Consider the following 288,358-nt stretch of genomic DNA (forward strand, 5'->3'; position numbering starts at 1 on the left):
GAGACATAAGTGTTGAGTTAAAGTAGATTGTATGTAGCTCTCAGAGTCCTTAGGAGTGGTTCTCTAAAGACTGGTACACAGCCTCCTGGTGAGTTTTGATTTTACTCTGAGTGGATTTGGTATGAGGAGGACTGCATGCTTATGTGTGAGTTCTTGTTCTCTTGGTACAGAAACAGATGTTATGAACAATCCAGTTTATAGGATGGAGCATCATTAGAAGGGAAAATAAAATTTCTAGTTCTTTAGTATCAATTGTCATGTTCATCCTCTGTATATGTGTGTGCACATGTATGTGCGTGTGTTGGTCTTTTGAATAAACTAGTAATTCAGTGTGTGTTTTAGGTTTCTCCTATATGCTCTTAGGTACATATCTTCTCCATTTGAATTTGGTTTTACATTTATTTTATAGTAATATGTGTACGTGTGTAAGTACTTAGTTCTTTCCAGCATTGCTCACTCCAAAAAACTCTGAATTCCATTTTGAGCCAGGTGTTGGGTGCTGACTATAAGAAATGATTGCTGAAGTTGTTAATTCAGTAGGTGTCAGATTTCAGCCTCTGAAATACCTGCCAGGCCAGGATTATAGAGCAGTCTTCTTCTTCTCCTTTTTTTACATAGCATCTACACCTTTTAAGTGATATTAAATTTCATAAATTCTTATTTTTGTCACTAAGGAAGATCAAACTGACCCAGCATAGAAGGAAAACAATGTTTCAAATTACTTTTGAAGTCAAGAAACATCTTGATCTCAATACCTGTCCCATCTAGCTGGACCTTAGAGAATATGCTTTATTCATTTTCCTTGTCAACAATTATTCTAATTTCACTGTCATCTTTTATGAGATATTTCAGAGCTCTAATCTAAATCTAAGCCAAGAGGTAGCATTTGTCCTTGGAATACATATATATAATGAGCAATATTTGTATGATTTGAATAACACTTTCAGAGAATTTATGATATAATGTCATGCCAGCACCCTGAGAGGATTTATTTCTGCCTTGGGAGATAATTATGAGGTGCTCATCAGTGGGAAATAACACAAATTATCCTTTCCCAGATTTTATACAGATATTTTTACAATTATCTGAATAAACATTATTAAAAACAACTTGAGGTCACAATGCCCAATTTCTCACTTGATCTGTATTTGTTATCATGTTAATAATTACAGTTCACAGGTACAGGGCATCTACTGTTAACAGTGCTTGAATTAAGAACCTCTTGTTCTTTGTTTAATCCCCTTAACCATTATTTCTACCATTTAATAGAAGATGCAATTGATTCTCAGGTCTGGTAATTGTTCAAGGTCACAAGGGTAATAAGCAATAAGCAATGGAGCTGGCCATCTGTGTCTGGGCCTTCTCCTTCAGAGCCAGAGTGATCGCCATTCTCTTAGTTTGCTGTGATAGTATGCTCCCATAGGGAAACCTGGAGGCATCCATCAGTTTGAAGTTGCCTTAAGAAGTCCAATGTTGTGGGATATTTGTACACCATGAGAAGATATATTGCTGTGATTGGTTTAATAAAGAGCTGAATGGCCAATAGCTAGGCAAGAAGTATAGAAGAGACTTCTGGGCAGGGAGATAAGAAGTAGGAGATAAATCAAGGTGCAAAAGAGACACAGAATGAATCAAACACACAGAATAGGAAAGAGAGATTAAAAGTCACTAGGCAAAATGTAGATGAATAAATATGGGATAATTTAAGTTATAAGAACTAGTGGGACAAGGCTAAAGTAAGTCTGAGCTTCCAAAATTAATAATAAGTCTCTGTGTTATTATTTGGGGGTTGGAGATCCAAAGATAGTCCTGTGAGAGAAAGCTTGTTACAGTCTAACCGTGGTTTCCTTTAGACTCATATGTGAGTTCTTTCATACACACACTTAGGAAACATTTGTAGCAACTCTTACCCATGCCAAGTCCTCTGCTAGCATTTTGAACTCAAAAGCAAACACCATGCAATCTCTGCCTCTAAGGACTTGCATGCTTGTATCCAATTAATTTTCTGTCTTTCACAGATTTCTCTTTTCGTTACCTTATCTTTGTAGCATCAAAGAGTGACAGTGGCCCATTTTAGGCACCAGGAAATCTTCCACATCTGATTCTAGTTGCATTTTCTAATGTCAAGATACCGTAGTGTAGAAAATGTAAGGCATTTATTCTGCCAAGAAATCTTGCTTGTTAATGTAAGACTAACAGTTTAGGCTTCAGAGGACACATCGTTGGCTAGAGAAAACAGGCATCCCAAGCATCTGCTAATTCCATGAAAGAGATGAAACTGGTTAGAATGACGTAATTCTCCCACCTGTAACAGCCTTGCATTACTCAAGGAATGTTGTGAGGAGAATGATTTGGGCAGTCGTCTTTAACTCCAGCCATGAGCTATTTCTGAGAGGCCTGAACTGTATGTACTTACAGTCCTCCCAGGCTCCTGCATTTTGTCAAAATCTTTCTTCCCCCTTTTGTTAAAAGGACTAAAAGAGCTGCACATTTGATCAGAGTGGAAAAATCAACAATAGCTACGGCAACATGAAAACCTATTGTTCACATTTAAGTTTCAAATTTTAGAACTTGTTTTATTAACAACTTGGTTTGAAAATCCAACTTTAAAATTTTTATTTTTATTATTTGAAATGAAAATATAATCATATAATTTCCCCCTCCCCTTTCTTTCCTTCAACCCATTCCATGTACACTTCCTTGCTCTCTTTCAAATTCTTAGCCTCTTTGTTGACACAAACACACACACACACACATACACACACACACACACACACAGTATATAAGTGCATTTTGATCAATGCTACTTGTATGTACATGATTTCAGACCTGACCACTTGGACCTGAGAGACTTTTCCCTTGGGAGAACTATGTTTTCAAGAAGGATTCCTTAGTTTCCTGTGGTTCTTTGTCTGGGATTGGGGCCCTTTTGAATTTTCCCATTCCAGGTTAACATATCTGTTGTTGTTGGGGCAACCATGTTGTTGAGACTTCACAGGTATAGCTTCTTGACATTTGGAGGAGACAGTCTCATGGCATCTTCTCATTCTTCTAGCTCTTGAAACCTTTCTGTTCCCTCTTCCTCAATGTCCCTGTGCCTTAGGTGCAAGAATCGTGCTGGAGATGTATCTGCTGGTGCTGAGTGCCACAGGATCCCTCGTCTTCTGCCTTTTGATCAATTGTAATTTTCTGTTAACAGATTTTGATTGCAGCAAAGAGAAGGTTTGTGTTACTTTGTTATGAGAGTTGAGAGCTTTGCTTGTTTATGAGTTCAAGGATAAATACTTAGAATGAAGCTAGGAATTTTACAGAAGTAGTAGGTTCTTCTACAAGATTCATGACCACACTATTCCTAGGTAGTTGGCTACATTTCCAATGTCAAGCATGATTTCCCTTTTGTTGAGTGTGCCTTACGTCCAATTGGAGAGCTCTTGGTTACCGTCAAGGTATGTATGCCACTATGGTATCCTTAAGGTTATTGTAACATGCTACTCATTGTTTTAGTTCACAGGCATCATGTCTGGGTACTGGTACCATGAATGCTAGTTCTCAGGGAGAAGAGTTTCAGGTTGATCCAGTTTGGATCCTGTGAGTCCTGTGTCTGATATGGATGGTATCTTCAGCAATATGGACTTACTTTGAACCTCTGGGTGGCAACCAAGGGTAACAGCAATAGCTAATAATATTTTGGGAGTCTTTTGGATTACCCACACCAGCAACTCTAAAGGGGGCTTCTCTTGCCTTGTATTTTTGCTTTTTATTTGAAAGTTTATGGCCCTTGAGGGAGGGGAGAGTTGTCAACCCATGTGAGGAAATTTCATTTAAACTATATATTTATAGACTTACATGTATTCTGTATACTTTGAGGTAAACAGAATAATATGAACCCATCCTGACTTGAGAAAAATCTAACTTTTAATGATATACATACGGTAAAGCCGAATAGAAGCTATTATCAGAGGGTAAAATCACGATGTCATGAGATCCTCCATAAGTAAACAGACACTTTGCTGTCTGAGAGGTGTTGCACATGGCGCCTCTCTGGAGCAGGGCTGTTGGATGAACTTGCTGGACTACACTCACTCATGCTTCTTTCTTTTTAAGAACATATTGTTCCGTTCTTGCCAAATGTATGATATTGGGAAATCCCCGCTCTTGGGGTGTGGTACCCACCCATAGCCCCTTGGGATTCTGACTCATTCAAAGTAGAAATGATACTAAGACAAAGGAAGGGAAAGAGAAAAAGAAGTAAAAACAGCACAGTTAGATATCCAATTTACACTACAGATGCAGTGAACAATAGTTTAGAAAAAGCTGTGGCCATATATTATCAACCCTCCCAGTGCTATGTATAAGTAATTGTTGTAGCTGAGCCTGAGTCCCCAGAAGCAAGATGGATAATGGTTGTTTCCTTATTATCTGCAACTCTTAGGCTTAAAATTTTAATATAAATGATTTCCTCCTCCTCCTTCTCTTCCTTCTCCTCATCTTATTCTTTTTTTGTGGAAAAGACTCTGTTTAGCTCTTCTAGATGTTAAAGTCAAAATAAATGGTATTGCATTTGGCAAACCTGTTGGCTGCCAGTAGCCACTTTGATACTAAAGGAATCCATGTATTTTCATATGAGTGTTCAGGAGGGAAGAGACTGAAAATAAGATGCTACTTTGTGGACCATGATGGGCTGGGTTAGAATGTTTCTGAGATGAGACAACAAAAGATCTCTTCCACAGGCTGTGGTTGCTCCTTGGAAATATCCCCATGGGACCATCTCTTGCTTTTAAACCAACTTTCCATTTTTCTCTACCTTTGTTAAAAAACAAAACAAAATAAGGAAACAGCAAACAAAATTTAATTTGATCTCCAGAATCTCATACTATTCATTACTTCTTTAAAAAATTGCCTGTCTACCCCACCACACTTAATAAATATTACTAAACTGATTCAGTACTGTCAAATGTCCTGCAAACTCACTGTTTACTTATAACAAAAGTCCAAGCCATCTTTTAGTGATTACAGTTGTACTACTTTTGATGGAATACAAGAAAAACCCCAAGTTCCAGAAGTCTATTTCCTTTGCACATTAAGAATCTAGTCAAGAAGTTATGATTTTATAGTTAGTATCAAGTGATGCCATGAGATTGCAAACAGATTTCCTGGGGAGGCTTCCACACCAGTGCTATTTAAAACTAGTTTTTGAAATTTGTTCAAATCATTCAAGGTTAAACCATTTCTTTCTCCAAGTGAATTTTGGGAATGCTTTGATCTCTTTTATTCCTAGTACTGTAAGATCAGCCCTGTGTACTCAGTGCAGTGTCTGTTGAGTCTTGTGATTTTTAATCTCTTCACCAGATTATTCTTTACCTAACTCCAGCTTCTCCCACAAGTATCCTGTTACAGGAACATCTAAGGATGAAGGAAGGATGCCATTTAGTGAGACTGTCTTTGCTGATATCCCCACACAGCACCTGGAACCTTTAGTCACCTCTGCCAAATGCCTTGGTTTTCCAATAGACACCAGAAAGCTAGAATTCTATCTACGTAAGTCCACCTGACACTGATGTGTTGATACATAACTAAAAATTACTATGTGGAGATAAGGCATGAATGTTGGGTTTAGTCACCTTCCTTCCTATTTGATATAGCTAGTGTAATGATGGGAAGGAAGAAGACTGGGATGGTACAGGGTGTGTTCCTATGCTGTTTGGGAAAGAGGTCTTCAGTCTTTGTGAAGTATTTAAACTTCTTTTATAAGCTGCATCAGGAGCAAAGCACAGTAAAACTATTTTTATATCAACAGCTCTTGTGCAAAGACAGTATGACATCAGCCTAGGTTGAGAGTACTTGTTATGCTCGTTTCCTTGGGGATCCTTGGAGGGCTTATTTTCAGCTCTGGGCAGCCACCCGTTGCTAACAGTTTCTTTAGAATATGGTGGGTAGGAGGTTGGGCAGAGCATGAGGACTCAGACCTTGTAGACAAGGCCAAGAGTAGAGCACATCAACAACACAGTCCTAGATTTCCTTGCAATAATGACTCAGGCAACTTAACAATTTAAGTGGAGGAAACTAAATGACATGCACCAAGAGAACAGGAGCCAGAGCAGTGTGGGATGTGACATTTGGAGCCAGAGTTCAGCTCAACACTGGCAGGTTTAAAGTGGTAATTTTAAACTGCATTGGAGGGCAGAGAACTTAGATGTGTCTTGAGAAGTCAGAGTTCTCACCCAAAATACCATTTTGTCTCTTCTGGGTTCATGATATCTGAAACTTGCTTCCAACAGCTCTCTGTGCTCTTTTGTGCTGATACTGGCTAATAAAGCCAGTGTAAGCAAAGGCTGACTAAGCCCAAGGAAGAGCCCCTTATTTGAGCCTAGAAGTTGGAAATGGCTGTCGAAGGTGAAGGTGATGTATGCATCCATTCAGGAGCTTTCCTTCTGTAGTTGGAGGCAGGCTCATTGACTCCACTACAGCTGAGGTTGGATGAACATGGGAAAATAGGCTACTGGGTGAAACGTGTCCGCCAGTTCCAAAACTTGTTGATTATTATTCACAGTTTCAGTAAGAGAGACTCACTGGTGAGGACAAACATAAGCGGCAGCTCTAATCAAACCTGAATCTTGGGGACCTTGGCACTCAAGACTGTGCTTCTATAAGAGCTGTGAACTCATGAGGGGTATCTACACATCTGGCTCAATCTGGTTACCTGGAGATCAGGGATGATTTAGGCTCTTTCCTCCTGTGCTTTGAAGATCTCTATTTCAGGGTAAGGATGAGGCACAACCACTCACTAACTGTTAAGTCGCTACCTAAACTGATTTTGGTCAGTGGCTCATATGTCCCATTTCTGTGGTTACAGAAAATTACATGTCCATGCTAACTCCCAGAGAGGCAGCAAAGTACAATCCCACCACAAGTTTATGGAGTACAGAAATAGCAGACGTGTGTATGGCCACTACAGCCATCAAGATTCTGGTGCTTATTTCCCCTGAATCATTCTAATATTCCTATATTTAGAAATCTTCAGTGTGTTTAATTCATCGGTAGAGCATCCTCCAAGTGGAGGCTTGGGGCCCTCTCTGGCTTTTGGTAAGGCATTAAATGGATAGAGTATGGATGGTTTGATAGCCATTCGATAAACCAATCACAAGCAACTTGATTACCTCTCACATACTCATGCTGCCCTTTCCCTTGCTAAATAGCTGCAGATGACCTTAAACTTTCTACCTTCCCATCTCCATCTCCTGAGTGCTGGGATTGCAGGTGTCATTGCCATATCTGGTTTATGTAACGCTGAAGATTGAACCCAGGCTTTCGTGCACTCCAGACAAGCACTGTACCAACCCAGCTCTAAAAAAGAAATCAAGTGCAAAGTAACTGTATTTTTATTTATATTAACAACAGCAAAATACTTTTATAATTTCACATACCATTGCTTTTAAAAGCACATATATTACAAATAAATGAACTCCACAAACTTTAAAGATTAGTATTTATCAACACCTTTTTTTTTACACATACACAAATATTTTAATATAACATCTGAAATGTTACTCATATTATTTTAGTACTTTCATAAGTATTAACTAAAAACATTCTTTGAAATTTGATAAAAACCATATATTTTACAATTTTCTATTTACATCTGAAATATGCTCAAATGTTACAAAAACATTCACTTTGACCTTTAAAATGTGTGTACTAGGACCTGGAATTGAACAAATTATACCCAAGAGCAAACTCAGTTTGCTTTGAAGCTGCACAGTCATTGGAATTTCAGGACAAATGTTCAGTGTGGTTTGATCAATACCACTCAGAGGAAACAAAGGAATCATAGGAAATGTGCAAATTCAGAGGCTGGCAAAATTCTCAAGCTAGCGAGGTAAACAAACATATTAACACTGTAAAAACTTCAAATAAATTAAATCTATCTTGTTCTTCCCCGAGATTAGCTGCAAAAGTTCAGAGTTCTCTGAGAGGTGCGTCTGATGTCCCCAAGGCTCCTCTCAAACTTCAGCACTGGCTGAGCTAGAGGCCATAGGCACAGCTGGGGTCACCTTGCTAGTTACACGTGTGTAGGGTCGCTCCACTCCGTGCTTTGCTGGGTCGTCCCTGCCCATAATCTTAAAGCAAGACAGACACAACACATGCACACACAGTGAGTAGAGATCAATTTTCATATCCTCCAACACAGAGTTAAAACCCCAAATAAGGACTCATTCCCAATGGGGGTGTTAGTAAGTTTGGAAAATAATCCCAGTCACAGTAGTTCTGAAGGGTATTTTCTTCAAAGCCTATATGCTGGTTGCCATGGGGATGTTGAAAGTAGCTTCACTATATTCTTTGACTGTCACATAAGCACCTATAAATTGTTTAAGTGGCTATAAATGTAATTGAGTAATTCCAGTGTCTCATTCTAGTCTAAAAATTTATAATTTATATAGCTAACATCTACCCTAAAGAAAAAAACGTTGAAAACTACCTTAAATGTTTGCACTAATGGGAATAAAAATCAATATGGATTATCTGAAAATAATATCAATAAGCCTAGGTGATATTTTGTCAGCTCTGTCAAAATGACCATAAGCAAATAGTAGCCATAGCTCTACTTAAACTACAGGTGTATCTCTGAAGTTTATCTTTGTACAAAAGAGATTTGATGAGTTCCTCATTAACTTCACACACTATCATGTTGTACTGATTTATATATGTGTGATATCAGCTTCACCTCTCATCCAAGAGCTTTTTTTTTTTTTTTTGCCACAGAATGCTCAGTATTTGAGGGGCACATGCTTGCAGCATACCATCCTTAGAGCCAGTGTTATGAGATCCAGCATAAATAATTTGGCTCTTTATGTGTTTAAAATCTGGGTGTCTAACAGCAAGATGCTCTCACATCTCACTTTCTTGGCCTCGGAACAGAATGGCTCTGGTCCCATCTCTGTGTTTCAAGTTGGATACTCATGACCACAGCTGACTTCATTCTGCCGCCGTTCTCAGTAGGTTGAAACACACTCCAAAAAGAGCATCTTATATTTATTCTACATTTGCATGCTTGTATGGATTCCACTGGCCCCAGCCAAAGAGAGCTCATTTTGGTTTTGGTTTTTGGCTGTTTATGAAACAGTGTGAAATTCTGGCTGCCTGTTAAAGAAATGGTTGCCTGTCACTACCAATTCAAATGACTTGCTTTCCACATCTCCATTTTATGCTTTAGCATCGCTCTATCTTGGTTCTGTTTCCTCTCTTTCCTTTTAAAAAAAAAATGCATGGGTGCATGTATGTGCATGGGCGCACACAGGCTACGGTGTGCAGGTGGAAGCCAGGTGGCAGCCTGTGGGAGTCAGCTCTCTTTCTTACTATGTGGGTCACTGTGGCTAAACTCAGTCATTGGGCTTGGGGGCAAGAGACTTCATCCGGTGAGTCATCTCACTGGCCTCTCCAGGTATTGTTTTTCTTTTTTGAGAAAGGATCTCATGTATCCCAGACTGGTCTGAAGCTCGTTATGTAGCTGATGATGATCCCAAACTACTTTCACGTGTTGAGATTATAGGCGTGTGCTACACGCATCACCCTATTTCCTCTTACAGTAAGCATTTCCCCCTAACCCTGTGTTTTAAAAAATATTCTTTAAATTAAGGCATTCTTGGCCCTATGGGGAGGTGCACATGGCATAATTAACTTCGTGTTTCTAATTCAATGTCCACTGATTCTAATTGTTTCTGATTTTCAAAGATCAGCTGGTAAGTTCCCTCACGGCTTAATTAGCTGCTTCTGGAATCTGCACATTCACATTCAGACAAAGGAAGGTACTCTCTCATCTGTCACCTATGTGACCAGGCCGAAACATCACCTGTCTTTGCAACAGATTTCTTTCTTTTACTGAATAATGAGATGGTGAAACCCATCGGGTTTTTCTCTTTGATCAGTTTCCAGGAAGCAGAGAGCCAAATTTTACTTCTTTTGTCAAAGGTTTCCCTTCACCACCTGATCTTTGTGTCTTTGTTTTATATCTCGAGTGTCACAGAAACCCTCCAGTTCTGTCTATTTAAAAATGAAAGAGTTCAAATATGTTTGGAAGGCAAAAGAGCATGTGTTTCCCTTTTCAAAGCTAAGCTGTTCATATGACACGTCTTACAGTGGCAATGAAGACTTGGAGAAGTTGGCCACAAAAGCTGACAGGGGCAAAGGATGACAGAGGAAGAGGTGGATGAACAGAAGGCTGTGCAGGGCAGGACAGGCGTACGGGGAGAACATACCACTTTTGCTCACAGTACTGAGCGAAATGCTAGACACAGAGGAGCAGAAGCTGTAGAGACACGGACCTCGACAGAGCTGCCAGGAAAGAAAGAGAGAAACGTTTCTGCCAGATGGTTCAAGGCCAGGTGTGATTCACAGTGAGAGGCAAGGATGGCTTCAACATGGCTCCCAGCGTTTACATGCATTCGCTTCATTTTCACCCCAGGTTTAATAATGTCTCTTGTATGTGCTCAAGACACCTCCAGAGTATTTAATTACTACTACCCCCTCAGAAATCTCAGACTAACATGGTCTTTGTTGGGAATCCTATCCATGGAGATTCATTCTTTCCATCGTAAGTCAGCCTTCCGTTTCCTCCTCCTTGGGCTACTGTGGAGAGCTAAGAGGGTGGGTGGAAGAAGTCAGCAAGGAATTGCTACATGCAATCAAGGTAACAGTTCCCCTCTTTGCCGTGCTCTGTGGTGTCGACACTAGATCATTAGAAAGAGGAGAGGGAACTGATATGAAACCAGCAGAAACATATGACTGGAAAGGCTACAGGTGGTGAGGTAGGTACCCAGCTGCAAAGCAGGCTGGAAAAGATGACTTGATTTTGAATTGAGTGCTCTTAGCTACTCCAAAATATTGACATTACTGAATGGTCACAATTCACACAAGCCATACAGAATATGGTGGATACACATCCAGGATCATGAATGACTTGATTATTTGATTATAGAGTAGAGTTTGATATATATATTGTTCTTATCTCCTAATTGTGGACTTCTGTAGGATGCCTAGCATCTGTGAAGGAAGTTTTGAGGTAAAAGGCCCATGAGAAATTCAGAGGTTCTCACTGAGCATGGTGCAGAAACCCCTACTGGCAAAATGTGAAATGCCAATGAATACCCTAGGTAATGTGAAGTCCTCAAGGGAATGATGAAGTGGCAGCAGGCCTCAATGGGAATTCCCATCTTGTCCTTCTCATCATTTAACCAGACCTGCATATTCTAGAGTCAACAGACTGTATGGCTTGGGTAGATGCCTCTAAAAGTTGTGGAAAGCATTTCAGCTCTCATGTTCTTTTTCTGTAGGTGTTTATGTGCTTTGAGCCAAGAGCTGTTGGACACGGGGAGAGAACGACTCACCATCATAGTGCTGATACAAAACAGTGCCTTTTGCAGTAAGGAAAGTCTTTAGTTCATCTAGCAATGGGCAGGGACTGCGTGTCACAACATGGGACGCTCACCTGCTCGTTCATGATGGCTGACAGTTCACTGAGCATGTCCTTATAATGGGACCTCAGCTCTTCCTGGTACTCCAGCTGATCCTCCTTGATGAGGCGCTCATTCACATCAAGTGCCTGACCACACGCATCTGCAAATTGCCTTTAATGACAGCATTTAGCAAATTAAAAGCCGGTCACAGGAAAATGTATTGAGTTTAGTGACTTCAGGTCCAAAGCTGGGCTATGGATAGACTGCTACCTTGAAGAGGGTTAATTGAGCTGCTTTTTTTGAGGGGGGGATTCATGCCTTTCTGTTTGAGGTAGTTAGAAGAATATTTCAATGAAGAGACTCTTACCTGAATATTTCTTTCAATAGTTTTACTTGGTTGTCGGGGTATTTCTTTGCATTAGTCTCTTCAAGAAAGGCTCGGGCATAAGCCATTGGCCCAGCATTAACCTATGGGGAGAAGAGACTGGGCTGAAGCTGGCTCCTCCCCTTTATGGAGCTTGCTTCATGGTAAGGGGAGGTCCAGTTCTCTGACCAGTCACATGTTACCCTGGCTCCCTCCTACCACATTGTGATCCACTGCTTTCCATCCTTGCCGTACCTGCTGTTTTTTAAGGGCCAGCAGCCACTAAGAGGTACTCCAGCCTCCAGCCTTCCCTGCTCCCCTTGCCAAATTCAGTCACGTGTCCCATAAGTGGCGATTCCCTCTGCTTTGAAACATCTCAACCCCCAAAGGAAGAGGGCAGCTAGCTCGCGAGAGACAGGAAATAAAGCCTTGTAAATCCCAGAAAAGATTCACAAGATGCTTCCCCCAGGTTATACATAAGCACAAGAAAGAAAGAGACCCTTCAACCTGCGCAGCTGCCTGCAGGTGGAGCAGAGAGCTCCAGGGACACTGCTTTTTGAGTTCTCGGCTGTGTTGGGGCATTCAGTGATGCTGCTGTGTCTGAGTCATCCATGCTTCTCTAAGTAATTCCTCACCCCCACTCCAGTAAGTTGTCCAAAGAAACGTACTGGCTCACTAAGTTAGCCTTTGCTAAAATCACCACTAGCTTTGTCATCCGTTCTCTGTCTGGGATGAGCTGATGTCTGTACATGCCTTACCAGGAAAAGGCACACCACATGGCCCCTTCTGCCTTTTGCCATCTTCACGTATGCTTTCTGCAACAACTTTGAAAATGAGATCCCTTTATAGTAAACACTTCCATTGAATCTAAAGTTGGTGTTTGTGCCCATTGGTTTTTTTTTCTTCTTTTTCTATTAGCACTAAAATAAACACATAATTGTTAGGAAAAGACATCCCTCAGAAGTAGTGGCATGTGCCCATCCTGGCATTCTATGCTCCACTGGAAAGCCTTGCTAAGATCTGGGCCAAGGAAGCATTCATCAGAGTTGCTGAATGAATGAATGTAAGACTGAGCTGTTTGTTGTTTAGTTTTTATTTTTTGAGGTGCTGGAGGCTGAGACTAGGACCATACATACATACATACATACACACATACATACAACACACACATAAACACACACACACACACACACACACACACACACAGATACCCCCCAGCCCTATAATACCAGCTTCTATTCCCACTCATGCACATGAGCTTATGCTAATGAAGGAGCTCCTTTGTCTTAGTACACACAACCTGTTAGTGTGGCTACGGTGTTTGGGGAGTGTGATGGTTAGCTTTAGTTTTTAGTTTGACACAGCCTAGAAACATCAGGAAAAGTGTCCGTGAGGGTTGCCTCCACTGGGTTGGCCTGTGGCCATGACTGTCAGGGGTTGTCTTCCATAAGTTAATTGGCATGGGAAGACTCAGCCTACAGTGGGCAGCTTGGCTCTCTAGGCAGGGGTTCCTGACATACATGAGGGTGGAGAAATCAAGCTGAACAAGTGTGCAAGTGTGAGTTCACTTCTGCTCTTGACTGGAGATGTGGTGTGACTAGCCATTTTACGCTTCCACCTTGAGTTTTCACCACAGTGGGCTATCACCGGCATTGTAAGCTGGGTATTTTTAGCATGGCAGCAGAAATGAAACTGTGCAGGATGCGAGCTAATGCTGCATCTGAATCAGACGGGCCTTGCAGTGCAGTGGGCACAGCCATTGGTGCTACAATTCCCCTTTGGTTCTCCAGGCCCATCCTCCACTCAGCTCTGTGCCCGGGGCCTGCTGACCTCTTTGACTTCATGCTTAATATGTCTGTATCTATTTTAGTCTTTTTGAGTCAGCCTGTGGGGATACAGACAATCGAGACAGACAAGATGTAAGCATTTTAGGATCAGCATCAGTGATATTTTTCCTTCTGTTACAGATCAAACAGAACAAAAAGCAGGGAAAGTCATTGCTACTCATCTGTTTAGGACTCTATATTTCTGTCTTCTTTCTCTTTAAATATTTTTTAAAAATTTGTTTTTGACATATTTATTGCATTTATTTATATATTGTGTGCATGCCTGTTTATGTGTGCGTGTGTGTCTAGTTAGCATAAGGGCCATGGTGCACTTATGGAGGTCACAGGACAACTTGTAGGAGCCAGTTATCTTCAACTCTGTATGTTACAGAGATTGAACTCAGGTCTTCAGACTTGGCAGCAAGTGCCTTTACCCACTGAGTCATTTTACAGCCCTCCCCCATGCATGTTTGAATGTGTGTCTCTGTGCACAGGCAGAGGCCAGAGGAGACCATCAGGTGTCCCACACTTTTACTCTCTGCCTTATTCCCTTGAGAAGGGTCCCTCACTAAACCTAGATCTAGGCTGATAACCAGTAAGCTCCAGAATGCACCTCTCCATCTCCATCTCCTAGCCCCTGGCTCTGGGGTTACAGGTATGTATGCAACCACACCAAGAATTCTTTTAAATCTCTTCTTTTCCTTCCTTCCTTCTCTTCTTCTTCTTTTTTTTTTTTTTGATTCTGGATATTTTATTGCAGTTCCTCAAGTTTGTTCAACAAATGCCCTTACTTACTGAGCCATCTTTCCAGCCCTGAGACATCAATACTTAGTTCATTATGGGCTTTTTCCCATTAATTTTGACTTTTAAAAATAGTATGCTAAGATACTATTTTATGTTAATTACTGATTAAACTCTGTGCCCATGATGAGAGTCTTACATTGTGGGACAGGTTGGAATGCATTTCCAGCATCCTCCTCAGAGTACTCCCGGAGAGGCCATGCCTGTCCATTATTAGTGGTCCCTCACTTGCTTTGTTCCCACCAACCCTCCTATCCTAACATCTTTACTTTGGGGGTATATGTTCAGCTGAGTGTGGCTAGCACCTACACAAGCCCTTTGTTTTCCTCAGTGGCTCCCACACTTCTGAAAACTTCATTTTATTCTTTCCCATCACCCACTGTTCATTCTGCATGCTTTCTGTCACAGCTCTCACTGCCCATAAGTGCTAACATACAGTTTTCAACTGCTAAACATTCCTTTTTTTAAAAAAATTCATTTTAGAATGAATAACTTTTTTCATAACAGTTATGCATGGGCTGTAGTATTTATAAATTGGTTAGCTCACAGACTCTAGACTAACATCTGGGGAGCCTACACGGGACCTAACCAGACCCTCTCCCTGTGGGTGACAGTTCTGTCTGTTTGTGGGACCCATGGGCATAGGACCAGAATCTATCCAAAAGCATGAGATAGCTTTTGGAAGCCCATTCCATATGATGGGATGCCTTGCTCATCCTTGATGCAGGGGTAGGGGAGTAGGGGGTGGGGAATGAGGAGTGACGGGAGGGGCTTGGTCCTACTTCAACCAAATGTGCCAGGCTTTGTTGACTCCCCATGGGAGGTCTTACCCTTTCTGAGGAGTAGATGGGGATATATTGGGGGGGAGATGGGTGGTGGGGGGATGGAAGGTTGGTATGTAAAATAAATTTTAAAAATTGATTATCATTTAAGGTATATGATATGAAAGGGTTAGGGAGAAGAAATTTTCTTTAAGCCAAACTTAGTTATTTCTATTGGTGGCTTAAAGTTTTGGATGGTTTCAAATATTTATAAAACAAATTTTCGTCATTTTGGCATGTCCCACCCCCATCTCATCTATCTTCCTCTCCCACTGGAGTTTTCGCCTTGAGGCTCCCCCTGCTTCTTTTATTATCCTTATTATTAATTAAATGTATTCATTATCTTACATCGATCACAATTTCCCTTCCTTTCTCTTCTCCCATTCTCTCCCCCAATCCACTTCTCTGTTTCTGTTCAGAAAGGAGCAGGTCCCCATGAGTGTCAACAAAGCATGGTCTAACTAACAAGTTGAGGTGGGCCTAAGCTCCTCCCTCAGTATTAAGGCTGGGCAAGGCAACCCAGTATGAGGAGAGATACTTAATAGTTCAACATCCTTAGCCGTCAGAGACATGTCAATCAAAACAACTCTGGGATTCCATTGTACACCTGTCAGAATGGCTAAGATCAGTATCACTAATGACAGTTTATGCTGGAGAGGATGTGGAGAAAGGGGAACACTCCTCCACTGCAGGTGGGAGTGCAAACTTGTACAGTCATTTTGGAAATCAGGATGGAGGCTTCTCAGAAAATTGGGAATCGATCTCTCTCAAGACCCAGTTATATCTATCACTCTTGGGCATATACCCAAAGGAGGCACATTCATATCACAAGGACACATGCTCAAAAATGTTCATAGCAGCATTATTTGTAATAGCCCAAACCTGGAAACAACCTAGATGCCCTTCAACCAAAAAATGGATAAAGAAAAAAATGTGGTACATTTACACAATGGACTATATTCCCACTTAATTTTTAAAATTTAAAATTTTATCCTTTGAAGATTTTTTACATAAATACACTGTACTATCATCACATCCACCAATCACTCCTGAATCTCCCCGGCCCCCTCTGAAATTAATATATGTTATTATTGTTTTATTATGCACTCTCACCTGCACACAAACAACCTCCTGAATTAGCGTTGCCCTTATGTACATGGGTTTGGGGCTGACCACTTAGGCTTGAAGATCTAACAAGGGCTCCTGATTGCCTTTAGCTCTTTAACTAGAAGTGGGGCCTTATGAACCTTTCCTCCAACTGTGTAGTCATTAATTCTAGTTTTAGTTAAAATTAGATTTTAATCTAGGTACAGAGGATAAAAGCCTTAAGTTGTTATTGTTGTCATAAGACAGCACCCAGAATTAACCAGGAGATAAATTTCTGGGCATGTCTGTGAAGGATTTTCAAGAATTGGGATGGGAAGACTCACCCTAGATGCGGGTAGCATTATTCCGCGGCTGGATAGAAATTATTTCAATACCAGCATTCTTTTTATTCCCCCTGACTGTGGGCAACCACTTCATATTCCTGCTGTTATATCCAGGTACTGGCCTGCCCTTGGGGTTCTGACAGGATACGCCCTCAGCTGCAGCCACTACAAGCACCACCTGTGCACATTCACTATGTTCCCTTTTAAAAGGGCCCTGCCCACCTTCTATCTCCCCCATTTCCCTCTCTCTCTGCCTCTCTCTTCTGTGTTCGTGTTCCCAGGGGCAAGTCTCCCCTTCCCCCATTTCCCATTCACTTTCCCCCAATAAAAATCCAAGCTCTGTTGAATGCCATCTTCTTTAAAATTGCAACACCTGCCACCACACCACCATCCCTTGACTGACTGTACTCACACTGTGACCCAGGACAGCCCTTCCACCCCTTACGTTGTTTAACCTTAGGTATTTGGAGGTGCTTGTTTACAGCAATGAGAAAAGTAACTAATACAGACAGTACCACAAAATAGCCAGAATGTCTCGTATATATTTTATAAGAAGATTCCTAGAGCATTCTACAGCGAGCTTCACTGGCTATGTGAAACTCTGCTCTGGGCCATGCTTACTGACCTTCACGCTGACACTGCCTTGCAGTTTCAGCTGTAGTCGGATCATGTCCACCTCGTCTGTCGTGCACAGCTGGTTAAGCTCAGAGACCTTCCTGGACATCTCATCAATTGCCACTTCAATGGGATTCAGTTCTGTACTCGATTGGCTGATGACCTGGATCCGCTTCTTCACGTAGGGGAACAAGTGGCTGGCTACACAAAAGCCATGCAAGGATTTCAAGGGCCAAAGAAACGTTCTGTGAAGGCCTTCGGGACTTCCCATTGTCTCCAGCTACCTCTCCCAGTGTCCCTTCCCACCCCCACAAGCTCACAGTAACCTTCTCAGGGCTGTGTTATGACAGCCAGAGCTGCCAAACCTGAAACTTCTCACTGTAATAAAATCCACACGCCCTCTGGTAATGACCTCTCAATACAGAAAACAGCACACAGGATCTTTGCTCTGGGTGTGTTTCCAGCACAGTCCTCTGGGCCAGCTTCCTAAAGGTGAGGGCATTTCATAGCTTAGAAGTCAGTGGTTCAGTTCAAAACTGGGGTCTCAAAAGAGAGTTGGCTGTCTTCCTCTGGAGGACCTTCATTCATTTCGCCCTGTGGACTTAGCATCCTAGACTGATCTATGCCCCTACATTTAAGAAATTAATTTATTTTTTAATGTTGTCTTCTCTGGAAATTCTTCTTTTGCTCTGGTCTTTGCTCTACCTCACTGTGAGCACCGTGAGAGCACCGTCCTACTTTATTTACTTAAATTGCCAGGGCTCTGGGGAGATCCCACATCTAGTAAGCACACAGTGTCTGTTAACAAAGGGAAGGTGATGAGCTCACAGGATAGATGCAGAGACCATAGATGAGGCATTGCAGAGCAAGGCCTTCCTTCATTCTAGAGAAGAGCTGGAATCCTATGGTGGGGAGAATTTTTCCCTAAAGCCTGTCGTGCTAACTCATCAATTGCCACTTCAATGGGATTCAGTTAGTGGATTCGGGGAGAGAAGGGGAGAGTTTAGTGTCCATGACACTTGTGAATATCCCAGCTCAAGGGAAAGGATGGCAAATCATTGGCATTGTCTTCCCAAGGCTCCTATTTTCATTTTGAGGTGGAATCTGGCTCTGTCTGCCCAGTGGTGCCTGCATGCCTGGCTTTTTTTGGTGGGCTCTAGGATGGAACTCACGTGTTCATGATTGTACAACAAGCATTTTGCTAAGTGAGCTGTCTCCCAGCTACACTTGCCTTGTGCTAATCCAGCCGAGGTGGGGAAGGTTTCACCCTGCACTTACTGGTCAAGACTGTCCTCCGCTTGCACTGCTCCGACACTCCACCGTGTTTCTTGCCTGACAGAGTGAAGGGTGTCTCAAAGACAAAGCGATTGATGTTGTGATGCATTTCAAAATCTGTCTTCCGGTCCTCTACTTCCTTTTCTTCAAAGAATGGTGTGACATAAGTCACCTGAATATAAGCATATTTGGGGTCCAGATCCTTGGGGTTTACCTGTGTCAACACATTAAAGGTATAGCAAGAATAGTGAGAGGCAGGTGATTTATGAGTTCCCTTGCTGCCTCCTGGTGGATGAAAGGCACTCATGTTCCTTAGATCACAGAACACTGGGTGGCTGGCAGTGGGTAAGAAGCCTGGCTCTGGTTAGCAACAGGGGCTAGAGCGAACTCACCATGCTGGAGCCAGATAACCTTGTGGATCTTTTCAACCCAGATTCCTGGCTATGGCATTATTTAAACTTTTACTCTGTGTCTCTTCTGTAACGCATCACTCTAGTGCAGACTGAACGTTTCTTGGAAGCAGAAGTCCCTCTCTTTGTCCCTCTGTGGTGTAGCCATGTCCCTAGATCGGTACTATTGACTTTGGAATGGTAATGCAAAGGAAGGTTCCTTGTCACCTTTAGCAGACTACTGATTGTCTGTTAAATGACTGCAAAGTTTTGTATTTTCATTGTTCACTCGTGGGTTGCATGTGTACATGTCTGTGTGTTTTTTTCCTTACAAGTATTGGTGCACGTGAATGGGTGTTCATGCAGTGGTGGAGGCCTGGGAATCATCCTCTCTAGCTCTTCCTCCTTACCCATTGAGGCAGGGTCTCTCTGTGAAGCCCAGAGCTCACCTGTGATAGGATTAGTCTTATGTTTCAGTTCACTCTAGGGAATCCTAGGCCTCTGCCCTTGGAGGCAGGAGTTGCAGGTGGGCCACCATGTCCCCTGGCATGCCATGGGTTTCTGAAGATGTGAATTCAGGTTCTCATGCTTGCGTTGTACTTGCTTTAATTCGATTTAACTGCTGTGCTACTTCCCCAGACCCAAGGTTTTGTATTTGCCATATCTCAAATCCTTATCACCAATAAGTCATTCTATCCAACTTCTTTGCAATCTGCTTTGAATCCAAGATTTACTAATAGGAAGGAAATGGGCTGGACAGGAAAGCTGAGAGACTTTTCTGGGCCCTTTGAGCTTGGGAAGGATGAGTCTTAGCCCGTTTCCTGAAGACATCTTGAATTTTAGAACTGCTTCTAATTTTCCCCATCTTTCTATCCATCCACTTTCTACCCAATTCTAGAAATTTTAGGAACCCTTTGAATATGTTTTATAATGTTATTAGGCATATAATGGCAAGGTATGCATAACTGTAATAATTTTACTTATAAAAACAGAGGTTTAGGATGGAACACTAATGATTACCAGTAGATACATGCTAGTACAGTGGAATGAAGACCCAGGCTATTCTAATATCACAGCTACCTTTTTTCTCATCCCCATGTTTGTTTGTTTGTTTGTTTATTTATTTATATGTGTATGGACCACCACTACAACAGTTTTGCCTGTTTTTATTAGAGAAGTCAACTGTATGCTTCAAGTTAAGAAAGATAGATATATTTTCAATAATTTCTGCCTAGGCCCATAAATTTTATGTCAAACTTCTCCAAATATTGGCTTTGTAAAAGAAAGCATGGGAAAAAATGACTTTGTTTTGTGGCTTAGTAGAACTCTATGCCATTGGTTGTAAACCAATTTTCCCTCTTGGTCATACTCTGACTCAACCTGTCTTTCAAAGACTTGCTATTCTAATCACTAACCATTCTAACTGGTCCTTCCTGTTGGCAGGGGTTGGGTTCCTCAGAATGCTCATAACTTTCAATAGCATATCTTACCCTGTAATTGGCTGCTCAAAGATCACCTGCTCTGGGTAGCACCGCCCAAGCAAACTGAGCTGTCTATAGCCCAGTGCCCTGGAGTTTGTCTGTCCTGCTCAGTGATCTTTCTCATGGTGCTCTAGTGCATTCTATTTAGTCACAAGTTTTTCACATGCATTGAACTGAGAGACCGAGAAGAAGCCATTCTCTGTCCCAGCTCCTAGCTCTGGGTGTGGCATGTAAGCAGATGCTTGCTAGAGATTAGCTAACAAATGGCAATGCATGAGAAAACTGGGACTAGTTTAATGAGGTGTGTGGCTTCCTGGAGCCAAGAAGAGGTTCTTTGTTTTCTTACTATCATGTGATACAAGTCTGAGTCTCTTAGACAGGACAGCTCTCCCAGAATGGAGAGATTTGCAAAGGCCTCCTGGACTGGGTAAACAAATATGTTCTACTTTCTTTTCCTCCAAGTCCACTTCTGAGCTCAGCCACATCAACATTTCAGCTGCTATCCAAGTGCAAATGGATTATGGGGAAAGTAGAAGACTTGCTAAATTAAAGCCACTCATTAAAAACTTATAACATTGCCAGAGAGATGGCCCAATGGTTAAGTTTGCTTACTGCTCTTGCAGAGGACCTGGATTTGGTCAGCTGCATCCACATGGTGGCTAATAGCCACATGTGACTCCAGTCCAAAGGATCCTCTCCTGACTTCGGTGAACACTTGCACAAACATAGTGCTCATAAATTTGTGTAGATACAGGCACTGAGAAAAACAATACCCCCCTCCACCAAAAAAAATCCTCACAGGTCAGTCAATATGCAAAATGTCTGACACTTTGGGTAGTTCTTTTTTTTTTGCATGATCAGGTAGCAAATTAAAATGGTAGCTGGAAAATAAAAAGGATCAAGTTGAGTCACACTGCATGAACACTGTTGTCCTACCTTATTGGAGTCCTGGATTATCTTCACGTTGTCTGCTCCGAATTTGTCTGCATAGAGCTTGAGAAGTCTTTGGGAGATCTCTGAGAGACCTGTCAGCTTAGGCTCTTTGTAGATATACTCTTTACCCTCCTCCTCTTCAAAGAATCCCTGGGGAGATACACAGCAAGCCACCTGCTTTATTAGAGAACTCCAGGAACAAAGACATCCAGACAAAAAGTCATTTACTAAAAAAATGGTTCAGGCGTTCAGTTGTGGGAGGCCATTGATTAGCAGTCTATGAAGTCCAAACCAGAAAAAGGAGAAAGTAAAGAAAATAGAATGCCATAACACAAACATTCCCCAGTGAGGCAAAGGAATGTCAGACCATAGCCTACACACATCTCTACTTGTAGAAAGCAGCAAGTATTTGCTTGCATATAAATTGGAGGAAGAATGCCCTCTTGTGGTAGTCTTAAGTAGAACACAAAATTTTGAATAATATTTGGCAAGTTTTAGCATACTCATTACCATTTTAAGTCGTTTTCTCTAAGTCTTTAAAAATAGCACAGGTGACACCACATGACACACAAGGGTACATAAATGTGTTGCCACACATTCCCACACCATCTTTGTATTGTTATAATGACAGAAATTGCACATGGTATGCTCCAATTACAGCTATTTAAAATTATCCACATTAATGCCTTCAAAGACTTTAAGGTACTATCTAGTCATATGTAACTTAATCACCCAGGTTTTAAATTCTTGAAAGGTTGGACTTTGCAGGACTAAAAATAATACCCATGCCATCATTCCCCCCCCCCCCCCCAATAAGGTCTCAGTGGGTTTTAGCCTTTATAAATGTTCTGGTTTGAAGCCAGGGGAAAAGGAAGATCCCATTATCTGTAGATAACTAAGTGAGAAATTTCTTATAATTCATTCTCTTTGAAGAGACAGGAGCATGTCCCCTCCTGACCCTGTGGAATAGATATGGGCTCAGAATCCTAGATGAGCGCAGAGTGAAGAATCTACATTATCTGTTTCTTCTGATTGCAGAGTTTACCCATAAAGAAATGGATTATTTTGTAGTTTATAAAACTACAGAGTCCAAAAAGAAACAATGCTATTAAAAAAAATTGTGTTTGAGGGGTTGGGGAGATGGCTCAGTGATTAAGCATTTGGAAGTAAGTGTGAAGACTGGAATTTCAATCCTTAGAACCCAGGGCTTCTTCCTGTAATTCTAGCCCCAGAAGATGGAGACAAAGATGTCTCCGAGGAAGATGGTTAAGGAGACTAGCCATATTAGTGATCTCTGAGATCACCTATTGAGAGACTCTGCCTCATTGAATCATGTAGAAGAGTGATCAAGGATGATTCTCTCTCCAGCCTCTACATGCATGAGCATTCATGTGCACATAGATTCCCCCAACACATGTGTGCCCATACACATGCAAACATACACCTATGCATGACAAATACATACGTGTGTGGCATAAACATTAATGGAAAAAAAGAAAAAAAATTAAATTAGATTAAAATATTCATTACTTGTGAAAAGTTGTGGATAAATGTCCCAATGCTGTGTATTTTTCATGGATAGCATGAGGTAACTAAGAATGATGATTTGGCTTACAACTGTCTAATATTGACTACTTGCACATTCCTTGTTCTCAGGTAAGTGTTATTTACCGTGCATTGAGAACTGACCACAGATTATACAACAAAGCTGACTCTAAGAGTTTTACTAATTGAGAGTTGGAAAGAGGGAAGGGATGTGTACAGGCCTATCTGGAAGAAACGTGGAGAGAGAGAGGCAGAGAAGTGGAATGGCCATGTCTACTTTTAAAGGTTGCTCCACGCATGCGTATGGAGGGTTATGTAGCTACACCACGCATGCGCATAAGTTACGTAAGTCCCTGGAATGACTAGGCATTTTACCTGAATGCTGATGGCACATGTGTCAACCGACCCCCCGAAATGCTAACACCTGGGGTGTTTGCTTGAATACTGATGGCACATGTGTAGCTGTGGGAACCTAGAGATGTTGGAAATGATAACAAATGTGACCATCACCAGCTCATCATGCATCATAGAGGGCTATACGTGTGTAGAAGACAATGCCCAGGATCCAGCTCTTTTCCTGTCATTCAGGCACTGCCTGTCTGCTTGTTCAGTTTTCTAATTGACATTGGGTTTTAATGGCATGACACAATGAATGCACACCCAGCTTTTGACACACTGTCTGGCCTTTAGGAAGGGGGCCACTGTATTTGCCCGAGGAAGAAATAGATGAATGAAAATTGTTTTAAGGCGACATGTCTCATGAAGGTATAAATAACTTGGCAAATGTCCCCTTCCTCTTCATTAAAAAGCTAATATTGAATAATTGTTTGATAAACATGCAAACCCAAGTAGCTGATTTCGAATACCTGTGCAGCCCTGAACTGCTAGAAGGTGGCCTATGATATGGACAACAGAGGAAGCTGAAGAGCTGTCCCTGACCTCCCATAGACTCCACAGGGGTGAGAGAGGTCTGATTCTGTTCCCAGGACATCTGCCTGCTCTGCTTCTTCCAAGGCTGACTGTGACTTTTGCCTGACTTAAGGTCAGGGATCAGCAGCGGAAACTGGCAGACTGACACATCAGAGGAGTTGAGACCAGGGAAACCAAACACCAGAATTCTCAAAGCATCTCAGCCAAAGCAACATTTACAACTTCAATTGCAGCAAGGAAAAGAAAAATGCCTCCAAGTTTCATGAAAAGACTCTACCCCTCCTTTTTCCCTCCCAGCTCCTATGGCATAGAAACTAGTATGGAGAGACTCTTTCCCTCTGAATTTTCCTCCTGACACATTTCTGAATCCAGGGTCAGGATGGAGTAGACAGCAGCAGACCTTTGTTGTGGCCATTGTGGCTTTGCGACCTTGGTTGTAACCTGTGATTTTTCTTTCATGCTTACTCCTTGGTCTGTAAGATTGAGGTCACACATTCAGCCATGTGTTAGGAGCCCCTAGGTGCAGTGTCTGGTCTGCAAAGAACCTTTCATGAGTCTGAGCTATGACAGTGATGATGACAACCAAGGAAGACTTCGTGGTCTCAGACAGCTTGAATTCTTACTTGTGTGCAAAACTTAGAGCAGTTTCATTGCTTTAGAATCCAATCCCCGGTGTCTCTTGCATCCGAGCTGTGAATGTTCCTTAATACAACATGTCTACTGATGATCATCACAATGTTAGGGCAGCTGATTGGTGAGAAATAAATAATCCTTAGAACTTTTTTCCTCTTGAAGTTTTCCTTTGGTATATGGTGCTATATGTGTGATGAGTGGTGTGTGTGTGTGTGTGTGTGTGTAGGTCTAATATGGGCCACATTAGGTGTCTTTCCTGGGTCACTTTTCACCTTTAGTTTTTGAGACAGGGGTTTTCATGGAAACTGAAGCTTATAGACTTGGCTAGGCCTGGCTGTCTGACCAGTGAGCTTCAAATATCCATCTGTCTCTGTTCTCAAGGCTAGGGTTACAGGGATCTGTTGTTATACCTAGTTTTTCATGTGGGTTCTGGGGATCTGAACTTGTGTCCTTGTGCTTGCATAACAAGCACTTTGACACCAGCCATCTTCCTACCGTCAGAATCCCCAGCCCTCTGTGCGTGCTCCTGCACGTGGTGTGATATGGTATGCCACTACTGTTAGTTTTGAGATAGAAATGAAAATGAGGAGTAGCAGAAGGAATGTGCTGTTGGGCAGGGTTTAAGAAAGGCACCTCTTGAGCCAGACCAATGGCAGCTGTGGAAATGTATGGAAGGGATGCTTACCTTTTGTCAAGGAAACCATTAAAGAGGGCAGGGGCCATTGAGCTGCAAGGCATGATGGGAGGGAGAGCTTCACTCTCAGACATGACTACAGACTCAAGGATTTAGAAGTTGGGTTTTGTGTCATGTAAACCAAGGGGTAGCTTCTTCCTTTCTTTTAGTGTCCAGGTTGTGAACTGGCTGCATTTCCAGGCAGTAGGAAATGTGGCCTGTGCATGGCTACAGCTTGTTTCATTTTTTTGTAAAGTTATTTCACAATGCAGTATATGCCTTAAATGGTTGTCATTCTGAAGCAGCACATCCTGGTTAATCCAGTAATTCAGGTCAGTAGAGTTACCATACGTAGACTGTGAAACCCCAAGGCACTACATATGGATAAAAATCTACTTCAATGAACTGACAAATAAAATTATTGATTCTTTTAAGTTTTTTTTTTCCCATAACTTCTTCAGAATATTGAAGTGCCCTTGGATCAGAACTGGGATGTCAAATGTAAGTGGCGTGCTATAATGTTAGAATGGTCCGAAGTTCATAAATAAAATAATGCAGTCCAAGAGGAATCAGTGCAGAAAATATTAATAGTAGGCTAGATGCTTTGAGAAGAGAAAACATAATAATGCAGAAAAGTCCTGGTGGATAGGAACTCATTGATTATATTTAGTGTGTGTGTGTGTGTGGGGGGAAGAGCTAAGATCAGTGACTTTCATATAGGCAAGGAGCTGGAAGAGAGTATATCACATCCCAAAATGGAGATGTTGTTTTATTTTCAAACTACACATGTACTTTTCTCCCTCCCTCCAAGTTCTTTTCCATTCAGATTCTGAAACGCATCTACTCTGAAGGAGGCATGATTGACAGCCATACAATCCATATCCATTAATGCACTGCTCATAAATCTATATCCACTCATGCACTGAGTAACCCCCCCCCCAGGTTTTTCAGCTAATTAATTCCAGGCTCTCTGTTATTTGAAGCTAGGCTACCAGCACTTGTTGGCTTGCTTTCTTACTAAAGGCTAGGGCCTAAGGGTTTCATTGATTGCCAGCAGTGTTTGATTGTTATTGCTGTTTCCTTCCTCAGGCAATGGATCCTTGAGGAAACTCGGAGAACAGCTTTCTGCAGGCTGGTATATCCATAGTCAATGATGCCAGCCGCTGTGTGAGAACCTCCATGTTATGCATGACTTGCATTTCTACAATAGTCCCTGCTGTGAAGAAAGGGTTTTCAGCATGTTTGCTAATGTCTGCCTTGTTGCAGACTTGGTTAATATTACATTCCCTAGCCGTACAATAAAATGAGAACACTAGTTCACACAGTGTACCAATGTGTACTCAAAGGACTTTGCAGAGGCAAAGAGCCTATTTCATGTTATGTTCACATTATCTTTTTAGCATGATTGCAAGATGCATCAGTGTGTATGTTAAAAGGTGTGTTTCAGAGGAATATAGAGCGCCATCTTGAATAAGAAGTTGCTATTTTGAGCACAGCGATTATGTTAATCATGCACGGGAGAGTTCATCTCTGTGCTCTGAAACCTTCATCCTGCACAGGTTCAGGAGGATGTACAAGCCTACATTGGTTAAGGTGAAGGGATGGGAGCTGTCTGCTCCATCGATTGCCACAATTCACACTTGCCATTTGGTGACCTGGCATGCGTATTTGAATATATTTGCATAATGATCATTAGAATTCTAATTTGTTACTTGTCAGGATGAACTAATTCCACAGGTGCTTCTTGTTCAAAGGTAGCTGCTGGTGGAATTTATGGAGGGTCATGCTTAGGTAATATTATCAGGCCTGCACACAATATTTTTTCTTCTAATCTCTAATGGGATTTATTTTCCTTAACCAAACGCAATTGATAGTCCTGTCCCTGTTACAAAAGAGTCAGGAATACTATAAGCATATTTTAAAGAAATCTGAAAAAAAGAACAAAGTTAGGTCATTTGAAAGCAACATTCCCCAATGGCCCCCTCAGACTATTTAGTATGTGGTTTCCCAAGTATTCTTCTAGTAGGTAAGTTGAGGACTCATGAGCCCAAGTTTGTAAATGAAGTATAAAATTCCCACATGACATGGGTGTAGGAAGGAATTTAAAGAATTACAAAAAAGTATGCATTGTTCATATGAGAAGAGCTGAATGGTGACAGAATGTGGAAAGAATTTTACTTTCTACCTTAATGGACAATAATGACATCAAATCACATAAATGTGTCATTTTTTGTAGTTTAAAATAATGGCTAAAAACAGGCAACTGCAGAAAATTTTTTTTTTTTTTTTTGCTTTGTGACAGTTCTTGATACTGCTAGGTAGTTTCTGCTCTGACCAAGTTCTAGATCTTTCTATACCTTTTTCTGCATCTCTGAAGACTTGGCCCATTGGGTGAAGATTTATTTGTCTTAGTTCTTTGGGTTTGGAATCACCTCTATAGGATCAGAGTCTACTAATATTGAGCCTTATTTCTCAAAGTGATCCCTGGTAGAGGACTCTGAGAAGGACTCTAGTTCTGTAAACAGCCACCATTCCAGCTCCTCACCACCTTCAGCTCCATAAGGCAAGGATTCTTAACTTGTGGGTCACAACCCATTTGGAGTTGCACATCACATATCCTTCATATCAGATATTTACATTATAATTCATAACAGTAGCAAAATTATAGTTATGAAGTAGCAGTGGAAATAATTTTATGGTTGGGGGTCACCACAACAGGAACTGTATTAAAGGATCTCAGTATTAGGAAGATTGAGGGCCACTGCCACAAGTTTGATTCGTGATAGCTCGAATAAGCAGGTGATTTCCAGTGTCAAATCTATTCTGAATCTATTTAAAAATGTGCGATATCCTTGTATGATATCCACATCTACCTTGTGTGTGCGCAATGCTTCTAGATTACATCCTCTGCTTTTTGTGGAGAAACATAATATGCATTAAAAAGATACTTTTTTTGTAATTCAGGTAACTGGAATAATCAGAATTTAGTTCAAAGAATGCAACATGGCTCCAAAAGAAATCAAAGCGGCTACCTCACTCTTCACACAAAAAAGTAAGCTTCAGTAGGATTGTAAGGAGGGAAGTGTGAGGATTGTTAGTGCATGCAAAGGGACACAGAGAGGATGAACTTACCACAGCCTGGAACAATCAAGACCAAAGGAAGAAAAGAGCAAACATCTGCGTTAAAAACTAGTTGGGAAGCAGCAAGGCCTGCTCCACCCGTTCACCGCTCCTATCTCACACATCAATATGCATGGCCCGGGCAGTAATGGAGTCTTGTTACTTTTTCATTGGCAAGCCCCTGCCCCCTGGAGATTTGCCATTATATCCTGGTTAGCAAAACATCCCTTACTTACATGCCGTCATTCTGCTGCTCAGTTAGCCTGTGGTTTTCCACCAGTCATCCAACCTCCATATCCCCTTCTTGGTGGGATTATCCATTATTTTTCCTGCTAATACTCTGCCAATGCCATCCATACACTGCATATTTCTTTTGACATACCATTCCCTCTCACCTGAAGGTCCTGTACATGTCTCTCTTCCTTGGAATATACACTGCAGCTAGCTCAGATTCTTTATATCCTCCCCCCATGTCTACAATTAGCTTTTCTCTATAGACTGCTCTCATATCATTGTGTCTCTCTGTCTCTACGGGGTTGCTGCTGGAAAATGAAAAGAATCCAGGTAGGATGAGGTTAATTGCAGAGGTAACCACTCATGGGTCCTCTTTAGGTAGACAGAATTAGAGGTAAGTTTAAAAGATACCTTTAATGAGCTGAAGGAAATCTGTTTTTCTAAAGGCTTTAATGGGAAATTATCTGTAAGAAAAACACTCATATAGAGATTTAGACACAGAGCAAAGGATCGCCAGCCTATAGTTCATACCACCAGAGACACTAGGATGCAATGAGGAATCTAAGAGATTTATACAAGGTCCCTCACAGAAGGGGAAAGGAACAAGATCGCCTGAGCATATTGGGAGAGGGAGGGGCAGTGAGTGAAGAGGGAGCTGGGAGAAAGAGAAGGGGAGGAGAGGAAAGCAGGTGGGATTAGAAAGATTGAGAAGATTGAGTCAGGGGAGGAATAGATGAAAGAGAGAGAGAGAGAGAGAGAGAGAGAGAGAGACCACAAAAGAGGGAGCCAGTATAGGTTAGAAGAGAAAACTGAATGTAGAGAAATGCCCAGAGACCTACAAGACTGACCCCAACTAACAATTTGAGCAACAGTGGAAAGGCTACCATAAATGCCCTTCCCTGATAATGGCATTGACAACTAACTTATCCACCATCATAGAGCCCTCATCTAGTAGCTGATGGAAACAGAAGCAGACACCCACCACCAGATGCAGAGAGGTAGGACAAGACCAGGCTACAGAAATCCACAGAGACAGCTGACCTGAACAAGGAGGAGCCAATGGGCCCCCAGACTGATGGCTGGGAAACCCAGCATTGAACCAACTCAGACCCCCTGAACACGGTCTCAGATAGAAGGCCTGGGCAGTCTAAGGGACCTCTGTCAGTGGAACCAGGATGGCTCCCTGGTGCACAAAAAGACTTTGGAAGTCATTTCCCCATGGAGGGATACTTTCTTAACCTAGAGACAGGAGGGAGGGCCTCATCCGTATTCCAAATGACTTGACAGATTTTGTTGACCCTTCCTGGAAGGCATCACCCTCCCTTTGGAGTGGGGGGAATAGGAGGGAGAGAGAGAGGGAGGGAGAGGGAACTTGGATTGATATGTAAAATAAGAAAAAATAAATTAATTAATTAAAAAAGAACAACACTGGACCAGACTATCTGTAGCCTTAACAGATTCTGAGGAGAACAAGAAGCTGGGAGCAGCTCTGCCTCACAAGAGGGAAGAAGAGCAAGTGAGAGGTCTGAGAGCAAGTATGAGTATAAAACAGGCTCGCACATCTGTTTACATAGTCAGAAAGCCTTCTGCTGAGCTAGAAGAATGCCACAGCCTTCCTGAAAAGGAACCATGGCATGCCTGGGTCTTAAAGCATCGCTGTGAAGAGATAGTCATAATTAGTGGGTAACACATCCCTTCAGGCCAATGCTATGGCTAGCTATTGTCTTTAACCTTGTTCATTGCTAACACAGTACATTGAGAACGATAACTTTAAAAGCACATTGGCCTGTGACATAGGAAACAGCATAGCCCTGTGATGGTCTGCATTGAAACAGTGGTGATTTGAAAACAAGAGATACAACTTACATGATTGAAAAGTCAGAGGTTGGAAATGGTGGGAAATTTAGGGAGCTATTTCTTAAAACATGACTGATTTAATTTCACTTTAATCTATCACATAAACCTGTTAGAGATGTTAGGGCAAAATTCAAAGCAGTGAATGATAAAAAAAGAAGTCTTCTCTACTTCCAAAAGCTAGGAATGACTTAAGAACAACTTAACTTGTGTAAGTTTCATAGATTTCTCTACCTATTTGTGCTTAATACATTCCTATGGGCAAACTGATAGTCACATTCATAGAAACACACATGCAAGTTCAGACACACCCCTCCCCTGGTCCACTGGTATATGTAGTCTCATAAAGAATGGAGGACAACAACCTGAATGGAATGTCAGGCCATGTTACTTCTAGGGTACTTACCTGCCCGTAAAATGCCACTCTGTAGTAGCGACCAAACAAACGCTTCTCTGAATTCACCACCTCTGCTACTTTCAGATAGGACCGGTGAATGTCATAGTAGAGATCTGATAATTTCTGAAACAATAAAGCAGAGGGGTTTTCAAGGACAATGCCGACATAAAAAAGAGAACTTTGTTAGGTTTGAGTGCTGGAAGTCATCTGTCAACTCAAAGTGAGAGAGTTCTATGGCTTTATAGGGGTATAGAACACATACTTTGAAGTCTCGTTGCTTTTCAAAGACAGCAATGATGGGCTTATTGACATCAGCGATGAGCTCATATCGTTCAGACTTCCAAAGAAACTCCACACACATGTAAAGCTGTTCCACCAGGATATTCTGCAATTTCCCCAGAGAAAAGGAGGTTTTTATGTGATTAAAGACGTAGCTCACTCCTGAAACTTGGTTTTGAAACTAGTTTAGCCTCTCATGATCTCTGGATTCCTGATCTTAATTATGGAGATTACAGCCCACCATGGGATTGCTATGCCATCTTGGACCCCCCCCCCCCCGTCTCCTCCTCATCACCTAACCCATGCAATGAGTTCAGACCTTCTTAGTTCTTTCCATTATTATTGTCACTCCTTTCCAATATGACACCTTGGTGTCTTATCTAACATCAATATTCATTATGCAAATACAGAGAGCTTTTTACTGATGTCCATTCACCTCCATTACAGCCATTTCCATGTAAAAACTGTCATCTTTTAATCACACAATATAGAATGTCTCAATTCACAGTTATGGGACATCTATTTTGAACTGGCTGCTTTTCACCTTGAAGGAATTCTGTTTTTATTTCCAAGATGCTAAAGTCTTCAAAAGCAGGGATTATGCCTGATTTATCTTTGTTTTCCTGCCCTTAATACAATATCTTTCAGGATGGTGTTATATTAATTCATATGTTCAATGGTGTGAAATTATATAATCTGTAAAGCAAATACATAGTATTTGAGCATTTCTGACAGTATCTTTCAATAAAAGGCTCTTACACATCATTTACAATCATTACTATAAATGCCAACTGTAGTTACTCTAGGCACATTCAATATACACCAAGCTAATGTAGAATAGTTTGCAAAGTTCATAAAAATATATCTCCCGAATTTGCAGTTTTCTTTATTCCACACCTATATTAATACTAAGACTTAAAAATATTAGCTTATATGGTTTTATTTTTTTGGTGAAGGAAACACTGTTTTATTCACCAGAACTGTTGTTCTGTAATTCCTACTAGAAAACTGCTTTTTCATGAGAACTAACCAGTTAAAATATCAGAAAGCTTTTTCACATACATCGTGAACCCTTTTGCTGAGCCAAATTTGTAAATAAACTTGTGTAAGAAACAGCTGTGACGAGCTCATGAAAAATTTAGCATTCCTGACTCCATTTTCCCAGAGAGTAGAGATAGTGCATCTTACAGAAGAGCTGATGGTATATATCTGAATAGGGGAAATCAACCAGGCTCAGCTTAAAATTTCAATGAAGATTATACTTTATCAATAGAATTTGTATCTACTAAGCTTGGTCTTATTTGAGCCTCAACATCAATATGTTTAACAAAGTCATAATGCCAAGCAACTTCATCTGACTCTTGAATGCACACAAAATCACAATTCAGTCCATTTTTAAACTCAGTCAACATTAGATCAACCAAGTCTAACCTCGTTGTATGGTGTATCTTGCATTCCGGAATCCTCTTTCATTGCTCCTTCTTCTTTAATGTTTGGGGTGATGCTCAGAAAAGCTGGCCATCCCATAGAGAACATGCCTTTGGGGAAACAAGCACAGTGAAATACCATTTTAGGCAATTCATGTTGGGTTAAGAGCATGCCTTGCTTCGTGAAGTTAGTATTGACTGTATCATAACATAGGCAATTCACAGGATGGTTAGCTACCTCATGGTTTCTGTAATTATATATGTTCACTGATATCAGATGCACATTGCAAAAAAAGAATCATTTAATTCTCCAACTCTGACACCTCACAACGTAAAAGCGTATTAAAGATTTCAAATATATCAGTAGGATTCAGGTATATACTGATAGATACCAATACATACTAATGAAGAATAATGGTCACCTTACCTTCAATGTTCACTTATAAGTATATCCCCCTTTTAATATGTATACTACATTATACCCAGTATTACCTTCAATATATCAGAGAGTGTTTAAAATACTTGTACATTGAAGAGACATAGAGCTTACTGGGACGTAAACCGACACTTGAATTTTTATCAGTTTTCTTCAGTTTGGTTTTAGATACAATGTGAAAGTCTTTATGATGCTCTACACAAGCTAAAGATGAGAAATAGCTGAGCAGGAAGGACATGCTGAATAGATTCTCCTGCTAGTTTACATGATTTATTAATTTCAAACTCGAATTCCAATGGTGGGCCAGCATGCAGATAGGTCTGGGCATAATTCATAATCCTGAAGACTGGATAATATTCCATTTTATGAAAACTGAGAAGCTAGCTAAAATTTTTAAGTTTGGGATGGAATTTCTGAGTGGCCAGTACTTGAGATTTTTATACAGTAAGCTCTGTTGACCTGAAATGGATTTTCCTTTTAAGAACACATTCACAGAGGTTTTACCGAAGCAAAATTTAAGCTGTAAAGTTGATTTCCTTAGCATCAAAGGCAAATGAGCACAGTTAGATCAACTCACTTCCTCCACCTGGAGTTGTTAGTAATGGGTTGCTATCACAGGGATGGGTGTCTTCTGGAAGCAAGGGTGGTGTGCAAATCTTTTCCATTTTCCAGTAACCTATGGTAGTGCAAGACGAGGTTAAGGCATGGCTGCATGTTCTGGTTAATACAAGCTTATGGAACCACAAACTGTTAATTAATAAAACACCATAACTATTTTGAAACAAGAAGTTGACCAACCCAGTTAGCCTCACAGTACATAACATGAATATGCCGGTGAAATTATAGGATTAAAATATTAAAGTAGAGCATAATGATCTATAAAAGTGAAAGCTATTCAATAAAACATAAATTTAATGAATTTATGTGACATTAGGCCTCAGGATGTTGGTTCCCAGGTTCTTAGTCCCTTTACAAGGCCCCTCTTACCCTTTCGTTTGAGGTATTCTGCGATGAGTGCAGCTATATGGATGTAACACATAGCAGCCTATAACAAAACAGAAAACAGAGATTCCAAGGATGGATTTAACTCTTCATGAAGCTAGTGGTTTCTCAAGGGTAGTCAGTGTGCCCTCTCAGAATATGTCATGTAAACTGGCTTTGGAGCCCACTGCCTATGGTGGTAAGCCTTACTCAGGCTTGATATGGGGAGGGGCTTGGTCCTGCCTCGACTTGGTATGCCAGACTTTGGTGACTCCTCAAGGAAGGCCTTACCCCCTCTGAGGAGTGGGAAGTGAGGGAGGTGAGGGTGGGAGGGGGGGACTAGGATTGGTATGTAAAATGAAAAATAAAAATTTTAAATAAAAGCTATGTCATGTAGACTAACCATTTTCATGAAAGTGAAAATATCAATCAGGTGGACTCTTTCAAAGTATATCACCAAGGATGAAAAATGAACAGTTGAGAATAGTTTTGTTCGTTTTTCTTGATATAGGTTTGACATTGGATGCATTTGCTATCCTAAGAAATTTTTCCTCAAAACAATCTCCCCTCCTTTATTAGTGTATAATCATAACACATTGCTATTTTTAAAGCTATATATATATCTTTTCTCAAACCCATAGCCTCTAATATCTGAGGAAAAACTGGAAATATAAAACACCAGCCTTCTAAATTTTCCTGCCTCCAATACAGGCTTCTTTTTAATTTCTGTTGCCTTTGAAATGATTGCATCATGGTTAGCACCTGGATATAGTATGTACACTAATATAATGGGCAGATTCTTCTTAAAGGATTATACAGGTGGGATTTTATTTTTCTTAACAGACATTTTGATCATTGCTGGATACATTAACCTCAGAAGAATTCTGAAGACCCCCAGAGCTTCAGAATTATTCTGAGGTTTCATGAATCGATATTGCCATTTTCAGATAAGTTAATGGCAACTGGAAATCATCACCAAATTGGCCAAGCTAGGTTTCTGGTTTCTGCTCTAGAGTCCCTAATTACTAAATGAGCTTCGGCTTTAGGTTTATCCTGAATCAACTTATTTATTACCCATTCTACAAGGGCGTAGTTCTGAGGAAAGGCAGAACTTTCTTAGTGGTACCCAGAAGCCTCTCGATGCTATGAATTGCTGTGCATAAATCCATTTAGCATTACAACTGGCATAGGAAAGTCAAGTATTGATTTACCTTCTTCATACCAGATTCTCTTCTCCATGGCTGGTTCAGATAAACTTTGATGAACTTACCATAGCAGCGACCTCACCTGCTCCAATCCAATTTCAGGGTACAAGTTTGAAAACAAAGAATATTAATTCTGATACCATTGGTAATTTTTGTTACTTTGAACAACATTCTCTTTAGCTTCAGGTTTTAGACACCTATCTATTCCTGCATTGCATTTCAAGCAATTCATATTGCCACCTGTATATGTGGCCATTATCTGATGCCCTCTAATTAGAATCAGGTGTTACCGAGACCTACATGAAAGTTACTGCACTTGAAATATAGGTGCATATTACATACATTGGTGGAAAATATGGCACTTTTTATACTCCATTTGGTACATACAAAGCCAATTATTTGGATAGGGAGGGCAATGTTGAGGAATAATGAATAAGCCTTTGCTCATTACCTCAGACAGGTCTCCATTTCTTGCATGGATCTTGGCCATGCTTTCCAGCCAGGTCCTCCGTAGCTCAGGGGTACTTGCATAGGAGTTTGCTAGGCTATATTGTAGGTCCACTAGCATCTCAGGGTCCTTCTCATGCTCTTTCATCTGGGCTGTGGCCATCAAAACAGTCCTTATACGTTTAGTTAGATCTTTCACCTCTGCTGGGAAATTGCTGTTCTTTGGAAAAGAGAGAGCCCAGGTCATGATCTGTTTAGCATTCAATTATTAACTTCAACCTATACACTTTAAAAATATTTTATTATTTTATGTGTATGGGTGGTTTGCTTGCTTGTATGTTTGTGTATCATATGTTTGCCTGGTGACCTCAGAGGCCAGAAGTAGGCGATAGATCCCTTGGATCTGGACTTATGGATAGTTGTGAGCTGCCACGTAGGCTCCGAGACTCAAACTCAGGTCCTTTAGAAGATCAGTCAATGCTCTTAACCAATGAACTGTCTCCAGCACTTAAACCTATACTCTTAATTATGACTTTGTACCACACACAGGTTCTTACATTTTATGTATTGTTCATAAATGTCTACATCCTATACATTGCAATTATGTATTGTTCATAAATGTCTACATCCTATACATTGCAATTGTGTTTATAATCAAACATTTGGCAATAAGAATTATGGTGAACTCTATTGTCAGATAGCTTGGCTTTCTAGCAATAGCTTCCTGACTGCCCTTGAGATTCTGTCCTCTCTGAGTCTAGTTAATGTCATTTGAACAAGTTTGACTTCATTCCTATTGATGGCATGTGGCACTAGACTGGCAAATCATATTCTTGATATATTATGTAGATCAAAGATATTCCTTTTCTTGGCTTGAATTGGTAGGGTTTGAAAAAGTACTTTCCCATTCCTAACACAAATGCTCTTATACTTTGAGAGATAAATCCACAGAGACAGCCACAAATTAGGCAAATGAAGAAAAGCTGGTGCAATAAATATACAAAACAAGCAACAGAGGGAGGGGCTTTCAAAGCAATCTCTTGATCTCTAGATTAAGCCATGTTTGAAGCTTTTTCTATCTCTTGCCTTCTGAAAGAGCTAAAAGAAAAAAGAGGGGACAATGAATCTTCTTATGATGATTATGAGTAAATAATGATGCTCTTGGCATACTTCCTTATATAAAAAGCACTGGTTTTAGAACCTAAAACATCATGTACTGAGAGTGTGAGGTCTAATGATTATCAATTGACATAAGCAAACATATGAGCCATCCAAGTCTTGATAAACTAGGTACAGAATTCATAGACATCCCATGATTTTGATGTCAAAAGAAATCTCCACCTCAGTTTATTTCTGATTCTTTACAAACATTGGGTCAGGAAACATCTCTTACTTTCATCTGCTTATCTCCATTGGCAAAATTGTTGGTGATTGCAAGGGAATGTTGAAATCTCGATCCTCCAATCCCGGCATCAGCTATTAACTGGCTCACTGCTTTGATGAGCTGGAAGATAAAAGAAAATAGGACCCTCCAGAGCAGTGGTTCTCAACCTTCCTAATGCTGCGACCCTTTAATACAGTTGATCAGGTTGTGGTGGCCCCCAACTATATTTTCATTGCAATTTCATAAATGCAATTTTGCTACTGTTATGAGCCATAACGTAAATAGCTGATATGCAGGATATCTGGTTGTTTGACCTCCAAAAAGGTTGCAACCCACAGGTTGGGGAAGAGTGTTCTAAAACAAAATTAAAATTTACATTTTGTGTTTTACGGTAAGATGAGGGCATACTTTCGTGGGTGCATATGTGTGTGTGTGGAGGCCAGCAGAGGTCAGCTTTGAATTCAGAGCTTCAGGTGTCCTCCATTGTGTTTTTGGAGGCAGGCTCTCTACACTAGCTGATTACTGGGGGTCTTCCTGTCTCTTTCTCTTCTGTGGTGAGATTACATGCATATGCCATTGCACCTGGCTTTTAAACATGTGTTTTAGGGATTGAACTCAGGTCCCCAGGCTTACTAGGCACACAATCCACAGTCAGAGCCATCTCCCTAGCCTAGGAACAACATTTTTAAGGAGATTGACTGGGTAGATAAATATGTCATTAGTTTCTCCTCGAAGGTTCAATGAATGATACCATTAAATATACATTCTTCTGAAGGCCACATGATCTAGGGAGCTCATTATAATTGTAAATCCCCAAGGAGAGATCCAAGAATTGTAGAATCTTAGGATGCCTTGAAGAAAGGCATAGTTGTCTTTGGAATTTGGTGAGATTTGGCCTCCTAGATTAACCATGACTCCCAGAGCTGTTATTTCCATGAGATTCTAGTGTGTGGGCAGAGGAAATAAAACTGCAAGTGGAGATGTAAACTGACATGTGTTAATGCCTCCCCAGACCTGCTGTCATGCAAACCAGGACCAAGGGTATCGGGAGCCTTCAGGGTGGACCCTGGGAACTCAGACAGCTGCCTGGTTGCCTGGGGCCAGGACGCTTCAATCACCACCCAAACCTGTCAGCCATTTTAACAGCCACATTAATGAAAATGGGCAGGACTTACTTGCAAGTGAGACCGGACAATGGACTTCTGCTTGTTAAATTCGAAGTTCTTCCTCATGAAAAAGTACAGAACTGCTGAGGCCTCCATCTGAGTGGACCTCGACCTGTGGTTACAGCATTTTAGGACTTCATAGCAGAATGATCCACAGAGGTCAGCAGGCCCTTGAAAAAATGCTGAAGGAAACTGAAGAGATGGAAGGAGGAGGGACTGATCAGTTTCAAACTAAAATACTATTTAAAAATAAGATTTCTGCATTTGTGGGAGATGACGGTATGTTTTTATTACTGAAGTCTTGAGTTTGGTAAGCTTTTCTCTTGTAGTAATTAGTCTCTTGCATTAATATTCCATGTCTAGTAATTGACAAGAACTACATTAGATCTTTGAGATGTTCCATAATTCACTTTACATTGCTATATCCGATGCTGTTTATAGTCAATAGTCATCTTCAAAGATGGCTGTTGTTGCTACCTTGGCATGGAAACTTTAACTTGATAATGATTTTTTTAAAACCAATTTTACATGTTAAAAACTAGAGCAACAATATGCCAGAAAGTACCAACCCTTTTGGCATACTACTCACTTGGAGACAGCAAATGACTAGTGTCTAGTAAAACCAAAATAGCACAAAACAAACCTTTTGCCCTGCACACTGAGAGATGCAAAGATTACTAAGTGCTCATGGTCATACTTAGCTGAGATTTCTCTGGAGCATCCTTACCTTGCATACAAACAGTCGCAAACAAGCAAATACATGTTTCAGAGCTGTGGCTGACTGGTTGACTTGGAAAAACAGCATATAAGTATCAAAGACCCTTTTCATGAGTGAGTTTTGACAGTCTGACTGTTGGAGCTGTCTCTGAAATTCAGAATAGATGTCATTAAGGCTAAGCCATGGAATAACTGCTTTCCTCCAGAAACATTTATTATGCACCTACCATGTGTTGAGCATAATCCCAAGTGCTAGAAGTAACTGATGAGTGAGAAGACATGATTCAATCATGCTGTCAGGGAAGTTTACAACAGCAGTGTCAAAACCTAACCAAACCAAACCAAACTAAGATAAGACAATAATTAGAGCAGGAAGATGTGATAGGAAGAGGTTAGGGGTGGATTATTTCACTTAAGAGGATCAGCAAAGATCCCTCCAATTGATGAACAGAGCTGAAGGAATATGCCTTGGAGAGATCTGAGTGGATTGTGGTAGAGTAAGAGTCTTGGGATGGAGGGAAGCTTGTGAGTTCAAGGCTAAAAAGAACAGAGTGGGCAGTGTATGGCTGGGATGCTGGATCACGGGAGAGAGGATGTGGTGGCAGATAGACATTGGGGAAGTCTCTCAGCTGTGTGATATTCAATATGCATGTCCATTGAGGTATACAGAAGTAAATTGGGGTTGTGTTTTTCCCCACCATGTTGGCATTTCATATGAGAGCAAGGATTTCTTGGTGGAATGCAGCTAGAGGGAGAGGGAGAGGTTTTATTTAACAGATCCAACCTTTCCTAGTGCAGTCCTTAAAGCAGGCTCATTTTGTTGAGCTATGAATTTTTTTCATTATTAAGATACAATTGGTGTGAGAAACTATGTATTCAAAAAGTACAATTGTATAAATTTGACTTTGGTATACACACAAGGTCAAATTAATACAAAGTCATCACCACAGTGAAGAAATCAAAATATTCATCACTTCCTACGGTTTAGCATATGATTTTGGAATCCTATATTCCTTTCTTATCTCCACATCTCCAATCAATCACTGGTGTGTTGTTTCTATTTATTGAAACCACAGCACAGTAGTCCTCTCTGGTTTTGCTTCTGAAGCTTCATATGTGGTATAGCCTGTGTAAGGGATTTCTTCTTACTGTTGGGTAGTTGTTAAACCATCTATCTGTTGATGCACACTTTGGTTTTTTTCTGCTGTTTTTAAAAAATTATTGAAAATAAAGCTGTTACACATATTTGTGTCTAAAACTTTATTTGGTTAGGTGCTACTACTCAAATGGTTGGTTACATGATAGATACATGATTAGCATTGAAAAATATTTTTGCTTTTATTTATGTATGTGTGTGCATGAGTAAATGCGCGTGTAAATGCATGCATGTATTTGTGCGTGTCTATGTGTGTGTATGCATGTGTGTGCTATGTGTCTGAAAGTGTATGTATGTATGTAGAAAAGTATATGTATGTATGTATATATGTATGTAGGCATGTGATGACCTGGAACTAGTATTATGTTCCATTGTAAGTTCCAGTGTGGGTGTTGGGAACTGAACTTGATTCTCAAAGACTAATCTCTTTAGTTCCCTAATTAGTGCTTAAAGAAACCACCGTGATGTTTTCCAAATTATCTTTTCCCACAAAGTGTGAGGATTAAGCAATCATTAATCAACTTGTGACCACATCTGAGGATCTCATTCTAACATGATTCCCACTAATAGGTAAGCTGATTAAGTCAGGTTAACTGATTTCATAAATCATCTTTAAAATATTCTTGACTTTGAATGTTTTTCCTCCCTCCCAAGTCATTATTTTTCAGAAAACACTGTGCTTATATTCACCTGGTGGACTTGAGTGAAGAGAGACAGGAGGTCTAGAATAGTGAGGCAAACCTCTGTGGCTATATTGGCCTCTGTGTCTACATGGTGGACAATGTCTATTTCATTGGAGTTGCCTACAAAATACAAAATGAAACAGTGCATGAACATGTAAGCCAATTCTCTGCCTAGTATAATACTTCCTTTATTACAGTGTTTACTGGTATTTTGATGAATAATTTATAAAAATCAAAGTGTCTTTGTTTGATCATTTTCATTTATTTCCTCAATTTAAAAAAAAGTAGAAAAAGTCTTAGATCTGAATGCTCTTTGCATACATCAGCTGTAGGTTTTCCATTATTTTAAAAATTCTTTTCCTTTAATCCAGCCATCAGTACAATCATATTTCTTCTGTAATCAGTCTGTTTAAAGTTCCTGCTTTTGGGCTGTTGGACTAACTGTGTGATCTCAGTGGATAGTCTATACAAGCAGCCTTCTCAGAAAGGCACGTAGTGCATTTAGAGATTAAGGCAATAAAGACTTTAAACAAGTAATCATGGGCCACAGGCTCATAATCTCCATGCTTTGCAAGACCAGGTTCTATTTTTATATTATTGTCAAGTTGGACTGGGTGTATCTCTGGAGTCATAATGTCATGGTTACTGCTTTTGAGACCCAGACATTTTTGTCCTCTTCCACTAGAGTCAACAGTAATTACTTGGTTGGGAAAGAACCCTGTAAACCTCATAACACCTAACCTACCTGGACAGGCTACCCTCACTCAGCCCATTGCACTGAGTTTCTCCTTTCTTCCTTGTGAGGGCATTGCTTTCTATTTGTTTGTTTGTTTCTTTGACTAGTAAGCTACTCCCTGGTGAGTCTTCTAAGAAATATTTCCGGGTCTATGGCAGGCTTCAGAAGAGCGGCTCCACTGGTATGACAACAGTCCTCTCCTCTCACACGCGAGGCACTTCCTGTCCTGCACACACGCTGAGAGAATGACTGGTAACGGGCTTGCTCCCATTGCCTCCGGTCTACTTACTGTTCATGCTGTTGTCCAACATCTGTAAAAGTTTGGGGTTGGAGAGGGCATTTTTGCCTCGGATTATAGGTAAAGTTTGAGATCTGTGCTGTTTATGTCCTTCGTGACCGGAAGTGGTATGCATCCTGGAACAGAGATGAGACATGACACTATCAACCACTGCTGTAATCAGTATTCATTCAAATAGTGTGCACTGAGACAAATATAGAAAACATCTGCAAAGAAAGCTTTTTACTGGTAATATCGGCCATAAGCAACACAATGAAAGAGACTTTTAAATACATTTGAAGAAATTCATTTAAGCACTAATAATAGAAAGATATATAATGTAACAATGCTGCAGTGGATGTCTTTTTTTTTTTTTTTTTTTTTTTTTTTTAGCTTAGTTTGATTTTCTTATTACCAAGAACCTTGTTATATTAAAATCAGTCATCTAAAATTCTTGTCTCACCTTGTCACTAACTTCATTGTCTGCTCAGACAACGATAAGATCATACAACTTTTAGGTAGACAGGACCTGAATCTGTTATCATCCTCATCCATTGCCTTTAAACAATAATAAAGTGATGTCCATTTTGTAGGTGAACAGGTAGCTACAGATGTTTTAACCTCACCAAAACAAACAAACAAACAGGCAAACAAACCTAAAAAACAAAAACTAAAAGACTCAAAATAAAACCATTTGTAACTCATTGTTACTTCATGGATTTACAAGAATTTGAAAATGCTGAATTAACTACTGGCTAGGCAGGAAGGGAAAGAAAAATACATGCCTCCCTCAACCCTTTTCTTTCTTTTTGTTTTAGAAGCAAAGTACAAAATCTGGGTTGAAATAACTCAAGTAACCCATTTCTCTTGCCTGGTTTTGCATATGGGAATTCCCATGCATTATGATTCATGTGGGTCATGCCCCTTGTGGTGCGGATGTAGGATCAGTGTCAGGGAAACAGCATTTGAGAGTCTTCTAGTTGCTCATCTGAGACGGCAGTGGCAACAGGAGAGGGGGAGGGCGGCTTTAATGTGTCTTTCAGTGCTCTGTAGCAAGTCCACCTGGACAAACTAGCTAGGGTGCTGTGGAGTTAGGAATGCTTCCTGATTGTCACACTGTGCAAGGAGTAGTAGCCAGGTGATGGGAGGTTGACTGTCATGTAAATTACCCATAAACAACACCTTTGTGACGAAGGCAGCCAGTGAGAGATGCCTTTAAATATCAAACCTCAGAAGGAACTCTGGTGGTTGTCCTTGTGTTCCAGAATTCAAGGCTGTTTGAACCTCCTGAGCCAAAGTATCAACCTGGGCTGACACCTGGGAGAGCCTACTTCCAGCTTGCTGTGACTGACCTAGGACATCTGGATCCTGAGTGCTGGGGTGTAAGGCTGGGACTTTAGGGTCTGAATTTTTCTCCCAGGTTTTGAGCCTATTGCAATCTGGAAGCTGAGGGGAGTGGGCAGTAGGAGATGAGGGGATGGATGAAGGGTGGGGGTGGGGTGGGGACAGGGACTGGGACCCTGGCTTACAGGAGATGAGGCCCAATGGGGCAGGGTTTGTCTAGCTGATGGGGAGAAGCCTGAAGACTAGTTCATAATATATGCTTGACTGTGGTGGGCTGCAATTGCTATGAAACACGTGAAGCATTCCTTCATTGTCTTCTCTTGTATTACAGTTTGCAAAGCAAACTCACGATCACATCTTTTAAGTTTGCCTTCCCACTGGAGGGCAATTTCCACAGGTCCCCATGGATGAGAGCAAATTTCAAATTGTTTATTGACTATTTACATTTCCCATTTCTTCCTAAAGCTCTTTTCTAAAATACCTACATCACATATTCCTGTGATACACCTGGGAAGAATAAAGCAAACTCAGGGAAGTTTGGGGAAACAGTTTTTATTGGTTAGACCCACAGGACCTTCTTGGAGATGGAATTTCAGGGCAAGGGATTCTGAGTGTCAAGTTAAGGAGGGAGTGAGAGGGCTTTGGAAGATTGAGGATCATGCAGTAACCAGGTAAGCTAATGGGACTTGTGAGGTCACCCATGCTTCCTCTTGGCCTCCCACCCTTTAAAAAGCAATGTGAGCTTCAAGAACACTAAGGAAATCCTATAATTACTCAACAGAATTGGGAGTCATGATCCTAGAGTTTCTTTTTTTCCCCCACACTGCTAAGAACTAAGGGAGCATTTTATTGGAGTCTTGTGCACCTTTTGGTTTTAGCTAAATTGCAATGCCTGTTATTGCTTTTCCAATCAAGGTGTGCTTTAACAGTGCATAAACAAAGCATAGCCCTTAGTCTTTGTTTTTAAGCCAGTGAGGCAGCTGGAGAAGAAGTACCTAAGAGGTTTCTTCAGATGAACATATAGTGCTGATCAAACTGTTTGTTTTGATGTATGGGCATGTATGAGTGTATCTGCCCTGATGCATACATATTCACATACAAACAAACATCACATATGAGATTTTAAGTACCAAGCAAAGGTGATATTACCATTGTGACAAGAGACCCGAGGTCTGGCAGGAAGGATTGGATCCTTTCAGAGTTCCATTGTTCTGGGTAGACTGCACAAACTTAAATGCCGCAGCGATTTTTCTGGAAGGAACACACATTTAAATCATAGCTCTCCGTGTTTATAATTTACATGTGAAAACAGGATGACAAGAGACTAGCAATTACCGGACAAGGCGACATTTCCCATTCTCTGAATTAATGAGAAGAAAGGAGATGGGAGATTTCTCAGCTGGCTCAGTGCTTGCTATGAAAGAAAGCATGGGGCTCTGCTTTCTGAATTTCAGCACCTGTGTAATGCTCGGGAAGCATGGAGGCCCATCTGTAATCAAAGTCTCAAGATGCAGAGACCGGGGATCCATAGGCCAGATAGCTAGTTACAGTAACCATATTGGTAAACACTGGCTTCAAGTGAAGGGACCTTGATTCAGTATTTTTTGGTGGAGAGTGATTGAAGAAGACAGTGATGTCAACCCCTGGTTGCATCCAAACACATGAAAACACATACAGCCCAACACCACATGCACAAGCAAAATAGAAATAAAATGAACATCTTAATTTCTTCTGGGAAGAGGAAATTAGAGGCTTTGAATGTTCCTGTCTTTGTGACAGATGATATTAGCATGAAGTAACTTTAGACTAATTTTGTTTTTAGCTTACTGGAAGCATGTTCTCAAATAGATGTGTTTCACATGTATAAATCTATATCATGTATGTATGTATATATGTATGTATGATGTATGTGTCTATTTATCTATGTATCTATCATATCCATCTGTGTATCTACCTATGTATCTATGTATCCATCCATCTATCTTTCCATCATATCCATTTATCTATGTCTCTATATATCTATCATCACATCTATCTATCTATCTATCTATCTTCTATCATCTATCTAATCTATATAATGAAATCTCTCTCTCTCTCTGTGTGTGTGTGTGTGTGTGTGTGTGTGTGAGAGAGAGAGAGAGAGAGAGAGAGAGAGAGAGAGAGAGTGTGTGCATGCGTGCACTTATGCCTGGTGTTCTTTTGGAGGTCAGAGGACAACTTCAGTTGTTAGTTCTCCCCTTCCATCTTGTTTGAGACAGAGTTTCTGGTTTACCTCAGTGTATGCTAGACCATCTGGCCTGTACCTTTCAGCAAGAAGAAAATTCTCATAGGAGCTCTGTGATTATAGACCCATGCTCTGTTTCTGCTTATGTGAGTTCTGGGGATCAAAGTTCAGGTCCTTATTCTTGCATGGCAAGTACTTCACTCATTGAGCCATATTTAAAGACTGTATTAGTCTATTGGAATTTAAAACAATTACCTTATTATATTGCGCTTTCCCAGGTATCTAAAATTTTGAAGACAAACACTAGAAAAGGGAAAAAAGTCACAGTCTAGTTATTTACATTCTTTAACTTATACACAGCAATTTATCTAAATATATGGAAAGAAAAATAGTACATTTTTGTTACATACTCCATATAGTATTGTTGATATTTATTTGTCATAGGGTTTCTTTGAATGAAGAGTGGTATAGGGAGCTATTTTGAAAGTTCCAGAAAATAAGTTATTGGATCAAGCATAAACTTACTCCAAGATGCTGAAGAAGTCTGACACCTCTGGACTGGGAGCTCTCTGCCAGTAGGCAATCAGAGTCTCTAGAAAGAAACAACATGGTGTGAGGCTCTTAGAAACGAGGCTTTCTTTCTTTTTCTCCTATAGATTGACTTGAAGTCATCCTGCTTACCAACTGAAATGGTCTTCATAATATGAAGAAAGCACATAAGAAGACTCCTGGTTTCTGCTTGATCCAATTTGTCAAATCGCAGAGTTGATCCAATCAAAGATAAGGGCCTTGGGATCTAGGAATCAAAAGACCAGTAAACATGAGTGAGGCTAAGAGCATCCTTGTTCCCAATGATGGTACCAGATAGGTGTGGTGGGGCAAGAAGCTGCACCTTTTCACAGTTGTCTGTCTTCTCACTGCTCTTTTCCGTGGTGCTTGGGTTGGAGTCGAGGCTCGCTAAGGATGCCCTGGAATCTGCATGGTTCACTGTAGAAATAGCTATTGATGAAAATGCTGTAAACACAAGCCACAGCACACATATGGTGATGAGATGTATGAGCACAAACAAGAACTAAAATGATGAAACAGAGTTGCTCATTGTTGAGGTGGATACAGCATTGTGAAATAGAATCTGGGATTGACGTGGAAGCCATACAACATTTAAAAACATTACAATAGTGGCCATGATGGATTTAGAAAAATTTAAACTGCTTTAACTGGATATAGAGTTTCTTTTGATATCTTAAAAAGTAGACAAAGAGAACTCTTACTTTAACAGAAGATGATTCAGGGGAAGGAGTATTTAACTTAAGAGTTTATGAGAAATAAAAATGACATTTCCAAAATAGTTCTTAATATACCCTTTGAAGCTGCAGAGCTATTATATTTTAAGAGGCTGTGCATAACAAAAAGCTAAAGACTGTTTGCAGAATGAAGTAATTTGTTAACATCTGAGCAGACAGCACTTTAAGCCAAATAGAAGTGGAAGTCACTGGATGACATTCAAAGAAATATGGGTCTCAGTGAGAAGGCCTGGGCAGCCTAAGGGACCTCTGACAGTGCAACCAGGGTGTATCCCTGGTGCACAAAAGGACTTTGGGAGCACATTCCCCATGGAGGGATACTCTCTTAGCCTAGAGGCAGGAGGGAGGGCCTAGTCCCTACTCCAAATGACTTGACAGATTTTGTTGATCCCTCCTGGAAGGCATCACCTTCCCTGTGGAGTGGGGGTGTGGAATGGGATGGGAGTGTGGTGGGGGCGCATGGGAGGGAGGGAGAGAAAGAGAGGGAGAGGGAGCTGGGATCGATATGTAAAATGAGGGAAAAAAAGAAATATGTCAAAGACTCTAGTTATATAGTGTGGTGTACTTTGCCAGGTATATTATGCATATGAATTATGGATAGAAAGCACCATGATATATAATGTAAACATCGATGAGTGTTGAACATGAGTTCTCAGCAGGCCTCGAGTACCTGCTATGGAATTTAAGACATCTTTGGAAAATGATGTGTCCACAGAAGTTGCGTGTTTCATGGACGTCTGGGTTTGGAACCCTCCATTAGTGCTTAGGTCATCTCTAGATCCCTGCATTCAAAGTGGAGAAGAAGAGACGAATGAGAATTAGGGTGTTTCAGAATGGTAGATCCACACTCCTTTCACATCCCTCTCAATTAGATACTCAGTTTGACATTGTATATTCTAGCAAAGATATTCCACTGAAGTTGGCAGTGAAAATGAATATTGTCAAAAGCATAGTCTTGCTCACAATTTGCTTTTCTTACACAGTTTTAAAGTGTTTATTCTTTTACAACTTCCTCCCTTGCGCTAAGTCCTTCTCACACTTTTATGTCTTTTGTTTTGCTTGTGTTTCTGCTTTGGGATTCACTGGGTTTGACAGGCTACTGGAGTAGACATGGGCTAGCCGCTAGAGCTCAACAATGACTACGTCATTGAAGACAGAGAACGCCTTTTCTCCAGCAGCCCTCCACTGTCATTAGCTCCCCATGGTGGGTGAGGTCCCATGCTCCCCCTCTCCATCTATGACTGAATATTTATGCAGTCTTACGAAGGCTCTGCACAGGCAACCACAGCTGTTGTGAGTTCCTGAGTGTAAAAGCCATGTCATATGACAGCATTTCACAGCCTTCCTCCCTAACATTTGGCTCTTACATTCTTCCCCCTCTTCTCAGAATTTTTAAAGTGATGTATCAGAGATAATTACTGAATAGTAACTGGAATAATTACTGGTATAGTCATGTATTAAGTTATAGATGTAATTATCAACATATGTATATTACTATCACTAGGAGCTAGATTTGAAAACTCTACGTTCCAAGTATTGTGGTAAATGTTTTCTGTTGCACAAATTGATGTTAAGGATGTTGTGTTTGGCACTTGATCCCCATTTTCATGTTTGTTACACAGTCATTTGAAAACAGAGGCCTAGAGAGCTTGGATAACTTTCTGAAGGGTGTAAACATGTTTCATGATGCTGATGAGATTTGATCAAAGTTTCTCAAACAAAAACATTTCTAAAGGCACAACCCCAACTTTTAGTAGGTCCTATCTTGGATTGTTATTTACTTGGGCCACCCTACTTTTGTGAGACAAGGTCTCTCATTGAACTTAAATGAGCTTAAATGCTTGGCTAGAGTGCCAGGCTAAGGAGTCCTAGGGAATTTCCCATCTCTACCTTCTCAGTGCTGAGATTATTGATCCATGCCACAGCGTTCAGCCTTTTACGCAGGGGATCAAAGTCAGGTACTCTTGCTTGCATGTAAGCATTTTACCAAATGAACCATCTCTGAGCCCTTTAAAGAGACTGCTATGCTCTGACCATGCTGGCTGAGTAGAGAATGTACAATGAGCTACATTGGGGCTTTGATTAGGTAAGACACTTAGCTAATGTGGGAAAGAGATGGTGGGAAGTAAGAGATGGATGATGTGCATTGAAGATCAGGCTATGAAGACATTATACAATGTCTGCAGAAACAATGAAGACTTGTGTAGTGATGCAGAGGATAAATAAAGGGAATGAAAACAGGTCTGAAGAGAGGAGTGGGGTAGATAGGCACTTCAAACAGCCATTAGGGATAAATGGTACTGGTGGGAATACTTGTTGGATTGTGTGGTTTAACCCCTAGCTTGCTTGCTTATAGGGCATAAATACAAATAAGAGGATTTCCTTAAAAGACAGAAATTTGGAGAGATGTGCAAACATACCTGATTGGATGTATTCACTGTGAAAGGGTACAGGTCCTTCAGGTAGATTCTTGGCATATTGTCCAGCAGCATGCCATACAAAGGCATGTATAGACTTGCTATCTGTGCCTGCTTCCTCTAGGTGAGGGCAGACAAGAAAAATGACTCACATGAAAATCAATAGACTCAGGGGTTTTATATTCATTTAATGCAGCAAGCCATTAAACGGTGTTTGGGGGAGAAAGAAAGGCCACTTACGGGTTCTCTGTATCGATCATCGAAAGAATGCTTAGCCATTAGATTTTTTAGGACAGCTAAAGCTAAGTGCCTGATATCTTGGTCCTCCTGCAGGGCAAAGCCGACTTCCCGGAGCAGAATCCCGATTAAGAAATGTTTGCGGCAAAATTCATTTGTGACCGAGTATTCAGGCATATCTTTGGGAGGGGGAGACAATGTTATTGAAAACAGAATAACCACTTTACAATTAGAAAAGGCAACTTGGACTGTTACTAAAAACCCTGCCCCCAAGCAGGAGGGAGTCCCCAGCACAGCCTTGCTACAGAGATGTGGCCTGTTGTGGCCTTGGGAGTATCTAGTCATACGGGAAAATGTTTGCTTACACGAACACAGGCTCAAATACTAACAGCATGTCAATAGCTACAGCCTATCAAATGGCCAGCTCACATCACTGCCGGGGCTAAAATAAAAACATGCTTTGTGTTGTAGGAACTGAGAGAGAGTCTAGGGAAGGAGGGCTACACTGAGCTAGACCTGTGGGAGTATATGCAGGTGGCTACACTGAGCTAGACCTGTGGGAGTATATGGAGGTGCTGAAGATAGGCGAGGGTGTTGGGAGAAGGGTAATCTTCACTTTCAATGGCACAGAGTTCTGAAATACAGACAGGTATGTGAGAACAGACACGTGTGAGGGGTTAGGAAATACAATGGTTTAAAGAGGAGGCATGGGGATTGAGGCTTGAGATATCGGAGGTAGACGGTAGAGAAACCCAAGTGTAAATTCTGTATCTAGCACTTAAGTCTGCCCGTAACCCAGTTCCAGGGGATCCAATGCTCTCTTTTAGGCTCTGCAGACACCAGACATCCAGGCGGCACACACACACACACACACACACACACACACACACACACACACACACACAGGCAAACATTCTTAGCACTTAAAAATATCTATCTTAAAAATGATAAAACATAAATAACCTATACAAGTTGATGGCAAAATAGGCAAAACAATATCCCAAATCTAAACAATCAGTCTCAAAAGGTGGTACAGAATTTGAGCAAGCAGTTTTCTAAGGAGGACATTAAGGTTCCCTGCAAGAGGGTGAAAAAAGCATTTAGTGCCATTGATAACCAGGAAAGCATAAATCACAGTCACCATGAGCTGCTAGCTCACTCCTGTCACAGTATCGCAGGATAATGACTGATAGGGACAGAGTGGAGAAGCGGGAACCCAATACACTGTCCAATTGGGCTTGGACATTGGTACAGCCAATATGGAAAACAGAAAGGGGATTCTTCAGCTAAGGGACCACTGGTTTATTTAGTAACACAGCTTGAGGACATATACCCAAAGGAACTGAAATCAGAACACTTTTTTTTTTTTTTAAGCTATACATAAAATTTCTTCAAGTGAATGAGGCAGCATGTAATGTTTATATATGTATACACACAGTGTTGCATAATGTTTAAATCAGCTAAACATATCTATCTCCTAAATATTTTTTATTCTTCTATCACGAGAACATTTAATTTCCTTTCTTCTTGCTGTTTTGAAATGCATAGAATATTATCGTTACTCACAGTTCCTCTACTGTGTGATAGCAACCAGAACTTCTAGCTTCTACTGAACTGGAACTTGCTCTGTTTTGATCAGCCTTTTTCCTTACCTGCCCTACGTACTTCTGGAGCCTCTCAGAACCACTACTGTTTTTAGAATCACAAATAAGTGCCATCAAATGTCACTGCTCCTTATTTCTGGCTTGCTTAGCTCAGCAGAATGAGATCAAGTTCTATCCATTATGCCACAAATGACAAGGTCTCATTTTCAGTGGGCAAACAGGAATCCACCTTACAAGACACATGTTGTTTATTAGCAGTTAGAGCCCTAGGCTCCTCCCATTTCCTGCCTCCCATGAATACTGCTTCAGTGACCATGGAAGTTCTGCCTTCTCAAGAACATGGCAATTATACCTTTGCTTATTTACCTAGCGGTGGGATTGCTGGATCATATAGTAGCTCTGTATTTATTTACCTGTCTTGTATTTACCTCAAAACTGTTTCCACTTATGGCTTTACTAATTTACAACCCCCACCAAAAGTGTACAAGGGTTCTATTTTCTCCACACATCTTTTTTAGCATCTGGCATTTTAGACTTTTTTGATAAAATCAGTATCTTAAAGAAAACATCTGCCACCCCGTATTTGCTGTGATTCTATCAGAGATATGAAAGCAGGGAGGGGAATGTTTTGCTTTTTGCAAATAGTGGAGGAGACTGTGGGATGTGAAAACGAAAATACAGATACTGAGGGATCTCATCTGTGGATGCTAAAAAGTCGAGTTCATGAGGGGATGGGGGGATGAGAGAAAGGAGGCATTTTCCTTCCAGGGTAGGAATTCTCAGTGACAGGATGATGCATTATTAGACCAAGTGTGAAGCACGGAAATGTAATTAGTCATAATACGTTGTCCAAGTCATACAGACCAAGTTGTAAGGCACACATATACATATCTGGGGACTTCGTTTATGGTACATATGAGGAAGATTCCAGATGACTTGGAAAATTAAAACTTTGTAATAATTGGAGAATAAAATATAAAAGAATTAAAGGCAAGGTATCAATTCTGTGTGACAAAAGAAAAGTTCTGGTGTTGGATGTGTTTGGATATGTTGGTTATAAGTTAATACATAGGAGTTTGTAGAGTCTTCGATTATCAACATGAAAATATGACTAGGAAATATGAAATATGATTATTTACCTGAGGCATGTAACTCTTGAATGGATTCTGAAGGGGTCAGAGGATCTAGATTTAATATGAACAGAGAATAACTTCAGACACATCCATACTCAGATACATGTAAAATCCATTAACTTGTTTAACTTACAGTGGACATTGAAAACATTGAAAATTTGTTGCTAATATATCACCATTTTTCAAGAAAAGTTAGGTTGTACGTCCCTTCCCCAAATAATTTTATGAACAAGATTATTTTAATTCATAGCCTTGTATTTGAGAGTCAGGTTTTTGTACCAAAAATATGTTCACTATGGAAAATACAACAGATTATCAGGACTTTCTCTGTTTTGTTGACTGAGAATGAATAATTGGAATTTAAATGACCAAACAAAGGTTTGCTCCCCTCCTGAGTATCTTAGCCAACTTGCCTTGACAAGAATAATTTGGCATTAACTTAAAAAAATTCATCTCCTCTTCTTCCTTTTCCTCCTCTTTCTCTCCCCCAACTCTTATTATTTATTTGTCTTTCTTGAGTGCTGGGGATCAAACCTCAGACTTTACACATTCTAGGCAAGGACTGGCTCTACTATTGAGCTAAATTTAAAGGAACATCCCAAACAGACAAAACAAACAAACAAAAAACAACAAAAACCCCAAAGCCCAAAAATGTTATTGTCTGACCTACAATTTCTACTTGTTTTTCTACTATGGAATGCACACAATATACTAGAAAAAGGATGGTATAATGTTTAAAGATTATATTTAAAATTAGAATAGCAACATATTTCTCAGCCTGTGGCTGTAACTTTTCTTCTGTAGTGTCAGTGAAAGCTGCCATTGGTATGAGGAGGCTCTTTGCCTTCTTATTTTATGATTTCTGGATCATTAACACTGCAGTACCAAAAGTAACAGCTCCTGACTCAACTTCAGTATTCCCTTTGTGTTTTGATGCTCAATTCATTTCTGATGTTTACATTCTCTTGTTATTTTTACCTCTATAGGAACATACACATGCACATATAAAGGTTTTAAATTTATAAAATAAATTAAGCATCTTAGGTGCAGAATTTAAATATAATAATGTATATCAAATTCAGTAAATGTTCTCCATTCTTATATCTTTGCCCAGTCTCTTTCTCTCTCTGGCCTAGGAGTGTCAAAAGCTGTTTCCCTCCCTCCCATCTCCCCTTCCTCTCACTTTCTCTCCCTACTCCTTTCTTCCTTCCTTTCCCCTCCCTCCCTTCTTCTTTTCTTTCTTTCCTCCTGTCCAACTTTTTTTCTTTGCACAACTCCTACTAACACAATTATGCATGTTAATTAGTAATATCCACTGAAATTATACTCACATCCTTTTTCTCCCTGTCTTTAGACATCAAAAATCACAGAAACCTGTCTTTTGGAGCTAGTTAACATGTAAGTCCCTCCTGCCTATAGACCAGGTAACTTCCTGGATTCTGGGAGTTGTAGTTCTTGAAAATGATAACAAAACCTCATGGGAAAATATGGTGGCTTATGGGTTTTGTACATATAAGCCCTGACAAGATGTTTCTCAGGGCCACTCAGCTGGAAAGTTTTCAGGAGTGGTCCTGACCAAATCCCATCTTGGTCAGTATATAATATTTCAATTAAAAAGAATTTGCTTTAATCTGATCGAAAGATGGAAGAACTGGTTTTTATCCAGTGGATTTTCATTTTAACAGTCACAATTCTTTGGTTTATAATAGCAAGGTTTAAAGTTCTATTGGCTTCCTCGTTTATGAAATGGGGGGGGAGAGAAACACAGAGTTGTAGTTAATGGACCACATGGGGCAACTTCTTTTGCATCTTCATCAGATTTAGAAGGCTTTCATACCCAAGTTATGGTTAAGGAAACTGGAGAACAGAGGCAGAGCAAATTACCAGCCATGTAAGGAGTTAGGAAGACACCGGGACTTGTTACCTGGAATGTTCGCTGATCTTATGGGTAGGCACAGAGGAATGAAGTGCTCATGTTGACAGACTTCTTGAAGAAAATCAAACTTATATTGGCATAAAGTCTAGAAGAAGACAAACAGAATGATTCTTGTTTGCATATCAAGAATGTTCATAAAAACAGGCAAAAGAGGCATGTGCTTCAGTCTGACCCTTACATAGTAGAAACAGCTAATTTTGTATGACTACCAAGTAGTTCTTAGGTTTAAAGGCGTCTGCTCCATCAGAAGTGCTTCTTGTAGTCACACTCCTGATCTTTGTACACTGGTCAAGGCCACCTAAGGAAAGGAGACTAACTATAATCCACATTCAGATTCTATGAGAGAAAACCCCGTCATGCTTTTAGCTTATTTCATAATGGGTTTATTGTGTATTTAGTCCTGTTGCAATGTGTGAATTGAGTTCTTCCAAACATCCAACTCCAATCACAGATAAAAGAGGGTATGTACAAAAGCACATACATACAAAGAACCTAACGCACATACAAAGTACAATGAATGTAATATGTATGTACCTATAAAGTACAAAAATGTACTTTGAAACCCAGTACAATGACATCCAGAGGATTGTTAGGGAATACTTTGAAAATATAACCCTGGGACATCTTCTAAAATAAACAAGTAAGTTAATAATCATACATTATTTAATAAAGTTAAATCAAGAGAATATAAATAACCTAAACATCCATAACAATCAAAGAGACTAAAATATTCATAGGAAGCCTGCCAACAAAGGAAAGTCCCAAACTAGATAGTACAGATCTTGTTTTATAAGACTCACTAGGCCAGTGTGTCGGGTAGATACACACATAGATCACCTTAGTTAGTTATCATGCTGGACTTGGCGAATGATTGCTTCCATCCCTGGTCGGTCCTTACCTTGAACTCACCAGAGGAGAACATGCTGATGTAATTGTTCACCATCTTAAACACAAATCCCCGATCCATAAATGTAAAGCAGCGCTAAGAAGATAAAATTCCAACATCAAATCTCTTTACTGGAGGGATTTTTAGAAAAGATGATTATATAATGAATCATAGTATTATTTAACTAAGTGTGCCATGTATTTTTAAAAAAAATCTATAAGGAATGTCAGAACACCCATCTGCACATAGCAACTAAAATGCCACAGATAATTTAAATGCATGAAAATTCCAAATCTGTACCTATTGGCTCTTTAAACTTGCTTGGAGTCTTGCAGTGAGCCATTTTAGACTTCCTCTTTCATATAGAAAGCTGTCTGCTTTTTAATTACTTGTTTACATTTTATTATTGTTTTTAGTAAAAAGTGCCAGTAGTCTCTTCATTCTTATTGGCTTCCTTCAACAGGAACCTATTCTCTGTTTCATCCAGAGAAGCATACATTTAAAGAAGAGAGAAAATCCTGCCAATTCTATCAGGGAGATGTTTGTGTCTTGCTTAGTGTGTTGTCAGATTCTCCTACTCTAGCTCGGAAGGTCTTGGATCAAATTTATAATGGACACATTGATGATTATGGAATATATCCTTCATTCAGTATTTGGCAAAGATCCTGTTTCTGTCAGTTCCCTTTTCAATCTGGACCCTGGCCTTTTAGCTTGGTACTAGGAACTGGCTTATGATGACCAGTAAGAATGATTGTGTGTGTGTGTGGGGGAGCTTTCATTTATTCCCCAAGTACAGGTTATCTAACCTAATAGATAGTGTTTAGCCACTCCTTTTTATTGTTTAGAATATTTTAAAGCACATTAAGATCTGAGGTCCATCTCATCATATATTAGGCATTCTCAAAAGCTAGTCAAAACAAAACAAAGATCAGTGAGATAAGAGGCAACAAGACATGGACATTGAAGAGGAAAAGCAGCATTTGCCCTGACATTCCGGCACAAAAGAAGAACACCTGAGTGTCAGGAAGAGTTGCTACCCATTTTGTTAGGAAAAGAAAAAGAAGAAAAAGAAAAGGAAAAAACAAAACAAAAACCAACCAAACAAACAAAAAACCCAGAAGAGCTATAGGTTGCTGTGGTGTGGATCCATGTGAGACTCATCTGCTTTAAGGAGAGAAGAATAAAAACACACAAGATGTTGGCACAACAGTGTAACATGGTGCTTTTCATGACATAGGTTGAGGGAGGGTACCTGGGAACCTAGGAGACATTTATATCCTCACAATGTTTCTGCAGAGTTTATTCTCCTGCTGATTGGCACTATAAACATCTCATCATTAAATCCCACCGACTTATAGTATTTATGGCTGAGAATGGGAATGCCCCACCCCACCTCAAGCTCATGTTTTGAGCAATCAGTCCCCAGGTTAGGTTGTTATCTTGAAGGTTGTGGAGCCTTACCTTTAGAACCTAAGCCTTGCCTAGAGGGAGTATGTTGCTAGGAGTGGGGCTCTGAAAGTTCTACCCCTGGCATTCCTTTTCTGTTTCCTTGTGTTAGCCCTGTGAACAAGTTGTCACACAGTCCTGACACCAGAGAACAGTATCCACTTTGCCTTCCCTAGGAAGAGGGATGGTGACACTCTGAATCCTTAAGTTTCTTCTGTCAAGTATTTTGTGATAGACAGGAGGAAAGTAAGGCCTGCTCTGATTCAGTATTTGACTATTGATGAGGAATTAAGACAATCAAAAGTGGGAAACAGAGGCTTCTTGAGGGATGGCCATTCACAGATTGCTGAGAGCACAGGAGATTTATAACAACACCAAGAGGGCAGTGCCGGGGTGGGAAAGGTCAGGGCTCATCAGTTCCTGGAGTTGAAGCCAAATCATGACTTCAATTTTGCATTTTCCAAATCTGGTTTTATTTCCTTTCCCCTTTCTCTACTACTTCTAACAGTCATCCCAAAAGCATTTGCTATTTTATGTTTCAACAAATGCCATGAAATTAGAAGTATGTGTGCACGATGGAAATTTAGGTACAAAACATATTCTTCCCATTCACAAACTTCTCGTGTGTGTGTGTGTGTGTGTGTGCTTATAATCTGTGCGATCTCCTGTTGTTGTTATTATTTTCAATCTGTGTTTTTTCACTATTTTTCACTATTACCATTTACTGTTTCCATTGCCTCCACGTGGTTTATTCATAGACAGCAATAATCTTTGTATAACTACCCTACAAAATAAAAACTTGTCTTTCTGAACAACTACCAAGCATCTAAGCCAAGAGGAGTATATGTGGGGTCTTTTGCCTTTCTTAGAAAATTGCTTAGTTATCTTTTCTTTCAGTTTAGGGAAGAATATTGTAGATGTTTCCTTAAATGTATTTTGCTTACAAGCTGGACTATACATTTCTTCACCAAATTTTCTATTAAGCCAATCGCTTCCAGTTTGTAATCAGCATAACAAAACAGTTTAGTCTCATGGTGGCAGAAACTGTGAATCATTTTCTCTCTCCTTTACTGTCTTCCTTTTTAATGCAAAGCATCCTTTTTTTTTCCTACTTGAAAAGAAAAATAAGTATTAAGTGAGGGGCACAGTGGAGTATAGGGACAGTGCGAGTAGAGATGGGAACTGGGGCAGGATTCAAGAAGACAGTAGTTTAATGGTGTTGAGGAGACAGGAGGCCAGGAGAAAGGTTTAGTAGAATAAAGTATGAATTATGATGCTTCTTGAAAACCTGTAAGTTTTGCAACCCAAGTAAAAAGTGTAAGAGGAGATGATAAAGCACATGTGGTATGAAAGGACATGGGAGGAATTCTGGGGACTAATGGTTTAAGTGGGGATGGAGACAGAGGAGTGAAGGGAAAGGGAGGTAATAGGTGGGTTGATTGCAACTAAGGAGGGCTGAAAAAAAAAAAAAACAACCTTAAGAATCCCTACTAGCTTGTGAGCCAACTGAAAATATAATTAAAAATTGCTTCATACTCAAATTGATCACTTTTTCTATGAATAGCTCATGACATTTTTCCCTCCCCATTGGGCAAATGAAAGCCAGAGGTCACACAAAAACAGTGCCATATTCTTGAAGTGGCTACACGGTGTTGCTATCTCAGTGGCTGATCTAAAATGTCACAGCACAGACAGAGACCCTCAAGAGAATGACATCACAATGTAACTCCTTTCAACATCTTCTCTTGCTGTTTAAGATTATTTAGAAGCAACATGATGACAACACTTGCATGCACATTTTTATCTAACCTTCATTTTTCTTTAATGAGCCTCCGGATGGGAATGAATATTAAAACATATTTCAAGACAAGAAATGTAGAAATAGAAGTGTTCATCTTACCATGGGAGACATCGTCATAAATACAGAGTAAGTTAATGACATTTAGGGCACCTTCAGCCCCCGTTAAGGGGACTTGAACAGAGTGGTGCTGTCATATAGCTGTACCTTAAGGAATCTGGCGACACTGTGGTTAGCCCTCTTGGTTTCTTCAAGGGCATCCTTGTATTTCCAAATCACATGGTCACACAGGCCCATCACCAGATTGTCTAGTTCACTTTGGTAAGACTCGGGGAATCTTTGAGCTCTGGGAAGCTGAGGAAAGAAAGAACGTCTTATTCATAATGTGGCATGTGACTAACCAGACTGAAACAAGCAAACGGAAAGGCTTACCTTATTTTATAGAACAGCAAATCAAATGAGCTCTTTGGAAAACTTGATAGTGGTAATAAAACTTAAAAGCCTTTTATGTTGCAAGGTCATAATTCTACCGTTTTTATTAAATGCTCTTTTCTGGCAAATTTACACCTTCTCATTAAAAACTGTTAATCTCAGATACTCAGGCAACATGTGCAAAACCAAATGTGAATAATTTTATGCTCTCATATATTAATTCCATCCTTTTGCCCCCTAAGACATAACTATTAAACTTTGAACAGAATACATTAATTTTAAAATGAATATTATTCAAAAAATAGATTTTAGTCAGATAACTTCCATTTGTATTAATTTATAATGAGTTTTAAAATACAGGAAACCTCTCAGAAAAAAAATCAAACAAACAAAAACGCTGTGTTTAGCCTTAAAAGAGATATCTATAGCAAGGCCCTCTCCCAGTCCAAGGGAACATAAAAAAGGGCTGAAAGATTTTAAACTATGGAAGATTGGGAAGAGTGTCATGAAATGCTGCCATCCAGATATGCCATTGTTTATAGAAACCTGTACAAGACCCTATATCAATCATGGGGAGAGAAAGTACCCACGAGGCACAATCTAGCCCCTTAAAGAGCCAGTGACTGTTAGTGGATGCTGAGGAGGGTATGTAATTTTATTCAATGTTGTAGCTTATTGGGCACTAGATAAGGAAAAAAAGGGTTCAGAACGAAAGAAAGGGGACCAAGAGAGGGTAATGGGTGAGGGGTGAACATGGTTACAACATATCATGTATATGTATGAAGTTGTCAAGATGTAAGGAAATATGATGATAATGAATATCCAGGGGATGGCTCAGTTGGTAAATTGGCTTCTTTGGAAGTGGGAGGAGATTTAAAGCCTGGGCGTGGTGCTTTGTTTCTTCCCCTTTATCACAGGGCATTATTGGAGCTCACTGACCAGAGAACGTAGCCAATCACTGAGCTCCAGGTTCAGAGAGAGACAGTCTCAAGAAAACAAGTTGGAGAGTGATTGATGTCAACCTTTGGCCTCCACATGAACTCACACATATGTGTTCCTGTACACAATGCACTCACACACTAACACATGTACATTGTACACAGACAAAAATAAAAATGTAAAAAATTATAATGAATAAGCAAGTCACTAGGTGAGAATAGTTACTGGTCTGAAACAGTTTCAAACATGAGTTATACTCAGTCATAACTATGGTTCCAGAATTTACCACAGATAAGAAATATCAAGATCCAAATAAATGAAAACAACAACAACAACAACAATGAATCTTGAGATTCACAGGCAAATGGATGGAACTTGAAGCAACCATCCTGAATGAGGTAGCCCAGTCACCAAAAGAGGAACATGGTATTTACTCACTCATATATTTTAGACATAGAGCAAAGGATCACCAGCCTATAACTCATACCGCCAGAGAAACTAGGATATAAGGAGGATTCTAAGAGATTCATATAAGGTCCCTAACAGAAGGGGAAAGGGACACGATCTCCTAAGCATATGGGGAGTGGGGGGGGGGCAGTGAGTGGAGAGGGAACTAGGAGAAGAGAAGGGGAGGAGAGGAAAGCACACGGGACTAGGAAGATTGAGCCAGGGGAGGAAAACATGAGAAAAAGAAAGAGAGAGAGAGAGAGAGAGAGAGAGAGAGAGAGAGAGAGAGAGAGAGAGAGAGGAGAGGAGAGAGAGAGATTAAAATGGGGAGAGCCATTATAAGTTTGAAGAGAAAACTGAATCTACAGAAATGTTCACAGACCTACAAGACTGACCCCAACTGACAATTTGAGCAACAGTGGAAAGGCTACCATAAATGCCCTTCCCTGATAATGACATTGATGACTAACTTATCCACCATCATAGAGCCCTCATCTAGTAGCTGATGGAAACAGAAGCAGACACCCACAACTAAACACTGAGCCGAACTGGAATCCAGACGCAGAGAGGGAGGACAAGACCAGGCTACAGAAACACATAGAGACAGCTGACCTGAACAAGGAGGAGTTAATGGGCCCCCAGAATGATGGCTGGGAATCCAGCATGGGGCTGACTCAGACCCCCTGAACATGGGTCTCAGCTAGAAGGCCTGGGCAATCTAAGGAACCTTGGACAGTGGAACAAGGATGTATCCCTGGTACACAAAAAGACTTTGGGGGCACATCCCTCATGGAGGGATACTCCCTTAACCTAGAGGCAGGAGGGAAGGCTTAGTCCCTACTCCAAATGACTTGACAGATTTAGATGACCCCTCCTGGAAGGCATCACCCTACATGTGGAGTGGGGGGGGTGGATGGGAGAGGAGGGTGGTCAGGGGTCATGGGATGGTGGGAGAGAGGGAAAGAAAGAGGGAGGGAGGAAGGGAAGGAGAGGGGACTGGGATCAATATATAAAATAAAATAAAAAAAATCTACAAAAAAAATCAAGATCCTTAAGACACTAGACATAGAAAAGCTTGGATATAAGGGTATATAACATATTTAATACAATTTTATGTTGTTTGGATGCCAGTATAAAAGGGAAAGTTTGAAACAGCTAAGTTGTTTCTCTGGGTTTATATGGGTCTTTTCAGTAAGGTGATTAAGACCCATTCATCTCTACAAGTTGGCTTCAGTGATTGTTGTCATTACAATTAAAGTTAGAGTAAATCATGTAATTTTAAGCTGCAAGCACCCATGCTTTCATACTATATGAATACAAAATATGAGGGTTGTTATTACAGGGGTTGTTTTAAATGGAGATTTAATAATGGAACATTGGAGCTGAGCTTTGCTTTGCTTTCCATAAGGCCACTTGTGTTTTGAAAACCTCATCAGTATTCTTTGTATGCATTTAAAATTTATTGTTGAAATCATCCATATTGATTAAAATAAAAACACCCAACCTAATAGATCACATATATTATTTCCATTCTTCTTCATATATCTTAGGCAATAAGGGTAAATCATTTACCATTACAAAGGAGCAGTCATTTATTTATTGTGTTTGTGTCTGTGGTGATTGTTGTGTGTAGACAGGTATGTATTCATATGTGTCTGTATAGAGAGGGCTGGAGGGCAGAGTGTAATCTCATGTCTTCTTTAGGGGCCATACTCCTTGTTTTGTGGGACATAATCTCTCATTGGGACCTGATGCTTGCTATTCACTATGCCCATTGGCTAATGAGCTCCAGAGAACCCCATGTCTCCACTTTCCTGCACTGGAATTACAAATGTATGCCACCACACCTAGCTTTATGTATGGGTGCTGGGATTCAAACTTGTGCCCTTGGGTTTGCAGAAAGCATTTTACTATCTGGGCCAACCCCTGGCTCCATAAGCACTTGTTAAACAAGTGAAATTTATTCCTCTTTGGGTATTGTTCATTTCTGAGACTCATATCGTATACCAGAGCTTATATTTTCTCCTCGGAGACATGTACAAATGCCATAGATTTTGATATTCCCTTAGGTCTTCTGTTGAAATTTTCTGTGTGTTCTACTCCTACCCTTCACACAAAGCCATGTGGTATGGTAAATGTACAAGGGACATTTTCAACCATTCCTGGGGTGAATATCAGAAAAGCTTGGGGTGAAAGAAATCTGAGACAGGAAATGAGGTTCCCAAACTGGAGAGAGAGGAGGACCTGGGCTCTGAAACAGCCAAGGTCATGAGGGGTGGACCCAGGTATGGGGCGTTTGGGAACTTCGCTGGAAATGAGTAATGGAGAGGAGAAGGCTAGCCAGCCCTGGTACTGCTGGTACTGGAGATAAGTGTGAGAAGACCTTTAGCAGATCCCAGGAATATGAATGCACCCTAAATCAGAAGACCATGGGGCGGACAGGGGTGCTCTGTCCCATGTCATCTCTCTCAGAAGGCCAAACGGCACATTGTTCCCAACTCCCTCAGATTCCCCACAGTCTAGAAATTCATGACTAAAATTCCTTCAGAGTAGAAGGCCACTTACTTCATAATTAAAAGAGAGAAGAGAAAAAAATAAAATTTGTAGATACCCTCGCAGAAGTTTACTCTGAATGACAATACCTTTTCCTGTGGAGCGTAGTTAAGAAAAATGGAAGGTGCTGGTTCCCTGTATGAATTAGAGTGTGAGGTCTCTGCTGAAGTAGATAGCATAAAGGCAAACTGCTGGGCACAGTGGGGCTGTGTTCTTAGTCTGTCCAGTGATCTATCTGTGTGAAAAGCTACGTATTGATTACACCCGTGGCAGAATTTAGTCCCATCCATTCTCTTAGGGTGGAAATAAACAGCCCCTAACTAGATGTCAAGTGTCATGTTTACTACCCAGCTTTTGAGTGGTAGAGCAGGGATCTTGGCAGCGAGAGAATTTCTGATGCCAGCAGGGTAGGATATAGAGATACAAATTATTTTTCTCTTTAGGTTAGATTTTCCTCTTCCTTTGGGGCAGGGGATTCTTAGCTCTAAAAGAAGGATAACAGGTGTGCCCAAAATCCACATGCAGGGTTTGGGGTGAAGGCATTTTCTGCTGCAGAGATGGATGAACAGCCAAGGCACTTCTGTTCTACCAAAGTCAAGAGGATGGTTACAAAGTGCCAGGACCTGGAAGCGAGGGCAAATGCTTCTGGTTGGTGACTAGAACAAGCACCTCTGTGTGTTTCCCTAAACTTTTACTGTCTATAGAGAGACTCCTATCTCCTCTAAGAGTTAGCTCTTCTCATTAGAGAAGACACCATAACACCCTGGCTTTGTAAGGAAATAGGAAAAGTCTGGGTAAATTGACCCAGCTCTTCCCTGGTAAAAAAGACCCTGACCTGATGGCTCCCTTGGCCTAATCAAATAGTATTAGAACTTATCACAATTGGCTATGCAAACTAAGCAACATCTACAAGAACATCATGAAAGTCATTTAATAATCTACACTGAGGTTGTTGGATGGAAGGGACAGAATATAAAAGGGCATGTATTAGAATTCATAGCTAAGAAGTTTTTTTTTTTTGAGCATGTAGAATTAAATGATAGGTTACTCACTATAAGGCATTAATGGCTTTTCAGATCTAAGAAATGGATTTAAGTCACCTGAAGTCAGATTTGTAAATGTCATAGCTACTGCAGCAGAGTGTAAAGGCTAGAGTAAAGATGTAAAAGAAGATGTAAGTGAGGGAATTGCTATTGCCTGAGATCATCGTGCCCATTAGAACATGAAGTTGCATAGGAAAGCATAGTCAACACTCCAATGAGCTCATTGTTTGGAGCTCTGACACTGCCTATCCCCCACCAGGAAGGCAAGTCAGGACAATGTTACATAGATCTGCTGTGTTCACCACTCAAAATTCTGTTCTGACTCTATTCCTGGTAATGGTGGTGGTGGGTGGGGGTGAATGCTAGCGCTCCCCTCTTGGCTGTAATCCAAATGGAGGCTGAGAGAGGTGTGTGAGAGCTCGAGGCCTTCCCGTGGGTGCTCAAGTGTGGGTTTTCATCCCCTGACTGTGATTGTGAGTAACCAAAGACACATGCAGCAACACTGGTTGCAGAGAAGTGAGGTTGCCAGAGATTCAGCCCACTGGGGAAGGAGGGCTGAGTAACACTGTCTGGTGGGTCACCAAGACCTTCCCAGCTATGAGCTAGGGCGAGATGACCTGGAATGGATTGTAGAGGAAGGGGTGAAGGGCTCAGCTAGGCTTCTGAGACTTGCTGCTGTGATAGGAGCTGGGGTTGATTCCATCAACCCCTCCTCTTCTGAGAGAGACCTGTGGGGGCTGTGGAGGAGCAGATACATGTGTGTGTGTAATGTGCCATAATAACTGTAGCAGCAGAAGTCCAGACATTTCTTTAACTAATGGAAACCATGTAAAAAGCTGCCATATCCCCAGACCAAATCAATCATTCATGGGAAAACACATTATCCCAGGCTGCTACCATTCAGTGATGGAGCTGGTTGAGGCTTGCCAGCAAGACCTGTGCAGTGTGCAATTCCTCCAATGAGCATTCTCTGCTTTCAGATGATGCACTGGTCAGGCTGAAAGCGTCTTCAGTGCCAGGCAAATTTTAACCAGCCCTTCTCCCTTCTCCATCTTCTCTCATAGGTAATAAACCTGCCTACCTCCTTTTCCCCCCACTTGTCCTTTATAAATACTTCTCCCCAATAGATCTTTGCATTTGTAATTTTGTCTTGGCATTTGCTTCTGAATGGGCCTTTATTAACAAAATGATCATTTCTTGTACTTAAAAAGCAATTAACATAAATTGCTAAGGTTTTACACAGCCAATAAAAGTGAAACTAATGAGAACATGTTCATTAGTGTAAATTGTTGGATGATATTACATTGCTATATTACCTATGATCTTACCTGAATTTTATTTGTATCTGTCAAGTGCTGTGCCATTGATTTTAGAATAATTGCAAAGAAGAACCAAGAATGCTATAAGGGAAAAAAGACAAAAATTTATTAATCTATGTAAAAATAGTGATAATTATGATCTTTACAATACAATGTTGTATTGTACAATACAATACAATACATTTTTTTTTTAAAAAAATCTTAAAGCAAGTAAGGTAAATGGACCAGGGCAGTGATACTTCCTCTGTTACCTTACATTGACCTTTATCAAAGTTATAATTGTCATAGCTCACATCATATATTTCAGTTTCTTAATAGTATCAAAAAATTGAAGCTAAAAGTGGACCGTTTACTTGAGATGACTTTTTGAGTATTTGTTCATGAACAATTTATTCATGAGATACTCTGTTCATTTCACTTAAGTTAAAAAAACTAAAATAAAGATTTTGTGGCAGGCTCATTATCAGGTTCTTAACTTTGTGTTAATTTTCTATGTGTTAATCATTTTCCCGTTGATACGTACACGTTGAAGGTGTATTTCTGTTTTTCTACTATTGAACTCCCTATAAAAATTGCTATTCTCAACCTATTCTCCCGAGACGCCTTTTTAATCCACCAAAGGTTTAGAGCCTCATTGTGGAGAGTCATTAGCATGGGGTTACAACACATCACACATCACATACTCAGTCATCATGAAGCTCTCTGCTGCACTGCCAGAGGGTGTTTGAATCGCATCTCCTTTGTGGCTGGTACAGTGCTGTGGTAAACTTTGTGGGGCATCACCTTAAGGGGATGCTGAAAGGAAGGAGAAGCTAATGTCCATTCTAAAGAAGCAGGGGTCACTTCACTGGAGAAATGAAAGTGTCTGCTTGATAGTGAAAATGAAGCCTACACTATTAGGGATATTTAAGGAATACAAGGCATACTCAACCACCTCCAATCCTTTCCTGCCCCAAACTGCACCTTTAGTCATTATATCAAATTTCTGCCATTTGTTTCCATATCTAACAGTCTCTCTCCACTGTCATGGTGGTCTATAGGCATGGCAGACTGCTCATGACTTCTCTGACTTCATCTAACCCCTCCCCTCCTTGTCCAGAGTCAGAGCTATGCTACATCCTTACTGAATTGGTAAGGTCTTTCTTGCGCCTGCAAGGCTCTACTCTAAAGTCCCCATGGCCAGCTCCCTTATGTCCTTCTCAGTGTCCCCTTCTCTTTCAGATCACCTGCCTACCCTAGTAGAGGTGCAAGTCTCCCTTTTTGTCCTCAGAATTCTTAGTCCTTTTGACTTCTCTGTGCTTTCTTGTCTCATTCAATTTCCATCAACTTATAATTTATGTTTACATTATATCAATAGCTCATTTCCCCCAGTAAGTTCCCAAAGGCATAGGACTTTAGTTACTGCCCTCATGCATCCCAAGTGCCTAGGAGTCTGTCTGCTATAAGGTAGGTGCCTAAAATATATGTTGAATAAATACAATGAATATACTAAGAAGACTGCTTAAGAAAACAGACTACTTGGTCTGTCAGAATTAGATTTTTGTGAACTTATGCTGATGGTTTATGATGTAATATTGCCTTTCTAGACATTTGCAGTCAGTTGGATCCAATCAGATGGATTTGTCAAGTCACATAGACAAAAAGCTTGCATCACAAGTCAGGGTTCCAACATTACTTCATAGGTTTTTCATGGTTTCTTCTTCATGTCCCTGCACACGTTAGAACCCGAGACTAAAACTGGCTGTCACTCACATATCTTCCCTTGCCAACATGCTCATTAATACGCCATTACAATCCTTTCCTGTGTTTTTTTTTTCCTACTGTAACTAGCCACCCCAGCTTTGTGCTATACTTACTGTTTGTGACTATTTCAGGTAATTTTTAATAGTAATTCATTCTGCCTTTAGATCAAATCATGGGTGTAACCTGCCCCTCCATTTCTTTTACTTGATAACTTGATATAATTCAGTTTTGATATGAAACTTACACCAGCAATTAGAAGGGAAATGACTTGTGGAAGTCAGTGAGTCCATCACCTTCTAGTGATAGAGTTCTGTGTCCACTGCTAGCAACGTATGCACTATAATGAAGAGGATTACCTTTAGGACATGCTTGACTATCGTTGAGTCATTTGACTTCAAAAGATCACTCAAATTTTTAGTCAGTTCCTCGTGTATTGTTCTTTCTTTGTAGGACCTGGTCTTGAACACAAACTAAAGAAAACCCAGAAAGGTGAACAAAGTTAATTACTCTTAAAGGGCTGCAAAGATTATCCCACACAACTCATGATCAACTCATGATCAACTGCTTGTGTCAGCTTTAGTCATGAAGTCATTGGAACCTAATACTAAGAGCAGGACACACTTGCTCCAATTGGGGTCTTGGCAGAAGAAGGGCCTTGCTCACCTAAACTCTCCTTGGCACTCTTTCTGTAGAAATCAAGAGAAAGGGCCACAGAGCCATTGAGCAGGTTCAAGGAATCATGGAGGGCTTGGACCCACCTACTTAGGATACATTCCCCTTCTCTTTCCTTCCACTGGCAACAGGTGGCATGGTAGCAATTCTTCATCCTGAAAGGGTAGAGCACCCACTCAAATAGCCAAGTGGGGAAGCAGGTGCCTTCCAGATGCAAGGAGGTGAGCCCCTACTACAAGCCCAGGTTTTACCATCCTGTGCTGGACACAGCTATCGAGGAGAGGTTGATAAACATCAGCCATCAGTAAGACAGCGGATCCTGCTTACGTTCCTTTTTTCCAAGGATTATCTTGGTTATAACCTTCTTAATTCTTAATATATTTTAACAACATCAATATACACACATGAATACACATTTTAAAAGCATCCAATGCTTTCTATTGAATTATAGTAGTTTATTTATGAGATGGGATTGCCTCAAGAAAGAATAATGCCTTCATGACATTCACAATTAAGTAGAGACTCCAATTAGAGGGAAGGCAGGCAAGAGACATTTACTTTCTTAGGACTCTGTAGCACATTAGCACCATGGTAGGCCCTGAGGTTTGACACTCATCTCAAAGGGGAGACAAAAAGCTAATGGACTCATAATTTCCCCTAAGTATTGAGCTTCCTATGAAGACAAACTCACCAGCAATTGTCAAACCCTATGCCATTATTTAGCCTGAAGGAGATTTCATTTCAACTAGCACTGGACTATTCTAACATTACAAAGTTGATTCTTAGATGTGTCAGTGCTATGAAGCCCCATGAAGCACAACATTTAATTAGATTAACTTAGACACACATCTTTGAAAAAGACATGGTATATGTGTGCAGTTCCAATACTGTAGATGAAGTGAGTTAGCAGCACTTGGTACCACTGAACTTGAAATGGTGTTTCATTTACTTGTGGATAAGTATCAATTACAATGACTATAACATCACCCAAGGATATACAAGCATGTGTTATAATCAGCCCATTCATTTTTGACAGTGGGTGGGACTTAATAGATACCTATATGTTAAAGGTTTCCCTTCCGTCTATGGGAAAAACAATTTCAAACTCTGAGGTCAAGGTCAGGCTGTAAGCATATGCCTAGCACAGTCTGCTCACAGAGCCACACAGTTGGATCCTCATTTGGTCCGTCTCCTCTTGTGTATCAGAGGAGACAGTTGTGGTTTCCCGAGGCTCATTTTTCAGGGCAATGCATTGCTTGGGTTCCAGTTTTTCACTTAGTTTAGGGATTATTTTTCTCAGAATGACCCACAAGTTAGTCTTACTTGCTAGGAAGTATTTGTTTATTTCAAAATAAATTCTAAAATAGCTTTAGGAATTGTCAGTCTGAAATCCCATGTAAGTAAATCTCTGGATCTGAGCACACTGGGACATTCTTGTCAAGACATTTCAAGTTTTCTAGGTGAGAATGAAGCCCATATCAATATGTATTTCCAAGGGCACTATGGAGGATGAGTCTGAGCAGCCCAGATTCTCACAGCACCAGATTCTGGCCTTGGTGTTGAACAGAAGTAGCTACAACTGTTGAAGTTTTTAAATATATATTTTAAACAACTCCTTTTGAGTGAGGAAGCTGATACCTCAGTTGAAATGGAAATGTCTGAGTGAAGTACAATGATTCAAGGAATTATTTTATTCTATGTGGTCTCTTTGTAGCTTGAAATAGAAAGTTAGAGTAAGTATTGAGAAGATAAACTTGTTCTAGATAATTACATTAGCAAACACACTCATCAATCTACTAGCAAAGTAAGCTGATGCCCATCTCTTAAGCACAGAGCAAATTACAAGGCATTTGTAAGTGTAAGTAGCTTTTGGTGATTGAAGTCAGAGTCCTAGCAAGTAAAATTATATTCTAAGGAAGTTTCTGTGAAATGACTATTTGTAATATACAGGATATTTTAAGGAGGGCAACACACTCATGCTTTGGTATTGGGGAAGACATCCAACATTTCCAACAGAAAATGCCATCTTTGCAGGTGGAATCTCAGAGTGGTTCACTCCAGAATGAGACTTTTAGCTCCTTCCTTTCATGGCTACATTTCAATGACAACAATCATTGTTTAAAAAAGAAGTTTCTATCACAAAAGACCCCAATTCTTCTCTGGTTGCATTTCTAAACACCAGGAATGTACAAGTACATGTTTACCCCCATACGACTTGAATCTATTTCCTTCAGAAATCACCATCCCCAAAGATCCAGTCTGTGTATACAAGGTGGGAATGTAAGTTTCGTATGTTTTATAAAGTAATTTAGTATGCTTGTATTTGTTTTCAATGAAAGGATGTTTGGAGCAGAGCTATGGGAATGCAAACATCACCACAAGTTCATTGGCATCAATTCACAGCCAACTGGAAATGAGAATACAACATCTCCAAGTGGACACTTGACAAGGGACACTGAAGAAGCAGTGCACACAGATGAGATGGGCAAATGGTTCATGCCAGAAGATAAAGGACTCAACATACCATAAGCAGGTACAAATATACAGTAACTTGGAAAATGAAATAATGCCTGAGAAAACAACAAAAAGAGCTAAGAAAACATTCCAGAAGAAGCACAGAGCATTCAACAAACCCGCAGAAGTCTTCCTTAGCATAGAAATTTCATATATTTCTAATGTCAACTTCAAAGGAGCAACATTTTTAGCTTTCTCTTCTGTCCTCTTCTTTCTACTGTTCCCACATCAATATTCATTTACACACACATACAACACTTTTACATTTAAACAATACAGCTAGCCCATTGATGCAAAGAAATGGAATTCTGCTAAGATGAACTCGTGTTCTGACCATGGTGGGCACCATCGAATTTCAGGGTGAGAACCTCCCTTTTAGTGCTGACAGGAAACGAGACAAGTCACACAGCATAGGATGTATGAACAGAGCCCTAGTGGTGACTCCCTACCTTAATGTATGACTGGACAGAATGGTCTAGCTGCTCCTCATGACACTTGGCTACAATGTCAGCCAGAACCCTGGAAAAGCAAGGATGTTCAGTGACCTGGCTGAAGACATAAAGATACTATTTTCATGAATTACTGAATACATGAATGACCAACCAGTTTTACACTCTTCTCTTGCCTTCCTCATTCCTCAGTAGAGCCAGTAGAGGGCACTTAATAGAACTCTATCACCTGGGAGCCATTTCCAAACAGGAGCATTCCAAGAACCGACTAAAGTATAAGTAAGGGTGTAATATCACACTGGAGACATTTTCTCTGATACAAATGTACTACTTGTGGTCTCTGCACTTGCTGATGCTGTCTTCCTGGAAAAAGGATCATTTTAAGTACCTAATTAGGCTCTTATTAATGGCCATGTTCCATTGTAAAGGGCTCACCTTCCAACATGTGACCAGAAGAGCTATTTTTGGAAAAAGTGATTAGGTTAAGCCATCTATTTCCCTCATTAGCTGGGCTAGGGTTTCATGTAGCTCTGGTCTGTTGATACTTTTTCATATTAACATGGCCAGTAGCTGCATGGTTGGAGAGCTTTGGGAGATCTCAGAAATTCTAACAGACCCGTAAACGCCAATATTTAAAAATCTTGTCAATATCAACATATACAGCAAGCTGAAAGGGACACTAATTGATGGCACAATTTGGGATTTTAAATCTGAGTCCAGAACTGGCTGTTTGTGGAATTGATACTGATAGTGTAATTTCTCAGAATTTTAGGGTGTTATGTTAAAAGCCTTTGTTGTAGAAAAGATAAATAATATACCTCTGAACAAGGAAGATACAGTCAATATTGCAATACTAGCTGCAATTTTTTATAACATTAGAATTATTTTAGAAACAAACAACAAATATATGATTACATTATTAATTCAAAATAATATAAATTCAGAATTCTGAGTTCATGACTCAGTGATGTTGGAAGAGTATGGTGTGACAAAATTTAACACAAAAGAAAGGAAACAGTGCAACTAAAAAATTGTACATGACTATGAAATGATACAACTATTATTGTAAATATACTAGCAGTTTCTAAAAAAAACAATCCTAATGCTCAACCAATGAATGAATGGTAAGCCATTGTATGACTGTGGATTCATGCCAGAGGTAAAAAAAAATTAGAGCTATGTTTACATAGGATTTACATATGAATATTTATAGTGGCTTTATTCATTATAGCCCCTAAATGGGAAAAATTCAGATGTCTTTCAACAAATGAATCCTTGAACATACTATGGTTCAATCCACTTCATAGAATACTACTCATTCACAGAAAAAAGTATCCTAGTCATGGATGAACAACCTGGGTGAATTTACAGAGAATTGTGATGAGTGGAAAAGCTAATGCTAAATACAATTACTGCACACTGTATGATTTAATATATACACAGACAGGTGTGTGTGTGTATGTGTGTGTGCGTGTGCGCGTGCACGCGCATGCGTACATGTGTAGTATTGTTTACAGTGGGGGAGAATAAGTACACTTATTCTCTCCATATTATCACTTTTAACTGCTGATGAATCCACCATTACCTCAAAATAAAATGCTTAAAACAAAAGAAAAGAAATCTAGCAAATGACAATAGTTAGGTATCACAAAACAAGGGTTTGGGAGTAAGAAATGGCTTAAATCTGAAAAGTGTGTTCAGGTGAAATATCCAAAAATGCTGTCTGATCAAAGGTTGCACAGTCTGTCCCCTCAGGGTTGCTATGGATACCTGGTGATGGTCGCACTGATTTCATCTTCCTCATTCTGCACTAGAATTTTGAAGAGCTGATTCAAGATGATGGGCAGGAAGCTCATGATGGAGTGGATCTTGTCCACATTTAATAAATTCTGTAATGAATTGATGGGAAGAAACATAACTAAGCATGGGAGAAGTAGTCCAGCACAATCTGCATCTGTGGGTGTTTTCAGGAATGTGATGTGATGTGGTCGTGAGATCACGTGATCATCGTGCTGCACCCCTACTCCCCCTACTCCCCCTACCCCCCTGCCCTCCCCCCAAAAAAGTCTGGCCATTCACTTTCCTGCCTAACTGTGGCAGGTGTAGATTGTGCTGAAAGGACTCTGCTTAATTAGCAATGTTAACTACATTCTAATTTTCAATTATTTTTGTTTTCAATAAAATATTGATCTTTGCCTTTTCTTCTTTTTATGTGAACAGCACCATATAGAAAGTATGAAGTAAAACTCGTTTGCTCCCTGAACTGTAAGGTCTTTTCAAAGTCCCTAAGGATCATCACTTCTTAGTTTGCTCTTCAGTGGGGAAGAGTGTTTCTTTGCCATTTTCTATCCCGCAAACCACTACATCTGCACGTCATGTTACCTTACAAGCGCGAACGAAACTCGAGGTAGGTGACTGAGACAAGTCTTTTTCTCTTTTTTGGCACTGGTGGAAAAATGCATTTACATGTGGGTCCTGCAAAGGCAAAGGAAATGCTTATTTGAGGTGGCGCACAAACTCAGAGTGATGGCGGCAAGCACTTCTTGGCAGCATTTCCCCATGGAATCTAACTCGGAGCCCTCTGTTTTCCATAGACAGCGATGTCAACTGAAGGGCCCCAACAGAACCACAGCACACTGGATGATGAGGCCCCTCTGTCACATATTTCATATTCACAGTTCTCCCAACCCTCTTGGCCAAATAGCCCTGGCTAGAGAATGACATCCCTTGGCTGCCTCCCTGCCTCTGTTCCTCTTCCCTTTCTTCTCTCCCTCTTTACTTGCCTTCCTGCTTGTTTCTCTTTTTTTCTTCTATCCTTTTGTTCTCCCTTCCTTTCCCTTCTCTCTTTCTTCCTTCTTTTTCAGTGTTCCTTATTTTTCCAGTCCACATGCCAGACAACTTTATAAATTTCTCTTACATAGTCTATGACACATGTCTTTGACATGCCTAGGGCTATTTCCAGGTTTGATGTGTCTCAGCCTGGAATCAGGACACAACAAAAAGTATGACATAAACCCCAAAAATGTTGGTTTTGATCTGTTGAAATCTGTGATGTTTCTCTGGCAGTACATTCTAGACGGGCATCTGGCATAGATTTTCCTCATACTGGCATTTGAGTGTGCCATGTTTCCGTTTCCCATTTGTAGTTTATTTCTTAACTAGAGGCAGTTCTTTTCCTCTTTGATAGACATGATCACTTAAGCTGCGGGTTGCCTGTTGTGACAACGTGACCAGTGTCATATCACAGCTTCCAAATGCATCAACTTCTTCCCAACTAGAGAAGTACTTCACAATAAAAGCAAGACACCATCTGGGCAGGTTACAACACAGCTCAGCATTGTCTGTAGGTTCAGGGAACCAGTAAGACTTAGGAGAAGGGACAGTTGACCTAAAATCCGAATGATCAGGGTGAATTGACCAAATGAATGTGCAGAAGGCAGGGAGAGAGGACAGATGCCTTCCTCCCTCGGGTAAGTGTCAACAACAGCTTGGGAAAAGTTAAAGGGATGTAATATGGGTTGGAAGCCACAGTGTGGGAAAGCCTTGAACCTTGCAAAACAAGGTAAGGTGGGTTTAATCAGTTGTGGGATCCAGGGCTGGAACCAGGGATGAAAGTTTCCTTGAAACATTGAACTTCATTAATTTCAAAATCGTATCTGTGAATCTTTATCTGTATTATCTATGTCCTTATATTTACATTGTACCTGGATTATTTAATTATTCTTAGGAACCAAATGTGGTTGAGATAAAACATATGAAACAACAACAATAATGAAACAGTCCTGCAGCAGAAAGAGTGAGCTTATAATTTAACAATTATGCATGTGTGGATAGCATGTGTTAGCTCAGGAATTACTTTTACATGAATTTTCTTACTTTGCTTCCATCACAAGCTTATGTAGTGATATTTTATATATACCATTTTCCTAATGAGGATTTAAAAACCATAGAGGCCAAAATGATTTATTCAGTCCCCAAGGCAGCAACTGGCTAAAGTGATGTTCCAGTGAAGGCCCATCTCATGGTCTTGGGTAGGCATTGGAATTAGATTTAGTTTTGTGGTGCTTTTTTTTTTTTTTTTTTTTTTTACAATTGAATGGGTTCTAGATCTGGATATTGTAAGCAGAAAGAAGTCATGCTATTGGAGAATGGCAATGTGCTAAATACACTTCTGCATTTTGGCCTCAAGTGTTATGATTTAAGGAGTTAAGGCTCTCTGTCTATTTTGAAAGAGGTGTGAAATTATACTTTAAGTATCTTTCTTGGCAAGTTCAGCCCTCTGCCCATTTGACAACTCATTGACATGATATGTTTCTCCCTATATTTTACACCATAGTCTATATTTCTATTGTAGGACATGGTACTCACCTGGGTGTTCACTGTTGATACAACAAATGTTGACACTTTGAAAAGTGGTTTGCCACCATCCACCCATTTAACGTCACTTCCACCCTGCTATAAGATAAGAAAGAGTTTGCCACCATCACTGACAATGTGAAGTAAGGGAACCAAGTCATTTAGTTTCTTTTAATTTGCTGTTCAGAACCATTACTCCCTCATTGCTTCAGAGAGGGAAAATGTGCAACTTCATTTGGAACTTTGGGAGGTGAGCCTGCCATACTTTCACAGAGTCATTCTTTTAATGGTTCATTTTTAGTGGCCACAAATAAACTACGAGTTGGATTATTGTAAGTTAACTTCATAACTGCAATGGACACACACACTAGCAAGCTAGTTTAAATAGAGAAAAAAAGATAGCCTTGTTTCATAGCTGAGTCTTAAATTTTCTTCTTGTAAATTATACACTATTCAATACCTTTCCACTTGCAGAATCTTGAATGCTTAAATAATTAGGAGGCAAGGTGGTTGTTATTGGGATGTTATACTCCTGAGAAGCTATTTGATGATGTTTCATCAGAGGAAGCCAAGCATATCCCACTGCAAAGAAACAACATGGAAAAAATTTTGAATCTGTATGCTAAGAAGTACAAATATAGCATTTGTCACTATAAAATTAGCTTTAGCTTCATTTAAGAATCAATAAATCATGTCCCTTCAAAATGGTCTTCAACTCAAGTTAAACATCTGCCACCTTGTAAGTACCTGAAGTCTCCAGTGCCTCTTTCTTCTTGGCATTAGCTTTGGCATTGATGTCACATGTGATGTGATAAAAAGAAAATAAAAGGTGGTGCTTGTCATGGAGTTGTGTTGGTAGCTCAATTTTCACCTGCAATGAAAGGCATCACATTTGGATTGAGATTAACGTTATTTACTTAACGTCAGCACAAGGGTGAAATTTAGGTCCATGTTTAGTCAAAACAATTTAACTCTCAACAAATATCCAATCTGCTGGTTGTAATGTATTAATATGTTATTTTTACATCTTATTGTGGTAGATGATAATTTTGATTGTGTAGTACCTCTCATTACATGATTCATTTTGCTAGAGTATGGACTAAACACACATTCACCAACAGAACTACAGAGTGTAAAGACAAACATTAACAAACTACCATCAATTATGTTAACCGAAAGTCCTGGTCTCTAGAGGATGCTCACAGGCATGGGATTGAATGGAAACTTGCTAGCCATTCGCAATCTCAGACACTGCCCAAGAATCCAAATCTGCATATTAATAAGGTGCCCAGGCAATTCATGTGCACATCATTGAGAACTGTGGCTGTAAACAAGGTAACTGGAAGCTTGTCCTCTATCTCTAAAACACAGCACGAAAGTATGAAATAATTTTTGTCAGAGCAACTAATGAGCCATTTTATGAAGCTGAACTGAAGGTTTACTAATGAGTCCTCTGATTAAACACAAATATAAAACATAAAAGTGACACGGCTATTCCATATTTCTGGAAAGAAAGGGTTTGAAATAACCACCTACATCATATAGCACCATTCAAATTAGGTTTCAAGAGTCTGTCACATGCGTTCAGTTTCCCTGTTGTCTTGTGAAAGGATACTACAGAGGTGGAACTCAAGGCCCGAGATACTGGGGGCTCTGGGTAAGTAAGAGATGGTAGAGTTAGTGATGAAGGGCTCCAAGACAGTCCTATGCCTTCTGATGATTCCTGTACACCAGGGTTCCAGGAGCCTGTCCAGGTAACCCACACTTAGCTTTATGAGTCGATAATTGTTCTGAGAATAGTCAAGTCAAGCAATAACTAATACCCATCTATCATCAATTAGATGTCTTTGGTATCTGGCTGGTTTATTTTCATTCTGTTCAAGAAAGTACTTAGGACTGTAGATTTCACAGTGTGGTCCCTGAAATGGTAGCATTGTTTTTGTCACCCGGAACCATAAAACCTCAAGCTCAACCCAGACATGCTAAAAATATGAATCTGAGTATTCTGTTTCAATGAATATTCCAGATAATTCTGATGTATGACACTGTTTGATGATCCTTGGATTTTGACAAGATACAAGCTGATATATTACTTATATAACAGCATACTAATATAGCTACAAAATTTACCAGACACTCCTAAATCCATAATAACATTCAGAATGCTAGAAAATTTCTTCCTAGCCAACTTCAAGATTACATAGCAATGCACAAAGTGTTCAAGAATTCCAGTTAACTGGCTGGGCATTGGTGGTACACGCCTTTAATCCCAGCACTCGGGAGGCAGAGGCAGGCAGATCTCTGTGAGTTTGAGGCCAGCCTGGTCTACAGAGCTAGTTCCAGGACAGCCTCTAAAGCAATACAGAGAAACCCTGTCTCACCTACTTCCCCCCCAAAAATCCAGTCAACTAAATGTTAATGAAAGCATCGATGTCTTAGTGTTTCTATTGCTGGGATAAAATACCAAAATACCATGATCAATAACAACTTGGGAAGGAATGGGCTTATTTAAGCTTACAGATCCTTGTCATAGTCCACTGTGGAAGGAAGTTAGGCAGGAATGAAAGCAGAGTAAGAATCTCATGGCAGGAATCAAAGCTGTTTGCTGGCTTGTTCTTCCTGGTTTCTTCAGACGACCTCCTTATAGTATCCAGAGCCACCAGCCCAGGGGAAGTCCTGCCCACAATGATCTGGATTATCCCACATCACTCAACAATAATAAAATAAAATGGACCACAGGCTTTCCCACAGGTAAATCTGGTGGGGTCATTTTCTCAGTTGAGGGTCTCTCTTCTAAAATGACTCCAGCTTATATCAAATTGACATAAAACAAGGCTTCACAATACCTCGCTTAAAAAATCATGCAAATAGTTACATTTTATTATAACAATGCTTTGGATAATTTATACCCATTTTAAAGTTAATGCAATCATTTTTCCTGTAATCAGGAAAATAAAATATTAGTATTAAATCTGTGCTGCAAAGGCCACTACGTGATTAATAATCTACATGCTGTGTGGAAAAGCTCATAGGTTTTATGAGATTCCAGGAAATATAAGAAAATGAAAAAGATTAAAAGCCAGATTTCACAGCATTGAGACACTGGAAACACTAATTTATGAAATTCTTACATCTACAGAAAATGCATCTTTCACACGTGTTTTGCCAAAAGGTCAATCGATATGGAAGATAGATATTCTGTCATGTAATAATAACTCTTTCCCTTAGCTTTTTCTTCTCTTTGCTTTTTTAACACTATGAGCAAGATTGATGGAGGGAAAATAAGACCGCTAAGTAAATATGGAAGTAGGAGGTAAGGTCAGGGAATTCTGTTAATTGGTTTGAAAAATGACAAATGTGTCACAGGGGTAGTAGACAAAGAATGGCTCCCAAAGATAATACTGTGTTCTAAAACCCAGAACCCATGACTATGTGACTGTTTAAGGCATAATGGACTTCAAAGATGTGATTAAGGGGAGGACCTTGGGATTATATCAGATATTACAAGTGGGTACTATATGGTCACAAAGAGTTTCTTTCCTTTATCCCTCCCTCCCCGTCTCTCTCTCCTTCCTTCCTCCTTCTACCCCTTCCTTCCTTTCTTCCATCTCTCTCTCTTCCTTCCTTTTCAGAAAGGACCCATCACCTCACCCTGGCCTTAAACTTTCTACTAGCAAAGAATTATCTTAAATGTATGGCCCTCCTACCTCTACTTCCCAAGGGCTGTGATCGCCACACCTAGTTGTATGTAGTGCTAGAAATACAACCCAGGTCTTAATGTATGCTAGGCAAACACTTCATTAACTGAGCTAAATTGCCAGTCCCACCACGGACCTTATAAAAGGTAGGCAGGAGAGGAGTCACAAGCCAAGGTGTGAGGTGGTGTTTAGAGGATGCAAGAGGTAAGGAAACGGATAGTCCTCTAGAAATTTCTGGAGATAATACTGCTTCACTGACACTATTATTTCAGGCACATGATAGCAAATTCAGACCTCTAATCACCAGAGCTGTTAAGGGTGTACATTGTTTTAAGCAACTAAAGGATGCTAATTGGTTATGGCATCAATAGAGGAACTCATACAAAATCCTAGCTGGTTGTAGTAGTTCAGATCTTTGTTTTATGGTTAGAAGCTAGGTTTAACTTCTGAAACTTGTCTCAGGCTGCTTATAACATAGCAAATATATGTATAGCAATTTACCACTAGGCCAGTGACATTTCTTAAGAGTCATAGGAAGTAGAGTTATATGGCCTGGTTTGAATGCTGACTGTTACTTTGTAGTTATATGACCCTGGCAAAGTTACTTGAGCCAGTGTGCCCTCATCTATGTACAGGAGATGGGAATAGTGCTGGATTTTCAGCGTTTTGGAGGAGTTACGTGAGATGATGCCTATATGCTTGGTGTACAATAAAAGCATTGAATTTGCCAGGACAAGCCACACTTCTAATCATGAGATGAGGGGACTGAGCCCAGTGCAGTTCATGCAGGTATGAGCATAGTGCTGATTCTTCACAATTAGTCTTCCTTCTACAACATGATATGCTCCCACCAACTGGCAAAGTTATCTAATATAATATTCATTAAAATCACCCATAAAATAAATGAGAAAAAATAGTTTCACTTGAAAGGAATGATAAAATAAAACCATCAATTTTTTTTTGGGGGGGGGTCAGTCTTGTATTCAACTGTAGAAGTTTGCAACATACACCAGGATTGTCACCAGCTGGTGTCACTTTAGAGTCTTGGGATGTATACTCAACTGTCCTCAATCTGAGATGTGGTCTAGAGAAGGTTTCCCTGACCTACTCACCCCCGAGTTTTAAGCATGGGCAGTGGGGGGGCCCAGTCCTTACCTCATCGGAGAAATCTGGGTTTTGAGAATGGTGCAGGACAGCTGTGTAGGCAGCTGTTGTGAAGAGCGGCCCTCCGGGCTTTCCGTAAATACACTGTTTGGAAAGTTATGAGGGAAACAATCGTGAGAGCCTGAAAATGTCCCCAAGTGACAAAGTCAGTTCTTCAGCTCCCAATCCCAGTACACTTTGTGATTGACTTCCTAGGACGACATCGAGTTCATGTTGAACTTCATCGGCACATTGTTCTGTGTGTACTACGTATGCCACAAGACATCCAAAAGCCTCTATTCATCTCATGGATACCGCCCACTGGTTGAAAACTGAACCAACTCACTGTATGACTCTTGATTGCCATAAATATGAATTAATGTTCGAGGCAGATCCCTGGAGGATGATTTCCTGATAGAGTTAAGGTCCCCAGGCTTGGCTGGACCCCACTTCCACGCAAACCAATTCCTACTCATGAAGGTGGAGGTAGCAGGACACACCCAGCTTTTGATCCCAGCCTCTGATCAGGCCAGAGCACTGGATAGGCTTTCATGAATCACACAGGTGGGAGGACACACATGCCTGGAGCTCATGGCTTCTCTTCTATCTGGTCATGCCATGTCTCCGGGCGGTGCTATTAACACAATGAAACAAGGAGCCTACAATGTGCTGTTACCACCCCCCCCCCAGCACTGCTCTGGCAGGCCTGCTCTGCTTCCTACCTAGTCATTGTCACATGCCAGCTTTCCTCTCCTGATACTAATGCTGGTATAAAGATTAGTTCGTGTGGATGCTCACAGTGGCTCAAGATTATCTTGAAGAATGCTTCTCTATCCGATTCTTAAGTTCATCCCCACTCTTTGGAATAAGACTACAAATCCCCTGCTGACATAAATCAAAGTATGATTTATACCTGATGGTACCATGACAAATAGCCTTAGGCAATGGTAGGATTAGACATTATCTTGGTTCTTCACTATCTCTTCTCTCTGATTTGACCATAGACTCAGTAAAAATAACTTTCCTCTTTATTTTTATAGGCCATCTTTTACTTGATACCCCTAAAAACAGTACATATCATGCTTGAACTCTAGAAAAGGCAATCCAGTTAAAGTAGTATAGATCAAAATAATGAAATTATTAACTTATGGGTTCAACAATGTAAGATGTCTTTTTTTAGAGTCATTTTCTAGTTCCCTGGAACTTGGCTCCGTAAATGTTAGCTCTCTGGAGGCACCTTGCATTAACCAACTGTCCTGTTCATAACTATGAGCTCTGCATGGACATTCTGCATTCACCAATAAGCCTGAGAATAGTAGTCCTTCTATGAAGACAACATGAAGGCTGGCTGGATGTCCTCCTAGAAATCAAGCAAGCTGACTCAAGAGGTGGACTAATCTGTGCAGACTCTTCACAGGGAATTCTTGTATTTATTTCACATTATTATGTCTTCCCTTTTTCCAAACCATGAGATGAAGAGCTGTGGGAGGCTAGTGTCTCTGATCGCTTTAGTGATGACTGTTAAGTCACATACATTTTTTCAGGAAATCTAGAACATATGCCTGAAATTGCTCCTCATTTAACCATACTCATGTAAAAATCCCCAATGGTGTAAAGGACCAAGGTGCCTGCCTTGCCTCTCATGCTATGTCCCCAAGTGACTTGACTCACCTTCATGGGCTTGGCACCATCTTCATCAGAATTTTTGAATTCAATGCACACAGTTATATTTCGTGCCTAAAATTATAGTGAGGGGGAAAACGGAGATAGTAATTTCCTCTTAAATAACACCCCAAACAATGCAAGGGCCTAAAATAAGTAGCTTCTAATTAAATCTGAAAAAAAAAGTGTAGAATAACCAACATTGTCTTGTGACATTATTCATGATCCTCAAAAACAGCAGGATTTGGAAAGATTTTAAAGGAAACCAAAAAGCTCACAGTATAGGACTAAGCATGCTATTTTCAGAGTATTATAAGAAACTTAAAAAATGGTCTAAAACAAATTTATGTCATGCTGATTTTAGAAAGGATTATTAATGTATTACACAACCATGCACCTTTAAACAATGCAGAGATGAACATTTATAAGATATTTCTTTATACTGTGTGAAGATGTGACTGTTTAATAAACAGCTGAATGGTCAACAGCTAGGTAGGAAGAGGTTAGGCAGGATGTTTGGGGACAGAGAGGTCTCAGGGAAGAAGAAAGGTGGAATCACCAGCCAGATGGAGAGGGAACAAGGTATGCAGGAGGAGAGGTAAAGACCACATAGCAGCATGCAGTTGAACTTAAATGTGTTAATTGAAGTTATACAAACCAGTGGGATAAACCTAAGCTATAGGCCAAGATTTTATAATTAATAATAAATCTCTCACTGTCATTTTTTTGTGAACTGGTGGGTCCAAAGAATTTTTTCTTTTTTTTTCAGATAACTCTTTTGTAACACTTCAAGATGCTGGAAAGCATTCATCTTTAAACAACCCTAAAGTGAATTCCAGGCTGAACCCACCCTTGGCTAAACAATTCCTTCAAGTCTTGGCTCATAGTTATTTGAAGTTGCTCTTTTAAGAACTATCTTTTGTGATCAACATACAGTGAGCTGAGAAGTTAATGCTTCAGAAACATATGCCATACCTTGTTGAAGCATTTCTGGCTATCGTACTTGAGGTGTTTGGGGTAGACATAAATTTGATTTTTGTACACTCTGTATGGACGGCAATACTTTGTTGAGTCATAAATAAATTCTTCCACTTCTACTGTAGGTTCTGATTGAGCCATCACGTTGAAAGGCTTGACAGGGATAAAGGACGATGTTACACAGTCTTAAAAAATCAGAAAATAAAAATTTGTCATTTAATATGGATCTTCTAAAGCGAGCAACATTTAACATATTTTAACATGAATCTATTTAAAATGGAAATTTGCTATTGAGCTCCAAGAGCATGAAAATGTGAGATGGGGGCATTGGGCACGAGAAAGTTATATATTTAGTATTAAAACTCATGGCTAAGAGATGTGGAAAATCTTAGAGATCGATTTATAATTTTTTATAATGTTTCCTTTGTATAGAATATATTAGGTAGATTTTAAAAGATAAAGCATAACCTACTGAGCATCACTTGCTATTATAAATAAAAATATATTACTGCATAGAAGAATAAAGTTATTCAGTGGTTCTATTAGTGATAGTAACAGATGAACTAATAACTTGTTCATATATGGAATGATTTTACAGCAAGTGTCTAAAGTCCTCTACATTATTTGTCACCCTTCTTTCTCTTAAATTTTTATAACCTTTAAAAATCTAACTTTGTAGTAATAGCCTAAGGAAAAAATAAAGAAAAAATGGTTAGGAATGTATAAGTCAAAACTTCTGTCACTACACTGGAGGAAGCTGTCATGTTGAAAGATAAAAAGGCCTGCTGCTTTTTTTTTTTTTTTTTTTTTTTTTTTTCCTATAAGTAACCTTCCTGGACTCAGATAAAACAGTTATTGTCTATACATACTTGGGAATCAGATGATAATTCTAATATTTAATCAGGACTCACTTATATGTTTACATATTCTCCAATTTATCTAATACTGTACTATTCTTTCAAAGAGAGTCTTTAGCTTTCTATTGTGTTGTCTTTTCTGTAGGTAATAAAGCCTTGTTCCCTAAATCACATGAAGGAAATGCCTTAGTTTGTCCTTTGCAATTCTCCATCAATCAATGTGACAATGACTTGAGGTCAGAACTTAAGTTAGAATTCTCATTATAGTTTATACTAAAATGATTTGTAGAAATTTATCAAGATAGATGGCCATCCTAATATTCCCTGTCTGTAGTCTCTACCCAGTTGTTTATTACAGGAAAACATCTTTCTGTATTTGGAAACCCCCACTTTTAGGTCAGTAAAAACAGGAGTTTCTCCATGTTCAAAATAAGGTGGACATTCTATGTAACAACTTTTCAGTGATGTAAGTGGCTGTGCCCAGTGCTTGAAGCAACTTATTGTCAGTGTGGTATGGCAGAACCAGTCTATACTGGTTCTAGATAGAATTTCAGTTCTCTCACTGTTAGCTATTTGCAACACGGACAATATAAACCCAGAGACAGATAATGGTATTCAAGCTGAAGTTCAGAAAAGCAAAGCAGCCAGCCAGTAGCTTTTACTTCTACCAAGGCAGAAATGGAGAGCCTGTCTTCCCTGTGACTAGAAACTAAGTCTCACATGAGACCCTTTGCTTCTTCCTTATATACCTCCTTAGTGCTGGGATTAAAGGCATGGGCTTTGTTACTCTTTTAAACTGATTCACTCTCATGTAGTCCTGTCTGACCTTGAACTCAGAGAGATCCATCTGCCTCCGTCTCCTGAGTCCTGGGATTAAAAGTGTGCCATTACTGCCCAACTTCTAAGGCTAACTAGTGTGGCTGGCTTTGAATTCTGAGCCCCAGGCAAATTTTATTAAACTATAAATGATATATAACCACAGTTAATCATCTCCTCGAGCTTGACTTTCCTCATAACACTTCATGGTTTTAAGGATTATGTATAATTTAATATTTTCTGAGTATTAAATATTTGTATAATAGATAACAGTTAAACTACCCATATATAGTTTTTATTATGAATTCATTGTCTGTCTCAGTAGACATATAAGTCCCAAATTCCTATAGTATAATGAATTACTTTCTATATTAGAAGGTAAAAATCTCCAAACAACCCAAATCTTGGCATCAGCCAGTTAACTGACAAGTCAACCAAATAATCAAATAATCTCCCACAAGATACTCAGGAGTCTCTAAATGAACTGTGACATAAATGACATGGGCATCATACTTGGCTGCTCCAAGGGAATGTTGTCCACAACAATATCCAGGCTTCCAGGGATGGTCTGCATTTTGCCTATCCGGTCAGCTCTGTGAAAGGACAACACACACACACACACACACACACACACACACGCAGTATTATTTTCATTTTCAAAAAAAAAAAATAAAAACTCCATCATACACTATAATTCTGAACTTTGAGAAGGATTGAGAGTAATGGTATATTGATTCCCACGCCTCCTGCTTTGGTTAGTTTAATTCCTGTAAAATACATGCTAGTGTAAATAAAAATAAAATTCAAGGAGGAATCTTAAGTTACAGATATCCCGAGTAATATCTTAAACTTATTTTGCCTGACTTCACTTATACATGTAGCCAGACGAATATAAGAGTAAATTATATGGTCTTGTCAAAAAGGTTTATTTGAATTTGCCTAAGCATTTCAGTGTCAAAGCAAGTTTTACGAATATTTGTGAATGAAGTTAGTTTTTGGTACAGTTGCTAAGAGTTTGTGTTTATTCTTCTTCCATAACAAAGAACTGACTGCCTCTACATATCTTTCCCCTGTCCTATTATGCACACCACTCTTTGACCCTGGAGTTCTGTTTCCTTCCTTGCTTTAAGCTGGCAGCATTCTTTAAAGGTTGAAGAACCTTCAGGAGGTGGAGTCTTGCTAGAGGAAAGCAGTGACTGGGCCATTAGAGTTTTACAGACCAGGTCCATTCCCTGCCCACCCTCTGTGTCCTGACCACAGATGCAATGTCACCAGCTAACAATGCTCCTGCCACTATGCCTTCTGTGTCACAGAGAACTGTATCCGCTAAGAGCATAAGCCAAAGAAAACCCTTTTCCCTTAAGTTGCTTTAGTCAGATATTTGACCATAGCAGTTGGAAAAATAACCCATACACACATTGTAAGATTATTATTATGTTTTTCATTTAATTTGTGTGTGTGTGTGTGTGTGTGTGTGTGTGTGTGTATTTTGTTTTGTTTTGAGACAGAGTTTCTCTATGTAACAGTCCTGGCTGTCCTGGAATTCACTTTGTATAGCAATGACAAATTTATACCACGGAAACTGGTCACCAGGAGGAATCAGTTTTGATTAATGTCAGCATTGCACTGTGTATTCTAGGTGCCCTTCACATGCCATTTATAATCTCTTCATGTTTACTGACAACATGAGGTTTGTCAGGGTTTCTTTTGCTGTTTGCTGTATCCGTTTATCCCCAAATCTTTACATGCTCCATTCTGCTCATCATGAAAGCTATTCAAGTCTTAGGAGACTGTCAAAAAGGCAAAAGGAAAAGCCCTCTTTATTTTCTCATAGTGGCGTTAGGGCCTTGTGAAGACCTGGCTACAGGTTTTGACCAAGATGTTTAATGAGTAAAGTGAAAAAGGCTCTCTTATATTACCAGTTCTCTGCCAGGACTGCATAGAATTAAGATGAGTATAGGGTCTTGCCTAAGAGTCTACTTTGCACCCTAAAAACATCCACAATGATGATGATGATAGATGAAACAACCCTTCTATTAAAATAGATACAAATAATTTACTGATGCTGCAAAAGATATTGGCCATACTTGTTTAAACATATAATATTTTTGAGGGATATACAAAAATTAGTTGATTTGTGACTATTGATTCTTTGGCGGGAGAAGCAAAACCATTATTCAAGGCTAAGGAGTACAAGAACACTCTGTGCATTAGAGGCTAACCGTGTAAGACAAACAGTATAATAAGGACATCTAATATCTCAAGGAAAAGCTCCTGTGGATAAATGGACTCTCCATCCCCAATTGATCTCTGCCAGCCAATATTATAAGTGGAAGAGACAAACTGAAACTGTAGAATCAGGAGTACTGTAAACAATGCTGTTTCCAGATACTGAGTTTTGGGGGGTGGGTTGTCACACAACTACGGATGAATGATATAGCCCAACATGTGACAAATCTGTGATTCTGGCAAACTGACTCACAGGGCACAATTTAGATGAAAGGGAAGTCACCAGACAACCATCTGTTTCTGGAGGTGTTCGGACAGTTGAGACTCAGGGCAGCAGGTGTTACAGGGAGAGAAGAAATCAGTGTTGGTTACTTAAAGGGGCAGCCAGAGTATCCTACCGTCTGTAGTCTGATACCAGTTTAAGCAGGTCCTCAGCTGAAATTTTGCTACTTTCTTGTCTATACAATGGTGAAAATCTTGAATCTCTGTCCACATTTCCCTGGTTGTCCTTAAATACAGATCTGTAGGAAAAATAGTGTTTATTCGGGTTTATATTGTGTTACTTTTTAAGAAATTGTGTTTCTTAAGAATTGTGTTTAAGAAATAATACACAGAGACTCTGTATTTGATACAATACTGTTGGCCTGGTTACTTGTTTTTTATTGGCTAGCTCTGCCTTAATTATTAACCCATTTCTGCTGATCTATGTATTTCTCTTACCGGGGAGCCGGCGGCATACTGCTTTCTTCAGACTCTCCATCTTGGCTCCTCCTTCCTACTTCCTATTTCCTCCTTGTCTCCTAGTCCCTCCTATCTTGCTTTCCTATTGGCCAACAGTGCTTTATTATTAACCAGTATGAGAAACATATACAGAATGACATCTCCCATCACACCAGTTCTTAGACAGAGCTTTTCCTTATAAACACCACATTTTTCTCATGTCCCTCATTTTCAACTGTATACTCTAAAGGGGGAACAGTTCCTGTTACAGTTTTTAAGTTGTCTCACATTTATTGCCAAATCAAAATCCTGGAATATTGGGGAAGTTCAAAAAAGCAGGAATTTATTAGTTTTTGAATGTGTATTTGTGCTGCTGAAGTTGTGCTGGTTTGTGTGTGTGTGTGTGTGTGTGTGTGTGTGTGTGTGTGTGTGTGTGGCTCCATCTACCTTGTTTTGTGAAGTAAGACCTCTCACTGGACCGAAACTCACCAAAAAGGCTAGGCTGGCTGGTCAGTCAGCTTCAAGAAACCACGGTGTCTGTTTTCTCTATGGGGGTATGACTAGAGCCATGCACCATCGTGTCCTGTTTGCTTTTTTACCTAGGTTCTGTAGCTCAAACTCAGGCCCTCACGTTTGCAAGGCAAGCACTTCACTGACTGAACTATCGTCTAAGGACCCAGTTTTAAATGTTTCCTCAAGGCATCCTAAGGTGGGCAAGAAGGGGCCACTACACTTTGGGTGGCCTCCTTAGGATTTACGAGTGTACAACAAAGATCGGGTTGTAGCTATGACTGTGGAAAGAAGATGAGATTCTCGAAATGTCTTTGTGAAGGTAACCAAGCCCGTGTTATAACTTTTCAGACAGAAATAAAGATAAAAATGCAGGAAATATGAGTCAGAGTTTTGCATTAAGTAAGGCTAACATTATGTTGTTTCTTTCCTTGATTCATTTCATGGGAACTATGACATCTTCCTTAAGACACATAACTGCTTTTGTCTAAGTTATGAAGCAAGGTCAGGCAACATCTGTTTCACATGCACTTCACTGAAGTCAACCCCACCCCATACTTATTATGCATCAAAGAGAAATGAAATTCAGCCCACATATAATTGCTTTTTCTTCAACATCTGAGAAATGTTGCATTTTCATTTTTTCTAGTTTCAGAGCCTTAGCTAGAATATTTTATCATTTAAATGAATCAAATAGTTTAATAAAGTAGCTGAAATGACTTTGAAAATGATATCAGCCATAGACTTTTAGTGTAAATTAACATGGGGAAAAGTGGGAACATGGGCTAGAAATGCATTGAAATGGTATTTTCAGATTCTTTGAAACTGTCTCCTTACAGTTGTGTTGCAGTTCTTGGTAAGTAGTGAGGGAAAAAATATATCCTTGATAAAATTTTAATGAAATAACAACAGGAAAGCATAACACAAACATCTAATTTGAAGACTAGAGACAGAACTCAGCAGGCAAAGGCACTTGCAGCTAAGCCTGCCTGCCAAGTTCAGTTTCCAAGGCCTGCATGATAGAAGGGAGCCTGCTTCTGTACAGTGTCCTCCTGTGTGTGCCCTCCCCTACCCCATCCCACACAATAAATACATACAAGTGTGATAAGAATTTCAAAGCATTTAACTGGAAGACACACGCAGGGGTGGACCACCACTTGTTGGGATGCTGTCAGCATGAGAATCTTAGATCTTTTAGTACAATACGGGCCGCTGCCTTGTGCATCTTAAGTTATACAGATATGAGAATGAAAACTTATTTTAGTCCTGATCAATTTTAAAGAAAATCGAGCACTGTCTGTTAGTCATTTGTAAGTTAGTATGAAACAGTGTATAGGAACTGTGAGCTAATCCTGGCATTGGGTTGGGCCCCTATGACCCTGCAGGTGATATGCATGGAAAAAGTTTAATTGCAATAGGACATATTTGTAAATTCAACTTCCTTTAGAATTGTATTATAAAATATTCTTCATAGCTCTCTCTCTCTCTCTCTCTCTGTCTCTCTCTCTCTCTCTCTCTTGTGTGTGTGTTCCACACCTATTCAAAAGATAATCTTTTAGCCTAAAAGCAGTACAGCTAGTATCAAATCTGAGAACATACCAGATACATTTCGAATTAGATTCTCACAGCAATGAGATCTGTGTGTACTGCAGCAGCTGGGTGGAAATCTGGTTCCAAGCAACTGTTAATGCTACTATTTTAACTACAATTGCTTTCAAACGTTTTAGGGTACACTCAGAACTATATTGTGAAACAAGCTGCAAGACAGAAAATAAGGCATGAAGGAAAAGCAATGGAGAATAAGCAGTACCAACAATGTATTACCTATACTTTGGAGTGGTCTGTTCCAGAGTGATGCTAGTGGCAGCTGACTTCCTGAAGGTCCTGCCTACTGTTAGCTCAAGCAGTGTTTTCACTGAAAGGTTGGAAAGGGATTGCTTCTTTGGGCTTGTGTGCTTTTTGAGGCTAGATAATCCAAATGACCCAACATATCATAATCTTTGCATGTTCAATGATGTTTTCCCCCCTCATTTGCCAGAGAAGCTCATGTAAGTTGAAATCATTGATGGTGTATATAACCTACTAGCAAACAGTTACATTACTAACTGAGCTCTAATATAGCAAAGGCTTGTGGCTTCATTAGCTTTCCTTTCCTAGAAATAATTACTCTAAGGGTTGATAACACATTCATGGAAACCTCATCTATCTTCTTCACAGTTTGTTGACAATTTTAGAGTCAGGATGTTACTTCTAAGTGCCATTCTGCCAATAATTGACACAATCTTTATTTCTGTACTCCACACTATTCCTCACTAACCCAAATTGACAAGAAATGGGAGTTGTGGAGTAAGAATATGAACTCCACAGAGACTTTCAATAATATAATAATAACAATAATAACAATAATGTATGTACTATGTTTTTCCTGTCTACCATCAGTTATCTTTGTAAGGAAAAGTAGGAAAACAGAGATAAAATAATATCCGTGATGTCTTTTGTACCAAATCCTTGTACATCTGAAATTAAAAGAACATACAGCCCATGAGACAGGTGTTTTCTGCTCCAATCTACAGATGAGACTCTGGACCCAGAGAGAGACCTTGCTCAGTAAAAGTGGTGGCCTGCACTGGTCAGCTTTGCTCTGCTTGCCAGGCTTGGTAGCCTGGCTCTCCCACCCTTGCTGCAAGGCTGACTGAGTGCAAGTCAGTCCTTGCAGCCTGCAGGAATTTGTCTGGGCTTACTGGTGCTGGTATCCTTCTATCCTTCTACCTGCCAGTCCCCAGTTTTAAATACCAGCCATAGAATTCTGGCATGGGTTTTCCCTGAACGTGTTCCTCAACGGAAGCTGAAGAATACCAACAGGTCAACCCTTCCTTCTAGACTCATTTTGAATAGAAGGGACTGCCTTTGAAATAATGCTGTCCACATTCACTAAGTGGGTGCCTTGCTCTAGGCCTGGAATTAATCTCTGTTAATTCAGTTGGTTATTGCCGATCCTGATTTGTTTTATTTATGAGTCTATGCTGGGATTTCCCTCATTTAAGGAATATTTATAGCAATGCAGATATAATGAGTTTGTGAAGGACACTTGGAGTTGATGTGTCAGTAGATCTGAAAAGCAAGTTCTTGTTTTCCACAGAGGTTCCATTCCTGGCATAGATGGTCTACTACTTGTACCCACAGAACTTAGTATTTCCACCAGAGTCAACTGGGGATATAATTGTCTGTGCTAATAGACACCCACATCAAAGAAAGCTTAGGTGATAAACTTGATGGCCTCATTGGACAGTGACATAGAGCAGAGCTCAATGCATACATGAAAACATGCAGGAAAGTAGGCATTGTCCTCCTTGTCTTATGTCTATTAGGCTCTCGGTACTGACCAAACACTGAGTTCATTAAGCCAGTTATGCAAAACAAATTACGACTTTGACTTGGTACTAAGATCCCCCAGGACATCTGAGGCCATGCTCCCACTGTCTACAGGTCAGGGGCCTTTAGTATAAGCTGTCTTGCTGGACTAATTTGTGAAATGTATGCCTCTGAAGAGTTCATGATGTCTATGAAGGTGACACCATACTAACATTTTTTTTTTAGGTATGGCTCTATTTAAAACAATAGACAACATAAAGAAATTCAAATCCATAGCTTCTGGTGCAGATTATAGGCACAAGTGTATTGTGTTAGCTAGAAAGTAGGACCTTACCTCACGGCCCAAGCAAATGGCATCCGATATTTCCCCAATTTGCTGCAGAACTGCCTATTGGATTTTAGTATTTTTTGCGCAAACTGAGGAAAAAATAAAATATTATTTAGGGAGAGTCAATTACAAAGTGTTCATGTGAAACAATAACAGTTATTTTTTCCATTTTATTATCTACTAAAATTCTATACAATGTCTTCTGACTGGCACCCAGCTTACTCTGTGTTCAAGTTATTGTAGAATTCTATTCTAGGCTTTCTTTTGAATTTGAAAATTCTAAGTGTGGAAAATCCCCTAGTCTTGAAATACCAAATATTATCCACTCACCCTGCTTCTCTTCCTGCCTTCCTTCTTTCCTTCCAGCTAAGAGAAGTTAAACTCTTGAATGGAAAATTATAAAATTTATATTCACAGTTGGTACCAGATCGTATTTTTTATTCAGTGAGACCTTTTCTGTAAATAGCTGCATGGCCCCTGAATTCTATGTCACATTTTCCCAGACCCATTGCTATAGTGGGGTGATAGTCACAGATCAGTACGAGAAGCACTTTCATTTTAAGTGCTGGAGCAAACTCAGGGCTTCACATACTCCAGGCAAAGTGTGATTGATTGTCAATAAAATGTTATTTACAAAAGCTATCTGTGGCCTGAACAGATAGCTTGCTGAACCATGATATGAGAAACTCTCAAACATAGGTTAAAGTACAGTCTAAATTGTTGCACATGCTCAGATTTACTGGTTTTGAGTTATTTCCTTGATATCTTTCCTTTGTGTGGAGAATACACACTTTAACCATTTATCTTCTAGTAAACAGAGGTAATCATAATAGCAAGGTGATAGAATGAAGAAAGCATCACTGATCTTTGCATTCAGGTTACCCACACTATTCCTTGTCTCCATCTTCCTGCACTTCACTGTTATTACATCTAATATACAATCATTTGTCTTGGGTCCATCATCAGCTTGCTGAAATAATAGCAAATTGCCTTCCCTGATTTTTGACTCCTAATTTTGTTATTGTAAATATGTTTGATTTGGGGGGCTAACACGGTATGCAAATTTCAATTTATTTCTACTAATTCAGTGGTTTCAATCTGTGGGGCATGTCCTCATGGGGGGCTTGAATGATCCTTTCACAGGGATCACCTAAGACCATGGGAAAGTACAGATATTTACATCATGATTCATATCAGTAGCAAAATTACAGTTATGAAGTAGCAATAAAAATAATCTTATGGTTGGGGGTCATCACAACATGAGAAACTATATTAAGGGGTTGCACATTAAGAAGGTTGAGAACCACCTACTACTAACAGATTTCGTGATCATCAGAGAATGTTGAGTCAAAAGGACATAAGTCAAAATGTATAATTTAAATTGTTTTTGGTATGCCTTTAATTCCAGCACTCAGGAGGCAGAGGAAGGCAGATCAATGTGAGTTCGAGGCCAGCCTGGTCTATAGAGCTAGTTCCAGGACAGGTTCCAAAACAATACAGTGAAACCCTGTCTTGAAAAACCAAAAGAAAAAAGATGTTTTTGGTAGATATTAATTATACTGCTAGGTGAATGTTGAAAGTCATACATTCATCAGCTTTTATAATTCAGAATGGCAGCTTTTTTCCCCCTTTTTTTATTTCCTTAAACTGACTGAAATTATTTATAAGAAAATAATTCTTACCTTGTTGGAGTCTGGATTCTTAATGTAAGGTTCAGCACCGTTCCCAATGTTTCCCATTAAGACTTTTTCCACTTTGGCCACCAAAACAATTTCAGAGTGTGGATCACTCACAGAGAATATAGCCTATGTTCAAAGAAATGAGTAAATAACTACCATAGAAACCACCCTGAAGACTTACACAAAATGCCATTGCCCACCCCATATAACCTATTGTTAAGGAACAATCTGAGGGACAAGCCTTTATTGTCCAATCACAAATAAACAAAAATGCAACCTGCTTTGGGAATTTTAACCATTCTTCTGGAAGACCCTTTATGTGAGGTTCTTCTGATTGTCTTGGTGTGGCAGAATCGATGTTGCCGTTTTCCAAGGCTGGTAGGGCCCCCGAAAGCATCTGTCGGACAGCAGGGTGATTCAGATCTACGTGGAAATCGGCAGAGATCTTCCTGCTCTCTCTGAGGTCATAAAGAGCCACACTCACGAAAAAAGGCTCTATCTGTGAGGAAAGCAAAAACCAGTCGGTTCTGACATTAAAACAATTGTCTGGCTGCCAGCCTCGCACCAGCACATCTCACAACACATGGGATGAAAGATTGGCAAAAGCAAGTCCTTCGCCCCATTGAGAATTACCCAGAGTTCCTCCCTGCAGCAGAGGTCTCCAAGCCCAGGGATGCTTCTCATTTGTTTCTTGACCCTAGGCTGCCACCCAAGTATGCTTTTCCATGTGTTTTATCACCAGCATATTAGGTTTGAACAGCCTTCTAGTTGTTTTGCCTATATTCTAAGAGAATAATCTGTTACCTCAGTTTCCCCAGATCCTCAGAAAACTAAAATGGGATGCTAGAAGTTTCTAGAGTGTACTGAGAACTACTTCACAAGACCAACTGGTTTTCAGATTTCTTTCTTTCTTCCTCTTTCTTCCTCCCTCTCTTTTCTTTTTTTGAGACAAGGTCTTTCTGTGTAGCCCTGGCTGTCCTAGAACGTGCTTTCTAGACCAGGCTGGCCTTGAACTCAGAGATCTGCCTGCCTCTCTCTCCCCAGGGCTGGGATTAAAGGCATGCATTACCATCACCAAACTAAATGGAGTCTGCTGTCCGCTAACAAGTAGGCTATACAAAGGACCATATCCCAATCAATGCACTGAGGTACAGACTCATGCTGTGGCTCTGCTATCCTCTGTCCTTTGCTATCTGTCATGTGGCTAGCTTGTTTCAGAGGTCCTGTTCAGTCATTTGATGATAGCAATGCCTGTGAACTCCCTCACTACTGGAGATGGAATTCCAAGTTAAAATCAAGGTCAACAGTTTTTTGAGGCTGCAGTGGCAACCAAGTCAATAAAGAGATTGCTGGGTAATCATGAGGAACTGAGTTCACATCCTTATTACCCACATAAAAATCTGGACAATGGTAGCATGTATCTGTTGTCCCAGTGCTGGGGAGATAGAGCCAGGAAATTCAGTGGAGCTCATTGGCCAGCCAGTCTGGCTGAATTAATGAACTTCAGATGTAGTGAAAGACCCTGGTTCTAACATTAAGGTGGAAGACTATACCTAGTGTTGACATCTGGCTTCCACACCTATGTTATTCACTCATCTGAGTGTGCATCCACACACAAACATGTACACAGAACACACACACACAAATATAAAATATCACGTAGAATTTTAAATTTCAATAATTTAGTTTAGAAAAATACTTCATTTGTGGTAGTTGTACTGTGTTAACAGTTGAAAATGCAAAAATAAAAAGATTAATGCAGGTACACAAAATATTTGGAGGTCATGAAACAGAAATCACTATTTTTTCCCTTGACTGTTGCATTTTGACTTTCATTCCTATTTGCTGAATGAAAATACATTACCCCCATTAGTAACTCATCAGAAATTATAGCTCCTGTGAGATTTGTTTATTTTTCCAATCCGCGTTCACAGCGGAAATGCCAAATCTTACGTTTTGAGTGGCTGGCTTTACAGGATGGGTCTGATTAACAAAACATCTTCAAAACCTGACAAATTAAGTTGTAGGCTACTGAGTTTAGGCTGATGAATTACTTCTGAAAATTCAGGCAGAGGAAACTGTAAATGTAGCTACAATGAAACAGATTTATTAGTTCAGATTGCTGGAGTTTCAAAGGAATATCTTTTACCGCGAAACCATCAGCTGGAATTTGGTGCTCTACTTGATTGACTAAAAAATTACACATTGTCAAAGTCTGCTTCCTTGCCATGATGAAGTCTTTCATTGAGTCTGTAGACAGTCGTGTATGAAACGCAGCTACTAGCTCTCCCGGAACATGAAGAACTGCTCTTCAAAACATGCTTATCAAAGTTGAGAATGACGAGGCTCAAGGGTGCCATTAGCAGAAGAGTGACATGGGATGAACACACAGCTCTTCCCCCAAAAAGTTCCAGTCAATGATAAACTGCCACCAAGTGAGGCTGTTTATTAATTTTGATATGATTACTAACAAGGGCAATGAAATATTTTTTAAAAAGTAATTACCTAGTTTACTTTTTAAAACACTTGCATCTACTACTGTAAGATTACTTAAAAAACAATTCAGAAGCTAAAACCAATGGAACCCCTTGGCCTGAAAGACAAGAAAGGACATTGAAAAGCCACTCTCAGGGGGCTGGAGGATGACTCACTCTTTAAGAGCACTGGCTGCTTTTGCAGATGACTCAATGCACACCTACACACATGCATACAAAACACCAGTGCACATGAAGTGAAATGGAATAAAATTTTAGAAAATGAAAATGTTTCAAAAAGAGTACTCTGCTGAGACTTGAACAAATAAAGGCATGTAGCTTCTGAACATGATCTACATGGAAATTTTCACATGCCTTTGGCACTGGAAAGAAAAGCCATTGTTGCTGGGAGATTGTTTGCCAGTTCATCAGAGGAGCACAGCTACTAGTGTGTCCCTGGTGTCCTTCTATCATGGCAGGCTGTGCCCTTTAACTGAGTATGGAGCTTTCAGGAGAGACACGCATCGAGTGGTGGGGGATGAAAAAGATGTCTGCTTAGCCAGCCAGATCATCCGAATCAATGCTGGTGATCAATGGGGAAGGGGTGCAGAAGTATGAGAACAGATGTTGTCACAGCCCCATCCCCCTCACATCCCAAAATAAGCTCATTTTTTTTGAATTTTGGTTTTTAAAATGGATTTTTTTAAATGCACTTAAAAAATGTATTGGATGAAAAACATAGATTTAAAATATTTATATTTTTAGTGTAGATCAATGTATGAGATGGTAAAGTCCATTTATTTTTATGTAGTGTGCTGACTAAGTGGCTTTACACTTTGGATCAAGTTTTCTTAAACTTCGAAATGGTTACAAGAACAAAGTTTTTAGGCACTCTGTTTTGTTTTATGGTCCACACGAAAACATGGTCTGATCCCTTCTACTATCTTTTTCTATAGGAAAGTGCAACTCTCTGCTGCCATACCTATCGGCTCCTCTGTAATTCATCTTAAGCATCCAGAGAAGTTGAGCCAGGATTATTGTGTATTCTAGGCTAGCCTAAGATACTAAGTAATATCCTAAGATACTAAGTAATGGAGGATGTCCTTCTGTATATGTTTCTCTTATTGATTAATGAATAAAACACTGTCTGGCTAATGAGGCAGGAATACAGGTGGGATTAGGATGAAGAGAATTCTGGGAAATGTAGGCAGACAGAGTCTGTCAAGGATCGTCACCATGTAGTTGACAAAGGAGTAGGTCCTGGACATTCTCTGTTAAGTATAGGCCATGTGGAAATACATAGATTAATAGAAATGGGTTAATGATTAAGACAGAGGTAGCCAGTAAGAAGCCCTAGTCATCGGCCATCAGTTTTATAATTAATATAGTCTCTCTGTGTGCTTATTTGGGGCTGAGAAGGGTGGCAGGACCTGGTGGGACAAGAGAACCTCAGCAACACCTGTCTGCTAAAACCAAAGGCTGGAGATATAGTCCATGGGAAGAGCACTTGCCTAGCACTTGTAAGGCCCAGAGTCCTACCCTCAGCACCACAACAAATAATTTCATTTTCACTATCACCAAACAGATACAAACAATACTGGGGAAAACCACTATGCTGATTATATACAAAGACAAAAAAAGTCTAAGTTAAAAGGAAACTTTTATCAATATATGAAGAACTCTTCCTCACAGCTTGTGTGACTTCGCAATATGAGAAGTGCTGGCAAATAGACTCCCTGTACACTAGATGCTAAATCCTCAGATCAGCAGGAGTAGAAAGGTTGGGCTAGGATGGAATGATATAAGCTGACTGCTTATATTATGTAAGAAGAGCAACTTACATTGGTTACAGGATCATTTTCATTCTCTGTAACACATCCCTGAAGACTGAAGTTGAGAGCTCTACAAATGACCATGATTCTCTTGGCAGCTTTCTCTTCAAAGGGTTTGACCACAAAGTCATGTTCAAAAAGGTCTCTTTTTTGAAGCTTCAGGGTCTAAAAAATTGGTTTTGAATGTCTTAGTTAGACAACACTCATCATGAGAAAGGAGAAATTTTAAATTAAAATTGACATTTATATGGGTCAAGTTCATCTTTGCTCAGAATCTCTACTTACATCTATATCTGGGTCCAGTGAAAATAGATTGAGCCTGTCCATGTTTCGCGTTGCTTTGACAGTGTCTTCAGTTTCTGTGAGGTACTGTGGAGAGACCTGTGTTAGTCCCTGGCACCTAAACTTCCCCATGTAGCCCCAGACACAACCACAAAGGCCAAGAAACAGCCCATTAGTTTTATTACTGTTAAGTCATCCACAAGCACTGGGCAAATTGTAAACAAATCATATTCTTATTTTCAAAGGTTATGTCATGGCAAGTAAAACTCATAGATTGATAAGAAATTATAGATTAGTTTCTTAGTCTAAATCTTAAAGGAAAGCATCAACCTTTTTTTTCCATGAAAGAAAAGTATGTGTGCAAATGCAGCGTGAACTTCATTACTTTTGCAAAGTCGGGATGTAGACTGTTCTCTGAAGAATCTGTTTCCTCCAGTGTATATTCACAAGTCACAGAATTATCCAATGGATCTTGAAAAGACAGACAAACACAGTTTATTTAATGAGTCACAGTTTTCCTCATCTATAGAAATAGCAGGTAAGATTCAACTGCGCAGAGGAATACTAATGGACCCAAGTTTTCCTTTTGTGCTGGCTACAGTACCCCAGACTGTTGAGCAATACGGGATTGGAAGTGAAATTTCCTGACAATCATTGTAGGATTCTATGATCCTTGATATCATGCCATGCTATCCTCCTGTATCACTGAGAACTTTGGAGTCTTACAATGCTAACAGGATACATATGCTGTCATGGCTCCTTTAAGTAATGCACAATAAAATTTTCTTAAATATGTAAATATTTAAAAATTTTCATTCTCAGGGTATCCATTTAGAGCCCATCTTTTAGCTTCAGCTACTTAAACTCTGTAGAACACTGAAAACATGAATACTCTATTTGACAATTGGTAAGTAATAAGTGACCATAAAAGCACCTGCTACAGCCTATGACAGTTGTGGAAAAACCAGAAAGTTTTCATCCATTTTCCCTTTAGGGGACAGGACACTCATGAAAATAGAACTTAATAATGGTGGTGCTTTGGTTTCTAACTCACTGACTGAGTCAGTGGCAGAGAACCTCCTATAAAGCTAAGAATGGACAGTTCCACTTTCATCTTTTTCTGTTTTCTTTCTTCATTTTCTTTGTATATAATGATCAGAATGTTAGGAGGGAACTACACTGAAAAAAAATGTGAGAGTATACGTGTGTCTATGTTTGTGTATGCCTGCACATATGTATATGTGCAGAATGCCCATTTTCTTCCTCAGGTGCCTTCTGTCTTATTTTTTTATTTGCCAAATTCAGACATGCATGTAATGTGTTCTGATTACACACCCGTGTCTCTGATCTTGTTTTCAATTGCTATCACATCACCATTACCAGTCCCTCAGATTCATGAAGTTTGGTTTAGTTTTATGATCCATTTAGTTTAACCAGGGTCATCTGTGACTAGAACTATGTGCTGTGCTACTCACCTTATTTTATATGACAGGATCTCTCACTGAACTCAGAGCTCACTGATGCAGTCAGCTCCAGGGATGTTCCTGTCTCTGCCTCCCTAGCACCTGGTTTATAGGTGATGGGAGATGTCATTCTGTAAATATGTTTCTCATACTGGTTAATGAATAAAGCACTGTTGACCAATAGGAAAGCAAGATAGATGGGACTAGGAGACAAGGAGGATTCGAAGAAGTAGTAAGAAAGGTCATCATGGAGAGACCGGAGAGAACAGAGGTCCTGCCCACTCTCCGGTAAGAGGAGACCACGTGGAAGTACTTAGATTAATAGAAATGGGTTAATACTTAAGACAGAGCTAGCTGATAAGAAACAAGTAACTGGCCAACAGAAATATATCTAATACAGACTCTGTGTTTGTTAATTGGGGCTGGCACCACAGTGGGACCAGGCGGTGGTGGTGGTGGGGGTTCCTACTCTTAATATATAGGTGCTGTGGCCAGCTTTTTATATGGGTGCTGATCTGTGAACTCAGAGCATCACAGTTGTATGGTAAGTACTTTTGTGACTGAACTAATCTTCAGTTTTCTTCTTTCTGTCCCATGAAAACACCATGACACATGATGTTGAAACTTTCATATATTAACCAATCTCAAGATTGTCAAAACAGCATAAACAAAAGATGACTTATAACCAAGAGGAAATAAAACATGTTTGTTCTTATAGACAATATGTTGGATTTATCAAATGCAGTGTAAAGCCCAAATCCAAAGTGTACCTTCTATAAGATCTTCCAATTAGAAATGTTTATAATTTTGGTGTTATTGGGTCATGAGTCCCAACATTGTCGGTTGGGTGACAGCCTCAAGTTCCTTCCAGTCAACTGTCATGAGTCCCAACATTGTCGGTTGGGTGACAGCCTCAAGTTCCTTCCAGTCAACTCAAAATTGTATGAATGTGTGGCAACTCTAATGATTTGGTAAAAGTAAGACCTAGGGTGAATGTCTTATTGCATGTAGCTCAAGGATGGATGAGCCCAGCCTGAAAGATAGCTTCTAACAGCCACAGTGAACTAACATGCAGATCACACTTGGCCAGAGCAAAAAGATAATTTCCTAAGTGCATACCCAGCCCCAGCTCGGCAAGCTCTGCACTCTTCCTTCCCTGGAGTGGTCCCTCTGGACTGATCTGCAGGATGCGGTTGAGTGTGTGGATCCACTCATCCATATCGGACTCGGTTTCAGCTGCCAGCACAAAATAGGTCAGGTCGTTCATTTTCAACTCAAAGGCATATTTCCTCAGCCTGTTATTCTGTGGTATAAAAAGAAAGAACAAAACAATAAAGCATGGGGCAGAGAGACATTTATGTGGTCTTGGGATTTCAAAGTCTTTCCATCCAGGTGGGCAACCAAAAGAAAACCTTACAAAACATGACAGAGCTTTAGATGAGCCCAGTTATTTGGTTTATTTTTCAGAACTTTATGTACTAAAAATATTTTATGTCTCTTTTAGCTGATTGGATTAAACTTGGCTTAGGATTTTCATCTTTAGGCCTACATGTGAATATATTGCAGCCATCTTCAGATAACAGCTTTGAGGCCCCATTTTTATTTTGTCACCTAAATTTGATATGTGACATATTAGTAACGTCTCTGACCCCATCATGCTTTGGAGACATCACCTACCAATGTACTAATGAGCTGCATGAATATTGTCTTAGTACCCAGGAAATACAGCTTTCTTTGAATCCTCCTTGATCTTTTGGCATAGTTAACATATGAGCTATCACTTTATTAAAATCCATGATACCCTGGACTTACACTCTACCCATTTTTTTCTACCTACCAACCTATTTCCATATGCATTGGTAGCACTTTCCTCTTGCCATTTCTCCGAACAAAACACTTGGCTCTGCCTTAAATTCTTTTCACTTTCACATAGTCTAAAGGCTCCAAATATCATCTACACACAATAACACTCAAGCCAACCTCCGCATTCTTCTTTAACTTCATATCTCTACACTGTATTTGGTAACCAACCGAGGCAGCCTTGACATAGTGCCCTGAATTGCCCCCGTTACACCATTCTTTCAGAAATGAGCCCCACCCACATATCCTCCAGACACAGTGAGCAGACACTTGCTTCTCATGTGCTGACATGATTTGCATTCCTTCTTCAAATCTCCACTGGAAACTTTATTAAATTTCCCTGCCTGGACATGGACACAAAGGTACTTGGTTTCTGGAGTACCTAAAATAAACTGGAAGCACACACTTCATTCTTTTTTATTTTAAAAAAGAATATGCCTTGACAAATATAAATATCTTTAACCTTACTGTTTTGAGGGTTTGGATAGCTTTGATGAAGCCTGGATCTTTTAACATTTCACACAGGGTCAAAGCTGTCATAATTTACAAAGGAAACTAAGTAAGCTAACTCTTAAAACTGGCATTTTTCTGGGGAAATTGTGAATTGAAATATGTGATTGAAGCAATGGAAAAGTAGAACATTTTGTGGTGAATAGAGTTAAGATTTGGGATGATGTGCTAAATGGATTCTTTATACTGGGCAGTCAAGGAAGTCGTCCCTAGAAGGTGGGTGTAACATGAAATCTGTACAACAAAGGGGTTAGAAGATAGGAGGAGCACACAAGAATAGTTGTAAATTCAAAATGGACACTTGTCCTGAGTAATAGAATAGGATTCTAACCACAGTAAAAAGGCATGGGGGAAAGGGGACTTCTATACTTCCATACCTGTGATCCCTCTGTCACCTCCTGAGCTGGGCTGGGTGACCTCTATCACATTACGTACTTAAGAGGTCTTCATGATACAGAGAATCACACCTTTTCTAAGTTCAAGAGATTACACAGTGAGACTGAGGCAACACATAAGCCATGCGATGATGTAAATTCCAGAGCATGAAGGAGAAGGAAGAGCTAGCAATGAGGCTTACTGTGGTTCTAAGTATGAGCAAATGTTCTCTGGTCAAGTCCTCCAAGGAGCTCATTGCTTCTCCCTCTGTATCATGGTGTAGGGTTATGTTTGTTTTGTAATGACTCACAGGTCTGGCTCTCCAGAATTTACAAGTCCCATGTGCAGAAGTTTAACCTTTGTCATTTAGTGCAGTGATGTTTTACTGCTACATTATCACTTTGAGATAGTCAAAGCTCTACTTGGTTTCTGGGCTTGCAGAATAGGGGAGATAAATGTTAAACACCTAGCCCTAGAAACATTAAATTGGAAAATAAGCATACTTAAACTTTGTATAGATATATTTAAAAGAGATACTGCATTCTGTAAGGACATGGAACTATTTGTACAAAACAAAATAATGGCTAAGATTTACATTTTGAAAGCAATTTAAACAAGATGGTAACATAAACTGAAAGGCAGCAGTCTCAAACTTAATATGCAAAGTGAACATATAGGGAGCTTAAGAATGCAAAGCCCTAGATGCTCTACTTGGGAGGGGTGGGCAAACTCCCCCATTACCTCCATGGTGCTCTTTTGGTAAATTGCATCTCTAATACTGCCCAAGACTATCACCAACATAAACAGAGGCTCTACAGGCAAAGACAATGGGGTGGAGTTGGAAAGCAGGTTTGTTAAGATTCTTATTGCTTCACATGACAAGAGAAACACAACTGGACACCCAGAAAAAAACTAGAGATGTCCAGAGTATGGGGCATAACCTCAGCTTGGAGGCTGTCAAGAACTTAATACAGCACAATGCAAACAAATCTTAGTGATGTTTGGAAACCCAATACTGCAGGATCTACTGACTAACCTGAGGCTGGAAATAACATAGACTGTCAGTAAAACTACATAAAACTCTTCTTCTGGCTCAGAATTAAAAGTGGCCCCCCTGAAGTTTGCTTTGTAACCCAGTTTTAGAAGTAAGACTTGATTTTCTAAATTGCATTCCATACTTCAGATGAGTTGAATGTGGGTGGCAATGTTTTAATAATTCAAAAGCATTATTAAAAATATGTACCTTAAAACATTTCAGCAAACTATAACAAGCTCTTGTGTCTCCAAACAGGGTATGTGTGAAATAGGCATTGTGCTTGTGTTTCCAAGAGACAGAGGTATCTGCAGTGTATAACAGTTTCTGAGGAGCGGGTAACAACGCTGGAGTTATGCCTACTCTGGGAATACTTTCTGACCTCACTATCTGCATTGCCAAGGATAACCACATACAGAGCAAACAAAAAGGAAAAACCAACATGGGAAACCAATAAGGTACTTGAATAATCCTGACATGCAATTGTTGTCATTGAAATAGTAAGATAATGACAATTTTTATACTCTCTCAATTTCCCTTTAAATCAATGTTCTCTGTAGTTGACACAAGGCTTTGTCCAGTCAAGAGCACATGACTTCATGAACGACGGGGAATGCAACATGTTATACAGCTCTGTAATGTGCTTGGTGAATGGTGACAGACAGCCTGCAGGACATTATTCTCTTCACCTGGAATGATCCAATTATATAGACCCAATTATATAGACTGCAAAGAATGTACAAATGTCAATGGAGTACTCAAGGGTGAAGAGGGAGATTACCAAAACCAAGTGCTCCATTATGCCTGCTAGGCTACCAGAATTGCTTATAGAATTTTATAGGAAGCAAAAGAGAATGATCAAACACATGGCAGCCCATCCATGCTCGTGATGCTGCTGGCTCCCATCCATCTCATCTTGTATCTGTTAATTCAGGAAACAAAAGGTTATCAAGTACGTTCTTTGCGTTAATTGCACAGCATTAGCAAATATTCAGGCAAAGTGCTTTTTCTCAATGAACTTGCATTCTACTTTTCCTTCCTTCCTTCCTTCCTTCCTTTCTTCTTTCCTTCCTTCCTTCCATGTGTGTGTTATGTCCATATTTGTGCGTGAGAGAGTTCATGTGCATTTATGTGCATGTGTGTAGAGGCTAATGGCTAATGTTGGTATCTTCAATTGTTCTTCATTTTATTTTTTGAGTTAGGGTCTCTAATTGAATTTGGAAATTCTCCACTCATCTGTACTTTGCAGACTCAGGATTACAGATACATGTAAGATTCTGAGAATCTTAACTTAGGACTGCAATAATTTTCCAGAAATTAATGACTGAGTTATCTCCCCAGACCCCTAAACTTACCATCTAATTGGGTGTCAGTAAGCAAATAGGCAGAAATATGTGTGAATAAAATATACTGTAAAATAATATAATATCATTGATATTATAGTGAAGTATTATGCAATGACAAATCTAATTTTATCGTTGCATACATTGTGAAGACTTAAGGCTTAAGGTTGTTACTCATGTCTTATCATCATATTCTACATTTTTCTGTGTATTCTCCCCATAGGCTGGAAGCTCTTTCAAGACATAAACCACACCTCTTTATCTGGCTTTCCCAATGAACTGTGTACATTTTCTTGGAAAAAAGTAATGATACAGATTGATTGCAAATGAGGCAAACTAAAATGCTGTGTTCACTAGAGGAATTTTATAAACTTGAACTCCAAAGAATCCCAGAAGTTAGGTAGCACTTACGGAGACAAAGACTTTGTTCTTTTTTTTTTTTTTTTTTTTTTAATTCAAGAAAAACTGTCAAGAACCCTTGACAAAACAGATCTGACTCATCCTGGTTATTCATTTGTTCTGTGCTTTTGTGTATGTGTGATTCATCTTCAGGCACAAAATGTGCTTGAGATATTACTAGACTGATGGTTAAAATTCACATGATTGTTCTTGCAGTCTCCTTGCCAGGTATAAAAATGTGTAAGTCAGAAAGAGCCATGATGTAAGAACTAGTACTAGCATCCCTGATGTGCATGTTCCCCCCAAAAGACTGACCTCAGTTAACTGGAGGCCCCTGCTTTGAAAAAGGCAGAAAGGTCTTGATAAGTTCAGGGTTATTTAAAGAGTCGATGTCGATGAAGTCTTTACAAGACACATAGATACACATCCCACATGAAGGGATACTTCCTTAACCTAGAGGCAGGAGGGAGGGCCTAGTTTCTATTCCAAATGACTTGACAGATTTTGTTGACCCCTCCTGGAAGCCATCACCCTACCTGTGCAGTGGGGGTGGGAGGTGGGAGGTGGGATAGGAGGGTAGGAGAGAGGGAGGGAGAGGGACTGGGATCGATATGTAAAATAAGAAAAATATATAAATAAAAGGAAAAAATATAACAATAATAACAAAAAAAGACACATAGATAGTGTGTGTGGTGACACACAACTTTAATTCCAACACTCAAGAGGCAGAGGCAGGCAGATGAATCTCTGTGAGTTTGAGCTCAGCCTGGTCTACAGAGTTTCAGGACAGCCTCTGAAGCTACACAGAGAAAGACTGTTTGGAAAAACCAATAGTAATAGTAAAATAATAAAAATAATAATAATAATAATAATAATAATAATGTCACACATATAAAATCCATCTTGAGGAGTGTTAAAGATCTAGAGACTCTGTCTATCCTCTGTTCTGACATTTCAGGAGATCTCAGAAATGAAGATCAGTTTTCAGATGTTTGGAACTAAGAAAGTTATCACTCTTCTGCATCCCTAGAACCTCCCACGTACTGTCATTCACATCTTCTTTTGTCCTCTAGGGATGCTGAGTAACAGTGAGCCTTACTCTGATCTAACAATGAACATACTCTCATGTAACAGAGATCATGTCCCTGTGATGTCACAGGGTCATGTTCTGATGTCACAGTGAGCATTTTGTTCTGATGTCACAGTTGTTATTCTGATGTCACAGTGAGCATGCTTTGATGTCACATTGAGAATGTTGCTCTGATGTCACAGTGAGCATGTCCCTCTGATGTCACAGTGAGCATGTCCCTCTGATGTCACAGTGATCATGTCCCTCTGATATCAGAGTGATCACATTCGTCTGATGTCTGTGTCTCTGACTTTAACAGGGGAGTGAGTCTCCCATGCCTCAATACAGTTCCAAGCATAAGATAGGTACTCAATAAGCTACTAAATGAATGAGTGAGTTAATGAATGAAGATATGGACTAATTGACTTATTTAGGAGTCAGTTTGAGGAAGGCAAATCACAATTTACTAGGACATTTTTCTACAATTGAATGTCTTTTTTCCAAAACTGTGAATATACTGGGGCAATCAGGGAAGAAGGGTGAGGACACACTCTCGTCCAGATCCTTCCAAAACCTGCATAATTACTTCAATTTTATGGATGAGAAACCTAAGGTAAGAGGTTGACTCACTCAGAGGGCTCAGGAGATCAATAGCAAAACTAGGATCTGAGTGCTGACCAGAAGGAAACCTAAGCTTCTGCTGGTGAAGACAAGGGCCTAAGTTATACAGATTAGAACACAATCTGGTACAATGGTATTGAATATAAACTACCCCTGTAAGAATATATATATATATATATATATATATATATATATATATATATATATATATATTATGACAGGACTTTTCACAGTGAATCACTAAAGAAAGCAAAAAAGAAAAAAATTTAGCTGGACTTTGGTGGTGCAAGCCTTTAATCCCAGCACTTGGGAGGCAGAGGCAGGCAGATCTCTGTGAGTTGAGTCCAATCTGGTCTACAGAGCTAGTTCCAGGACAGACTCCAATGCAATACAGAGAAACCTTGTCTCAGAAAAACCAAAAACAAACAAACAAACAAATAAACAAAAAAAACAAAAAGGAAAAATATATAATTTTAGCTCAGTGTAATTAGACAATATAATCATTGATCTTCAAAGTATTGTAAAAGATTTGCTAAAGACTTTAAGGCCAAAGAATCTGCTGAGTGACAAACAACAGTCACTCCCACTCTCCATTAAGATCCTCATTGCCCTTTCCATAAGGAAAACTGGCATCTGCATTAAAATGCAGTTAGCTTTCCCTTCCAGCAGGGTACTCAGCAACACTTAATTAATTCCTAAAGTCCAGCCTTATTACTTCCTGTAGGTGTTCCGGATTTTAACAGATGAAGTGTCCAGAAATAGTTTAAGGCTGAGAGAGTGCAGACAACTCTATTTTGCATCTATAGATCTAAGTGCCCTGCATAGTAGTTCGGGATGTAGACACAGCTATGACATTACAAGCTCTGGGAGTGTCTGAGGTGTGCTTATTACAGAGGCTGTATCTCTACTATCCAGTGCCTTACTGTGAAATTTGAGGGGCAACTGGTACAGAACTTGATTGTTTCAACCTTTCAGTAAAAAGGAATATAGGTAGATTTGTATGAGTGAAGAAAAGAAATTAAAAGCCACCCAATGTCCATGGAATGGGAGATACCAAGGAAATTATTCTTTCCACTTTATATACTGGCTCATGACAAGTGTAATACTAAGTACAATAATTTGAAGATCAAGAACTTCCAGAAGAGCCCTGTCTGTAAACTCATGACAATCAAAGGAATCCTTGTCTGTACAGAGTTTCCACTTCAAAGAAAGATGCTGTTTGTATACATTGACTTTATTACCTGGTTATTAAGAGAAGAACATTTGTGAAGTATATATTTTAAGCCATGTGACTGATGGATTTCATTAATTCAGTGGTTTTTCTAGGCTGTAGACTGGATGAGGGTTGCTTTCTTCTTTTCCTTGAAATAAACAGCTCAGACTTGCTTAGTACTCAGGAGTTAGTGTCCATTACTCCTGCCCTGTCTGTATTCCATCAATCTTTTAGTCACCTTTTTGTTTATTTCTTTTTAATTATTTTTGTCTCTTTCCAAAATACCTCTTCAAATATCAATATTCCTTTTCAATATCATGACACACATTCCTTCCACTATTTATCTCTCCTTTTTTAGTTGTTTTTTTTTTTTTACTGAAAAAATTCCAACTGATTCCATTGTTTTCTTGTCATTTTGCTTATTTCCTGATTTTTTCCTATTGGAAGTAGGTTTTATGGAAGTACAGATCTAGAATGTGTGTTTTTCAATGAGTTCTCAGAGTCTACAATGCTCTTGACTTACACAGATATATTCTAAGTATTTATTGCTTGCACCGTGCAACAAAAAAAATAAAGCTACTGTGGGGAAGAGGGAACACTCACCTGTACCACACCTGTGCAGGAATCCAAAAAGATACAGCCTTTGGGTTCTTTGGATATCTTTTCATCCTTGTAAAAGTTCATAATGTAGGAGTTATCTGGCAACTGAGTCAGCTGGAAGTAACGCTTTTTGAATGACTAAATAAAAGATAGAAGGAGGGAGTTTGAATTTCATTATTCTACTACTCATGGAAGTGACAAGTCTTCAAAGGTCTTCAGCAGGGCATCACTCTAGAGCAGAGACTGACTTGTGTATAAATAAACTATCATAGAAAGCATAAACATCATGCCAATGGCTCCTCAACCCATGCTCTGACTCAACAAGGGATAGGAAGAAAGCGGACGGAGTAGGGATGAGTTCTGATGTCCTTACCCGAACAGTGACGGTGTTGTTCACCGTGCTATTAAAATTGCCCTTGTAAAGCCAGCCAGACTTGAACACACCAGTACCTCCAGCTCCCCCACCGCCCTTGGAAGATGAGTGGGATGTGGTATCCTGCAACGAAAGCCATCATTAGCATTGCAGCCATTATTGTAAGCCTGGATCCTAGACACAGTGGCACTTAAAAACAGAACTCCTTTTCCTCCTTGACTCATCTGCAATAATCATGTTCAGTGTCAAAACAAACATGAATCATTTTTCCTAAAAGCCCCAACACAACCAGCCCTTCCTGCTCACACACACACACACACACACACACACACACACACGCGCGCGCGCGCAAAACTAATTGCAAAGAAGCCAGTGCACATGGGAACTAATTGCCCTCAAGTTTTAAACCTGTCACATAAAACAGTCACTTACTTCATCCTTATCAGCATCTTCATGGTCAACCTCAAAGGAGTGTGAAGGGAGTTTCTCTGGCTTGTGTTCTGCTCTGATATTTCAAAAAGAAAAAAAGAAGAGTCAAGAGTCTGGCTTTTTTCCCCCAAGTTCACCATGGTTCCACTAACATGGTTTCAACTTTTTTATGCTTTGCAACCTTAAAACTTTGTTTTTATTTTTTTCCCCAGGAAGTTAACTCTGCCCATACATTATTGTATCTTATCTCTACTAAGTACATATTTTAAATTGTGGAGTCATTATTGACATAAGTTTTTACATATCTTCTTATATTGAAGGACAGCAAGGAGGATGGATGGAGAGTTCTGTCTTACCTTGTCTGCCTTCTGCAGTAGAATACTAAGCAAGGACACCTTTGCTAGCTTTTCTGGATCACCTGTATGTGACATGGCCAAAGGTACAGGATGATTGCCTAAGCAGCCTCGGGAATGGGATGATTCAATTCCTGAGAGGTAGCCTGTGTTTTGACCCTCAGGTTGTGTCATGCCCCTGCAGTAGCCCCTTAGAAGGCCACTCAAATGGAGCAGTGGTGTCTGCACATGTGGTGTGCACCCTTTGGCATCACTGCAGTTTGAGTTGTGGTGTGACTGGTCACCTCAGAGGAACCAGAGGGCACATCCAGTTTTATGTCTGAAGTAAATCTCCCTTGGTGCAAGTCTGTGTCATGCTGAATGACCAGAATAAGCCAGCCTCTCCATTCAAAGTTTAGACTTTTTTCGAAAGTCAGCCCTTTGCCCCTTTTAAGGCATAACGTTTCATATGCAGACATTTCAGGTAATGTTTTAAGATGAAATAGCCTATAGAATCTTAATCTGACTGTGAGACAAGAAGACCAGATAGGAATTTGTTGGTCCCATTATAAACCGGTTCCTGAGCTAACAATGCTCCTGAGAGAAAGGGGGAGGACTAAAGGCTTCTTATACTTATGGTCCTTCTCTGCATTCTCAAAGGATGCTCCTTAATGGATGTAAAGTGCTCTTTCATCCTCCCTCTAAAAGACACCCTAGTGCCTACTTCCCAGTGAGCCATGGGAAGTGGTAGCACGGAAGAAATCCCGTTCATTGTTAAGCATTGTCTATATCTTAAGAGATTGTCAAAAATTAGAAAATGTTTACTTTCATCACCTTTACCTGCCCCTGAACATTTTCTATCACTGGGTCCTGATAGCTACTGTGATGAACACAGGACCTGAGATTCAGTGTTAAGGATGCAATGTGGAATCTTCTGTGTTTTTGTTCCAATTTTCTTCTCTACTGTTTGTTTGTTTGTGATCTCGGTAAAATCTCAAGACCTGTTGATCAGTACTTGCATGTGGCAATTATCTTTCTCAACAATTAAATATGGGAAGAAGAGCATACAAAGTGTTATTTCTCTTGGGCCAGGAGATGGTCCAGTGAGGGAAAGACTTGCTGTGCAAGCATGAGGACCTGAGTTCCAATCCTCACCCCCTGTACTAGTGTCAAAGCCAGAAGTGTCCTGTGTGACTGGAATCCCAGTACTGGTAGGGGTGGGGCAGGTGACAGGAAATTCCTAGGAGTTTACTGCCAGTCATTGTAGCTAAAATGGTGAGATCCAGATTCACTGAGGGAGATTGACTCAAAAAATAAAGATGAAAATGATAGAGTAATAACACTCAATGTTGACTTCACAGAGTCTACATGTTCATACGGAGAAGAATGCACCTGCTGGCACACACACACACACACACACACACACACACAGAAGAGGTTATTTCCTCTTCAAGTCTGGCACATTCTAGGTATTCAAAAACATAGCTGTTAATAGATATATATGACTTATATAGTTTTATATAGTTACATATACCCAAGTTATTTCATGTTGAAAAAAAAAACTTATAATGTGTCATTCCCCATCCATAGCTTATTGAGAAGTTATAAGACACTGAAAAAAAAAAACTAATAGAAGTTTTTGTATTCACACTTAAATATGCATGGGATATTATTCTTTGTCTAATCACATGTGTGTATGATCAGACTTTCTCACACAATACCAGGCTCCAGACTTGTCTATTCTTGCTATTTTACAGTGATAATAATGAAGAGCCTAAGGGCCACTTATAAAAACACACAGGAGAGATGGGGTTGGAGTATGTTGCTGTGAGATAACTTTATCAGCAAAGATGACTTAAGATCATCACAGAAGATATATTAGGAAGAATATAGCCATTTAGAAAATCTTTATTTCCCCTTGCAGAGCCTCAGAGGTATCCCTACTCATCTATGCTAATTGTCATAAGGGCGATAACTTGTTCTGCTCCTTTTGGTCATGGTCACCTTTCTGGGAAGGCATAGCAAGTAGTTTTTACAGTATTACCTTAGGACCACTGGGAAATTCTTTCTACACCATCCCTTTTCTCCATAATAGCATATAATGCTCCTTGAACAAGAAACAACTCTCCACATTTTTATTTGATTGACAAGATAAAGCCTTCGAAAGCAATATCTTCTTCTCTCCCTCTCGTGAGAGGTGACATGTCATTGAGTTTCAGGGGCAACTTCGAATGGCAAGTTTCAGAGCAATTGCTTGAAATGTTTTGTCTGGAATATGTGCCTAACAGCATTTTGAAATTGATGCTATGGCAGTAAATGGAAAGTGGAGGAAACTTTCATGTTAACTGATCACACACATAATTTTGTAACCTGTAGAGGGAGTTCCATTAAGAGCTATCACCACAAGCATGATGATGATAATGTGAAGTAATTCATTTCTTAATCAGCTAGATTTGACCATTCCACAATGCTTTCATTTTGTACATGATAGGAACATATAATGCTATCTCCTACTATAGCAAAGAAAAAAAGCACATGAACCTTAAATCCAACCAGAAAGTGTTTGGTTAGTCCCATAGCCCCCTTGTCACTATGTACCAGTGGCCATATATTGCTAGACCAGTCATTACTATAAGTCACAGGGTTCATAGCTTGGCAAGACTGATGATTGCTTCTGGTAGCATGCATAGTATAGTAGCAGATACGTACAAAATGATGTTTTGAAAAATAGAGGCATTGTAGAATAGTCAAATCTATCTGATTAATAAAAAAAGCAAAAAAGATTGTACCTCTGTATATTGCCTTCAAAAATTCAACCTGAAGGGGTAATAGGCAGTCTCTAAGGACCTTTGAAATCTCAAGATAAAAGACTGGCCAAGGACTTCATATCTTGTGTTTGAACCCAATGTGAGTAATTATTTACAGGGAATTTTATTTTTCATTTCTTCTTATTGCCCCAAGAATATTTTGGCAATACTTGTGTGCCCCTTCATTTATTATTTATGAACTTAGTGTTCACATTTCCCATGTAAAATGCAACAACAGTTCCCATTCTATATGGTTAACATGAGAAAATGTATGTACCACACCTATCATACTCTAACACACTGGACATCAGCAAAGAACAAATATTTGTTTAACTATTTAATGTGTTTTGTTATGTTATATTTGAGACAGACTTATAGTAGCCTGGGCTGTCTTTAAACACACTATGTAGATGAAATGATTTTGAGATCCTAATCTTCCTGTTTTTACCTCTTGAGTGTTTGGTATATACTACCCTGCTCAGCTTCCTTTCTTTAAAAAGAAATAATTTTTGTCCTTGATTAGCCCAGGTGAACTAGTCAAATTTAACTTGATCTGCAGCCAAAGAAACCCCAAAATACCCTTTAGAAACATTCTTTCTCAGATCAACTGTGGTAAAACTTTTTGTTTTTGTTTTATGTTATGAATCTCTGTATTTTATCGATGCTCTAATGAAATCAGTATCAGCATATATTTTTATGCCATTTGACTCTCCCAGAAGCTCCAGGTTCAAAATTGACTCTCTGAAGGCTGACACTTCACATTCTGGTAAAAATGATGGATCTCTCCTTTTTTGGACATATACTTGAAAACATACAGGTTCTTAAGAGTTAAAATTAGCACTCCTTCTCACCCTCCCTGTTGGGGGGGGGGTTGAGGGGGATTGGGATGGGAAGGTGGTTGGGGGGCATGGGAAGGAGGGGGAGGGAACTGGGATTGATATTGATATGTAAAATAAGAAACAAATAAAAATACTGTATCAAAAATTAGCGTTCCTTCAAATTTTACTTTTTCCATAATTTTATTTTTTATAGTTGTATTTTTCAGTCTTGGCAACTTTTAAAAACAAATGATCATCTTAAATGGGTAGCAGACATAGGAGAGTTATTCTAATTCAGGAGGTATGAACATAATTTACTTTTAACAGCCTCACAAGGCCTAGGTAAATTAATCTGTTTCCACTACTGACCTAAATATGCAAAGTCTTTAGGGGGCAATTCTTAGCTTTGTAAAAATCATTAAAAAATAACTCTACTATGCAGTGTTGAAGTATTCATAATTGTGGGGCATATAATAGGGGATTCTACTCTAGAACTTATTTTTATGATATAATGTATTTTATGTGAATATAATGAAAATAAATTAAAATTTCTGAATTTGTGGCAAACCTTCCTGTTCTTAATATATGCTTCCACATTTTTAGGTAATGTGAGTGAATTTCTCAATAATCTTTTAGTCATGTTCTCTTACTATGTTGGAGATATGTCTACACACATTAAAAACCTAACTCAGTAACCAGTCCCAGAATCTCCCCCTTGGTAGATATGCCTTTTATATCATTTAATAGAGGGAGAACTCTGTGAACCTGAAACATGTATTAACTTCCTTTATGGCATCATGAGTATAATAACAGTATTTGGTAGTTAGAGTTACTTGAAGTGCTCCATGTATCTAAGAGTGGAAAGAATTTTACTCAAAGGGGAAGGGTCAGGAGAGATTATGCTGTTACACAAGCATAAAGATTGAAATTTGGATCCCCAGCATCCTTGAAAATGCTGGGTGGCATGGTAGCCCACCCACAGCTTCAGAGTTAGGAACTCAGACATTGGGGAGATCCCAAGAGCAAGATGGCTAGCAAGACTAGCCACATTGGCAAACTCTAGATCAACTGAGAGATGTTGCTATGAGTAAGGTAAAGATCAAGCAAGGCAATTCCCAACACCAGCTTCAGGTGGGCCAGCACACATACAAACATGCATGAACACCACATTGACAACATGCAAAAGGTAATGGGAGTTGAATGTGACTGCCTCAGTCCTGTCTTTTAACACCGGGAATTTCAAGCACGCATATAGCTTCCAAGTTATGACTGGTCCTCAGAGCTGTTCTTAGAAAGAGGGAGCACAGATGGTCCAAAACAATTTGATTTTCACTTGCACCTACAGGAAGTGTGTGACTAACACCCAGACATTTTGAATGTCATCATTACTTAAGACACCCCAGGGTGTGACAGGACTTTCCCAAGAAGTTACAAGAGATTATCATTATGGAGTCCCGAGTTCTACAAAATGCTTAGAAATCTGTAGGAGTTAAGGCACAGGGTTTTCTTTGAAAAAAGACTTCCTGTTTTGGAGAAGCACTGGCTTGCTTTTCACAGTGAGACATCTGAAGGAAAAAAAAATCATCCTCACCTTCCTCTTCCAAGACACTCCTCCAAATGTAGGCCAAGTGATTTCTAAAAGACATTACACTCTTGTGGAGATTCCTCAAGACTTCTCTCACAGTGAGAATGAAATCCAAACTGCCCTGCAGTGTTCACAAGGTCCCTGGATTCTTTTTGCTATGCTCCTCTTCCAGCCGTTCCCTTCTAGCCTCCCAGCCTCTCATTCTGCTCAAGTGACCATATCAACTTTGGTCTCAGGGTCTCTGCTTTTGTCCGCCTCCCACTCTACCCCAGTGTTGGAACTCCTTCTCCCGATATCATAGCACTGGTCTCCTAAGATACGGTTCCAATGTCACCTTTGAGAGCCATTCAAAAATCCCTATTTCAGAGTCTGCCTTCAGGAAGTGACACAGCACTTACTAGCAAATATTCAAGCTGGGAAAGATTTTCCCGGGGACAGAAATTATTGCAAAGTAGAGAGCTGGATTTTGTGGCACGGACAAAGCAAACAAACTTGACCCAGTGTGTATAAGTAGACACTGAACTTTTGTTGTTGTTGGTTTTTTTTTTTCTGAAGTATTTGCTTCTTTGTATGATGCTTACTTGATGAACCAATGAGTTTATTTTATTTTGTTTTTTTATTTTCGGCCCCTCATTATTGTTGCTCATTAAAATAAATTTTTCCATAGTGTTATCCTGAAGGGGATTCAGCAGGGAAATTCTCTGTTCTTTGAAGCTTTTATTTCAGTAGGGGAAACAACGAATAAATACTGCAGTTCAGGTGAGAAGATGGGTCCCTGGAGTGATGCTTGAGGAGAAGTGAGCAGAGTGACCTTCCTAAAGGCTTTATGGTCCAAAGTGTCAGGGGCAATTTAGGCACTGAGTTTCTGTTTTCCTCTTTTTGGATATATGCCCTTCTGTCGAATCCATTTGCATGCTTTTTGACATCCTACAGTAAAAGTACTTAAAGCAAGTGCTGGATATCAATGCTGTATGGGATTTGGTCAGAAGTTCTCTGAACCATGTTGGCCTTTCCTAGTGACATGGTTGAAAGGACAGCCCATCGATGAATGATTCAAGGATGAGCAAACGCTCAGACTGCAACAAGGCATCAGATTAGAGAAGACAGTCTCATTCCAAACTCTTATTATAACAACAGAACTATTATGTTGTCCATCAAAATGTTCTGTATCTTGACTCATAAAATTTGCAAAATGTACCTCGACATAAAATAAACACACTTGTGTGTTCATAAACAATGTTGGAGCTTGCAAAGCAGTGATTTTTTTTAACATATGAAAAGACAAAGCCTACATAGTCTTTATAATAAACAGATGACACATTCTTACCGGGGTAACTGTCGAATGTCTCCAGAATACTGTTCATATTTGTAGTTTACCACATACCACTGGGAACTGTAGAATTTACAAGCCTGAAACAAGCAAAAAAAGACAGTTATAAAACTTGTCAGTAAAAGTCAGCTGCGCTGGCAAAATGTTCTCCTGACCACAGGCAGGCGCAGAGGTGGCCATGTTAGATTCTTCAAGGTAGATAATGGTCCTGGCCTTCATAATCGTCAGATCCCCTCCACTATCATGGAAGTCTCTCTGAACTCCTGGAGGAGGAACTGTTTAAAATAGCCATTCTGTTCCACATCACCACCAGGAAACCGAACCTATCATCGCTGAGTCAGAGCTCTCCACAAAGAACATTGTTCTTTAGCAGTCCTTGTCATCTCACCCAACATCTGCTGGTTCGTAGTCTTGAAGGGTATTTGTATTTATATCTAGTCCTGTCATGATTTTAGCCTCTTTTTTTCTCTCATTCTTCTTTTGCAATTGAACTACTATTTCTTCTGCTCCCTCTAATGCTACCACCCTTGTTTGCCCAGCCTGTAGCTGGCTTTTCAGCTTTATCTCAAAACCATGCCATGGTCATTCTGAATTTCACAGAGTGTTAATAAGAGATCACTGAGAATTATGTTTAAAAATGAAGCTAATTATGTGATGATGATTGATGGTGTGGAATATTTTATTCGCCCTCTGGCACTCCCAAGACTGACAATAAAGTTTACTTGGAATAAGAGTGTAGATAGAGCTAGCTATTAGTTGGCCAAAATTAGCCATAGAGATTTTGGAGGACCAACAACATATAGAGAGACACGGGAAATAGTAGGGAGGGGTTTAGAAAGATTCTCGGCCTTTTGGATAGAGGAAGGAGAGAGAGAGAAGGGATCACTGGTAGCTAGCTTCTGGGCCCCTTCTCTGATTATTCAGGTTCTTACCCAGACAGCTGACTCCTGAGTTTTTATTGATAAAGAGTAATTTGATAAATGATTCAGGTTGATTTTATACTATTTATATTTGTGTGTTGTATGCATATGTGTACATGTGTGCATGCGTATATGGAGGCCAGATGTGTATTTGAGTGTTACTATTCTCCACCGTTTCTGTTGAGTCAGTGTCTGCTGAACCTGGAACTCACTAACTAGGTAAGACTAGCATGTCCGTGAACTTCAAGGATCCACAGTTTTGGGATTACAGATATACTTCCCTAGGCCTAGAATTGTACATGGGTACTGAAGACATGAAGTTAAGTCCCAATACTTGGGTCCAGACTATACTACTGATTTATACTACTTATAGACATAAAATATTTTCCAAACACCTACCTACCATGTAGCTTATTGTAATAAGCATGGATTTGCCATAGACATTTCACTGTCAAACTAGATTTTAATACCTTCTAATTCTAAAATGATACAACAGTGAGAATTAAGTAGCTGTCTATAAATAAAGATTACAAGCAGACCACGTCTTCTTGTACCAGTGAAAAACATTGAGGCACGATGAATTTATTTGACCTTTGAGGAATAATGGCCTGTGAGGTTCTCTTTGTAACCAAGGATAAGACAGACAGGCATTATCACACAGGCCTGCCAACAGGAAAGGGAGAGCATGGCTTCCGTGAATTAGATGGAAAGAGGATGTAGTCCCCTGTTGACAGGGGAGCAAGAAAAGTAAGGGAGCAGGGCGGAAAAGGACATAACTCCAGGGATTGAGGCTCTTTGACTGGGGTTAATGTGGGTGCTTCTGTTCCTTGTCTGAACCCTTGACAATTTTGCTTGGAAGGAAACCTTTTGGATAAGGAGCCTATTAAGAGGTCTGAGGCAGGGGACCTCAGGTGTACAGCAGAGGTATGTTTGGGGACCTTTTCCGTTCTAGGTGTCTCTGGTCCTGATTTCTCTCAGCGCGGTAGCTTTATTTGTTTCCAAGATGTGCCCACGCACAAACTGGCAACCGAGGGCAAAGCAGGTGGGACTGGGACAAAGGTAGGAGTGAGGGGCTGGCAGTGTGAGTACAGTGCCCACGGAGGCTTTAAACACAGAGCTGATCTCATGGAGGCTGAGAGTAGAGGCTGTAAAGGCAGAAGAAAAGGGGAAAGTAATCAGTGGGAACTGAACTGCAGTTAGCTAGAAGCACAACCTTTTTGCATGCCATGAGCATTCATAACTATTTGTACTGTGATTTCAAAAAGCTAGGGAAAGGATTTTCAATGTTTTCACAAAACACAGACAGGACTTTGAGGCAAGAAATGTTGACTCCGATCTGTTACATATGCATATAACATCCTGTTATTTCATAAATATGCACATATTGTTTTTACATGCCGTCTATTCACTTTAAGAAAACTTTACTTAATATTCGTGTATGTGTGTGTGTGTGCACCCATGTGCTATTCGTGTATTGGATTCAGCTTCTAGCCACTCAGAATGCTGAGCTGTTTGAGACACTTCTGGTAGAGAACTGATCTGGAAGTGTTCATGGGACACAGATGCAAAGATCCAGGATTCACTAAACTTTTCTCCCTATGGATAGCTAGCTATTTGAACCATGCTAAATATGTACACTTCTATGCATTACACACACTGTTCGCAATAGGCCATAGGTTTATCTGCCCCTACGATGAGCTACTCATTGAATCTCTCTCTCTGTCTCTGTGTCTCTCTCTGTCCATCTGTCTCTGTCTCACTCTCCTTTCTATCCCTTCCTTCCATCATTTCCTCTCTCCCACTGCCAGCGCTTGTCACTGTGCACATCGTCTTAATCAGCACTTGACAGGTTTTAGTTTCCTCATTTAATAGGTTAGAGAGACAGGAGAAGATGTGATTCTTAACTTAGAACCCACCCCCACACCTCTGCTGCCATGATAGAGAGAAAAAGTCAACTGGATTTGTCTGATTCGGAAAGTCCATTTAACAAATGTATGCATTGTTTGGTCATTGCATACTGTTGGTCCACAATTCTGAAAGTTTGAGGGTGTTTTGGTCTCTGTTCCAAACTCTGACTGCTCTGGTTTTGAATATCATTTTGTTATTTATTATCTGAGGCATCTCAACTGAGTAGCTTAGTAACTAAGTTTTTGTATCCATCTAAATAATAAATTTCATGAAGACTAAATACAATAACTCTTATATAACACTTAGCATAGAAAAAATACTTCACAAATACCTGCTTTAAAAAATCAATCTTTCTTTCCAGCTTGATCCCACCTGCAACCCACATTCATTTCAATTGCCAATAACAATTTGTTTTCCTTGGTTTGTATAAGTTGAGTTTGGGAAGATACCATAGCAGCGATTTTGAAGAATTCTATTTTCATCATATTTCTTCTCCAGATACAAGCTGAGTTTCATGTCTGTGGTGGGTAGGTGAAAATGAGGATTGGTTGGATGGCTCTTGAAAACCCTTCTCAACCTGCAATTTCTCTGGTTCCGTGTAAGCTGGCACATTTTAAAACACATCACGGTTCTCTTACACATTAATGGCACTTCACTTTCAAGCGATGTGCATAGAAAATCACTCTCTATTCTTCATGGCAGGCCACACGGCCACTCTAAGATGACCATTAAGGACTGCTATGGTTGTGGCTACAGCATCTCTTTGACTAAAAGCGAAGCTGAAATCTCGAGTCACAGGATAGTTTTACCTGTTACAACAAAGCAGGCAGTGGTTTCCGCTTTCCCTTTGGACTTTCTCACCCTTGGTACCCAGTCCTGGGTCAAAACACCATCTCCCCACCTCCTTTTATCTGCAGGCTGGCACAATATACTTCAAAGTGGAAGACTGAGCAAGCGCTAGTGGAGTTGGTGAGGTGTGTCAGGCATCCTGCTGCACATTTTTCCCATTTATCTCTTTGTTTGATGTGTATTAATTTTCACCATTTCTGTCTGTGTGTGTTTAGATACAAAAATCCTAGCTAAAGTTGATGAGGCCAGAGGCTTTTTAACCTTTATAGCAGGTGCTTTATAAAACCTGCCTATGATTCCTTTGGGGTTGCCAAGTTTTACCCTAATGTCAAAAATTTGGAATCTCTGAAGATGTCTTGTAGTCAACATATATAGAGCATAAGAAATACCACAGGTGATTCCAAATGAGGCAAAGAAACACTTCACCAGGTAGAATCCATCACAAGTGATAATGTAGTCTGGTTCTGGTTACTCTCATCTAGGCCACTAGGCTCCAGTTTCAAACAGTGAACTCTAGTAACTCATACACATTATTTTATTTATTTTATGTTATGTGAGTGGGCATTTTGCTTTTGTGTATAAAGTATTGTGTAGTGCACATGGAGGCCAGAAGAGGGCATCCGATCTTTGTGAACTGAGTTATAGGTAGTTGTTAGCTGTGATGTGGGTGCTGGGAACTGAGCATGACTTCTAAAAGAGGACCCAGTGCTCTTAACTGCTGAGACACATCTCCAGCCTCCATCTTTATTTTATGTGTATAAACTTGAATCCTATTTATATACCATATACTTGTCCGGTACCTGCAGAATCCAGAAAAAAAAAATGTGAGATTCTCTGGAATGGGATTTACAAATAGTTATGTATGTCATGTGGGTGCTGGGAACTGTACCCAAATCTTCTGCAAGATCAACAAATGCTCTCAGCCATTATGACATTTCTCCAGTCCCCCACAGATAGGTTTTTAAAACAGCAGTATCCACTCTAACATAGGATTTTACTTTTGGGGGATATTCAACATGTATTTGATACATAATAATTATTATTTTTCTCCACACTGTGACCAACTATAGGAGAAGAGGCAACTCAAGGGAGGTAGGGTCTATTTGGCTTATAGTTTGACAACCCACAGTCTACCAGGGTGGGGACTGCACAACTCAATATGAGGCTGAATGATTACATCTCCATAAACCAAGGAGCATAGAAAGTACTGGAAGCAGGGACTATATACAATACTCAATGCCTGTCACCGAGAGACCCATTTCTTCCAGCTCTGTCCACCTCCTAAAAGATTCTGTAACCTCTCAAACCAGTGATACTCACTGGGCCCCAACTCTTGAAGCATATAAGCTCATGTGGGACCCTTTATATCCAAACTAAAACAATAAATAGCCTTTTTCTTTTAAAAATGATTGAAGTAAAGAATCTACATACTTTAGAAAAATAGGCAGTTATAGACAGCACCCTAAAATGGTGAAAAGAAAATATTTCATTTTCTGCTTTCTCTTCAATCAATTCAAATCATGTTACAATTCCTGAACTAGCAATTTCTGTTTGGCAATACAATTTGTCAACCTCTTCAAAGGGCTGATGATTAGATTCTGGCTGCACAGCACTAAAGAGGTAACGAACAAATGGCTTATTAGTCATAAAATTATTTTCCCTTCTGGCTATGAAGGTTTATTTAATCACACAAGTAGGTTTTATTTTTTGCCAGAAAAATGAATTCAACCATAAAAGGTACCCATTGTGGTTCTTCCTCCTCACTGAGTAATTCTACATTTGTAAAACAACAATTTTTTATACTCATGCCATGGCTATTGAATGCATATTGAAAATGAAGCATTATGAAATTAAGTGAATTGAGGCAGATTATATATTGAAAGGATGACTCAATAATTTAATGCCTACATGAGACTTTTCAGTGGGAATACAGGTGCCATTAGCAAGGTCAGCAGAACAAGGGATTGTTCGTACAAAGCAGGACATGTGGTCACCTCATACACGGATAATGTAGAAACCAGGTAAAAGGCACAGAGAACAATGGCTTCTTCAGTTGCATCACCCACACTGTATGTTCCCCTAATGCACAACAATTAATTTCTGCTTTGTAAAATCAAGCTTGACAGCCAATGAGTTTGTAGGCATGGAAGTATAAATAATGAGTTTAGACACCCCAAACAATGTGATATAGCCATGGCATAGTTTCAGATAGTATGGAACAATCTCATATAATGAACTTCAATTCTGCTTTTAAAAATATTACATGATATTAGATGTAAGCAAGGATGCAGGCTCAGGATGCTCATTATGAACAGAATGTCATATGTATTCACTATAAGTGAAAGAAGTTAATGCCATTTCCATTTTTTTTCTTCGTTTTTTTTTTTTTTTTTTTTTTTAAATTGAGAGTAGCCCGAAGGGTTCCTCAGTAGCTCTGCTAATTATAAGTTGAAAATTGGTCAAAATACTGGGTTCTCTTCTTTAAAATGCATTCTGTTAAAGCAATCAGATGAACTTTCACAAATAAGATTTGAGCTTAGCCTAGAAATACATATTGTAATCCCTTAGCAAGATCTTACCAGTAACTTTTTAGAACATAAGTAAAAGTTGATGTTAAAAATCCTTGACAATTGTTTATTATCCCACCATTCTTCGCATGTAAACATGAGATGGGTTCTAATTCAGCATGACTGAAAGATTTGGTTCCAAACCAAAATGGGAATGTATAGTTCTCATGTTCCAAGGTTTCTTAATGGTTCATATGTGTTTTTATCTAGGGCTGAACTGTGTATGGGAGGAGTTTATTGTGCAGAAGAAAAATCCAATTTGGAACCAGGATGTATCCCTGGTACATGAAAGGACTTTGGGAGCACATTCCCCATGGAGGGATACGTTAGCCTATAGGCAGGGCAGAGGGCCTAGACCCTACTCCAAATGACTTGACAGATTTTGATGATCCCTCCTGGAAGGCATCACCATCCCTGTGGAGTGGGGGTGATGGTTTGGGATGGGAGAGTCTGGGGGCATGGGATGGAGGGAGAGGGAACTAGAATCCTGGGGTCAATATGTAAAATAAGAAAAAATATATATGTATATATATGTATGTATATATGTATATATAAGATATATAATATATATGTATATTAAACAAACAAATACCCCCCAAAAATCCATTAGAATGACCCTTTTTTTTATTTACCAAGACTATTCTTCTAAACATTTTAGTGAACAGAAAGTTAATTTTTTAGGTTATTAATGTGAAACATGACAAATTTACTCCCAATATTTTAATCAGTACTTTTCCTGTATATTTTGCCACAATATCACTGAATCATAAATGCATTTAATTTACCTTCATCATCTTTTGTGTGCTTAGTAATAGAGCAATAACAATTTGCTTTGGAAATAGTACTCCTTTTTGATCTAGCTATGATAGAAATCTAACTATCACATGCAAATGAGAGCATGTCAAAAATGAAAAACAGATTTTTACTATCTCCATTAAAATTTCAAAGCTGTAAAATAAACCTTACTTATAAATTATCTTTTAAAAATTATATACCAAGTGAAAAGTCTTTCAACTTCCAGCAAGACCTTTATCCAGGAACCAAGAACCTCATTCATTAATAAGACTCAATCATAAAAGCCAACACGCAGACAAACAATATTTTTATTAACCCTAACTTTGTTGAGAAACAATATTGTTTCTGTTTTTTAACAGTTTTGAATGTTTTTAGTATTACAGTTTAGTGTTACAGATCTCTCAACATTCTTAGGAATGTAAATTATTTTCTTGTAGGATAATATTTAAGAACAAAAGTCAGCTCTCTTTTGTTTTTTAAGCTTTTTTTTTTTTTTTTTCTTGAAACAAGGTTATTAGCCCTGGCTGTCTTGGGATTCCCTTTGTAGACCAGGCTGGCCTCAAATTCACAAAACTCTGTCTGCCTCTCAAATGCTAGCATTAAAGGCATGGTTATTTTCCTGGATCCAAACTTACTTCTAGGAGAACAGAAAGGCTATTAATTGAACACAGGGTAGAGAGGAGATATTTAATATCCAAAAAAGTTTATCTGGCCTTTTTGGTCAATATTATTGTCTATAAACATAGAGCTGGCTGTGTTTATTCTCACAGTTTTCTTGATGGGGGAAGAGTCCAAAGAACAGCTTTCTCAGATGCTTTCTAGGAATTGCATTCTAGTAACAAGACACCCATACACAAAAGCAGATGTTTTGATACTAGCACTAAGAATTAACAGAGGGAATTTGGTTATGAGAAGAAATGATCATTTGTTTTCTCTTTGGAAGTTTTAATATTTTTCTTTGCATCATTAGCATGTGCTCCAAAGACAAGCTTGCATGTTGGGTTTTCTATTTTGATTCAAATATATTGGGTCCTTAGTTCAGGATGGTCTTTTTGGATCACTTTGAGGCCATCATTTATCAGATGAGATTCTCAGGTACTAGGAGAAAAGATTGTTTTATCAATGGTCAAGTAAATCTGGAAAATGGTTCATAACATTTCCTTTTTGAATAGTTTGAGTGAATGTCCACTAATTAAAGACTCTCTCTCTCTCTCTCTTTCTCTCTCTCTCTCTCTTTCTCTCTCTCTCTCTCTCTCTCTCTCTCTGTGTGTGCGTGTGTGTGTGTGTGTGTGTGTGTCTGTGTGTAATCCTTGAAATACCTTGGTAAAGTAGATTTCTACAGAACACCCTGTGGTATGACATTTCCTGTGCCTCTATTCAAACTAGGAGGTCTTTAGACTTTTAGTGTGAATTTTCTGTGGCTTCTTTAAGTTTCCTTCCCTTAAACATTATTCATATTTTCTCTTCAGTCATAAGTCTTATTTTCCTTCTATTCCTGGAGAACTCCACTATTTCTAAGGTTGGACTCTCTGTGTAAAGTATGAACTGTCCATGGTAACTCAGCATTGCCCCCATAAAGACAGGACATAATGACCATGTACATTATATCTAGGCACAATCTAGCTAGAAACAGAAGAATTTACATCTATTTTTAAATATTGTTTCTGTAACACTCAAATCCCTAAGTATTGCATGTTAGGATCAAAGTAAGATATGGATTCTTGACTTCATTATTTTCTTCTTATTTATGTTCATTTTGCTCTTGTAGAGAGGTTGGGTTCCATTAACTGAACAGGCTTTGGTATCAAAGCAACTTGAAACCTTAGTACTTAGCCAGTGTTTCCCTCAAATACTCATCTGAAGTGTTCCCAGGGCCTGTTTTCTTTTGAGCCATCACACTACTCAATCTGCTGTTTCTTCATTTTCTTTTGTTACGAGAGAATAGACCAGCAGCTTAGTTTTAATTAGTGGGCTCAACTTCCAGTTTCATATTACTCCTTGGTGCATATTTAAACAGAAACTTTACTATAGAAGTTTTGCTCAGGGATCCTGATTTCTATATATTGACTCCTTTATTGCTTTGTTCCCCAATGGGAATGGTATCCCAGGAGCACTTGATTTTACTTGTTTTTAATGGTTATAGAAGTAGATATAAAGGTAGTTTGGAGGAGCAGATACAGACAGTCTTCCCAATCTCTTATTTCCCATATCCTTGCTAGTGTTATTTTCAGGATCCCATCACTAGCTCTCTAGTCCTACATAAAGATAGAAAAACTTAGGCATGTCAAAATGAAGGGCACATTTCTTTGTAATCAGTAGAACATCAAGCACATGATTTAAAGGAATGTGGAGTTCAGAGCCAGAGTAAACCAAGGTTAAACTCTCACTCTCTGTGCACATGTACAAGTTAGCCATGTAGGGATGAGGCTGTAAAATGAGTTAGTAATATCTGTGTTATAGGATGCTTAAACACAGTCCTATGTGTACATTTTTGCTCAACTGTAGCTGGATGTTTACATAACTGGCAACATTGTACATATTAAATGAGCCTATATTTTTGTGTGGAAACAGCTAGGGAGGGAGGATATTAAAACAGAAAAAGCAGAAAAGGGAGACGTACTTCATTTTATTTAATTTCCCTTAAAAATATGAAGTCATTCAAAACTAAGGAAAAGAATGCCTGCTGCCTTTGACAAGAGGCTGTGAATTTTCACCATAGAGTAATGTGAAAGGGAACTCAAGATTTCTTTTGAGCTGGATGTATTGAAACTAGATTCTTTAGATTTTGTTGCTTAGCAACCACGACATTTGTCCTTGCCACCACATGGAGTCCCTGGGCAATTTAATACAGAGCAGACCAAGAAGGTAGCTCACTCAATACAACAACCATGGTGAAACAGATGAGCTTTTGCAAAAACTGTGCAAATGTCTGAGCCCCCTTCAGTGCTAGCTTTATTTGGTTTTGGCAACTCTAGCGGTGTCCCCAAATATGCAGTCTACTGACTATGCAAGAATAGCTTGGACAGAAGCTGCAGCACAGTCCCTAGGACAGATTCCTTCCAGGGGATACTAGGCTAAAACTTTAGATTGGCAGTTAGCATTGCCAATCAGAAATCCAGGGGATTGGGCTCAATGGTCTGGGGTCAGACACTGAATGCATTCCTATCTACATGATGCTACCTGCTCTAGTTTCTTACTTTCTATGATATGGGTTCCTCGTCTTTAAAAGATGCTGCTTTGCTGTAACATCTGTGTGTAATTATTATAAGTGAATGATTTAGATGCATACCTGGCACAAAGCAAGTAGGCAATAATGATTGGCTGCTATTACTATTTGAGGTTAAGCCTTTTTGCCAGCATAATTCTCTGGGGGGGGGCATTTCTCCATCTTAGGGCAGCTCTCTGTTAAGTCCTTTTCTTTTGATATGCCACCCACAGGCAGGCCTGGCTATTAATGCTGCATTGCTAATGGAGGACTCTTGAAAGTAGGATTTTCCTGCTTCCCAGTCTGTAAATCACAGGCTCTGCTTCATCCCCATCCTTCAAACCAAACTCAGGGCCTTTTTGCAGAAGACAATGCAGAAAAATTAACAGAAAATACAATGATTTCTTCCAAGTTTCCCTTCTTTGGAGGAATTCTCTTTGAAGAAGGGGGTTGGGGGTTTCTGAGAGCAGAAGAGAGAGAAGGTAATTAAAATAGAACAAAAGCAGGGGTAAGAAGTTTCTCCACAGGAAAAGTAACACGAGAAAGGCAAATTTTGTGGTCAGCCTGTTGGCAACGGAAGGTCTTTGAGAACTGTGAGTGATGTTGAGAGCTGTGGTACAGTGGCCCTGGAAACACATGGAACTTCTGAGTGTGAGGAAGCCCACACTCCTTGGATGGTTCCTGTGCTGAACAGGTCTGGTTTCCAGGCAGTCATATTAAACGTGTAGGCTTGATGGTATTAAAAGTTGGTGTTGGAGGTTTTTGAATTGGTCATGAGATTTGAGATGTGGGTTCATTGGCCATAGACTTGGTTGGGTTCCAAATTCTGGCATTACTTACAAATAAATTCTAATTAATTACTCACAAAATATTTTTAATTGAAAACTCATTTTTAATACTACAACAACACAGAATTATGATATATACATACATACACACATCTATACATATATCTATATATATGTATCTTTTGCCCTACAAGAATTAATATTTTGAATGCATACTAATGTATGTATTTATGTGTTTTATGTCTTTAATGATATCAGATTTCACAACTGTGACTAGCTTTTTTTCAGAACAATACATCAGACATCAAAACTGACATATTTAAATTCATGCATCTATCTATCTATCTATCTATCTATCTATCTATCTATCTATCTATATCTATATTTATATGCACACACGTACATACATAAATATACACATGTAATTTTTCTTTTTCTTTTTTGTCTTTTTCCTTTTTGGTTTTCAGGACGGGATTTCTCTATGTAACTTTGGCTATCCTGGAAATTGCTTTGTAGATCAGGCTAGACTTTTCTTCCTGAGTTCTGGGATTAATAATGTGCACCACCATGCCTGGTTCTTAAATGCACATATTTTATTGGCTGTGTATTACTAATATACATATATATGCTAACAAATATTTTAAACAGAAATTCAAATTCAAATTTTCCAAATCAGCACTGCTTATATCTATATATATATTTATGCTTATTTTTATGTGTGTAGACATATTTACACATGACATTTTAAAGTTATTTGTGGGTTATAGTTCAAAAGCTATTGATGTACTTTAAACAGTGTTATAATGACATTTTCCCATATACTGTTGCCATGGTAAAAATAATTTCATCTTAATTGTTTTGTCTTTCAGATATTACATATACTATTTTCTTCTATTTGTAGTTCAATGGCTAGTACATACCTGATGGGAGATGTCATTCTGTATATGTTTCTCATACTGGTTAATAAATAAAGCACTGTTGGCCAATAGGAAAGGAAGATAGGAGGGACTAGGAGACAAGGAGGAAGAGGAAGTAGGAAGGAGGGGCAAAGATGGAGAGTCTGGGGAAAGCGGTATGCCGCCGGCTCCCCGGTAAGAGAAATACATAGATCAGCAGAAATGGGTTAATACTTAAGACAGAGCTAGCCAATAAGAAACTAGTACCTGGCCAACAGTATAATATCAAATACAGAGTCTCTGTGTGTTATTTGGGGCTGGCGCGGCGGCGGGACAAGACCAGGCGGCAGCAGGAGTCTGGAAAGAGCTGTATGCGGCAGCCGGCTCCCGGTAAGAAGACCACATGGAAATTCATAGATTAACACAAATGGGTTAATACTTAAGACAGAGCTAGCCAATAAGAAAGTAGTAACTGGCCAACAGTATAATATCTAATACAGAGTCTCTGTGTATTATTTGGGGCTGGCGCGGCGGAGGGACAAGACTGGCGGTGGGAGGAAAAACCCATACTCCTTACACATACCTCTTTGCTTATTGCATTTGCTTATATTTTCCTGGGTTGCCTTTTTTCATATTAAAATATGTAGAATCCTGGATATTAGATGGCTTAGTAGTTAAGAGCACTAACTGCTCCTGCAAAGGACCCAGGTTTGGTGTCCAGCACCCATTTCAGTCATTTTGCAACTGTTCAGAACTCTAGTTCCTGGGCATCTGCTGCCTCCTATTTGTCTCCACAGGTACCTGCACGTTCATGCTACATAGTAACTCACATACGTACATACATATAAACTAAAAAAATCTAATATATACATTGTGCATATATTAGAAGAAATATATAGAGTTGTAGGTGATAACTTGGACTTCTTTTGCTTAAGGATACCATTTGTCGTACAGAAACACAAACTTTACTGAGTTAATTCTGTCAATTTTTTCTTCATTTCCATTTAAAAATGTTTTCCTACACTTTAGTGACTTTTTTATTTTAAATTTTTGTTCATGTGGAATTTCTTATGTAATAAGGGAAACAGAACTTTCAAAATATTCTCCTAAAATGGACAGCATAGACTTTGTTGCCAGGGCCTCCGGATTCACCTGCCCCGGGAACTATTTTGTTTCCCTTGTTTGTTTACCGTGTAATATAGAGAAAGCATGGCTTCTCCATTTTGTTTTGATATGGCGTATCTGTTCCCTAGTTTATGAAAACCTTGTTTAATTCATTGAGGGAGCAAACAAACTTTGAAACTCCACAAAAGGGCAAGATGGTCAACTTTGGAGTTCCTCACAGGCAGTGGCTACACACAAAAATATTGCTAACCAAAGTATAGACACTGGAAACATTCGCACATTATCACAGCTTATTTTGTTCAGCACTCTGGAAACTTTGCAGACATCAGCACATTGGGTGCAGTTTCAGGTACAAGTGGGAGCTGGGTTTTCTTGTGGAGCTGTTAGTCCAGAGAAACTTGTAGTTTAACTACTGCTTTCTTTTGCTAGCATGTGTGAGAGGAGCGCTCTAAAACTGACCTTGCTGGTTTTATTTTCAGCAAGCAGATCTGGTTCTCTCAACATGGCTTTTACTGTTGCTGCTGTTGGTATATAGTCTTTGTTGGATGATGAATTCATGACTATCCAGTGGTATCTGTGTAGTTACATGGCATTAGGGCTTTTGAGGTACCTGTGGTTTCTTGTCTACATTCACCATGTCCTTATAAAATTATGCTTTCTTCCCTAATAATTTTAGTATTATCTAGTCAATCTTTTAACTACCATGGACACTAAAGTTGTATGCACAAATTGTTTTTGTAAAGCTAGACTTTTCTATATGTCAACAGAATGAAGAGAAAGCCAGAAGTAAATTTTACTCATGTCTATAGATACAAATTTACTCATGTATAAGATACAAAATTTATTCATGTCTATCTGTGCAAAAGCTTGTAATAAAACATCAGTAAGGGGTCTAACAGCTTATTAGGGTAATAGGACAATATGGACAAGAAAGTTCATATCAGAAAAGCAAGTAAACACGCAAAGAATTTATGAATTTTACTTCAGTGCTGAATTATATCAGAGAGGCTGTAGTCAATAGACTGATTAGATGCTCTGGTGAAAGGGAACCATTTATAAGCACTTCAAAGGGACTAAGAAAGACATTTCTTAAAAAAAATACAATTATGCAATTCCAGCAACCAATCTAAAGCCAGTATTCTATAAAATGGAAAAGATAAGACTGGCTTCCCCCCAAAATAAAAATAAATCAGAAAGCAAAACAGTAAATTCAATATTAGCACTATTATCCAACATTATTTTAGGAATATTTGATAATACAATGAGACAAAAATTGAGGACATAATATGCTTATTTGAAAAGAAGATCTAATCATTTGCAAATGACATAACTACAAACCTGGAAATAAAATTACCCTTCAGAATTCTATGTATTAGTCATTCATATTAAAATGAGTAGCTTAAAAGATGTTAAAAATTTCAGTAATTAACAATAAAGAAAAGCAAGTGTACTTTAACATTCTACTCCCTTGACTACAAACCCAAAAGATATCAGGAACTAAATCTAGCAATCAAATTCAGGGTCTTTTTAAAGAGCCTGCAGTTTTTACTGTAAGAGGACCTACTTAAATGTTCCAACTTGGTAATTAAGTTTCATCTGAATCCTAATCAGGACACACCAACTTCTTAAAATAAAACAATTAGACTCTTCCTCTACCCGTTAACCTCTGCTGGACTGCATTCTCACCCTCTACTGTGTGTAAAGGAGGGGCTGGTTTCATCCAGTAAAGTTACCATACTTAGCTGCTGCATGCTGGCCCAATCCCAAAGCAGCCTGATGTCTGCTTAGAGGATGAAGAGGTTGTTTCACCAACTGAACTCAAGTATATGTTGTCAACAGAGTTTTAAATCAGTCCCTCAAGCTATCTAGAGAAATGTATCATCAGCTCTCTTCATAGCACCCAGCAGAACTAACTATATTTCTAGAAACAGATACTCCACACGCCAACAATCTCACGGGATATAGCCACCTTTGCTTTATATCATGAATAAGTAAAACAAAACCAGATCTTCCTACCAAAAAGTAGTCAAATACTCCTCAGTGTGGACGTTTAAAGAGAGGAACAAATGAAAGAGAGACCTAAAACAGAGCAGTTACCATATAATCAAAAATGGCTACAGGAAGACGGAAGGCCACCCAGCGGTGGCAAAGGTTGAAATGGACACGGAGACTGAGACAATCTATTCTCAATTGCAGATGACCAAGCAGAAGGAGAGTAGTAGAAAAGCGTGTTGCATTCGCCTGACGTGATGGGTGGCTGCGGGAGCAAAAGTTTTAGAGGGAATGAAAGCACCACATTTACCTCTTTCACCAGCAAGCTCTCTGCTTTGTGCTCTGCCTCTTCCGGTACCGTTGAATACAGTGTTCGGATATCCCAAGAAACCGTGGCTGTCTGGGATGAGAAAGGAAAAGAAATTTAGCCTTCCATCTTGAAAGCATGGAGTGGACCGCTATCCCGAAAACACAAGAGCAGATTGTCATAGAGCTGGGTGGAGAAGCTTCCCAACCCTTATGATTTTCATCCCTATAAAAGAAGAAAGAGGCAAGTAGCCCTAAAACCATGACTACGAGTATTCCCATAGTTATTGCTTCATCTGTGTAGCTCAGGGTTTTATGATCAGTTTTATTACTGAGAGGAAAAAATGTGAACATCTGTGGTTGTGACTTGTTTCCATTAGAATCTTTTGTCGTTGTGCTTGCTGTTCATGTTAAAATAAATTTGAAATGAATTTTAAAAGCTTACAAAAAAATCCTATTGTAAACAGTAACATATAAATTTGTCCCCTTTTATGAAGACACACACACACACACACACACACACACACAGAAAGAGAGAGAGAGAGAGAGAGCACAAACATAGATAGCTGGGTAAGGAAAGCACAATAAACTTGAACTTTGAAGAAAAAAAGGTTGTTTTAAATGTTATTTTCTGTTGAAGTAAGTAAAAGATTTTTCACAAATTTAAACAAATATCTATTTATGTGAATAGCATTCTATTACACGGGTACACATAAACTGATATGTTAAGTACCTCTTTGAAGCACCCAGAAGAGAATTTCAAAGGTTGTCTTTGATGTATCTCTAGGTTTTGGCTTATAATTTTACTGACACGATTGCATCACAGACATCAGCTTCCTTCACTCTGTACTTTTTCATGGTTATGTGGTGAAGATGACCGTACCCCTCATGGTACCACTCACTGAGAGCTTTTATGCCACACATTTCCCAAACACAAATGATTCCTCAGAGTTTCCGAGATACAAACTACAGTTTATAGAAACTGGTCCATGAAAGCATGCTCCTGGATTGGTGGTTGAAACAAATGAAAATCTCAAAACCCAGCATCAGCAGCTTAGGAGAGGTGGGTACAAGAGAGATTCTCAGAGTTCTGTCTTCTAAGCTCATGGTGTTGTTGCCAGCTCTGTCAGCAACAGCAGCAATGTGTCCAAAATTCCTTTTATCCTAATTTTAGACTCGGGACTTTTTTTTCAGATTCTTTCTTCACCCCGATGCAAGTCCCATGTAGGAAAATAATTTGTTTGTTGTCACTGCCATAACCTCAGTACTTAACTGATTATCTGTTGAATTTTTCTTGAGTGTATGTATGTACTGTGTGTTCAGGGTAAGTTTGTGTAACTAATTATTTGCAAGCACATCAGTGTCTCTGCTATGTATGGGTGTGGCAAGTGGCTCAGTGAGTGTGTGTGTGTGTATATGATTAGTGTAATGCATGAGTGTGTCTATACAGTAAGTGTGGTTGTGGTTATGCATAAGAGTATGCTATTATAGTATGTGTAGATATGCTGTAAGTTTGTGTGCTGTTCATAGGTAGTATGTGCATGCCTGCATTGTGTCAATCTGTGTATTTCTGTGCACACGTGAATGCATGTGATAAATGGATATGTCTGTGGTAGTTTGCACATGCATGTATACATGAGAAGTATGGATTTTGACATTGTGAAAGAGGAAGAATATCACATGAATCTAAGATCAGAGGATAAAAATAATGAAAAATGTAGTGTTCCAGATACTCCATTCAGTGAAAGTTCAGCTTAAAATATAGCTACAGGGTGAGCCAACAGGCTCCAGGACTTCATGGCATCTACAGGAAAGAGGATGCAAGAGCTGGGACTGTCAACCTAAACCAAGTATAGCCAAAGAGAGAAAGTGTAGGTCTTGCAGATGAAGCAGAGGTCTACAGTCAGACCAGGAAGTGGTTTCTGTGTAGGGTGCAATGAAGTCAGGTTAGAGTTATCTAGATTTTTTTCATTTAATCTTCTTTGTAAAATTTCCTCCTTCAAGCTGTTTCTTTGTTGTTAGTCTTTCTGTGGATACTAACAACTCAGTCTTGGGGATTACTGCTTAGATTTCAGTGACCCGGCAATGGCTGTGGGAAGATAGTTCACAGGTACACCGATTTACTTTCATCATTTTCTGAAATCAAGACTCACATGGTATTACATTAGTGATCTAGCATGACAGTACACAGATACTTAAATTAATAGCCACATGCAACACATACAGCTAGAAATCATTCATTTCACTGAAGTATTCCTGATTTTCTGTGGTCACAAAATGCAGGATCCCTGATGATCTGTGGTCACGAAATGCTGTTGATCCTTTACTAAATAAGATCACTGTGGCCCACTCATGCTTGTGAAACCATGTGATAAATCTAGGACATTACTTTGCAAGTTCTGTGCATGCAGAATGTCTTGTAAAACACAAACATGGCACAAGAGAAGGAATGTGAATATGCACGTGTCTGCATGACATGGCATGCTAACGATCTCAGTATAAAACTGAAACACTTGTTTAAAAAAACCAAAAGGCCTCCATGAGGTTAGAACTTTCAAAACTTGGGTACCCATCCACTTGTTTTATATTTCTTCTTGTGTTGGAACACAAGTAACTTGATTAAAATAGAAGTATGAAGAATCCTATTTGTTAAGGGCATTAATACATTTAAAAAGAATTTCCTTTCTGAGAAGTTGGTGTTTTCAGACCACTACAAATTGCCTTGGCCACAACAGACTTCCTGTTCTCTTTAATAAAGCTCTGTTCCACAATTGGTATAGTTCAGCAGAATGGAACAGATCTGAGACCGCACTGGAGTTCGGCCGAGCTCATCTGGTGACAATAAGGGGCATATTGTCATGCATTTGGAAAGGAAAACCCTTCTGAACTGATGGCCCCAAGCCTGTACTTGCAGTTGTAGTCCCACGATATCCAGTGTCTTTGACTGCAGCCCTGTTACTTCCTAGTTCCCTCAATGCTGCACTGCGTTTCTAGTCTTTGTGGTTTTGTTGCAGCAGCCAATCTGCTGGCTAAAATGACTCTTTGGTGTTCTGTCTTTGACTATCTGCACCTCTTCTGACATCACAACCTAGAACAACCTTTAAATAAGAGAGCACTATTGAGAGAGATGATTAATTTGCCGTAGACCCTATTATTTTAAAATGTAAATTTGTATAGACTTTGAGCATGCTCAGAGCTGTGAAATCATCATCACTATTTACATGTAGCATGTGTTCATCACACCTTAAGACACCCTTTTTCTTCTAGCAGTCTACACATATTCCCTTCTTCTCAGTATCTAGCAACCAACCACTAAACCGCTTTCGATGCCTATACATTCCATTTCAATGGAATTATTATACATGGCTGACATAGAGATCTATCCTCTTGGCAAAAGATTCCTATCTACATCCACTCAGCCATGCCTACCAGAGCCAGTCAATAAAGATTAGGCTTTCTCTCATAAGATGATGTAGTGGGAAGGGTCAGTGGACCCTTACCCAAATGTTCACCCACTCCTTTCAGATATTTGTGTGTAACTCATTCCTAACTGCATATGGCCTAAAGATTTTGCAGACATGCTAGAAGACATAAGTGGGGGAAAATTATGAGAGGGGGCTCCATTTATGTGGCCATGGAGAAGCCATCATCCACATTTGATGAAGACATTCCAATGCAGTTGCTTTGGAGTCTTCTATGCATTCACTAAAAACTTCTCACTCACGGTCTGTAACTAAGCATAATAAACGCATTGGCCCTAAAGAAAAACATGTATGGAATAGTACTTTGTTTTTTCCTTGGGCGTTATGAAGAAGGGGTGATGTTACTTCATCTCCACAGGGAAAATAGGTCCTTTGTGATGTGGATTAGCATGATGTATTATTGGAGGTTCATCCATTTTGCAACATCTACACATATGTCCTTCTCTATTATTGCTGAATATGACAATTCCTTCTAGTTATTAGTTGGTAGACAGTTTGTTTCTTTCCATTTGGGAACTATGCGTCTAAGAAAATTTATATAGAAAGCTTCATGTGCACATATATTTTGGGTACAATGAAACACAGAGAGTGGTCTCTACCTATTCTCTTTAAAATAAAGATCTAGAATTGCTGGGCTACTCCAATTTTGTTGTTTTCATATATTATTTTTAATATATATATAAATCATTCAAACAAGATTTATTAAAGCAATTCCATTTATGTACATGATATACTTAACATCTTACTCACTCTCTTTATCCCTTTCTTAGTCTCCCATTTTCCCTTCTGAATTCCTAATAGTTCTATTTTTATTTCAGATATTTCCCTCTCTAGATTTCACATGAGAGAAAACATATAATAGTTGTCTTTGTGAGACTTATGGTAATGTCCACTTCTAGGCATTTTCCTGGAAATAACATCATCCCATTGTTTGTGGTTAAACAACACTACATTGATTCACTGGTGGTATCACTCGCAGTGAGATTTGTAGAGTTAATATTTACTCCCAACTGGATGTCTCATGTTTTAAGGAAGCACCTGGCACATAGAGTATTATTTTTAAGGAAGCGATATGAAAATCAAAGTGTTCATCTTGGAATTTTGTCCTCAGTGGCTTACATCCTAGGTCAAAGGTCTTTCCATGAGAGGGATGTTATAACTTAGAAAAAAATCTAATTGAACACAGACTATTACTTAGCTTTCAAATCATTATAGTAGTATCATTGCACAAACATTATGAACCATTTAAAGTTTTATTTTCATACTCAAAAGTCACAGATTAAAAAGATTTAAAAGTCCTATAAAACTAAAGCTGTGTTTCAGATTAAAAAAAAAAAAAAGAACTCATGAGAATTTATGGCCTTTCTGCTTTGCAACTTTAACCATAGCAAGATCTTTGGACTTCCTCTTATAGAATGGCCCATGTGGTAAAGTGTGGAAGTCCCCAAGTACCAGCTGCTTTCAATAGCTAAAAATATACTATAAAAAATGTAAGCCGTTGATACATGATGAAATATGTGTCATTCAGTTTGGACAGTCAGCCAATGGCAACTCCACAACCAACCTGAGTGTCCTTGAATGGAACCATTGCTAAGAAGGTGGACTTGGAAGAGACAATGTAACTTCTTCGGCTAGCTACTTTACCCATTGAAGATAGCATAGAACTATGATTTTGGAAGTGGTCCTTCTTGTAGCACAAAGTTCAATGATTCAAGTGTCAGCATTGTCTCCTGTTCATGCTGGTATTCTGGATACTTATACTTAGCTTCCTAAGGGTGATTCTGAAAGTTGAACTTCAATAGAGCTTTGTCTAAGTGGGCAATGTTAGACAATAATGCAGACTGCCCAGTGTTCTTCATTCCTAGATATCTCAACTTCATTGTTTAAGTGATTCTATCTCAGGCTTTCTGCACATTTCACCCAGCAAGAAAGTCATTATGGTTCTGTTACCTTCTGTTATGGGATTTTGCCTTTGTTTCTACTTAGACTGAGTCATCAAACATGATTCACTGTGTCCTCGAAACTTTTCTTCAGCTTCCCCTTACCCTAGTCCACCCCTTAACAACTTTACTGAGTCATGCATCGATGACCAAGTATAGTTTTGGTCTGTTTCTATTACTACCAAGTTCAAAATATAAAGATAAAAATCAACAGTAGTGAATTTAATGATGAAACTCTTCGTGTCTTTGAATACATGATAGTACATACATGTACCTTGGTTTTTAATACTACAAAATTATGATGGAAGTTGTATAAAAGTTTATGTTGTCTAGTCCTTGAATCCACATAGCAGGAGAGTAATTTCTACCTGGTATACCAAGAAACAAGGAAATTGCTTCTAGAAGAACATTTTAATTCACTTTTGATAGACTATTTTGAATACCCATGAGCCATACAGTATTTTCTCTTACCTAGTAAGAGAAATTAATCAAATTAGTATATTCAAGTGTCTGTAGGAGGAGATTACCTTTGCTGATGTCATGTGTGCCAGGTAATGTACTCGACAAAAGGAGCCTCTAGAGAGAGGACCAAGTTTCTCAGTGTTTTTTTTTTTTTAAAGCAATATGTTGATTTGTGTCAAAGAAGTGAACTTCTTATTAATCTTCATTTTCTCATCATCAAGCAGAGGCAATTACTCTATTCCTTTTTTTTAACTCAAGACTTTTTAAGTCAGAATGACCTTTGATTCCTAAGGTTTTCAAAGAATTGAAGTTATTTCCTAAAATAACAAAACTCAAGGTCTTCTGAAAGAAAATTCATTTTTATTATTTATGTTTTCTTTTCTGTTTTGTTGAAGCATGGTTATCATATCCAAACTAGAGTTCAGCATTATAGCTAGTCTTGTCTTGGTTGGCTAAGGCTAGAATTTCTAGCATGCCAATGGTTTTTTGGGTTCTGTACTTAGGTTCTCATACTTATGTGGCAAACACCTTAATCACTGAGCCATCTTTCCAGTCCCTAAATTTATTGGTGCACTTGCTGCTTCGTGTCAAGTACTACCATAGTTGCTGTGCATCTTACAATGATAAAGGAAGAAAATGTTCTTGGCCTGTTGGAATGGGTGCCAGGAAGTTGAACAGAAAGCAAGTTTAAATTGTGAGGGTCCATACCTGTTTTACATGCATGGAGGCCTGACTTTGCTTCCCAGAACCATGAAGGCAAAAGCCAGCAAGCAAGGAAGTTAACAAGCAAATGTACAAACATGAAAATATTTTCAAGTAGTAACCTGTGCTCTAAGTGAAGAAAGGGTGTCATTACCGTAAATTTGGTGCAGGAGGAGAGTAGAACCTTAAAGATTCTTCCTTAAAGAGGTCACATTTACAACTAAATCTCAGGAACCAGGAGCTAGCTGCATAAAGAGCACAGGTCCTACAGAGGCAAAGCGTTTGCTAAGTGTAAGAACAGAATAAACATCAGGTGCTCTGTGCGGTGGTCCAGGGACAGCAGGAGGAGTCTAGAGCTTGGAGATCATCTGGAGCCAGGTGGCAGAGAGAGCAGTGAAGAGTGGGTTGGATGGAGGAAGATCTAGTAAAGACATGATACTGTCTGTTCCATGATGCTCAAAGCTTCCAGTGAATACTGAATGTCAATGGATCAGAGTATGTCTATGGAGAAAGCACAAAGACCCCCTATAAGGTCATCCTGGGGGCCTAGGCAAAAATGAAAATGGCATCTCATGCCATCAAAACGAAGAGGCAAAAAGTTCATGCTTGCAGTGTAAGAATGCCGTAGGGTGAAAGAACACTTTCTTTTGCGAGTATCAAATGCCAGAAACAGTTGCCGCTCCTTGGTATCCAACCACAGCAATTTCATCAGCCTTACTCTTTCTCTCCATATTAGGGCACACGTTGGTAAGGCTCAAGATGCTTGCTTTCCCTTGTCAGTCTCATTCCTTTGGGAAGTATTGTTCTATATTCATCCGCAGTGGGTGCTGAATAAATATTGATTAAACAAAGCAAGTAATGAATGAATCATGTCGGCAGGAAGCGTGGGTGCTCGGAACCATAGAAACAGAGATGTGAACTGGGTCCTCTCATCAGAAGAGCAGGCTCTGATTACTGATGTTTGGAAGGACAGGTGGGAGTGTTTAAGATCCTCCATACTCTACCCTTTGAGATTAGTCTGGTCATATTATTGCCACTTCTTCTTGGATGAGTGGAAACTATCTGGGCACACCACAGAGAGTTCCAGTGCTCCAGCAGAGTCAAGGAAATGATACATTTTCCAGGAGCATGGTATGTTTTTGATGGCGTGCAACACTCCTAAGTGACATAGGCTGTGAATGGGGCAGAGCATGGCAGGGGATTTAGAGAAGTTTATATACTCTACATAGAGCATGAAAGAACTGTCTAGAACAAATATTTGATCAGGGTAATTGTGTGTGTGTGTGTGTGTGTGTGTGTGAGAGAGAGAGAGAGAGAGAGAGAGAGAGAGAGAGTTTGTGTGCATGCACATGCATGTGCACCATCAGAGGGTAAGTTTTTTAGGGCTTGTGCCAGTTAGTTTTAACTGTCAATGTGACACAACCTAGGATCCTGTGGGAAAGTTCTTAATGGGAATGATTTACATCAAGGTGTCCTGGGAGATGTCTATTGGGGCATCGATGCCTATTTGCCTATTGACTGTCATTAATCCACATAGAAAGACTCAGTCCATTTCAGGCAGCACTGTTTCATGAGTGGGACCCTAAACTGTACAGGAGTGATGAGTATAATCACAAGTACCCATGCATCTATTCTCAGCTCCTGACTGTAGAGGTCATACTTAAGTTCCTGCCTTGAGGACCCCACAGAAAAGGACTAACCTGGAATTGTAGGACAAACAATCCATTCCTCTAGGTTGCCTTTGGTCAGGATATCTTACTACAAGAGCAGAAATGAAACTTGACCAGTGCCGTATGCCCAAACTCAAACTTCTGCAACCACTTAGATCTCTGTCTGCACCATGAAAACCAGTGGCAACCATCAAATGATCAGATGCAAGTGCTCAAATAAAAGTTGGCTTATGGATATCAGAACACACATTTCAGATACACACATTTCAGATTCTTTTTGCTTGCTACCAACTAGATTGTTTTTCCCTTCAACTATTTAAATCAACAATTCTTAGCTCATGGGACATATAAAAATAGGCAGTGCACTCACTACCCGTGGGATCTAGATTTTCAAGCCAAAATGCATAGGGCAAGAATGAGAAAAACGGGGCAGGAAAGAATGAGGAAACTATGTCAGACTTTGACTAAACATCCTGGCAATTTTATTCTGACACAGTGTTTAATACTCCACATCATCAATATAAATGAAAACTCAGCCACTTACAGGAAATGTCATTTTCTGATAATAAGATTAGAGGCCATTGTATATCTCTTGAGTGTACTAATTGGTTGTTTTTCTCCCTGCTGGCCTGTGGCATCTTCCAAGTCTCATTACATGTCCTCCACAAAGAGACTGAATGTGTTGTTAATATTAAACTCTAGTCATTAATTCTAAGAACATTTCAATGTCTCATTGTCTGTATTTAGGAAAAAGATAAGAAAGCTAAAGCTTTCTCATTCTTGGACAACCTTGTCTTGGACTATTCTCTGAGCAGCCTTACCCATCTAACTTGAAAGCTATTATAACTTTACCCCTGCTGTTCTATCAGTTCCAAATAGTCCTTCCATGGCTTTTAGTGTATTTGGTCCTCCTTGAGAAATCAGAGCTCAGCTCAGCTCAAATGTCACTTAGTCAAAAGGAGTACCCCAGTCTAATTCAGTTCTGCTGGGGGGGGGGGTTGGTTTCCATCACATTGCCCTATTTTTTTTTTTTTTTTTTTTTTTTTTTTGGTTTTTCGAGACAGGGTTTCTCTGTGTAGCTTTGCTTTGAAACCTATCCTGGCACTCCGTCTGTAGCCCAGGCTGGCCTCAAACTCACAAAGATCTGCCTGCCTCTGCCTCCCAAGTGCTGGGATGCTCTATTTTTTTAGCTTATAAAATAATCTTTATTTTCTTAATTAATTTGTAAATCAGTTTTCTTATCTTTTCCTCACATAGCAGTGAGATGTTCAGTGTCCTCAGAATCAAGACATTTCTTTTCAATGACTTCTGCCTTTTAATGCTTAAAACAATGCTTAATAGTCTGTATTCTGTATTTCATTCTTATTTAAATAAGGGGAATGGTTAGGGGGTTAGGGGTGTGTGATGATATAGCATGGTTAAACTGTGCTAGTATTTCCTTCAGGGGTATGGAAAGTGGCTGTGGGGATAAAGTAGGCTGGGGTAGGAGATTAGGAAACTTCTTGTGGGAGTGTATTTACTCCTTCCTCTGCATTCTGGAACTCAAACTCTGGTCCTTAGGCTTGGCAGCAAATCCCTTTACTCCCTGAGCCATCTAGTTGGCCCTACAACTTCATTATGGAGGCAATAAGGAACAAGCACATAATAGAACAGTCTTGTGAACTGACTAGAATGATCACATTGGGAGAATAGAGCAATGTGCTATTGTAGGCTCTGTTTACACTGCTGAGGATGGGAGGGTGGGCAAAAGTCAAAAAAAAAAATAAGTCAGGGACAATGTTTAAATGAGGTTGAAAAGACGACACAAATCAAAAATGGAGGCCAATTCAGAGCAAATGTGAAGTCCAGCTGTGCCTGCACTCTCTTTCTGAGGTGGGGAGGGACTCAGCGTGGTGCTCTGCATATCTCTGTATAATAGGGCTGGAAGAAATGATGTTCCGGGGTTCATGGATTTTGGTGCTGTCTGGTAGAAAGCCTTTTGGGGTTTATTCCCAGGCTCAAGAATCAAAATAAGGATGTGGAATTTAAAAAAAAAGAAGAAGAAGGTAGTTCAACTTCAAGTTGCAGTTCAAGCCCCAGTGCCTGGTCCAACCACAGAAATGAGATCTACAGAGATAAATCTCTCTTAAAATGTGCCAGCTGTACATGGGAGCCATTTAAAAACACTGAAAAACAGGATGAAAGGATTACTTCTCTTTTATTCACACCTGTCTCCTTTCTTCCACTGTTATCCACAATGGATAAACAGAGAAGTATTAACTCTGGTTCCTCTATAATTGTTTGCATTTTACCAGACACAGGACTTCATGCATTTCATGCAAGCCTTCTACCAACTTAGCTACATCCACAGACCTATCAATTTACATGTCACCTCAGTAGGCAGGCATCTCTACTGATCTGCCCTTGGGGTTCTGTCAGGATACACCCTCACCTGCAGCCACTCAGAGTATCACCTGTGCACATTCACTACTTTCCCTTTTAGAAGGGCCCGGCTGCCTCCCATCTTTCTCTCTCTACTTTGCCTGTCTCTCTGTCTCTCCTCTCTCTCTTAGTACCTCTCTTCTTATCTGCTGCTCCTCTCCCCAGAGGTTGGTCTCCCCTCTTTCCTCCCCCTTTTCCCATTCATTTTCCCCCAACAACACCCCCTGCACCCAAACTCTGTCATATGTCACAACTTCTTTTGCCTAAATTCATGAAGGAAATAAAAAACAAATGAAAACCTTTCAAAGCCAGAAGCCAGCTAGATCTGTCCCCAAAGGTAAGAAAGGATACTGAAGCTGTGTCGGTAAAATGTGGAAACCAAGACTCATTCTCCCTGAGAGAGAAATCCAGGGGCACAGACTGCTCTGCAGGGGTACCCTCCAGCTGCCTTCTCATCTGAAAGGTTGAAATCTGGGATGTCTGAGGCTGCCTTGGCTTTATGAGAAAAATGGAAAAGGTTACCAACTGCCTAGGGCAGCCTCTGTTTGCAGAGCTGTTCACTAACAGTGTCAATGCTCCAGATGACTGCAGGTAACAGAATCTAGTACTTGGGGCATACTAGTGTTCATCATCGACAATATCATCCTTCTTAACTTCAATATTAACTTCTTTTCCTTCTCTCTTGGTCTATCTCACTGACCTGGAGCTGATGCTAGGCTGCTCATCCAGCTGCTAGAATCTTCTGTTTCTACCTTCCCAGCACTGGCATTAGAGAGGTGTGCCACTGTACCAGACTTTTTAAAGTAGGTTCCAGGGGAATGGATTCTGGAGCTTATGCTTATGTGTCGAGTTCTTTCCTAACTGGGTGGGCTATCTCCCTCCTTTTCAGTCATTATCTCCACTAACTTCAAGAACATGTTAAGTGTACACTGTCCTAAAGGGAACATGTATCACATCATAGACCACTCCGCAAAGATGTTCTTGCTTTGACCCCAAGATCTGAATAAAGGCCAACAAAGATTCAGGGTAGGTTTAATGCAGTTGGGGTGTAATATATGAGAGAATAATGAATGAATGAATTAGCATTAAAATAATCTCCTCTTTTATACCACTAGAGTTTTACATTATCTCCTGGTTAATTTCTATTTCTCAGAAGCTTCTAGTTAGAAATAGTCTGAGGGAAGAAGTACTCCAAGTCAAAGGAAGGCCATGGTAGGAGCCTTGGATATTGGCAGAAATGGGAGCTCCGAGTGGACTGGGGCAGCACCGTGTACTGCTCTGGGTCCGTGCATCCACTGTTGAGTCTCACTTCCATTCCTCTGAGCTGGGGAAGCTGTGGGCTGGAAATGGCCTTCTGCTGCTATAATGGGAAGAGGGTGGTCACAGGAAGAAGGTGTTGTGGAAAATTAAAGATGTGTTACATTTGTTTATGCTGTAGAACGTTTGTTTTACTGATGCAAAGATGGTGCTGCATTCTTTTATGTTTTATTTGTCTAACTCTGTGATGCTGTGTTACTTTGCCTGTCTAGAACACCTGATTGGTCTAATAAAGAGCTGGAAGGTCAATTGCTAGGCAGGAGATAATAAACAGGTGGGGTAGCAGACAGGGAGAATAAATAGAAGGAGAAATCTAGGCTCAAGACAAAGAGGAGCGAGGCACGAGAAAAGAAGGAGAGGAGGACACCAGGGTCAGCCACACAGCTACACAGCCAGCCACAGAGCAGGAAGGAAAGAAAGAATAGAGAATAGAGAAAGGAGACACAACACAGAAGAAGAGAAACAGGATAATTAAAGTCAGAAAAGCTGGCTAGAAACAAGCCAGGCTAAGGCTGGGCATCCACGATTAGGAACAAATCTCCATGTGTGTATTTGGGGCTGGGTGGCAGGCCCCCAAAGAGTAAAAGACAAACAACTACAAGCTGTCTTCACTTTCTGAATCTATGTGGAAAGACGCATGCTAATTTTACAGGACTCGGGGAGACTTACTGAGAAGTCATCACTGGGGAAAAACAGAAGATCTTGAAGGGGATCATTCCGGTAGGTCTTTTCAAGTTCTTCGATGACAGTTTCATAATCCAAAGGCTCCAAAAGTCTGGGTTTTTCCTGCTGTGGGAGAAGCAAAACAAAACGAAGCCAAGTTAACTGTTAAGCATATCATCTTGCTTCATCTCTGTGGCAGCTTCAGTTTCTTTTTTTTTTTTTAAGCTGTTGCTAAGGCGTTGACATCACACAGTCCAGACAGTTGGGTCTCACACAGCCCCCAGGAATTTGGAATGGAGACACATAACCACCTAGTGATTATTTCCCCAGCTGAAATAAAGTGGGGGGGGACCCTAAAATACCCGACAGCTCCCTGAGTAATTCAAGCTGCTTGGACTGATGGGAGTGCAATAGATGTTCATGTAGACTTGGTCTTTTCTACATTAGCAAGGGCTGCTTACTCAGGATAGTGTTACAACAATGGTCCTCACTGCCTCTGCTGAGTCACATTCTTTTTGAGTTCTACCCTGGTCAGTTTGCAAACTCAGCTGGGAAGCAAGCGATTGCAGGCTGTCTTCATTGTCAATGAAGCAAGGATCTCCTGTCAGGATTAACTGCTTGGCTCTGAGCTTCTTCGCCTCTGCAGAGAGAAGCTGTGTGGATCTCTACTAGAATAGAGAACTGTACTATGAGGTATACGCTGTGCTGAAGATGGGTGAGGCTGATAAAAAGTGCAGACAGTCACACGGTATTAAAATTCTGGACCCAAGAGAAGATGCATACTCTCTGAGAAGTCTCCCCATAGTGGAAAAATAAAAAGGCTAGAGTGTGTCATTACGGAGTTGATGTGTTTGTTCCACACCATACATGGATCACCAAATGAGAAAAATGGGGCTCTTCTCTGAAGAAAAAAACAAAAACAAAAACAAAAACCAGTATTACAAAACAGAAACCCCAAGACATAGTGTAAGGAGTCCCCTACTGCTTTGATGAAGTGTTCATGCAAATGAACTGAAAAAGACTCCCCTACACTTAGGAGCATCTGGGGGTTGGGCTCCTAGACATGTGAAGGATCACCATGAAACCCAGATGCTAAAGTTATCCTGTAACTAATAATGCCTCTGTCAGCCATCCTATCCACTTCCTAACTTCCCACTAGATGCCCACCTCGGTAAAGCATGGTCCCCTGAATTTTCATCTACATTTTAAAAACTGCTAATGGGGCTTCTTAAAATAGCAATCCATATCGGTTTTGATGATTTTGCAGATATTACAAACAGCAAAATGTGACTGTCATGGTCCAATAGTAAAGATATCCATCCATTTTCTGGATTAAGAGACAAACAAACAATCACAACCATCTTTAAATGGTTAAACAAACTGGCAGGGTGAGTGTTCCTTCTGAAAGTGCTGTCAACAAACGGGCTGCTCCTCAGGATGTTTGAAGAGAAGGGGTTGCCTTGCCTGACTCGGTCTATTTTGTGCCAGTGGTGTAAAGCACTGCACACTTGGGATAGAGCTTGCAGAGGATCTGTGGGAGTTCAGAGATTCTTCCTAGGTCTGCTGCATTGCGATGCTTTTTCCATTTACACTTACTTGTGGTTCAAAAATTCCTTTTTGTTCGGGCAAAAGCTAATTCCAGTGAACATAGACTGAGAAGGATTCTGTGTGCAATGTATGCATATGTGTGTATGCTTGTGTGAGGATGAGCACGGCTGTGCACATGCAATGAATGAGACTGATGTCAGTATCTCCCTAAATCACCACCCACCTTAGATTTCAAGACAGACTTGTTCAGTGAGCCTAAAGGTCACTCTCTTGGCTATGCTGGATGGCCAGAGAGCTCGCAGGATCTTCCTGCTTCTGTCTCCTCATTGCTAAGGTTGAAGACATGTGGTGTAGGTGCTGGGAATCCAACTCAGGTCCTCAGGCTTCAGCAACAAGCACTTTGCCCACTAACCCATCTCCTATAGTCCATCTTTATGGCCTGGAATGTCTATTAGCAAGGCAGCCCTAGGTCTCAGTTTTCCTATATTATCCCTGGCCTTGCCACAGCCCTGAACTTCTGTGAAAAACTACCTTTTTGGACCTTCAAAACATAAAACAATTATTCTGTTTTCTCTCTGTCTCTGTTTCTCTCTCTCTCTCTCTCTCTCTCTCTCTCTCTCTCTCTCTCTCTCTCTGTCTTTCTCTCTCCTCTCTCTCTTCCCAGCTTCACATTAATATGTAAGTATGAAACATATACAATGAAAATAAAACTGTATGATGAAACCCACCAGGAAGTTCTAATCTTTGCTGTAGACTGGGTGGGACACACACACACACACACACACAAACACACACATCTTCCTTCACAAGTTTCATCTTCTAGGTATGCAGTGCTGGCCAGTGCTCACTGCAATGGCCTCTGAAGTGGTTGTTAACACCGTCATTTTCCATTCTCACCCCAGTGTGAACAGGAGTGCACAAGTGTGAGTGCATTGCAACCCAGGGGCTTAAAGAGAAACGACATGTCAGGAGTGGGCGTCTACAGTCTTGCTCCATTTTTTAAATGTTGTCTCATTAATCACAAACTTAAAAGTTAACTAAGAAAATGGGACTAAGGGGTTGGTTTACTAAACAAACTGCTTGCCTTGCAAGCACTAGGTCCTGGGTTTGATTCCCCAGAACCCATGTTAAAAGTGTTGGGCATAATGGTGTTTGCCTACTTGTCATCTCAACTCCAGGATGGCAGGGACAGGAGGATCCTTGGTGCTGACTGGCCAGGTCTATCCTAGTTGCTCAGTCTTGGTGAAAGTACTTTTTGTCAAAGAAGATGCTTAGCATGTCTGAGAATCACAGCTGAGTTTGTCCTTTGTCCTTCATTTGCACAGGCACAGGTTTGTATACCCCTGCACACGGGCACATGCATACATGTTCATATATGCCTAGACATATTCATATGCATGTTCCTATACACCTGTACACATGTTCCTATATACCCCCACACACAGTTGTACCCTCTACAGCCATGCATAAAGAAGAAATGGGAGGGAAAAAGATCTCTCAAAGAAGACTTTTCACTGAAAGGCAAACTGCAGCTAAAGTTAGTTGTATTCAAGTTACTACAACAGTCAGGCACATCAGAGTTCCAGGGTCCAGGGTAATTGATACAACAAATTAGAAACCAAACCACAAACTCTTCTTGATATAAAAGGTATGGACTACAAACACTTGGAAAGACACATTTTTTATGTATCTGGCTCAACCTATGACACATCTAGGAACTCATGAATGATATCCCCAGGCCTTTCCTATTTTAGGTATTGCATTGGAATTATTTTGACATAAGGAAATCTCAAATCTAGAATATCTGCTCATTAAGCTTTGACAGGAGTATATATCAGTAAACTTTTGTCTTTCTGGGGATTTTGTTTATGAGTATCACTCAAGATACTCTACTTTTTTTTTGTATTTTTTTTTCTTGCACATGAATTTAGCAAGTAAGTTACAGTGAGGTGGCAAGAGATGTAGCTTAGTTGTCCAAGTACTTGCTAAGCATGTGTGAGGCCATGAATTCCACACTTGGCCCTGCATAAGCTGGATGTAGTGATACACACCTATAAACCTAGCACTCGGGAGATAGAAGTAGAAGGAAGAGGAATTCAAAGTCATCCCAAGGTAGGTTGGTGAGTTCAAAGCCAGTCTAGGATACAGAAGACTCTGTTATAAACAGACAACCCAAAATGACACTAATAGATTCCACAGCCCTTAGAGGCTAAGATTTTACAAAGCCTGCATGGAGACTTTCTGTGTCTGTGGTGGTAGACAGGCAGCAGTTGTCTCTAAAGCAAGGAATCTGTTTGCTCAGCATCTTGTACAAAGAGAAAGGCACACTTAGGTATGGTGGCATCAGTTCTTTTCCCACTCTTGTTCTCTGCAGAGACTCTGAGTGGAGCTGGGAAATGAGCAGCACGGATTTATGGGATTAACAAGGATAGAGCTGTCCCTTCTGAATTTAATGGGCCTGTTTCTTTTGGAAATAAACCAAGTGGGATAAGGTATATGCCAAGATTACCCTGAATTGGATTGCATTTTTTTAATAGTTCTTTTCACTCTTCCTCTTTCTCTCAAACGAGCAATGAATTTCATTAACTATTCTAAAGTCACCATGCCTGGGAAAGGCACCCACCAGCACCTGTTATTATGGAGCAGGGGGATGTTGCACCACAGTGGGAAGAGCTTCATTCTTCTTTTGTACTATTAAGAGATTTGTTTGATAAGGTTCCCCAAATCCACAGCTCTCTTCCAGAACAACTTCACAACAGAAGAATGGGCTCCTGGCACAAACCCCAAAAGCTTCCTTTTTCTGTAGTTAGTCACAAAGTCTAATGGCATGCTAACACAGTGTCTAAGCCCCAGAGTGGGGAAGCTGCCATCTTGGTATCAGTCCAGCCTGTCAAGGCTGTTCAATTGGCATGAAACAAGTAAGTAGACTGACCATGTCCTAACTGGAGCTATTAATTTATAGTAAAGGATAGTATCACAAAACAAACAAACAAACCAAAAACTGGACTTTTTTCATTAAAGCAATTAATACTGTGAAAGTAAGCATTTGAAATATATCACTCTTAAAGATCACACGACTGAATTGCCAGCCTTTCTCCAGAAGTACAGTCCAATTAGAAATTAATCTAGACCAGTTAGCATTGATTTTAAGCAAAGTTCAAAGTCTGTGGGAAGATATGGTTGTAGGCTTTCTATGAAAAAACAGTGAGACCGCCTGGCTCACCCTTATGGGCTGTGAGACTATGGGCATGGTGATTAAATCCTCATGGCTTAGTTTATATATGTGTACAATGACTTGGTAGGGGCCACCTTGGGAGATGAAATCATGTTGTACTTCTTAGAATAATACTCATCTTTAAGACTGTATTTCTGAGTGTTAAGTAGAAAAAGACTGACTTATAATTTTTACTACTTGTAGAGGGAAAGCACCCGTCATTAAGTATATATGCCTTCATCCAGAATAAGCACACATAAACTCCAAAATATATGTGAGGATGTCTTTGCAACATTATCTTCCTTACAGGGTGGAGATATGTATTCAACTTCATTGAAGAATGACAAGAAAGGTAGGTAGTATGTTGGTGGCCATGCCTAACCAGGGAAGACATTAAAGTATAGCCCTTCAAAAGAAATAATTTTTCAAGAATCATGGGTAATGGAGAAAGGTAAAAATGTGTAAGGAGCTTTAGAAAGGACAGCAAGACTAGGAGAGTGTCTGGAGTGAATCAGTGGAGAACTGTGTGAACATGCCATGGATTTAATAGATTCCTCAATGCTTCATCATAGTTAGCATACAATTGGTATTTTTGTTGTGCAAATTTGGAGTAAGGTAAGGTCCATGATCAAGTGTTGCTAAACAAGGAAGGGCAAAGAAAGATGCTGTCTCAGAATGTGAACATTTCAGATGTTCCTTGATGACCTTTCTAGATCTACACACATGATTAGAACTGGAATCTATACTATCTAGACTTCTAAAACATAGGCTGCCAGGGCTTGGCCTGATTCAGATATTATGACAGATGAGGCCTATGAAACAATGCACACATGTTAAAGCTGTTTTCCCCCTTCAAATTTATAATAAAACAAAACTGCTTATTTATTATTGTTTATAAGAATGACAATAAATATTACACAATAGAGTAACTTTGCAAGACTTTAAAACTAGAAAGAAACCAATATCTATATAGATTCAACTATCATTAGCTTACTGCACTCGGGTGGTACTGTAATATTTAGGATGTTGTTTTTTTTATGGTATTGGATGAACATGTGTTGCTTTCATAATGCTAAAAGGTTGACCTTGAGTTTTCAAAAGAATCAAGCCTTCATTAAACACTGGGGAGTTATTTGATTTTAAAATTGTTTACCCTTTGAAAATCCACCAGAGAGGAAGCCCAGAAATATCACAGTGGGGCTTCACATAGAAATTCAACCACTAACAGAGTCAAGTAATTACAACAAAAGATACACAAAACACTGGGGAAAGACCAGAGAAAATAATTACAGATTGGGCATGTGGTTCTAGAAACTCATGCCAGCAAAACAGAGAGGCACAATTAGCGATTTAATAAGTGAACTATTTTTAGCTTTGTAGGGAGCCACAAACATCTGGTGAGTTACTTAAACACTATCCTGAAAGGGTACTTGAGCAAAGGATTCCAGTGGGAAGTTTAGAATTTTGGCTGAAGTTAATCAAGGTGGATAAAAGTGAAGATCAAGGAGACACGTGTCTGCATGGTAGATGAGCCACTAGATACCAGCAAAATATAGACTTGTTTTATTTGAAAATTATCTTACCCAGAAACTTATACCCAAATCAAATCCCAACCAAACAGTTATACCAAGAACACTGAATTCTTCATTTATCAAGAACTGTATTATATATTTTATATTTATTATCTAAATTTCCATTAAAATATACTGAAAATGAATGATTCTATTTAAAGTAAGAGAAGTAATAAAGTCAAATCAAAAGGGGACAGCTGTCCCTGTGTGTCTCTTTAAATCAAGCAAGGCCAATTTGTGACCTTTATGAAAAGCAAGGTGAACCTCCTAAGTGTGCCTATTAGCAATTCAGCATGGCTTTCAGAGTCTGCCTTTTGTTTTCTCTGAGAAACAGCATAGGGATTTTTTTTGCTTTTATACTTTCAGATCATAAGACAATGATCAAATTTAGAATTGGCTTTATATTAAACTCAGTAGTTTCATAGGTACAAATTTCCAGAGAAAAATCAATGTTGTAAAAATTACACTTCGACTCTCATTTTGTAGCTCTGACTTCCATAAACAGCAGTGAGTCTGTCCACTGTAGGGAGCTGTTTGGGAAAGGATGACAGAACCAGAAAGTGGGACAGTGTCTACAGTCAAACCTTTGTATTTGGAGGCCACACATGCAAACCCGGGTTGTAAAGTGTAATCAGGGGAAGTGAGCCTTTGGAACTTTTTACATTACTCTAGTTCTGTCGTTGTACCATTGTACAGTAGCTATTCTTGATTCTCATTAAGCCCTGGTCTTTTCAAAGAAATCCTATGAAAAGTTTTTCCCTATGCTTGAGAAGTTTCATGATCTTTTTGTGTCATACTGTGTGTTCTGTGATGCTACTTGGGACTTACCAGTCTTCTTTGATCCCTCCCCCAACACACACACACACACACACACACACACCAGTTCTACGTATCTGGATCTTTACTCTCATATCCTGTCATAACATTAACATCATATATAAATGCCCTTTTGAGGTTACATAAGTAATATATGACTAATATAACTATTGACATAGGAAAGCAAGCAAAACCAAAAATTTACTTTAGGACTAGTAGAACAGGCTCTATTAACTGCCAAGAGAATCCAGGATTCAAAGCAAACTGCTCTCAGTGACTAGGCTAGTTAGTGGAATCCCAAAATAATCCCAATCATAACCATTCTTATTTTGAGTTCATTAGAGCACTTTACAAACACCATGATGGTCAAATAACTTTAGTGTTTGGCTAGAGAGATGGTTCGGTGGTTAAGATCACTGGCTGCTCTTCCAGAGGGCCCAAGTTCAATTTACAATACCTACACTGTAGCTAACAATGGTCTGTAACTCCAGTCCCAAGGGATCTGATACATTATTCTGGTCTATATAGGCACTGCACATATGGGGTACACAGATATACATGTAGGTAAAACACCAATACACATAAAACAAAAACAAAAGTATAAAAAAAAAAAATGAACTTCAGTAGTATCAAGATAACTAACTAGCCCCGTATGGTGGCACACACTTATAATTCCAGCACTTGTAAGGCTGATGGATTTCTGTGAGTTTTAGGCCAGTTTGATCTATACAGTGCATTCTGAGACAGCCAAGGATATAAAATGAGGCTTTGGGGAGAGAGGGGGGAGGGAGGGAGGGAAGGAGGGGAAGAAGGAGGGAGAGAAAGAGAAAGAGAGAGAGAGAGAGCTATGCAAATTTCTTAGAAGAAGTAAAATGTTTAAATGAACAAGCATTCTTTAGATGCTAACAGAACCCAGGGTTCTTTGGCCTGAATGTGATTGGAATGGAACCAGCTTCTACACTATTTGTGTTGAAAACAAATGGGAAGATTGCAGAGTGCCCTCACAGCTGCATCTATGGCCACAGCTGTCACCCTGTGGTCATGTGACAGATTTAATTCAGTCTTTAATTAGGGGCAGTTCCATTAGACAATCTCAGACACCCAAGCGTCAGCAAACAAGGCCATTTTTTTTTTTTTTCTCAGCAGAAAGGAAATGATTAAGTAAGGCACAAGGCATCTTAGGCTGACCCTTTAACTGTCTTTTTGTCCTGAACCACAGAGTTTCATGAGAATGGAAAAACACCAGCTAAATCAAAGTTAAGAACTCTACAGCTGGGCAAATTCAGACTAAGCAAGTTTCGAAATGGTTCCCTTGGCAACAAGATAGACAAATCATAGAAGAAATCGAGCAGGAGTTGCTCTTTAAGTATTAGTCCATTTCAGAAATGTGAATGGCTATTAACCTGAAAAAGTATGTAAAACTTCAGCAACTAGATGAGATTAATATGATTATTTTTTCATAGTAGAATTTTATTAGAAATCAAAGACAAACCAGTCTTAAAGAATTTATTATATAATGAACATTGTTAAATTTAATTCACTTTTGTAGTCTTGCTTTCTTTTTAGGGAACTCTAACCCTGTCTATTTCTTTGGAATGTGTCAAAATGTCTGCATAGCAAATGAAAACTTAAATTAGTGACAGTAAATGTTTCTCCATACAATGGAGATGCTTGTAAAGATATAGAAAATATCCAATAAGATCTAAATCAAATTAAATTACATGTCTCATTTAGTTTTCTAGAGACACTTGAAAGATAATACATATCATTAAAAATACATCACAACCCAATTACAAGCATGCCTGACACCAGGGAAATTAATGCCTCAGAACAAGCTGCAGGGGACTTTAAATTAATTTACAGAAGGTCTGTGATAAAAGCCATTGCCAACTTCTGCTCTGACACCATATTAATACTTCGACAGTCACACAAACTTTCACTCCCAGGTCAAGTTGTTGTGTTGTATGTGTGACAGGTACGGACTTATACATAAGCACAAATCAAAAGTGGGCAATTCTTCCAACTAGATTTTATATTTTCAGTAAATCTTCTCCAAATGATACTCTTTGTAGTCTCTTCCTTAAGGACTAGCTGTGATGAGTCTGATCATTAAATCATCTCTGATGTTTAAAATCATGTTCTGATGGTCAAAGGGTTGTCTGCTTCTCTGATGGTCAAAGGGGATGTAGCCCAAGGAAAGCCCATGCAACCTTTCCCTCTGGAATCCCCAATCGTCACTGAAGGGATGACAGGGTTGAGGAAAAGTCTGGAAGCTCTTGGGCTGAGCTTTACAAAAACTGTCCATTGGGTCCAACTACCATGACAACAGGGTTTCCCACTGCCTCAGTAGCTCTGGTTTCCTTCCTGGCTCTGTCCCAAGCCTACCTACATCCTGCCTTCATCTCCCTTCTCTGCACTTTCTGTTTATGTGAGCAGATTTCTAATTCTTGCAGTTACAGAAATCTACTCTGTAATATGAGGAACAGTACCCACCACAAGGGCCTATCAAGTTTTCTCCAGATTTGAATGCTTATGTACAACCTCTTGCAGCCAATGACTTCTGCCTTTGAAATTCAGGACTTCAACAATTATGTATTACTGATAGAGCCCAATATCATTTCATCTTGTGAAAAAAATACACTAGTTATTAATGTGCCTCGCGCGAGAGAGGTTCCAATAACCTTTTGGCTTTCCAAGGTCATACATGAAGGGCAGCTCTAATCTCTAATTTTCTATCAGGACAAATGCATCCAACCATCATTTTCCTATGATGCCAGAAGATGAAGACTATGAAGTAAGTAAAAGAGTATACCACATTTGCTTTCAGTGCTGACAGTCACAGGCTATAATTTTGCTCTCCACAGGAGGCGTCTGTTTGCACGGACAGATCTCCTTGGTTTGTAATATCCCCTGGATGCCATGCCCTGGCTCAGATCATTTCCTTCATTCTATTATTTTCATCTCAGGAGTCACATTTGGGGTGACTTTTATATTAAGACTATTTCATATATGTTTGCTTACAAGAAAAATCCAACTACATCAGAGTATTTAATAATAGTAACAATAGCTACTGTCCTTTAGTTTATCATAATGGCAATAATAATTACTTTCTTATAGGTGCTTTTATAGTCAATGACAAGGACTATGATACATTTTAACACCCTCTCTCATTGAGTACCTATATAAATTCTAGAAGAGATTATCATAGTTGATTATTATTTTCCTTGGGTTTTAAAAACTTGTGCAACCTAACCAGTAAGTTGATGGGAGAGTTTATTTTTAAGTTCAGTTAAACTTGAAGACAGTGGTCCACTATGTCAGCAGTTTGTACTTGGAAGGGCCAAAAAATTAACGCACCAATAAAAGCAAACAAACAAAACAAAACACAAACCAGAATTTATTTTCAACAAACCAACAAAAGCAAGCAAACAAACAAAAGCACAAACCAGGATTTATTATCCTGTTTGGAATATTCTAGAATAAAGATGTAGTTTTAGGTACTATTTCCTGCCAATTTTGTGATTTTTCTTTCCCCTTTCTACCTTCCTTCCTTCCTTCCTCCCTCCCTCCCTCCTTTTCTTTTCTCCCTGCTTTTCTTTCTCTCTCCCTCCCTCTCTCCTTCCCTCCCTCTCTCCTTCCCTCCCTCCCTTCTTTTCTTTCATTGTGCAGAGCATTAGAAGTCTATATAATGGTATGAGATCATTGGGTTCCTTTGAAAAGAAATTGGCAGAGATGGAAGACAAACACTTATTTATGGGAGGGCAAAGAAAATGAGAAAATGAAAAGGTACATATGTTTGTATGAGGGTGCATGTGTGTATGTGTACATTTGGATGTGAGTGATCAGTGTCGGGTGTCTTCTTCAATGGCTCTCCATCTCACTCCTTTTGAGACAAGATCTCTCAATGAACCCTGAGCTTACCTGTTTAGCTAGGCTGGCTACTCAATGAGCTTCAGTCTCTCCTGCCACCCTGACTTGGGTCCTCATGATTACACAGCAAGCATTTTACTCACTGAGGCAAGTCCCCAGTCCTCAAAGGGATCCTTTAAAATATTCCATATCAGGAATGATTTTGTATCATGACTTTACTTCTTAAGCACTATAAACCTTCTCCTTTAACAAATAGCCCATCTTACACTCTGATAGAAGGTGGTTCTTTTCTGCATTAATTCTTCTCTTTCCCATAACAGTTTGCCTTGAGGAAAGGGAGGTCGGTCAGTCTTTGTTACATTACAGACTCCAATCCCAAGTTCAATCTGGAGGCAGCCATTCTCCAGCTCCCTGGCCCCTGAGCTACCTGCTCTCTTTCTGTGGTCCACTCACATTCCCCTGATCAGCCTTCACACACAGTCTGAGGCTGGATCAAGTTTCGAAGCACACTTCTCCTTTTGTGTGTGGTCTGACTGGGCTCAGAAATCCCTGGTAACTCCGGCTTCTTTATTTTCTTCCAAAGTACCTTTCTGTGAATTTCATCCTTGTAAACCAGTTTTACTTCATTCCTGCCACAGCCTCCCTTCTTACTCTCCAGGCATCACCTTGTCCAATGGTAGGGTGATTGCATAATATGTTCAAGGCCCCTGGGTTTGCTCCCCAGTGTAACGAGGAAATGGAAAAAAAGAAAAAGCATTAGCACATCACTCCTGGTCCTTACTATGTGCTTCCCTTTTGCTAACTAGCTCCTTATAAGGTGGGGTGGCATAAATGGATATCCCACTCCAAAAGTGCATATACAACAAGCAGTAACAGCCAAGGAGGATATGTGACCAGGATGTGAGATGAGTTACATTAGCCTACAAAAGTTATCCTGGATAAGTACTTTCAAACAGAACAGTGCAATGCACTGTGATGCATGTAGGGACCCATTAGAAATCATTCCAATTAGTGTCTCTGCCTACAGTTTTCATTTCCTAAAGTGCTCACAGGCCACATTCCTAAGGAGAAGACAAACTGTCATGTGTATCCAAGCTTTTCCAAATACCCAGAAATGCTGCAGATTAATAATCCACAAGCCAGTGACAACTTTAAAAGAATGAATCACATTTATTTTTAAAACTTCTGCATTTGCTTCTGACTGTGCAGTTGACAGACATAATTACTCAACTTAATCATGGATTTGATCTTTCTAAATGAGGCCATGAAACTGATGAAGGAAATGATTTTTTCATTAAGATTTCCTATGCACTAGAGATCATGCTAAATAATCCTGATAAAAATAAAAGTAAACATATAAATGCAGCTTAAAAACAAAACAAATCATCAAGTGGAGAACAGCACATACAACTCTAATATTGTGGTGACCTCACAAATCAGTCTCATTTCTAAACATTTCTCACAACACAGCACTGTCTAACTTGCTTGCTGCCTCTGGAAATATGGGCCCAAATATATGAAGGTATTTCTTAGTCAATGCATTTGAACATTTGAAAGCTTGGCAAACAAGCTAAGCTTCCAAACAATTTAAGATTTCATGCAAAGGAGTAATGTAATGATGGTTTTATTTTCTTGAGGTGCTGGAGAGCTTTACCCAGTGCCTTGCATGTTAGGCACTCCCTCTACCATTCAGCTATATCTCCAGTCCTCAGAATAACAATATATAGCTTTACATATTATATATAATAATAACATACAGCTTTAAATAGAATTTGAATGATGCAGAATGCACAAAGACTATCAGTCTGGGTTAACAGAGTATAAAATTTGAAAGGCATATTGTCAGAAAGTTCCGATTCTGAGTAAGTATTCTAGATTGTTTGAAATTCAGTAAATTTTAAATTTGCCCGAGAGCAGGGATTGAATGTGGTGCCAGTGCCCACATGATCATTACAAGAGAGTGGGAAGAAAGAAATTGTGGTAATTATATCCAACAATCATTATCTTCCTTTCACTACAATATATGACAATAGCTTTAAAACAATTTAAAAGGATATATTTTTTTTGGTTCCCTGGCATGACTTTAGGTCTCTGTTGGGGAACTCTGTTACTTGATTTGCATCTTCGTTACCCACCTCTTCAGGAGGTTCTGAGGGCAAGCTAGGGGTGTAGTTTAATGTTTAGACGCTTAGATAAACCTATAGTGGAAAGTTCCACCTGGCTCTGGGTGGGCTTCTCCTAACCTGGGTACACACAGTTAGAGGAGATGGCACACTCTGAGGCAAGTCCCACCTCATCCACACACACAATTCTTGAAATCTGGAGCACTAGAGAGTCGACACAATCAAGTTGTATATTTACTGAGTGGCTGTGTTATCAAAATTGCTCCTCCCACATGGCAGAAGACCCTGCACCCTGTGGCTGAAACTTTGCCACCTAGAAGAAACCTGAACTGCAACTCTCTTTTTTTTTTCTTGCCCTTGGAAAGATACTGATACTTAAAGGACAATCATTTTGCCGTTTGCAGCTTTCAAACTAGACTCAGAAGGCATACATGTAATTCTAGCAAGCGATCTTAAGATGGAATGGGTGTTACAGAAACATTTCTCAGAAGGGGGATGAGAAGTTCAGAGTGATTTAAGTAATCTGCACATGAGTATAAAGAGGGTGAGAGTCAGGCTGGCCCTGGGGTGTCTGTCTCATGCACCCACTAATTACTTGTTTCACTTTCTGGAGTCTGTTTTCCAAAATGAAAGCCACATCTTAGGGTAATACTTGAGGATGAACTGAATAATTCTCTACTCAATAGAAGAGAAAGCTTGTGGAAGTAGATATCCCTATCTTAGGTGGACCAAAACTAGGCAAGCTTAGCAGGAAAGTCCCCAGCGCTTTCCACGGAAGAAAGCTATTCACTTTTGAGTGACTTTAATTAAATTTGAATGCATTGCTACTGAATGCTGTGGGAAAACACCAGGTCCTCATTGGCTGCTTCTCCCATAGTACTCAGCAGCAATACATTCAAATTCAATTAAGATAATTCATAGAGTGATTAGCTTCATTATACCGTGAGACACTGGAGACTGTCCTCTTGCCAATACTGGATGTGTGGTGGATGGAAGACAGACACATTCTTCTCCTGTGCATTGTCTCTTTTAGTGGAAAGAAAAAAAAGTAAATCTCGTGGTGACATTACCCTCAGTGCTTTTAAATACTGAGAGAGATCCAGCTGGAGAATTATGTTTTCCGTACTGGTCTGAAGGTTGAAACCATCACACACCAAGAGAATTTTTGAAACAATTATACTCTTTAAAAGACTAAAGAGTAACAACTGAGGATGCCTTTGCTGAGCTGATCAAGAGGACACAACTGAGCTCACATTTCTGGCAATTGGGGAGCAAATTCTGGGGGCAAACCCAGGCCACATGCCTGGGGAACAATGCCAAGAAACATGATTGAGTTTGCCCAACACAGATATGTACTATTGAGACAGAAGCTGAACAAAGTGCACACTGCCAATCTTACAAGCCAGGAAATACATGCTACTAATAAATGCTCTTCCTTTTTAATGGCTACCAAATCTTTATATAAGGAAAGCCATGTATGTATTTGTTTGTGTGTGTGTGTGTGTGTCTGTGTAATTAGAAGCTACATCCATTTTTAGACTTAGACGTTGGTATTAGTAAAGAGTTTTTATCAGTTTTTGTTGTTGTTTTTGTTCTGTTTGTTTTTAACCCATTGAAAAGCAGTTGTCAAATGGGCAATTAGTCTTTCCCATGAAGAAGACATGATAGGTGTTTTCTTTCAGGGCAGCTGCCACCAAGGCCCCATAAAGAAAGGACAGAGAAGTTGCTAAATGTCTTTACAATGCATAGAAGAACCCCCTCAATAATAATGTGCAGATTCCAAATGACCATGATCTTGTGGATGAGGACTGCTCTGAAGATGTCACATAGAACTCGATCAACTCTGTGAAGTGATCAACCTCCTAAAATGAGCTGGCGATCAGTTACCACTGAGTTCTACAGAATTCTAGATGTGTATCTGTAAGGACATGTGTCTGTCCATAGTTTTCCTTTCATTTTGCAAGAACAAAAAGGAAGAACCATTTTCACAATGAAATAAAATCTTTCTGACCTTTTATAATCTTCCTTGGCTCTGTTGATGAAACTCTTTACCCTGTCCTTCAGAGTTTCAATTATTCTTTCTAAGAATGTTAAAGTAAATTAATGGTACATGATAAAAAAGAGAGCATTGATATTTAAGAAAATTGTAAACAAATAAGTACATTGGGGTCATAATTTAGGGAACTTCAGACTAATCTTTGAGAAAGAGAGTGAGTAGAGAATATAACTCATACTTATAAATCCCTACTCAGAAGCTGAAGCAGGATTGCTGGGAGCCTGAGTCAGCCTGGATTCCATAGCCATTGCAGGCCACTGTCGATTACTGTGTGAGACTCTATCTCAGAAATATAAACTCCAAACCTAAATCAAGACATAAATCTAAAAAGCAAACAAATAGAACTAAGAGAAGCAATTTCAGAAACAATAATACATGTTAGGACAGCCCTAGGTGAATCCCAATTCCTCTGGCAATGCTCAGATTATATCCAGTATCTGTATGTTTCAGTTACATAAAATTTGAAAACAAGGTGACTTTTAAAATAAATATTCAAGTTTTAAAAGGGCTATTTATGAGCCAAACAGAACATGCTGTTGTATAAAGCACTTTGTCCAGGAACTCGTGGTAGAAACCCACTCTAAAGCACAGCAATTTTCAAAGAAAATGTTGGCAATAAGATGAGAAGTTTACTCCCTGGTGCACAAAAGGACTTTGGGAGCACATTCCCATGGAGGGATACTCCCTTAACCTAGAGGCAGGAGGGAGGGCCTAGTCCCTACTCCAAATGACTTGACAGATTTAGATGACCCCTCCAGGAAAGCACCACCCTACATGTGGAGTGTGGGGGAAGGGAAAGGGATGAGAGGGTGGTCTGGGGACATGGGAGGGTGGAAGAGAGGAAGGGAGGGACAGAGAGGGAACTGGGATCGATATGTAAAATAAAAAAAAAGAAATTAAAAAAAATATGAGAAGTTTACTCAGATACCTACAGCACTAGCTCTGTGGATTCCTTCTGGATTCACTCTCTTCACTGTCCGCCTCCTCTTCCAAAATTCCTTTCCTCGGAAGCTCATCATATGCCTTGATATCGAGTCATAAAATACTTGAAAAGTCCCGATGTCCTGAGACCTTTTCTCTCTGAGGCTTCGCCAAGCTGGTTGAACAAATTTGTCTGCTCCCCTCAGAAGGGAAGTATTCGTGCTACATCTATATAACTCAACAGAAAGGAAAGGCAAACCCACAAGTCACCGCTTCCTGTGAATGGCTAACTACCAGCTGTTGAACTGCAGCTTTTGTGCACAAGTCCTCCCTAGCTACCAGCTTCCATGCAACACAGTGACACAGACACAGATCACTGATCATTTGTACGAATGGTTCTAACAGAACCCACTCTAGATGTAACCCATTGATAACCTATTAGATGAGCAAGACATGATGTTAGGAGTCCAACTCATCATGTAATTTTTCTGGGGTAAGATTTATTTTTATTTCCAGGGTTGAAAAATAGTGTTTTGAAACTTCTTAGTTTTCAATCATAAAGTCACTTAAGCAGCTATGGATTGTGGGTTCCCCGAACTATGGGACTCTGAATTCCTGTCTCACTGTTTTAGATGATAGGCAAAGCACCTTATAAGAAGCACATAGTAATCTCAAGAAACTCCTAAGCAACTTCCTCTCTTTCTCGACTTTGCATACAGTCTGTCTTCTATTCCTCTTTAGGCGCCGCCACAGCTCTAAATCCTGGAGTCCCTCCCATGCCTCAGCTTCTGCAATTTAAAACTGGCTCATTTTGATGGGGCTGAAACTCAGTGGAAGAACTCATGCATGTGTGAGGCTAGATTTCAATGCACAGCCTGAGGGGGGGGAAAATGACTGCCTCATTGCTCTATCCTTTTGGGTGCTGAACACAGCTTTTCTTAAAGAGGCATCACCAAAGAGCATCTGGTGATGTTTACTAGACAGACCTCATGGTGACTGAAAAGCAGGAGAAGCCTGATAGCTCAGTAGAGTATAGCTCATGGGATGGAACCATGGGGAAGCTCTAAAAGCTGCATCACCAGCATCCTGTGGCATCTTGTCCCATCTAAGTTCCTTTTTCAGAAATGTATTGGGAGATGAAAATAATGAGGACAGTGAGCGAGAGTCATCGATAAACATAAACCCAATAATGGCTAGGGGTCACTGTCAAGTTCATCACAAAAGAAACTTGATTTTAGTCTATGATCAGAATCAATTAAGTACTATTTTTGAGCACTGTTAGGCTTTTGAGAAATGCATGGCATTTCCTGTAGTTTTAAGAAGCTGTGTTGGCTAGAGGATCCCACTAGATTGGAGAAGCTTGGGAGAACTGTGTAGAAATGTCATTTTTATGGAATTTTTAAATAACTTTGAATAATAGGTGAGTATCAAGAAGGTTAGAACAAGGGAGCAGATCTTACAGGTAAGGACATTAGGATGAGCAGGCATCAGGGAAGAATGTGTCAAGAGACTGATCTTTCTTGGCTAATTGCTCACCCTTTTTTAGGTCTGCTTTTCCTTGCTTAGAAAACAGACATATTATAGTTACTACTTTGTAGAAATTGTAAGGATAACTGAGATAGTGCTTTTTAAAAAGACAATATATTATTTTGCTTGTTATATCATAAGCACAGTTACTAGTAAAGCAAAACAGAATATTAGGAAAAAGCTGGAAGTAAATGTTACCTACAGCCAAGTGTTAAATAGGAGGAGTGGAGGGTTGAAAATGAAGCAAGAGATGGTTCCTTTATGGCACTGAATGTCAATATCATGAAAGTTTCTACGGCATTTGAAAATGATAGTGACTACTGAGGGATTTCTAAATAATAAATAAGATGGTATTTTAGGAGGACCCTCATCGGGTAGCTACAGGCAGGATAGGTTGCAGAGACTAAATTTCCAAAGATTTGTATCCATCTACAGCATTGACTTTAAGGAGGCTATAAATAAGGATTTAGCAATCAAACAGAAAATAATAGAAGGAATTTTTTTGAGGAGACAGTAGGTCCTGGGTATTGGTTCAAGTACTTATTTAAACTCTAACAAACTGACCATAAAGTAAGTTTGTTATTTTTGCTATTTTCAACCTAGTCTTACATAAGAAGATAGTTGGGGCCATAGCAACAGGAGTCCCAAAGCCAGTTAACAAAACGTCTAGAATTAAAATCTTGTAGGTTCCTGAGGTTGGCTATCAGAGAGATGGATCCTATTACAGGGGAGTAAGAAGAGAGGGTTTTTTTAATTTACATTGAATGTTCAATGCTGAGCGTTGTGTCAAGAACACAAAGGGAGGTGTATTCCTAAATTACAGGGCAGAGCCAGGTTGGAGACATGGAAAGAAAAATCATGGATAGAGTTCAATAGAAAGGTTGCAAAAGGAAATTGAATTTTGCAGAAACTAACATATTATAGAGAACATAACACTAAAGTTGTTCTGAATGTGGCAGATGGAAGGTAACCCAGAAAATACTGAGGTGCTATAGTGATTAACAATCACAGTGAAGAACCCAGATGTTCTGGCAAGAAGTATATAAATAAGGTTGTGTGTCACCTGAGGCATGGATAGATCTAGGGCCTGAAAAGGGCTTTAACATAAGACATAACTAAAACAAAATTATGATATTTTCAGGTGAACAGATAGAGCTGGAAATAATAATTCTGAGTAAGATAACCTAGACCTAGGGAGACAAACTTCACACCTCGTCTCTTGTTTACAGATGTTAGCTTTGAATCTTTAGGAATAATATGTTTTACTTGGCATACACAAAGAGTTCAGAAAATTAGTTAGATGTTGGGGGGTTCTTTCCAGGAGGGATATGTAAGTGGGATAAATGGTTAAAGGGGGATAATAGAACAGGAAGGGTTAAATTGGGGTAGGTTATGAGAGGGCAGGGTCTAAGAGAGAATATGAGAAAGCCATATGTAAACCTACTACTGTTGAAGCTTCCTAAAATAAACACACACATGAACATATATGAAAGGGACTTAAATGGAATTACCCTATAAAAGGTAAAAATTCCCCTACTACTCACCAGAGGTTAACAAATAAAAAAAGCCATTTCCAGGAATGGAGTTGTTGATTAGTGAGTTCCTGTAGACACCCAAACATTCTAGTTCATTGCCATTGCTCATGGTTACCTTCCAGAACTTGATGACAAGATGCTATTGCTGAAGATGCCACATACACAAGTCATAAGACATGGAGAAATCAAACTTGTACTCACCTAGAGGCTTCTTTCCCAACTGGCCAGCTTTCTTAGTGCTGGAAGGTGTTATGAGTGCTCAGCTGTGAGCCCTGTGAGCTACACTAACGACTAGCGTGGCAAGAGAAGCCAACCTCACTGATGCTATAAAGAGAAAAATATCATGGGAGTAACCAAACACTTTCTGATTGGATTTAAGGCCTGCTTCACAAGATGGAACTCACAACAGGTACTGTGTTGAAGAAACTGTGGATAAACAGGTCATGAGCCCTAGGGGGAAACCTACTATTATTACTCTGTCAAATGGACAGAGTATTAAACAAACTCACAATGACTCTTTATTTTATACCCATCTACTGTATGTAGCAATTGATACAGAAACCCACAACTGGTTAAGGTACAGAGAATAAGAGACTGAGGAATGCTCAGCCCTAAAGGGACATAGCTGTCATAGCCCTTGCTCACAATGCTCAGACATCATGGTGGAAGAGGGAATACAAAGACTGTAAGAGCCAGAGTCTAAAACAAATAGTATTTTTTAAAGACTCAACAGGGCAGTTGCACATATGAACTCACTCACAGTGGTTGTGACAGCATGCGCAAGCCCCGTCGGGCCAGACCAAAGTCAAGCATGGAAAGGGGAGGATTCCACAAAGTCCTTCCCTTAGCTTGGAATCTATTGGCAGCTAATGGCTTCTAGCAGAAGAATCAGATCTCTTTAAAGGTATATATGTCCCCTGGTATGCCCGCCATGCTCCACCGAAAGGCTATATATCCAAAAGTGAATGGGACTTCATGGGCTTTTGAAAAAAGAGGATAAAAAACTGAGTGGGTAGGAAAGGGAGGTAGATCTAGGCAGAGTTGGGGGAAGTGGTTGGTATGATTAAAATACATTGCATGAATTTCTCAAAGGATTCATAAACACATACAGAGGTATGCAAAAAGTAAGAAACTCTAGGGGCTATGCATTCTTGTGTATGCATTCAGAGACATCTTCAATTTTCAGTAGCTGTTTGGAAGTTTGGACAGTCTTAACCATAGGAATCTGAATACTAGTCAGAAATTTCAGAAAATATGCTAGCTGCCTGTTTTTGTTTTATATTGCTCTTGTAAAGGAAAAATGCCATACACCTAGAGACTGAAATCAAGCCCTAATTATGATCTCACAGTTTTCAAGAGTGAAAAAATTCTGAGCACATAGGATTTTATTGACCCCTCTTAGATTTCTACAAGGTGGAAATCCAGATGTGGACAGTTCTGTGGCCTTTCTCAAACTCCTTGGGTGAGAATCTATTTCCAGGCCCGTAGAATGTTGCTGCCAAATTCATTTCTTGCCATTGGAGGCCTGAAGTGGCCATGTCTCTGCTGTCTGTCACTCTGGGGTTGTGGTCAGCTTCCAGAGGCTGCCTGCATTCCTTGGCTAATGGTCCCTTTCTAAGTCAGAAGCAGTTGAACCCCTCTTACAATGGAGAGCTCATGTTGGGCTTCGTCTCTCTAATCCATCTTCTGCTTCTGTTGTTCTATAACAGGGGGACGCTGGGAGTCTGGAACTTTGGGAGGGCAGTCTTATTCTTCTAGGATAATCCTCAAAATTTTTGTATTTTCAGGCTGTCTGATTAGTAACTCATTCTAGTTTAGTTTCTGTTGTTGTGATAAAATGTCCTGGCCAAAAAAAAGCAACACAGGAGAGGAAAGGGTTTATGTGGCTTATGACTCCAGGTTATGGTCTGTCATTGAGAGGAAGTCAAGGCAGGAACTCAGGGCAGCTAGTAATATCATACCCACAGCCAAGTGCAGAGAGAAACAAGTGTGCCCAGGCTGTCTGCTTGCTGCTGCTAATACTCTCACAATTTTCTTCTCTGAGTCAGTTCAGGGTTCAGCCCATGAAATGGTGTGCCCCATAGTGACTCTTCTCACCTCAGTTAAGCCGAGACAAATACCCCACAGACATACACACAGGCCCATCTAATCTAGATAATTCTTCCATTAAGCTCTTTGGGTCTTTTTGGTTGTGGCAAACTGACATTTAGAAATAACCATTACACAACCTTAATTCATAACTTCAAAAACCTATCACATTAGCACTAAAAGATTAGTGTTTGATTTTTCTAACAGAACATCTTTTCTTTAAAAAAAAAAATCATTTATTTTACATCCCCACCATGGCCTCCCCTCCCTTCTCTCCTCCCACTCCCTCACCCTGCCCCCCTCAATCGACCTCTGCTCTGTATTTGCTTAGAAAGGGGCAGGCCTCCCATGGGTAAAGTAAGGCATATCATGCTGCATATCAAGACCAAGCACCACCTTGTATTGAGGCCGGGCAGGGCAATCGGCACGAGAAAAAGGTTTCCAAGAGCCAGCTAAAGCATTACTGGGACATCTTAAAGATAGCATCCACCTCAGTTATAGTCTGGTCTTTTGTGTGTTTAACTTCTCAAAGTATTTTTACTCTTAAGAATATACTGCGAAGGAGGTGCAGATAAGGAAAACACTTGCCCTTTGAGCGTGGTTTCCACCGAGCCGTTAGGTGGGATCCAGGTTTCTGCTGAGTTGAGAATGAGTGGGAGTAATTAGAAGTTGAGCTTGTAGATCATTTACTGGAAAAACAACCCAGTGAAATAAAGGTGAGGAAAATAAGGGTAGGGCAGAAAGAAGCAAAATTGGAAGAAAGGAAGTGAAATGTCAGGGACAATCAAATATTTTCAAGCAGACAACGAAGGCAATCAGCTAGAGAAAGGAGCTTTAAGGAGACCTCTCACATACTCGATTATATTTTTAAATGTTTGATTAAATTCAGGTACTCAGCCTATCCAACTTGCCAGACAGAAATTCGATAACATATCATAGATGATGTCTGTGAATCCACTTCCTAAACATGACTAAAAAATATTGGAAGTGAAATCTTAGGGGCTGAATGTTGTCTGCGTACACATGAGACTGCACAGGTTTGCAACCCCAAATCTGAACACATGTTAGCAGTACTTTCACTTACGTTGCCCACCTCATCTTTATTTCATGCTATCTGTGTTATCATTTGTTTGGGCTTTTTGGAACCTACTGAATACTTCCTTAGTGCTGTGGAATGGCTAAGGAGCTTATCTTGTAATTTTGTTTTCTTCTTTCCTCATTCTGTTTCCAGTCGATTTTCCCTTTGCATGATGGGAGCTCACTATTGAATTGTTTTTTGTTTTTTGCTTGCAGGAAAAAGTGAATCTGCTCCTTGGAGCACCTGCAAGCAATGCTTACCACCACCAAGCACAGTTAGAGGAAACCAAGCAACAAGGCGATACTTCCTCATCCTCTGTGGTCTCACTGGAGCCTGGGCCTAGACAGAAGTACCATTCAAGTTATTAGCACTCAAGTCTATTCCTCTTGTGTGAAAGGTCAGCTGAACTGCACAGTTATCAGTTACCAACGATTACAGGGACTTCTCCACCCCACCCCACTTCTGCACACAATGCTTTCAGTGGGCGGTGTTTGTAGAACACAATGTTTTTTTGTTTGTTTGTGTTTTCATTTAGCACACTTCTCCTTCAGATAATACTGATTTTAGAATGAAGTATTTTGTGCCTTCATGGGAAAGAGTACTATGCGATATGTATCACACCTAACGAGAATTTTGACATGATAGAAGTAGAAGCATATGGTATATGCATGTTGTGTGTGAGGGAGTAGTGTGTTGGCTTAATGTGTGTCAGTTTTGTGTGGTGATTTTTTTTTGTCATGCATTCATTGCAGTAAAATAATTTATAGTAACCCATCCAGTTACATTCTGATATGTATCCCATTATCTTTATTCATGTTATTATCTGAGTAGAATTGAGCAGGTGAAAATTCTGAGTCACCGTCAGATGGGATAGAGCACATGGAAGGCAAAGCACTTGTTCCTAATCCTGTTTCAGAACCAAATAGCAATCAGGGAGAGGACTACATGTCATGCACTTCCTCATTGGTCACAGACTGCCATCTTAGAAATGACATTTATACATTTTACTATAGATCTCATGCGGTTAAAAATTGTGATTTTAGAGTTTATTAAATATTAATCTTAAAGTTTTTGAAGCTTTATTATAAAGAGTGGTGCTGACATGTTGTGGAGAACAGCTGGCTTTAAGGAGTTATGTGTACTTAAGTGTGTCTAGTATTAGACTGGCCTGTTACTGAAAATGAGAGCACTGTAAGGGTCAGCCATTCCTTATTATGGAAACTAGAATCGAAATCACTCCCATTTGCCTCCATCCTCAGAAGCCAAGGCCAAGCAACAGGAGATGATAACCTTGAATACACCACAGCTGATGTGGGACTCAGTCTCTGGCGCTATCCTGAAAGGGCTGTGCTGCTAACTACCTTGAGCATGCTGCTATTTTTCCATTACATTTTATTCCAAAAACATGACACCTTTTTTCTTCTATAGCCTATAATTTTTTTTTTAAAAAAAATGGTTGTTAAACACATATATTCTGCATATTTGTCAACCCCTCTCTTTTCCTCCCTCCCCTCTCCCCCCCTTCACCTTGGAAAAGAACCTGGAAATCCCTCCAAGTTAGATGCTTTTTTTTTTAAATTTTTCATAATGGTTTTATTTATTCTTTGAAAAATCCATACAATATATTTTGATTTTTACCTACACCCCTCAACTCCTCTCAGATCCTCCCCCACCTTCCTACCCATCCAACCAACAAATATTCATTTGTCCCTGTCCCTATCCATGTCTCTCCCTCTCTGTTAAAAATCTGTCTAGTCCTGTTTGTGTAGGTTGAGTACTCTTCAAGGTGGAGTCTGTCCTGGAATGCATTGATGTACCAGGTGTCATTCCATTGAACAAAACTGACTCTCTTTCTCCCATCAGCAATCTAATGAAGTAGCTCTTCAGCTAGCAGTGGAACTTCATGCCCTCTTCCCCTCCTCCACGTCGGGATTTTGTCTGCATTGAGCTTGTATACATCTTGTGTGTATAGTCACAGTCTTTATGAGTTCATATGCACCCTTGCCCTGTTGTGTCTGGAAAACAGCTTCCTTATAGTCAGCCCCTGGCTCTAATGATTTTCTGCATCCCTTTCCACATATACATTTGAGTCCTGAAGTGAGGAATGCGATGTAGACGTCACATTTAAGGTTCAGCACTCTGATGTTCTTACTCGCTATAGGTTGGACACATGTGGGTGTCTGGGTTAACTGCTTTCTACCACAAGAGGCAGCTACTCTGAAGAGAGTTGAGCAATGCACTGTCTGCAAAGTCACTACATTTTTCATCAGAGTATCATTTCTCTATCTTTTGAAAAAGAACCGAAAGCCATTCTCAGTTGGGGCAGATTCTTTTTTTCATAGAATGTCAGGTGAAAACATACAAATACAGCCTCAGCTGCATTGGGGTTAGGAACTCTGAATTAAAGCTATTCTTTAGTAGACAGAGACTGCCATGCACTGGGATTTTCCACAGAGACAGAGATCTCTCTTTGTTTGCTGGCTTGGACCCCACTCCAGCATTCTACAACTGGCAATGTTCACTACAGACCAGAATTCTTTCCCTTTAAAACCAATTTTCCCTAAAATTGGTATCCTGTGACCATGACTGCCGATAACTTTCAATATGAGTGTCACCTAGTCTTTAATAATGATTCTAGAAATCATGTTGTACACAATGAGATCAAGTCTCAGTGGAAATTCTGCTTTATTTATAGAATATCACCATTATACTTACTTTATTCTCAGATGATTTTTGTTATTGTGAAAGAATATGTTGTGAGAAATGGGCAGGGACAGGGGCAGGGGATGGGGAGGTGGCCCAGTCAGTAAAGACCTGAGTTCAGACCTCCAGTATCCACTTATACTAGTTGAGCTCAGCAGAATTCATCTGTAATCCAGGGAGGTGCAAGAGGACTCCTGGGGCTCACTGGCTACCAGAATAGTTCAATTAGTGAGCTCCAGATTCAGGGAAAGACTCTTTCAAAATATAACTTGGAAAACAATTGAGGAAGCCAGCAAGAATTGACTTCTGGTATCCATAACTGCGCACGCACACACTCAATACAGTGCAAAGTAGTGGCTTTGAAGTCTCTATTGCAATGAGAGCCAAAGAAAATTCTCTAGTATATGCTCAAATCACAAAGAAGGGTGATAAAATAGTGGATTCCAACCTCAGGCATCAGAAAGGCTCAGTCACCTGCTGTTACATTGAGCATCTGTTTATTATAGATGCTGCACAGACCACACATTAAGAAACAGTGGCCAGCAAATTAGTTCAGCCAACAATGTTTTAGGCAGTAGTGTTTCTATGGTGACCTCCGTATACAAATGATTTATTTATCCCAGACTGAGGTCTTACTATATAACCAAATGTTTCTTTTCCCTATTGCATGCTCAGTCAGGGAAATTAACTAAGTAGTTGGATTGTGCTGTATATTGAAGTGAATGAAGAGAAATCCCTGGAGTAAAGTATACCATCAAAAGCTGGGCCTCAGACCTACTTCCAGCTTCCCCTTTTATCTGCCCCACCCACCTCTGATTTCACTTCATCTCCTTTTATGGGTCACCCTCTGCAAATAACTTAATAAAGGTTGCTATGCTTGCCATGTCTCTTGAAGTTATTATCTAAATCACACTTTCTAAGACTGAGTTATTGACATTTGGGACTACTTCATTCTTTGTCAAGGAGAATCCTATGTACTGTGGGATGTTTAGGGACACGTCTTGCTAGATTATTCCAATGAGATGTCATTTGCCACCTCCCCCTCTTGTCAACCATGAAATTGCATTCTATTGAGACAGCCAACTCTCTCCAGACACTGCAAAGTTACCCTAGGAAGGGAGGCGGCCTATGTTTGTCCCATGCTGGGATCCAGACATAGTGTTTCTAAGATGACAGCATTCAGACTAGTGATCTGGATGATATTTGATGTGTCTCTTTAACTCAAGCTTAGTTAGCACCTCTTAAATGCTGAATCAACCACTTGAAAAAAAACCTCTGAATAATGGTATCCACTCCTTCTTATCATCAACACCCGAAACTCCCACTTTGTGTCTCTAAGATTGTGTTTCTGTTTGGGAGCTATGCATGCCTTTAGTTTTACTGGAGAAAGATTGGAAGCCATTGTAACTTTCAATACTGGATGAGTTCTTATGAGAGAAAAGCTAAGCCACCTACTTGAGTTGGAGATGAAGGTACCCACTTGGAGGATAAAGATGGGAGCATGTTGTTTGCCACTGCGAGATTACAATGACCTTAAGTCAGCCAGCTCATGTTGGATTCCCAGTCTCACTTGCCAGAGGACTCAGGATAAGTCATGTTCTTCATTCACTAGATGTTGTGAGGCTTGCTAATAAATACATGTAGAACACTTAGCACAGTGCCTGGGATTTAAGATACTCAACAAATAGTAGCTGAAAGTGTGGCTATGAGAAAATCCTTTTGAGGAGGTATCTGAAGCTGGGTGCCTATGGCCCCTGTTTGGAAGGGGGTACAGAAGCTCCTAGATATTTGTGATCTGACCACTAGAAGGAAGGTGAGGTAGGGATAAACCAAAAGGGCGGCAACTGCTTTGCAAGGGCAGTGACAGGAATACGACAATGCAATGAAGTAGCCTGTATACCTCTGCCTACTCACACCATCCACAGCTGACTTCTTTTTGTTTATTGTCTCTGGCAGCACTGGCCATTTCATTTTTAAATCCCCGGGGGGTACAACTACAAAAGTTCCCAATTATCCCGTTTCTGTCATCTCCCTTCACCCCACACAAAAAGCTCAAATAGCAAGGAAGTTAAGAAAGCCACACTTTAACCAATATCATATGCTGTTTTATCTTCACATGGTTCTCCTCCTGCCTAAACAAGGTCTGTGAATTCCCAGAGTAATAAACAGTATGGTCTTTATGTCTCAGCTGTGCTGGGTTGTCTACTGGCATGTGGGGAGGACTAACATTATAATTACCAATTTGACATTGTGAACAGGACAAAGGGTGGAGGGGCATGGCACTCATTACTCATTTTCTGTCTTCCCCTAAGCTCTTTCCGTAACTTTCCAAGGACACGGAAAGGTATTAAAGTACACTGACAAAGGGACATTTAATCTGCTCACTCTACTGCAAGAATGTTATAGATTGGGAAGGAGAGCGGGTACCTAGTTTGCATGAAAAGCTCATTGGCATGACTTAAAGTTGGTATCCCTCTTGCTTTACCAGCCATTGAGGAGTGCGTGTTCAGAAACCAGCCTCGAATCTATGTTCACTTTTGTGTTCCAGCAGCCATAGCCACGGCATGGGGACTGCCTTTGATAAGTCACTTCTTCTGTTCCTTTTCTATTTCTTTTGTGTCAGGCAGAATCTACCAGTGAGTTGCGCAGGAAGTGGGCATGCATCCAGCCCATTCACTTCTGACTGGATGACCTTGGGCCAGACAGTAGTCTCCATGAATGTGTTTGTCCTAAAGCCCTTTCCATCTTTGATAGTCCACTTTTTTTTTGTGTGTGTGTTTTTAATAATACCACACATGTCATCTATTTTCAAGTAAATTAATGTCCAGAAAAACAAAAGCCTCTGTTTGCTTCTCATTTTTAGTTTCAGGTGTCAGTTAAAAAACAAAGACAATTTCCAACCAAAAGCCCTTGCTGTATATACTCAGTCCCTATGGTGTGCTCCCAAAGATGCTACCTTTGTCATCTGTTAGAGCTCATCCAGAAATATGTAGGTGTGCTTTCTGACATGACAGGAGCATTGGCCCTATTTTCACACTCAATTAAGTTTCTTTGTATTGTCTTGGTGAAATTTGAATATACCAATTTCTTAAAACAGCCTCTCTCCCTTCCCCCCCACCCCCCACAATCCTTACATTCAACTTGAATGCAGTTGAAGAACTGGAGACAACACAGGGAAACTGGTACTTTTGGAAGGTGCTTGATGTTCAGTGCTACATGACTCTGCCATTGGGACTGACCCCTGTGCAAATCCCTACTAAAGACTACGGCAGACCCTCAAGACTATAGGAGAGCATGGCAGGGTTGAGGTAGCAGGGAGAGTCATTCTCTTTTTCCAGTTATGATCACTGTGCATTGAATGTCCTCACAGGTGACATCTGAATCCCTTTACCCCTCAGGGAACATCAAGGTATCCTTGCACCACCAGACTGTCACTTTTATAAGTTGTTGGTCCAAAAGAAATGACATGGAAAAAAAATACACAGGCATAATTTATACCAAAACAGTCTTCCCAATTCTGCACACTACATCATCATTGTTACTGGGTTCTCTTCCTCTTTGAGCTTCCCAGGGCCTGTCCCTGAACCTCAGCTGCAATCTGAGGGCCTAGACATACTTCCTGGTTCATTATGATTCTTACATTAGCTAAGGCAGTTTTTTTTTTCCTTGCAAGCATTATTAACTGTTTGCAGCCATTTGTTTACTCCACGGATGAGCACAGATATTAGACTAAGTATTTAGAATAATCAGGAAGATAAAGTTCTTTACCCACACAGAGTTTAAAGGAGAGAGTTATAGAAGTGATGGGAAATTTGCACTACAAAACAGTAAAAATCAAACACAAAAAAGATGCCTTAATATTTTCTTTCAAATGTTCATAACGTTATCATCCAAATCCTCTTCCACATAGTTTTATTGTGTGCATGGCATTGCCCACCTAGAAGATAAAGCTAGGGACTTGACACTCACTTTTAATTTCCTCCTCTCATTTGCATAACCTTCTTGAAATTTTAATGATGTGATTTTTTTCACCATCCCCCTTATTGTATCAATTTTCCTTTAGAAAGAAGGGCTTTAATGTGCCATTCCCATTCCAGAAGCTGTAAGCATCATCCATTCTGGTCAGTATCTTTGTGTTTTCTTACGGTTTCTAGAGTTCCCTAATTTATTTATTTATTTTTCTTATTTTACATATTGATCCCAGTTCCTCCTCCTTCCCTCCCTCCCTCTCTCTCACCCTCCCATGCCCCCCAATCACCCTCCCATTCCATGACCTCCTCCACTGCACACTTGACAAATTTTGTTGGCCCCTCCTGGAAGGCGTCACTCTAATGTCTTAAGATTTAGGAGATTCACAAAGTCAACTAAACTTGAGAAACTTGAGCCTGAGTAAAGCTAAACAGGACTCTTGGTGCTGAGTTCCCCAGAGCTGTGCATTTCCAACATGAAAACAAGACTCTTGGAGTATGCAGTATGTGATGCTTCCCATGCTTATTTTTACACATTTTGCCTTTTGAATAGTCTTCTATTCCCTACAGGCTGGCCATGAACTCACAACAGCCCCCCTGACTCAACTTTGTCAGGGCTAGTGTTCTAGGAACCAATATGGCCAGCTTCAGAACACTTGTTCTGTATGACACAGTTTCAAGAACTGGGCTTGCAGCTCATACATACAGCAAATAATTGAGTTATATAGGATTTTACATATCTTTGTAGAAGAAGAGGACAGCAACATTGTGATTGCATGAGTTTAGTAAAGACAACAGGGTACACATTGTACACATTGTACACATTGTAAGGGTGCAAAAGCAAAGGGACTCTTGTTATCAACATGGTGGCTAGGAGATAGACTTAAGGGCAACATCTCAGCATCTTTTTTAGTATTGACTTGTTCCTTTCTGAGAACCAGCGAAGGTACCCATCTCTTCTAGAGGTGCTTTCCATGGTGATATGACCAAGATACTTGTGTCTATCAGTTAGAGAGATGCATCTTTAAATAAACACGTGAAGTGATTTATTTTGAAGTAGGGAAAAAGCAGTATCTGATTAGATAAGTGGCTTTGGGTTTGTTAGGTCTCTGGGAAATCTCGCTTAATGGAATGAAGCATGCGCAGGTTTTCCTGATCATTTGGTAAGTACCGAGTAAGCACTGAGGTCACCAAGGAAAATAATTAATGACTCAGTTGAGCTGCAAGTGTTGCTCATCTGAGCCCACTCTCTCTGCTGCATGCTGCAGTAACAGCTGGGGTTTCTTCTCAATGTTAAACAGACTTCCGAGAGTATCTGTTGCTTTTGGTGCCATAGTATCCATTCGTCTTTGGCCTCTTGCCCATGAATTTAAATTGTCAGCTATAGCGTAAGACCACATTCCCCTTTGACTGTTTAACAGTTTGACTTGCTATTTATTCACCTACTCCCATAGAAATCCAGAATTAGCAGTCAGAGCATGTTTTTGGAAATTAAAATATAGTCCTTGGACTAGTATTTACACAACATCAAAAACAATTTTCCACAGACACCAGCCAAGGGAGCTGTAGCATCTTTCTTCAGGTTAACTGTTTCCTTGAACTTGGGTCACTCAATCACAGTGAAACTTTAGTATGACTGTATACGAGGATGACAATCAGGCAGCCTGGGACTCAACCCTATTACACAGATGTGTTCTGTTCCCCAAGTTTGTAGATGTGTGAGTTTGCCACTAGCATTTAAACATAAAGAGACTGTTTTGAGTCATAACAGCTCTGGTGACCAGGTTCTCCTGCACTCACTGTCTGACTACACTGATCTCACTTTGAGACAGGAAAGATGGTGTTGAAGTGGTGTAGTGACCTGGAACCCTGTTTGGTTTGTACTTCTGGGACAATGTAAAGTTGTGCAGTTTAGTGGTGAGAAGGTCAGAGGTATATTCACATGGGGAATGGTTATGAATTTGAGTGTTGACTCAAATGTTGATATTACAGGTATGTTATAGCTTAAAACACTATGTCATAGGGTTATTTTAGCATTCTTAAAAAATAAACTTGAATTTTGCTAACTTTATATAGAAATGGTCAGAAATACTATCCATAATTATGTGTTTTTCTTCTTATCAGGTCATTTATGAGGTGCACATAACCTCTACTTTAATCATGAGTTTTAAATACAAAAACAAAGAACAGAAACCAGCTTTTCTAAAAGCCAAGAGAAACACTACTTTTCGAAATTAGGATGCATTATTAATAGACCACTGTGGCTTCCAGTGAGTGCAATTACTTACTATCTATGGCAGAATTGAACTAATTGATTAACATTACCCCACCACAATGCAGTGGGGACAACAGACAGTCAGACGCCTTCAGATATTTGACCAACAACATTTCCAAGTGCTTTGCCTGGGCATCATCCACTGTCTGAGCTCTCCTTCCCTCCAAATTATTGTCAAAGCTATTTCTGAAGGCCTTACATTTCTCTGATATACAATATGAAAGCAACTTAAAGTATAGATGGATGGACCTCCTCAAAGTCATGCCCCCCTTATTGTTTTACTCATTAAAAGATGTAATTTTACTTGATAACATGCTGCTCCAAATGTATTAAATGAATGCCACCATTTTCCTTATGGACTGTTATGTTACATAAGACTGAATATTTAGTTTAATGGAACTATAAATTCTTGAGTATAATTCTCAAGGCCAGAAAAAAAATCACACACAAAATGAAAACCAATCAACCAACCAAACAAACAAAAAACAAAACAAAACAAAAAAAAAAAAAAAAAAGGAAAAAAATTGACAAGAAAGCTGGTATGCCCATGATACTATAACAATATGGCTGCGTAAACAAGACCTGAACAATGCCAACACCAATAGACATGCTACTGTGGAAGGGGAAAATATAATGGGTTCCCACCCTTAGACAAAGAACTATAGACAGCTATTAACTATGTGAAAAGGGAGAACTTTCTCCCTTAGGGATAGCCCCCTAATTGGTTACTCAATACAAAGAATGTGTCAGAATCCCTGGAACTGGAGTTACAGATGGGTATACCATTTGGGTGCTGGGAATTGAACCCAGGTCCCTTGAGAGACAAGCCAGTGTTGTTAACTGCTGAGCCATCTCTGCAGCTTCCTGCTGTCATATCTTAATAAGCAATAAAAAGAGGGAAACATGAGATTTCATGCTGGTTTTCCTATGCTTGTGCAACTTCTGTTATCTGTTTCTTACTATGCATTTTGTGAGCATATTTCAGTGAAGTCACAGCTGAATTCTGAATAGAGAATTCCAAGAATCTGAGCTTTTGAAGTAGGGAGAATCACCCAACGACTGACAAAATAAGACAATGTAAAGTAGGACCATGATTTTGTGCACATAAGGCAGCAAGCATTTGCTCAAAAATCAAACAGGTGGAAAAAACATGTCAAGGAGGAAGCTACTGAAAACAATCCATTTACCATCAAAATAAGTCACATGACTGAAATAAGTCACATGCAGTATTTTATAATGAGCATAAGAATGAGAAAGTAATCTCTAGGGAATCTAAGTAGTTTAAGCCTTTGAATTATAAAACCACAAAAAATATTAATCTCAGCATGAGGCAAATCAAGGCAGGGAAGGCACTGAAACCAGCTAGCTAAAGTAACAGATGGCTTCTCCTGTGTACATATGACTCCACTCAGAAATACGAATGTCAGACCAATGCATGCAACATTCCAGTGGAATCTTTATCCCACATATGGCTACCTGGCACACACGTTAGGCCATTCTTTGAGTACAAATTATGCTGACTGATTCAAATCAACAAACAAGCCTTGAGCATTTGACTGACTACAAGACAGCCACAGGATATATTTGTAGCTAGAATGCCCCCTCCCCACCACGTAGACCAGAGGCTGAAGGGGAATGTCAAAGGGACTCACTAAACTAAGACTTAGGGCTGCTGAGAACCGGGCATCTTTCATTAATCTTAGGCAATATTCACTTTTATTCCTTTATTTCTCACTTATCTCAATTTGGGGTTGGGCTCTTTGCTTTTGTCCAGTGAGTTTTTAACATGGGAGCTGTGTGAAGAGGCAGGCATTCTCTGGAAAGGGGTAGTAACAGATTTCTTTCTGTACTTTTGGGGTTCCTCGGTGATAATCACTCAACAATCCTGACTCTTCTGTCAATCTCCATCTTTAAGGCAGTCATGTAACATCTTGAAGATCCATACTAAGTTTAATCACAGCTGTAGCAAATAGCCCTTTCCCTAAAAACAGATCTGGAGGTGAACTTGGCTGGGTGGGGGGTGGTCTAGCTGTTTCTATTGTGTCATTTTGTCATTTTTAACACATGAATGTCTTGTAATTTGTTTTAGTCTTAATGTTGCAAATGAGGCATTAGATGATAATGTCTTATTTCCCATTTTTCCAAGATATCTATTGGTTCATTTGCACACAGTTCAAAACAACTATCTGCAATTCCTGTAACCACAGTCAGCTGTTATTTACAGATCTGACATTCTTCACTTAACTCTGAACCAAATGGAAGGAAGGGATTTACACAATCTCAACTGAAAATTCAACAATCGGTAATGACATAAACAACAATGGAACAAAGGACAGCAGCCACCATGACAAAACTGGTATATAAAAAAAAAAAAAAAAAAAAAAAAAAAAAGAGTGTGAGAATATGGATGGAAAAGTCACATTGTTTTAGAGTGGAACTAGGGTACATTTCTTTTAAAGCAAGTCCTATGTCAGAGCCATTGAATAACTGCAGGCCCTATGGTATCACAGGCTAGCGTGCCTGCTCCTGTTCTACATGCCACCTCGTCTCCAAGCTCTGCCTTTGCCTCATCTCTCACGTTTATTCCCAGTTGGAGACCATCATTTGGGTCACTGGTATGCTGGCTGCTCTTAAGTTAGCTTCACACACAAACTAGTTATTTGAAAGGAGGGAACCCTAATTGAGAAAATGCTTCCATGAGATCCAGCTGTAAGGCATTTTCTTAGTTAGTTTATTAATGGGGAAGGCCCGGCTTATTTTGGGTGATGTCATCCCTGAGCTGGTCGTCCTAGGTCCTATAAGAAAGCAGGCTGAGCAAACCATAGGGAGCAAGCCAGCAAGCATACCATTCCATGGCCTCTGCATCAGCTCCTGCTTCCAAGTTCCAGCCCTGCTTGAGTTCCTGTCCTGACTTCCTTTGTTGATGAACAGTGATGTGAAGTATAAGTCAAACAAACCCTTTCTTCCCCAATTTTCTTTTTGGTCATGGTATTTTATCACAGCAATAGAAACCCTAACTAAGACAACTGTCATTTTCACTGAATCCTTTTACTTTTTGAGTCTCTAACTCAACATTCTAGTTTCCTTAACAATGGGAAATGGCCCCCTAAAATGCCCCCTAAGAACCATCCCAAAATAGCACCCAGATCATGCTCTAGAGGTCTAATGACCTCTAGAGGTCATTATCTTAATTTCTGTAGTGCTGGAGGGCAATGGATATTCACATTTTATGAACATAATAAAGTATAGTCCCTGGGCAACCTAGACAATGTTTGAGGAAGTATTTTCACCCTGGGCAATCTATCAGCAGTGGCACAATGAAAGTGATATCTTGTTAATGCTCTAACAAATAAAGCTTGCCTGAAGATCAGAGGGCAGGGCTAGCTACTAGATAACCACAGAGGTCTGGAGGTCTGTGCAGACAGACAGGAAGTTAGGTGGCTGGACAGAAAGAGGAATATCAGGTGGGAGGAGACAGGAGCTTGGCTTCTTCACAGTCTGAGGATTTCATAGAGGTAAGAGCTCTAGTGGCTGGCTGCTCTGCCTCTCTGATTTTTATTATTAAGACCAATCTGAACCGTGCTACACCAGAGATTTATCCTAGAGCTCCATAAACAGCAATCAAGTTGGCCATGTCATTAGACCATCTGGTTTCTGTAACAGAACTTTGAGGGTCAGAGTTCTATAAGGCCACAGTAGAGATACATGTCTGTTCTCCAGTTAATATGAAGAATGACAAGAAAGTAATTTACCTTCTAAGCTCTTCATCATCTCTGTTATGGTCCTCATGGGTCCACAGTTGTCTGCTGGAACTTAGATACCCCTGTTATTGTCATTAATTACCTCCACAGATTAACTTGAACTCCTTTTCTTTTATTTAGTCCTTGAGAAATAATCAAGAGACTAACTTGAAGCTGGAGTCCCTTGTGTACAGAAAAGCAGAATTAACTTTCATTCCCCCAAAATGGATTTATTCCTACAATGATCAGAAACTTGCTAGTATTTCCTAGCTACTAAAATTATTACAATGGTACTCTGCAGCTTGAATTTATGTCATTCAATTTGAAACTATGCACAGACTCTGGAACTATACCCACTGTCACTAAGCTAAAGGGCAGGCACTAACACATATTAAAAAGAGTGTGACTCTTTCGGTTTCCAGAACTGATTAAATATACTTATGAGACCAACTGTCATAAAAACGACCACCATACCAATTTATCCCCTCAATTGTGATCTTCCCTTTCTAGCAAGGCATATGGAATCTAAAATCTCAAATTCTTAACCTTTTGCTATTCCATACAGTTTTGACTGGAAATTTTTGTGAACTTAAAGAGAAGCCTCAGACAATCTTGCAATACTGCGCAGCATACTAAAGAATGGCACACTCTTGTGCTCATTGGTGAGCCAGGTATGGCTTACACAGAACTCTGTAGTGTGTCAGTGTGTCTGCAAGAACTTCTCTGAGTTCAAAAGCTAATGATATCCTTCTGAGAGGCATGGCTTCAGACAAGTTCACTGTCTGCTGTGCCTATACTGTCCAATACAGCACAAGAAACCCAGGCCCGAGACAATGGAGATACAGGATGCAAGAGGGGACAATGGGCATGACCAGCCTAGAAGTGAGAAAAGAGGTAGAAATATAACAATAGTGGAAATGGCCAGGCTTTAGGAGAAAGGCCTGGTCACTGAAAAGAAAGATTTGGGTATGATTACATTGTACCTGGAAAGAAGGTATAGGGCTAGATGGGCTGCCAGCAACAAGCTAAGTGGCAGGTACATGCTGGCCAGTATCTACATAGGATGCTTTCTGCCTCCTCCCCAAGCCTGGGTATCACTTTGTTTCTATTTTGTTACAGCCCCAATTGCCAGCTCAATAATGCTGCCAATTACCCACTTTAGAAGAATATTTTGGGGACAGGAGAATAATGTTAATTCATTTTTAATTCACCTTAAATATGCAGATTAGCAGTTGACCTGTTCTCCTTTATGCCTTCTCTACATAATTTAAAGAAATGAAATAGCCAATTGTTGTTGCGTCTAGAAAAAAAAAAAAAAAGAACACAGATGAGCAGACAGGAGAGAGAATTGGTGAGCCAGGCTTCATAGATCACACACAGGGTTTGGAAGTACAGTGATGTGGCTGCCCTGATTTCAAAAGTATTTCCCTTCTGAGATGTATGATTTTGAACAGGCGCACTGCACATACCTACAGTGTCTAATACAGCAGCAAGAGATACCTGTGGCCAAGGAATGCTTGAAAAGTGGTTAATTTAATATTTGAATTTGTCTTAGTTTTACTTCAATTTAAGTAATTTAACAATAACAATCGATAGTCTATCTAATTGTTGGAAAATATTTACATTTCAAAAACAATGTGTGAGAATTTACTCTTTTAAGTATAAATTTTATGAACTCTAAAGATCAAGCAAATGTCTGTGGTGATAATGTAGAATTAAGATTGAAATGTGCTATGAGTATAAATGCACACTGGATTTGTGTGTGTGTGTGTGTGTGTGTGTGTGTGTGTGTGTGTGTGTGAAGTTGGCACTGGGAGTGTTCCTCTATCACTTTTCACATAATCTTTTGAAAGAGGATATCTTAGTGAACTAGGAGCTCGCTGTTTTGATTAGGCTGGTTGACCAGCAAGGGCCTGAGATCTACTAACACTGGTATTGCAAATGTGTGCCATCATGCCCAGTATTATATGAGGTGAGTCAAGCCTGTCTCATAATGCCTGTGCATCAGACATTTTGCCTATTGTTCCATCTTTCCATACCCCACTTTTAAACATTTCTTATATCATTCGTCCTTATGATTTCTAAATTTTGTGTAATTTGAAAGCTGAAAAGAACTACTCCTTTAATAAGTGATTTTTAAAACATGTGAAGAAATAAATTTCAAAAGAATAAGCAAGTGGTGGATGACATAAAAGAAAAACTCAAATATTCTTGTATTTCTGTAAATAATCTATTCAGGTGAATATGTTAAATAAATATTAAAGTGCTATGAGATAAAAAAAATCTAAGCTTCCCTTCCCATCTTTTCATATTCCATGAAGCACAATTTAAGTTTCTTTTTGGCAATTCAATTCCTTTTCCTAAAATAACTGAAGTAAATGAAATCTGTGAATGTGTTTTATCGAGACAGTAAAAAAGCAATAAAATAACTAAAATTTACTGGGCGCTTCCTCATCACCAGGATTTATTATAGGTATGTGACTTGTATTTATGCACTGGGTCTTTGAAATAACCTCCAGAGATAGTATGGCAGACAGAACCATAATTTCTTAACAATGTGTCCACTCTAATCTCAGGAAGTTAGCAATGACTGGAAGGAGTAAAGACTGTAAGAGGAGATAAGGTTACTGATTTACAGATGAGGAAATTACCCTTGTAATTACAGGGTCCTGAGGGACAGCTGAGAGTCAGGGGCCAGAGCCATATGAAGACACTTCACTACTGGCTTTGAAAGATGAGAGCTTACATGTTGAGACGGCAACCATAAGGAAAAGAGAGAGAGAGAGAGAGAGAGAGAGAGAGAGAGAGAGAGAGAAAGAGAGAGAGAGAATGGCTTGGGCTTTTGAAATCTCAAAGCCAATCTCCAGTGACACACCTCCTCCAACAAAGTCCTCCTAATCCTTTCCAAACAGTTCCACAACTAGAAACCAAACATTCATTTGATTATATGAGACTATGGGAGCCATTCTCATTCAAACTACCACACAACCAAATGAATGTAGATGGCCTCTTGAAACTTTCAGCATGCACAGAACTAAAGTTTAACTGGATCAAAGACCTCAACATAAATTCAGTTACATTGAACCCAATAGAAGAAAAAATGGGAAGTAACCTCAAATGCATTGGCACAGGAGACTACTTACTTCCAAATATAACACCAGTAGCACAGACACTGAGAGCAACAATCAATAAATGGGACCTCCTGAAACTGAAAAGTAAAGGACACAGTAAATAAGACAAAATGACTGCTTACAGAATGGGAGATTTTTACCAACCCACATCTGACAGATGGCTGAGTTCCAAAATGTATAAAGAATTCAAGAAACTAGATGTCAAAATACAAAATAATCCAACTGAAAAATGGGGTATAGAGCTAAACAGAATTTCCAACAGAAGAATCTCAAATGGCTGAAAGACATTTAATGAGTTGCTCAACATTCTTAATCATCAGGGAAATGCAAATAAAAATGACGCTGAGATACCATCTTACACCATGCTCAGCCTTAGTGCAGGTGGGTGGGGGTGGGTGGCTTGGCCCTAGGTCAACTTAATGTGCCAGGCTTTGTTGACTCCCTGTGGAAGGCCTTACCCTTTGGGAGGAGTGGATGTGAGATGGGCTGGGGGAGGGAAGGGGGAGCAGGAGGCAGGGTGGGATGGACAACAGTGGAAAATGAAGCAAAAAGGAGAAAAGATTAGAAAACCAATTCTTTCCTAGAACCTTCAGGACAAAAGGCAACTCTACCAATTTCAGCCTTGTGAGATCTGTATCATATTTCTGCTCCAGAAATATGAGATAATGAATGTGTGTTCTTATAATGGAAAGACAATACATGTGATGTTTAAAACTACTTTGGTATTTTATCACATTAGCAATAGGAAACTAATATGGATGGGATGTTCAATAGTCCCATTTTACAGACTGGGCAGCAGGAATAATTGACTTAGGATTCATATGATCAGCAGGTGGTTTGGTAAGAGATGCAGACCACACACTCTAACACTTAACTGAAGAAGCAGCTTGAAAATTAGGAACTACACATGGCTCTTTCTCATGTCCCATTGAGGATGTTGTCTTCTTAGCATCTTGTCATTCCCTGGGTCTCTGAACTATGGCTATTTCACTGGATACAGCTGGATGCACATAGGTTAGACCGCTAAGGTAATATTGCAGCTCTCCCTGAAGTATCAATCAGGATTATGATCTTGCATCCATTTGTGATCTGTGTTATCCTCTATACTGTATACTGCATGAGGGTAAAGCAGTCAGATCATTGTCACCTGTGCCTGGTATTGTCTGTGATATTGCCTCTCAGTCTTTGCTCAGTCTAGTTCTCCACTAGATTCCTGCATATTCAACATATGCAGAGTGTTATCTTCTAAAATCAGGGTTTAGGGTTGGGGTCTTATCGAATCCTAGAATTGAGGAAACCCACTCTTCCACAAAACAAAGAAATGCTGAAAGCAAACATGTCAGACTTAAAAACTATATTTAATTATGTTTCAAAAATAAAGAAATTTTATATTTTTAATCATTTGAAGTCATTCTTTCTGTAGACATATTGCCAAATATTTCTACTTGGTAATATAATTTTTATACCCTTTACACCATGGCTTCTCCCAAAGCCTTATAGCCTTATATCAGTAATGTAGACTATTTAACACACACACACACACACACACACACACACACACACTTATTTTTACTTAGATCAATCTATACAGTTGAATCTGTTCATTGGTTTTGATTTACATGACTAGTTACCAAATCTCCCAACACACCCTTGAATTTCTGCTGTTATGTATCATATTATAGATTTTAATTTTAGAATACTTTTTGTTCCTTATCCTTTTCAATTGATGCAATTTAGAAAACTATAACAATGTACTATCATTTGGACAAGCCGATGCCATATGCTATTTGAGTTCTGTAAGCTTTTTCCTGGAAGATTTGTATTGTTAATTACTAAGCTCCAAACATATTCAATTAATTCCTCTCCCTGGGGAGAAGGCACTGAGGACATTTGTCTCTTTTCAATAGCTTCATGATTCAGTTGAAAATGAGTTCACATGCAAAACTTACTGCCAAAGATTCTCTGGGCTTTTAGGCTCAGTGTTATACTATCTTTGGCACATCATTTAAACTCAGTTTCCATTATTTACATGGGATTCCCTTCCTGAGGGAGTCTTAAGTCAGTATACTCAAATCCATTCTCACTAAAGCAGAGTAGAACATTAACTTGAGATTTAGAAACCTTAAAAGCCTTTTCCTCATTGAGCCATTCACCAAATATGCAACTGGGCAAAGAATGTGAAGAATCCCTCTGCAAAAAGTTTTATTGGGTTATTTAGTAGAGAGATATAAAGAGATTATTTTATTTCCTCTGAAGTAGTTCCCATATCAAACTCCTCTTTGGCCTTGATTCTGTTCACTAAACATATATGTAAACGAACAAGTCCCAGAGAGATGAAATTATTATTTTTATAAATAACTGTTTTCTTCCTTCATCTTGCTTCTTATCCTGGTGTTTAAAGTACTTGAGCAAGAAGCAAGGATTATTGTGCTTACACGTTGGAAGGAGATTCAGATGTGGAGCGTCAAAGAGTAACTCAAGCAGAACTGTACTGACACATTACTTGGCCTCTGATCTGGGGCCACACTTTCTGGAGCATACTCTAAGAATGGATATGGAAGAAATGCATTAACTCCTGATGCAAATGGCCTCCTTGTTTTGCTACACGAATTACCCAGTGGGTAGCATATTATCACTGTGCATAAGATAATAAGTCTCTTGTAGATGAAGCTAGCCTGCACACTTGCAATTTTCCACCACTGTGTTGACTCTGAAATGTCTCCCACAAACTCACATCTTGCACTCTGGTTCCCCAACCTGTGGCACTGTTTTAAAGGCTAAGGAGTATTTAAGACATGCTATTCTGCAAGAGGAAATTTGCTGGAGGTAAGGAGGGGCAGGCCTTTGAAGGGTGTGGCCCTGCCCTGGTTTCACTCTTTCTCACACTACTTCTAGGTCCTTGCAGTGTAAGAAGTCTCTGCCAGCATTATTTGTAATAGCAAGAACCTGGAAGCAACCTAGATGCCCCTCAACTGAAGAATGGATAAAGAAGATGTGGCACATTTACACAATGGAATACTACTCTGCGTAAAAACAAACAAACAAACAAAAAACAATGGAATCTTGACATTCGCAGACAAGTGGATGGAACTTGAAGAACCCATATGAATGATGTAACCCAGTCACAACAGTCACAAAAAGAGGAACATGATATGTACTCACTCATATATGGATTTTAGACATAGAACAAAGGATCCCAGAGAAACTAGGACACCAGGAGGATTGTAAGAGATTCATACAAGGTGCCTCACAGAAGGGGAAAGGGACAAGATCTCCTGAGCATATGGCGAGTGGGGAGGGTAGTGAGTGGAGAGGGAACTTTGGGACTAGGAAGATTGAGTCAGAAGCAGAACAGACGAGAGAGAGAGAGAGAGAGAGAGAGAGAGAGAGAGAGAGAGAGAGAGAGAGGGAGAGAGAGAGAGAGACCATAAAAGAGGGAGCTATTATAGGTCTGAAGAGAAAACTGAATCTAGAGAAAAGTCTAGAGACTTACAAGACTGACCCCAACCAACAATTTGAGCAATAGTTAAAAGGCTACCATAAATGCCCTTCCCCGATAATGAGATAGATGACTAACTTATCCACCATCATAGAGCCCTCATCTAGTAGCTGATAGAAACAGAAGCAGACACCGCAATTAAACACTGAGCCAAACTGGAATCCAGATGCAGAGAGGGGGGGACAAGACCAGGCTACAGAACACATGGAGACAGCTGACCTGAACAAGGAGGAGCTAAAGGGCCCCCAGAGTGATAACTGGGAATCCAGCATGGGACTGACTCAGACCCCCTGAACATGGGTCTCAGAAGGCCTGGGCAATCTAAGGGACCTCTGACAGTAGAACCAGGATGTATTCCTGTTGCACAAAAGGACTTTGGAAGCACATTCCCCATGGAGGTATACTCCCTTAACCTAGAAACAGGAGAGGAGGTCTAGTCCCTACTCCAAATGACTTGACAGATTTAGATGACCCCTCCTGGAAGGCATCACCCTACATGTGGAGTGGGGGGTGGAAGGGGAGGGTGATTGGGGACATGGGAGAATGAGAAAGAGGGAAAGAAGGAGGAAGGGAGGGTGGGAGGGAGGGAGGGAGGGAGAGGGAACTGGGATTGATATGTAAAATAAAAAGAAAAAAAGAAGAAAAAAGAAGTCTCTGACATATGTTTATATTTCCATGAAAACTTCTATACCCTCTCTGTTGTAATGGACTGGAACCTCCTCAAGTTATTAGCCAAAAAGAAACCTTTTCTCACTCAAATTGCTTTTGTGCACATTTGTGATAGCACTAAGAAAAGCAATTAGCACAAATATTAATTAATGTACAATATGATTTTATAAGGTAATATTCTGGTGTTCCAACAGACAAGAGAGACACCTTCCCCATGTCAGACACAGAATAACCCAGCATGTCCAGGTCATCTAGGTTTTCATTAAAAGATAACTTGAGACTCTGACCTTCATTCTTTTGACTCTAAATCTAGAAGTCGCTGTTCAATCACACTAACTCCTAGACCCTCAGGTAAACAACAGGCACCCAGAAGAAAATCCAAGTTCCTTTCGATCAACTTCATAATACAACATCCTATAAAAATCAAAATTAAGGGAAAAAAGAAGATCCTCCAATGATTGAGGACCTGTCATCTACCAGATAAATGTTAGTAAACTTTTCTGTCACTATAGTGACTATAGTGGCATAGTCTTTTAGACTTGGTAGACTAGGCATCTCCTCTGTTTCTCTCTGGCATTTTCTCTTTCATTCTTTCTCCCCCTTTTATTTGGTTTCTTCACTTCATTCTATCCCATCTTAAAATTGTGAAAATCATCCACATTTCATGGGCTGTTAGCTAGAGTTTGACATAAATTCTGTATCGTTCATAAAAGTATTGAATTTGGAAAATTACAGTATCAAGGATATTATGATGCAGGTCTTGGGGCAGCAATTATAACTGAGAGTCACTCTGTACAGGTAAGTTTATCATATATGTGCGCACTGTTGACTAGCAGTGATTTCACCTCCCAGACTTACCACACATTTAGACTATTGTTATATATCTTGGTCTTTGAGCAATGTTAAAGATAAAGTCATACTTGGCTTTATGGATACACTATATCCTAGTCATCCCCCAAATTTAAATGTTATGGTTTCTACTGTTTTAGAATCATCTCAAAATGTTCATAGATTTTGAAAATGTTTCATATTCTAGTTGAGACTTGTGAATCTGTTATATGGGAATTGATTATATAGCCAGAAGGAGGTGGATGCCTACTTGACACTTGATCTCAGGTCTCCTCTTGTACCAGTGGAATCATTCTTTATTTGAGAGGGAGGAAAAAAGGCTTAAAAATGAGGAAAACCTCTGGGGTTAGCAGCGACTTATAAGACATATGAAATTATAGGAATTAACCAGAAAACTGACCTACATAAATAAGTATTTGTAAACTTTATCAAAACATGCTAGAAATAGAATAAGAAATACAGTTTATAAATATTTTGGGTGGTTGGGAGCTAGCTGAGTTGGTGAAATGGTTGTTGTACAAGCACAAAGACCAGGGTTTAAGCTCCAGATCCCACTTTAAAAAATCTGGCTATGACGATACGTACCTGAAACTCCAGCACAGGTTAGGGAGAGACAGATAACTGGGGTTTGCTGGTCAGGCAATTGAGTCCCAGGCAATTGAGAAAGACTGTCTCAAAAAAAAAAAAAAAAAAAAAAAAAAAAAAAGGTAGAAAATATCCTAAGGAATGAAAGCCAAGGCTGAGTTCTGTCTTCATACTCACAGGGACATATATCACACCCACAGGAACATACTTCACACCCACAGGAACATACATCATACCCACAGGAACATACATGTACCAGCATACAGATTCAAGCAATTTCTCTCATCAGAAAAGTTTCTGCATTTCAAACAAACTAGAACTTGAAGAAATGTCTTCATTTTTTTCCCCCAGTTAATCTCTACTGAATTTTAATAGTCTCAGCTGTCAGGATTTATGTGTCCCTTATAAATGACTAAATCCTTCATTTTAATGTTTAACAAATCTTCTCAGTCTGGACCACACACCCAAACTTCAATCTTGAAAGTCCCAAGCTGATGAAGCGTTTTAGGATAGACCCTACATCCAGGTTCTGACTGGAAAAAGCACAGCTGTGGGACATCAATGTCCAACCCTTGTGCTTATCTCCCTCCTTAATTCATCCTTGTGCGAGTTAATTAAGAGTTGGGGGTTAACCAAGCCTCCTTTCTTGTGTTAACTGCTCAAAGATGTCAATCCACAGGTCCACCATATTCAATTCTAGTCTATAAGAGGATAAAAGTCATTGTTCTGGGTCTCAATGAGGCAAAAACGAACAAAACAAAAAAACCCAAAACAAACAAACAAACAAACAAAAACAAAGCAAAACAAAAACAAAAAACAAATGAAAAGCCCTGACTTAATCCCTGCCTATTTTCTGTATACCAGTGATAGGAGAAAAATGTATAACTAGTAAAAATAGTCGTTAAAAGCTCAGCCCAAGACAGGCTGGGAAGAAATATGTCCTTAGCTGTGAAATGGACTTATACATTATAAATAATGCAGGGCATTAGAAAAGTGACCACTTGCCCATTCACCAATCATTTACTGGTGTTTGCATTGGGCTGGGCTATAGTTCGCTGTACGAATTTTCTTAAAACTCCAGCTGGCTTCCTACTTGGCATTACCAGCATAGACCTGGGAAGAAAGCACTGGGAACTCAGCTCCTTTGTAACAGACTTATAATCTTGCTCCTGAGCTCCTGTTCTTATATGCTTTCCTACTAAAGAACCACTGGGTTCTGAATGTACAGGTAAGAACTTGACAGCAGGACATAGGGAGATCTCTCAGCAGTGAAAAGCACTTGCTGCTCTCACAGAGGACCTGGGAACAGTTTCCAACAGAGGTATCCGATGGCTCACAACCACCAGTAATCCTGGTGCTTTCTGGATGCTTTCTGTGTGTACCAAGCTACAGGGTACAGATACATACATGTAGGCAAAACATTCATTCACATGTGATTAAACAAATAAATAAACCCTTTAAAGGAATGTGCACAGAAAACCCAGACTGTTTTCTTTTCCCCACATTTTGTAAGTAACTCATAGCAAAGCCTAATTGTGCTACTGAAATGAATCCAAACACTTCCCACTAACCCAGGAGAAAACCATACAAGACTATTGCTGGAGTCACTGCAATAGCTTTTCTGACTAATAACATTCCCACTGCTCTTCAGTTTGTCTTCTGAAGCCCTAGATCCTTTTCCAGAGATTCTAATTCATGGGTCAAAATTTAGATTCATCAGGTTGAAAGAGAATTTGTCCATTAAATATTACAGCCATACTGCAACACATCTGGAACAGATACCTCCCAAAATGTACCACGACCTTCACACTTCACAGGCAGGGCAGAGTTCTGGATTTTTTCTTCACATGTATGAATGCTGGAGTTGCACTGGAGAACACTGTCAAGGGGCCACAATGACTTTGTGCCAGCATGTGTTTCTCTAAGTGGTCCAAGAGTTTCTTCTAAAAACTCAGTTCATTGTCAATTTCATCCTTATTTTCTTTGAGATAGAAACAGGGTGGAAAGCATGATGGCTTTCAGATTCAGTGGGCCTTGTGGCCTGCAGAGCTGAAACTTAGCAGTCCCAGGACAACACAGACATGGTGTCCAGTATTCTGAACCTCTGGTTTGTCATCAGTAAGTTCTTGTTAAACCTGTTAAACTTTCCCTGACACGGGATAATTGTGCACATTTATGGGCTGCCATGTGATATTTCAATCTATGTATTCATTGCATAATGTCTAGAGCAGGGCAATCATATTTGTTTCTTTAAATATTTGTCATTTACTTGTGAAAAAACACTCAAAATTCTTTCTTTTAGGTTTTTAAATATATATTATATTATTATGATATGGTGAATTCCTTTTGCTTTCAGAGTTCAGGTCTTTTTATTTGCCTTAGAGTCACTGAAGCAAAAAGATAAATAATGATAAAGCATCCATTTACAACCCCCAACACACACACACACACACACACACACACACACACACACGCCAAAATCTATTTGTAGGAAAAAATGGTTTCATACATGAGATGAAAGTATATGAATTCAAAATATGTGGATAATGGTAGCTCTATCCATGATGAATTCTTTATCATCCCATTTAATGCTGGTTTAAAAAAAAAAGCAAAAAAACTAGATAAATCAAAAGGATACTTAGAAAATAGTAATATTTACAGTATTTTCCTTGTTTTCAAAAAACTATAACATATTAGAAAACTATGGGTGTTAATAACACACACATATGTCTGTATAAAATCTATGAACTTGTTGATACTATTATTATAGTTTAAAAAAACACTACATTTGGACTTTTTTTGACTTTTGAGCAATCTCAAACACTTTTAAGTTTTATAGGGCTAATAAGTGTGAAATGGTTTGGATTTCATGCTTTCAAGAAGAGATAGTCACAGTCCTTAATTCAACCCTTGATTTGTCAAAGGAGTTAATATAGAAAGTTACACTGTGGTCCCTTGTCATTCAGAGGCATATCCAGGGCCAAATAACTTTCAGGTAAGAATTGTTAGTGCAACAGGTATTTTTCATTCATTATTTACCATATCCTTGAACATCAAAGTCTAAGAAAAAACACTGTGTGAAAACATCCTGACTCCAACACTTCCCTGGGTTTGGAAAGTTTAGCACACCATTTACATCCTGACAGGGGATTTCAATGACTAAGCAGATCTCTTCCCCAAATCTTAAAATAAGGGGCACTCAGTACTTCATCCTCACTGCTTAAACAGAGGCAGAGAGGAGCAACACTATCTGATACAATAGAAGCACATATTTTAAAATTATATGATATTACAATTGGCAAGATACAACTTCTAAATAAAAACATCACACATTTCACAAAACTCTCAATACGTTACTCTGATTTTGTGCCAAAGTTAACTAAGCGTTTTGCAAAGGCATTTCCGTTTCAAAGCCAGGAAAAGAACAGAAAAACAACCCCAGATCTCTTAAAGTTAGAGGTCTAACTACTGGCATCTACCAAACATAATTGTTTATAGGTGACACACAAATTAAGGCTTATAACAGAATCCACTGAAACTAAATGTCAAATTTCTTGGGGTTTTTTTGTTTGTTTGTTTATTTTGTTTTTTCCCATGCTGCAGAGTTAACACCAAACAAATTCTGGGAAGCAGAGGATTTCAGAGACAAACACCACACATTTCCATGACAGATCTAAGAAAGAAAATCATCTCTCTAAATGATAGCAATGCTTCTAAGAGATTTTCCCCCACAAACAAGATAGCAAACTCTAGGTCACACATATCTTGATCTGAAGCCAAACACCAACCCTCCCAAATTATAACGTCTATCACTGAAATAACAGCACAATCAAGAGAGTCTGTTTGCCAAGAATACAGTACCATTATGAGGGTTCTGGGTCTACTCATTTCATCGTCACTTTCAAGAGGCACGATTTCATGGGACGGTTCCTCCTGGCGTCTTCTACAAATGTGTGGACAGCTCCTCTGGATCACAGAGCGAAAAGCTTGAAGCAGAACAATGCTGGCAGTGCAGCCCATCGCTGCATCCTGGAGCCTACAGAATAACTTCTATGTTGATGCTATGTTTGAAAAACAGTGGCTCCTTGTCCCTGAGAACAAGCCTACACCGCAGCTGCAGCCAGCTCGCCCTCCAATCACTTCCTTGAGCTATGATCATCTGATCACGGCCAAATAGCTTAGATGCAGAGATGGGGATGATTTGATCCACGGAACACACTCAAAAACATCAGAGCATTTCATCCAGAAAGGGTTTCTCCGTGCATTTTGAAAGCATGTTTTCTGTTTATTACAGTGACTGTCTTGGATTCCTGCTTCAGAGCTTTGAGTAAATATGCCTTTCTCCTCTCTTTCTCTCTCTCCCTCTCTCTCTGTCTCTCTCTCTGTCTCTCTTTCTGTCACACACACCCACACACACACACACACACACACACACACACACACACACACACACACACATCATAAGTCATTCTTCAAATTAAACAAGTGAAAATCATACTTCATGCTGACTTTCCTCCTCCCAAGGCAAAGGAGGTATATTGACTGACAAACGATAGTCCAAAAAATATAAACAACTTTCAGAAGGAAGTTCTTCTGGTTACCCATTAAGTCAATTAAGTCATCAGAGATTTACTGTACATAAATTCTGGAAGAGAAACCAGCATCAGAAATGTTGAGTACCCTGAATCAAGATGATTTATCAAAAGTATGCATGCGATAACAGACCATGTGAAACATGCCAGTGTTCTGCGTGATTTCTTTTCAATGGTGTGGTTGTTCTGTTCCCACACACACAGTTCTGCAGCCTAATACATTTTTATATTTACATAGGCGGTTTTCAGGACTGAAAACCTCTCCCTCTGTCTGAGGTCACCCAGTGCACTTTGCCAAGCTGACCTCTTAGAGGCAGCTGGGAAACATTTTAACATCCTATCAATAAGAATGAAAGCTTCACAAAAACACATTGAGGTCTTTGGTAGTTAAGGGTCTAGCATTCCTTGACTTCTGTAAGACTAGTCACTTAGGAGGGAACCGAAGATGGATGTTTAGAAATCACATGACCCATCTGGAATGGCCTCAAGATCTAATGGTATACTGAAAGCGAATAGGACAACGGGGGATACATGCGCTAAAAATATCTCATGGAAAATGGATTTTGCTTACAAACGAGGGAAGCATGAAATCCCCAGGAGGATTTTGAATGTTGGGATCTTCTTGCCAAGTTAATTCTTTCAGCCCAACTCTTAGAGATTTAGATTTTAAAAAATCAAAAAAAAAAAATCAAAACAAAACAATGTTATGTTTAGTTTGGAGGCTCCTTGTGTGCAGAGTGCCACTATATGAGGTTTAGCAAAGGCTTGTTCTGTTGTAAGGTGCGGTTGACCCAGCCACACTCAAGTCACTTTCACAGAGGCATATAGCAAAATGCTCAGTTAGGCATTAATGACTCAGTAATCTGTCACAACACAGTATCGTTTTAACTGGTGTGTCTGCCAGAGAAATAAAACATGTTTCTTTTAACTTTTTCCCCTCCTCTTTTAAGAAGTACTGACTGCCAATAGTTTTCGTCTCTCTCTGTTTTGAGCAAACATATTTTGGTGCTGCCAGAGAAAGGAAAAAATGCTAACGTCGCTGGCAAGTCCTTAACTTCCTCTGGACCTCTGTCAGCATGCCTGCTCTCAAATCTAAACCATTTCACTCCAGACGACTGGGGCATTTGCTGACAAGAGGCCACATCTGGCTCAAGTGGGTTGAATATGCAAAGCAAGTGCCAAGTGTGAGCCCATGTTTGTGGATGTACCCTTTGAAATATAGCTGCTCCTCCAGCCTCCATAAATGTGCATGCCCACTCTACTCACCTCCTCTCTGTCTCATAGTAGAGCTCTGTCCAGTGCACTACAAGGGTAATGATCGTGGGCTCATGAGCACATGGCTCATCAGACACACCCCAGCTCCAGCCAGAAAATGGAGGGGGGGGACTGCCAGCTCAGTCACACAGTAGGGGGTCCAAAGGCACACCTAGTTTCCTGAACGTCCTTCTGGCTACCTTTCTCTAGGTCTGACTAACACTCTGGGGTGGTGTTTGGAGTCAGATGTTTGGCAGATGGCACAGTCTTTAGGGAAATACGCAGATGCTTTCTAGCTATTAGAATCCTGTTTGTATTGATCCTCTCTTTGTCTCTGAGGAATCTGCCCCTATAATTGATGGGCTGCTAGGGAGGGGCTTGCACTACCCTCCCCTCTTCTTCCTTCCTCACCCCCTCATTCTTTCTGACTCCAAATCTCCATTTTAAGAGAATGTCCAAAGGTGAGTTCCTTTAAAATTCAGTGTATAAAACAGGTGTCCTCTGGACGTGGAAAAGTGGGAAATAAGAATCAGACCCATTCAACAGTTGTTTAGGAAAAACTGCCAGTATGCATCGAAGTGGCATTAGAGGGCCTAGGTTCGGAGTACCTAAGGTTTATATAGAGGCAACAGGTGAGTCTGACAAAGAAACACAGAAATCTTCTTAAAGAAACACTCCCTCACATCAACGTAGCATGTACACTGGCAGAAAGGAGATATTTTAAAATAAACCATAAGCCCTTCATCAGGAGTCTGAGGGTTTTCATTATGAATCATTAATTTGGATTCAAATATGACCCAACCTGTACTTAGCTTATAGAGATCTTCCTTTACTTTCATCTAGCTGGACATTCCTTTTTTATTTCATTAGACACTAAGGATAAGGTGATATTTTAAATTTCCTTTTCTAATGTGATATTGTCATTAAAAATGTGCATTTCTAAATCTCCCAAATTGTTGGGAGCAAGATTTTGAGTTGTTAAATGCACACCGTGTACCAATACACCCAGCATTTATAAAATCTTAAATCAATATGCAGTGGAAGAAAAAGGCTTGAGAAAGCCATGTTTTGTAGATGTAGATTAACCTTCATTTCCAAAGGAAACAAAAGGAAGGCTGAAGGGTACTGTACCAGAGGCAGAAAGATAGCATAAGAAGTAAAAGGAGGCTAAGCAAAGAGGAGGAAGAAGAGGAGGAGGAGGACGAAGAGGAAAGAGAAAAAAGGAGTAAGAAGTCATTTACCAAATAGCCCACTTTACCAGAAAGATGCCGCCCTTGACTCATTGCCTGGGAACTGCTCATCATGACAGGTGAATGGAGTTTTTAGAGTAGTTATCTAAGATTTTTTGACCTAAAAGTTCCTTAAGTGTAGGAGCAGATATTTCTACCACTAGAGTAGTATATCCAAAGTTCTTTTTTTTCCTTTGGTAGGAAAGGAAACACATTTAATTTAAATACATAATGCCAACTGGAAGTACTGGAGCTCTCCGGCTTTGTTAAATTATGTAGGAGTTGTATGTTTAAATCTATATATCTCATCTATCTTGCCACATATCTAAATCTACCCTGACCATCCTGGACGGGACTGTAGTTGGACAGGGTGAGGGTGAAGCATGGCTTCTTTGCCTTCCCAAACACTTGGTGCCTCGATGTCGTTTCCTGATTGGCAATGTTGACCTGCAGCTGGGGTCTGGGGTCTTCTGCTGTATTCTGTAGGATGTCAATGTATTGCAAACCAAGGCTGATCATTGCCGCCTTTGTGGGTAACAAATGAGATGAGTTTTTGTAGACGTCCTGGTGATATGTCCTTCACTATGTTACTCCATGTTGGCTTTAGATCACTATTTAAAGACTATTTCAACTGCAGTGAGTTATGACTATATCCTCCTCATAAGTGGGACAGGCATGGGAATGCTGAGATTTTGGATGATTTGGGTTGAACTGTAATACCAGCAAATTCCTATGATGAAGATGTACTCCACACTGCATGACCACACTTAGAGAGAAGGTATTTAACTAGCAGTTACAGGTTAAGTGAGACCATAATTGAGGGGCCCTAATCCGGTAAGACAGGTGTCTTTATACCAGGAAGAGACACTGAGGTTTCTCTCTTTCTGACTATACATACACAAGGTAAAGGGGCCAGAGAAGACACAGAAAGAACGCAGCTATATAGACAAAAAAGAAGTTTGCGTTTCCAGCCTCTAGAACTGCAAGAAAATTTATGTAGTCTAACCTGCTGATGTGTGTGTGTGTGTGTGTGTGTGTGTGTGTGTGTGTGTGTATGCGTATTTGTGTGTCTCAGGTTGGCAGTAAAGATATTGCTTGGGGAAATCACATTGTAACAACAAAGTACCAAGTGAATGACTTAACACTAACCCAGTGAAAGGCTCTCAGCCCCCTCAGCTGAGTCAACTACTCTCAAAGCAAGAATTCTTTGGGTCTTAATTCTCTCTCTCTCCCTCTTTCCCCCCTCTGTGTGTGTGTGTGTGTGTGTGTGTGTGTGTGTGTGTGCGCGCGCGCACGCTATGCCTTCAGGCCAGCAGAACTCAGCTTCCCCGTAAGCAGAGTCTGCAGTCCCAGAAGTCTGACAGTAGATAAAGGACATCTGTCACCTTCCTTCTTCCCCAAACCACATGAACATATCATGGAGTAGTATCAAAGGGACTGATGATGATGACAAGCTATGTGCGTGTGTGTGGGGAGTTCCCACCAGCAAGGGAAATTTTGAGTATCACCAAAAGGTGAAAATCGAATGTGGTCACAATAACCAGTAAGAGTGAAGGATTGAGAAGTCATGCAGGTTCAGCATGAGGATACAGCACAAGGAGTCCATGAAGGGCTCCCAGCTGGGGCACCAGGCAAAGGGATGAGAAAAATCAAGTAGTGGGGCTCTTTATCATCCAACATGCAGCACACCAGGATCTAGCAACACTAGCAGAAGAAGGAAATATCTTCTATAACACCTGGCATCCATGTGAGGGTACCGTACAGAAACCCTCTGGTTTTGTTTGGACAGAGGTAGTATCTTGTCTGCCTACCAGCCTGGTTCACACACCTTTGAACCAAGTCTACAGATGATACACTAGATACTCTACAAACGTTACCAGAGTTTGTCAGTCTGACCAAATGTCTCCACAGCCAGATACTGCAATTATGGAGATCTTGCCAAAGATGTGGTTTAGTTATTGAAAAGTGGACCATACATACTAGAATCAGTATGTCTGAACAACATGGCTCCAGTCTAAAGAGATTCTTGTCCTGATGATAACTTGGTGGAAAGGCAGCCAGTGAGCACAGGGTACAAAGTTGAAAGGAGCCTCAGCCTCAGAATCCAGCTGAATCGAAGGCTCCACAAGCAGAAGGATGTGTATCATCAAGGAACTTGACTAAATCTTCTGAGTCTCAGTGGTAGCCAGTGTGAAATGAGCACACATCCTTTATACTTCAGTGTTATTAGTGTAACTAATACAGCCAATATAACTGAACAGAGTCTTGCTCAAAGCAGTCATTGAAAAATCAAAAGTAGTGTGTCCTCTGGTAGTTGGGGTGACACATGCTTGCTCTCTGGATTTAGCATGGAAGTGATACTATCTCTCAGAAACCTCCCGTGACAAACCTTGTCTCATAGCCCTAAGCCTCAACCCATACAACTGTATTCTGTCGTCTGGTGCCAACACACAAGCTGTAACATTATGATTGATTTAATATTAAATGATGTTTCTGTAAAAACTAAGGCTGTGCCTATGTGGCTGACTACACATCCTGTGCTTACCTTGCAGTCAACCCTGTGTGTGTGATAATGATGGGATTTGTTCACCAAGAAAGCACAGCTGCACAGAGCCCTCACTGTGTGCTCAGCACATTCATTTATTTATACTTTCACCTATAAGAGAGTACTATACTCACCTTCCCTTTTGCAACTGAGGAAACTGAGGCACAGAGAAGCTAAATGGCTCATAGAATGGCAGGTACAGTGAGTGGGAGACTCAACATTTGACTTTTGTCATTGGCTTCAGAATCTCATCTTACAAGCACTTCTGAATGTTAAGCATGCCAACTCTTACTCTTGTCTTCCAAAGGTAGGTTTATACTAGACAAACTTTGGGTGTGAGGCATAATATCAGGGAAGCAACCCCTGAAAATACCCTTTTGAGGGTTCATCTGTCCCTCATTAAAAAATGTGAAATTTCTTGGATCACAAATTCAGAAGGTACTTACCAGTCCTAGAAAACCACTGTGGTGATGATTGGTTTAAGTCACATTTTGTGGGGATTTAAATAACTTTAAATGCAACAATTTTGATATGAGAAGTTTTGTTGCTTATCATGAGAAATATTCACTAGCAGGAATGATTTAAGTCATCCAACCAACATGACTACCACTGTGTATATTTGGAATGTGGAAATGCAGCTGGCATATTATGTAATCTCTTGCTGGTCTTAATGCTATGAGAAGATGGGTAACACTGAAATGCCCCCAGAATGGAGGTCCTGGAGATTCAGCTAACAGGTTGGCCATGTCATAACTACACAGGATATGATCTACTTGTCTTCAGAGACAATGACAATCTGATGCTGACCACCATTTATGTTAATAGAGCTCACTTCCCTCCCAGACTTTGTGTACCTGTCTTCCCACTTTTATGTGCTATACTATGCTGAGTTCTGTGATGGGAAAAAATGGTACCAGACCTGGAGACCAAAGCAGAGAGCCAGGAAACCCATCTGCTTATTTAAACAATAGCAGACCTTTACATGAGAATGCTTTGAAACTTGTATGATGAACAAATCAATCAGTAGAAATATAAAGATAAAATCATCTTTACCATTATTACCACCACCATCACCAAGCTCTGGTGTATACCGAGCTCCTTGTTAGATTTCTCAGAAATTCAGCTGTTTCCAAGCCAAAATGACTGAAAGGAGGATCATACAAAAAGAGTAAAATAAAATAGATTTTAATAGATTTTAGTTCCAAGTCAAGTAAAACCAGTTCATAGGATCTGGCTGTTTTCCAGGACACAGATTAAGAAGGATTTTTATCCATGTCTATCTCCAGATGATAAGTCCTCTCACACAGGATCTGAATTAAATGGCTAGGAAGTGTGTATCAGGGCCTTTTTAGATGAAACAAGGAAACTACAAACATCAGAATGATTTGCCCTAAAGCATCAAGTGCTTTTCCTATGCCTTCTTCAACTCAAGGACTTGGCAAATGTGCGCAAAAAGCGTGCACTTCAGTAGTAAGCTATGACCTATTTTTCCCAAATTTTTGTTTGTAGAGTTCTTTCCTTTCCTTTTTTCTCTCTTCTGTTTCACTTAATTATAGTGGCCTCCTTCTTCCAGGCGTCTTTCCCATGTGCTGACCTAGTTTTACAATTATTCAGATTGTGAACAAGCATGTGGCTCTTTTGTTTTAAAAACACAGGTGTGGTTGCCAAGCCCTCCTTTATCTTCATTTTCTTCCCTTTGGCACTGGCACAGCACAAAAGCCAATTATTCTTTTGTTGGTACATTTAGATACATCAAAGAATTATCCTTCATTCTCTCTAAGTGAGCTTCCTGCTGAGTGCATGGATAATTTAAATGTTCCATTAATATCATGTATTCCATTTCTCAGGTGTCTATGTTACATTGAACATAGTAAGTCGTGTCTTCTTCTATTTCTTAATGATGTAGGAGTTAAGCAAAAATTCAGGAAGCAGAATCTCATAATGTAAGTTCCAATGGAGTCGTTTACTGTCTGTCTTAGCCTCAGCAAAAATTGAAAGCCTATTTCCTTGTCTGTTAAAACATGAGCACTCACGAGGACCCATCACATATGGAAAGGGCTCATCTCAGTATCTGATACAGGGAAAGTACCCTGTACATCACCTATCCCTGAAACAGAGAAGACTTAAAGATTTCCTAACATTGCCTCTTTTCTCTCCACCTCCCCCATAAGTGCTTTTTGTTTTCTTTTTTCCCCACCTGCCTTTTCTTTGTCCGTGATCACATGATGTTTTCTGAGTGATGGGGGAATAAGGATTTCAGATATGCCTCCTATGCGCTTTGAAGTTAGTTTCCATGGTAATGGGTCACAAGTTCCAGAGGCAATTGCAGTCATTTTCCAGAAGTAAACAAATTTAAAATATTATAACAATGCTTGGTTAGCATAAGGTCTTTCATTTTGCAACCTCAACCACTGTAATCACAGCCAAGTCCCAGGAAGAAACGGGCACAGCTTCTGAAGAACTTGAAAGATGTGGCCCATGTTTTATTTTACAAAGCTTACAGGAACAGTTTAGGGGGCAGGTTCTCACACTGCTACTACTAACTTGCTTATTTATTTTTATGCATTGGTATCTCACCTACATGTATGTCCATGTGAGTATGTCAAATCTTGGAGTTGCAGACATTTGTGAGCTGCCATGTGAGTGCTGGAATTGAACCTGGATCCTTTGGAAGAGCAGCCAGTGCTCTTAACCACTGAGCCATCACTCCAGCCCTGCCACTGTTGCCTTACATGGAACTCTTCAGAGCTTTCTGAAATGGATTGGCAGTAGCTTTTGGTCAGAAACAAAACAATTCCTACTAGTCTCCTGATCCAGTAGGGATATGGAGCAGTTAGTTAGAAATAAAAAGATGTTTCTGTTGACAATCATACATAGCTCCAGAGGATTGTGGTCATTCCTGCCATCAAGCCAGCCTACTGAGAACTGTTAGCCAAACAGGACTTCAGCTGTGTTCCTGGTGGGAGATATGAAGTTGCATTATTCCAGTGTGGAATCTAGGAAGTGGCTCAAAGCAATAAAAATGAACTTTGAGGTCAAAGTGATTTCACTTTGAATTCTGGTTTTGTTGTCTGGAACATGACTTCAGTTTTGTTCAACTGGGCAATCAGAGTTGTCACAAAGGCAGTATATAACACTGAAATAAATATTCTTAGCCTTTCCTTTGCCATTACTATTAATGTAAATATGTTTATTGGTACCACATTCTCCCAATTAAGTACCTAAAGGCAAGGAATGGTCCTGCACATCAAGGTACAAAGACAATACTCAATCAAAAGACAAAGTCTTAGCATTAGAATAAGATACAAGCCCAAGAGAGGAAGAGCAGGAAGTGTTGCTGGCTCTACTACCTCGCCAGTGAAATGGGCTCCAGTACATGACTGAGTGAAGCTAACTTAAAACATGAACCACATGCAAAGGAAATTATTGATCACAAAGGAAAGGACTGGTGGTAGCCAATCCACCAAAAATAAAAAGATTTAAAAAAAATCAATGACATGACATCTGGGATTCATCCATGTTGTGAGCTGTAAACAGAATAAAGGTAGATATGAATGACACAGTGTTAAACCCTGCATGATACCAGGGCTCACAATGACATTGATGTGCCAAGGAAAATCACATGGTGCCCAGTAGCCATAATATAGTGTTAGAGATATCTATGAGACATTCTAGAAAGAATTTCCACTTTGACAAAATTAGTGATGAAAAGTTAAGTGATTAAATTGAGTAAACTGAGCTGTTTTCAAAAGTTAGCTACAGGAAAACTATTCTCAGATGACAATGGGTAAATAAGTGATTAACTGTACTTTCTGTTCAGCACTTGTTCTATTCTATTTCTCATGCTCACTTTCGCTTTTGAGTCGTGGCAGGAATTAACCACCCACGTCCTAAACACCCTACTGAAATCGAGTTTACAATAATCACAAGTTGCTTTCCAAACATAAAGATGACAGTCTTCAAAACCACTGACAAATGTTCTCCCAAATCAAATGTGAAGATGAGGAGACTGGCCACGTGAGCACATCAGAGCTTTGCTGTTTGCCCATCTCAGGAGGGGAGTCTATCACACCCCTAGATTAGGATACTAAAAACAGGACGTGCCAAGATTTAGCCACAAATCAGGATGGGGTATGGAGGTAGTCATAAGATAATGTTCACCTTTCCTTTAAAACTTCTTGTTTTTAAGTAAGTCTAGCTTATTCTGCTGGCATATGAACCAACATTATTCCTCAAGAGATTGTGCAGTCTTCACTCTTGCCTGATGTGGGGGGAGACCATGGGCGAGGGTATTTCTTAAGTGATGATGGGTAAATGAGATTATCCAACCAGATGGCTAGGAAAGGTAAAGCCCAGTGGAAGGAGTCTTACAATTTGTGAGCTCACTGAAAAACAACCATAAACTCCAGTCCCACGGCCAATGATCCCAGTGTGCTTTCCATTGCCAACGGCAGTCATGGGGAAGCAGAAACCTCCGACAGTGGATGGAGAGAACCTCTTGTTTCCAGCATTTTAGAAGAGAAGAATGCAATGCAGAATGCAAGATGTTGGTGTTTACCCTTTAGGCAAAGTGTCATTATCCTGTTTTCTATTCAAGTGCAGAAGTGAACAAACAGGAAGAAGCTCATTTTTCATAAGGAAAGAGAACTGAGATTTGATCATGGAAAGTTATCTTTCCCCCAACCTCCCTCCCTTAAGTCTCCCCTGTCTTCCACTTAACAAAGATCCAATGCCAAGCTGCCAGATGGCAAAGCCACAGCTCAGGTGGAACTTCTCTCTGAGACTTCTTGGTTAGGGGAAGGGAGTGGACACATGGCCAGCAGACTAGTATTGCTTCCACATGAAAAAATCCCTTAAACGAGGATGCACAAAACAGTGCCCAAGTCAAGCTGCATATATTCTTAGGTTTTTAGCAACATGCATATGATACTCAAGATACAATTTTAGCCTACTTTGCAAATTACCTTAATTGAACCTTAGCCAGGGTCTGGTTACCACCCAACAGAGGGATGGAGAGACACTCAGGAGTGTAATGTGGCTGGCTGTTACTGTTCATGGATCATTACACAGCTCTCACTATCAGAAGCGATGTTACATCATTGCGAAATTCATTGAATGTATGTGATCTATTTTTAGACAGGGTCTCACTATGTAGCTATAGCTAGTCTGAAACTTAGCTATGTAAACAAAGCTATGTTTGAGATCTACCTGCTTCTGCCTTCTGGGAACTGGGGTTAAAATTGTGAGCTACCATGTCTGGCATAACTTTAAATAATAAATAAACAGCTATAAATGGAAAGTGGGAAGCATGCACTGAAAAGATCACTAAAATATACCCATGCTAACATAACTTCTATGTTAGCATGATTTGGCCAATAATCTTTACTGGTAATGTCTGTTGAAAGCTTTCAAGTAAGAGGTTGTTGCTTTGTGTCCAGTATCAGCAGATAAATTCTTCCTGCCTATGTGTGTATGAGATTCTCTTACCTACTTCCTGCAACCCTCCTTCTAGTTTTGGAAGCAGACACCCAGTGTTGGGGAGCAGAACAGACATCTCCCAGAGGCTTGTTGGCCAGATAGCCTAACTGAAAAGTTAATCTGAAAGACTACCTCAAAGACAAGGTAGAAAACAGTAGAAAGAGAAACTCAAAGAATGTGGCCCAGGGCTAGAAGATGCTGGACCTGAAGACAGACTCTCAAAGGGAAGACTAGTCAATGAAACAGAGGAACAAACTGAGAGGAGAGGAAGCAGATGGTTCTATAGGTGTGGAGATATGGACACATTCTGTCGAGCAGAGATGCCTTGCTCCAGCTGCCTCTTCTCTGTGTTTTCTCTCATGCCTCGTTCTAAGGCTGAAAACTTCGTCTATACCATCATATTTCCCAGTGAGTGCCATGCATGCTCCCATGTTTCAAATATTTCAGTTCTCAACATCACCACCCCCCATCCTTGTCGTTGTTACTTTTCAAGAACAAAATGAAGGGGGCTGGATAAATGGTAGCATGTTTTCCATGCCCAGTTAGAATTTTACCCACTATAAGGTTTTCATATATTTCTATAAAAATTTGCCTCTGTTGCTGCTAAGTGAGTCAACATTAACAGCTGAGAGAAAATGAGTGAACAAGTAGCAAACACATATCACCAAAACGTCTCAGAAGCATCTGGGATTTCTTGGCTCCACATGGCAGTGTTATTTGTATGATTGTTGCTCTCTTAAAATATTTACATATATCCACCCCACGTTCTCCTTCTTTCTGATGAGAGGGAAGTTCTTGTGCCTCCCGCCCCATTCCTGTGAACTCTTGTCTTCCAGGGCCATGCTCTGTCAATATCTGCTATCTCCTCTGCTAGCTCTTTCTGATAGGGTAGCATACACTCTTCTCCTACATTCAGAATAAACAGAATAACATCCCGTTTAACCTTGAAAGTTCTGGGACACCCTTTGGCTTCCTCTCATTGGCAAACAACAGAAACATTCATCTAAATATCTCATTGTTCACTTCATCCTTCACCCTTTACTCTTAACCTAATGGTATCTACTATCAACACTCAATTCCATCAAAGGGATGCCGATCAGCTCCAGGAAATTGTTTTAAATTGAAAAGGGGTCATGGGTACTCTCAGATGCACTTTGCCCTTCAAAGCATTGTGCTTGAACTCTTGCAGAACTAAACTTCTTGTGAGGATTGTTTCTAGGATGGCGTTAGCAACACCACTGCAGGGAGTGATAACTCTATCTTATGACATTGCCATATCAGCTTTCCTTATCTGTTGCCTCTTACTTCCTTTCCTCATTGGATTCATATTTAGAAGGTGCTGTTGGATACTGATCTATGTATATTGAGACTAGAGTAATGCACACAGGGAAACAGTTTTCCCCACCCTCCCATCTTAAACACTGGTGCAAATATTTAAAAAAATTCTCCAGCGCTAATATCATGCATAGATATCATTTGATTTCATGGATTCTTTAAAGTGTTATATGATCTTTTGATAATCACTTTGATAAAGGAAATTTCAAGTGTAAAAGAGCAACCTCTCCCAGGTTCCCACCCTGACACTTGCAATTTTGCAGACCCTAACAGTGGACACTAAACCATATTGCACTCATAGCAAATACCCAGAAAAGCTCAGCCCTAGATTGAAAGCATTATCCTGTGCAGTATCATAGCTTCCTCTGGATCATCCTTCAGACTCCAATCTGTCTGATGTCGTATGGCACTAAAGCAATTAATGTTAGACTCACAAGTGACCTTGAGACAGAAAAATTACAGCGTTTTCAAGAGGAAAAGAATTCGACTTTCAATTTCATGCTCCTTTTATGCAAAAATACTGCTGTCTCTAAGGAAGATACACATGAACCTTCTGAAGCCCCAGGGCTATGTCTTATCAGCTGTAAAAACAGCATTGAGATCTCTCTCTCTCTCTCTCTCTCTCTCTCTCTCTCTCTCTCTCTCTCTCACACACACACACACACACATACACATTGAGATCTCTCCCCTTCTCTCTCTCTCTCTCTCTCTCTCTCTCTCTCTCTCTCACACACACACACACCAGTTTTGCACATCATAGAAAAGTGACTCCAGTTTCATTGATTCACTTTCTAATCATCTCCTGCTGGCTTTTAAAAGCCCAAAGGAGGATTCCTGAATTTTAAGGTTCTCCCAGTAACTAGAAATGAATGCTTTGTTCATCATAATCCTTATAGAATCACTGCAATCAGTATCAAAATCCTTCATGGAAAACTTCACAGAGAACACCTCAGTAGGGGAAGAAGTCGCCGCACAGTCCTGAGCATCACCTGCCATCATTTCATGGAAAGCAAATGTGCCATTCTTGTCAGGAGGTCAAGGGAATTTCAGCATGTTCACAGTGTCTCAAGGAAGTCCATGTCAACGGCAGGGTTCACATGTGCCAGCTAGTGCCTCTGTGTCTTTTCCTCAGAGCAAGGCACAGAGAATTCAAGCTATTACTAGGGAGAAAAGCCAACCACTAGAAACTGTTAATTTGGCTCAGAATTTGCCAATTGGAGAGTCAGCCTACTAAAAATGGCTTAATGCTATTTTATGTCAACAAAAGGCAGACAAGGACTTTTATGGGCACTGGTGTGTTATCTTCAGAATTTTAATCACTGAAATATGGAAAGACAAAGTTCATTCCATCTGAACTGCTATAGCTACCACAGACAAAGTGTGTGTACTCAGCACAAATACATTTCTCATATTTCTAGTGTACAAAGATGTCCCAGACCAGATTTAGAGTCAGAAGAGGGATTTGCTTTCAGGGTCACAGATGTCAAAGTCTGTGTCCTCACATGCTAGAAAGAGCTGCCTAGGGCTTGATTTCATTGATGAGGCCTCTGCCCTGTAATAATCACACTTCAAATCCCTCCTCCGGGGTCATTGCCTTGGTGTTATTATTTTAACATTTGAATTCTGAAGAGGACAGAAACCTTTCAGGCCATAGTACTATGGAGGGTCAGTTAATTCCGGCCAGAGGTTTAGATGTGGTTTCTTAGAAGCTATTCGCTCTAGGTTATGAATGTTGGGTAACGGATACAAGTAGAAAATGAAGATAATAAGTTCCTTGAAGACGAGAGACTGGCTTCAGAAGCAAACAGCCTTAGAAGGTAAATTCGCTGGCCTTTTCCACATAAGCATCGCCCCCTGGTGTTCACAGAGAGAGAAAGCTTCAAGTGCAAGCATTCTTGTCATACTGCCTTGTGAGAAAGCAAACTGCTATCTCCAGTGCAATTTACTCATGTTCCCATCCCTCCTGGTCTTACTCCCCAACTGCACTGCCCATAAAGGCAGTTACAGCACACAACAGCAAAATGTCCCAGAGCGTTTACAAAAGAAACTGCCTCTGCTTCGGAGCTTACATTATGGACAGACTTACCATTAGTATTTTGGTTTTTACTGGCAGGGATAGGATCAATTGTTCAGTTCTCCTGAACTCATCAGAATATCGAAACATGGTCTTTTAGTGGTTCCTTGCCACTTTGGCAATGGTCACACCACAGCTCAGGAGGATGATCATATATTCAGGCTGTTAGTCATTTGTATCCACATAAGCAGATGGAACGGAAAGAATGACAGCCCCTGCCTCTCACAGTTTCCAAGGTGGGAGGAGCTGAGATTGCCCTAGATACTCAGTACCCACTGTAGAATTGGTATGACCTGTTCAGTGTGGTCTGCACCAAGTGGGCAGATAACAATTAACAACAACAAATGACACAATGACAAAGATGATGATGACATCAAAACTACCTGTAAAAGGAAAGCTAATGACACTTATAACAGGAAGTGGAGGTGGCTCTTTGTCACACCAAAAAGCAAAAGCGTCCAATCTGCAAAGACAAGCCCCAAACACAGAAATATATTTCGCTTATTTTGTTTTTGAATGAAAAGTTGTTTCTAATGATCATCTCTGTGCTAGTTCCACAGAGTAGTGTTTATATTTCATTAACATCGCTGATCATGAGTGGGCTTCCAGCTTGCTAAATCTACAAGGAATACTATCTTTTACAAGTTCTCTGACATGCAGTTACACTGTCAAAATAAGGTCAAGGATTTCTAAACTGTGGAAGAAAGAACATGTTTCTTCTGTCTGAAGCATCCAAACTGGAATCTCATAGCTGTTCATCTGTGAGACACAGCAGAGCCTCCTGTTGGCTGTAGTCTGCAACCCTAAAAGTAAGCATCATAATAGCAAAATTAAGGGATATCTAATAATCATAAAATGATGGCTAACATTTCTCAAGCTGCCCACATGCTTCCCACTTCTTGTTTAATCTATGATACAAATATATATTACCACTATAGTAGGCTGAGTGGTATCCTCTCCCACAAGACATGCCAGCCCTAATCTCTAGAATGGGGGCTGTCTTTGAAACATCTGTATTTAGACATGAACTATGATCTGAAGGTAAGAGCAGAGCAGAAGATACACAGGGAAGAGAAGAGAAGCAGAGAAGGCCTCATGAAGATGGAGGCAGACATTAGACTCATGAGGTCCAAGCCAAGAAATGCCCGGTTCTGCCAAAAATACTGAGTGAGGCATTACAGTCCCTCCCTGGAGAGAGTGTAGACCCACTGATTTGCATTCAACTTTTGGCTTATGACAGGGCTAATTTCAGATATTATATAGTAAAAAAAAAAATCTGGGGTGGTCATTGGCTACAGTTGCTGAAGGAAATTCGTGCATCCTCAAAGTCGAGAAACCTGAAGCTCAGATAGGTTAAACTAACTTTCCAGAGCTGCACAGCAAGCATTAATAAATGGAAGCAGGGATGTATTCTAAGTGATAGTTTCCTTACTCCTCTTCTGCTTTACTCAGAGCCATGTGCTGGCTTTCCTGTTCACAAAGCACCTGTCTACCTAAGAGGGAATTAAGGATGCTGAGTGTATGCTGAGGCAGAGTTTCAGAGCAGCCCCATTCTGCAGCTTCCTGCCTCCAGAATCAATCTTTGTTTGCATTAGAAGAGCCATTAGAGTCTGTACATCAGCAATTCAGTTCATGTATGGCCCAGCTTCCCAACCACAGGAGAAGAATGGTTTTATACTTGGCCCCCAGAGGACTGTTTTTATTTCTCTACTCGTAAGTATGATCATCTTTACTCACACTGGGCAATAACATAATGGAGGGTGGACATTAAATGAAACATAGGAGTTGTTTCAATCAAAGCCTCTCATGAAACTAACTTTAGAAAGGAGGCCATTCGATGGATTACAGGAGATTTGGAAGTGAATTGAGAAATGAGGCCTCACATTCTTGTTAGAAAAATAAAACAAACTTTACACCTTTGCACCAAGAGATAGAGATTTTAGTATCTTCTAAAAGAGCAGTTTAAGGGCTATAGCCACCTCCCTCCCTCATCCCCTCAAACTCTCTTGGAGTAAAAAATAGAGATGTTACACTTCAAGTAGAACAGGCTGCCTTGCTGTTCCCAGAACCTTGTCACTGTCAATTATCTGTGCTGTAAGTTCAAGTTTGAGAAGAGATAAAGTACAGTTGATTAAAATAGCACACTGGCAGCCCCAAGGACCCAAATGCCAAGGCCAGGAGATTATCTGGTGAAGGAGAGAAAACTCAACAACTGCAGACAGAGGCTTTGAGAATATGTGGAAAGAGCCTAGAAACTTGGGAAGGCACAGGCCATCACAGAATTTAGGAAAGGAGTGACACTACGGTCTTGCATCTGTCAGCTAACTTTCTGCTTTGGGGTAGAGAATGCAGTGGCAAGATGGCTTGTCAGCTCGTGGGAAAGGAAACAGAGGTTACTAGAAACCAGCAGAGATCACTGAGACCAAATCCGGTCATGATAAACTCGCTTCCCTTTTCCTTAACCCAAGATAGGAAGATTGAATTTTATGATGACATCTGATAAGATGTCCAACGAGGTCCTGGAGGATGGTTTATAGCAGTAAACATCATGGGTCGCTTGAATGCATGAATGAAACCTGAGGCTAGGCCATGCGAACACTTTTGATGATAGCATGAATCTGGGAGCAGCAGGTTGATGTAACCAGGATGCTTAACATAAGCAGAGCCTGAAGCTCTGCTCTGCAGTGAAGGCTTAAAATCAGATGCTGACTTGAGTAAAAGAAAAAAAAATCACAAATATATTAAGAAAAAATGTGTGTTTGTAAAAGAAAATTATCTTGAGGATCAATAAGAACTAGGATGTATTAAGGAACAGAAAGTTAAGTTGTATTCACAGAATAGTATTTTAGATAAAGAATGGGGTGACAAGAAGGTTCAAGAGGTAAAGGTACTTGTCGTCAAGCCTGATGACCTGTATTGAGTCCCCAGGATTCATATGATAGAGGGTGAGAACCAACTCCTGCAAGCTCTCCTGTAACCTCCAAAAGCTCTTCATGATGCAAACACACCTACACACTCACACCCACTTACAATAAGTAAATAAACAAATAAGTAAATGAGGTGTAGTTAAATTTTACAACAAAGAGACAATAAGGCTTTCTTCACCTTTGACCATACTTTGAACTGGGTCTAGTTCCTGAAGACAGAATAACATGGGTATGGGCAAATAGCAATTCACTGTAAGAAAAGAAGTAATAACATCGAAAAATGTGCAAAGGTAGAATGCAAAGAATCATGGCTGCCTCAGAAAAGGTAAACCTGTTTAAGACACGACACTTATTTTCAAACTTTCAAGTGACAAGAGCTGGAGAGATGGCCCAGAGGTTAAAAACATTACCCTTGCAAAGGGCTTGAGTGCAGTTCCCAGCATCCATGTGATGGCTGACAACAAACATGCAAGCAAACACTCATACTTTTATAATTGGAAAAACTTATGGTCTGAGCCAGTATTATGAACTTACTTCTTTAAGAGATTCTACTACTATTTGTTCTTGTCCTGGTGTAAAGAAATGGCAACATGATATGTTCACTATACCTTAAAGCCACTGCTGGGAGTTCATGAGAGCTTTTCTGGCTCATTACCATGAAGAACATCCTAGAAACACAAATGTTACCCAGAATGGAACGGTTCACCTATCATGCATGCAATGGGCATGCATGAGCAATGAGATTTCGTCATGTGTGGTGCTAATATCTTTAGTTATTAATGGTGGTGGTCCCCTGAGCAGTAGTATCCCAACGTTATAGACTAAGAACATGTGTGCTTTAAGAAGATGAAAACATCTTTGTTAGTATTTATTCCTTTCAATAATTAGCTGGCTCTTTCCCCTCAAAACTTTAGAATCTTCTGTCACATCTTTTTAATATTTTATTTAGTAATTTGGGTTTACTTTGGCTAGGTAGAATATTATATCTTATGTAAAAACTAGATATTCCTTTTATTTGAAATGTTTCTATAGAAACAGAATTGAACCATTTTAATGTAGTCATACTCAACCCTTTACTTGTGAGTCAACCTATTCTTCAAGCATTTCTCCTTAGGGGGCATCAGATCATCACCAAAATTTCACAGGGTAACTACCTAAAATTCCATTAAATTGCCAGTTGGGAGCTCTCATTCCACTTCCTCTGTTAAGGTGTGCAGAACTGTCATTATGCACCAAAGGTCATGAATCACAGAGATTGCAAATGATGGCAGAATTCTAGGAGGTTCTGTAATCATATAGAATCTAGGTCATTACTTTTGAAGTTTAAGGGATTAAGGTTAACTTTAAGGTGACTCAACCCAACTGGAAGCAGAGGTTCACTGAGTGCACCCTACCATTCCATCTGACACCCCACTGTCTGAGCTATGTGGGCTGTTTACCTGACACACACTCCCTCAAACCTAAGATAGATCTGAACAGAACAACTTGTTGCAACCATGTTAACGGGACATTACTATGTTCTCTCACAAGCTCTCCTTTGCCATAACACCCACACAAAATATTTCCAGTAAATTTTGCACTCATCATGTTTAAGTGAAGAGTCTACTGCCGATAGAGTTTACAAAACCACTCAAATCTAGCATCTAAAGGCTCTCAATCACGTGTGTCTTTAAGGGACCAACAGGAAACATTGAGAGGAGGCAATTTGGCGCCCTCTAGAGAGAAATGCCTGAATACCTAGGTCTACTCACAAGTAAGGAATCAAGTTGGACTGCCTCCATAGGAAGTTTACAACCAAAAGGGCATGTCTAATTTTCATGTGACATTCTATCAGAAGTAAGACACTAATCATTGTATCAAAATTTTGACAATAGCTGGTAGCAAGCCCCATAAAAGTAAAACTTACACAGGAAGCTAGCTTTTAAAACATGTTCCACTGAAATCCTGTCAGTAAAAGATAATTAAAAGATTTTTTCCCCTTCTAAGAAGTCAAAACACAAGAGCATAAATATCCCTTCTATCCATTTACTTCCTTCAAGCAAACTATAGTGGCCTTTGTAACTATCCTTCATGTAAAATCATGTTTCTTCTTTTCTGGTGTCTCCCCAAACCCTCAACTCCTTTTGTTGTGTTCAGTAGCAGATGAAGGGAACAGAAATCTATTCTGACACCTCTCCAAAAGCAATTAACTGAAACTGACTGAAAGATCTGTCGCATTATTTTTATTTTTTTATTATTTTAACTTTTTTATTTTTTAACTTTTTTTATTTTTTAGATCCAATACAATGCAGGGGTCCTATCACACTTAGTGATATGATTAATTTCTACAAGCTGCTGCAACTGTGATTTCATAGACACAGAGAAAGGCCTTTGGGGGGGGCTCTCTTCCTGTTTAGGTAAGGTGCTAGAGTCCTTTGACAGGTGCATTAGTTGGCTGTTGCATAGTAACGAGTCACACAATACTTCAGAAAGCAACATTTTTTTTTTAACAATTTGTTACCACTGTGGAGCTGGAGAGCTGTTTGAGCAGTTCTGGCCCTGAAGAATTTTCAAGTCCTATATCTCTGTCTCCCTGTCTCTCTGTGTGTCTGTCTCTGTCTCCACATCTCCCTGTCTCTACAGAGACTGTCTGTCTTGTGCGTGTGTGTGTGTGTGTGTGTGTGTGTACGTGCGTGAGTGCGTGCGTGCATGTGTGTGTGTATGTGTGTTTAGTTTATTTCTACCTGGCAAAGCACATCATAACTGCAATAACTTGTCATGGAAAAATATCCTACTATACAGTACATGGTAGACTGGTCAGAGGTGAGGTGGTGGAGGGTATCATGTAATCAATCTATTATGTCAGAGAATGGACTCTTAATTAATTTTGTTAGCATACAAAATAATTGGTTTCATCATGGCATTCTCAAGCAGATTGTACTGGTACTTTTCTTGCTGGTGTGACATAATATGTGGCTGAAGCAACTTAAGGGGGGGGAAGGTTTTTGATGCATACAATTTGGAGGGGACCCATGGCATCTGGGAAAACCCTGTCTGTGGGGGACAATGTTTTCAGACACAGCTTCTCCCATGGTAATGACTGACTGGAAAACAGAAAACAGAACTAGAAGCCAGAATCTATAACCCTTAGGCTCCATCTCCAGTGGCCTGCACCTACCAGTGGGACCTATTTCCCAGAGGTTGTATGAAACCCCAAGCAGCACCCTTAGATTGGGATGAACATGGTATGTCCAAAGCAAAAGACATATATACTGATCACATCCCTATTGTCTTCCTTCCCCTCCTATTGTCTTCTCTGGGACAAAGCTTTACATCATCCAACTAGAGATAAGACACACAAATCCAATACCCAGACAAAGGTATTGGGCACCAGTACAAATGCCTGAAACCAGTTTCTTCTACAGGTGTGAATGTCAGCAAGGGAAGGGCACTGCATTCGAGTCAGATGGTTCACACGGTTTAGGAAGTTAGCATTTTAAACAATGGATTGGAGTTGAGTGTATTGCTTAAAATAAGAGAAGTGAATGCAGAGAAGGAAACAGATGTGCTTGGAGAGAGAGGAAGAATCCAAAGCAGGGCTTTCACAGCGAGCAAAAGCCCCCGTGGATACTCTTATTCCAGGCAAGCATTCAGTCCATACTGAACAGACCAGCTCCAATATCCTGATATCCTTGCCTCCACTCTTCTGAACCAAACCCAAGGCCAAGAAAGTGGATTCATCAATTACTGTGAGGGAACATCACAGGAAGGCATATCAGGTTTCAGAAGTTTTCCCCAGGAAGACATATTCCGACTCACTGCAGGACATTGTTCTCTGACAGCTGTGATGGGAACACTGATATGGTATCTGTTGCAGCAGATGTCCCACTCAGGATCTTCTCCCAGAAAGAAGGTCTTGGTGAATGACCAGCTCAAAGACTTCACAACAATGAATATTATCTACAAAGAAAATGATGAGGCACAAAAGGGGACTGATACAGTATTCAAAACCTCTCATGGAAAGTGGAGAAAAAAATACATCATACACTAGCTCCTTCCCTTGCTGCCCAGGGGAAAGTGCTCAGATCCCCAACACAAACAACTCTGCTAGAAGTATTCGCTCCGGATAGCTTTAAAGTGGCTACTTCCTCATCGGTGTGTGGGCGCACATAGAGATGCTGACTGAAAATCAAGTGAGCTCAAGTTATGTAGAATAACTGAAATAGCTTAATTCTTAAAGGGTATTGAATACCAAGGTCAAGACCACCAGTGACCATGAAGTTCACGAGAAGTTACTCTCAGTTGTGACCTCAGGACCATTATTTTTCTCATGCAATAAAGATTGGAGGCCTGAATGATGAGGAAACATTAGAACAGAGACACACTTTCACGAGTCTGGGTTTTAAGTAAGAGAATACTTGGAACTTCAGTGAAGAAACTCAACCATGTCAACACCAGAGCTGTTTGTGATTGAATGAAAGGAAGATAGGAGCTAGAACATCTGGCGACTGGTGGGGAAGCCATATCAGTAGAGGAGGTACTGGGGGGGGGCACATTATTCTGTAAGAAAGCTGTAGCTGCTTCAGGGCAGAAGCCCCAAGAGCCAGGCTAAGGCTCAGCAGCAGACAGCTTTGCCTCACACTGTGTGCAGTCCTAGACTCTATCTTCAGAACTGAGATGTGGAGACATGATGAGAGACAGAATCAACACAATACAAACTGCTTATTGGGATATTCCCCAAAGAGAAGACCACAGCAGGGCAGACTGTGTGCAGACATATGCTGCCTGGGAGAAGAGAAACAAAGTCCCTGCTAAGGCCACTGAGGAGGCATGCTCCAGTCTCACTGTAACAACAATCCAATATTGGGTAGACTTTGTTTCCAGATTTCTCAAAAACACTTCATTTATTCAGATTTGCTGCTCATAAACAAGATGAAAACATGCCCTCTAGCCACACTGGAAGGAAGTTGGGATTTGGCTACTCAGGTTTGCCTTGGGTTTTGCTGGGGTTGATGTTAAACATTCCACCTGGTCCAAAATATAACAGACAACAATCAAACATGATCTCTTTACACCAGCCAAAGGCAAGAATTACTCTGAACAATGCTTTTGTTTTAAAAGGTTTGGAAACCATCCACAGGCATGCATTGGAATGAGTCAGGGAGACTACATACAGCAACCAACATATGTTCCTAAATTCTTTTCAGTTCAGTCATAATTTCATACTGAATTCCATCTGCCTTCACTTTATTTGCAAAATAAGAGATAGGACAATTCCCTGATCCTTTAATGTAGCTATAAAGTAGCACATGTTTCCTCTGCTTTATATTCCATGTTTAAAAAACTAGAATGACAAGAGATTTCTAATTTTACACCAGATAAGTCAGAAGAGTTATTGGCATAAACCAAAATGGTGACGAGGCTCTCACAGTTTTGGAAGCACTTATCTCATTCGATGCCTGTAACTAATTACTGTAATAATGTGAGTCATCGGGAGCAGTGCACTGCAAACAGCATAGCTCAGCCCTTTCTTTTAAAAATTAATCTTCACAAACACAAAGCAAACTCACAAAAACCTGTGATGACCATTCAAATTTTTGCAGAGAGAAGGTTGAAGCTATTGTAGGATCTGTTGTTAGGAGTCATCAGGAAGCCTTGGGCACATAAGAAAACATATAGAAGCCAGTGGTGGTGGTTCACGCCTTTAATCCCAGCACAGGGGAGGCAGAGGCAGGAGAATCTCCGTGAGTTCGAAGCCAGCCTGGTCTACAGAGCTAGTTCAAGGACAGCCAGGGCTGTCACACAGAGAAACCCTGTCTAAAAATACCAGAAAAAAAAAAAAAAGAAAAAAAGAAAAGAAAACATATAGAAATGTATTTTGCTGACTGGCTACAATAAGACAATAGGGTTAAATGAAATCTCAATCCTGATCAATACTTCAAGTTAACTCCTATCACAGACACTGTGCAGTTCATCTCTTCCTTAAATTCAAACTATGTCCCTGTTTACTCCAAAAGTAGAATTTTCAGTACCATTTATCCATTGGATGAGAGGAATCAACAGGGTTTCCTAACTACAAATTTCTCTGATCACTCAAAAAGTACATTTGCTGGTACTTTTATGTGATGATACTCAAGTGATGACATGAATTGCCAGCCTCCAAAATAGGTTCTTTATTCTCTTTTCTGTGTACTTCAGTAAATTGCCATTTGGATAATAGCAACAATTTAAAACTAAAAATTTCACAGAGGTCAGCATAATAAAAAAGTTATTTGCAATAACAAATATGAAATACAGCTTAAAAGCTCAACAGAGGAATAATGTCGACAGCTGAAGGAAAAAAAATCCTCAAATTAAATGTGCACTTTAAACCTTGTTATTCTTTGTCTCCAGGAATTTTTTATGATGAATTTCTTCCCTAGTGATACCAGATGTCATAGCAGTCCAAACACTTCTCTTAAGTAAATTTTTGGAAGGAAAGAAAAAAATTAAAATAGAATTTTGTGCATTTATTTTGTTTAAAAAGTTTGGTTGGTTAAAAAAATTTCAATTAATTGGAAGAAAATTCTTATTGTTAGATATTTTAATTTCAAGTGTATAGCATATTATAATATTATTACTAAGTCTATTCAGTTTGTAATAGGTGAGATTAAATCTTACATTTACTATGTGATTACTATTAAACATTAGTTTGTGTGAGTACAGAGGTGGCTCTCTCTTTAGTCTTAGGTGTTCACTTACCACACTTGACACACTCCTCTTGTTTTACTCTTCTGTTATTAAGGAGTTCAATATTTTCTTTCTCCTGCTAGTGTTAACACAGCTAAAGCTATACATAATCCTTCTCTTTCATACTTTTAGAATCTTGACTACTCTTAAATCTATCATGTGTGGATTTAGTATTTCTTTAATGTTTCCAGTTCTATTTGTAGTTGGGTCTAGTTTGTATTTTGTTCTTCACTATCGGATGTGAAATTTTCAAGTGTAAGATATCCATTTGTCCATGTTAATTCTTGTTACCATTTTTACATGCATGTTTTAAAATTCACTTTTCGGCATGTAGGCATGAATGTGCGTGTGAGTGTCCTTGTGTGTGCATGTGAGGACCAGAGTGCCGTTCCTTGGGACCATTCACTGCTTTTTGAGACAGGATCTCTCACTGGACTGGAAGTCCCCAAGCAAGCTTGACTTACCTGCCCAGTGAGCAGAAGGGTTTGTCTGTCTCCAGCTCCTCAGTGCTGGAGTTATAAACACATGTTGCCATGTCATTGATCATAATGTGGGTTTCTGGAGACTGAACTCAGATTCTCATGATTGCAAGACAAGCGCTTTCCCAGCTAAGCTATATTCCTAGTCTTCTCTCACCTTCTCAATATCTTAACATAAACTTCAGCAATTAGCACCAGGATCCTAAACCAATGTCTATCAATGGATCTTACCACGAATAAAAGGCCTTCTACACGCCTTCCCCAGCACTTGGGAGGAAGAGGCGGGCAGATCTCTGTGAGTTTGAGGTTATCCTAGTCTACAGAGGAGCTCCAGGACAGGCTCCAAAGCTACAGAAAAAAACCCTGTATCAAAAAAACAGCAGCAGCAAAAGCCAAACAACAACAACAACAACAAAAAGCCTTCACAGCTGTTGGGCTCTGGAGCTGCACAGACTAGAAATGAACACCTAACAATCACCCTGATTCTGTGAGTTTGTCAACTTTTATAAATGTATTAATAATGGCCTTTTAAAAGCTTTCTAATACAGCCAATAAACAAAGCATTTGCCTCGTAGCTCATTCTTAGAATAATGCTACCTTGAAGTTTACTGTGACCAAAATGGTAGAGTAGATTTTGCTCTTAAAGAAACATTTTCTAGGTTCTTACTCATTTTTGTGGGACCATGACTCAATTAATCTTTTGATTATTGACTTTACTTGGTACTTTTTTCATATTGTTTGTCTTCCCCCTATGCTCTGTAACATCAGTCTGTAAGTTAATTTTTTTAACTTAATTTCTAGTTCAGTTAACATGTAATAATTGTGTGTATTTATGGGATACGGTGTGGTAATCTAATACATGTGTGCAGTGCACAAGGGTCACATTACAGTAATGGATGTTTCTGTTTTGCAATTCTTTTACCTTTGGAGCCTTCAAGTTCTTCTCCTCCAATTCATAAAACACATACTGGGTTACAGTCAAATGTGGTTAGATCCATGCTGTTTCTGTTTCACTCTTAGTACTACAAGAAGATGTATATGCAGATTATAGATATTTCTTTCCAATTTCAATTACTTTTGGTACGCATAGAAAAGGAGAAGGTACTTCAAAATGTCAGAACAATGAAATTGTTAGCAAAGATAAGTCCATCTGAGCTAGAGACTTCACTCAAATACTTTAAAATAAAATTTTTTTCCATTGTAGAGATTTGCAAGGCTTGAATGAGACAATGTGTGCTAAAGTTCTCTGCACGCTATTCACGTACCACTCCGGTGAATGTGAACGCCTATTATGGCCCCTTCATCTAAACTTAGGTGACTTTTTGTCACTACTATATCATTTACTTTTTAAAAGTCATACTAAGAGCTTTCCTATAGCAATGTACACGAGAAGATGAAAAATAAAATAATTGTTCTAGATGTCAAGTTTTATTTATACTTATTTGTATCATATATAAAAGTCCTTTGAAGCTAGAGGGATGCCTTACAAGTTAAGAGCACTGGTAGCTCTTCTGGAGCACTCAGGTTCAGTTCCCAGGAATGTGGTGGCACACACAACTGTCTGTAACTCCAGTCCCATCCCATGAAGATTGCATGCTCTTTTCAGGGCAATGAGTGTACTATGCACACATGGTGCACAGACATACTCAGGCATACATTTAAATGCATAAAGTTTGAAAATTAAAAAAGTTCTTAAATGATTATTTTATATTTAAAATAAGGGCCAAGTTTAGAGGCTGCTTCAGTACTGCTCTCACGGAGGACCTGAGTTTGATTTCCGGCACCCATACCGACTCCTACCACTTCCTGTTACCTCCAGCTCCCTGCTGGCTTCCTTGGGCACTATAGTGACCTGCATTAACACTGCCCCCTCCCCTTAAATTAAACAAATAAAATATTTTTTAAAAATTCATTTAAAATGAACATTGTAAGGTTTGTTATGTGAACAAGAAAGCAAATGCCTATTTAAAATCTAGGTGGTGATGGCTTTTTAAAGCATCAAATATGATAGATAAATCTTTTTCCTTATAATATTTTTATAATTTATAATATATTATATATAATTATATAAAATATAATGTGATGTATAATGTAATTTAAGTTTCCAAAGCTCTAGCCAAAAGGGGTGGCCTGAAATTAAACTATGAAAAAATACTTCAAAAGAATTTCCTAATGTAAGCTATTACTCAGTAGTTTCATTTTGGGGAAGTGGCAAGAGAAGAGATGGTTTGTCACTCTTGCTTGGGGCCTTCTGAATAGATTTTCCATGGTTTTGGATTACCAGCATGTCAAAAATTTTGTTTAGGGTGGAATCAGCCATCCAAATTGTATTCGGAAGACTTCTTAGCCCCTGGGAAAAATCCTGCTCTGCATACAAAGACCTTCATGTTCTATAGATTAAACAAAGATGACATTGAGTACTTGGGGAAAGATAAAGAGGGAGAAAAGGACAATGTTGGATACGCATAAAACATTTTAAGATAATTTAATTATTCAACATGGCTACTTCTTCAGCTTGTCCCTTTTGTTTTGAGTTTTAAACTGAGCTTATTACTAATCTTTTTTATTTTTATTTTTTTCTGTTTTGACTATGGATAGCCACAGAAGTCAGTAACCGAGATACGCCTACTGGTAAAAGAAACAAGACTAAGTGAAGAGGAAATGCTAGCCTGGGTGTTCTGGATGTGCTTATGCCAGCTCTGCTTTTAGATCCCTCCTAATGAAGTTAGGTTAATCATTGATGAAATCATCTACAAAATTCAATCAAACAAAACCCTGTGTTGACTGAGTTATACTGGGGATCCTGGTTTGGGCCATCATTCTATTTATAATTGCATCTGCTCTTCTTTATACTTGCCAAAAAAAAAAAAAAAACCCAAACCAAAACAAAACAAAACCAAAAACCAAAAACCAGAGGCCACTGCCCGACTGCCAGTCTTCATTCCCTAGTCCCCCCATATCACTTACTCTGCTTACAGTGACAACAAAGTTGTCCCATTTGTGTCCCACAACCTCTATTTGACAAGTTTTCAACAGCAAAAAGTAAACTTTAAGCAAAATTATGATGACACAATATCCACTGTGCTTTCTTGGTGCAGTGTTTGTATATTTTAAAGAGCCCTGTGCATTCAGAAACATTTTATAATTTCCACTTTTCAAGCATTTATTCTTCTGTTCTGGATATCATATCGACCATTGGACCAAACGGCTTGTCTGTTTTTCCACCAGCTGGAAGGGAGAAATGTTCATCCTGGGTTAGTATAGGGTGAGCTGCCATTTCTTGAAGGCCTAAAGGTACAGACTGGCTGGTTGTTAACATCACCTCCTCCAAGGGAGAGTGGTTCTCATAGAAGGAAAGCAAGCTGTCACTGGCAGTGGAGAAGTTCTAGGCCTTTTCAAGATGTTGGTCAATCTATAGCTCTGACACCAAGGGCAAAAATCTTTTTAAGTGGCTGTACATCTTCTAAGCCCCTTAATGGACTGATTGTTCAGAAGATGTCCAGATGTCAGAAGAAAAACAGCCTCATGGCTGGGCAGCAGTGGAGACCAGTCCTCAACATTTGCTCTTCAGGTTCTCTGTGCACATCCCCTTACAACTTCAGGACCCCTGCTATTATGTTGGGTACTGTGAATGAGTTCCCGCTGTCACTCTGACCACGTGATGTGATTTTTCTGAGCAGGTATGGAGAAATACCATACTTCACAATGAAAAACAGACCCCATACATACCTGTTTTTTTTTTTTTTTAACACACAGAATACTTAGCTCCACAGCCTTTTGTAATTTAAAAACTGCCAACAGCACACTGCTATTTTCCTTTCCTAGTCTAGAACATTTGCATTAATGATTCATAAGTGAATGGTCTAAAATGGATATTAAAATATAAAACATTTTAAAAGGTAAGCCATAACACTTTTTAACTGTATGCACTTGACATTTTATTGAGAATGATATGCACAGTAATGCTCGTCTGTTGTCAATACAGTCTATACTGCAGAACAGATGAGTCATGGTGAAGATGAAGATAAAATATGGTGAACACATTGGTGGTGAGCTAACTGTGAAGCAGTGTCTGCTATTTGCCAAACAACTCAATGAGCAACTCGGAAATTTCAAAAAGAAACTTTTTCCTATGTATCGCTCATGATTGTTCATTGATTAAAAAAAAATCTGTAGTTTATAACATTAGTTAAAAGAACAAAAGTTACCCTGATTACTGTGATGTCCTCTGGGGATTTCTATTCTCTGAATGGAGGCAGCTATTTTAAGATCCTGGAGGACAACTTGTCAGCTCAATGGCAGCTACAAGATCATGCAGTTTTCCAAGCTATATTCTAAGCATCTCGATGGGAGATAAACAGAACATCACTGGCCACCATTAGAAAAACTGCACCTTCAGAAATGTAACTTCTAACATGCATTGGGCTATTTCTTTAGGAAGAGAAGTGGATTTCCAAGGATCCTGGGTTACATATGCACAATTACATACACACACACACACACACACACACACACACACACACAAACTCGCCCATATGTGAAAGCAATTTTTAAAATATGTTGAAATGCACATAAGATGCATAAAATTGCTTATATAGACTGATTTTCAGGATATCTATAAAAATACAACACATTGGCGTTCAGGAACTACATTTTGCGGAGAGCTAGACAATAATGGAGGGGATTTGCTAAAGTCAGGGGTTATAGAACTTAGCCTTATAGAAAATGTAAATGTGGCAAGAACCACCACTGTTTTTGTTCAGCAGTATCCAGTACAGATCCCCTATCCAAACCATGTCTCCGTGTAACGATATGATGAGTTTAATTTGTGTCCCTTGAGCATTCCAGTTGATAATATTTTTCAACTACAAGACAATAAATAGAAATGAGTGTAGCTTGTGTCCATCGTGGGGTGTGGCAGGTAATGAACAGTGGGTTAAATACCAGGAAAACTATCATTGCACAAATGTCTCCTGCTCACACATGCTAAGCACATACATCTGCTGTCTCACTCTACTCTATGGTACTGCCTATCTCAGGATGACCATTACGATTACTTACTCCTCCAAATAGCCCTTGCTATTTTTTTTTTTAAAAAAACAGCTAATTGTTATTTATTTAAATGCACCACTAAAGAAGTGAAAGACATTCCAGGGAAAGAAGTTGAAAGTTGGATTTCCCCAAAGGCTGTCTGTCCCCTCCAGGGTTGGGTTGGTTCTATTTTCCTGGAAGACTTGCACTAAATTACTAGCACCAGGTTTCTCTAAGAATCCCAGATATTCAGAGTTTTCAGTTTTGCCAAATTTACACTTTGGTCACCAAACTTGGTTGAGACAGAAGTAGAAGAAAGAACCGATGTTATTATCCAGGGTTTTGAGACATGCTAATCAAGTACCCAATCACTGATCTACATTCCCAGCTCTGCTGTTTTTCCAAACCAAGTCAGATTTTATGCTTAGTAGCATTAGATCACACTTGCCTAATTATACATTTTCCCCACTATGGCTTCAAATTTATAACACTCATGTGCATGGGTGTGCGCCCATACAGTATTTCACAATATAGTGGCGAAATTGTGAGGTTTGAAACTAGGATTATAGCTCTTTCTTTAATATGGTACCATCTTGGGCAAGTGACGTAACAACTATATGGTATTTCTCTGATTGCCTGTTTGAACTTGACACAGGAGCCTTTAGGTTCTTCCTTAACCATTTTGTTTTTCCACCCAGAACCTGTGTAATGGGTTCCTTTAATCAGCTCCATGTCACACTTGCCATCTACACCACCCTGTGATAGTAAAAATGAATCTTCTACATGGACCTCACCTTCCAACCACAGATGTCCACAGACATCTTAATCAAGTCTTAAAGTCACAGAGAAGTTTTTTTAAAAGGCTCCAAAGTTCTACTCTCTCAGTGAACATTCTAAAGCCTTAAAACCACAATCTGCCTTCCTGATCCCTCAACTCCTGGAAATTTAACCTGTGAGGCTGGGGAGATAGTTCAGCTAGTCAAGACCTTGCATCCCAAGAACGGGAATCTGAGTTCAGTACCTAAAAGTCATGGAAAAAGGGCAAAGCATTGTGGGTATGCTAGTAATTACGGTGCAGAAGAGGCAAAGACAGACAGATCCCAAGGCTTACAGGCCAGTCAGTCTCACCTATATGCACACAGAAATACACATATACACAGACACCACACACACACACATCACACAACTCACTACAAGCACACCAAACCATACACACATACGCACTCACACACACACACACACACACACAACACACATCACACACATACATGCATCAGACACCACACACACTCATACACACACATCACACACACACATATACAAGAACACCAAACCACATACACACTCACACACACACAAAACATCACAAACACACCACATATATACATCAAACCACACACACTCATACACACACATCACACACACCAAACCACAGACTCAACACACACAAACAGCATATACCACACACATAGATACAACACACATCACAGACACACATACATACAGCATATACGACATACACATAGACACAACACACATCATACACTCACATATATCACATACACACACACCAAGCCACAAACACAGATGCACACACCACACATATATACTCATACCTATCACACACACACACACACACACACACATACACACACACACTAAGAACTAATTGAATGATTCATTACAATTAGTGGGGAACTATTTCAAAAGGAAAGAAATGTTAAATTACTAAAAATTCAAAATTAGAAGTGATAGGGTTTGTACTGTAAAAAATCTAAAGAGATCACAAACAGAAAATGCAGTTTTCTTTCATAGTCCTATTATTTCATTGAAAGCAAATAATTAAAATGAGTCCTTCTTAAAAAGCATCTGAATCTATTTTATTTTTTCAAAGGCATTAAACTTGAAGGCCTGAGCTCTTATTTCCATAAAGCAGGTTCTCATCAAGGCATGTAAGTAAGGCAAAACAAAAGGAATGCTTATGATTCTTGTGATATATGCCCTTTTCGAGAATGACATGGAATGTTTAGAGCATTTAAAACAGCCATGATAATACATATTTTTCTGCCTGTCAGTCCAACCAGGGATCATATATGAAGCTATGATAAAAGTGTAGCTTGCTCATAAGACAAGGCAATAGCTATGCAATTGAGGTTAAGGGCAATTAATATATTTGCAAATGCTGTGGAAACAGAAAGAAAAGGCTAACGGCAACTAGGAACTCATGAGAGGTAGCACAGGTGATAAAGAGTAAATACTGAAAATGTGATGGTGAAATTTCATTTTCAGGCGAACTGGGTTTATAGTCACTGCTGGCCATGTCTCTGAGAGCATCTTCAGAGAGCTTTAAATGAGGAGGGGAGACCTACCCTGATTGCAGGTCACCCCATCCCATGCCCTGTGGTCCTTGAATGTTTCTTCCACTTTGCCTTAGCATCAAAAAGTAGTTCTTGGTGGATAATTTGCTCTTTCTAGTGCATTTTTGAGCATATTTTGTGCTGGACCTCACAAAGAGATCCACCAAAATCCCTAGAGCCAATGGATGTACTTACTTACACAAAAGAGGAGACACTGCAGATGTATTTATAATTAAAGTCCTGAATATCATGAGATGATCCTGGTTATCTTGGTGGCCATGGTGTTAATCCTTGTCAGTGAAAGAGGGAGGCAGAAGAAAGGGTCATTTGGATGTAACATATGATGAACTTGGCCCACAATGGTATGCTCTGACAACAGAAGAGAGCCATGCCCAAAGAGGCAGACTTCACTCTACATTCAACAGGAAAGTAGGCACTTCCACTCAACAAGGTCAAAGACGTAAATCTCATGACACCCAAAAGAGCACAAAGAAGATTTTCCTTGAATGCATTTAGAAAAAGACACAGCCTTGGCTCACACCTTGGTCGTAGCCTGATGAGACCTTCACTGGCTTCTTACCTACATGAAGAATCGGTGTTGTTGAGCACTACATTTGTGTTTATCAGCTATGGAAGCAACAGAAATCCATTCACAAAATCACATCCTACCAAACTAGGTTCAGCCAGGTGTCAATCAGTTATCAGAGTACTGAGATCAGGTGCAGTCATTTTGGTGATTAGACATGGTGATTAAAAAAAAGGTCAGCTCACAGCAATGGCTCAAACCCAATGGCACATCTAGGTTCTTTCTGCATTCATGAACTGAGATATGCATGTTCTCAACTGGGTGACAAATGTGTTCACACATTTTTGAGACACTTGCATAGAGTCTCAGCAAATAGCAGGAAATAGGGACGCTCAACTGTTAAAGATGTGAAGTTGAACTGTGTGCCCAGCTTTGCTGGACGCGGACTACTGAAGCTCCCTGGCAAGCAGTACTCTGCTGGACGGACGGCCCCTTCACTTTCACCGAGAGTCCAAGGAAACACAAGCAGATTTATCTACCTCCATTTTATGACACAAAAGTACACTCACTGTCACACATGGTACATTTGGCCAATGGAGGAGAGGCACAGGGCTAGAAAAGGTCTCATGACCCTGTGGTTCTGACCACATCCCCTTGTACCTCCTGTGGCTTAGCTTCCTTTCTTTTTTAGATGAATTTTTTCCCTTTAGGTTTAAATATGTCTTACTGTAGGATATCAAGAGGACTTTCACAATGTTTTTCTCCCCGTTTTCAGCATGAATTTTAGGTTATACATGTATATAAAGTTTCTAGCAAGAAATTAACATAAAACTTTGCTTATAAAAAACTAAATATTCAATGTTAGCTAAGATTTATGTCCCTGGATGTTTTGTAAAGACACAAGTGCTTCAAATAAATACCCTGAGAGTAGAGATGTGTGACTAGTGGCCAGTGAGACTGTGGGTGATCATTGTTTCTCTTCATTGTATTCTATATTTAGAGTTATTAAATTAATAAACTTCACAACATTTTCTAAGTGTAGATGTAAAAAGAGACCAGAATATATCAAAAGGCAGAACCTTAAGACTGGAGGCAGTACAGTTAGTTTAATATTCAGGAACATCCTCTACCCTCAAGCAGGGAAGGCAAATTTTAGGAATAAAATAGGATTTGTGTTCACTGATGAAACTACAGAACTCCAGGGAATCTACTGTCCCCAGACCTGCCCTTCCTTTTTAATCTCAAGCACTCTCCATTATGGCACTGGCAACAAATGGTTATTAAAATTCAGTGGCCGCACAATTCCTCCATTTTATTCTCTGCCAGTAGCATCTGCAGAAAAGACACTGACATCACAGGCCAAGCAACAAGGCCTGTGTGTGTCCCTTGGTGACTCAGGTGAGGAGCTGGGGTCACAGAAACACCTAACACGTGTGTGGCCAAGGAGTTCACTGGTCTTACTTACAGAGCAGGGGTGAGGGAATTCTGGCAGAAGAGACCCCCAAAATAGCCATAATAGAAGGCTTCACCCAGTGTGCCTGAAGCATGGCTCTGTTCTCTTCTCCTCCCAAAGATCCAAATATCATTTGTAATTAATGCAAAATTACATACAAATGACTGGGAAGAGTGGCTGGATACTCAGGAGAAAGTCCAATACCATCCCCTCCACCTATGAGGGAATATTAACAGTCTACTTTTTATTTTTTATTTTTTCCAATCTTCAATCATTTTTTCTTTTTAAGTTGAACTAAAAAATAATTACATCACACCCAAATCCCTTTCTAATTCATGGCCTTGTATTCTTCAGATACTGTTATTACATGTCTCTCTGTGTTTCTCTCTCTCTCTCTCTCTCTGTGTGTGTGTGTGTGTGTGTGTGTGTGTCTGTCTGTGTGTGTGTGTGTGCATGTATCTGTGTATATGTGACAACATATAAAAATACAACCTGTTGAGTTTGTCTAGTGTTGCTTCTCTCTAACATTTTACAGCTGACCATTTTGGACTGAATAACCATTTGGGGTAGTCATCTTTGGGAAAGACTAATTCTCACTCTCTCATTCTCTCAACAGGTTTTAGTTTTCCGTAGCTCTTCATCTGAGGGTGTGGATCCATGTGATTTCCTCATCCACACCGGCCTGCTGACTGGGACTGCTGTAGACTTCGGGTCTTCTTCAGATCTGATCCTTATGGACTCTCACAAGCAGACACAGATGAGCTCATGAAGATGGTGACAGTTTGGCTTGGAGGACTGTACCTTGCACAGGAAGCCACGTGTCATACTTAAACAATTTTGTTTCTGTTAAAGCAGGCACTTCAGTTGCCTTTCATATGCCTCATCTGTCCTCTACATCTCCATATGTGACTTTTCCTATTTGAGGAGCACTTAGTAAGCACCTACTATGTACCAAGTTTTGCTACTCTGGAAAAAATGAGAGGCAATAACATCATGTCTGACCTTGAAAGTCTCTAAGTATTAGAACTGTCAGAGAGAAATCTACACTCCTCTCTCCTAATCCAGGAGAAGTAACACAAATAAGCATCATTTAAGTTGTGGGATGGACAGATTTCATTTAGAAAGTTCCACAGAACAGTTTTTCAGTTGAGTGTCAAAAAGTCACCTCCAGTACCCTAGTCTTCTTCCATCTTCTTGGGGGTTTATTCTAATGGTTCATTTCCATTCTGAAGTGAACATAATGTGGGTTCCCACACTGTGTTGGGTGGCTGATAGCAGGGCTGGGGATGGAGGAAGAGCAGACTCCTTCTCACCACCTCCAAAAAAAAAACCACACCAGGCCCAGAACAACAGGTCCTGTGAGTCACAGAGGCAAAAGCAAACTCAACAGGGTGAGAGGGAGGGACGGAGGGAGGGGGAGAGAGACAGAGACATACACAAAGAGAAAGAGAGAGACAGATACACACAGAGAAATAGAGAGGGGGCTCCCACTGCCTCATCAGTGGCTGTCAGTGCAGGGTGGCAGAATGTGACGTGGGCAGGGGGAATCATTCATATTTTTCCTATCAGTCATGTGGAGAGGGGATTTACCAAGGCCTTGAGCCAGAGATCTACAGTGGCCATGATACTGCGATTCCTGAAAAGGGCTCTCTCTGAATGAAATGAATCTTCTTTCCAGTCTCTTAGGGTAGAAAGAGGGAAACGGGACTGTGTCCTTGTCCCTGATGCTCCACAAAGCTGGAAGAACATGACTTGCCCGACATTGACATGGTCAGTCCTCTTTTGCCAAGTCCCATGCCACTTATAAACAGCTATGTCTGTCATCAATGATTATTTTTTATATTAGCATTTTTACTTGGATGTAAACCATTTAACCTGTTCTTCCAGTTGCTAAACTCAGGCATCTTAAAATCAATTAGGTGGTGTGACAAATAAAAAACAAAGAGTAGCTTTATTCTTTATGAAACTCCCAAAATCACTAAGAACTCTCTAGATATTCCATCTTTCCAGGTCTTAGTGTTCAGCATTTTATTTTAGAAGCAACCCAAGGGTTAATGACATTGTCAAGGTTACATTGCCTGGAAAGCACACTTGCTAGTAATAAAGACATTTGTTTTTCACATTGATTGTGGTACTCAAGAAGGCTATGGAAGAATTTTATCTCTACATGTTGTTATGTAGAGGTAAACTTTATTAGGAGCACTTTCAGATTTAGAAAAAAAAATCATGGCTATTCATTCTGTGATTTATAACAATAGAGCAAACCAGAATACAGTTTTATTCATTTGCAAAAAAAAAAAAAAAAAAAATGACATCTTCTTTTAGAACAAATGGCTGATTTTAAATAAAGGATGTGAAAACATAAAAAGCAATTATCTTTAAGTATTAATTCTCCACATTTGCATTTTCTTCCTGAAAATGTGACAGAGTCCCAACTTCTCTCCCATTTGGTGAACATGTCCTAACTGTATTCAGTTCATTTTTTCTCATGCCACAGAGTTAGGACAAAGGGACCTTGAGCAGCTTATTAAATAAACAATGCATGTTTAAGAATAATTTAATTATTATATCTCACTGAATAGTAAGTTCTGTTAAGTTTTTTGTTTGCCTGTTTGCCGAATCAAATGTTCATGCCTGTGTTCTTTTTATAGAATATGTGATTTGAAAGGCCAAAAGTCATTGGTCATTTTGACAGCCATAATTAGTCATTTAAATTGGTAATTACTAAAACCATTATGGGGGGGAGCTCATTGTGTTGATCATAAATGGTGTCATCTTTTCAAATAGACTTCCAGTCCTTTGTTAAATTTTGCCATTTTGTGTTAAGTTTAAACTAAAGAGCTGCCTAGCTTCCCAAATTCTATTTCAGGAGAAAAGGTATGCTCAAATTGAATTAGAAAAACAAATAACTTTCATATTTTAGAAGCAGAAATGAAAAGGACTTTGAATGATGCAGCCCTATAAATTCTCTTCATTTCAGAGGTAGACATGTCCACTTCAGTCCAACTGTAGACAATGTAATAGATGCAATTTGAAGTCCAACCACTCCATGCTTATCTTGCCAAAATGTATTTCTGTAGAAGGAGAAGAATGGAATATTGTTCCTTCTAGAGCTGAGGAAACCTTTGTTTGTAAAACTTAACCCATTCTAGAGATCATCAGTCCCAATGTTTCATGCTGCTGGGTTCTGAACTGTTCAGTGGGATGAAATTATTTCCAGTGCTTCGTGTTAAGATTTTTTAGAAGCCAGGCCCAAATGGCTTCCTCTCCTCTTGGATGCCAGTCACCTATCACATGAGGTTGCTCCTCTCTTCCTATTTGGTGGGACATTTGCACCATTCAGGAGGAGCTCAGACCATGGAGTCAGAATTCCTGTAATAGACTCTAGATTCACCATTCACTTGCCAATCAAGACAAGCTTCATGTTCATGAACATCTTTTCTCACTACAAAATGGGGACAAGAATCCATTGCCAAAAATTCATCGTAAGTAGGCTGTGTAAGTAAAATACTCAATACATGGGGCATCTTAACATCTTCCTGATTGATTGCTTTGGTTCATGCTTTAAGACTGTGAGGATTATACATCAACAGCAAGTCCCACCTTCACTAGAACCTTCCACTCAGTGCACCAGCCCACTTGTCCTAGCTCTCCTTAAGTACCTCAGGTACAGTGAGAAAGCTTTACCCCCATATTTACTTTCATACAGTAAGCAGAGTATAAAAGGATTGCAACAGATAAGGTTCAAAAGGTCACTGTAGGTAGCACTGGGAGCTATGGCACAAACAAAACAGGGCTACAGGACCTTAGAGAGGCTGGTGGGAAACTCCCACTTGATGTCCAGCATGACCTTGCTAAACAGGTCACATCTGTGAACCAGGGATCTGGAGAACTTAACCAGAACTCTGAAGCAGAGGACTCGCAAATTTAAGAACCAAATCATGCGATCTTTTATTTTCCTTTTATTTTAGGTTTCTTGAGACAAGGTTTCTCTTAGTAGTTCTGTCTGCTCTAGAACTCACTATGTAAATCGGACTGGCCTTGAGCCCACAATCCTCCTGCCTCTGCCTCTCAAGTGCTGGGATTAAATGTGTGCACTATCATAGCTGGTCCATGATCACAGACCCAGAAATCTGAGGCTCAAAAGAGAAAGGTAATTTCATACTATAAGCCCAAAGGTTGGATATAGAGTTCTAGACTCCAGCTTCATAGAACCTGCCATTCCCTACCATCGCCCATTGACTAGAAATCCACATGGCCAAATTCAAAAAACATAATTGTGATGGGAAGTGAAAGAGTGTTCCATGATGGTAGTGAATAACAACCAAAGAAACCATCACATTATAGTATATAAGAAGATAAAGGTTTTTAACTCCATGAAATTCCATACTCAGGACATTTCAAGATGAATTAGAGGGAAATTTTATATATATATACATATATATATAAACACATATGTACATATGTATATATGTATATATGTATATATATACATGTATATATATATTAATCTGTGACAATAAGGGACAAAAATATCATTATGGTTTTCTGATTGTAATCTCCAGATTTACTGATAGAAATATTTTCAAATTTCTAAAAGTTTCAACATGGCAGCACAATAGGTTATACAGAATAACAAGTAGTCATCATAACAGCGAGCTGTACCAGTCAGTTCAGGCTGCTGTAACAACACAGGTGGCTTAAACAACAAGTGTTTGGTTCATACCTGTATGGAGGCTGCAAAGTCGAGATGAATGGGTCAGAATTTTCAGACAGGAAAACTTACTGTAGCAGAAGGAAGGACATCTTTCTCTTTTATTCTGAAACCATTATTCTTTCTCTTTTATTTTAAAACCATTATTGCCTCCATAAAACTCCTATTCTCATGACCCAATTTACCTCAAATCCAATAGTCATCCAATAGTCCCATCTGCAAATACTGAGTGTAAGTTAAAATGCTAACACAGGTATCTGGGGGTGGGGAGGGGTTACACATATTCAATCTATAATACACAGGTTAGGATTATTTTAGGATCTCATATATGAGGATTGATAACCACAGCTGGCCCCATCTTTACAGTGTTGATGCTCACTCTATAACTCAGGGTGAGGACATTTTCTGATTTGGATAAGCACTATTTTAGGTATGTTATGACTGTTTTTCTTAACCTGAAAGCTTAAGTGAAGTTAATACTACAATGAAGTAGAGAAGGCAATAGGCATAAGTAAGCAAGAGACTTCTCTAAAGTAATTTAGCAATCACCGTGTTGTATTTTCACTTTGTCTCCATCTTAAGCAAAATTTTCAGAATTGTAAACCAGGTGGCATTGTTCTTGCACACAATTGCCTTTACCTTATGGTGTGCCAAAAATAATGGCTGATGATGTATCTTATTTTTCCTCAAATGTTATGGTGCTTACAGATAAATTGGGGAATTTTTTAAAATTTCATCCTTGGGATTCTGCATTAGCTCCTAAGTGTCCTAAGTGATGCTGATGCGCCTGGTCCTGGTGATATGCTCTAAATGGCAAGGGTCCATAATTGCATTATTTTCCTCTATGAAAAAACAATAAGAAATTATCTCTGGAGTATCATTATAAGTTAATGTTGAACATGCCTAGAGCAGACAAATTTCTTTGAACTCACAGACCCTTTAAATTTCATGGTGTTTTCCTTTTCAAATGGCCACAGGAAGAACTTTTAGCTAAGTTACCAGACTTAATGGTTATGCTGATTTGATTGTGAAGACCCACATTTGACTGTATCTAATTTTCCTAATATTGGCTTTTATTCTTTCTACTGTTGTCTTTTGTACTCTTTTAGAGTGGTTGTCTTCTTAAATGATTTTTACACTTAAAATTGCTCTTTTGGATGAGAGAAGATGTAGAGACAAGAATCCTGGTATAACTTAGAGACATGGAAAATGTGCTCAGGATGCACAAACATATAGATAGATAGGGGTTATGAAGTGGATAACAGGAAGGGGGCTTGAGAAAGATCAAGCCCAATGCTTACAAGATGCACTCAAGACTTTTCCAGACAGACACGATGAAGATGGTTGAGTGAATTCATTCTTTTAAAGATTTAACAACTGAACTTTCACTTGCCTCTAGAGGGTCTATTATTATAAAGGTGCATGGAACAACTCTACTGCTGCTCCCAACCTCACAGGAACACTGATATAAATGCTGGCAGCTACTCTGAAACGTGAGTGGGAAGAATGATTTCCTGTTTCTTAGGTGAGCTAGCTGCAGCTTGGGTAGATCAGAAGGCAAAAACAAGCAATGTTAGCTTTTCATCCTCAGTAATTAGAGGTTCTACTGCAGCAGGCACAAAACTGAGAAACAGAGGTTTGTTGGAAGAGAAACCTTCTGTGTTTACTATTCAAGATGCAAGGAATATACGTCAGTCACTCAGCCTTGAGCAATGTGTTTAACCCTTGAAATATTTTTTCTCTATTCTTTTTAAAATTATTTTACTTTTTGAGTTAATCACATCATTTCATCGTTCCTTTCCTCTCTTCAAACGCCTTCATACACCCTTATTGTTTTCTTTTAAATCCATGGTTTCTTTTTTTTTTTAACTTGGATTGTAAATTCATAGGTTCCCAAGAAGTTTGTTATACAGCCTTCAATTGGTAAAAGCCCTTTCCTGACCTATAGGTTCCCCCTACAATTCATTTCAGCACCTGCTTGAATGCATGAGCTCACAGTATTCTCTCATCTACTTACATTTCACCTATATTATATTATTCTCCTTTCCATAATGCATTGCCCTGCCAATGGCTATTTCTATTTTCCTAGCTTCTACATATGCTTCATATGAAATATACAAAGCAAAAGATTTGAAGCTATGCTCCTCAGATGAGACAGAACATGTACTATTCATCTTTTGGGACACAGCTGACCACACTCAGTATAATTTTTCCAGTTCTGTAAACTAACCTGCAAAATTTACAATTTAATTTTTCTTTATAGCTAAATAATATTGCATTGCATATGCATATTACAATTTCACCACCTATTTGTCAGCTGATGGACATTTAGGTAGCTCTTTTGTAGCTGTTACAAATAAAACTGAGATGAGCACTGATGTACAAATGGCCTTGTAGCAAGGAAAAGAATTGCATTTGGATATGTCTGGGTCACTTAGTAGATCTGTTCCTAGATTTGGGAAACCTACAGACTGATTTCTGGAGTGGCTAAATTAGTTTACATTACCAGCATATATGTAACCTTGGAATCTTAATGGCCTTCTCACTAGAACTTGCAACAGTTAACTTCCCCATAAAATTGTCCTGAGAATTAAGCTAAAGGATTTAATATTGTGTCAGGCACCCCAAAGCTTCTCAACAACTGGTTTATTGCAATGCAGCTATAATTCTCCTTTTTATTTCTTATCAATTTTATTGGACTAAAAAATTAGAAAGCCATACTCCTGTTTCATATATGGGGATATTTCCACAGATAGTTAACTTTTGAGGGTTCCATGGATGGACTCATACTATGATGGCATTCTTGAGGAGTAATGAAAAGTAAGAAGTGGGTCTTGGAGGTATGTCTCTGATGTGTGGTTTGGGTAGCTGTATATTCTTTGGCTGATTCTTACTCTCTTTCATCTTTGTCTTCTAGCTACACCCTCCTACTATCCGCAAGGAACTGAACCTCTGAAACCATGAACCAATACAATATCCCTTTCCTCCCTGAAGTTCTTTATGTAAGCTATTTTTGTCACAGTGATTAAAAGGTCTAAGACAAGCAAGTCTTCATGAAATAGTTAAACATGGGGTGGGGGGAGAGCTTCAAATCTTATAAGTTGATTCTTTGTTTCATTGTTGACCCTTCTAAAAGTTTTCTAGAAGTTACTTTCTTTGAAAAGGCCCAAGTGTTAGCTTGCATAACCAATAGCATTCAGACTTGATCTGGTGAAGTTTTCCATGACTTCTTCAAGAAATAGAGATGTCAAAAGAATTTATTCATATTGAAAAAAAGCAAAGAATGATTGACATTAAAACGAATTCTTGTCGTTAAGAGCCTTATTACAAGGAAAATATAGAGACAAGAGAGATGGTTCTGTGTTTAAGAGCACTTGGTCCTCTTGCAGAGGGCCAGGGAATTTGATTCCCAGCACCCTAACTGCAGTTTGCAATCACCCATGACTATTGTTCCAAGGGATTGGTCAGCCCCTTCAAGTTTCCATGAGCCCTTACACACATGTGTTGTGCATCAACTCATGCAGCAACACATACATACACATGGAAATCATACATGAGCCAACAAATCTTTCTTTTTAAAGGCCACTGTGTGCTTTAGATGCTGAACTAACAGGCATATTGCATATTGGTTTTGATTCTGGACACTCACATTAAAATAAGTGCTTTGTTTTCATTCACTAGCATTTTCAACATCCTTCTACTTCCTCCCAGCTTAACTTTTGGGAAATTCCAGACTCCCCCACTCAACTATCAAAAAAAAAAAAAAAATTCCTCCTACTCTCCACTATTTAAATGTCACAAAGTTCAGAGGGAGGACATTTTTCCTTCTAGGAATTTCTCATGCAAACATATTAGTTGCTCATTCTTTCTCAATCAAAGTCCTGTAGCAATTCAAAGCTTCTATTTACTCAGGGCTCCTACAATGTCAAGAGTAGGATTTTAAGTAGATACCACACTTAGAAGACATCAAAGCAAGCAGATGGGCTTCTTGTGATTACTGGAGGAGCACTTCCTTCTCTTCACCCCTTACCCTTCTTGAGTGGATTGGCATAGGAAAATCATGGTTTAAGTGCAATCACTTCTGGCAAGCTGTTTCCTTTTTAAAAGTCATTAATAACAAATTATATAGAACTTAAGAATGAGTTACACAGGCTGTTTGTGTAACAAAGGAAAAACTACCATAAATGCATGACATCACACACACAAACAAACTAATGTACTTCGGCGTAGGCAATATACCTTCAGGTAAAAACTGACCAGATGGTCAGTTAGATGTTTTCTCTGTTTTTCTGACCACATAAACATGTTCTTTCCATAAACACATCACAGATCAGATGTGGTACTTGCATAAAACTTACTTATCTTTGTTAAAGGTGTTAAAGGTGTCTGTTTGCAGCACAACCAAGCATATACACAGAAAGGTACATATACCTTAAGTTTATATTTTAATAATAAAAAGTTACATAAATAACTAACTCATGCAAAAGTGCAGACACACCTCATTATTTATGAAGAAAATTATTTTACCAAGAAAGAATGTTAAAACTAGTGGCCATACCACTTTAAAACTGATCTGGTACACATACATGTGTTGAACCTTGGTGCTAAAACACTCAAGTCCTAACATGGAAGGCATATTTTCAATTATATTAGAACTGAAATTCTACAGTAGAAAAGTTTGCTTATAAGACAGGAGACAAAACAAATTTAGAAAAACAGTTTAAATGTGATGGCATTATGATTATTATTAGCCATTAATTTCCTAAAAATAAGTCAGGGAAATGAAAGGGGTGAGGCCTTTGTTCAAAATAGTGCAGTCTCCATGCACACATGCAACCCTAATCCAGTGGTTTGGGTAACAATGAAGTCAAGTTTCCTTTGGCATCCATTCTACTTTTCCTGGGGTAGTTGCTGTCACAGCTGTCCTTGGTCATGCATGTTCCTTCAGTCAGCTTCCCTTGATCTCTGTTCTCCACACCCCAAATATATTTGGAAGACTTCATCTCATTCTCATATGTCGTTGATCTGCTCCCTTCATTTATCTCTATTAGCCAAGATTTACAACACTTCCTGTAACATTCTGAAGGACTTTCAAGAAACAACAACAAAACAAAACAAAACAAAACAAAAACACTATAAACTTAGAAGATAGATAGTTTTTTTTCTTGGAAATCCCTAGAGTCCCTCAAATACAATAGAGGACAGCTTGCTGCAACAGACGAAAGCATCTACTACCTTACACTAAAGGGAACTAACCATACTGTTTCCCCACTATCCTTTCTCCCCTTTGGCAAACAGGCTTTGAGAACACGGACCAATGCAAACCTATGATGAGCATGTACCACGTAGGCCAAGCATGAGGTTGGAGGTCCCTTGAGAGTGCAGTGTCACTCCAGGTCCCACTGAGTGTGAGGGCTGACTCAAAGAGCCCAAACTTTCCTGCTTCCCTCCAAGGGAAGTGATAGGGAGAAAGCAAAGCTCATGTCTTCCTGCCAAAACCACCGCCAGCGCTGCCTGCCTAGATGTGGAGGATCCCTTGAAATGTCTTGGCAAGAATCGGTTCTGGAGTGTTGGCCAAGGTGCTTAAGCCAGGAAGGCACCTGTGCCAATGAAGTGCCCCTTCTCACTGCCCTTAATGACACTGTGCTCATTCATTGTGACAAGATCTCACCAGGATTTCAAATGTATGATAATCTTGGAGAAAGGTGTGTGTGTGTGTGTGTGTGTGTGTGTGTGTGTGTGTGTGCATGTGCACAGAAGGACAGCAAGTATACATATTATTTATGGAAATTCCATTGCTACAGAAACATTATGAGAACTACTCAAAAGCAAAACACAAATGAAAAGTCATGCTGTTGAAGCTAGTTGAATGTCATCACTGCTAAAATTCTGTCATTTTATTACCAATAGTCCCTAAAATGAACTAACCACAAAGCAACCTAACTATAAAGCAAATGACAGAATAACAAAGGCACAACTCCTAGCAATCCTTTAAAACAGTGGTTCGCAGCCTTCCCAATGCTGCGGCCCTTTAACACAGTTCCTCATGTTGTGGTGACCCCCAACCATAACATTATTTTTGTTGCTACTTCATAACTGCCATTTTGCTACTGCTATGAATCCAAATGTAAATATCTGTGTTTTCCAATGGTCTTAGGTGACCCCTGTGGGAGAGTCATTCAACGTCCACCAAAGGAGTCGCCACTCAAAGTTTAAGGAACACTGCTTTAAAAGCAAAAATTACTGATGTCGCGTATGTGTCTTATTTTCTAATAGCTCCACTTACTTTTCAGAATGGCCCGTTTTTGACAGTTCGCCTGTTCTTCCCTAAAAATATGCACACTGATACCAAAACCACAGACTGGCACAGTCAAGGGATTGGCTAACAATTGACTTGTCCCTGGTAGCTGCAGATGGCAGCCAGTGGTGAGGGAAGGGAATGAGGAGGCAGCCTGGCCACCAGCTCTTTTCACACCCCATGCTTTCCCCCACCCCCACCCCTTGGGCCTCTGATGCTCTGGTCTCCATGCCAGGCAATTTGCTTCTGCTCTGTTCAACTTCCCGACCTCTGGCTTTAGAGAAGGCTCTGGCTGTGGGAACTGGCTCTGAGCAGCTTTGGCTCCCTGCTCCTCAGTGACTGGCAAAAGCAACACTTTCTCTTTGACACTCTTAAAAAGAGCTGTTTAATCCTAATAGTATTTACTGGCAAAAAGGAAAACGAAACCCACAACGACAAGGGTCCTGGTCCAAGGAAGTCAAGCCAAGAGCTTGGTAGAGCCCCACTCTTGCTGGAAGGCTGCTTCCTACTGCTTCCCTTTTCCTCCACAGTTGCTGTGCACTCCCTGCTTGCTACTTCCATCCCGTAGTGTGACACCTACTGGAATTTATGAATATCTGGAGATGCATGGCCATGATTTGGGCATCTGATGTTGGTTGCTTGCACCAGGGACTTCCCGCGGAAATCGCCCAACTTAGAAGGCATTCGATGAGGAAGTAACCCGTGGAGTCTTCTGAGGGAGAACCCCACGAAACCGCTTCAAAAAACACTAGAAGCCACCGGCTACTTAATAACCCACCTTCCCTCCATCCAGTCTCCCCAGCTCTTTCTGCAACAGTATAAAGTGGCTTGTGGGGTTTCCGCCTGTGTGTGTGTGTGTGGGGGGGGGATCTGTGTGAACTGCAAGTGTTTCAGGGCTAGATAGAAGGTGGGGGTTGCAGCGTTAGTCGGCTGAGGAGCTCACTCTACATCTTCTCCAGGTTCCCACAGGGATGAGAGGGGCGCGCAGACTTGGAGATCTACAGGTTCCATCCATGTAGATCTCCACTATCAATCCCGCAACCCCCATCTCCGCCCCAGGTCCTGGTCACCCCTGTCACCTTGAGCCAGCATGTATGCATTCCCTCCTCCTTCACCACCCTCCTTAAAACGTGGGCACATCCTCTCCCACGCAGCTCTTCTTCTAAGCGTCCCATGTCCCTAAAGTCCTCAAATGCGCCTCAGGTCCTTAATTCTTTAGTGACATTGCCTGGTGGAGGTGGCTCTTGGGTCGCTCTAGGAGGCGGCAGGGGAGAGAGTGCGTGGGTGGAGGACCCATTAGCTCCCGAGCTGGGGCTCCTAGGGCTGGAGGGAGGCCTGCCTGGGGTCCCTTGGCAAGCCCCGCTGTGGCGCGAGGGACGCGCGGCACTCACCCGCTGCTGCTGCCTGCTGCTGACGGCCACCGCGGCGGCAGATGCGGCGCTGTGCCGGAGCTCGGCCGCCTGCCCGGGTCTCAGCAGGCTCCGGGTGAACCTGCGGGTCCGCTCTCCGGCCATAGCGGGCCGCACTGCTCGCGCCTCGGCCCCCGAGCGAGTGTGTCCCGCCGGTCCTCCGGTCGAGCCAGCCTGCTCTACCCACCCGCCGTTCAGGAAGCGGAACTCGGAGTCTTTCCCCCCCTCTTCCCCGCTCAACTCACAAGAGGCGGGTTTTTCTCGCGCGCACCCCCACTCTGCCCACCCCCTCTGCTCCCGCTCGAGCTCCGCCGCGACTTTACAAACTCTGCCCGGCTCTGGCCGCGCGCGACCAACTCGGCCCAGCTACGGCGCATCTGCAGAGGGAGCCGCAGGGCGCCCGTGGGGTGGCTCCACCCGCGCCGCCCACCCGGGACTGGGTACTGAACCTGGGATGTGGCCGCTGACTCGGAATAGGACCTCTCCACCTCCCTGCTCTCTATTTTATGCGCTTGGAGGGCTGGGGATCTGGCATTTTGAGGCTCAGATCTGCATTCTAAGGCTAGAAAGTGGCCAAGGATAGAACTCAAGTCCCCCATGCACCTTTGGAGGTACCTTAGAGGTTTATTAGGGATCTGTCTGGTGGCTGAGATCCTTGCTTGGGACAGTCTGTATGAATTCATGCCTGCCATTAATGTTCCTAAACTGCTTTCTTATTCTATACCAGCTATACAGCTCTGGAAAATGAGACTGGAGAGGGTGATTTACCAAGAGCCTCCTAACTTTGCATACTAATTTGAATAAGCTAGTGTATATCTGAGTAATATAAGGGATTTCAGGATGACATCAGGATGAGTAAGTAAGAACCTTGTCAGGTTAATGGGCAGTGTGAGTCCGGCATGGTGGGTGGCTTTTAGTCTATTTTCCTGTCATTTTACCAAAATGCCTGCTTACCCTGGCACAAGCTATCTGATTAAAGTGTTCCAAACGTCTTATGTGGAGTCACATGCAGGGTGGTGGCTTTCTGTCCAGTGTGGGTGGGAGAGCTGTTGGGACACTGGATTTTTAAATGTTTCTTTCTGTTCTTGTTTGTTTGTTTTTGTGGATCTGTGGCCTCTGCTTTTTTCTAAGTTAAAAACATTGTTTTTGAGATGTGGCTTATGCTTGTGATGCACTCAGTAGGCCGACAGGCTCCCTTTGAGTAAACCTGGGCTATATACAGTGTGACTGTCTTAATGTTTGACAAACAGTTCATAACCATTTTAACGAGTTACCGAATACTGTCTGGCTGGAGTACAGTCGGGACTGAATAACTAGTGATTATGAATGACTCTCAAAGGCTCAGGAAGTCTGGTGCAGTCAGAGACTTGAGTGCTGAAGCAGGGCCCTGACAAGGAGAAGAGTGTTCTGGAAGCAAAAACTGTAGAAACAGAACATGCATCATAATGTATCTTGAGCACGGCAACAATTCCAGTTTGAACTTATAACTTATTTTGCTCTTTTGAAATACTATGGCCAAAAACAACTTGAGGAGGAAAGAATTTATTTTGCTCATACTTCCAGGTCACGGTTGCCCATGAAAGTTAGGGCAGAATGCAAAGCAGAAACCTGGAAGCAGGACTCTAGATCAGAAACCACAGAGGAGTGCTGCTCATTAGTTATCCCTCTGGCTTGCTTTCAGCTCCTTTATCTTACATAGACAAGGCCTATCTACTTAGGGACAGTGCTGCCCATATGGGCTGGGCCCTTCAATGTCAATCATCAGTCAAGACAATCTCTCACAGATATGGCCACAGGCCAGTCTGATAGTATGTGTTCAACTGAGGTTAGCTTCTTTCCAGGTGACCTCGGTTTTTGTCTAGTTGGATACAAAAATTAAGCAGGACAATAAATACACTGGACAGCACTTGCAACCCAGTCTTCCACTGAATCATACATCAGAAGATCAGGTGTTTTCACTGTTGGTACAAATCTTGCCCTCTCCAGCTTGGGAGGCCACAACCACCAACTATTGTGTGGAAGGGTTTGTGAATGAATGGCTATTTGCTCTACCCATGTCCTTATGATGTTATGAACCAACTGACAAGAAGGATGGATGCAGCTGTGACAGCAGATATCATGCAGTGTGCATTACAAGTAGGTGTGTGTCATGAAAGCATAGCATCAGACATCTCACCTTCAGATTTCATTAATTATGTCCCACTTGAGTCTCTCAGTCATGTAGGCTTTAGTGATGGTGCCTTCTGGATCTCTGGGGCAGGAAGCATAAAGAATTATCCCTCAGCATATGCATACACCTTGCAGTGAAGACACAGCCATTCTTTGCTGTGGAAGCCTGCTTTCAGGGTTACTGACTGAGGTCCGCTGAGCCTTGGTGGTCCACCATTTCTCAGTTTTCTGAAAAGATTTGGCTATGATGCCTTGAAAAGGCAGATCTGTACATTAAGTTTTGGCTCATATTTCTGTCTTGAACTTTTTCCTGTCCTTATTTTTCTAAAAAGAAAGAAAAGGCACTTCACTTTGCTGCATTCTGCTTTCTACATCTTAACCTTTTTTCTTTTTACTAATTTATTATTATTTTATCTTCTTTTACTAATTTATTATGTTCTTTTACTGATTTATTTTATTACTATTATTGTTATTATTATTATTTTATCTTGTGAGACAAGAATATGGTGTCAGATGCCCTGGAACTGGAGTTACAGATGGTTGTAAGATACCATGTGAGTAATAAGAAACAACCCTCTGTCTTTTGGAAGAGGGGTCAGTTCTTTCAGTGGGTAAGCCATCTTTCCAGTCCCCCCACCCCTTTTCTTACTTTAAAAGATACCATTGTAGGAACATAATCATTACACTCTTATATCTCTAAAATAAGTGAATTTTTAAAGACTTAAGATACTCATTGTGATGGTAGATCTTGATTGCCAGCTTGATTGGATTTGGAATCACCATGGAAACACATCTCTAGGCTTGTCTGTGAAGAGTGAGAAGTACTCGCTTCATGCCTCAGGCTCTCAGACTGAATGGAAAAAAACAAAACAAGCTGAGCATAGGTATTCATCTCTCTTGGATGGCAGGGCTAATGTGACTAGGTGCTTCACACTCTGCCATGGCTTCCCAGTGGTCATAGATGATGACCTTGAAATGTTAGCCAAAGTCAATTATTTCTTCAGTGAATTTTGTCTGGGCATTTTGTCACACCAATAGGATAGGTAATGAACAGACTCTAGAATAGTGACAGAAAGTACATGGTGTATAGTTAAACTCCCCGTGAACAAACCCCAGCTTCACTATACAGATGACTACATGGGTTGCAATCATATACTGTCAAGTCATAATTCTTGTCTTAGATAAAGCACTTAGATAAAGCACTTCCATAAGAAAGAAGTGACACTATTCAGTAGCCACTCATGCTGTACCAGTGTCAGAGAGCTCACTGAATCTGCCCTGCCCCCTGCCCTTTATCCATATACCAAGGCACAATTTCTAAGATTAATTGTTGTTTTTCTCTTATGTATTCTTCTAAACGATAACAAAACCCCACAAAATAACCAAAGATCATCCACACCCCCTTTTCTCTTGGGAATGTGGGTGCAGTCCTCTACATACTACTTCCTACTGGCTGTGGGCCAAGAGATCCCCAGGGGTCCCTGAGACCAAGTCCTGGGAAGACTGGGAAGACCAGTTATAACTTTGGTTGATAGATCTCACCTGTCAAGGTGGTCTCCCTTGACCAAACCAGAAACAAATCAACCTGGAATGAATTCACAGCCTCTTGTTTCCTGTAGAAATAAAAGTGAAACTACTTCTCCAATGTCTTTTTGATTTCCATTTGACACAAACACTTTCCTTTTCTTTTTGAAAGAAAGGCACTCCTAAAATATGTAAGCTGGTTTATTTCTACAGTCTCTCTTTCAATTCCAGGCTATCTTTTGTTTGTCAGCAATCAAAAAAATCAAAATCAAAACCATAGCATAAAGGGTCTAGACTCACCGTGTTTTTCCCATCTCTACTTGACTTATTCTTTCTTTCTTTCTTTCTTTTTTTTTTTTTTTACTTTTACTCTCTTTAGAGACTTTATTTTATTATTTTTAAGTTACTTATTTCTTTCTATGACTGTCCATACCCCTTTTCTTTCTTAGGCCTACACACATTGTAAAACACACTGGAACCTATTAAGAGGGGTTTTGTTTGTTTGTTTTTTGTTTTTTCCAATCTGGACCTCTTCTACTTCGAATCTCTAGTCTTTTTTTTTACCACAGGAGCAAACTTCAGACTGTTAAGCTACACCTGGGTCCTCCTGTGGTTGGCTCTGCTCACCCTTTGGTGGGGTCAGGAAAGCTAAGTCTAGAGCTCACAGCCTGGTCAGAAGTTCGTGACCAAAAACTGCATTTACCTTTCTAGCTAGGAAAGCCCACATCTGCGTTGCTGAAAGCAGTTTTTACTTAGCTTGCCATTTCTAGCTTGTATTTTGTGCTGCTGGCTGTGGAAGAAACACTGGAACGGACTCACTCTCACAGTCAGAGGAAGCACATTGAGCCAAGTTCCAGTCCATCAAAAGTGCCCAACAAGTTCACTTTTAGTGCAGCCTCCCAGCCATGTAAGATACCCATCCCAGTTAGAAGGAGAGGATCACAGAGCTGCATATCTACTCTCCTACAGCAGTCCCCTGTTTACCATGGAAGTTCTCCAAAACACACCCCTGTTGCCCACAGCTTTGTGTCCTCACAGATCAGCCCTGGGACTCAAATTAATCCATCCTGGTGACCATATGGTTCTTCTCTCTCAGTTGATATTTCTCCAGAGAAATCTTATAGCTGCCCAACTCCTGTTGTTCTGCCATTCAATCAAATTGAAGTTCTTCCCAATGACTCCCTCTTTCTTTACTATTGGCATTAAGGGATAATATACACCTGCACAGGGTTGGTTTTTAGTTGTTTAGGGTTGGGTATGGAAGGTGATGTTCAGACTCAGGTATCTCTTTTAGATAAGTTTAGGGTATGGATGGGAAAGGTATGGTTAGCATGGGATATAGGTAGATTTATATAATTTCTAATGTACTAACTTTAGCAACTGTTAGCTATAGATAAATTGCTAGATCCTTGATAACTTTGTTAGATTCTTGTATGTTGACTGTTTGGGGGCCTTCTTTCTGTTTACAATGTTTTGTACACAAATATAAAACTATCTTGATGGATATACATTCTATATATTGATACAAATTAGGATATTTTATGATATTGCACTTTACAGTTCTACCTCTAGTCAAGACATTTCAGTTCTAGCTCTGTGATACACACACACACACACACACACACACACATTTTTTTTTTAAGTTTTTGCCCTTGCTAAATTATTTTGGGAAGCTTCAGCCATTGTACAATTAGGTCCCCAAGAATTACAGATATTTTCACCCACATTTCTTGTAACTATGAGATTAGTCAGACATAGATTTTGATCGTCAAACAATTCATAGACCTGCAGAATATGGCATTTAAATGTTTTAATATTAGTACTCCATTGACATGAGACACATTTGCTCTTGATAGCACCAAGCTATTCCAGAGAATATGTTGATCACTGATGTCACTCCTTCTGGAGTCCATTCTCTCCTTGGCTAATGGACTCTTGGGCAAAGAACTGCCCTCACCTTGACTGCTGACTTCGGACATGCTATCCTACTGTGCTTGCAGGAGACAAACATAGAAGAGTTCTAAACCTTGCCAAGTCAGAGTAAGGCAACCTTTATACTCCATGCTTCTATGTTGGTCTGTCAGATACTCTAGGCCTTAGCCAAAGCTGGTTGCCCCATGCTGCTGTGAGACTTTGGGTGACTGTCCAGGTAGCCTGCTGTTTCTGTCTTTGCTGCACCTTTTGGAAGCTGCTTGCCTGCACTTCTTGCCTACCCGAGTATTGTCATCTTCCTTCTCAGGTCTTTGATGAGGTTGAAGATTAGACTGCCACAATTATTGTTCTCTCTTCCTAGAAAGAAATTTTGACACAAGAATTAAACTTTCCAGCTTAGGACAACTCTATAGCCACCTTTGTTACGTCTTTACCCTAGGACTGGATATGTAGTTCTTGCCATTTGCTCTTGTTGCTTCACTGGGAATAGGTCTTAAGTGTGTTTGTTCTTACATTTCCTTCTCCTAGAGCATACTTGCTATTTGCTGTCTTTATATACGGTTTTGTATCAAGCCTAAATCTTTTGTTTAGACTAAAAGGGGAATTGTAGTGAGATATGCACTCTGACAGAATCTGTTGCACTGACCACGCCCATTTGGGCGTGGCCACAGGTGTGACATGATGGGGGTGGGGTTGGTGGTTGGAGGTGTGGAGGCTAGGTCTAGAGTCCCAGACCCCAGTTCACTCTGGTCAGATCATAGAGAGCAGCCTGGGCGAGGATCATTGGAGCAGGAACTTATGGGTCATCAGTTTCTCATGTAAGTGACTTTTCTCAGAATAAAATACAATAACCCATATTATGACCTCTTCCCATGTACCTTAATCTGTGCATCTATAGCTGGCTGAACAGGTACACCTCTTAAAGGATCTGTTTCTTTTTCTTTCTTGGGCTCTAGATAGATATCCAAGTCCCACAATGGTACACCGTTTTGTTGCTTGTCTGTCCTCTTCAGCAACTGCTACCAGCAGCAGCAGTGGCTAGGCCTGAAAGAGGGAAAAGAATTCCCTCAGACTCTTGCTCTTTCAAATCTACTAAGGAAACTTATTGAAATCTCTGTTCTGCTAAAGAACTCAAGATTCAAAGGTTGAGGTAGAATCCTGCTTCCCAGAGAGGCTGAATAACAAGCAGCTTGCCTCTTCAAGTTTCCCAAGAAGCCCTCCTGCTTTTACTCATCCCTCTTTATAAATTCTTCTCCACCTGGCTCCTCCCTACAACTTCCTGTCAGTTAGTTGCTGACCCAGCTTCCTGACTGCAGGTGAATTTTATTTAATCAACACATATCTTTGCATCATTAAACAAATGTTCCAGAGCAGAAACAAAAGTAACACACCTTAAAGTAATATTCCACAACACACAGATTTTGGCTCAGTATAAGGAAGGAGAAAATGCTGAGAAATCAGTGGGATATTTCTGTTCTTGCAAAGGAAACACAGGAGGAAACTCTGCATCTTCACTTTCTTAGGCAGTTTGATGAGTTGCTTATTCCCAATACTCATCATTCTTAAAGATATATACCTTGATACATAATAGAATTGTAATATAACAAATTATTTTATATTTAAGAGAGGAAAATAAAAATGAATTCATTTTTAAATATTTCCTTGAGAAATTCTCCTCCATATACGAGTGAGATCAGTATTCTTTCATGTTGCCAGGGACATTACTAAATTGGGTAGGAGAGCTTTCTGTCTCTTTCCATGGCTACAACAATTTTAATAATATCAGGGTTATTTGTTCTGTGCAGGTTGGATGGAATCCAGCTGCAGAGCCATCTGGTTTTAGAACCCTTTTTAAGTGGGAGAAATGTTATCAGCTTTAAATCGCTTCTATGGTAGTTGGTCTACCTTCAAGATTTCTACATCTACTATTTCATAATAATTCATATTTTACTAAGAATAGCACTTACCTTTCCATAATCCAGAAATACTTTCCTTAGTATATCAAGTAGCATAAATTCTCTCTCTGTGTGTGTTTAAAACATATATGTTCTATTGTTTTACTATGAAGAGATAAAACAAACCTTAAGTATAAAAATGCAAAAATATTATGGCATATAAAGTATGTTTTGAACTTTAATCTCTTACTTGGTAAGAACTTATCTTTGAAATGTAATATCTTCTTCTTATGCAGCAACAATATGACTTAAAAGAGTGATCTTGAAAATCCCATTTCTCACAGGTTGTGATCAAATGCTTTTCGTCATAGCTGCTTTGGTCCATCTAGTATTTTATCATGGATGCTGAGTAGATTTGTCTGTCACGTTTCTTATTTTCTTAATGGAAAGTCATCCCCTTCACCTTACGATAATGGTATAGGCTCATTCAGAGAACAAGTCAGTTGTCCCATCCCTATTATCTGTTTTTGACATTTTATTTGTTCCATTTTATCTAAAAGCTTTAAAGAAATCTTTTATTAGTCAGTGATTATCACACATTTCTGTTTCCTAACCTGGGGCATTTTACTTCCTCTCTTCATGACTGGGTTTCCAATGGTATTATCTAGTCATTAGTTCCTTTAAGGAACTGGTTTTAGACTTACAAGTTTAACTTTAATTTTTATTTTTGTTGTTAATAAGCTGAGTCATTTTGTCTTAACCTTTGAGAGTCTTTTAATCAAGAGATTAAAACACTAGATTTTTATATTATGTATACTAGATTTTATATATGATAAAGTGTGTGTTCAAATGCACAGAAGCTACATTTTCCTTATAGAAAATGTGTAATATATTATTTTAAATCAGCAAGTTGGCTGAGGAGAGAGCTCAGTGGGATCTGAGCATTTGGATCAAAGTTTATATTTCCAGATCCTGTATAGATGCTGGCTGGGGTGTTATCCACCTGAAATTCCAATATGGAAAGAAGGAAGAGACAAGATTCCCAGCCAAGTTGGCCAGGCAGAATAGATGTCTACATGATCTCTGGTTTCATGGAGAGACCCTATCTCAAAAAATAAGGAGGAAGAACTATGGAAGATGGTTTCAGACATCAACCTTGGTCCTCTGCATGCATGAGCACACATTTTTTTTTATTTTTTTTATAACCAAGTCCATTTAAATGAAAACAAACATTTATAGACAACATTTGGGAATTTGGGCGTCGTTCTTTCCAAACTACTTCCTGCTGGTAAAGGGCACTGTCATGGGGGATTCTAAGAAGATGCAGAAATCCTGGCTGTAGTCTGCAAGGCTGTTTTGTCCAGCTGTTTTGAATGTAGGATCACCTGGTACTCTGTTTCAGGTGGTCTGGCTTGATCAAACCACATTAGTCTGGAAGGAATCCACATCTTTTCATTTTCTGTGGAAATAAAAATAGAAATCCTTTTCCCCAGTAACTTGTCCTTGAACTTAAATTTTGTAGTCAAAGTATTTTTTAATTTAATTTATTATTTTACATGTCGATCCCAGTTCCCTCTCCCTCCCTCCCTCCCTATCTCCCTTCCTGCCTCCCTCCCTTTTACCCTCTCTGCCCTCTCACATGCACCCTAACCACACCCCTCCCATCCCCCACCCCAATTCCACATGTAGGGGAATGCCATCCAGTTGGGGTCATGTAAATCTGTCAAGTCATGTGAAGTAGGGACTAGGGCTTCTCTCCTGTCTCTAGGTTAAGGCAGTTATCCCTCTATGGGGGATGTGTTAGCAAGGTCCTTTTGTGTACCAGAGATACATCCTGGCTCCACTGTCTGAGGTCCCTTAGACTGCTCAGTCCTGGCTGAGACCCATATTCAGGGGGGCCTGAGTCAGTCCCCTGTTGGCTTCCCAGCTATCAGTCTGGTGGCCCGTTAGCTCCTCCTTGTTCAGGTAAGCTGTCTCTATGTGTTTCTGCCGCCTGGTCTTGTCCTCTCCATCTGCATCTGGGTTCTAGTTCAACTCAGTGTTTATGTATGGGTATTAGATGAGGGCTCCATGGATAAGTTAGTTGTTGATCTCACTATCCGGGAAGGGCATTTATGGTAGCCTTTCCACGGATGTTCAAATTGTTAGTTGGCGGCAGTCTTGTAGTATTCTAGACCTTCTTTGTGTTCAATTTTATCTTCAAACCAATAATGGCTCCCTCTTTTATGCTCTCTCTCTCTCTCTCTCTCTCTCTCTCTCTCTCTCTCTCTCTCTCCTGTCTTCTATTCCTAACCGGGCTCAGTCTTCCTAGTCGCATGTGCTTTCCTTCCCCCCTCCTCGTTTTCTCCTACTTCTCTCTCCATTCACTGCCCCCCCCCACTTCCTCTGTATGAGCACACATTTTTAAGTTCATTCCATTCCCATATGTCCATACATGTGCAACCAAGCACACACACACACACACACACACACACACACACACCACAGAGAGAGAGAGAGAGAGAGAGAGAGAGAGAGAGAGAGAGAGAAAGAGAGAGAGAGAGGAAAAAGAAAGAAATCCAAGAGTAAATGATGTAACTATACAAATTCTTAGAAGATAAAAATAAATAATCCAGAGAAATTTACTTACACACTTAAGCACACTCAAAATTTTACTCAGTTTGAAATGTGATGGCAAAGTTTCTATAATTGAATTTCTAGCATAGATGGTTTTAATCCAAATTTTTTGTCAACATATATGTGTTTTTACATGTATGGGTAAGTTGTTTACAACAGTGCACATTGCTAACCAGAAATTATCATATCACTTCATAGAGTGAGGAATGTTACCACAATCATATTTAGCAACATCAAGTGACATTTTACAAAAGATAGAGATAATGTATTTTTTCCTAATAGCCTCAGAAAGAAACACAATATTCCTAACATATCGGATTAATGGTTAAATAACCAATTTAAAAGAGTTTATAACATAGGCTTGAAGAGATGGCTCAGTGGTTAAGAGCATTGACTGCTCTTCCAGAGTACCCAGGTTCAATTCCCAGCACTCCACATGGCAGCTCACAACTGTCTGTAACTCTAGTTCCGGGATCTGATAGCTTTACATCAACACTGATAATATAAAGTTAAATAAATTATTTTTTTAAAAGTTTATAATACAAGGTTTGCAAAGCCTCAGTGCCTTGGCTTTCTTAAATAGAAGGAGACAGGTGGAACAAAAGCATTTCTGGTAGATCTGGTTGACCCTTTACATCAATTATTTTCAGGAATTTTTTCTTAGATTAAAAAACCCATGTGATTTCAGTGGTTGCAGCCCATTTCCTAGCTTGTGGTGATGGGTGGGGTGCTCGGCATTTGCATGAACTAGCTTTCTGTGCCTTCCTGTGGTAGAACAGTGAACAGAAATTTCACAGCGTTGCTCAGGACTTAGTCTGTGAAAGGGAGGGGAGGTGCCAGGGGAGGGAAGGCTGTTGTGGAGCAGTCCCCCAAATGTCAGATGGAGTGTTCTTGGCGACATTTATTCAAGTGAGACTAGTAGGTTTTGTTCTTCTACACAGGGCCATTAGCGTTTATTGATACAACTAGATTAGGGTTTTCAAGGCTTTTATCTTTTAGCAATTTCTCGTGTGTGGGCTTAGAAATGTGCTCTGTTCTCACTAATCATGGATATTGTCCCCTTTCTCCTTATCTTTGCTAAAAGGACAAAGAGAAGTTAAAAAAAAAAAAACCCGAACTATTTTTAAAGAAAATGTAAAAGCAATAGGAGAGTTACTAGGAAAATTGCCTCAAAATTCCCGATAAAATTAGAGTATTTCTGGTGGTTTTTAAAAGAGGCCTATTAGCATCACCTCACTCATAAAACACCAAGCTTGTGTTAACAACAGACTTTTTTGATCCTGCCACAAAGCTTATATTCTGTCAGAGAAATGATTATAACAGAGCTACTTAAAAACGAGAGCACACAGCTTTCAATGGACTATTCTATAAAGGCATAATATTTTGTAATCCCTCTTGTTTTCACTCACTCCAGCGTCCACCTAAACCGTTGTCAATTAGTTTGATGACATTTGCCCATAAAGGCCAAGCCTGCTGGTTACTGTGTGAATCTACTTAATAGGTTTTAGTCTTATTGTTGGGTATGGATTCTCTTTCTGGCTTCACACTCTGGACAGTTCCAGGTAGTGTGACAAATAGAGACTCAGTTTTCTGGTAAGAACTCCTAGAGCTATGTTTGGGTGTTAGTGGCTTGAGGCAGGAAGAGGGGGAAAGGGCATAGAATCACCTAAGCTATTTTTTCTTGGTGGTTGGTTTTGATGGTTGGTGTTCCAGAAGCAAAGAGCTCAGCTCTGGTAGTCAGCAACTGCTTGACTAGAGCTTTACCCTCAAGCCACAACCTGCAAGGGAGGAAAGTCAAAGGAGAATGTTAGTATTCTAAAAACCTACAGAGAAACACCTAAATCATGGAACCACCTACACACCATGCACAGAAACAAAGACACAATGTTTGTAATTTGTGTTATTCTGTACTTCTCTTTTATTTTTCCCCTCCCTCCTTCCCTCTCTCCCTACTTCCTTCTTCCCCCCATTCCTTTAATTCTGTCCTTCTTTTCTTTCACCCCGCACCCAGTCTCCCTGTCTTCCTCTCTTCCTCCCTCCCTCTCTCCTTTTCTCCTTCCTTACTTTCCTATCTTTTTTGTTGCTTCTCTTCATTTATTTTCTTTTTCTGTTCTTATTGGTCTGGCCCTCTGAAAATGCCAAGACTTATGTTTTAGGATGTCTTTTCTTAAACCTTTCCATTCTGTTAACTCCGACTCCTGCACCATCAGTAGACTGTATTTTGTGGTGTAGTTTTGTTTTCACTTTTCTATTAATCACAGAATTATTTTTAAAATCCTAAAATTCGCATGGAAGAACAAAAGATGTCAGTGATGTCAATAGTCAAGATGATCCTGAGAAGAAAGGACAATGCTGGAGGGATCACACTGCCTGGTCAAATAACACCTCCAAGGTATCATCGTAAGATCATCATGACACTCACATAAAAGCCACATAGCTTAATGGACTAGACTAGGGCATCTTGTTATTGTAAGCATTCAGGCACTATGCTGGCCTGCCCCTGTCACCTGGCAGAATGCACTCAGGCAGTACTCTGGTCAGCCCAGGGTTCCATGAGTACTAGTCTGCACTAAGGTGTAAAGGACCCCTTTAAAAAGAAAGACCCCGCCCACTTACGCTCTCTTTTGCTTTCTCTTTTGCTCTTTTGTCCTTGGCTTTCTTTGCTTTCTTTCCAGTTCTTCTCTCTCTCTCTTTCTCTCTCTCCTTCCCTCCGTCCCTCCCCCCTCCTTCCACCCCTCCCCCATCTTCTGTTCCTGGTGTCTCTATGTCTCTTTTCCCTTCCCCCTCATCCCCCTTTCTAAATAAACTCCTCTTTCAAGCTCTATCTGCCTGGCGTGTTATCCCCTCCACCTTGGTCACTCCCTCCTACTAAGGAACCTGCTATACTCCCCATGTGGTCCCTTACCTTGGGGTCCCCATGAGGGACACCCAGCCCCCTTATCCAGCTTTATCCTGTAACTGTAACAAAAGAACAACAGCTATAACTTACAGAATGTCAAAGCTGACAAAACAAAGATGCCAAGAACACAAATTGTAAAATTGCCTTTTCAGCAAATAACTCCAAGAAAGCTAGATATCAGCATGTAGACTACTAAAGCCAATCCCTTTGCTCATCGTGTGCAAAAATCCATTCAAAGTGGATTAAAGAACATAATGAACACATGAAATTTTAAAACACCAGAGAAACACTCTAAGAACTTGCTACAGGAAAGGACTCCAATATGTCAGTAAATAACATTATAAACAGATGTATGGAATTAGGTCAAATTAGAAAGTCTGCACATAAACCTGTTAATGGAGCAAATAGCCAACAAAATGGCATAAAACTATTTATTAACCTTTAGTCTTGCAGAGGACCAATATGCAGAATATATAAAGAACTTAAAATATTTACCAACAAAAGAATGAGTACATCAATCAAGAGTTTAGCAAATGTTTCAATGAGACAATTCTTAAATAAAGTGTTGCAAATTTTTCACTATCTGTGACTGTTTTTAATTATCTTCTTATTGTTGATAACTTACAAATTATCTCCTTTATTTTAATCTTTCCATCTAATAAGTTGGCAAAGAGTGCCACCACCAATCACACATATACAGAAGTTCCAGTTTTGTGTGTTTCTGAATGGGCTCTTAAGGACAATTACAACTTAGTCTTAGATCATTAAGAATTAAAAAGTAAGGTCTAAGTTGCTGGTCTCTAAAAGTATTTTTAACTTAATAGATTAACTATAAAGAAATGCTAAATACTCTTACAGAACTCAAAAAGAAGGGATACACTCTAGCATATTTTATCAGGCTAATTAATACAAGTTTCATAGTGCACCTCAAATTTTAGCATGAGAAAAAAATAATCCATCTGACATATGAGCACATATTTTTAAATTCCTGTCAAAACACAGGCAGATATAAAACAGCTGTGTCCAAACAGAGTTCTTGCTAAGATTACAGAGTTGGAAAAGTAATTGAAAATGATTTCACTTTGTGTCACAGAGTAAAGGAGGAAAAGATGTGGTCCACTCAGTGATGCATAGAAGTTAGTTGATGAAATTGCAGATATTATGTGTTTAAGATGTTTTGTGAACTAGAAAAAGGTGGGTTTCTTAAACTATTGAAAGTATATTTAAATAAATTTGAAAATTTTTATAGCCATCACTTAATATCCTTTGTGGAATAATAAGGCAAATAGCATCACAGAGGAAATCTAGAAGTATGTTAAGGGACAGAGACTGCCATTGCTGACAGGATATAATTGGGTAACAATAGATTCAACAGGATGTTCTATTTATTCAATTACTAAATATAATTAACAACAGAAATTAGAAAGATCAGAAACAAATCTATACATGAATCATCAGGAATAAAGAGGAAGAATGGATAACATTTGAAATAGCATAAAACATTAAAGCACTCACAGTGAATCTAATAAAAATATATAAGTTGTTGAGATGAAAAGTTTAAAAAAATGTATGATGGGATCTAAATATTTAGAAGGACATGCAACATTTATTGATTAGAAAAATTAACATTTAAAAAGTGTCTCTTATCCATAAATTGAGTAACTTATTTATAGTTTCAAAGAAAAGCATTTAGCAACTTATTAAATGTAATGTCCCTCCTGAACTTTGCTTTGTTTTGTGCCTGTGAAGTTGTAGTTACTGTCCTGGTAGTGGGGCAGTTCTAGCCTCATTCCTTGCTAGTATGAACTGGCTTTTTCTTTAAGACCAACTGTAAAAGGCTAATTATTTGTATGCTCCCTGAGGCCTGAAAGTAAAATACCTTTCAGTATCCAGGGTAGGGCAGATTTCACAGTAGCTCATCCTACAATCCCATATATTATCTGACATGCTGGGTGATTACCTGGGTATGCTTGACATTGTTTCCTATTTCTATAGCTTAGATCAAAGTTATCTCCCTGGCTTGGAATTTCCCCTTTGCTTATCTTACTTCTAATTATCATTTAAATTGCAAAACAAGCCACCTTTTCCTTTAATGCTTTCCCTGAGCTCCCAGCACAGCAAATCTTGCTTTTTTAAAAAAAATCAAGGTAGGTACCATTCCTACAACTAAATGTGCGACCCACTCCTCACAGTGTTAATTTCATTAAAGGTTTTCTATGGCCTCAGGTAGGTTTATTATCTTTGTGGATTAAATAATGCCATTTCTCTATCTTACACAGTATCCTTATGGACCATATTGTGTATAGAGGACACAAAATTAGAATAAGCTGTTGAAGTCTTATTCAAGGGTGAAGGGTGGTGTCTCTTTTTGTGCATGAGACTTAGAACATTATGAGTTTTTCAGAAAAATCCCAGCAAGTTCCAGGAGAGTTCATGAAACTGAATTAATCCCTTCTCTTCTTCTTAGCTGGCAAAACAGGATTAGAGTCTTGGCTGATTGCTTCAACGGAGGTGCAAAAAGCTCAGATAATCGCTAAGGAAAAGGAAGGAGCTGACGGTTGCATAATCATCCAGCCTATAATATGTATGAAGTGGAACCTGCAGATTCTGGGTGAGGAACTTGGATGGAATTACAATCAGGGGCCATAGCCAAGGGGTGAAGCATCTCATGAGTCACTTCATTAAAAGTCTGAATAGTCATTAAGCCAGCAAGGTTATGTCAAGGTACGTCATTCAGGGAAGAGGATGAAACCCAGGTGCATGGAGCTTGTAAAAAACAAAGCGGTGATGGAGGGAAAGGCTTTGATAGTCACATGTTTCACTCCCCAACCAGTCCCAGACACCAGAAGAAAAATTATAAATTATAAAAGTTCGGGACCGGGGACATGGGATTCCAATGGCTGTTCAAGTTAACGAGGTCTTTAAAGTTCTAACATTAGAGATGGCAGAGGTGACCACTTTAGTTTAGCCTTCTCAAGATGACCTTAGTAGACCTTAGTCCCCAAAGTCTGGAAGCTTTTAAAGTAGCCCGTGGGTTCCAATCAGTGTGCCTCTGCCTCAAAGAGCATGTCCCAGTTATGTCCCAGGATGATCAAATGGCACCACAAGCGGAATGCTGCTCTTGGCTTCTCCTACAGAATCATGTGGTTCAGTGTCCAAACAGTGACACAATCCCAGACTTAAGCCACACTGGAGGAACCTCAGGTTCCTTCAATTAGCAGAACAAACAAACAAACAAACAAACAGAATTGTTTTGTGATATCCAGCTCATAACTCCTTTCTGATGCAGCTTGTAGGGCCTTTATCAAATCAACATACTAAATAGACAATGGGAGGAACAGCAGATATGGGGGTGGGGTTAAAATGCTTCATTTCTTTTCCCTTTGTGTGGGTGACAGGGATAGCATATAGCATTTCTTCTTCATGTCTCATAATATCCTATCCTACAGTTAGGAAGGTACCTGTGACCAAGTGTCTTATTAGCTCTGAACCAAGTTCAGGTGGAGGTACTTCCAGCCCAGGGTATCATTTGTTAGTCCATTTAGATAAGGGGTGGATGCCATTCTCCTAGCTCTTGAGGAGCCGTTAACTCGGAGAACTTCAGTTTGGAATATTACAGTCCTATAATGCACTGTCAATCCCATTCCTCTCTGGATTAGACTAGAGCCGAACTGGGGATCACATATCTTTGAAAGGATGAGATATAAGAATGAAAAATAAGCTCTTCAGGGAGTACACTGGTATTTTATAAATTTTATTTTTGCCTACACCTATTTTAAGGTTTTAAATTGCTTTTGTTGTACCTCACACAAGTATCTTCATTTTTTCATACGTCATTCAATTAGATGGGTTTTACTTTTATTCTCAGAAGTGTTACAGAAAGAGAAACTAGTGGGTCAAGGCAAATTTGATACTTGGTATATTAGCTACCTACTGTTTTATAACAACTTACTCCTCGAAGAGACTAGATTTAAATAACACACATTTATTATGTGACAGGATCTGTGTGTCAGTGATCCAGCCTTAGATCATTGTGTGTCCCAGATTCTGGGCCTCTGACAGCCCTCCACTAGGGTCTTGCTAAGCACTGGGGGCTTAATTCAAACTTGTGGTTGCTGGAATTGTTTCTAAACTCTGAGGTATTGGTAGGGTTTAGTTCCATGAAGGGTATTCAGTGAATGGCGTCGGTTCCATGATCATTACTGGTTGAAAACCACCCTAAGTTCCTCGTTCCTTGACTCATGAACTCTTCATAGCTTTTGTTCATTTATAAAGACTGTGCCAAAGAAACAGAGTCTGTTGTCAAGCTGTTACTCTCTAGTTATAGTAGCCTTGTCTCATTGTACCTAAATATCTGACTAAGGCTGCTTATGAAATAAAGATAAACTTGTTTTGGCTTATAGTTCTAGAGAGTAAAGTCCATGGTGGGTGGTCTTATATGATTGGAACTCTACCACAGCTTGTATATTAAGGAGGATTTCAAAGTGAATGTTAACATCTCAAGCCAGAAACAGGAAAGAGAATTTGTTATATAGATACTGTTATATGGATAGATAATCGTAGATAGAATATATATATATATATATATATATATATATATATATATATATATATATGTCACAAATATCTCCAAGTATCTCCCAATAATATAAGACCTCTCATTAGGCCCACAGTATCTCCCAGTATCAGAACTCTAGGGTACCTTTGAGGAACTCTCTTTTAAACTATAGGGCTAACTTGTGTTGCATACTCTTGGGGACAGTCTTCAGTATTTGATTAGAATCAATCACTGAGCAGCTGACAATCAAGAAGAAATGATTAAATAGGGACATAGTACAACAGTATGTCTCCTTTTTAACAGATTTAATGTGTGGAAGTTTTTAAAGCACTCCTAAACAACAGTAGCTGATATGGAGGCTCCGGTTCGATTTTAGAGCAGACATTTAATTAGATCAAATGCCAGGGAAGAAAATCAAGCTCAGAGAATTTTATGTTTTGTTACTTTTTTTTTTTTTCAGGGGTCCCTTTAAAATTCTTTAATGGGAAAGAAATTGGGAACAGGCAGTGGTAAGCGCTGTCCTGCAACCCTGCCAGGGTAGTTGGCTTGCCAATTGTCTCTATTCACCCTCCACAGCTGCAGAACAGCTGGACTCTGAAGCATGGTGTGTGTGTGTGTGTGTGTGTGTGCGCGTGCGCGCGCATGTGCATACGTGTGTACCCTTTCTGGACCCTCTCTTTGACCTTCACACATTCTTAGCTTCTCCTGCCCATCTCTCTCATAAATGAGGAGGCTAGATTTTATATTTCCTGGCACAACCTCTGGAATTATCTGAAACCAAGACACTGGAAGTTTATCCTGCTCTTGGAATCTGTGTTCCTTAGTAACAGTTAATTTGTCCTAAAGAAATTTCTTTTTGTGTGTGTGGAAAAAAATATGGCCTAGCAGTTATGATCAGCAATGAGCTCAGAGAAACAGACTAGCAATGTTACAAGTGTGCCATGGAATACAGCATTAAATTTATTCCTTGTATGTCTTTACAGGATTCACAGGGAACACTTAACAGGAATCAAGATTAAAGCATTTGATGGGAGACTCGGGTTTTTTGCAATTTCCTAAAGTCTTTTTATGTAGGGCCTCATTCCAAACCATAACAGAAACTCTGCTACTTACTCTGACCTTGAAAAAAGGCATTGTGTTGTTCAGTGTCAAATTTCCTCCCATATCATATCTACAATAAAAGGAAAAGCCTTAACTTTCTTTGAGAGTAATTGTGTGGTTTAATTGATAGAAAAATCTGTGAACATACACCTGAAGGTGCACCACTACAATGCAGATTTTTAATTCCTGCTGGCTAGGGTGAAAATCAAGGTGATTCATATGACATGAAAAATTTTTGGATATCCCATTATTAGATAACTTCTCTATGTGCTACAAACTTTATTTCCCTCTTGGAAGGCTTGTGACTATTGTGAAGTACTCATAGGATATGCAATAGGGAACATTGTGGTGTAACTCAAGTGGTGGCTGCAAGGAAATATTTGAAAAGCAAAGCTATCAACAAATGTTATTATATAGCTCAAAACAATGTACTCAGGATGTGAAAGGAATGGAGGGAATAGAGGAGAGAGAAATCCCCACTTACTCTTTTCTTCTTCATAGATTCTTAACCTACAAGAAAATAACCCGAGGAGAGTTCTGTCTAAAAGAGGGAATGGATTCGAAGTCTGGTGTGTGTGTGTGTGTGTGTGTGTTTTCTCATGGTCTGAATGTATCATTTGGGGATTATATATATATATATATATATATATATATATATATATATATATATATATATGTGTGTGTGTGTGTGTGTGTACATATATACTATATATGTATATATGTAGTAAACTTTTAATCTTTTATTTGTGTGCAAATGAATGCTCATTTACATGTGCATATGTGTCCATAACCATAAAAAGGACACAGGTCAATGTTGAGTGTCTTTTGTCACTCTTCCCCTTATCTCTTAAGACAGAGTCTCTCACTCAGTTCAGCAATCACAAATGGGCTAGGCTGGCTGGCCAGCATTCCAAGGTGATCTACTTGTCTCTACCCACTCTGCAATAGGGTTGCAGGTGCAAACCATGGTATTGAGCTCTATTATGTGAATTTTGGGGATCTAAACTCAGGACCTCATGCTGTGTGGTAGGCACTCTACAGACTGAACCACTTCCCTGTCTCCAATATTGTGACTTTCAAACCATGTTGCCTTTGGGAGCTTTGGACTTTTAGAACTGCTACAGCATTGAGACTTCCAGTTTCCAAATGAGTGCATCTTCACTTTTCCACACAGAATGACAGCAGCATCTCTGCAAAGTGCTAGGAGAAAGGTGGATGATGCAGAGGAAGGCTAATCCTATTTGGGTCAGGTCCTGCAAAGACATTGGAAGCTGAGTTTTAAGGTTTGTTGATGGCTCAGGAAACATTTGGAAGGAGCTGCAGATTCTGCCTGTAGTGTACTTCTGAAGCAGATCTGCAAGCAAGGAGGAGGCCAGGCAGACATGCAGTCAGACAGCAGGCCACACAGTTCTGCAGTCAGGGAAGGCAGGTCACACAGTTCAGCAAAGACACAGAAGTGGCCAGGCAGATCTGCAAGCAGGGGGAAGTGGCCAGCTGCCTCTTGCCCTGGTAGAATTAAAGCTTCTGATTATTTGACTGGAGTTTCCATGGTAAATTCCAAATGAACATGTTGCAGCTAGTTCTTTGCTCAGCTTTGTTTCCCTATTATTGACTAATTTTAAATTTAATGGCTATTGGATTTTTTGAGAAGTAGGAAAGGTATAATTTTGTGAGTAAATGGAATTCCACTGAGATTCTCCAACCTAAAGCAAATTATGCTGTCTGATTCATTGGACACCTTCATTTCTGTTAATGAATATGTCTACTACCATATTTCTATATTACATGTGGTGCAATTAGACTCAGAATTATTAAGGAATAGGTCCCTTTGAGAACTTAAAATACATCCCATCCAAGGAGTGAGCTCTAGCACATTTCTATGTAGTGATACTGAAATTTAATATAGCTATTGAAATTTAATATAGCTTCCCCAGTGATGAGGGTAACTCAGGCCTGGGCTGAGTCATGCTTAGCATGAAAGATCAACCAGTCTATCAGTCATATCTATCTATGTATCTATGTATCTATCTATCTATCTATCTATCTATCTATCTATCTATCTATCTATCTACCATTTATCTATTGTTAATCTATCTACCTATTTAGCATATATATGAAATGTTTTCAAATTATGAAGTTCTCTTTGTGAAGCTATGAGTAGTTGCTTATTTAACACACATTGGACAATGGTATGTCATCAAACTGGGTAGCAAACAAACACTGTCTTGGGAATCATGTTTTTCTCAGGGGTCTGGTATCGCTTTGCTGTGCACAAGAGTGCTACCAGCTAAAATTAGAAATGTTACTTCCAAATAAGATTGGACAGAAATGAAAAGTAAGTGAGTGAAGTTATCCTTGACTGGGGAGGGGGTTACACAAAGAGAAAGTATAAATGTCTATAATACTAGGCAGGGTTACTACTTTTTATATTTGTATTATTTTTAATTTTGTCTTTAGACACCATCTTAGTTTGTAGCCCAGACTTATCAGAAACTCATAATCCTCCTGCCTCAACATTCCAAGTGCTGGGATTAAAATTTTGTATCACTATGTCTGGCTTAATAGGTTATAATAATTTAACCTATGCCTAGACTTCCATGCTGTCAACAACATAAAGTCTCACCCCCTAGGGCAGCTTATTCCCTGACTCCTTGTCTGGTTTCGTTGTGAACTTGCTTTGTGCACTTGGTTATGATGTTGTGCCAGTGATAGAACCCAGGCATCAGGGAGTTGGGTCTTGCCCTTGGCCCTTTCCCATTTCTGGCACTGGCTATGAGAAGAACCCCCTGGTTAATCTGTTGGTGCTTGGGGGAGAGTGCATGATGCAGAGTCCAGTCATCCCTGGAGAAATCCAGCTGACTCCCAGACTTGGGAGCCAAACAAATGTGCATTGTTCTGTGAACTGGGCTTCCAAGGCTTATTGTGTGGCATTACGGAGCTATGAAGCTAATGTCTCTTGTTTCCCCCACATAAATCTCCTTCTCTGTCACATGACTCTTAGGGTAGTGCTAATGTTCCCAATTCAGGCTGCCTTCAGGACAGAAATGAAAAGGGAGGATGAGTATGAAGATGACCCTTGGAGGCACCACATGCCCCTCCTGAAATGTGTAGCTGCCATGTAGCTTCAGTCTGAGGTGATGGTACAGTTGGGTGTCCCTTCTGTTTCAAAAAAGCTATAGGTCCAGATTTGATGTTTTTGTTACTGTATTATTGTGTTCATGTTTCTGTGCATGGCTGGTAGAGTGTCATTGCAAGACTGTAGAGGTCAGAGGGCATTTTCAGGGCTTTGTTCTTTCTTGACATTTGTGCGTTCCTGGGTTTAAATGGTGGAGCTTGTCAGGCTTGGTGGCACCTGCCATTACCTGCTGAGTCATTTTCCCAGTCCCCAAAGCTACATTATTATTTGGAATTTACAAAGTATGATTTCAGGAACTAACTAAGAGTATATGTCTCTCTATTTGAATACCATGAATATATTCAGCATCCTTCTTCATCAATTTAAAACCTGGACTGTGTGGGCTCCTTTCAATGCTCCTAATGACAAGCTCTGGCTGCAGGTCATCCTCTGTCACTTACTTTATAGTCAATTGCAGTCAAAGGCACAATTCTCATGTAAAAAAATGTGCAAAAATGTATTCCTTCATCTCCTAAAGACTATCTTACAAATGTGAGCATACCATAAAAAACCAGAATTAGCAAGTAAAGCAGACAAGATCAAATATCCCCAAATCCCTCACATACTTCTAACAAGCAACCCTCCTTATTATACTCAGCCACCGACTTTCCTTTTTCATAACCAGAGGGAATGAGTGTTTCCATCTTAGAGGTTTTATTTTTCTTTTTATGGTATAAAACCTTGAGATGATTTATTGGTGTGACTTTAAGTGATTTACAGCCCCTGTGCCATCAAAGGAAGAACGTTATGTCCAATACATTATTTTTCTTAATAAATTAGTTAGCCAGACAAATGACCTGGTACCTCTATTTCAGGAGAGGAAAGCAGGAAGTTTTCATCTTAAATCTTCATTAGCTGCTGCTGATTAGGCTGGTAAGAGGGCTTCAAACTCCAGATTTCCTCTGACATAGAGTATAAAGCCAGGATAATTAAATGGGGTTTAAATGGGGTGGGCGGGTGTGGGAAGAGGGGTAGAGGGGGGTTGGCAGAGCTGGGCAGGATAGAAAGGGACAAGGGAATCTAATTTCTGCACTAGGTTCTTGATTTGATTCATGATTCTGTGTGGTTTACAAAACAGAGGCTTCTGTAAGTATGTCAGTTTAATGTAAATAAACTACAGCTAGCCCCACTCCACTGAGCATCGGGTGTGGGATAAAAAGTGGCAGAGAAAGCAGAGGAGACCCTTCCTGCCCTGAAGTAATATAGACTGAATGAAGGTCAGAAGGAGGAGCCAGGGCCTGGGGATATGTGTGCTTATATTTAGAATAACAGGTTAAGGTACACTGATGACGAGCGTGTGGTACTTCTTTAGATTGGAGAGGCCCTGGCATCATCTCCGTGTTTCTTTTCACAGTGTCTTTTGTGTTTTGACTCTTTAACAGTTGCCAAAAAGTGGCCACTATAGCACTTTGTTAGGAGTCAATAATGCATCACAGTAACTTGCTGCGTTTACACAAGGGTGCACAGCAATACAAGCTTGGGTTCCCATTTTGTGCGACGCAGAATCAGACTCAGGAGATCCACAGACCAACTCAGGTAGTACATCGTCCCAGAGGCCTTTCTCATTTTCCCTGTTCACTCCCCCTGAACTCTGTAAAAAAAAAAATACCCCAGTGTTTGCATTCTAGCATGTATAACTTTTTTTTGTTCATACTAATAAGATCCATTCTTTGGTTAAATTTATATATTTATGACATGATTGTCTCACCCAACTCTCTCTTATCTTTCTTATCCCCATCACCCCCCTCTTCCTGTGAATCTCCTTGTCATGCTGTCGTCATATTTACTTTGTTTTAGGAGCCACTGAGTTTAACTAGCACCATCCTCACTGCTATGGATGTGGAGCTCTGTCGAGGAGGCTAATGAGCTAGCTGGTCAGTGGGTACACAACTGAGGACAGTGACTCCCCTCTCCCCAGCATCTACTAGCCAATAATTTAACAGGAAGGAGTAGGACACTTCTCCCATCTACCTGACTGTTGACAGGCTCAGTCTTGTGTGGGACCAGTGCCATTCCCAGTGGAGGGAAAAGCCACTTTGCTAACAAATGGGCTCTATGTCCTCCACCTGAAATGCCTGTCTGACCTGCTCCATCTTCCTCTCTTCAGCTGGCTACTCCTTTTCAGCTCTCAGTGGTGAGATTCCATTTCCTGTCAGGGAAGCATCTCTGTAACTGGGCTCAAGGCTGTGGTCCTTCCCTCCCTGTGATGCAGCTGTGGTTTATCTGGATTTATTCCACTGGATTTTCTATAATCTTCAGGAAGGGATTTTTAATCTAACCCTTACACTCCAGTGAGTCACATGTTTGTCATGGGGCCTGCCGGCATATGTGCTGCCGAAGAAATGACTGAATTGGTGTTTTTTCTATTCCCATGCAACACATAGCATGATCTGGGGTTTGGGGCTGATATATCTGAATCTGGAAGATTCAGATTCTTACTTAAGAGCCCTACTGGGTATGTACATCTAAATGTGTTAATTTCAGAGACAACTATCAAAGCAAACACAGATGGAGAATGGGAGTATTGTATAACTAAGGAGGGATTGTATGCTGCAGGAAGTACATATTTTTCCCCCTCTGTGGCTGTTGAATATGTTTCTCGTGGGATTTTTCCCCCGGTCTCTCAGGAGCAAATAAATCTGACAACTCATACATAAGAAATTCATTAACATTCAATAATTAAATCACATCTCAGGCCTTGCCTCCTTCTCTCATAAATATAATTTGCCAGAGATGTAACAGCACAATACAAAGAACTACGTTTCTAGGCACCTGCTATGCTGCAATCTCACATATTAGTGTTTCTAAGGAGTTCCCGTAAGATCACCTTTCCTGACTGCAATTTGATGAACTATTTATTCGATTGTGTAGCATGAATCACAGTGTGGAGGTTACTTGCGGCCACCAAGTAGCCCCTGTTTGTATGCAAAGGATCTCCTTGTGACAAAGAGATAAAATAATTGTTCTCAGAGCAGCTTGTTTCTAGGCAGCAGGTTCTGGAAATGTTCTGTATACAGAATTAAAGAACCAAGGAGCATACTGTCCCACTCAGCTCAACCGTGGGCATCTGGTAGATATTAAAGATACTAGCAAAGGCATTGCCCTTTGAAGCCCAAGAAATATCGGAGGCAGAGAGTAGAGAAGAGGGTGGATTTTGGGATGTGATTGAAAGCCCTGTCTTTTAAACTTGTTTCCTGATTGCTCTCTTGGGCCTTGAGCTAGAGAGAGAAAAATGTATCTTCACACAATAATATGTCCACAAAATACACATAGAAATTTTATTCATTATTGCCTCAATTTGGAAGCAACCATGTTTCCTTTGTGGGAAGTGATTGGCTTAGGGTCCATACATACCATGACATTCTGCTTAGCCATGGGAAGAAAATTACTGGTACATGTGACAATGTGGTAGGGTCTAGGGGAAGAATATGGAGTGAAAATAATGTCTGTGTCAGAGGGTTACAGGCAATACGACTCCAGTTGTATGGAATTTTTTTTTTGTTGTTGTTAAAATCATGGAGGTAGAGAACACATTGATGTTTGCCAGGGACTGAGCATGGAGCATGGCTGTGGCTGTGGTTGCGACTGTTGAAGCAGCACTAGGGAATCTTGGGATGGAAATGGTTCTGGTCTTGTACCTTAGACATGTGGGAAAGGCACATGAGTGTGCCCACAGACAAGAACATGCAATGCTGGCGCAGACTGAGTATTTTCTGTGAGTTACCTAAGGATCATTTTCTTGCTTTGGATATTGTGCTATAGTTTTACGGGATATTGTCACGGGGGAAGGATTAATGGAGAGTATTAGAACATATGGGACTTCTCTGTTCTTTGTTCTTGCTGTTGCAGTACTGGAGTCTGAACCCAATGTTCCATGAATATTAGGCAGGTGCCTTGCCTCTAAGATATATCCCCGGCACAATAATATATACATACAAGTACACTGTGTCTCAGATTATATTTAACATTTGAGACAGAGCCTCACTCAGTTGTTCAGACACGGCTTGAACTTGCTCTTAGCCTTGAACTTGTAATTCTCTTGCCTTAGCTTCTTAAGTAGCTAGGATTACACAAGGCCTTGGTTTTTTGTTTTTCGTTTTGTTTGTTTGTTTTGGGTTGGATTTTTTTCAGTTTCCTTTTGATCTGTGATTATTTCAGAGCAGGAAGTTTTAAAAAAATAATTTCCCTAAATAGAATTAAAATTCCAGCATGACTGAAATTAAAACCAATTATCTATCTGTCTGTCTGTCTTTATGTGTATATGGTTAGATACATTAGCTTTAGGATAGTTTTAGATGTTTCAGGGAGATCTTGATTTAGACTATAGTTTTATAGCACTATGCAATATAAAAATAGTAGCTGATTCATTTATACATGAAGGACCACACACAGCAGACACCGTGGGTTCTATAGGATCTTGCTATCTTGCTATTGTTGGAGTTTGCCTGTCTTGGCATATCTGATAGTGGGGGCAGGATGGGGGACTCACAGGCACAGGCTCCCCTGCCTTTATTTTCTGTACTTGTCTCTTACACTTCCCACACCAGAGGCATCTCTCTTAGGTGTTTCCTCACATTGTCTGGCCTTGTTTATTCCATATGCACAGAGTCCATGGTCAAGGTCTGTGGCTACTACATGTAATAGGTGCTATGCAAACGACATACTTGGGTTACTGTGTGAGAGGTATCTGTACATTTGCTAAATACTGTGTCAGTTATGAGACGGAAACAGGAAAACGTATTGACTCATGCCATAGAGTTCAGAATCATGCCTGGCTTCACACTTTGTTTCCTTTTGCCTCTCAGCTCCACGGTTTCTGCCTTGGATCCTTCAGCAGCTGGATTCTGGACTTGGGTCACAGGAAGGCTTCTGCTGCATTAACATCAATCTTCTACAAAGCCACAGATCTTTCTGACCAATCTTTTATTAAATAGTGCCCATGTAATCACCAGCATGCACTCCTTCTATGGCTTTCTTGGGTGATTCCTTCTCTGGACCAGCCAGTAGAACAATTGTTCTCAACCTTCTTAATACTGCTAGCCTTTAATAAGTCCCTCATGTAGAAATAACACCTTAACCATAAAATTATTTTTGTGGCTACTTCATGACTATAATTTTGCTATTGTCATGAATTGTAATATGAATATCTGGGTTTTCCAGTGGTCCTAGGTGACCCTGGTGAAAGGGTTGTTTGGCCCCCAAAAGGGTCACAACCCACAGGTTAAGACCTCTGCAGCAGAAGGCTAGGTCTATATTGAGTAGTCTCAGCCAATGTATAGACTTTGCATAGGCAGCTGATAGTACGCCTGGGAAATTGTGTTCAAAAAGGAGAAGTAAAATAATTCCATAAAGCAAGTGAAGGAGGTGAGAATTCGTAACTTAAAACTTAAAGATTTCTACTTGTCTCTTGTGGCAGGCTAACATTGTTAAGAGGAGTCATATCAGGTAGGAGTGGTCTAATAGCCTGGTGGTGGCTGCTTGCTGAACACACTAACAGAACACAAACATAAATAAGAGACTATTTGTTGCAAATATCAGATTACAATCTGACAAGGCATAAATAAGATAATTTATTTGTTCTATGACTGCCTTTTTTAAGTGCTAAGGAGTAACCTTAGTGTTTTCCCCCTGTTTTAAACCACATTAGTAGAATTTATCATCAGAGGCACTGTTGCAGAGTTAATTGGTTTTGGTTCATACTCAACACAGATTTCATTATTTTCATTCCTCTCTCGAGATATCCTTAATTCAGCCTCATAATTTCCTTTCTGTTCCTTGCTGATGGTTTGAGGCATCTAAAATGTGTGATTACCAATGTTAATAGGGACTCTCTGCAGAGCTTTCCCCATTAGCATCTCATTTCAGCTACGGACCTGGAAACATTAACAGTGTTGTGGATACTGTTAGGTCCTCTTTGCTATGGCAGATTGGTGCTCTGAGATTCCTGGGCAAGCCATAACTTAAAGGTGATTCCTTCCCTAGTCAGAATCATGTAGAAAGACTCTGCCCCAAAGTAGGGTGTAAGGAGTATGGGTTTTTCCGCCCGCCGCCGCTGGTCTTGTCCCGCTGCCACGCCGCCAGCCCCAAATAATACACAGAGACTCTGTATTTGGTACAATACTGTTGGCCCTGTTACTTGTTTCTTATCGGCTAGCTCTGCCTTAATTATTAACCCATTTCTGCTGATCTATGTATTTCTCTTACTGGGGAGCCGGCGGCATACTGCTTTCTTCAGACTCTCCATCTTGACTCCTCCTTACTACTTCCTATTTCCTCCTTGTCTCCTAGTCCCTCCTATCTCCCTTTCCTATTGGCCAACAGTGCTTTATTAGTAACCAGTATGAGAAACATATATACATAATGGCATCTCCCATCATTAGGGATTAGTGCCGTGGACTTCATTCTATAGAGTTGTTCTAGCTTCCACATGGCATTCCTTGTCTTGGTGTGATACGTGCCAATTTCTTAAGAACTACCCTGCAATTCTAGCTTCCAATCAATTAGGCCCTGGTTTGAATTCCTCTCTGTAGATTATTTTGTTTCTGTATGTGTTCTTTCATGAGGTACCATGAGTTATTATTGTTCCATCTTGTTAATCATGTGTTCTTCATATCCTAATGACTGTCATATTGCTTTCCTTGCTGCCATGACCATTAACTGACAAAAGCAATATAAGGTATGAAGAAATATTTATTTTTGCTTACAGCTTAGAGGGAACAATTCATCATGTCAGGGAAGGTATGAGTGTTTTAGTGTCAGGGTCTGTGGCATAGCTTGTCCATGTCTCAACAGCCATGGAATGAGTAGTTAGATCAAAGAAGAGACAGCCTATAGACCATGACCCTTTGTCAGCCAGTTCCATGGTCTTAAGTCACAAAAGTTCCAAGATTTCCCTGTGATGGCTAATAAAATTGATTGTATTGTCAACTTCGCAGGACCTAGAATCTTCTAGGAGACAAGGATCTGGGCACACCAGTGAGGTATTATCTCTTTATATTTGTTTTCGGACAAGCTTATGAGGGATTATCTTGATTAGGTTAATTGAAGTGGGAAGACTCATCTTGATTGTGGGTAGCATCAGTTTCCTTTGGGATGAGGTCCTGGAATGAACAAGAACAAACAAACAAAAAACCCCAAAGAGAATATGAGCCAAATACTATATTCATCTCCCTCTACTTCATGAATGCAGATACAATGTGGCAATTATCTCATAGTCCTGCCACCCTAACTTCCCAACTATTGTGGACTGAATCCTTGAATTGTGAGCCAAAATAAACCCTATCCCACTTAATCTGCTTATGTCAGAGTGTTATATCTCATCCACAAGAAATTTAACCTCTACACTCCTAAACAGTACCATTAGCTGGACAATCAGTATTCAAATGCATGTTCCTGAAGACATGCCACATTCAAGCCACACCAGATGTCCACATCTTTGTCCTTTGATTAAATTCCTATAAAGACTGCCTGCTTGAGCACAAGATACATTGACTTTATCCTGTACCATCTCATATCCACCCATTGATTATGTTATAGGATATATAAAATTATGATTATGTTTATGACATATAAAACATGCATCCAATGATCTTGATAGCCTGTGCTCCTCTGGCTAATCACTACAAAGTTATCAATGCATTCTCATGGTACCTAGGTAAAGATGATGCATAATACCTCACTAACTGTAGGACCTGGCATGCCAGAATCCTACTGATACTCCTTCAGCCTCAGTGTCCCACCTGCTTCTTCCAATTGTCTCCATCCCTGTACTGTTGACTCTCAAGTAGTGTCTTGGACTCACTTTCACATATAGTGCTTGCACTCCCCAGAGTCTGATCCCTTTTCTCTGTGTCAATATGCATCCCAACTCATTTGTCAATAGCAGTTTCTTAGAAAATCCCTAGCTATTCTACTTCTTAGGCACAGGTTTTCCAATGTGCTATTTAAATTTTTAAATGTGTTCATTTGACTAATGACATAGAAAGCTCTTTCAAGACAAAAGCCATTTCTACCTTATGTACTCCACACCCGCACTGGCCAGTCCTAAGGTCCCACGGAACAGACTACTAGGATGTATTTGTTGGAACAGAGTAAATCAGGAATTCAGTGAATACATTGGTGGGTGGATGAATGAATAAAAACTTTGTTCTCTTCAGAGCCAATATCCCTGTGTAGAGGCTTTGGCCTCTGCTATCTTTTCTACTTCCAACAATGATGCCAGTCATTCTGTCTTTCTTAGCACAGGGCTGTTAAAACAAGGCTGGCAAGATCATGTATTGATAGGGAAAAATGGCAGAAGCTGGGAATAGTCAGTTGGGCAGGGCAGATATACATATATCCCATCAAGGGGCAAGAAAAACTGAGCTTTTGTGACAGATGGAACATAAGATTGTCAGTTCAGTCTAGTTAGATTTCCCAGTTTTAAAAGAAAGGCCAATGGTTATGAAATGGCTCAGTTGGTAAGGTACTTGCTGTGCAAACATGAGGACCTGAGTTTGGACCCTATAAGCCATGCACAAAAATCTGGCATGTCACCAGGCATCTGCAATCCCAGCATGGGGGAAACAGACAAAGGAAGAACTCCAGGGCTTATGGCCAATCAGTTTATCTGATTGGCAAGCTCCAGGTTCAATGAGAGACCTTGTTTCAAAAAAAAAAAAAAATATGGTGGGGATCAATTGAGGAAGACACCTAATTTCAATCCTGACTTCCAAACACATGTACTCACATGTGCATGTACACACCCATACATACCAAATAAAACTATGTGAAATCTCTTTTTTTTAAACACATTCATAATATTAACCTAAAAAATCTTAGTCATATATTATACACTTAATATTTGAATGAAAATGCCCTCACAAGCAGTGTCATGTATAATAGATGCACACAGTAAAAATGTAAAAAACATTATGAGGAAAAAATCTGTCAATTAGCATATTAATAGGTTTTTTATTAACCATTACTTTAAGCTACATAATGAGTAACATTTGCCAACCCTTTTAAATATGTTTTTTTAAAGTTAAATAATTTTGCAAGTAATCAGGAGTCAAACGCAAGACATGAACTGTCAACTTTTGACATTTGTCTTAGATTTATTTTTGGTGGTCTCCTATATTTCATGTACTATATCATTCACGATCCAGTTAGTCTTACTGAGTCTTCTCTAAAAATGCCTCTTTAATCTGTCTTTTTCTCCTCCCTCCAGTATAATTCTATTTCTTGGTCTGTGGCCTTTGTGAGTACATTTTCACCCTTGTTCCTTCAGAGACATAGATAGATGATAAATGTGCACATGCTAAGATGCTGGTGATATTTTTGCAGCTGTACAATAGTTCTATAAATGTCAGCTGCTGGGTACAAATGGTACAGGAGTTCCACTTTTTAGGTTTAAAACAGCACAGAGAGCAACCTTGGAGTGGATCCAGCCATATTCTTAATACTTAATTTATTTATTCTTAATAAACTGCATTTACTAAGAGAGACCCAGTTTAATGACTGTGTGATTGGTTGCTATCTTCACCCATACCAGATTTCTCTCACACTCATATAAAGAAAGCAACAATAGTGGAGAGGTCTTCTCTCCTGGATTAGCCAGGCTTGTCTCAGCTCCTTCTTTTCCATGCGAAGATGAAAGGGTATACTTTCCTCTGTGATGAAGGACAGATTCCAAGAGATTTGGGACAACTGAAAGATGTGCAAAAGGCATTTCATCATTCTCCATCTGAAAGTCTGATTCAGATTAATCTTTAATAATTGAGGACCCAGGGCACTTGAAAAAGTGGAATTAACCAAGCTAGACATTTTCATGGATACTTCCTCGAATCCAAACTAACCTCTTTGACCACTCTTCAGGTCTGGATGTGAGCGTATTGGTGGTGCTGCTTCTCTTGAAAGAGTCGGTTAAGGTTAAGGAAACAAATCTTTGCTGGACTAAGGGATTAGGACCATGGTTGGAAATGAAAGGGATATTGAATGACCTCCAGGATGTCATTTGCTGCAGACTCCTCCTGGAATGGGAACAGGTTTCTCCAGACAATATAATACAACACTACAGACAATATCATCTGTTTATTCAAGATAATCCGTCTTTGCTTATCTTCTTTGTGAAAGGAAACAGATACGAATGGAGAGTGAGAAGGTTTGGGGTAAGAGCAATTTGATGCCTTTTTCTTTTTTGTTTTGCATGCCAATAATACAGAAGGTTACCATGAGGTAAATAGACCCTCCACAGGTTGTGGAATTGAAGGCTTAATCAAGAGGTAACTTATTGAGTAGGAAAAAAATATACTATCCTTGCTTTGTGACTTCTGTATTCCTGTTTCTTGCTAACTGAAATGGAATAACTAGGGTGTGTGTGTGTGTGTGTGTGTGTGTGTGTGTGTGTGTGTGTAAAAGACAAAGGGATGTAAGACCCAGGGCTGTATAATTTGAGCAAGTTACCGGTGTAGCTACTGGCTGGCAATAAAGACTTTCTTTTTGGCTTTATAAATGTCTGTGTGGTGGTCTCTGGTAGAGTTACCTTGCAATATGATTTTGTTATATGTAGTGCCTTTTTGCAAATTTTAGACTTACATTTGGATGGTGGTTTATCTGATATTTTGAAAAAGGAAATAAATATACAATATGCAATCACAAAAAGTGTTATATATTTGAAAATATTTACTGAAAATAAATAAAACAACAGATTCATAACCTCAAGTGAAGTCAAGGAAGTAGCTGTAGAAGAAAGCATTACATAATGATAAAGGCTAACTATTAAGTAGGTTGGGGCTGTTTTACTGCCTGTGAACCTGGCTGTAAGGTTCCTGGAAACCTAACATAAAGTTTAGAGGCTATGGTTGAATCCTCTGGGACCATGTTCTTCCCAGAACTGTTCTAGTCACTCTGTGATGAAAGCAAAACAAAATCTCAGTGATAGAAAACTATAGTCTGACTGGGTATAAGGGTAAAATCTAGAGCTATTCCTATGAGGAAGGATCAATGCTATTGATAACACTTGGTATGACTCAGCAGGGTTCTGAGGTGGAGGATATTGTGAATCACAGTGAGTAGATAGATCTAGGTAAGTCACTGTGTGGAGTTCAATCAGACTGGATGCCTCGAGAAGCAAAGTAGGGAGGAGCAGGAGAAAGAGGAGGAGGAAGAGATAGAGGAGGGAAAGCTTTCCAACTGTATTCTGTGCTCTAGACTGAGCAGCACGAGGTATCAAATGAGGGATGGCTAACTGAATCCCTTGGATGCCTTGGGGAAGATGCTCAGGTTCCTGCTTCACATTGTGGATGTAGGCAAGAGGAAGAGATTCGAATTTTCAGGAAGTTGACCAGTGGGTTAAAGGGTGTCTTCATGTTATCTCAACCCAATCATGGTGTTTTGTACATTGTGAATATTCTTGTTTGTATCAGTTTAAATATAACCCCTCTATGTGTTCTTAAGATACATATGAATAAACAGTCTAAATATAACACAAGATCATTTCTCTGATGAAAAGCAATACTTTATAATTAATTCAGCAAATTCTACAAATATTTTTAAACATGCATACGGTTTAAAGTTTGAGTAATTCTTGCATACAGAATAGCTTAATTAGGACCCAAGCTTTTCTCTGGGGGTTTTAATCACTTCATTCCAGTTTCCCAATCCCTTAGAAATATGTTCTCTACCCACATAATTGCTTATTATTTTAATGATTACATTGGGAAAGTGGAAGCCATTTGAAGATGCATCCTTAAGGTTAGAAAGAAAATAATTATAGCAAAACAGTAGAATCCATACTACATCACCAAACTTTAGTTGTTTATCACACTTTATCAACTACTATACAAAGATAATAACCAATGAATGAGGAGGGGCTAGTGACAATTTCATTCTTTAACCAGTTGTAACTTCTTTTAACCCTTTCTATTTTTGTTCAATGGTGATGGGAGTCCTTATTTGTCAGGAAACATGCTGGGGTGGCTGCTAACTTCAAAGACCTCTGAATCCTGGGCTACTGGTCCTTGGAATCTCACCAGATATGACACAGATAGCTTGCCTTCCAATGGCTGCTGTCATTTCTGCTTCTTAAATGTTGTAGTATTCAAAATATTTCAAGAGTAGCAGAGTGATCTTTACCAGTTGGAGAGAGGCTCTTCAGCTTAATCCTTTGTGTTTCTTGTCTGGTCTTATATTCCTTTCCCCAGGCTATTGCTAGTAGAGATTGTTACACTTTTAAAAATAGGGACCATGTAGGTGAAGCTCAGGATGTATATGCTTAGCACTTAGACAGGTAGCACTTGGTAGTAATTTTAAATTATTGTGTTATTGTTAAGTGAGGACCTGAGATTGAAACATTGAAACTTAGTCTGTCTATAGAGTCTATGTTATTTTTAACTTGTTGCTTAAAGATTTCAACAATGAATTTGTTTTTGATCAACTCCTTCCCTTCATCTTATCCTCATCACCCCTCACGACTTTTCCTCCCAATTTTATGTATTTTTTTTTAAACCTACTGAGTCTGCTTAGTGCTGTCACTATGCTCATGGTGAAGGTCCAACCACTGGTGCATGTGTGCCCTCATATTACAGGTCATAGGAAAACACAACTCACCAAAAATATTGTATAAAATTACCTGTGGGTTATAAGCAGAAGAATGTATGAGTGTTTGCCTTTAGACTCAGGTTATACCCCCAAGATAGTTCACTGTGGAAATGTCAATATTTAAAATCTAGAAAATATCCTGCATCTGAAATTGTTGTGTTTCCAAGCAGTTCCAAGCTGTATAGGTATCATATATAACACATGTTTATATATGTAAATTAAATACAATAAAATATATTAAATATAGCCATACAATAAATAATGGAACGAATAAAATAAATGAATAAATAAAATAAAATAAATAAATAGAATAAATAAATAATGCAATGAAGATTGCACATATGACAACAACCCCACGATACTGTATTGCCGAGCTGATTATGAAATTGAACAGTGATGTCTTTCTCAGAATGTGTCCCTATTATTAAGTAATGAATATATGTAATTTATATGTATTAAGTAATGAATTATGTGTTTATATTCAAATCATATATATGTGGTTAAAACATGTATTTGGGTGACTGTTTTTGAATTCTGTAATATAGGCTTACAGACAGGCAGACATTGCTTTGCAAAACTAAAGATTAGAGGGGCACAGAGCTGAGGGCTCCCTTCTAAGATGCCAAAATGGAATGCCAGCTCAGGTCCCTGTGTGGTTGACTTGGCTGGGTTGAACAGTGGAGTAAGCAAAACTTTTCTGTTAGAGAGGTCTCTGTGTCTATCTGGGCCCCTTCCTTTTGCCCCCTTTTAGGTCTTATCTTTGCATCCAGAGCAGAGAAGTAACCACATGCATGACATGTCTGACCCCCCAGACAAAGATCTTTTCTCCTTTTTAACCACCAAGATTAGGCATTGTGTTTCCAGACTTTCCAATGTTGCTGGCAGAACCCATCAGCAGATATTTTCATTCTCTTATGGTCTGTTCTATGTTTCTTCTAAGAGACGAGGAACTGAGAACTTTGCCACTGTTAGAGAACAATAAAGGGAAAATTCACTGGCATATCTGCAGGGTGAGCTAAACTACAGTATTCACCATCCAGGGAGTGTTGGTGACATCTTACGGTATTTAACTATAGGTTTAGTCTGAGATCTGTGGCAAAGTTGTCTTGTCTTTTTTGATCTCTTCACACACATTAGTTTCTCCTTATATTATGGTTTGGAGTGGGAGGCATTTGTAGCATTAGTGAAGTTGGAGCTTGAATTCACTCCTGCCCCTCATCTTAACCTTGCTGCGAGGTTGATTTCTTCATTCTTTATGTTTTATAAATAAAATATTATACTTACTTTACAGGCATCTTGGGTACAAGGAGACACAAGCACTTGTGTGTGTGTGTGTGTGTGTGTGTGTGTGTGTGTGCTACCCAGAAACAGTGCTTTTCAAGGAAAGTAAGTTTTCATTTCAAGTGTTTTCTCATTTATAGATAGATTTTCTTCATGTAGATCTGGATTGGAATACACTTCTAATAATCTCTTTTCTTTAAAAAAAAAAAAAAAAAAAAAAAAAAAAAAAGACATCCCAGAGGATAACAAACTCTCAGAGTTAGGGCAAATTTGCACAGGTGTTGTTAACTATGTTTTCCTTTTATGGTCCTGGAGAAATGCTGGGATTTTACTGTTGATATCCCAAGTTGGAAAATTCATACTCACATCAAGAAGGGTCAACAAGATGTGGTGGAGGAATTTTGCCCTTGACTGTCAGGACAGGCTTTCCTGGTTAGTATTCATGTAATAGTTCATTGAATACCTTGGAAAATCCATTTGATTTTTTCAGCCCCAGGAGGCAGTCCCAACATCTCTTTAGATTCCATGTTCCCAGTGACTAGAACACTGAGATCGAATAGAATGACCCAATTAAATGTGCCCTGATAAGGAATGCAATTTCACTAATGGTTATTAAGATTCCCCTCTTCATTGGGACAGATGTCAGCAATAATAATTAAAAAAAAAAAAAAAAAAAAAGAGCAAGTACCTTGGGTTTGACTGTGTGCCTCCCTGCTATTTGCTCATCACTCTCACCACCATCTCCTACACTTTCCTTGTCTGCTCTGTACTGTTGGAAGCTACTGTGTAAAACAAAAAATGCATATTGCAATCTCAGTCTCCTTTGCCAAATAACTTGTGTGTGTTGGGCAAAGAAGATGTTCTGGTTGAGAATTATGGAGGAAGAGAAAAAGCTTACCCCTATATGCCATGTTATTTCTACTTGGCTTGCTTCCAAGCAGCAGCTGACACTTGTCCATAGTCATCACCTGCTGGGCAGCTCTTTACTCCCTGAGTGTGATCTCTGCTGGATGCTATTTGGATTCAGCACTGTCTCTTTCTTTGGTCCCTCCAGGCTGGAGGACAAAGCAGCTAACTGCAGCTGCTATGCTCTGGGCTGGGTTGCCTTCTCTGCATGCTGGGCACTCTACATGGCTATGGGATTAGTTTCACATATTAATTTTATTTCACAGAACTAATCTTCTGTGTTCTGTATTTTCTTGCTGGGATCTGATTCCGTCTTCAAATGCTCCCATATTCCAAATCTATTGAACCCAAGCTTTCCTTTCCAGTCAGTGTTTGGAAAGAGAAAACATGTGATTGCCAATGTTCAGTAAGAATTATGTCATCCTAAACAACAGTGAGCCTCCTCCTTTTTATATTTTTTGGTTTTATTTTTGTCTCTCACTGTTATAATGCTAATAAAAATTGACAAATGCCTATAATACTTGGCTCTATGAGATGTGATTATTCAATTGCTTGGCAAAGTGCGTTCTACAAAAGTTCCTTTGAAAGACATGTATGAATTTCAGTTTCTGGTCATTTTCACACACATATGCACTGTATTGTGATTATGTGACTCCCCATTATCTATCTCCCCAACTTCTGCTGCCATCCCTTCTTCCTACCAACAGCCCCTCTCCTACTTTTTTGTCTTCTTGCGTATGCAGATCTTGTGCAAGAGTCCACAGCTGGGGAAAGGATGACATAGGAGACAAACAGGACATTTCATTCAAAGACATTATTCTCAGTGAGCTCACAGCTCTTAGCTTTGTCGCTACTGACAGTAACTTGCATTGTTTTCAACAAACATGTTTTATACACATTAAGACAAATAAAAGTACGGAAGTTTTGGAAGTGGCATTCATGTATTCTTAGCCTAATCAGTCAAGATTCACCAATCCCTGTTTCTGTCTAGGAGAAAAAGAACAAAAGACTTGGTGAGTTTGTTGCCTAAGAGTATGTTTCAAGATGTTGCCTAAGAGTATGTTTCAAGACTTCAGATTTAAAATACTGAAAGTCACTCTTCTAGTTCAATTACAGGGAAATATATAGAGCACACAAGAAATTTTAATTACTAGTGTAGTAGTGGATTTATGTAAACTGTAAAGAAAACTGAAAAGAAGAATTTATTTGAATTTTGTTTTAGACTAACTCAGGGAAAGCCATCTTCTACCTCATTTTCTATCCCCTGAAATAGTTATAGTTGGTCAAATGTAGAAGCTTTACTTTACTACCTTTACTAAAGATAGTTTTGAAGGTGTTTGTCATTGCTCACCTGTTTGTAAACTTACTCGTATACATTTACATTTGCATAGGCTTGCATAGACTCCAGTAACAAAGAAGATATTTATTCAATATCACTGTTCATAGTGGTGTTTCTGAATTCCTTTAGGCAGTGAAATTTAATGCTGTATTTGCATGAAGATGGACAGCTGTTCAGGTTCCTCCTGCTTCCCCAATGTGAACTGACAGTTCTCTGGAGGAGTGCAACGATAGAGTGAAAACTCAGTGTGCTACAGTCATTGGCTGTGCCCATGTCAACCTCACTTTCAGTTGAAGAGGGAGTTAAGGTGGTTTACATGATTGAAGCTTGAGAAGGAATAGATCCTACATGCCAGGGCACACAAACCTTAATGAAGAGACCAGTGGGTGTTAGGATTGCCTAGAGGTTTCCTTGGAGATGTATGCAAGATCTGCAAGAAAATGTTCTTTGCCGGAAGTTCACATCCTACTTCAATACAGATAGATCTCAGATTATACAGTTGTTTTGAGTTTCAAGAGTCTTGCATTATAAATTAGTATAACTATATACTTGCATGTTTGGATTTGTTATTTATTGAAAAAGTAGTCAAACCTACAAAGATGAGATAATAAGTGACCCCCAGTTTAAACAGTCATGGACATTTTTGTTAATCTTATCATACCTGCTTTATCTTTACCTTTAAAATTTATGCTGCAGTTTAAGACAAATCTCTGGTGTTATTTTTCATACTACACAATTGGTACTCCCCCCCCCACAAAGAAGTATCTTTTAAAGTTACATACCTTTATTCCATTATCATGACTAATTAATTAAAAATAGTAGTTTAAAACACACATATACTTTAGCACTTTGGAAGTTGACACAGGAGTACTCCAAGTTTAAATCCAGCCTAGGCTAGGTAGCATAACCCCTTCTACATATAGATGCTAATAAGTAGAATTGTAGGATTAATACAAGTATTTATCTCTTTGATTATCTTTTAAATCATAGTTTATAAGAATTTTTCATCTCAAAGTATCTTTTAGTACTTGTTTATTTGAATCAAAATCTAATGGAGATTCATATATTACTTTTGTCTAATTAGACTTCCTTCTGGTTTCTCATCCATGTGTGTCTGTGTATAGTACATGGTATGTGTGCATATGTGTGCTTGTGTGATTTTATATATCTGCAGGAAATCTATAATTTACAAATGAGAGAAAATGTTTGGTAATTACTTTTCTGAGTCTGGCTTAATTTGCTTAATTAAGGATGACTTCAAGTTGTATCTTGATATAATTTTCCTCCTTTGTTTCTGAATAAAATCATCTTGTGTGCATAGACCACTTGTTATTATCTACCCAACTGTTGAGTGTCACTTCTGTTGACTCTTTTACTTGACCACTGTGAAGGAACATGTGTGTGTAGTTTTCCCTGTGGTTACTGGATACAGTGTGACCAGCAAGAGTCCTCTTCCTGTCACTGTGCCTGCTCTGCCTACTGATTCTCCACCATGATGGACTGTCTTTCTCTAAAATTAAGCCAGAGTAACCCCTCTTTTCCTTAAGATGTTTAATCAGAATATTTATCACATTAACAACTCAACAAAAAAGTACTAAGAACACATCCAATAAATCTCACTTTACTCTCTTCCCAAGTAGCCCATTTTCTTCCCCCAGAATAATTTTATGTAAATACAAAAAAAATTTAGGATCTACAAATGATGATAGAAATGGTGATACTCATCTTTCTGTGTCAGCCTGGCTCATTTGCTTATGTTTTATGTGGTGGCTATTCTTGGCTGTAACTGAAATGAATTACAATCCAGAAATGGAGGGCACACCCGTGAGACATTCTCTGCTTGGTTTGAAGTGGATGAATCTACTTCTAGTTTGGACCTTTGAGACACAGGCCTTTGATCCAGATCTTGAGTCAGGGAGACACATTGTTAATCTGGGCCACACTTTCTGCTGGAAGCTTGTGTAAGGACACAGAAGAATTAAGTTCTTGCTCTTTGTCCTCACCTTGCTAGCACATCCATTCCTTCACGGGCTTTGGAGCCTACTTCTTTGGGATTCCAGCATATACAGAAGACCAGCTGAGACACCCAGCCTTGTGGGAATGAGCAACCACTAGATTCTTGGACTTTCCACTCATAGCTAGCCTTTGATGGGTTAGTCAGACTGCAGCTTATAAGCCATTCCAATAAATTTCCTTTGTATATATTTATAGATGAAGGGAAAGGGAGAGAGATTGAAATTCATTCCATACGTTCTGTGACTCTAGATTAGTACACATGAACAATCATCTAGGGAAGGCACCAGCTGAAGGGACTCTGGCCAGCTAGAACTTGGAACTTGTCAAGCATGGCTCTGGCAGACCCTGTCCTTCTTTCCCATTCCCTTTGCCTTGCCAAAAACCATTAGATTACATCCCTAAAGCTAGCAACCCAGGTCTATTCCCCTATTTTGGCCACTTCCTCCTCCTGAGGCTGACTACCAAGGTCCAGCTATCAAAGTATTAAAGTCTAGCAATCAAAAGTCCCCTGTGTTCCACATAGTTAACATCGTTATTTACCATACTAGAGAATGGAACACAAGGTATACAACAAAAGCCCACTTTTAGAGTTTTATTAGTAAAGAGTGGGGGAAGGGAAAAGAGGGTGTTCAAAGGCTTGTCTGAAAAACATACTGAGAGGAGTGGGTGTGTGTGTCTGCTTTCAGAGGTCAAAGTTCGCTCAGCCGTGTGCATAGCGTACATGGCCATTCTGCGCATGTGCATAGATTAAGTAAGGCCTTAGATGACTAGGCATTTTGCCTGAATGCTGATGGCCACATGTGGGACTGTGGGACCCTGCATGCTCTGGGAATGATGGCCAGGGGGCCTTGGATGTGCTGGGAAGGATAACAAACAGGTCTAATTAAAACATACCACTGCATCCTACCTCATTCTAACAGACTTCCCCATTTTCTCTTCTTAAAAATTACACTTGCATGGTCATTTGCTTCTGTGTTTCTGCCTGAGTCAGAAAGCAGCCACTTCAACCTGTTCCCCCAATTAATAAAGGATCTCTGTGAAAACAGGTGTTTGGTTGTGGTTGGTGCATAATCCACAGTTCCCGAGGGAAGCTCTGCTGTGTGTATGACATCTCCCATCATGTGGGTGGTGATGGAGGAGGGCCATCTTCTTCATCTACAGCAGAGCAAGAAAAACATGCCACCTGAGTCTAAGTCAATGTTCCTCAACCTGTGGGTCATGGACCTCTTTGAGGTCTGAACAATGCTTCAGAGGGGTTGCCTAAGATCACTAGACAACATATCTTCACATTATGATGCATAACAGCAAAAGTACAGTTAGGAAGTAGCAATGAGTGGCACGAATATGTTCTCTTCTATGAAGGGTTTCCTGGTAGTGTTTTGTCTTTCCCAGTGTTTGCTCTTCTCCCTTCCTTTCCCAGGGCTTTCCTGTTGGAGCTGAATTGTAACAGATTCTGTAGAATATGCTAATCCAGATGTAAGGGAGGACTAGTTAGTCCCATGAGTAACTTTAATCAATGAAAGACAAGGAACAAATCTGACTCCCTCTTCTACTTCACAAACGCTTTTCCACAAATGCCCTGCAAAGCCAGAGAAACAAGATGTTTTGAAGTCCTGGTCAGCTTTACAAAATCTGTCATGCACTCACTCTCCTTGATTTCGAATTGTGCCTCTGCATCCTCTCATTCTTGCGATCCTGGGGTTTCATCCCCTGAATAAAATGTTTATAGCAACTTTGATTTTATTCCAAAGTGTACTCAATTCAAAGGCATTTTCCAGTTATTTTATCTGTAGACTATCACAAAAAAAAATTCAAATCTTGTTGAACAAAACTACTGAAAGTTACTCCTTCCTCAAGATATGTTCAGTATTATTTGAAATAAAATACTCATGGAAACACTGTATTTAGTTTTATTTCTTAACTTCACATTTTAATGTGTTAAACATCTTTATGTTGTTACTATAAACTGTAAGACAAAATGAATCCATGGAAGTCATGTTTTCTTCCAACCTTCACTTCTCCTCTTCCTTCTTTACATTTGGAAGTGACTGTCTGTTTTGATTTAACATATCCTTTCATATTTTTACCCTTTTGTTCTTGGAAACATGCACTTCAGTGGGCATTTGCTGAGAATATTATATATATTGACTGCATGGCAAATATAATGGAGGGGATCATTAATAGTCACCTAAACCTTTTAGTTACTTAGACACATCATACGGCATATAGATGGTAAATATGAAGAACAAATGAGCATTTCACACAAATACTGTTAAGGGAGATAAACAAGTTGCAGATTGTGTGTATGAGGAATAATTAACTAATTAGTGAAATACTAATCTTGATGCAGATACCAGCTATAGATATGTATCTTCTTGTCTGTCCTATGTATTGAAGGATGCCCTTCCTCATGTCATTACTGAGTGACATCTAAATTAAACAAAGAGGGCTGGGATGGTTGAAAGGAACTTGGAGAATATACACCATATTTTTTTGTGTGTGTCAGAAAATAATTAAAATAAAGAGTTTGGAGTCATGAACAGAAATTCTATTTTCTTGTCATCAGAGTAATGTGGGTACGGAGATATTAATGACTGAATGTGCAATAGAGAAGCCCGTTGATTTGCTGAGTGACTCTTCAACAATCAGTGGTGCATTCTGATGCAATGTTAAGTTACAAATAGCACAGCAAAATTAGATCTTTATTGCTGTGTGTTAAATGGAGAGTAGCAGAGAAACCTGAAGAGAACTATGTAGGAGCAATAGGTTTGGGAGTGACTTTTAATGCCTCCGTCTTCCTCCTTTCAGTTTACATAAGGGCTGAAAAAAAAAAAAAAAAAGAAAAGAAAAAGAAAAAAAAGTAAATGCAGGTATATATACTCTTTTTTGAAAGTTATCTAAAGCTAAAGGAAATAAAAAGTATAAGTACATACTTCATTTTTTTAAAACTCGGATCTTAATATGTCCTTGGTACATGAATAAAGAAATAAAATAGAAAGTTAACAAAAAAAAAATAAATCAAAGCAACTTTCAATTCCAAATCAGAAGATAAAAGCAAAGCAAAGCATGAAGCCCCAAACAAATCCTGGACTGAGGGAGGGAGAACTAGTAAAAAGCAAATTCATCTGTCTTCCAGAGTGATAACTAGGTAAGACAATCATTTGGGAATGCATGCAGTACCTGCAAAGATGGAGTTGTGTATTAAAGAAATTAAAGAAAAACAATAGAATCAGTTTATGAATCTAAGAAAATGACAATACTAAAGATTTTTATTTTTTGTTAAGAACCACTTGACAGACTTATAGGTTCAACCCAACAACAGCACAAGCAATATGCCTAAGTCCAATGCTGGAAGTTTCAGTGTTTGGTAAAAACCCATTTCTGATTCTCAGATGAAGGTTTCCAGCTGTGACATCACATGATGAAAAGGGACAAAGCCATTCTTGAATGTCTCTTTGTGACAGTTCTAATCTCTTTCATGAGGTCTTACCCTCAATTTAATCAGTTTCCAAAGGTTGTACCTCCTAATACCATTCTAGTGGTTAAGAGTCCATTATATGGGTTCATAAGGTGACCTGAATTTTTTTTTTTTTTGCTTTTAAGAACGTTTATTTATTTATTTATTTATTTATTTTATATGACCAAGTCCATTTAAATGAAAACAAACATTTATAGACAATATTTGGGAATTTGGGCATTGTTCTTTCCAAACTACTTCCTTCTGGTAAGGGGAGCTGTCATGGGGGATTCGAAGAAGATTCAGAAATCCTGGCTGTAGTTTGTAGGGCTGTTTTGTCCAGCTGTTTTGAATGTAGGATCACCTGGTACTCTGTTTCAGGTGGCCTGGCTTGATCAAACCACATTAGTCTGGAAGGAATCCATATCTTTTCATTTTCTGTGGAAACAAAAATAGAAATCCTTTTCCCCAGTAACTTGTCCTTGAACTTAAATTGACCTGAATATTTGGATCACAGCATGTATATTCCTGCCCCAGAGAAGCAACAACTACCCACCCATCAGTGCATGTATATAGCATATCAAGGCTCTCTAGAGGACCAAAATTGATACCATCTACACATAGTGAAGAGGGATTCACTGCACTGGCTTATCCAGTAGTGGGTGGACAGTCTTACAATGACTACTTACACTCTGGAGAATCTGAGAGATCAGTACCTGCTAAGTCTGCAGAGCTGGGTGTCTCAGTATTTCTAACCTAGTGCCGTTAGCCTGGAAGATCCAGGGAGAGTTGCTTGTCTTCAGACTACTTCGAAAAGCCAGAAAAGCTGGAGTCCCATGTCAGTGGAGGACAGAAAGACCATTGCTAAACAGTAACTGCAGTAATAGAAGTGAAGGCAGGTGAGCAGCAACATTGCTTCTTCGGGCCGTTGGTCTACAACTGGGCCACCATAGGAAAATGCTACCCAATCAGATAGGGTAATGTCAGTTAATCTTTCTGGAAACATCACCACAGGACTGTGCCAACCTCAAATTGACCATCAAAATTAACTATCTCAGCATGGGTGTTTCCCTCAACCTCTTACCCCGCTGATCTGGTGCGAGGCATCTGTTGAGAGGCATGGCTTACTTCTGAGTCTAAAGTTCTTTTGCATTTTTTCTCTCTCATCTTTCCTTTTCTTTCTACTTTTTAATTTTTTAGTTGAGAGCATTGTATAGCATATTTTGATAATATTCAGCCATCTCTTTGAACTCTTTTTAGACCCACCTCCTCCCTACTTATCCAAAATTCCATCCTTTTCTTGTTCTTTAAATCACATCAAGACCAGTTTGAGCTGCTCAAATATTCTTGCATATGTGATCTTCCACTGAGTTATGTTCTTATAGAAAACTCTCTCTCCCCCCCCCTCACACACACACAGCAACTACCAATTGCCAAAAGATTCAGGACCAGGGATGGAATTCATCTACAATTCCCATCTCTAAGCTGGACTTTTGTCTGGCTTAGACTTGCATGGTCTGATGCATCCTGTAGCAACTGCTATGGGCTCATATGTACAGGCGACCCCACTGTCCAGAAGACACTGTTTCCTTGTAGTCATTCACTGCTTCTGGCTTTCATTTTCTTTCCATCCCTCTTCTTCAATGATGCTTTGAGCATATACATTCCTTAGATGAGAGTTGAGAGATGCGTTGTTCTCTATGGGTGTTTGTGAATGCAGGCTTTGGAACACTTTGACAAATGAGGCCATCTACATTATTAACTCACATATACATTTAAAATATATTAAAATTTTCAAAATTTTGCTCTTAGTTGTTTTAGGGTTACCCTTCAACTCTTCTGCCTCAATGTGGAATAATTCCTTCTTCCAGCTCTTCTCTAGAGGGCCTGGACCTATTTGTGCTCAGTTCATCTATGTGTTACAAGACATCATCTCTGAAGGACTTATAAAATTGATTCCATTCTGTGCATTACTTAGGGTCTTGTCATTAGGATGGGAGTGACATTCCTTTGGCATTTTTGATACCATATAGATTCCATGTAGCCTGTTCATGGGGAATATTGAATTGTCTTGATTCTAAACTTTCTGGAATGCTTTTCCCTCCAATACTTTTAAGTTTTTAGTTAGCTGGATCCTTACTATGTAGGGCCCATAGGTAGGCAGGTAGGGCTAAACAGAACTAAAAAATATGTGGTCCTAAATGATAATTCTTTTAACATTCAGTTTATACAAGTATGGCCAGAAGCAAAGCTAGAGTGAAACATTACATGCTATAACACACTAACACATTAAAATTTTGTTTCATTAATTATTTAAGGCTATAAGTATTTTTATAGAACACTGAATGCAAAACTTCATGAATTTAATGATTAGATAGATATTAAGGATACTACTAGAAAGGTAGGAAAAAGTTCTCAAAAACCAAAACATTCATTTATGACAGAATATGAGGACTAGAACTCAGATTTTGACATTCAGTCCTGCTTATTTCAGTTACTAGGCTGTTTATTATCTTGGTCCCAGGTATTCTTTGCTTCTTGGCAAGAATTTATAGTAGCTCTTTTATTAGAGTTTTACAAGTTATATTTTTTAAACTGTATTTGGTCCTATCACCTAATTAACCTTTAGCAATATTGCAGTTTTCAGGATTCAAGGGAAATCTCAATGTATCAAGGATCAAATACGATGGGTATTTAAAGGTCAAAGCATTATTGTGAGTGCAGAGATTGTGACTAGATGATTTGGAAGTAAAGGAGCTAAGAGTGATTTCAAACAAGCCAGATTCAACCTCATGTTTATTCATAGCTCTTAACATTGACTTTGGTAAATATGTGTCTGCAGAATTTTCAAATTAGCAACTATCAGTTGGGGGGAGCATTTCAAAAACAATTAAAATTTAAATATTATTTAAAAATATGTAGAAAGTCCCAGCCAAGTACCTTGGTAATTGAGGTGATTATCTAACTCACAATCAGCATAACCTCATGAATATTTCCCCAAAGAACAGAATTAAAAATGTCCTCCTTCTTCCATTTTCTCTTATTTTTAAACTTCTATTAAAATATATTTAAAATTAATAATAAAAGTTCCACCCCATATTCAATTTTCAAATGCTTAATGCATGCATTAATGTGGATAAATGTGGATTACTAACTTACTGTTTGCCGTTATTTTGAGGTGATCGGTCTGATACCATTCAGGAAAAGAAACAAGAAAAGCTTGGCTCAGTGCATGCATGCAGCTCCCAGACCTCACCAGAGAAGTGACAAGTTTCTTTCTGCAGTAGATGATGATAACACAGCAAGTCACAGCTGGTCAAAGTGCAGAGAATACGTGGCTGTGGAGTGTTACGCCACAAATGAGACATTTCTATGACACCCATTCCCCAAGGCTCAGGGGCCCTCTTAGAAGAGAGAGTAGACAAAGTGCAGAAGGTTGAAGTGTGTGTGTGTGTGTGTGTGTGTGTGTGTGTGCGCGCGTGCGCGTGAGCGCGTGCATTTACACACGAGTTTGGGAAGGGGGTGGTCCAGAGTGACATAGTATCTTTCGGATATGACAGGGCCACATACTCACGGTATCTGGTTGTCTACAGCAGTCTCACACAAGATGAAGCCAGTGAACACTCTAGTATGAAGTAAAAATGGGATTATGAACTCCTCACCCTAAGTTTGTAATGAAGTCCAACACATCTTTACAATCTTTTCACATTTGCTGCTTTGTAAATGCCAAAAATATTTTCTGACAAATTTTCATGTTGCACACAGATGTGTTATGGACAATACAGTACAAGAAAGTCAACTCTTTCTTTGCATGGTTCTGAGAATTAAGCATTTCAGACAAACATTGGCAGTTTGACTGAGACTGTCTTGCTTTTAATATTGAAAGTTTCACATGGCGGAAACACACCTAGTTAGTCCCTGACAAGCTGTGATATGTTGGTTTATATACTGCTTAGAACAGTGATCCTTAACCTTGCTAATTCTGTGACCCTTTACCACAACTCATGTTGTGGGGAGCCTCAACTATAAACTTATGTTTATTGTTACTTCATAACTATAATTTTGCTACTGTTATGAATTATAATGAAAATATCTGTGTTTTCCAATGGGCTTAGGTGACCCCCTGTGAAAGGATTGTTTCTTTCACAGATTGAGGGCCACTAACTTAGAAGTCCATGAGCTAAGGATTGTGTGAGGTAATATGCATTATTAGCAGCATAATGAGCAGCAGTAACTCAGAGCTTTGTTAAAGATGTATTTCACAAAACTCACTTTGCTAGTATGCTTAGCAACTTTGTGAATGGATCTGTCTTTAAAACATCACTTCCCCTTTACACAGCCTGACGATACTTATCTTGTTATATAGGAACATTTCAAATTATTTCACTTCAGTTTTGTTGCCATATATTTATGGAAGGAATGAGGTTCAGATGTTTACTTATGGTCCTGTGAGAGGAAATGGAGGGTACCATACTGTGAGAGGAACTGAAGGGTACCATAGAGACCTTCTGTCACTGTAACAAAATACCTGACAAGCTTACTTGAGAAGAAGCAGACTTCAATTCAGCTTGTACTTTTAGAAGTTGGGAGTCTAAATGGTGTAGCACAGGTTCTATCTTGAAAGCTGTTCCAAGGTGCAAATAGTGATGATGGCAGTGCATGAGAAAGTAAGATTTTTATCCTGGCCCAGAACTTGAGAGCTGGGTGAACCAGGCTTACTCCTTTTAAGTAAATAATCTTTCGAGAAGTTAACTGATAACATTTTGTTAACACTACCATCTCCTACAGGATTACAGGATACTTGGAGACCAAGTTCTTGAGTCAACAATGGACCAGCCAAATCACATTCAAACCATGGTGGCCTCTACAGACAGTTAGCACCAAGTAAACATTTATCTCTTTCTCCTATAACAAATTGGTTTAGCCAGGTGAATAACTGCTTTAGAAGACTAAAATATGGTGTTTTGACCAAAATATCTTAATTTTTAATTTATATGATCTATCTATCTATCTATCTATCTATCTATCTATCTATCTATCTATCTATTCCCCTTGATGGATATAAGGAATTATAGTGCCATCCTACAATTCTAATCCATAATTACAAGAACCAACTAACATCAAATTCACATTCTTGGTAAATTTTCCAGGTGATTTGTCTGTTGTCTTCACTGTCTGTTGTTTAACCACTACTTTCTAATTTACCTAACAACACATCGCGTAATCATGATTTGTTTTTAAATCAAGCTTTTGCTTTAGTTGCTCCCCATAGATGACTGACTCATCTTTCAGAAAGGATCACAAATATAAACAAATGATGAGAAAATCTTAAATGGCATGTTAATGATCTCTGATGTTACTTACTGCTTCCAGATAGAACAATCAATACCATGGCCACAGGTCTTCTACCTCTGTACTTTCTAGTTTGTTATTTTCCCTTATTACTTGTATTGCTAGTTTGATTTAATACATTCTGGGAATCTCCGTTCCTCCAAAAATGCACACTCATTTTCATGCCAATACATAGAAGCAGTCAATTCTGTGAAGGAGAAACATGACTTGATTTTGTATTCTCATCATACTTTCTATTCTCTTGTAATCATATATCCCCAAACCTGTTTGGAGGTTATGGAGAAGTCAAGTTATTTTACCATTCTGTTTCTTTATTTCTGATTTTTTTTCCTCACTGTAATACTCTACACTTCCATTCCTCAGTGGAAGTATGTAGACACTTGCTTGCTTAATATGTTTACCTTTTTCAAGACTCACGCAAAGATACTACATTTCACTTTGCAGAGAAAATAGGTATACAGGCAAAATTGCCTTAAACATAAGCCTCTCTATTTCTGTATTAATTAGTATTTATATCATTGCTTCTTTATTATTTTATATTTTTAAAAAATCTATTCCTCCAGCCCCATCTCACATGTCTATTAGAACAGAACTTTCGTAAACATATTCTGGGTCACTTTTAGTGTTCAGAAAATTTTATTGAGCACAGAGATGAGTATTAGACAGGTTAGATGGTTTTAGAGTTGATTGAATTCCTATTATTGTAACTTCTACACAGGTAAATTTATGAAGCAGTAGTTAAACGAGATATTGCAGGCATTTACATCAGGGAGGCAGATTATATTTGATATTGAAAACTTAATTTCATTAGCAACTCTCTGACACACAAACCCTGAACTCAAGCAAGTGTGATTTCTATGCTGTCAAATCAATTATAAATAAATGTAAGTCATTGAATTTTTTTAACAGGACTATAAGATTAATTATAATTATTGTTCAAGAACTATGGCCTAAGAGAGTTTTAAATGTGATTGATGTGTCTTTTCACGCTAATATTGCTATGAATTCCCCTGGAATACAAATCAATCACATTAAATTTCCAAACAATTGAATATAACATATGTATTCATATACATATGTAATTATATATAGTATGTTGCAACATATTTCTCATGCTAAGAAAGAGAGTAGACTTTTTTTGTTAAGACGAGTTTGAAATTTGTTTCACTATTTTTGGCGAACTGAGATATTTTCTGCAAGGCACCTACAATTTCAAGATAATTAATCCTTAATAAACTGCTATTTTTTATAGATAATGTATTTACAGCAGGAAATGCAACTCTGTGAGTAAGAACACTTGCTGTGAAATTCTCAGGACTTGAGTTCAGATCCTCTGGCACCCATACAAAAGCTTGGGCATGGCTGCATGTGTCTAGAACCACAGCACTATGGAGGCAGAGACAGGACAATGTTAGTGCTTGCTGACTGCCAGCCTAGCTCTACATTCAGTGGGAGATCCTGTGTCATGGGAACAAGGTGGGGAATGGGAGAGAAAAGACCTGATGTTCTCCTCTGGCCTCCACATACAAAAACAAGCACAAGTACCCACACATTCACTGTGCATAATATATGCATACAACATACACATACACACACATGACCAAGTCTAGAAGGCTTTTTTCCAAAGCTTCTTTCCTCCTTTGCATTTCTTATTATATTCATTTATTGAGTTACATATACAGTTCTCCAATATTCATTTATCTAATCAGAGTGATAATTTTCAAAATATCTTAAACTTATATTTTCAAAGCAGGCACTAACAATATATTTTTACATCAAATTATTTCACTTAACACATTAAATTAGTTTCATTTGCTGAGAACAATTTTTTTTAATTTCTTATTGTTATAGTAATTTAAGGAAATTAGTTGACATCAAAGGTGATAGCATGGCTTGAAAAATGGCTTTATAATGTCATGTGCTTTGAATAGCTTACTCAGCTCTCAGCTAGTCCCTAAAAATGTAGGAAATATAGCTATTTAATAATACCAGGGGCAATAAAATCTCACACAAACAATTTTAATCTCTTTGAAGAATAAAAACAATGAGGCTTGTATATGCCTCACTAATACTAAGCCTTATATCAATGAATACAGCTAACCCAAGTTCTCTTAAAAATGGTCTCAAATACACAAAAAGGGCGAATGTTCTGGGGCAGGAGGTACCTCTCTTCCT

General features: G+C 39.6%; 1 protein-coding gene across 10 annotated transcripts; it reads right to left on the minus strand.

Moving 5' to 3' along the window:
* Window positions 1–7,356: 7,356 nt before the first annotated feature.
* On the minus strand, window positions 7,357–237,653 carry Dock10 (dedicator of cytokinesis 10). Of its 10 annotated transcripts, none has more exons than XM_051190559.1 (57): window positions 237,367–237,653; window positions 143,216–143,335; window positions 130,557–130,646; window positions 115,199–115,281; window positions 108,333–108,405; window positions 107,901–108,023; window positions 107,531–107,665; window positions 99,624–99,807; window positions 97,427–97,512; window positions 97,045–97,128; window positions 96,769–96,924; window positions 92,731–92,952; window positions 92,457–92,579; window positions 90,781–90,863; window positions 86,243–86,365; window positions 84,129–84,208; window positions 81,940–82,127; window positions 80,974–81,039; window positions 79,315–79,407; window positions 75,209–75,332; window positions 74,922–75,043; window positions 74,474–74,560; window positions 72,488–72,580; window positions 71,876–71,994; window positions 70,106–70,175; window positions 66,827–66,940; window positions 64,737–64,808; window positions 58,202–58,348; window positions 54,763–54,846; window positions 53,853–53,949; window positions 51,935–51,979; window positions 49,195–49,370; window positions 48,958–49,074; window positions 47,208–47,319; window positions 46,126–46,247; window positions 45,915–46,029; window positions 45,759–45,825; window positions 45,489–45,536; window positions 44,159–44,260; window positions 41,678–41,802; window positions 40,660–40,772; window positions 38,824–38,961; window positions 38,106–38,288; window positions 36,940–37,050; window positions 35,551–35,766; window positions 33,901–33,958; window positions 33,491–33,589; window positions 32,482–32,588; window positions 31,034–31,156; window positions 30,781–30,894; window positions 21,389–21,535; window positions 18,586–18,796; window positions 17,318–17,508; window positions 11,818–11,918; window positions 11,483–11,621; window positions 10,254–10,329; window positions 7,357–8,117 (listed from the first exon to the last, which is right to left on the minus strand). In XM_051190559.1, exons 1-57 carry the CDS (start codon window positions 237,487–237,489, stop codon window positions 8,056–8,058), a joined length of 6,582 nt encoding a protein of 2,193 aa, XP_051046516.1. In that variant the 5' UTR covers window positions 237,490–237,653; the 3' UTR covers window positions 7,357–8,055. The 10 variants fall into 10 exon arrangements, with proteins under 10 accessions (XP_051046516.1, XP_051046513.1, XP_051046515.1 ...); XM_051190556.1 differs by lacking the exon at window positions 237,367–237,653 and adding an exon at window positions 190,837–191,104 and having other exon boundaries at window positions 143,216–143,332; XM_051190558.1 differs by lacking the exon at window positions 237,367–237,653 and adding an exon at window positions 190,837–191,104 and having other exon boundaries at window positions 46,126–46,220.
* Between the last annotated feature and the right edge of the window lie 50,705 nt (window positions 237,654–288,358).

Source organism: Phodopus roborovskii, unplaced genomic scaffold (assembly GCF_943737965.1).
Source record: "Phodopus roborovskii unplaced genomic scaffold, PHOROB, whole genome shotgun sequence".
NCBI classification, from domain to species: domain Eukaryota; kingdom Metazoa; phylum Chordata; class Mammalia; order Rodentia; family Cricetidae; genus Phodopus; species Phodopus roborovskii.

Excerpts from the sequence above, each read along its gene's own strand:
- Dock10 (XM_051190555.1), bottom strand. The coding sequence starts at position 190,995 with ATGGGCTGCACTGCCAGCATTGTTCTGCTTCAAGCTTTTCGCTCTGTG. Across the intron at positions 92,580-92,730 it reads GGTTAAAATTCCCAAAGCAG|GCTATATTCTCTGTGAGTGA; the intron begins GTTGCATTTTTG and ends CTTTGAACATAG. Across the intron at positions 75,333-79,314 it reads ACCCAGATTTCTCCGATGAG|GTGAAAATTGAGCTACCAAC; the intron begins GTAAGGACTGGG and ends CTTTCATTGCAG.